The sequence below is a fragment of the Chiloscyllium punctatum genome, chromosome 37 (assembly GCF_047496795.1).
Source record: "Chiloscyllium punctatum isolate Juve2018m chromosome 37, sChiPun1.3, whole genome shotgun sequence".
NCBI classification, from domain to species: domain Eukaryota; kingdom Metazoa; phylum Chordata; class Chondrichthyes; order Orectolobiformes; family Hemiscylliidae; genus Chiloscyllium; species Chiloscyllium punctatum.
In genome coordinates, this window is record NC_092775.1 from 30,504,163 (window position 1) to 30,792,520 (window position 288,358).

At 40.3% G+C, this 288,358-nt stretch overlaps 1 protein-coding gene across 2 annotated transcripts; it reads left to right on the top strand.

Moving 5' to 3' along the window:
• The first annotated feature begins 5,499 nt into the window (after nt 1-5,499).
• Nucleotides 5,500-152,174, top strand: nfatc2a (nuclear factor of activated T cells 2a). 2 transcript variants are annotated; one of them, XM_072556530.1, is made up of 11 exons: nt 5,500-5,814; nt 9,223-10,252; nt 18,577-18,739; nt 38,795-38,997; nt 53,180-53,352; nt 57,283-57,423; nt 87,202-87,257; nt 91,375-91,504; nt 93,581-94,420; nt 116,087-116,130; nt 146,403-152,174. In XM_072556530.1, exons 1-11 carry the CDS (start codon nt 5,712-5,714, stop codon nt 146,415-146,417), a joined length of 2,898 nt encoding a protein of 965 aa, XP_072412631.1. In that variant the 5' UTR covers nt 5,500-5,711; the 3' UTR covers nt 146,418-152,174. The 2 variants fall into 2 exon arrangements, with proteins under 2 accessions (XP_072412631.1, XP_072412632.1); XM_072556531.1 differs by lacking the exon at nt 116,087-116,130.
• Nucleotides 152,175-288,358: the final 136,184 nt, after the last annotated feature.

A 288,358-nucleotide genomic window follows, 5' to 3' on the forward strand; every position in this document is an offset into this window, starting at 1 on the left:
CGCCCCGTGGCCCAACATTTCAACTCCCCCTCCCACTCTGCCAAGGACATGGAGGTCCTGGGCCTCCTTCACCGCTGCTCCCTCACCACCAGACGCCTGGAGGAAGAACGCCTCATCTACCGCCTCGGAACACTTCAACCCTAGGGCATCAATGTGGACTTCAACAGTTTCCACATTTCCCCTTCCCCCACCTCACCCTAGTTCTAAACTTCCAGCTCAGTAACTATCCCCATAACTTGTCCGGACTTGTCCTACCTGCCTATCTTCTTTTCCACCTATCCACTCCACCCTCTCCTCCTTGTCCTATCACCTTCATCCCCTCCCCCACTCACCCATTGTACTGAATGTGCATGATGCAAGTTTGTAGCATGTGTGTCAAATCAGCCTAAGAGAATGTTTCATCATCACAATCTATCAGTTGTGAAAACCTCTGATCTGCATACAACATGTCACGTGTTAGTACCTTCCCAATATGGAACTCTGGGCAGGCTGTGAAGTGGCCAGAAGTACTTCTTCTCCAGTTTTGAGGCTTTCTGGTTCCCACAGTGGAACCAGACTTTGCGGCTATCATGTTTTCCACTCTATACACCTCTTCTTTTACACCCAACAATCAATTAAGTTGCGGGGCTGAGTCAGATTTGTCCCCTTGTTCCTTCTGTCTCTGTGAGTTATCAGCTAGCCATTCCTTGAGTGGATTATGTAAACCAGAACTCACAATATAGAAAATTACAAAGCCAAGCAAACTTACCATGAGGCTGTGGCACCAGAGCTAGTACAGACAGAAGCATTAATTATTGACAGGATTTTATGTCATTTACAGCAGTGAATTGAAAGACTCATCGCTCTGATAAATAGCTGGTAGATAGTCAGGAAGTTATTAGATACACTTAGTGGACTATTTTGGTAAAAGGGTGAAAACAGGCGCAAAGTGGTTGATGTGTTGATAAAACATGCTTTTTTAAGCAAACTTTTGATCTTAATGGCTGATTAGCACAATTTGAACTTGCTTGGAGGAACTAAAGAAAACATTTACAGCTTCACCAGTCAAAGTGGTGGGCTGGAAGCAATTTTTGAGGAGCACCATACATCGTTCCTCACACCACCGATCACTGAAGATTTAGAATGCATTGGCTGACACAACTCGACATATTTCAGCATAATTCAGGGCTCAGAGAGTGGACCTGGAGATGCTAGTTAAGGAAGTCAAGGAGGGGGGTGTAAGTTCCATGCCCACAATATGGATGGCCTCTACTTTGCCCTCCTGCCCCTTTTGTTGTAGTAGTTGTTGTTCTTCAATTTTATCTCATGTCCTGCTCCAGTTACTTTCCCAGACAAGGAAGACTGGAGGGTAGCAAATGTTGTTCTCTTGTTCAAGACAGGGAGTAGAGACAACCCTGGAAATTATAGACCTGTGAGCCTTACTTCAGTTGTGGGTAAAGTGTTGGAAAGGATTATAAGAGATAGGATTTATAATCATCTGGAGAGGAATAAGTTGATTAGGGATAGTCAACACGGTTTTGTGAAGGGTCAGTTGTGCCTCACAAACCTTATTGAGTTCTTTGAGAAGGTGACCATACAGGTGGATGGGGGTAAAGCAGTTGATGTTGTGTATATGGATTTCAGTAAAGCATTTGATAAGGTTCCCCATGGTAGGCTATTGCACAAAATACATGGGTTTCAGGGTGATTTAGCAGTTTGGATCAGAAATTGGCCAGCTGAAAGAAGACAGAGGGTGGTGGTTGATGGGAAATATTCATCCTGGAGTTCAGTTACTAGTGGGGTACTGCAAGGATCTGTTTTGTGTCCACTGTTATTTGTCATTTATATAAATGACCTAGATGAGGACATAGAAGGATGGGTTAATAAATTTGCAGATGACACTAAAGTCGGTAGAGTTGTCGACAGTGCCGAAGGATGTTGTAGGTTACAGAGGGGCATAGATAAGCTGCAGAGCTGAGCTGAGAGGTGGCAAATGGAGTTTAATGTGGAAAAGTGTGAAGTGATTGACTTTGGGAGGAGTATCAGGAATGCTAAGTACTGGGCTAGTGGTAAGATTCTTGGTAGTGTAGATGAGCAGAGAGATCTCGGTGTCCATATATGTAGATCTTTGAAAGTTGCCACCCAGTTTGATAAGGGTTGTTAAGAAGGCATACAGTGTGTTAGCTTTTATTGGTAGAGGGATTGAGTTTTGGAACCATGAGATCATGCTGCAGCTACATGAAACTCTGGTATGGCCACATTTGGAGTAGTGTGTGCAGTTCTGGTCACTGCATTATAGGAAGGATGTGGAAGCTTTGGAAAGGGTTCAGAGGAGATTTACTAGGATGTTGCCTAGTATGGAGGGAAGGTCTTAAGAGGAAAGGCTGAGGCACTTGAGGCTGTTTCATTAGAGAGAAGAAGGTTTTAAGGTGACTTAATTGAGACATATAAGATAATCAGAGGGTCAGATAGGGTGGACAGTGAGAGCCTTTTTCCTGGATGGCAATGGCTAGCATGAGGGGGCATAGCTTTAAATTGAAGGGTGATAGATATAGGGCAGATGTCAGAGGTAGTTTCTTTACTCAGGGAGTAGGAAGGGCGTGGAACACACTGCCTGTAATAGTCTCACCAACTTTAAGGACATTTAAATGGTCATTGGTTAGGCATATGGATGAGAATGGAATAGTGTAGATTAGATGGGGTTCAGATTGGTTCCACACGTCTGTGCAACATCAAAGGCTGAAGGACTAGTACTGCACTATTTTCTATGTTCTTAGGAGGAACCAAGAGAAATGTCTGCGATGAAGCACTGTCTTTCTCCTGGAGACTCCTATAAGATAGGATAGCAAAAGACCATGCTACTTAGAGGCATAGATTCATATAGCACGGAAATAGATCCTTCAGTCCAACTCATCTGTGCTGACAAGACATCCCAATCTGATCTAGTCACATTTCCTAGCACTTGACCCATATCTATCTAAGGCGAAAGTGAAGACTGCAGATGCTGGAAACCAAAGTTTAGATCAGAGTGGTGCTGGAAAATCACAGCAGGTCAGGCAGCATCTGAGGAGCAGGAAAATTGATGTTTCGGGCAAAAGCCCTTTATCAGGAATCATATCCCTCTAAACCCTTTCTATTCATATAGCAATGCAGATGCCTTTTAAATACTGTAATTATACCCACTTCCACCACTTCCTCTGGCAGCTTATTCCATACATGCACCACCCTCTGAGTGAAAAGGTTATCCTCAGGTCCTTTTTAAATCTTTTCCATCTCACCTTAAACCTATGTCCTTTAGTTTTGCACTCCACCACCCTAGGAAAAATACCTTGACTATTTATCCTATCTATGCCCCTCATAATTTTGTAAACTTCTATATGGTCATCTGTCAGTCTCCGACATTCCAGGGAAAATAGCCCCAGCCTATTCAGCCTCTCACTATAGCTTAAATCCTCTTTAATTTACTTAATTGATTTCTCAGAATACATGTTGACAGAGTGCTAGTGAAGACTTCACAAACTGTCCCAGAATGTCACCCATGTGATTTAAACCAGCAGCAAGTGGACAGTAAGAGTTCAGCACTGCTTTACATGACTCAGAGTCTTCAGAAATAATTTGCTTATTCTTATTTTGGCTGTTTGCTCTAAGGGGAGGGCTTTGAATCAAGTTCTAACCATCAAAATGTGGTTTGTTGCTTCACAGCTGATGGCCTATCCTAGTTTGTCTTTCAACTCCATTAACGAAAACCCTATGACAAAATGGTGAATGTGTTGAACCTCTAAGGACTAACCAATTTAAGGCTTTCCAAGGTTTTTAGTTCGAGACTCACCAGAGTTGAGTTTGGGGCTCTTTTGGTGCAGTGGCGGTGTCCCTGCTCTAGACTTAAGAGATGCGGGTTGAAATTCTGCCTGCTCCAGAGACATGTAATAACATCTCTGAACAGATTGGTGAGAAAGATAGGTTAAATAAAAAAAATCCATTAACTGGATGTGCCTGGAGCCAAGTGTAGGCTAAATTGGCTTTGCAGCACTTCCTGAAGAAGGGCTGATGCCCGAAACATCGATTCTCCTGTTCCTTGGATGCTGCCTGACCTGCTGCGCTTTTCCAGCAACAAATTTTCAGCCCTTTGCAGCACTAAACCCTATTTTTGTCCATATTGGAGGCTCTTTGGTTCTTCAAGTAATTCAGGAAAAGTGTCCCCCTTTGGTCTTTAAGCTATGGTTCTATGAGTATGACTGAAAACTAAATATTAATTTAAATCCATTTTTTAAAAAACTGAATCCCAGCAGGTGAAATTTTATGAAGGGGAACACATTTTGTACCTATATCGCTGTCATATAAGATAATAGTTCCGAAAGGGTTAATATTATTAATATTACTTGGGCTCTCGCCATTCTACTGATATCACTAACAGTGCGTGGGTGGAGACAAAGAGTTCTACTTACGCTTTCAGAGGGTGTGGATATATCTATCAGATAAAAACAAAATACTGTAGATGCTGGAAATCTGAAGCAGAAACAAAAAGTGCTGAGAAGACTCAGTCTTGCTGTGATCTCATCTTTGTATTTGTATCCATCCTCCCACCGCAACCCCGACAAGTTCTTAATTAAAGATCAAATATAATTGTACTGACTACAATCAAGCAATAACCTTATTATTTAAGAATATGCTTCTTCGGCAGACACTCTACAGTGGTGTATTGTCTACCGTTAATTGCTAGATAGGCCCAAAATGAAGCAAAGGCAAAAGAGGACTCATAGCAGTGAACTACTTCCAACAACCTTTATCCAGTGTCACACATCAGTAGAGATTGTGCATACCACAAGCTACCATAAGTAGTCATCTGGAAAAATACCTAAATCTCAAAGTGTAGTTCATCACAATTATATCGTGTTTTACTTTCTTCTGATTGGAAATTATTTTCTTCACTGCAAAACAACACATTTGACAATCAAATGTTGGGGCATCAGATACAATATCACAGTGTTTTACACATCAACACAACAACTGTAATTGCATATCATAGCATTGAACAAATCATCAATACATATGTGCAGCAAACAGGAAAAAAGAACAGTCTTAACAGGAACTCACTAAGCTATATTTAGATGGTGTTAATGGCTTAAAGTGGTTGCTGAAAACACAGCATTTTATTACAGTTTCACCTGTATGATACTATTGATAATAACTTCATTTTTATACCTATTTATTATGTGTTCCTTTCCCACCATAAAAATATTTACACAATGCAACTTCCAAGTTTAAGTGCGGAAACTCATTCTCACATAACTAGTGTTACCACTGTTTATTTTTAAGTTGAGACTGTGCTGCTGTCTGTCATGAAGAAACGTATTCCACTGAGACAGACTGGGTGAGTTGGGTGCTTGAGTTCAAAGGACACGCCTGTTTTCTGTACGTTGTAGCTGTAACAGGAAGCAGCTATTGTCGAACTTGTCAATTTGAGAGTGCTATCATTGAGCAACCCGGGGAAAGACTTGTAGCTGAGATCAGCCAAGCACTTGCAGTAGTAGCTTTTATTGTTTTGGCTTTATAGCTAACCAGTTCTTTATTGGCTGTGGAGCCCGTATTTTGGCAACAACATCTGATGATTTGAAAAGGCGCCCAATTCATTTTCTTGAGTGGGAAAAAAAGAATACAGTGCCAGTTGAAATACTTTTGCTGTGTGAAACCTCTGTGTTGAAAATTCAGGTTGTAAAAGCCTCACAAGTGGTATGAGCTTCATTTACAATGAACCAGACCAGCAGGTCGATTCAGAAGAATTTGATTTTTCTGCACTTTTTGATAACAGCCATGATGAAGACTTTGCCACGAGAGGTTTGTAATTTTTAAAAATTATTTTAAATTTTTTATCGTAAGATTTAAATTTTTTGGTATTAAAAGTCATCATCTTTGAAAATTAAGTTTTGCAGTGCCTAATATGAGAAGACAGGGCAAGAAACATGAATTTGATCTGTTTGTTTGAGAAGGACTTTAGAATATCAATCATCTAAAAATTGGATATCTTTCTACTTTAGAGAGTAGACTTTTATTAGCTGTAATTAGGTTATTGTGTTTAATGACACAAAGAAATCCAACTCATTCAGAGTGTATGTGATTACATTTAAATCAAGTTTGGCTCTCAGATAAAATAGATTAATTCAGGCTAAATGCTGCTAGAATGTGCTGTTTTTACAATTCACTAAAGCAGTCATATGTAAATTTTTTGATGCAACATTTCTTTCAAAATGCGCTGTCTTGATTAGCACAGTTCCTCACTGGTGGGCACAGGCTGTATGGGAATGGTGGCTCAGTTTCATAGTGGTCAGTAGTATTGGTTTTTACTTCTGGGAACAGTTTAGTTAAAGTCTGAAGTTTGGGAATAAAGTTTGCATGATGTTAGTATCTCTTCAGTTTCTTTATTTCATTGGCTGTCTATTCTGAGCAGAACCCAATCTGAAAAATAAACTTGGTCAATTGAACAGTTTTAGTTACTTTTTTGGAATAGAATTGTTCAGATTTGAAGAATATTAGATTCACATTGTGGAGTCTTGTTTTGTTAACATCTGCCTAAGGATGTTATTTTATTTAGGAAGGTTATTTATTTCCCTCAGGAGATTATGTCGATGAAAGTAAATGTATGACCATTTCGTAGAGGATCTCATGTACTGTCTGTACATATACTTTATACCATTAACTTTGTACTAAACATGTTGCAGGTTGATAGTGAAGTTTGCTCTTCCAATACTGCTTCACCCTTGCAATGGTACATAGCTTTCCAACAAGCAAGTGTCAGAATGAAGCAGAGCCATGGAAAGTATTAATGAGATGTAACACATTCTTAGAAATATGGGAGAGTGAAGCTTAAAATAAAGATCAATACTTGCTGACTCGTGTAATGTAAATCGGAAATCCTACATCTGAACCCCTGTATTGAACTTTAAGGACTTGAAGAGCAGGATTGATTTCCATTCAAATGTGACTTTGAACTACATTTTCTGATAGAAACAAAATTACATGCTCAGATATTACATTGACTCTACTGCACGCAGATTTTCTTTTTACAACTTTGTTGAAATTATCACATCAGAACTACACTCGTCGACATGACAAAAATGCGTTGTTGCCAGCTTTAAAAACCAATGGAATGAATTATAAATATATGGAAGATCAAACATTTGTTTATTACGATGCCTGGTAGCATTTTAACAGAATGATGTGAATGTCTCAGCAATATAATTTGAAAAAATGTGTTTCTCTTGTCCTCTAATACCTCGTGTTCGCAACAGTGACTCATTAGGAGTTATAATCCCTGAGTGATAGTCATATAAACTCTAAGTGAACATTGTTCATGCCTGAGCTAATTGATTTGAGTAACAGCAGTATGTTAGAATTTAGGAGCATTGCAGCTCAATCTTATCTAACTCCAATTCTTGGGAGTCACCCCAAGGAAAGTGACGGGCTTGGACGGTGTCCCAAGCCGAGTGCTCAGATCCTGTGTGAACCAACTAACAGAGGTATTCACCGACATCTTCCACCTCTCCGTCCTACAAGCTGTAGTCCCCATCAGCTTTAAGAAGATCACCATATCCGTACATGCGATATTACCTGTATACCTCCATTTAAATCTTTTGTTCTGTACATTCTTGCTCACTATGATCTGCCTGTACTTCTTGTAAGCAAAGCTTTTCACTGTACTTCAGTACAAGTGACAATAAATAAATCAATCAATATGCATGCAAGGCCCATGTGAGGTGTACTATAATTTCCTTCCTATCTGCCTTCAGGAAGACAAAGGTTAACTCTTTCAATGTAGGCAGACGATTGAAACTAGATTTCTCTAGATTTTATTCATCTCAGTTTCACACTAGTTTACACCTGGCCATTCTTTTTTAAACCAGGGAATATACATAGAGATCAGATGCAGGTTTCCTCCCTCTCTAGCCCTGGTCTACTAGATTTTTAAAAAACTCATCTTTGTAGAGTATGTTACCTTAGTGGCTCAAAGGCTAAAATATGGAGGCTCAAATTTAGAATCAGCGATGAAGCATGAATAGTTTCACTGACATGGAAAGAAGTCAAGGACAAATATCGTATGATTCCTCTGGTGTAGATTTCACTTGCCCCCATGATCTCCATTGTGCAGATTTCACTTGCCCCCATGATCTTTTTGGTGTAGATTTCACATGCCCTGATGATCTTGTGGTGTAGATTTCACCTGCCCCCATGATCTTGTGGTGTAGATTTCACCTGCCCCGATGATCTCTTTGGTGTAGATTTCACCGGCTCCAATGATCTCTTTGGTGTAGATTTCACTTGCCCGATGGTCTCCATTGTGTAGCTTTCACCTGCCCCCATGATCTTGTGGTGTAGGTTTTACTTGCCCCCATGATCTCTGTCGTGTAGATTTCACTTGCCCCGATGGTCTCCATTGTATAGCTTTCACTTGCCCCCGATGATCTCCATAGTGTAGGTTTCACCTGCCCTCGTGACCTTGTGGTGTAGATTTCACCTGCCCCCATGATCTCTTTGGTGTAGGTTTCACTTGCCCTAATGGTCTCCATTGTGTAGCTTTCACCTGCTCCCATGATTTCCATAATGTAGGTTTCACATGCCCTCATGATCTCTGTAGTGTAGATTTCCCTTGTCCCCATGATCTCCACAGTGTAGATTTCACTTGCCCCCATGATCTCCATGGTGTAGATTTCACTTGCCAACATGATCTCCATGGTGTAGGTGTCACCTGCCCCCATGATCTCATCGGTAGTGATGACATTATACTGTTAAACACACAGTAACGCTTATATAACAAAGCATAACCCTGTCTAGTATTTGGAAATAAGGAAGGTGATGTTTTCATCAGTTGAGTGACTTCTGGAGCTTGTAGTCTGTGGAAGATCAAATAATCGCTGACAGAAATGTCTCATTTCCCCCTTTTAACTCTTCATGAATTGTCACAGTCAGTTCCATTTTTATTCTAATGTTGAAGACTAACAGTTTATATTAATATGAGGGTCAGTAACACACTTCGTTATGAACTTTTCTTTCAGCTTTACTTATATTTTCAGAGTCCTGAATAGGTGTGTTTTCAGATTAAGTTTTATTTACATCATCAAGTTGTTAATTCAGGCCTTACAATATAAGGGTGCTGTTTAACAGTTAACAAAATATGAGTACCACTACTCAGTAGCCATTTACAAATTTATGAGCTGCGTAATAATAACTTGGTGCTCCTTTTTGTTTCAGAGGCAGAAAATGTTCCTGCTTCTCACAAAGGCATTGTTCATCCTTCTGGAATTGGTTATCCAACCATTGATGTCTCCCACTATGGATCTCAGTCATGTAGCTCAATGGCATCTGCAGTATTAAGTGGAGAACATATGAGTGAATACAGTCAAGCAGAAAACAGAGATTTCAAATGCTACCTAGAAGCTGTAAAACCCCCTGTTTCGTCTGGAGTAGAAAGTCCAAGAATTGAGATCACACCATCCCCTGGACTGTTCCATGTAACTCCACATGCAGCCAGTTGTGGAGAGCAAACATATCATTCTCCCACTGTGATTCCCAGAGTTACTTTACCTGTGCCAGGCTCAGAAAGTATTGTATATAGAGACCCACTCAGTCCTGCCAGTAGTGGTTCATCCACAAGTTGGCATTCCTTTGTGTCTCATGAGTCAAGCTGTTCCCATTATGGCATGTCCCCTCAGACATCTCCATTAACATCCCCATGTGTCTCACCAAAGAATGGCTCAGAAGAATATCAAGGCCAGGGTGCTCACCATTCTCCACGAACATCACCTGTCAACTCACCATCAACTCACATTGAAAACTGGCAGGGTGCAAGGTCACCGTCCCCAACCCCCCGAACTTCTTCAAGGTCATCATCACCTTGTGGGAAGAGGAGGTACTCCTGCGACCGCTCTAGAACGCCTTCTCCTCAAGCTTCACCAAGAGTTATTGCAATTGAAGAATCCAATGTACACCAATTTTCAAATTCTGCTAGTCTGGCCGACGCCATGAGTACTCTCACCACCGATTCCAACCACGACTTAGGCGAAGTACTTCCAATAAAGGCTCGGATCATGGATCTTACTCCACCATCCTCCCTTAAAACTGATATGTGTAAAGATGAAAAACTTGCTAGCTTTGCCACACTGAATTTTGCCGAGCTTTCAGGGCAGTGTCAGGATGTGAAGAAAGACATCTACAGTATTGATCCATTTTTCCTGATGCCCCCTCATCCATTACATCGGACAAAACCCAAACCTCCCTGCAGGTAAGTTTTATTTTATATTCCGTCCTGACTTCAAAAATCAAAAAGAAGGAATAGGAACATAGAAACATAGAAAGTAGGGGCAGGAGTAGGCCATTCGGCCCTTCCAGTCTGCACCACCATTCAATATGACCATGGCTGATCATGCAATTCCAGTATCTCAGTCCTGCTTTCCCTCCATGCCCCTTGATCCCCTTAGCTGCAAGGACCATGTCCAGCTCCCTCTTGAATACGTGTTTTCACTTTGGTTCTACCGAATGTCCTTAAAACTGTGTATGATTTCTATTGATCTTCTATTTCAATTAAATCAGAAACCTCTCAAGTTCACACACCAGTTCAAATAGTGAGTGTGACAAAAATTATATTCTTAATTGATAGTAGCTCTTGAATGTCAATGATTTGAAGAAGAAAGCCCATAGTTTAAAAATGGAGGTGAGAGGCAAGTAATTATCAATCAACTATGGATAATTACCAATCGTTCGTGCGCAGTGATGAGTAATAGATACAATGATATGTACTAACTTACTTGGTGTAATCAACTGATCTTGTCCATTTCTTTACTGTGAGAGTGAACTGGTTCTGTCTGTCATTCTACAGTATCACGTTCTGAATTACTAGGTAGTGGCAACACATTGGTTAACATTAAAATAAAGCTTCTCTCAGTTAAACTTAACTTTGAAAATCCTAACCTTAGTAAAATAGAAGAGGTGTTATTCCACGGTTACTGGTGCATAATCATTATACTTTACCTTTTTGACTTCTTTTCTTAGCTCAATGCTGGAATTGTGGTAGTCATGCAAAAGGAAAGTTAATAAGAGTAAACATCTAATTTAACATAGAACATCACGAGAAAGTGGGAATTCTCAACTGAATATTATAGCAACTGCCTTGACTGGGTCTCTAGTTTTATAAAATGATCTTTGATCCCATTGTCACCACATTAAGGAATCATGGACAGAATTTGATCTTCAATAATTAATACTTCAACTAACCAATCATTACAAATATACCAGGGATTGCCTGTACTGTGCTTAAAGAAGAAACTCATAGTAAGGGTCATTTAAGATATCTCAAGATCAGATATGAATTCAGCACTCCACCACAACAAGTGCAATACTAACTGGCAAGGAAAATAGAAAATGTTGGAAATATTCAGCAGGTTTGGCAGCAGCTGTGAAGGGCAAAACAGATTTAGTTCTGAGTCTGGCAGGAGGTCCTTGACCTACAATATTATGGACTGGAATTTTCTCATGGAAGTAGAAATCAAGAGGTGGGAGCAATCCCATATGATATTCCCACCTCTGTCTTCAGTCTGCTGTGATGTGAGATTCACTGGGCCAGGTCTTTGTGACATTCGTGATGAGACTGCTGTCCAAATAGAGCGAGTGGGGATGGGGGAGGGTTGGGTGAGATTGTGGGTTGGGAGAAGGGTTGGTGGGGCCAGGGATGAAGGTGAGACACCAGGAAGGCAGACCACGTTCTGACCAGAATGGGCAGCCATTGCTGCAGCTATCTGCTCTGAGTGGATGTACTGCACCTTCAAAATGGCTGCGACAAATGGAGAGCTGGGACCTGGGATAGGCAGGAAAATGTTTGTTATTAGTATTTCATTGCTGGTCCTTGGTTGTTTTTTGTACAAATATGCACATTTTTTTCATGAAATAAAACTATTTAAGGGCTACTGTCTCTGATCCCAGCTGTTCCACTTCCTGGAGCTCCTAGCAGCTGTCTGTTGCTATCTTGAGAAGTCCGAAGCTGAGCTCTTAACGAGGTTCTTGATGCTCAACACCAAGAAATCAACATGCTCAACAAGGAATGAGCAAGCTCAGTATTTTGTCTGCCTCCCTGCTATCTCCACTGTCCTTAGGAAAGTCAGCAATAATGGTTGAGGTTGACAGATCAACATGCAGGTTGCCAGAGCCACTTCCTTTTGCTGTCTGACTATAATTCTGTTTAACTTGTTTCCAATTCTGCTGATAGTTTTTTGCTTTAGTTAGTTACAACTTTTGTTTGCTTTTGTTAGTTACAACAAACTCAACAACATTTATATAGTCCTGTTACTTAATTAAGGGTGCTTCACAGTAGCATTATAAGACTAAGTATGAAATAGAGCCCCTGAGGAAATGTTAGATCGGATACAAAAAACTTGGCCAGAAAGGTCTACTTAAGGAAACACCATAAAGAAAGTGAGGTAGAGAACTAGATATATAGGAAGGAAATTTCAGACCCAGGCACCAAGGGAACTGAAGGCAGAGCCATCAATTCTGGAGCAATAATCAGGAATGTACAAGATATGAGAATTAAAAGAGCATAGATAATGAAAATTTGAAGGATTGGAGGATATTACAGTGTTAGAAGGGCATGGTCATGAAGGGATTTAAAAACAAGAATGAGAATTTTAAAGTCAAGAGGTTGTTTGAGCAGAAGCCAATGTAGGTCAGTGAGCACGTGGTGATGTTAGATTGGGGTTTGCTGCAAAGTAAGACATGGGCAATCGTAATTTGTATGAAGTCAGAATGTAATTTTGGGATCTAATGTAACATCAAGATTGCAAATGCTGGCTGATTCTCAAACTGTTGCCAGAGATGTGGAGTCAGTGGATAGGGATGGAGTTTGGAGTGGAGATCAAAAACAATGCCTTCTCAATAATTAACTGGGAGAAATTTGTGCTTATCCAGTGCTGGATGTCAGATATGCTGAGTAATTATTTAGCAACAATGGAGGATTTGAGGGAAATAATCGTGATATAAAGTTGGGCGTCACACATGTGTTCGATGGTGTAGCCAAGGGACATTGTATAAGTGAAGAAATGAGGAAGGATAGATGTTAGGGGACACTAGAGGCAATAGTAGGAAGAGAAGGCATTGCAAGTGATTCTTTGGCTACAATCAGAAAGATAAGAATGGAACCATGTAAGTGCATTCCACCCAGGTGGATAAGAACCATTGGAAATAAAGGTGTGATCATAGATTGCAGACCTGTCGTGAAGGATGAAGAGGAAAGGTTTCTCTTTGTCACACATTGTAATTTATGATCTTGGTAAGAGCTGTTTTGGGCTGGATGAAAACATAATTGGAGAGATTTAAACATGGTATTATACAGAAAAATGGGAATGGATTTGGGAACCAACAAGACATTTAAAGATGTTGTAAAGGAAAGATAGATTGGAGATGGAGCAGTAGCTTGCAAACTTACGGGAGTAATTAAAGGTTGTTTTTATGACCAGCTAATGTAGGGACCAAGAGTGAAATTAGGTGAACAGCCTTTTAACTTGAATAAGATTGAAGAAATGGGGTTGAGTCACATCAACAAGGTGAGCTCAAGGCAGGCAAAATATTCAGCAAGAACTAAATGAAGATTTTTGTTTTACAAAGGTATTTAGATTGATAATAAACAATAGACAATAGGTACAGGAGTAGGCCATTCTGCCCTTTGAGATTGCACAATTTGGTGAATCTTACAAATGAGCTTTTATTTGTAGATTTGTATCTTTGTAAGAGTTTAAATATTCAAAAAGAATACAAGGCTTTGTTGGTTTTTCATTAAATACTGCCTTTAACATTTAAGCATTTCCTGAGAGGGAGGAATGGATAGTGTAAAGAGACATCAAAGGTATTTTGAAAATATTTGTATCGTGCAGCAGTGTTAGGCAGTATTTCTCTTGCTTCTGCGTATATATTATGCTTTGATACATACAGTTTTGAAGCATGTTAACCTTCACCTTCAGGGGCCAACCTGAACACAAGATTTAAACGTTTATTTCAGAAAATCTCTGAATTTTCCAGTTCAGCAAGTCTTCTGCAAATTGGCATTCATTGGTATTCAAATTAGATCCATTTTTATCCAAGACTCTTCCCTCCCACTTATATTAAGGAGATTAAAAACAGCCATTGTGGCACTTGCAATATTTACATTAGGATTCATTTATTTAAATTGTTGGAATGCAAAAAAGTTTTTGAGATTGTTAAGAGTGACATAGTTGTAAACTTCAGTGAAACATACACAAACCATGCTGATTAGACGTGCTGCATTTTGTTTGAAGACTGCCTTCCATATTTGTGAAGTGTTAAATGGGGTGCAAACATTACAATTTTGGAGCTGTAATGCTTGTCAGCTAGGGCTGAGTGATTGCACTCTTGTTTTTGAATCAGGAGGTCGTAGGTTCAAGTTCCACACCAGATAATTGAGCACTTAAATTTGGCTGAGGGAGTGCTGCATTAAATGTAGAAACCATCTTTTGGATGAGACATTAAATCAAAGTTCTGTCTGCTGTCTGAGGTGGACCCAGTGTTGGATATATCTCTGAACAGGATGACGAGAAAATGTCAAACGTTAAGAAATTCATTCTGATCAAGGTTTTTCATTCAAGGAGCACCTTGAATACTTTATCTTGTCATTTATGTATTGCTGTTTGTAGGAGTTTGCAGTGCATAAACTAGTTGCTATGTTTCCTACTTTTCCTGTACTGGTTGGGTGTCAGCTAGAGTATTCTGTTCAGTTTTGGATACCATGCTTTAACAGGGACATCAAAGCATTAAAAAGGGGGGAAAGGAGCTTTATTCAGACATTACCATGGGAAAAGGGACTTCAGCTATGTGGAGAAACTGGGAAAGGTGAACTTATCCTCCTTAGAGTAGCAAGCATTAAGGACACTTGAGACTTTGATGCAATAAATTACAGAGAAACAATTTCCAGTGGCAAAAGTATGTGTAATCAGAGGATGCAGGTTTAGGATGATTAGCAAAGAAGATGGCATGGGAAGAAGAATTTTCTGCAATCAGTTATTATGATCTAGATTGAGCTGCCTGAAAAAGTGACAGAAGCAGTTTCAATAGTAAGTTTCAAAAGAGAATTGGTGAAGTATTTTAATAGGAAGCAAATAAAATTAAACACACAATGCTGGAGAAATTCAGCAGGTCTGACAGCATCTGTGAACAAAGAAGCACAGTTAATGTTTCAGTGCTGGTATGACTTCTTCAGAACTTGGTGGAATACGGAAAAGAGCAGGGGAGAGGAACTTATTGTGTCGTTTGAGCACAGGCATCATGGGATGTTTCTGTTCTGTATCATCAAGATTCGATGATCACAACAATTATTCAGCCTCAAAAGTACTCCATTGGACATGAAGCATTTTGGGATGTCCTGACTCCATAAAAGGCAATCTACAAATACAAGTCATTCTTCCTTAGAAGCTACATAAAACTTAAAGTTGTGATCACATTCTTGTCATTGCAAACTTAAAATGATAAATACATCACTTGTGTTTGGATTTCAGAATTTTGAGTTCCACATAATAATAAGAATGAAGTTCATCAACAGGTGTGGAAATATTAACAGACATCCCATGTCTATCTCCTCACAAGGGTGTATCACCACTTTAAACCTTAAAGTTAACACCAAACTGATTATGTTCATCATTCACACACATACCAAACATTTTCCTGACTATTAATTCTGAGTTTGTATCACGGATCTTGACACAAAAATACATAAAATTCTTGCTGAGAATGAGTGTGCTTTATCTTTGGTATCAAGGGACAGACACTTACCCCAAAACTTTCTTCTAATTTAGGTCAATAGTATTTTTACTGCAGGTGATCTTTAATAAGTTCAGAATTCATTTCACACTGAGGTCAAATTAATCAATTGTATTAGGTTCAGCATTTATCCTCTGTTTATTAGACAGAATAAAAGTTAACATATTTCTAAAGCACAACCACATTTAATGTAAAAGTAATGAGAATAAAATCTGAGGGTGGAAAATAATTGAATGTTAGAGAGATCGTGTGATCTCTGGGTTTAACATCCTGATGCTTATAATTCATGAAATGGAAACATTATCTAATAAGATGATAATTTTACAAAACAAAAATGCTGAATATCTGAAACAAAAACAGAAATTGCTGGAGGGATCCCGCAATAAACTGCCAGTATTGGTGGAGAAAAAACATAATTAACATTTTCAGTTTTTCAGGACTCTGTTCTACACCATTCTGAAGACGGTCACTGGACTCAAAACATTAACTCTGCTTTCTCTTTACAGATGGTGCCAGATCTGCTGAGATTTTCCAGCAATTTCTGGTTTTGTTAAAGGTGATAATTTTGCCTGTTCAAAGCAGATCCTATCATTGGTTGAAGAAAATTTCACAAGATGTTTTTGCTATTGAGTCAAATGGTGAAGTAGATGGGGAAGTGAATTTGAAAAGAGAAATGACGGAATGTAAAACAGGAAGCATTCAACCCAAAAAGATTGTTTTAATGTAGCTTGTGATAACACAATCATCCATACAAGACATGGGATATTTTAATGTGAAATCACAGTTCCTCTAAATAGGTTAAACACAAAATACATATTTTTTTGTTTAGGGAGATGAGAACAGTATGATCTAATCCAGTGTTTAGATTAGATTAGATTCCCTAAAGTGTGGAACCAGGCCCTTCAGCCCAACACGTCCACACCGACCCTACTAAAACATTGAATAAAACATTGATAAACTGAATGATATATTTTTAGATACAACCTGACAATAGTACTTGATACTGTCTTTCAAATAATCTGTCAATTATGATTCTGTATAAATTCAAAATAGAAACCATGGTATTTTACTCATATACATTATTATGTTGGGTTTTGAGATTGTATTGCCTAAAAAAAAGTAGTTTTGGTTAGATATTTGACTGTTTAACTGTCAGTTCCATAATTCCAGTTTTTTTTAACTCCTTATGGATGTCGATGTAGTTAGATAATGGGAAGATGGGTGACTTGCTCTGATTTCCTGTTTTGTTCTGTTCTTCATATGTAAAGCAGCAGCAAATGATTTTTCTTATGTCATGTGTACCCTGATATCAGCCCTTTCCAACCTGCCATCTCGTAGAAACTTCCTGTGTGAGGCCCTATTTCAGATTGACATGTGTCATTCTGCAATATAGTATCTGGCAATCTCAAACACAACCAATACACCCATATGAATCTTATATAGTAATTCTGTTTAATGAAAAAAAACTTTTAATATTTAAACCTTGATTTGCAAATTGACTATACACACTGTTTATGAAAAAATAACAATGTTTTAAAAATGTGATCATGCCCATATAATGGCCTTATTCTGACTTTAGAAGTTCATCACCTGGATATTTCCCATGAGATAGTCTGTTCCTATAACAGTAACATGGTTCCTGTTAGAGTTTCAGAATATCTCTGTGTTCATTCTAATAATTTTTTGCTATTAATTTATATTGTGAGTTTCACATGTGAAATTGAACAGAGAAATGGTATTACACTTTACACACAGTGCTTAAAACATATTTCGATTCACAACTTTGATTTAGTAATCTCCATTTATTTCATAGCTTCTCTTGTATTTGGTGTATAGTGGATCATTTACCTGGGTATCAAGTATTAGTCAGTCATATTCTATACAATTCATTTGCTGTGTTTCCCCATACTATGGCAGCGACTACATTTCAAAGCACTTCATTGGCTATGAAATATTTGGAATGATGTGAGGTTGTTGTTTCTTTACATGGTATTTCACTATAGACCAAGCAATGTGAAGATTTAACACTCAGTGGAAATTTCTATAAAGTTAAAATTTAATTGATTTCAATTTATTAAAACAAAAATCTGGTTATGGCCTCCCAGTAATGTTGACACTGGATTTTCTTGCAATATTACAGGAAATTGATCCCACAATATCTCACCTCTACCAGGTATTTGTAAAAATTCTGCTTCATTCCCCCTCTACCTCCCATATGGCCCAACTATACCTGCTACATTCCCAGATGGCTTGGCCATATCATGCCACATTTTCCAAGCTATAAGCTATACCAAAGGACATGGACTGTTCTTGTAGATACAAGATCAAATAAAAATCATCATGTAAATTTTTATAGGTTTCCTACTAGCCTTTAGGTTCTATGTTTATATTGCTACATTTTCATTTCAGCAGTGCAAGAAAACATAGAATAACGGCGTAGCTGGTTGGGGAAATAAAATCCTGTTTGTTTCAAACTGTAAAAACCAGACAATACTCTTCTGTACTGTACCATACTTGCTCCCCGAGAACTGCAGTCCTGGGATCTATACATCTTCCTTGGGTTGTAGGGAGAAGAAAAGGCAAGACTCTTCTTTTAGATGGTGTTAGGAAAATTAGAATCATCGCAAAATGCTTTTAATCCTTTGCCAAAGGACAGGATAAAATCAATAAGCAGTACCAAAGAAGAAATTAGCAGAACTTTATATGTATTTTCTAAGTACTGGAACATATATTTGTTTGATAAATTGCAACAAACTATAAAAGAGTTCCCATTGTTTTGTTCTCCTACAGCATCCCTTCTCTTCCTCCTTTGGAGTGGCAGCTGCTGAGTTCATCAGACCCATATGAATTGAAGATTGAGATACAGCCCAAGCCTCACCATCGGGCACACTATGAAACAGAAGGCAGCCGGGGCGCAGTTAAAGCTCCTAATGGAGGGCATCCTGTAGTCCAGGTAACATGAACAATTATGAAAGATGATTTCACTTACAACTAGGACCATAGACTATCTTGTCTAAGCATAAGACTTGCAGAATCAAAATCTAAGAAAATACTATTCCTGTGCTTTTTAAAAAAATTGTCATTCCTCAATATTGATATATTTGCAGCACCAGAGAACATTTTAAGTACATTTTGATCAATGAATTGCCTATAACTGTCCGCAGCAAAGCCTTTCATAGTTTAGCACTTTATACTGGTCTAAGAATTTCTGTAATGCATGATCTAAGACATGTTTTGATTCCTGAAGCATAGACAGGTTTTCCATTAGTTCTATTTATCTGTTATTTATATCCTGAAACACTCTTGCACATAACTGAACCTTTTTCTCCCATCACTAAATCACCCATGGAATCATGTTTTAGCCATTAACCATCACCAGTAAATCACCTGTGTTTTCCAATTGATTAATTTACATGCAAAACCCATTGACAGCAATACCGACCTTCAAAGATGAGAGAGAGGGAAGGGATTCACTCAGATCAATTAGATCATTGTCATCAGCTGAAAAACATTAGTTAATTATTGATGGAGAGACAAGATTTTCACGACTGTAAAGACTTCATACAGTTTTCAGCAGGACTTTTAAATGGCTACAGATTATGCTGATCTGAAATATTAATTATAGAACACTATTCAAACAAACTCCATTCTTTTGTGCCAAGTAATATGAACAGCCTCACCAGCAGTCCTTATTGGGACCATTCTTGAAGATGCTGAGAAATCTGTTTGAGCCAGAATATTTTTTCGGCCATTATGTTGAGCATAAGACAACTCCCTGGAATTATGCTGATGCTGACTTCAAGGAATCAGTGCAGCAACACCATTGACCAATAATCAACTTTGGCAGAATTATAAAAATACACTTTGATCCCCCCAAGAAACCTTGCAGTCTGTTTCAAATATAAGCCCATATCAGTGTGTTTTTTTGTAAATTTTGGTGCACTGATGGCATTACAGAAAAAAGTTAAAAATGAAGCATTGGGATGATTAGAAAAAGTCTTGGTGCTTTTCAGTGAACTACAATTCTACCATGATTATTTTTCTAAAAATCCCTTATTGAGAGTTTTCTGGAAGTTCGGTTTAAACACTGATTTAATTGCTTCTGATATTTCTTGACACTTTTAAATTCTTGATCATCACAAACAGGTCTTAGATTTTGATATACACTGGCTAGAGTTGACAGAGGGAAGACAGTGCTATGTAGTGAGAACCCAATTATCACTCTGAATTGTGGTCTTTCAGTGTCACTCTTCTCAGTGTTTTATGCAGTATACAGCCTCTCAATACAGTACTTAACTGCAAACCTTACAATATGTTCTTGGATCGCAATGAGATAGTATCATTTTACTAGACATCAGGATGATCTCCTCTCAGAGTCAAATCGCATGGAAACAGACCCTTCAGTCCAAATCATCCATGCTGACCAGATATCCTAAACTGATCTAGTCTCATTTTCCAGTATTTGCCCCATATCCCTCTACTGCCTCTTTATTTATATACCCATCCAGATGCCTCGTAAATGTTGTAATTGTACCTGCCTCAACCACTTCCTCTGACAGCTCATTCCATACACACACCACCTTCTGCATGAAAAAGCTCACCCTCAGGTCCCCTTTAGATCATACCCCTCTCACGTTAAACCCCACCCGAGGAAAAAGATCTGAGCTATTTATTCTATCCATGCCCCTCATGATTTTATCATGCTTCTGAGATTTATCTGCAAATTAGATTGTACTACAGTGGGTGGCATGATGGCTCAGTGGTTAGCACTGCTGCCTCACAGTACCAGGGTCCTAGGTTTGATCCCAGCCTTGGGCAACTGTCTGTGTGGAGTTTGCACGTTCTCCCCGTGTCTGCGTGGGTTTCCTCTGGGTGCTCCGGTTTCCTCCCACAGTCCAAAGGTATGCAGGGCAGGTGAATTGGCCATGCTAAATTGCCCATAGTGTTAGGTGCATTAGTCAGAGGGAAATGGGTCTGGGTGAGTTATTCTTCAGAGGGTAGGTGTGGACTGCTTGGGCCCAAAGGGCTTGTTTCCACACTGGAGGGAATTTAATATAATCTAATTCAGGCTGGAGCTGCGATGAGGTGACCTGTTGGGGAAGGAGGTTTACTAGGTTTATTATACTGAGATCTGGCCTTCAATATGAATTGCACCTCCCACTGCACATGTCAGGCAGCTGCCGTGCAGCTAAAATCCCCTTAATCTCTTTCCATGAAACGCTCAGTTGTTAATTCAAATCAATTTGTTTTGCCAATGTATCGATTATTGTTCAAACACATCCTGAGACTTCTACTACTTTCACTCATCCCTAAATATAGAATGATCTAAAATGAAATTCTCTCAAGAACGCCACATTCTAAAGGTTTGTTAGTGTACATGCCACTAATGTTTGCATAGTATTTGGTTGCTCTTTTTTTTTGCATGTGGGCTGAACTCGAGTTAGGTTCACATCCTTTGACTGAGATCTGTGGTTTATTTCTTCTTGATGCTGCTTCCTCGATTTTTCAGATCTGGCCAGAAGTCACAGTATTTGCAAACATACGTCCTCTTGAATGGTCCAGTGTTTATTTTAAGGGACTGAGAAACAATTGTTCCACTCACCTTGCACGATTTAACACAACAATTAGTACTCAGAGAATCAATATTATTGAATTGCAAGATTTAGGAAGAGCAGGATTGATTTAGTATCCATCGCAGACTTAGATGATGAATGGGTGTCAACGTGTGTCGCATTTTCTGGTACGGTAATGCTAGTGTGGCTCAGACACTTGTATTTATGTCGCATAGTTGTGAAGGGGAGGGGTGACAAAACGACATGATGATAAGAGGAAGTTATTTGTGAAAGAGCGATGAACCAAAATTGGAAGTGTATTCAGGAGCAAAGTATATGTAAACATTCAAATGTGCCCACAAAGAATGATATGCAAAGTGATTTATAAATGGAGTACATTCATTTAACTTTAAATAACAAATAACTCCCTTTCAAATTTTGACCTTGTTAGTTGTTTAACAGCTAGTGGGGTAAAAAAGAGAACAGGTCTTACCATTATAAAATTCAGTCGATAATAGAGAACAACCCTAACTTTATATTAAATAGCTGTGCTATTTAAGATTTCTTTATAGAAAACAATTGTAACAGCTACCTATATTGATATGGGGCTTTTATCATAATAAAACATTCTAAGGCTTGTCACAGAGGCAGAATGAGCTAAACCCAGACACTGAGCCTAAGGAAGAAAGCTGCCAGAAGTGTGTAAGAGACATTTGTTTTCAGGATCTCCTTGAAAAACAGAAATGAGGTGATGTGGTGAGGTTTCAGGAGTGAATTTGAGAGCTGAAGGTCTGGGTAACCTGGGATATGTGCATAAGCCTATGACACATTGAAATCTATAATGTTCTGGCTCAAAGCCAAGACTGTTAGACGTTTGGCTCAGTTGCCACTCAAAACCAAATTTAGAAATAGAAAAGTAGGTTTATTTCTTCTTCTGTTTCATAATGATTGACACCTTTTGTGCAGCAGATGCAAAGATTGCCTAGGTTTTTGACATTGAGGAGGAAGGTATTACCTTACAGGACAATATAAATGGATTGGATGGATGAACAGATCAGTGGTAGTTGGAATTTAACTCTGATAAATATGAGGTGATACACTTGGGAAGAAGCAACAAGACTCAGTGAATGGCAGGACACGAGGAAGGTCAGAGGAACTGAGGGATTGTGCACTGCTTGTCCACAGATCCCTGAAGGTGGCAAAACAGGTTAATAGGATTGATTAGGCATTTGGGACATTTGTCTTCCTTAGTCGTGGGATAGATTAGAAGAGCAAGGAGGTCATGGTGGAGCTGCACAGAACTTTGGTTCAGCCATATCTGAAACACTGTGTACGATTGTACTGGAGGAGATGAAAAGGAGATTCACCAGAGTGTTGCCTGAGGTGAAGCATTTCAGCTACGGAGAGAAGCTGGTTAACCTCGGGTTGTTTTCTTTGCAGTAGTGAAGGGGGACCTGATCAAGGTATATAAAAATGCAACTGTTCCACTTAGTTAAAGAGTCAATAACAAGAGCGCATAGCTTTAAAGGGAAAAACAGGCAGTTTAGAGGGATTTTGAGGAACAATATTTTCACCTCGAGGGTGCTGGTGTCTGGAATGCACTTCTTGGAATTGTGGTTCAGGCAATACCTCGTAACCTTTAAAGAGACTTGGATGAATGCAAGTTTGCTTGCTGAGCTGGAAGGTTTGTTTTCAGATGTGTTGTTACCATACTAGGTGACATCATTAGTGAGCCTCCGGTGAATCACTGGTGGTATGGCTCACTTTTTATTTATGTGTTTGGGTTTCCTTGGGTTGGTGAGGTCATTTCCTGTGGTGATGTCATTTCCAGTTCCTTTTCTTAGGGGGTGGTAAATGGGATCCAAGTCAATGCATTTGTTGATAGAATTTCAATTGGAGTGCCATGCTTCTAGGAATTCTCATGCGTGTCTCTATTTGGCTTGTCCTAGGATGGATGTGTTGTCCCAGTCAACATGGTGTCATTCCTCATCTGCATTTAAAAATGCTAGTGGGAGTAGGTCATGTCTTTTTGTGGCTAACTGGTGTTCATGTATCCTGGTGGCTAGTTTTTTGCCTGTTTGTCCAATGTAGTGTTTGTTACAGTTATTGCAAGGTATTTTGTAAATGACATTAGTTTTGCTTGTTGTCTGTATAGGGTCTTTCAAATTCATTAGCTGCTGTTTTAGTGTGTTGGTGGGATTGTGGGCTACCCTGATGCCAAGGGGCCTGAGTGGTCTGGCAGCATCATGGTAGCTACAAACCCACCTACATACTAAAACAGCAGCTAATGAATTTGAAAGACCCTATACAGACAACAAACAAAACTAATGTCATTTACAAAATACCTTGCAAGAACGGTAACAAACACCAATTTGGACAAACAGGCAGAAAACTAGCCACAAGGATACATGAACATCAGCTAGCCACAAAAAGACATGACCCACTCTCACTAGTATCTTTACATACAGATGAGGAAGGACACCACTTTGATTGGGACAACACATCCATCCTAGGACAAGCCAAACCGAGACACTCGCAAGAATTCCTAGAAGCGTGGCACTCTCACCAGAACTCTATCAATAAACGCATTGACTTGGATCCCATTTACCATCCTTTGACAAAAAGAACAGGAAATGACATCACCACAGGAAATGGCATCACCAACCCAAGGAAACCTAAACATAAATTAAAAATTAGCCATACCACCAGTGCCTCACCAGATGCTCACTGATGATGTTACCTCGTATCGTGAGGGAATGTCTGAAAATGAACCTTCCAGCTCAGTGAGCAAACTTACATCCAGTATCTCAACCTGAGCTACAAATCTTCTCGAAACCTGCTAATACTTGGATGAGCACTTGAAGTATCATAATGTTCAAAGCTATGGACCTAATGCGGAAAAATAGAGTAGATATGCATTTTGTAGTACAGACACAATGGGCCAAAGGGCCTCTTCTGTACTGTATAATTCTATGAAAGAAGATTCTGACCAATAGTACATGCCAATTCCTTTAATGCACACACTAGAGAACAGTGAGAAAAAGTTACATTAGCATAGGCTTGTGATATAGGTCCGTTTTCAAAACTTTTATGGCTAGTTTGTTTTACTTATATTTCTGTTGTCCATTTTTCTGTTTATTTCCTCCCCTGAAACCAGTATTCTGCTGGAATATCCTTCAGTGTAAAGTTGGCAGGGTTAGAAATAGACATCTTGTGTATTGTCACTGACATCTTAACACATCAACAGCTGATGAGAGGCTACCAATACTCATATCTCAGCCCAGTAAACTGGCTCAAATTTGGCTATACTTAACCACAAAACTAATTCATCAATAACGCACCAAAAACAGTTTTGAATTTGAAATAAAAAGCAACTGAAACGCAGGCACAACTCATGTCTGGCAGCCATAAATACTTTGAGCTTCTTGTAATTTTGATTTTTAAACATTAGTAAAATTGTTGGATATTACATTGCAAGTATTGCATCTGTGTGTGTACATTTTGTCATTACGTTCATTGTCTCTTGATGGACCCACCACTATCAACTGCATTAGGATAATTGTAATGTATTTGTGACTTCTAGTTGAGGCATGGTTAACTGATGGTATGACTTCCCTTGTTATTGTTTTCTAAAATAATACTATATCCCATGATAGCAACTTCTTGCCTGACCTGGCAATTCACAGCTCTCGTGAATTTAAAAGAATCTTAGATCTTTGCCATGTTCTTTCTATTTTCCGCTTTTATCCTTTTCATTCCATCATTTCTGGAACATGACTGAGTGCTGCAGCCCACAGTTAGGAACTGTGATGGTGAAATGGGTGTTTCTTTGGATTTGAAATAATTTGTCGTGTCAGTCATGTCAATATTATTTTGTCGGAAATGAGATTTACCTCGAAAGTGGAAAATCTTTGTCATTAAGTCTTGATATTCAGAAATGCAAAGTTTTTTAACCCTGTTGATACTGAAATTCCTGCTAACTGTATTGCATACACATGCACACATGCCGAACGTCTCGAAGCATTATCAGTAAAATTTCAATGCGAATTTCACACTCTCCCCAATTTAGTACCCGCTTGTCTTGAAGATGGTGATTCATGCTAGCCTATGAGTTCATTTGGCAGTCCTCCAGTAGCTTGCCTGAAATGCCATTCCTCTTGTGCGAACCCAGACAGCAGATTTCAACAGGATATTTCTCCATAGAAGGAGGGGTCTGGCTGTGAAAGCCAAGTCCAACCATGCTGTCACTTAATCTTGATGCATGCTTATTTTCCTACTGGCATCACAGTTAATGAGGAACAGGAGCTTGGCATAGGTGAAAAGTAGTGCCCTGCTGAAATGAAACATGAAATATTTTACAGTCCATGGTAATGGAAATGGTATCACTGTACTCTTCTGAACAATCACATCTCTTCAACTATTTCACTGAAGAAAAGTTTTATTTTCATATTTGATCTTATGTGAGGCAATTTCCACTTTTACTTTGCTTGGACCTTCATATCCCTTTCAATGTGAAAGAAAAAGTGGATGTATAACTTGCACTTACACCTCAGTCAATAACTATCATTGAAACTTACTAGTTGTGAATAGGCAAGACTGATCCATGTAAGATGAATCCTTCATCAGGGTTATTTCTTGACTGTATGAAAGGGCAAAGCTACAATTAGGAAGTCATCCTCTGGATGATTCCTTGAATCATCAATAGTGACTCAAGCACTTGTTAGATTTTCAATGACAAATCCAAATAAGGAAGATTTTTTAAAAAGTTTGGTTTTGTTTTATTCATGATCAATGAGATTCCATTGTCGTAAAACCTCAATATTCCCAATGTCTCACATTAGTCTTTTATTAACAGAGTTTAATAAAAGAAAATGCATTCATATTTTAAACTTATTTCATGATATGTTGGAGTCAGACAAGAAAATAGAAAATATTATTCTTGGAGTTTATGAAGTAAGATCGGAAGTTGTTTTTGGCGCAATGCTAAAGGTGGGTCTAACATACCTTTTATTAAATTCAGATGTTTGCTCCATGGAATTCATTTGTTCAAAGGAGACATATTGACATATGACATGGGTAAATGATCCCATTAAAGCTGTGCACATATTTATGCCAATGCTGGATTTGTAATCCAAAAACCACCCACACTAGGTTTTCATGAGAAAAGGCCACCAAGAATGAAAAAGCATGACATCACTTGTTAACCCTTCCCCTGCCTCCACCCCATGCTGCATTATGGAGATAGTTGTAAAATATTCAGCATTTAACGCAAGAAAACCCAAAGAGATTCCAAAGAAGGCCCAGTTACTTTGACTAGACATTGAGTGGTAAACATTAATGAGATTCATTAATTTCCAACAATTTATGCTGTTCTGATTGAGATGGGAGGAATGCACTGACTTCTTCTACTTTCATTTCACCATAGTACACAATATCAATTTACATGTTTTACTTGGTTCCTGATGTAACCAATCATTTTGTTCTTTGTTAGGCTTAAAATAATAAAATGTATTAGCCAGGTTTTTTTTAAAATAAACTCACAATTATTGATTTATTTAAAAACAAAATGCATTCAATAAATATGCAAAACTGTTTAATGCACTTTGTTCATAATATGAAAGTATAACTGCTTACCCCTCTAAATATCCAAAACTTGGAGCACGGAAACAGACCCTTCAGTCTAACTCATCCATGCTGACCAGGTATCCTAAATTAATCTAGTCCCGTTTGCCAGCATTCAGCCCATATCCCTCTAACCCCTTCCTATTCATCTACTCATCCAGATACCTTTTAAATGTTGTGATTCTACCAGCCTCCACCACTTCCTCTGGCAGCTCATTTCATACACGCATCATCCTCTACATGAAAAAGTTGAGCCTTAAGTCCCTTGTAGATCTTTCTGCCTCACCTTAAACCTTTGCCCTCTGGTCAATAACTCTTAGTTCCTGAAGGCAAAAATTGATGAGGTACGAAATATTCAGACAGTTAATGGTCTAGTGTTCTGGCACATGTAGATGGATGTCACTGAACACAGGCAGATGTCTCTGGGACCTTTGTTGCTGCAGTCTGTTCAGGAAACAGTAATGTATCAAGGTTTTTTTCAAATACATTTCAGAAGGACAGTCAGCAGTCAGATTGGACCAGGGCTATGGGTACCATACTGCACCCACAGTAAGAGCTTTGTTTCAGGAATAGGACAGCTGAACTGGGAAGCTCTTTTCCCAGGCTGGACGCATCCAAGCAACCTCCAAAATAGAAGCTGCAATGTGATCCTTATAGACAGAAGAAGGGGCTCAATAGTAAACATGCAGTTATTCTCAAACACGTGACTAGCAAAAAATGCCTTGTTAAAAAAAATTCTAGTATTCTTTCATTAATTTCTGTTGAAAAAAGCAATTAGGTGTTCACAGTCCTTCAAACACAAGCACACAAATAAAACTGTTAAACAACTTCACAACATCTCCAGTCTATACAAAACAAAATGTCATTTTTAAATGGGTTGTCTCTCAAAGTAGGACAAAAAAAAATTAAAAATTAAGATAAGTTTACAAGTTTACTCTCATTTATTTCCTATAAATATAAAATTATCTCTGATATCTTTTTAGTATTTAGGTAATTCAAATAAAGCTACATTCTTATATACTGTAAACGTTGTAAGCATGTGCACAAGTATGCAATGACACCTTCATTACTTTTCCCCACAACGTGAACAACTTTCAAGTGATTAAAGTTCAATAGGAAACTCCAATGGAGCAGCCTGTCATTTTGGTTTTAGACTCTTTTTCGAAAAGGTTGAGGACTTATGACCAATATAAGTCAATGTTACCTGAAGGCATGGTGCAAGTATATCTCAAGGCATTCACACACCTAGGGCATCTTTTTTCACTGTAGAGTATCTCTTTTGGAATGAAGTTAGCTTTTTAGAAAAGTATCTCATGGCCTTCATTATGCCAGAGTCACCTTCGTGGAACAAAACTGAACCTATCCCCAAATCAACAGTATCAAATGCGACTTTGAGTAGTTTAATAAGATTAGGGGCAGTGAGCACTTGCTGTGATGAAATTAGTTTCCAGCTTCTCAAAAGCTGCTTTGCACTCCTCTGACTTTGTTGCTTTGCTTTGTTTTTGTAAAAAAAATGGAGCAGCTATAATACTGAGCTTTGGTATAAACTTACGATAGAAACCACAATCCCCAAAACTCAAAGTTTCTCGTTCAGTTTAGGGGTATGGGATTCCTAAAACATGTACTTCTGCTGTTTTGACAGCACTGCTCCTTGTCCTACAGTGTGTGTTAATTAGATTATTTGGGATTTGGAGATGTTGGTGTTGGACTGGGGTGTACAATGTTAAAAATCACACAACACCAGGTTATAGTCCAACAGGTTTATTTGGAAGCACTAGCTTTCGGAGTGTCGCTCCTTCATCAGGTGGTTGGATGAAGGATGAAGGAGCAGCGCTGATTTTTAACCTCGATTATCTGTGCTTTTGAAAAGTCACTCTTGGGAGATTTGAGCTGCCTGTAAATTTTGAAACACAGCTTCTGATTATTCCAGTGTGCTCCTTCCAAGTGTCCCTGTATGCTTGTATATTATCAAGGTAAGCCAAACAGTTAGTGAGGCTAGCACTGCTTCAGCTTCTTTGACTGCGTTCAATAAGTTACTTTTCCAACATGCTTTTGATTCTTGCTTTCACCTGAGCCTGTTTCTCTGGACCTAAGCAAAAAAGATGCTGTTTCATAGCAAAGAATTCTCCCCCATTCTCATTATGTCAGAACAAAAAAACTTTTTACTCAGTGAACAGAAAGAGTATGGAATGTACTTGCTTGAAATGTGGTGGAGCCAGGTTCAAAGGGGCACTGCATGATTATTTGAATAGAAATGGCATAGAGGTAAATGGGGAAAAGACAGGAGATTGGCAATGGGGGATTGAATCAGTGCAGCCATGATGGGCTGAATGGCCTCCTTATATACCATAACAATTCTGTGATTGTGTGATATTTGGGTAAAGTTGTACACTCTACAGACTCCTTTAAATTCTGAGAGTAGCCTTGTTATGTCTTCTCAATCTTCTGCATCACAGTATGAAAGCACGGTCTCTAACCTTCCTAAGAGTTAAGGAGTAACTGCCGGATAGCAGAAGGTCCAATTTTGGAATTGTCTAGTCCTTCTTCTGCCTCATTTGCATTATCTATTTGTCCTGACCTGCCCTCACTAGCTGAAATACTTGTGCTTGTTTATTCTCCTGGCAGTGATAATGCTTCAGAATATTGATACAACACAGCCTAATTGTTATCTGGAAATCTGGGATGTCAATCAAATAACTTACCTTCCTCATTCTTTAGACCACCCTATTTGGATTAGTAAACTGATAGACAGTGAAATTTGAACCTTGATCTGACTAGGTCTCTATCAGTAATCGATGTCGAGTGAAGAATGGGGTTAACTTTTCCACCATTATTTTGACAGTGGTTACCCTCAAGGTTATGTCTTTTTATTGTAACTATATACCACTGTCCCGCATTTGTTTCTAGTAATTGATCCCACATTGCCTACTAACATCCAGTGAATGGTTCCTCAAATACAGGTGCAGGAATTAATCGTGCCAATTTTCCCACCATCTGCCATGTGTGGCATCTTTTACAAATTTGCAATGTCTTATGAAGACCTTGCCAGTACACATTTTGACTTACACGTTCTTGGATCTTCTGGGTCCCTACATGTCCTGCCATAGGAATTAATATTTCTTAACAAGATTTTGAAAATACCACTATTGGGATAATTATTGTCCAGTCTTTGTCCATAGGTATGTGAGGAGATCTCCATTTGTTCGTTAAAATCCTATTTCATATTTAACATTTCATGTAATTTAATGTCTTGGAACTACTTCAACTTCAAGCTCAGCTTGAACTGAATCATTTACTTAACTCTGTAACAATTTACTGAAACTCTATCAGATAAAACACATTGAGTAGTTTCTTCAGATCATCCAAACTCCCCAAAGTTAAAAATCACACAATGCCAGCTTGTGGTCCAACAGGTTTATTTGGAAGCACTAGCTTTTGGAGCACTGCTCCTTCATCAGGTGATTGAATCACAAAACCATTGTGGCACAGACAGCCTCACAGGGAGTCTTCAATATCTGGACCGACATGACACCAATTGTTAAAGTGCACTTGAGAATGTAACTTTTAAATAAGGTTTTGTGATTTACATATGAAAGAACTGAAACCAACATGGTCATTCTAAAAGATGAGAGACTTAACAAACAATCTGGGTCTTTTTCAATATATAATTTCAGTTACATCACACTGTAAACTTTTGCTATAAATTCTGTGTCTTACAATCTTATTCTCCACAATCACCTGATGAAGGAGCAGTGCTCCAAAAGCTAGTGCATCCAAATAAATCTGTTGGACTATAACCTGGTGTTGTGTGATTTTTAATATTGTACACCCCAGTCCAACACCAACATTTCCAAATCAAAAATCCCCAAAGTAAGCTTCAATAACCAAATATCTCTCTGTACTGTCAGTTTGACCTTCAATGATGGACTTTGTTTAGTTATTGCTGGCGTCATTACATGTCCTCAAACCTTCTCCTATGTTTGCTCTGTCTCCTTGATGTCACTAGCCTTTCTCATGGAGAAGCTCTTATCTTAATTCCTGCCTGAGGAAGTAAGTCACTCCACCTACAGGTAAATTAATAAGAACCTCTATAGTTACCATTCCAGACATTAGGTCATACCACAGGATGGTGCAGATGTGTACTTGCTGCTGATATCATTCAAGAAAACCTTGACATTCATGAAATTTTCTGGTGGATATGACATCTTTCCCCAGTAAAAGAGTTTGTATGGCTTCCGTATCTATCATTGTGGCTAGAAGTTTACTTGTCTCATTTGGTCAATAAGGAGTTACTTTTTCTCCTAACAAGAATATCTGGTTTACCTTCCCTGCAGTAACAGAAGTTTTGTGCATGATCTCACAGTTGCAGTCAGAGCTACAACTCAGACTATGGTGTGCTGGGTCAGAACCCTTCTTTCTGAATTGACCTTGTACACCCCTGTACATCCCATGGATTTACTCTGCAGCTTCCAGTAACCTGCATCTAGATGTCCACCTTGAAATAACGCAGACATTGCAGCCTTTGGACATCCCTTCCATCCACAACACCATCTTTTCTGGCCTGGGGAGGACATCAAGGGGTATTTGCAGCTGCCCCTTCTCATCCCTATTGACTAGCCTTCCTTTCTCCTTGTGCCTTCTATTCATCTTGGGGTTGGAGGGATAACAGACAAATTGCTTGGATTTGTGATGAGCTCTTAATTGCTAGCCATGTTAGCTGTCTGTCTCACTGTTGCAACTTCCGTTTTTTGAGAGTTTTCATTTATGGAAAAAGTGAATTTTAAAATTCTTTCAAGAAAACTATTTCACTAAGAGTTTCAATGCAGTTGCAACCTTTAATGTCTGTTACCCACAATTAAAACTATTTTGCACTACCCTTTCAGTTCTATGAATGGAACCTTACAGGGCCCTGACCCATGTAGGCTTTGTTGAGAAATCTGGGAGAATCATGTGAGACATCTTTTATGTCTAAGAACATTGGCACTAGTAATGAGTTACAGCTTAGGGCCTATTTACCATCACAAACAAAATCTTAAACAAAAATAGAAATTTCTGGAAAATCTCAGCAGTCTAGCAGCTTCTGTGGAGAGAAATCAGAGTTAATCCTTCCAGGTCCAGTGATCCCTCCTCAGAACTGAATAATCATAAGAACCTGCCTCCCCCCTCCAACAGAAATTATGAGGTCAGTGTTCACCAATTTTGTTTCAGAAAAAACATATCTTTCTCGGCTGTAATTTACTTGTCCACCAATGTCTGCATACTAAAGAAATTGAAATATTCAGTTGTACATATTGTAAGAAGGATTTCATTCCTAACACTACAGTTGGACAAATTCCACTGTTAGGTTTCCAGAGACCATGAACAGAATATTCTACATCACTGTCTTTCTACAGATGTATGACAACCAATCATGCTGAAGAGACTGTTATGAAAAGGGAGTTTTATATCAACTCTTGGTTAAAACTGCTTGTCATTATTAGATAAATAATGACTTAGCAAAGAAAGCTTAGTACATGAGTAGTCACTGTACAACAGAAATTGTTTGAAGAATTACTGTACTAGTACCAGTCTCAAATGACAATCCAATAGGCTTTTGCAGATCAGATGCCAACTTCATAATATTCTTGTGGTTAGTATTCTTTGTTGTTTTGTCATTCTAGTATATCCATCTCTTCATCCCCCTCTTCTAGCTGTGCTAACTCCCAGAAACTTTCGTGATAGATAGATTTAAAAAATTGCAAGAGATTTATCTAACACAGTTATTTCTGTCCTGTAGTAATACCTCCAATGTAGATAATAACAGTAGATGATTAACTTTGTTAAATTTGAAGATTATTGAAGGATTGGAAAAAAGGAGTTAACAAAAGAACTATATGGTCTGATGCGACATTTTAAACAACAATATTGAATTTTTCTTTAATATGACATGATTATTAAACTTCTAAATTTAGAAAATTTATACTTTATTTTCTTATCATTGGAAATAACAGTATTCACATTATTCAGACTTTAAACTTGAAAAAACAAGGAACACTACATCTTTCATTTCACTTTGCACATTCCTGCAGAACTCCTTATGATCCAGTGTAATCAGTCAAGAGTCATGCAGCATGTGATATTTTAACCCAATTCTTAAAAACATCTTAAATTTGTTGTTTCCAATTTCTTGGGCTTCATTTAGCAGGAACAACATGCAAAGAAATGTGGGTTTTTTGCAAATTGTTTGAACCACGCCATTAGATTATTCGGGCAGCATTCACATTTTGCTACCAACATTCAGGATGCCACGGATATGAAATTAGGATTGATACTGTATAATGATTTAGTACTAAAGATGTTGATTAGGAACAAAAATGGCACATAGTGCTTTTGTGCTCACTTCTGTTACGAATCGTACCAGATATCATTATAGCAAAGAGCAAACAAGAGATATCCTTTACCCATGTCAGAAACAGGTTGATCTGATTTGTAGCAGAAGTGCACACACGTGGATTGAGTGTCAGTTTGAGCCTTAACCAGTAACTAATGTATCCAACCAATAGGTAATACCAATCCAATTTTACATCTGTAGCTTTTCTGAATATTGGTAGCAATATGTGAGTGTTGTCTGAATAATTTAACAGTGCGGTGTATGATTTGCAAAAAAGCCACATTTATTTTTATCTACTACTGTGTATGCTGTAAGATTTCCTGGCTGTCTTTATCAAGTTTGGCTGACGTGACTTCACTTACTCAGCAATGTGATTGAATCTAAAGTGCCTGCTTTAATGATCTAGCAAGCCACTGCAACTGTTATATTGAGAGCCCACCATTCCCAGCAATCTCAGGGCAACTTAGAATTGGCAGTGTCATATCAGCTTATCAGTAATAACCATCAGGCCCATCTCAGCTACATGAGATATAGGGGAATGGATGGGAGATAGAAGAATAATGAAATGGCAAAAGTAATAGGCAATTCCAGAATCAGACGTATGTTTCTATAGCATGAAATGTGATTCCAGGATTATTAATTACCTTCCTGGTGTGAGATTTAAGAGTGTCTTTGATGGCTTCAAGGTTTGGGAGATCAGTCAGAAGTCAAGGTCCACACTGATACTAATGATATAAGTAGGAAGATCGATAACATTCAGAAAGTGGAATTCAGGAATTCGAAAGGAAATTAAAAACAGCACCTCAAGTGTAGCAGTCTCAGAATTGCTGTCTGTGCCATTGCTAGTCAACATGAGAACAAAAGGATGAGTTGATTGAATATGTGGTTGGAGAATTGGTACAGGAGTGATGACATCAGATATTTGAAGCATTGGGACCATGTCTAGGGCTGGTGTGACCTGCACAAGTTGGAGGATAAAGAAACTGATAAGAAAAGGAAAAATAAAGTACAAATTGAGTAAAAACATAAAACTGGCCTGTAAAAGTTTCTACTGGTATATTAAATGGGGATGTTTCCTGAAGATGAATGTGGATTAAAAGTAGAGTCAGGAGAATTTATAATGGGGAATAGAAAATGGCAAAGAATCCAAGTAAGTATTTTGTGTCATGTTTTACTGAGGAAGGTTTAAGAAATTTAGATGAAAGTGACTCGTATTAGTAAGAAAATTGAACTGGAGAAATTAATGTTGCTGTAAGTTCTTATATCCCCAGAACCTGATAGTCTACATCCAAAAATGCAGAAGAAAATGACCATAGGGATAATTGATGCATTGGTAATCATATTTCAAGATTCCACAGATTCTGGAATGATTATTGCAGATTGGAAACTTGCAAATGAAACCCTGCTGTTTAAAAAGGAACAAAAGAGGACAAAAGGAACTACAGACCTGACAGTCTTACATTAGTAGCATGGAAAATATCAGAATCTATCATTAAGGATATGATAATTTAACATTTTGATAATCTGATTGGTCATGGTAAGCATGAGTTTGTGAATGGAAACTTGCATTTGATAGACTAGGAAATTTATAAGGTTGTTTCGAAAAAACTAATATAAAGTAGACAATGGATGTAGTATATTTGGATTTTCAGATTAATTTCAAAATTAAAACAAATGGTTTGGAGATAATGTACTGGCATGGATTAAGGACTGGCAAATAGAAGGAAACCAGAAAGAAGGAATACACTGATCATTCTCATGTTGGCAGACTGTAACTAATGGGGTACAATAGGATCAGGACTTGGGTACTATCTGTTCACTATGTATCAATGGGTTTGACATGAGGAATAAATGTAATATTTCCAAATTTGTAAGTGATACAAATCTAAGCAGGAACAATGATTGAGTTTTTTGAAAAAATGACGAAGAGGATTGATGAGGGCAGAGCAGTGGGCAGGACCTATATGGACTTCAGTGAAGCATTCAACAAGGATCCTCATAGTAGGCTGGTTGGCAAGGTTAGCTCACATGGAATAGAGGGAGAACTAGCCATTTGGACATAGAACTGACACAAAGGTAAAAAACAGAGGATGGTCGAGGAGAGTTGCTTTTCAGACTGGAGGATTGTGCCTCAAGGATCGGTGCTGGGTCTATTACTTTTCGTCATTCATATAAATGGCTGGATGTGAACATAGGAGGTATAGTTAGTAAGTTTGCAGCTGACACCAAAATTGGAGGTGTGGTGGACAGAGAAAAAGGTCACCTCAGAGTACAACTGGATCTTGATCAGCTCGGCCAATGGGCTGAGGAGTGGCAGATGGAGTTTAATTTAGGTAAATGTGAGGTGTTGCATTTTGGAAAGGGAAATCAGGGCAGGACTAATACACTTAATGGTAAGGTCCTGGGGAGTGTTGCTGAACAAAGAGACCTTGGAAGGCAGGTTCATAACTCCTTTAAAGTGGAAATCCAGGTAAACAGGACAGCAAAGAAGGCATTTGGTCAACGCATTGAGTATCAGAGTTGGGAGGTCATGTTGCTGCTGTACAGGACATTGGTGAGGACACTTCTGGAATATTGTGTGCAATTCTGGTCTCCCTGCTGTAGAAAAGATGTAGTGAAACTTGAAAGGGTTCAGAAAAGATTTGGACGGTTTGAGCTATAGGGAGAGGTTGAATAGGTTGGGGTTGGTATCCCTGGAGCATCGGAGACTGAAGGGTGACCTTATACAGGTTTATAGAATCATGAGGCATGGATAGGGTTAATAGGCAAAGTCTTTCCCCTGGGGTGGGGGAGTCCAGAACTAGAGGGCATAGGTTTAAGGTGAGAGGCAAAAGATATAAAAAGGGACCTAAGGCGCAACATTTTCACACAGAGGGTGGTGCGTGTATGGAATGAGCTACCAGAGGAAGTGGTGGAGGCTGGTACAATTAGATCTGGATGAGTATGCAGTTAGGAAGAGTTTAGAGGGAGCAAATTACAGCCATCTTTACTGAAAACAAGAAATGCTGGAGATCATGGCGGGTCAGCATCCATTGAGAGAGAGCAGTTAACGTTCCTGCCATTCTCACATTCTGATCACTTAATCTCAACTATCAACATCTTTTCTCCACCAGCACTCCACACCTCTCCACCCTCACACCCCAACCCCAACTATAGCATAACTGTTGTCCCTGCCACATTTCACTTCTACTCTGATGAAGAGTCATCTAGACTTGAAATGTTAGCTTGCTCTCTCTCCATGGATGCTGTCTGATGTGCTGTGATCTCCAGCAGTTCTTGTTCTCAGTGTTTAGAGGCAAATGGAACAAATGCTGGCAAATGAGATTAGATGTATTTAGGGTAACTGGTCAGCAGGATGAGTTGGACCAAAGAGCCTGTTTCCATGCTGTACAGCTCAATGACTCTATTGACTTTATGTGTTATGAGGAAGATGTAAAACATTTTCAGGAGGATTTAACAGCTTTAGTGATTGTGTAAGAACATGGCAGATTGAATATAATGTGGAAAAATGTGATGTTATCGACACTGGTAGGAAGAGAAGATGTGTACGATTTGAAAACTGTAGATGTGCAAAGGGACTTGGGTCTCCTTATTAACAAGCCACCAAAGGCTAACATGGAAGTGCAGTAAGCTATTAAAAAGGCAAAGGAAATTTTAGCCTTTATTGCAGAAGGACTGAAGTACAGGAGTCATGAAATTTTGCTTCAATTGTGCGGTAGCTTGAATAAAACACTTGTGAAATACTGTGTCCTTTTATGGTCTCCCTAGCTCTAGTATAGTTAATGCAGATATTAATTCATTTTTGATTATGAATGATGTAAAGGATTACGGAGATAGTGTAGATAAAAGACATTGAAGTATTTGTTCAGCCATGATCATATTGAACAGTGGAGTAGGCTGAATGGGCTGAATAGCTTCCAGCTCTTCTTTGTTTTTATATTCCTAGATATGAGAAAGGATTAAAAGAACAACTGTTGAATAAATAGCAGAGTCTGAGTATTTTAGATGTTATTACAATAGGTTAAAAAGGAACAGGTGAATCGGAAAAAGAGACTGCTTAGAGATTAATTAGAATTTGCTACAAATTGTTGTTTAAACAAAGTTGCTAAATTATTTTGGAAGACAATTTACTAGATGCTTCAAGGATATGGTATACAAGAGACAGAATGGATTGATTGTTGTGGCTCTTGAGAACCAATCCATTGATGCAAGTGTGATGGGCAGAATGGCCTGTACCTTTGTGATGTTCTTAGAGTCATAGCAAGAAAACAGATCCTTCAGTCCAACTCGTCCATGCCGACCAGATATCCTAAATTAAGCTAGTCCCATTTGCCAGTATTTGGCCAATATCCCTCTAAACCTTTCCTATTTATGTACCCATCCAGATGCTTTTTAAATGTTGTCATTGTACCAGCCTCCATCACTTCCTCTGACAGCTCATTCCATACACGCACCACCCTCTGTGTGAAAAAGTTGCCCCTTAGGTCCCTTTTAAATCGTCCCTCTTTCACCCGACGCCTATGCCCTCTAGTTCTGGACTCCCCCAGCCCAGGGAAAAGACCTTGTCTATTTATGCTATCCATGCCCCTCATGATTTTATAAACTTCTATAAGGTCATCCCTCAGCTTCCAACGGCCCAGGGAAAACATCCCCAGCCTGTTCAGCCTCTCCCTATAGCTCAAGTCCTCCAACCGTGGCACACAAAATGAGCAAGGTTGACCTAACGTCCATTTCAGCAGAATGCAGATACTCTGAAGGTGAGCCTTAAATTGGTTTTGTATTTTCTCAATATCTTCAGGTCTGCTAAATTAAAATTTGTAGCTCCAGATGATTTGACCATCTGGATTGCAGCTGAATTCCTGAAATTTGAATCTGAGCCTCATGTCCAAGAGCTACCTAAATAAATTGCAATGACATATAAAAACAAATCAGAATATTTGCCCACATTTGCTGTAACTTAAAGGATATTGCAAGTGTTTGTTTCATTGACTGATGGCACTATTATTCTGAATTTTGTCTGCTTTTGGATGTATCTGATAGCAATTTACATATGACACCAATGGAATTCAGAGTGACAATAATATTCAATGCCTTTAGTCAGAAGGCAGTGGCAGCTTTCAAACATTCTGTGAAGTTTAGCAGTGACTGTATTCATAAAAAATGTGTACTGAAGCATTTAAGAGCATTTTGTTAAATGCACCACATTGGCAATTTAAGGAGGCTATGAGATTCAAGAACACGGTGTGTACATTCTGTTTGTGCTGGTGTTTAAATAAAGATTATATAAGCTAATTGAAAAAAGCCCCTGTTGTTTTAAAAGCAGTAACAAACTCAGGAGTGTTTATTAACCTACAATTGAAAGCTGTGGTAGCCTATCTTTACCTTCATGTGAAGCATCCTAAAAGGATTTAATATAAGCCTTATCTTGAGAGTTCAACATATAAGATATCTTCTCTTTTTCCAGCTCCATGGCTACATGGAAAATAAGCCTTTAAGCCTGCACATATTTATTGGAACCGCAGATGAGCGGCTACTAAGACCACATGCCTTCTATCAAGTCCACCGCATCACTGGCAAGACAGTCTCAACCACCAGCTATGAGAAAATCTGTGGAAATACAAAGGTTTTAGAAATTCCACTTCTTCCAGAGAACAACATGAAAGCAGTGTAAGAATATTATTATTACACAAATATGTTTGTTTTCAAGTATATACTCACAAATAGAATCTTTTAACATGAATACAGCAGTGCTTGATGAAATATAAACTTCCACCTTGTTGACTATACGGATCCTTCTGATCAGTCTTGATACAGTTTTGTTTTGCAAAAGTTTAAATGAATTTGTACACACATTTGGGTGATTGTTTCAATTCGTACAGTTAACATAGCTGCTGAGTTGTTTGATCAGTTAATAACCATGTTTCATCCAAATACATAAAAATTATGCAATTTCATGCTTCAGTACTAATGGGAAATTGGAAAGAATAAATTTCACTCTGATGCAGTAAGGAGATTTATTTCTGAAATTAGAATCGAGAGAATTGTTATCGATAGTACAATATCTGACTTGGAAGTGCTCAATGCAAGTTCTCAAATGCTAAAAGAGGGAAAATATTCCATTCTTCATCACTTATTTTTTCCTGAAGAATGTGACTTCACCAAAAATATAAAGTGAAACAAATTTTTTGCTAATGACTTCTTTAGACTATTATCAAGTATCTCTTCTTCTGAATTTTCACTCTGCTGCATTTGTGCAACATATTTATGTGTAAATTGAAAGTGAAAGAGTAGCAGAAATATTAAAATGGAACTTCCTCGTTAGATTAGATTAGATTACTTACAGTGTGGAAACAGGCCCTTCGGCCCAACAAGTCCACACCGCCCCGCCGAAGCGCAACCCACCCATACCCCTACATTTACCCCTTACCTAACACTACGGGCAGTTTAGAGCATGGCCAATTCACTTGACTGCACATCTTTGGACTGTGGGAGGAAACCGGAGCACCCGGAGGAAACCGGAGCACCCGGAGGAAACCCACACAGACACGGGGAGAAGGTGCAAACTCCACACAGTCACCTGAGGCAGGAATTGAACCCGGGTCTCTGGCGCTGTGAGGCAGCAGTGCTAACCACTGTGCCACCATGTCGCCCACATGCCACTGTGCCGTGTTTAATTTTGGTGAGTTTGGTCCAGTTGGTCCAAAACAAACTGCTGAATTTTGTTTTAATTTATTCTCATCCCAAAAGTGAACACAGTAAGGTCAGCGAAATAACTCCTTAGAGATCTGTATCCCATCGCCACATCACACTCTATTTACACATGAACAGTCCTTGACTTAAATATTGCCTCATTCAGTGTTAGCTATCGGAGTGTCAGTATCTCTGTCACTCCTGTTTTTTAAAAAAAATCTGTCAGCCAGGACTCCCTGATTGGACCAGATTAACAGCCCTGATCAAAGATCTCATGTTTTTTGATGTCCAGCTGGCTGACCTTGTTACAATCATTAGAGTGACTAAAGTCAAGGTTTCAGAAACATGCCTCTACGCATTTGATGAAAGCTTTAAGGGAAATAATTAAAGTCATTTAAGCCATTGGTAAATGGGTAGTGCTGAAATGACTTACTTGGAAACTCTTCATAGAGTGGCATTAGTGAGATCAGGAGATTGGAGTCTTTTGGCCAATTTGGACTCCATATAAATTTTCATTTGAAATAAAAATAAAACAAGATTTATTTTGTCAAGGATTATTGCCAAAACATGAAATGAGGAACCAAGATCCATGACTTCACATTGCTGAGGTCTTGACTTATGCAGATCTTCCACCTCAAACTCAACTTTAAGACCATCCTAAAAACCCTATTCATTTCAACAAGCTTTTGGTCACTTTTGTTTTAGTACCTATGTGAAATGCTTTGCAACATTTTGTCCATGTTAAATGTGCAGTATAAAAATGCAATTGGTTTTGGTTTCTCCAATTGTTTTGCTGAGAAAGTACAGAGATGCTATTTGAATTTCTATCTTCCAAATTGTGTAGAGAATGGTTTGAGCTTTGCCTTTACCATGATTTGTCACAGGCACTTTTTTTTTTACCAGAGTTTGCTAGAATTAATTTATGCTTCAAAAAGAACTTATGCACCCACTCAAAGTACTTGCTAAATGAAAAATCCTCCAGAATACTCCTGTTAGAAGGGCAAATTGCTAATTAATACCACTGCCCTTAACTGCTCATCATAATTAAGGGGGGGGGGGGGGGGAGGGGGGGGGGGGGGGGGGGGTCATGTAGAATTTCCATCCAGATTGCTTCTCTTTTTTAATTTTGTCAACTGTACTATCAACAGCTAACATGCAAAATCTTTCCTGCTGCTTTTATCTGATTTTTAAATTATAAGTAAAATACAAGAGCAAAACAATATGTGTGGCTTAAAATGTTTTACTACTGCCTCCTTTGTGGAGCAGTTCGTAGTTTATAACAGCTTAAGAAAACAATTTATAAGAAATCACTTTAAGTTACAGTTTTAATAAAATTAGAGCATAATTTTTCCATCAAGCAGGTAATGCAAATCGTTTTTATCTTATACTATGTTGTGGTAGTTGTAGTCTATCATTTCCTGTCTGCCTACTTCCAGTTGTGAGTGCTCAATTGGGAGTAGCTTCAGCTCTTGGGGTCAAAGAATCTGCACTGAACTGTTCTCCACAGTACAGAAGATGCTTTGTGGAGTTGACTGAGGAATACTGATACATTCTTTCCTGCACTACTCAGTTATGTCCTTTGGCAGGTCCACTCCGGAATGACTAATGGAGATGCTCTAAAGCTTAATCAAAAATATGTAGAATTGAGGGAAATACTGGATAGTTGTTAAAAGCTGACCAGTTTACTTTTATGCACTATAATTTAGTTGATTAAACATCCATTCACTCACTAGAGTTTGGAAACTGTGGCTTTGACAAATGCATTTCCATTTCTTGACACAAGTTATTGTTGGGTTTCCAGGACAGAATGCACATTGTCTCTTGGTCTAATAAGAAACTCTATTCTGTTTGATGATTGCAGAGGGTGTTAAAACTGAGTGATGGAATTTTGTATATGTCAAGTGTTGGCTTGATCGAGAAAAGATTCTGGTTTGAATTTTTGTTCCCAGTTAGGAGCGCAGAGTCACAAACCTGATGTGTGAGAAAGTGACCCAAAAAATTAGTCTTCAGCACCATATCTAAACCCTCACCCCTCATATCCCTTCACACTTCACATGTTCTTATGCTTGACACTTACTATTCATGCCTCCACCCATGGTCTCATACCATCCAGACTAACCTATGCCCCTCCACTCAGAACCCAAGGTCTTACAATAACCCTGATACTGACCTCTGCCTCCAATACCACCATTTGTTCTTCCACCCACTATGCCAAATCAGCATTATCCACCATGGAAAACCCCAGACAAAGATCTGAGATAAAGAAAATCAATTTCTACGCATTAACTGCATACTTTTAGAAGAAAGAATCTGTGATTCATAAAAATCCATTCTCTACCTTTATGTCCCTTCAGTTACATATTCTCTTACAAGGACAAATAATTAATCTCTCGTAAAAGCAAGCTTTGGATTTCATAGTCCCACTTCAAAAAGTCTATAATCACTAGGGAGCCATCAACTAAACTGTGAAATGGTAGGCTTTCTAATAATAGAAGTTTATGATATCTGTCATGCAGCACTGGATATATCATGGGACCATATACAAAAGGGTACCTTGCCTTTCTAAAATGACACCCACCTCACCAAAGAACTCCACAAGGTTTAGATCTGCTCCTACCAGGTCTAATATATACACATTAAGTTGCACACATTTAGGTCACCAAAATTAGACATGATAGGAGTCAACCATTGATCTATAGGGCAGGCTGCCTCCACATAAAGCACATGCATGATGTGAAATCCATCCCCATTCCTGGCCCCCAAAAGTGGCATTCGTCTGGACTTCTGCCTTTTTACTTCCCTTAATCACCTTTGCAATGATGGAGAATCTCTTCATTTGTTACCAAATTCCGGCCTTGATCTCTCCAAAAGGACACTTTTTTTTTACTTCCAGAGGGCAATTTGTCTTCCCGAAAACTGTCCCAGGATCATATCCAAAGACATACCTTTATGGCTATCCATAAAAATCTACATTGATTGGACCTGTTGCTTCAAGTCTATTTTGCACATGGTGCATTTTACACACGTGGATCACCCAAAGGCAAGATACATGTCGAGGTAGCTGCTATGTAACCTCTGTGAAACGCATATGTGCAAAATGTAACTTCCCCCAACAAAAATTCTAGGTGTTGTGCTTGAAGGTGTGATTTCCAATTCTCAGTCTTCGTCACCATATTGCAGTGACAAGAGAGGCTGTCTGTCATCGGGAAAATCCATACCTCTTTACCTTTCTTGTTTTTAATACGATATTGCTGGTTTTGGATGCTGAAAGTTAACTTGTTAATGTTAAAAACCCAAATAGTTGGCACTTTGAATGGGTGGCAGCTGGCTTTTCAAGTCTATTCCACCCAGCCATTTGATCCTGTTCCTATCACAGCTTGTTGTTTACAGTAGACATGCTACTTAATCAGCCATAGTACTTGACCTTGAATAATTGTGTAAACTGGTCTGATAAGACCATTAATAGTGCACCACCCATATTTCAAAACTAGATTGAAACAAATTAGGGTCATATTTATGAGAAAGATATCCTTTAGTGTGACTGAAAGGGACAGTTGTTTTTAGGAAGTGAATTAGCAAGATTCTTTACAATCTGATTTTCTTTCCATTCTCCTATTGGTAAATCTCTGGTTTGTGAATAGAACTTGGTTGTATTTGACAGTAGTGCTGTACGAAGAATGTTTTCAATCAGGGTAACAGGCAACAGCTGAAAAAGACAATATTGTTTTTGCTGTCATTTTGTATTCTGTAACTATCAACAAAGGTCATGTTCTTCAAATTAAGAAAGCTGATTTAAGTCAAGCAGACAGAAAATAATGACTAGGTTTTGGTTTTGGACTGAAGAGACAGGGTAGGTACAATGGAGCATGATATTACACCTGATCATTTACTGGAAGAGTTGGTGATCATTTTTCCTTAATTAGTGAACTGGAATGCTTTCCTTACACACTTATATAGAAAGTCCTGAAGAATACTTGTCGCACAGTGGCAACGTCCCTACCTCTGGATTAGAAGGTCTGGGTTTAAGCTCCACCTGCTGTAGAGTTGTATAATAACCTCTCTGAATAGGTTGATTGGAACATATCTGTAGAAAGCCTTGGGTTTAAAGGGTTGTACACTGAATTTGGGGTGGTTGAACTGGCAAAGGGTACAACCTGATTCTGGATCAATGCTAGTCTGAAACCAGAAACTATTAATGTATTTGACAATGCCATTTTTATAATGACTAATAGTACCTCCAGTTAAGGTACCCAGGAAAGAACATTGTGCTTGTTAAAATGGAAATGCTCAGATTATGTGGTAATATTTGCAGATACCACTGATTTAACTTAACTCCAGATAGGAATAAAAACTAACAAGGAGATCTAAGAGAGCTGGACAGTTTGCAAATGTGGTTTAACACTGCACATGAGTTATTCTCTGTGGGGTGTTAACCAAACTAGGGGGATACTGCCTTCTGTGAGTGGTTTCAAAGCATATCTCTCCAGAGACAAGCTGCAATGTAGTAAACACATCCTGAGACTGCCCATCTGATTAAATCTTCAGCTTTAGTTCTTATCTTGAGTTAGCTGATGTGTGAAATTTTAAGTTCGTATAATAAGATAGGAAATTTGATAACAGTTTTCAGTAACATACTTACCAATAGGAAACAGTGACTATAAACTGGTTGTATCAAACTTTAGATTTGAACTCTTTATTTTACTTTCTTGCCATGTCTTCTGCAGGCGCTAGTTATTGCTGAGTTTGATTCTACAGGCCTGAGCAGTTCACTAATACCATGCCATAGTGATTAGCCTAGACAGAAATGTGGTTAATTTTAATCTAACTCAGTGGATAGGCTTGCTAATCAGTCCATACTTTAGGCAGAGCCATTCCAGTATTCTCCCATCCATAGTCTCAAAATCTTTCATGATTTTAAGGATATCTTTTGGATCCTCCTCAGCTATTTTTCAAGAGAAAAGTGGTCCAACTTGTCAAATCATTTCCTAATGTGCATACCCACCTATTACTGGTACTATCTTTGGAAATTTCCTCTGCACCTTCTCCAAGTGCACTATCTATGATACAGTATCTAGACCTTCAGGCACCCCTGTAAAGCATGGATTTTCTCTCCTAAGGTGGGTGCTGCTAGCCAGGAAATGTTGCAAGTGGGATCTTTGTTCCAGGATAGGGAGTTGGATTGGGCAAGAATGAGGCCTGCCACCCCCTGGTGATTATGGGGGCTGTCAAATGCAGTGGTGGACTGTTTAAAAGGTCTGTGTTGGTTTTCTGGGACTCCCCCTCTAGTTCATTTGTTACATTTTAGGCCTTTTGGCTTTCACACTTCTTTGCACTTGTGGACCCCAGTGCAGAGATAATTATAGCTGAGGGAAGCCAAGAACTTATTTGACATCGTGGAAATAACATAGACAGTCTGTTTTTTTTTCTAAATACATTTTTTTAAGAGCTGGGGTTTTAACTAACTTCACTTCATGAAAATTCTACAAATCTTCTCTACCTTCAGGAGCATTTAGGTCTACTCTTAAAAAAATGATTCCCATGTTGTGGGTTAATATCCTTGTTACAGTAAAAATGGAGCTTACCTGCTGAGTTCAGGTTTCCCTTTTGTGAGTCACACACCCCTAATTTCTTTCTACCAGCAAGAAAGGATCTGTCAGAAATGGGGGTGGGACTTGCAAATACCACCTGTGTTTTCAAAGTTCCACAGAATCTTCATGAGTCCCCAAGAATCCAAGCCGAAGTGAGATGTAGTCAAAATTTTATACAGCTTTAAAAGACCTTGAGTTGTAGCATAACTTTTGAAATTTTCAATTCAATTCCTCTAGAAATAAAGGCTTGGTTCGCTTTTTATTTATGATCTTGTTAACCTGTGATACAGCTTAGTGGTAAGTATATTTATACTGCAGTTTCCCTTTGTTTGTCTACCCTACCAAGTCCTGCACTTTCTGAACAATAAATTACTTTCATCTTCTTCCTATCACAATATATGACCTCACATGCAGCTGTGTTGAACTTCATTTGTCAATTCTGCAAGTTTATTAATGTTCTTCACTAATTAGTCCTCCTCATTATTGATTATCATCTAACTTTCCTGAAATTTTTATTATATACAAATATGGAAATTGAGTTTTGATTCTAAGTCCAAAGGGTTCATATAGCTCTGGTGGTTCCCAGCCCTGGTCCTTAGGAACCACATGTGATTGGATGGCATGCTGTTATTACACTCTCCTGTCGTATTATCTTCATCCATTGATTTCAAACATTGCTTCCTGAGTGGCAGCAAGCAATTTAGGAGGGTGAATTGCATTATATTAACTTCTAATTTAATTTGCAGTAAAGTCCATGAAGACACACATTTGCCTGACCTTCTTTCCTCTTCCATTGCTCAGAGGTGCAGAAGTTGAGATCCAGAAACCTCATAGACACAGAATTGACCCTGAAACTTTTCTCTCCCTATTTTAGTGCAGCTTCTTTAAAAATCAAATGAATCAATTATGATTTATTACAGTTGTGTTACCAGTGTGGTTTGATGATCACATTCAGCAAACTAGTTTAGAGGCTTTGCTGTGTGTGTGTGTGTCAATGTGAAGGGGCTAAATTGACATACAAACCTAGTTGCCTCAGACTGTTGCACTCTGAATCCTGGCGTGTTCTCCTCTTGCTTGTCTTCTGTAAGTCCTTAGTTAAAAATTGAAAATTTCAACTTTCTTCCTGCAGAAACAATATTCTGAAACCAATAATTATTAACAGCATGTCAAAAAATTATGTTTTTAAAAAAATACTTTTGTTGGAAAGCAAAAGTACTGAAGGTGAGGCTTCCACTTAAAACTTCTTTCTGTTATGTTTTATTTTGTTATGAACATGGTATTTCTGCTTTTTACTGTAATGTGGATCAGTATAATGAAGGAATATTATGCATTTAGAACAAAAAAGAACTTCTGGCTTGAAGCCACAGTAATATTATTAATAACGACAATGTCATCTTTTTATGGAAGGCACTTCTGCGTCGTGAAGAATCTCCTCATTAAATAAAGGAGGTCATGGCTTCACTATTTGTTTTACAGCCAGCTTTTGCTGCCCTCTACTAGAAATGTGAATGACAGTTGTTGAGAATTTCCTGTTTAAAATGCCTGGAGTTAATTTTCCCCCTGAATGGATGTGACAGGCGCACAGTAAAATCTGAGGTTGGATTCCTGCAACTGTTTTTTATAAAACTGATGAATTGAAGTATCTGAATTATTTTCCCTGATATTTGTTTTGGTTGGCAGTCAAGAGTCAAGTAGTGAATGAGGGAATGAAAGAATCCATATTTATATAGCACCTTTTATGACTTCAGAATGCCCACAAGCATATTATAGCTAACATTGTATTTTTGCACATTTGTAATATAAGGCAAGTAATGCCATGTAACTGAAAAGTTGTGAGAGGCTTTGAGAAGTTTGGATTGTTCAGGAGAAGGTGTTGAGGTTGGTTTTGTTATAAATCTCAACGCATTGCCTAATATTAATAGCCAAATCTGCATCAATATAGCATCCTAATGGGTTTTAGTTTTTCATCAAAAATAACACAGGCCGACTTGTTATAATCCAACCTAATGACGTCACCCCAGAGTTACTTGCCTTTTCACTCTAGCAAGCTTTCAGTGCATGGAAACACTGGTCAATTGCTCAATTTCTTGCATTTACCTCTAATTGCAAGATACCAATATTACTTTTGTGTATTACAGGCTTTACCTTTGTTCCAATGATTTTATCAGTTCATTGCAGATATTTAAAAGCAGGAGAGCAGATGCAAAGTATGAAAGGTTGCTTGAAGTAAATCTTGTCATATTCCGACATCTCATCAGATCATTATTACATCTTTCTGGAAAAATTCCTCCATATCATTTTGATTTTGTGAAAGAAGTTTTTCAAGTGTAAAGTAGTGATGCCAAAACCTGAATCTCATTGTAAGGCCAACTATGTCAAAAACTAAATGAAGTTGATAGCATGCCTCTGATCTTTTTTTACATTAGTATGTTACTTTCGGTTTACTTTGAATGAAAAAAAATCAATCCTGACAAAGAAAGGTTTCTTTAGCAAGAAAGTTATTTTTGGCAGCACAGAGGTCCATATGAAAGAGAAAGTATTGGTGTGGTCTTCAGTAGTTATGTGTATTATGAGTAATGTTTAACGGTTGGATTTAAAGGAGTTGGATTTGTGAAGTGGCATAATTATTAGCCCACATAAACTGATGTCTATTTTAGCTTTTAACTCAAAAGGACAACGTAAGTTTATTCAGACTATCCTGGACTGCAGTTGCTATAATTACTATGCCCTCCTCATCTACAGCCGCTACATCTGCTTTGCTTGTTATTAGTTACTACCTTCGCAGACATAAATGACATAACCCTGTGAAAGAATATCTGTTACAGCAGGCAGATGTTCCCATATGACTAAGTTTGCATTTGTAATGGTTACTATTATTAGAGGCATTAAACATTGTACCACACCCCTCCCTCAGCAGTCTGGCAAGCAGTTAGAAAACAAAGGCACATTTATAGATCATTACTTCCGAAACACAGAATAAAGCCGAGAGAGGGGGAAGAATTCCTGACCTTACAAACCAAACTTGGGGAAAATTCCCCAGATGGCTACGTTTTTGCTTTTTCTCAGCCTTTTTAAAAACAAAGAGTAGCACGAGAAAAATGACTTCAATTCCATCCCCTTGCCTTCACACAGACCTCATGGCTCATCTATGCAATGCTTGCCACCTCCTGAACCCCACCCATTTCATATGGCCCCTCAAAGTCAAGTTGCGTCCTTATACCTACCAATGACCTCTCAAACACTTTAGTCAATCTATGTCACCCTACCTTTCCCAATGCACCATCCTTTTTCCCTTTTTTCACCATGTCTATCACCCAGTACCCATAATGAGGTGGTCTCTTGATGTATTCTCAGATTTGATCTAAAATACACAAGTCATGTTCTGGAGATTGGATCTGATTGTAGACAGCTGCACTTTAGTATGTGCATTGCCTTCAGATGTACAAATTACAACCCACTCTTGCTTCTCAACACCGCCACTCCTGAATTGTCAGGTGTCAGGTTTAGGGGCAGGACTAAAGCTTTAGGCATCTTTTTGGCTGAATGGAACACGCATTTCATCATGATGAAAATTCAGGCCAAAGCTCTGATGCAAGTACAACTTTTATTAAAGCCTTCCTTTTCTGCATTGACACTTCTAGACTTCAGGAAATTCACCCAAGTGACCAGACTTGAAACCAGACTTGAAACCAGGATGAACCTGGCTCATCAACCAGTGATTATATCCCATTTGAGTGGAATTATGCCTTTATCTGATATTTGCACGTGTGCAGTGCAGCAAGGGGCATTGGATGGTGATCAGGAACCCTTCTGTAGAATGGGGTACTGAAGCTAATTGTAGCACTATGTGTTGCCCATGTTAAGATAGCAAGTTTAGCACAGATGGTGAATCAAAACTGGGAACTTCTGATTTAATGGTTCGATGCTATATGGGAAAGGTGGGTAGTCAGTAAAGGCATGACTCAGCTGTGAATCATGCAGGTTCAGTGAGGGAGAAATTATTTGTTGCACATTATCTGACCTTAATCGCGAGGTCCTGTGAATCAAGTTAAACAGAGGACAGATCAAGAATGAAAGAAGAAAGTTGAAGATAACGACTGACAGGTTGAGTGTGAGAGGGGGCAGTAACAGTGTGGCAGGGTCCAACTGATGGAATTGGAAGGGATACTCTAAGGTGAATGACTCTAAGGTTAAGTGTTGGTGGGTCAAGATAATGGTGATGGAGTGGGGGTCAAAGGTTAAAGTGGGAAAGTCAAAGGTGATCGAGGGAGGGTAAAAGGTGGTGACAGATCTGAAGGTGCCTTCATTGCATATCTAGGCCTCACAAATAGCCAGACTGATTCTGCATGATTGCAAGGAGAAGAAGTCTGTCTGGGCGACATTTAAATTGGACATTGGTCCCACAAGGTAATTGTGGGTCTGGTGACTTCCTGCCAATCTCCCCTCTGCAAATCTAATTAGTTGGCCTCCGTATGATTCCAGATGGTCAGCTGCACCATCCCAAAGAAAAGTCCTATGCACATGTATTTCTGCCATTAAAAACTTAATCAAGTGAACAAGATTCCAGGCTGAATACACTACTTCCCCTCCAAAATAGCACCTGCAAGACGCATACACATTTCTGATGCTGGCTTCACTGGGGAGCCATTCTGACTGAGCTAGCAGCTGGAGCTTTTATAGTAGGATGTAGATTGTAAATTTGACTTATACATCATATTGATACCATTGCTGCTATTGTGGTAGCATGGGTAGGCATAGTAACTCAATGGTTAGTACTGCTGCCTTACAGCGCTTGTGAGGTCTGGGTTCAATTCTAGCCTCAGGTGACTGGCTGTGTGGAATTTGCACATCCTAATAATGTCTGCATGGGATCCCTCCAGGTGTTCTGGTTTCCTTCCACAGTCCAAAGATATGCAGGTTTGGTGGATTGTCAATGCTGCATTGCCCATAATATTCAGGGGTGTGTAGGCTAGGTGGATTAACCATGGCAAATGCAGGGTTACAAGGATGGAGTGAGTCTGTGTAGGATGCTTTTCAAAGAGTCGATATGGACTTGTTGGGCTCAATGTTTCCACACTGTAGGGATTCTATAAAACAATCACACTGCCTGTATGAAAAATTGTGGCCCTTGTGTTTACAGAGTGATGTTTCAGACCCTGGTTCACTTACCTATGGCAGGATTCTTTCCCAGAAGACTCTGTGGCTTTTGATCATATCTGCTTTTAATTTCCATGGATGACATTGTTTTTTTTTCAATTGTTCAGTACAGCTTTACTGATGCACTGTTCAGATGGTAGTTGTAAAATATTTTGTCATACTTGCAGTGGTTTCAGCAAAATGATCTTTGATGGCTAAACGTGCTTTCTTAAAGGCAGAGAGAGAGAGTGAAAAGCATTGTGAGACACTATTGTTTGCCATTTGTGAGCCATGGGACTAAATCATTAATTGCAGAGCTATCAGTGTGTATAAGTATAATTAAAAAGGAATGCTTTCCCACCAAAATGAATCACAAAAAATTAAGGTTTGCTGTGAATTTAATTAATCTGATTATTTTGACATTAATTTATTTTAACATCCTCTTGACATTTTGGCAAACTTTTAATTGAGTCAATCATTCCCGGAAGTGAATTTTTTTTCATTATATTGATCAGTCAATGATCAGAGGAGATAGAATGATCATTTCCTCTAATTAGAAATAATTCCATGAAATGGCGCTGAAAACCTTTTGAATGACCAGCCACAGCAATTAGCAGAATGGTTAGGTAGTAATAGTTCCACTTTGCTGGTTAAGATTTTTTCTGGATAGAAAGAGTTGAGACATGTCCTGTCAAAACAATTTTAAGTTTGTACTCCATTTAGCTAAGGATTTTAAATATTAATTTAGTCAATTCTTATTTTCAAGTTTAAAAAAAAGTGGCTCACTTGGGACCAGTTTGAATTCAAAGTAGAATCTCTGGCTTTCTAAGTAGATGCAAAGAATTTTGAAGTACTGTGAAACTTCCAGTGCCACAAGAATTCTGAAACTCATCAATTGTGGATTGCTTTCAAGTGCAGTTTGTTGTTTCGTTTCATGAGGAGAAGAGAAACCTACAGAAGAACCAGATCTTGTTGCAAGAAGCAGTTTTGCTGCCTGAACAGGTCTGGCCTGGTGCCAATTCAGTGTGTGGTTGGTACAACTGTCTAGTGATGCTATTATGCACTAAATAACTTTTGAAATTCAGAACAGTTGTTAATCTTTTTTGCTGAATCCTTTGCCATAATGTTTTCAACTGTTTAAATATGAATCATCTAGTTTATGTTGATTCAGCCTGCTTTTCATTCTTGTGATGTGGGTTTCAATATCAAGAATGGTATTTATTGCCCAACACTAGTCAAGGACTCAATGGCTCTTCTGAGGGCAAATGAGACCATACTGGATAAAGATGACAGATTTTCTTGACAGAATATTGATGAACTAGTTGGGTTTTTATAACAGTCCAACAGGTTTATGGGGCAGTATTTAATTGATCTGATTAAGGTATTGCCCACTGGGAGAGAACCCACATCAGTTCCACGGGGGAAACCAAACTACATTAAATACATCTTAAAGTAAAAACTGAAAGAACTGCGGATGCTGTAAATCAGAAACAAAAATAGAAATTGTTGGAAAGGCCCAGCAGGCCTCGCAGCATCTGTGGAGAAAAAAATCAGAGTTAACATTTCGGGTAGAGTGACCTTTCCTCAGACCCTTCCTTTCAGGCACTCAACTGGCTGCTGTTGGGTCTTGCCTGGACTCTGGCAACCAAAGTCCCACCCACTGAGAGCAGATGGCCAGTTAGAGGTTAGCAGATCCCCACCCTCGTCAGCGCCAATGAGAGCAGTCGTAGCTGCTACCCACCAGATATCCCCATGATTGTTGAGTGACCCTAGGCCAAAGGTGAGTGAGGGTGGGATTGGGATTGCGGTTGTGAGAGATGGGGGCAGAGGATCAAAGCTAAGGGCAAGGTGTCCTTTAAGTAGCCTGCCCCCACTGAGCTCCAATTGAGGGATTTTCCTATGAGGCATTTGACAACCGAATAGTGTTTGCCAGAGTGTATTTGAGAAGTGCTGGGAACTTGTGCCCTTCCCATTTAACAAAGGGCTGTAACTTACATTTCAATTTCTCTTCTGAACACAGATCAATTCATCTGTATAGTCTCTTTCATTGGAAAGAGTTAACATGAAAATTGTCTTTTGAGTGTCGACCAATTTGCAAAACCAGTTAGATTACATCAGAACTTCGTCAATCTTATACACTTATTTGACTCAAGTTAGATGTTTCTGCTGAAAAGAAAGGTGTGACTTAATTGATACTGCAGGCCATTGAAACATCATATTCCTGTTGTTAGTTATGAATGAGCAACATCAAAATGGTTTATTTTTGGAGAGGTGAAATGCAGACCAGTAGCTAGTCAACTGATTACCAATGAATCAATCTGTTCACAAACTCTGATGTGCTGTGAATTGCTACCTTGCAGAAAAGTAAAGTTATTACGACAAATAAAATAATTATATTTTTATGTTATGTAGCTCAATGTGCTTTATTTTAATAGGATTGACTGTGCTGGGATACTGAAGCTACGAAATGCTGACATTGAGCTGAGGAAAGGGGAGACGGACATTGGCAGGAAGAACACCAGAGTGAGGCTTGTATTTCGAGTACACATTCCTCAAGCCAGTGGCAGGACAGTGTCACTACAGGTTGCTTCAAATCCTATTGAATGCTGTAAGTTTTCTTTTACAGTTAAATCCATTCATTACACAGAGGCTTATGAGATTATGATGTGACGATAATAGCCTATGTTTTACTGACTTCTAACAAACCCAACAGTTCTTATAATTTATCATTTACATGAACCAGTATGTTCTTTAGAATACACACACGCACGCAAACACTTGTTCTCAAGGTCTAACTCAGCCACGATACTGAGTACAATAGAATAAAATGAGAACTGATATTTGTCAAAAGTTTATGTAATGACGCCCATTTGTCGAAAGGCCAATGTGCCTCCAAGCATTCTATATTGTAAAATATAGGTGTAGGCACACACTGTCAACCACAACTTAAATGGTTCCATTAAAATAGAAAAGTACTTTAAATCTAAAGTGCCAGACACCACCAATGTTGAAAAAAATCAGTTTATACAGTAGCAAATGGGTCACATCAAATATCAAATCTGAAAGATGCGTCTTGATTTGTTATGAAAAAGAAATGGCTTTTTTACAATAAATGCAATTATGGCAGCTAGCTGAGGTCCTGAAATTGTGAAACACTAATCTTATTACACATAAAGGCTACAGCAGAAAAACAGGCCATTCAGTCCATCTGATCTCTGCCAGATTTTATATTCGACATTAGGCTTCTCCCAGCATCTAACCCTGACGGTACACCAACCTGTTGTCTCTCATATGTTTATCTAGGGTACTCTTGAAATAGTCTGTGTTAATTGCCTCAACTATTATATTGAAAAGCACGTCTCATTTTCAAAACCTCAGTTGCTAAATTGACATTCCTTCAAGTACAACACATATTTCCTTCAAGTGCATAACTCTGTGTAATAACAACCATTAGGATTCATAGTTCTACTTCAAAAAGTTTCTAACCACCTGTAGCTGTCAGGCAAAGTGCAAAGTAACAGGCATCCTACTTTGATAATGAATAGTTGTGAAATCAGTCATGGTGCACTAACCTTGGTAATGGTAGCCCTCATGCTTTTGTTAGTAACCAGAGTTAAATAGCAAGCAGTGACTTTTTAAAATATATCAGACAATTTTTGCAAAGATTTATATTGCAGAACTTTTCAATGCTTGACAGATTGTGTTCACTTTGACAGTTGCTCTTGACATTCCTAACAGATTCTGTTGGCTCTGTTGACAGGTCCTCTTGACAGTTGCTTTCTTAAGTTTTGTGATAGTTGATTTTGACAGATCCCTGACAGTTTGAATGTCTGTCAGACTTACTATACATATGCCCTTTTCACACACATTCGTGACTTCTCTTAATTCCAAAGGCTCTTTACCTCTCCAAAAGAGTGTCTGAGGACCATATCCAGAGTGATGCCTTATCTTTCCAGAATGGTATCTTGAATTTCGATGTAAGGTTTAGACCTACTCTGATGAGGTTCAATCTGCGCATCTGGTGTTTCAGATGCCAAGTTTACCAAATTGTAAAGGAGTGGTTTAACTGTTGATTTTTATGGCATCTGTCCCAGTTAAATGCACACCCATGATACACAAACCATTCCCATTCCACCTCTGAAAATGTCATGTTTAGTGGGATGGGACTTCTTATTTTCACACACATCTGGCCTCTTGTCAAAGTCAGAGAGGATCTCCATCATGGCATACATCCAGGCCTGTGTTAGCTTTTATTCATTTCTCTTTTTTTTTAACCAGAAACATTCTTCAAGGATATATGTTACATTGCCATTTAATAGACATTGAATTCTCCCAGAATCCTTTGAGGAGTCAATATCCTAGTAGTATTATCACTAGATTATTACTCCAGAGACATGGTAATGTTCTGGGGACCCAGGTTTGCATCCTGCCATGGCGGCATTTAAATTCAATTTTGAAAAATCTGGAATTAATGGACTAATGAAACTGCTGTCGATTGTCGAGAAAATCCCTTCTGGTTCAGTAATGTCCTTTAGGGAAGGAAGCTGCCATCCTTGCCTTGTCTGGCCTACATGTGTCTCCAGAACCACAGTAATGTGGTTAACTCCTAACTGCCCTCTGGGCAATTAGACTCAGACAACAAATGATGGCCTTGTCAGCAATGCCCTCATCCCTTGAGTGGATTTTTAAAAAAGCCAGTGATGTCTACATTACGTGAATGAATAAAACAAAAACCAATCTAATGTAACTCTTATCTCCTGCACTCTCTTTACCTTTCTCTTCCGTGGAATTTCTAACCCAGGACTGCCTTTGATGCTGATGTTTTACAGGAGGTCCATCCTGTAGTGCAAGCCGCATGAATCTCCCAGTTTCATTTCAACTCCAGACAACCTTGTGCAAAAACAAATACCTCTGTGGTGATTTAACACAGAAGACAATTCCTTTACCCAGCTGCCTAATACAATATTGAAAAGCCTGCAAGATGGTATAGAACAGGCCCTGCCTAATTTCAGTTGTAACATGAGCAGTGAATGTTCAATTTAATTTTCCTAACACTGTCTTTGATAGAAAAGGTCTTGTGCTAAAATCACCTGAGAGAGAGCTGTCAACTGTCTTCTGTTTGAATTTTTTGTTTGTACTTTTCATCCAAAGTAAATCCTTCACTCAGTTGATTTGGATATTTTTGTTTGTTAAGCAAACATGTTTGCTATGATGTATTATGTTAAGTGAGTAGAGTGGAATTCAGAAAGTACATTAGCACTGGCAAGTGAGGAGCTGTATTAGAATGAAAGTAGCACAAGGTGATCAGAATTTGTTAATGGAATCCTTCATCAAGTGAAATTGCACACAAGCTCCTGGAAATTTATTGATTAAAAGAGAAAAAAGACTGAAGGGCCACATGGATTACCAAAACAATTGAATATTTGTACAACTCCACTTTGATTGTTGAGATGAACCTGTTCCTTGTCCCTCAGCTTGAATGAAGTGTAAAGACAATTTAATCACAACCTATGCTGGTTTTATATTGTGCATCTAAGCACAGAGAAACAAGTGTTGAATCATATGTTTTGCTTTACTAAGTTAGAATTTAAATATTTGTGAATTGTAGATTACTTATCTAATTGTGACCAGTAAGAGTTATAGAGTCATAGTGTCGTACAGCATGGAAACAGACCCTTCAGTCCAACTCGTCCATGCCGACCAGATATCCTAAATTAATCTAGTCCCACTTGCCAGCATTTGGCCCATAACTCTCTAAACCCTTCCAATTTGTGTACCAATCCAGATATCTTTTAAATGTTGTAACTGTACCAGCTTCCACCACTTCCTCTGGCAGCTCATTCCATGCATGCATCAGCCTCAGCATGAAAACTATTTGAAAACGGTGTATTTAAAGTTTTTAACAGATTGATGAAATATTATTCTAGGAATTGCATCTTTTGTCTTTGAAATATTTCAACTAAAGATGACAATATGACCTGAAGTGTCATCTGAAGTATCATGCTTGCAAGCAAGAAACAAATGTACAGGATTTGCAAACTTTGTTTATGTAAGATGGCCAACCATCCAATCTGCATTTCTTGTATTAAAAGTGAGCATGTTACAATATTACCTCATGAGCTGTGAAGCATTTGTGTTTTTGTAAGGATATAAAAAGTACTATATAAATGTACTTCTTTGCTTCTGACATAGAAGTAGCAAACAAGTTGTATTAACACAATTTTTTGGAAACCCTTTTCAACCTTTGAGGGCACTAGTGCTATTCATACTACACTTGTATGGTGAGCCTGGTCATCAGGCTGAAAAACGTACATCATTATGAAACTGGGTAAGCCGAATATATTTGCACATTCAGGTATAACATTGACACATAAAGGGATATTATCAACTCAGACAGGCACAATGATTGAAGGTCTTTAATATTTAAATGAAAGCTATGTACAAAGAACAAAAATAGCTGCTGTAAGACTCAGTTTTTTGTTCTCGAATGATTATTAGTGTCTTTCTGTAATGAGTTCACTTTGTTTCATTGCTCCAGCTCAGAGATCTGCACATGAATTGCCAATGGTGGAAAAACAGAGCACGGACAATTGTTTCGTTACAGGTGGACAACGGATGATTCTCACTGGTCAAAACTTCACGACCGAATCAAAGGTCCTTTTTACAGAGAAGACTCATGGTAAGACATGTCGTCCTTTTGGGAATCCATTACAAACTGGAAGTGAATTGTATTGTTGATGAAATCTGAAAACAATCTGAAAATAGAAGTAAGAAGGTTATGCTTGACTTATATGGGTTATTGGTGAGACTATGTGCACAGTTCTGGTCTCCTTATCTAAGGAAGGATGGAAATGCATTAGAGGTGGTTCAGAGAAAGTTTACTAGATTGATATGTGGAAAGAACGGGTTGTTTTATGAGGAAAGACTAGACAGACTGAGTTTGTTTTTACATGAGTTTAGAAGACTGAAGGCTGATTTGATTGATATTTTATAAGATCCTGCATGGACTTGACAAGATGGACTTAGAGAGGATGTCTCATCTTGTGGGTGAATCCTGAACCAGGGGGCATTTTTTAGGAGGGCTGTGAAATTGTGCAACTTTGGAAATCTGTTTGGTTGAATTCTATGTTCAGCTGGAAAATCAAAGGTTTTCAGTGGCACATGTGACTATGGAATTCAGAACACAAGCAGATCAACCAAGATCTTATTGAATGATGGAGCAGGCTTGAAGTGCTAAATGGAGAAAGTGAGAACTGCAGATGCTGGAGATCAGAGTCGTGTGTGGTGCTGGGAAAGCACAGCAGGTCAGGCAGCATCCGAGGAGCAGGAGAATCGATATTTTGGGCATAAGCCCTTCATCAGAATGTTTCCTGATAAAGGGCTTATGCCCAAAACGTTGATTCTCCTCCTCCTCGGATGCTACCTGACCTGCTGTGCCTTTCCAGTACCACACTCTCGACTTGGAGTGCTAAATGGCCTAGTCCTGCTCCTGATTTGCATATTCATATGTATTTGGAGTTGCTCTCATTTAGAATGGAGTATAAGGGGGAAGCTTTACATCATACTCAATAGACAATAGACAATAGACAATAGACAATAGGTGCAGGAGTAGGCCATTCAGCCCTTCGAGCCTGCACCGCCATTCAATATGATCATGGCTGATCATTCCTAATCAGTATCCTCTTCCTGCCTTATCTCCATAACCCTTGATTCCACTATCTTTGAGAGCTCTATCCAACTCTTTCTTAAATGAATCCAGAGACTGGGCCTCCACTGCCCTCTGGGGCAGAGCATTCCACACAGCCACCACTCTCTGGGTGAAGATGTTTCTCCTCATCTCTGTCCTAAATGGTCTACCCCGTATTTTTAAGCTGTGTCCTCTGGTTCGGCACTCACCCATCAGCGGAAAAATGTTTCCTGCTGCCAGAGTGTCCAATCCTTTAATAATCTTATATGTCTCAATCAGATCCCCTCTGTCTTCCAAACTCAAGGGTATACAGCCCATACTCAATGTGGCAAAAATAATTATAAATGTGTTTCCAATTATTGTTGCACAGTGTGCACTGCTTGAATGATTCATATGGGAAGTGGAAAGATTCACACATAACTAGTGTCCTTCTGAGGTAGCACTGAAACTAAGTGGTTGTGAGTAATTGGAACTTCACTTTGCATAAGTTTGTGCTCTACCAAATGAGAAGTTACTCAGTGTGATGTTGGTTGGTGAAGGCACTAAGTGTCCAATTCCCCACCAATAACATTGAAGCCTACAGAAAGTATAGGTTGTAGAATTCCATGTTGCGTAAAGCCTTGATTTTCATCCCCGGGTTGTGAACATAGAGACGGGAAACTGCCAGCTCTGCAAACACGACCTGGGAGAAACTGACCTGGAGGGTTGGGTTTTCATTCCAGGCTGATGGCATTCCTTGGAGGCAGGCTGGGTAACCCCAGAACAGGAGTAGATGTGGGTTGGGCATGCTCTGTACTGCAGATTAAAGAAAAAAACATCCCTTCAGCTCTTACTCACTTATATCCTCCACTCCCACACACATCCTACACTCCATGTATGGCAGCCCATGCTACCTCATATCCTCTGTGCCACTCCTATCCATCCACGTAGTCTCTCATGTCCCCTATGCAAACCTATGCTCCTTTACACACCACTCTGGCCCTTTAAAGCCCCATGTTAACCATTGCCCCTGTAGCTAATCCCATGTCCTGTATCACTCAAAGACTAATGTATACCATTCTATGCCACCAACCCACCGCTCTTTGACCTTTCACATGCTATGCCAACTCACCTTGTATCCATCATAGGCAGAGTTCAGCATCCATGCATAGAGGAAAAATAATTAAGTACTATTAAATTAAAATCCAAGCATGTACTGTACTTACCACTATTAGGAATAACGCTCTCATTCACAAAAAAAAAGAGTTACTGCATTTCAATTTCTTCATTCAATAAAGCCTTGTGAAGTAAATGGACGGCACAGTGACACAGTGGTTAGCACTGCTGCCTCACAGCGCCAGACACCTGGGTTCAATTCCCGCCTCAGGCAACTGTCTGTGTGGAGTTTGCACATTCTCCCCGTGTCTGCGTGGGTTTCCTCTGGGTGCTCCGGTTTCCTCCTACAGTCCAAAAATGTGCAGGTTAGATGAATTGGCCATGCTAAATTGCCCGTAGTGTTAGGTGAAGGGGTAAATGTAGGGGAATGGGTCTGGTGGGTTGCTCTTTGGAGGGTCGGTGTGGACATGTTGGGCCGAAGGGCCTGTTTCCATGCTGTAAGTGATCTAATCTAATTATGAACATTTCATTCTAGCGCAAGAGGCATCAAAATTAACAGTTTCACATCAAAAAGTCTAAAATTACTTTCAGATGTCAATCAAACAGAATAAAAGGAACCCCACTCTAATAATAAATCCTTGAGAAATCAGTTGTGCAGCAGGAATTCAGTAATTGAATTCCTCAGATTGTGGTAAATCTCTTGACTATTTGACAGTTTAATCATTTTCAATGAGCTATGCACATTCTTGTTGTCTTTTAACTATCCAAAAGGACACGTTGACCTAAGGGCACCTTATACATTCCCTTAAGATTCCCTGAGACATATCAAAAAAGGGAGCTCAGTTCTCCAACAGGGCACACTGTTCCGATCTGATCTGTTTTGCGCATTCTTGGTTCCATGCAGCCAAGATTCCCAAATCTGATTTAATTGAAGACAACTTATCATTTAATGCATAGCTGTTCCCACCAGTCAGTCATGCACGAAGCACCGCTATTCAACTCTCGCCCTACAAAACATCACATTTGAGGACAGGATTTATGATTGTTCCAGAATTCTTTCAATTTTTAATGCAATGGAGAAAGTTTGTGTCATGGTCAAACGTTGGTTATTACCTCTCAGAAGAAATGGGAATTGAAAATGTTGTTACAGGATAGATTTAAGGAATATATACTCATAACATAAATTTTGCCTGTCCATAGCATCCACTGCATCTACACAACTGTTTTACTGATGCTCAGGCACTGACAAGCACAATATTGTCTGCACTTTGCATTCTGCTACATGTGTTCATTCAAAGAATCTGTATATCATGAGGCTATGTTTGTAAAATCTGCCCTTTGCCCAGTTCAGTTGCAAACTTGTACGTTAAATATTGATATTCTTCTTTATCAGCATAGAATTACAAAATATTTAAGGCACTGTACACGCCAATTGGCCAAACTGGATTATACACCACAAGATTCTCTTCCTTATTTCATCTAACCGACCCAACGTAACAGTCTCTTCCTTTCTCCCCGAGAGTTTATCACAGATTGTGCAATGGTGTTCTTAACTTTGGGATGAGTGGTAATAAAGTAGAAGCTGGAAACAGTAAGAATGAACAGCCTGAAATCTATCTCACTGAGAATCATCATTCCCTTCTCTAAATATTGAACTCCTTGTACTGCTGAAAAGATAATCATTTACCTTCTGAGGCAGATTATGCAAGTATTGTTATCAATGTATTTTTAGATTTTTTTTTTCCATTGTAATTTGATTATGCAGATATACCTATTATTTAGATTTAGCTCAGAGAATGAACCTTGCATCATTGACTGTCAACATACAAGTGGAATGGCAGATTGAAAACCTACTCCTGACTGGAATAATAGAGAAAATATTTTCTGACCAGGTCTAGTTTTTTAATATTGTATGATGTTCTTTTTCTTCATCATTTCAGTTCATTATTTTTAGAAAGTTGCCTATAGTGTTCTGAAACAGCATTCAGTTTGTTTAGTATTTTCCTTGAGCTAAATTATAATGTAGTTTGCTGCTGTTGCACAAACAATGCTGAAGTTCCTGATGTTGCTGCTTTTGATGTGGTCTTGACAGGAAGACAGGAAGTTAAAAATGAATGCTTAGTTAACTGATCATCAAGTGCGAGGCAATGTTTCTTAATTGCTATTGAACCTGCACAATGTTCCAACTGGTTCTTCAGACTAATAGCAGAGCAAATTCTTAAGATGAAATGGTGCCTTTTTAAAAGTCTGATTTATTTGCACACTACACACAGCAGGGTAATATAATTTATTATCATGTGAAGATGTGTGGCCAGGTTTTCAAAAAAGATCACAGGGTCAGGTACTGGTGTTGGATGTTACGTCAGAACACCAATACTTCCTGGTGAGGCTGAATTTCACCTTTATTTGGCTTAGTGTCAGTTTTGAGAAAGTCCTGATGAAGGGCTTATGCCTGAAACATCGATTCTCCTCTTCCTCGGATGCTGCCTGACGTGCTGTGCTTTCCTAGCACTACACTCTCAACCAAGTGTCAGTTTTATTGGGTTTCACAGATAGTTTCTCCATGAGGTCTAGTGGGTTTTCTTGCCACACCATATCAAACTCACCTCATGAACTACCCTACTCTGCTCCTCTTGCCCAATCTAGCCTCATTCTACCACTTGCTGTACCCGGAACAACTTGCCATTGCCAGGTTATCATGGAATGGACCAGCATTACCTGGTGCTGGTGCCACTTTAAAAGGCCGTTGTATACCCGGGCAAGCTCTGCTACATTGAAACTGCCCTGCACGGCTCCCGATATTAGCCCTCAAAATGGTAGAGTAGGAACAGTTAGTGTCCCACTCTGCAGAGAGGGACTTGGAGATCTTGGTGCATGAGGTGGTATAGAGGCAGAATGTGTGCCATCCTAGAATTAGCAGTAGAGAACATAATACCACCTCCCATCAAGATTCATGCTCTACCACTCGTAATGCTGCCTCCAACATCTCTCACTCACCATCACCCACCACGGCCCCCGACACCACTAACCCCCTCCATGCCCTCTGTGCTGCCTACTAACTTGCATGGGGCATCTCCCCACCTGTACCAAAAATAACAAGCTGTGCCACCCACTTATATCTCCCTTAATACCTGTCCTTCTTTAATTGCAAGAGAGGAAAACAACCCAAAATAGGGCAGAAAGATAGGTGATGGACTACCAACCTTCAGCTTCACTGTTTTACGGAGAGAACCCTGACTCTGACTGCCCCGAGTGGCTGACTAACTATCTCCAATCCTCGGGACTGGTATCAGACGCTGCCCTTGAATTACTGTGCCAGGTCTTCCTCACTGAAGGCTATCTTCTTTGACTTTATTGAGGACTGCTGATAGTCATGACAAACCTCCTAGCCTTGTGTGTGTACTCAATGCCAAGGCAATATAGCAATACTATGAGCCTAGAATCTCTAGCTGAAGGCAACACAATGTCTCAGTGGTTCACACCACTGTCTCACAGCGCCAGGGACCTGGGTTTGATTCCACCCTCAGGTGACTCTGTGTGGAGTTTGTACATTCTCCCTGTGTTTGTGTGGGTCTCTTCTGGATGCTTTGGTTTCCTCCCACAGTCCAAAGATATGCAGGCTATGTGGATTGGCCATGCTAAATCCATGGGCATGCAGGCTAGATGGATAAGGCAGGAATAGGGCAGGGGGTGGGTCTGGGTGGAATGCTGTTTGGAGGGGCAGTGTGGACTCAATGGGTTGATTGGCCTGCTTCCACACTATAGAGATTCTATGTGAGCATCCATGTAGGCTCAAAGTGAGAGAATGTTAAGATAACAGAACAGCAGCATGGGGATGCAGCTTATTCCAGTCTAAGAGCTGGCAGCGTGTGTCTGAGTGCAAAATCTCCTTACAGCTGCATTACCCTGTTGTTGCCATTGCGATCCAGGCATTGCAGTACAGGATCTTACTGTAAGTGGTTCGGGGATGTGCTATGAAGGCTCTTAGAGGCTATAATATGGCAGGTGCCAATGTCTGTCAACTTGGGTGTGTGTAGCTGGAGCTTGGTCCAAAGTGTTTGTGCCTGGTGTTCAATATGGATGGCCTTTGAAACAAATGTTGAGGTTTCTCATTGTCTAGTTCACTTGCAGGAGGTGGTAGGATAAAAAGCTGCATATTAAAAAAGTCAGATGTGCTGTTTATAAGACCATTGACAAGTAATAACCTTTAATTGACAAGTCACTAATGCCCAGCAAGAACCTCACCTTGACACATGGAACTTAGTTAAAAGACACAGGGAGCTGCTCCCAATGTGGAGAGGCCTCATTCAACTTCTTGTACGATTCTGCCATATTTCAAACCCCATATTATTCAGACCCCTATAAAGATTGCTCCCACTATCTTTTAAGTCTACTCAATATGGCCAACTAATGCTGGCAAGAGAGCTGCTCCTGCCCTCCTTACTCAGGATTACTTTCTACCCCATTGTACCTAAAGAAGCTTCTTGCTCTAATTGGCAGACTAGTGACAGCTTCTAATATGGTTGACACCTCCTTTTGGCACTCTTGCCAGATGGGCATGGTGCCTCTGACTGAGTAGCAAGCCCACTCCAAGTAAGCCACGTATATTTAAAAAGAGTTGAAAGGGTCAGGACCCCCTAACCTCACATTGGAAACCTGTCCAACTAGTTTACATTTCAAAAACTAGAAGTCATTTGTAGCTTTACATACTCCAACAGGACCTCAGTTGGAAATAAAAATGAAAACGTTCAATTGCTTCTGATGAGATTAGAGATTATTCTGAATATATCGCATTTGTTGAAAATCTTTCAAAATGTTCAGTGCAACACAAAACCCCAAATGACCCCTTACTCCAGGCAAAAGAGCACTTCATTGGCTCATCTAGACATAGTAACATTTAGTTACAGTAGGAAACCAAAGCTGTGCAGCTTCCTACATTCCAGTAAATGTTATGCTCTGTGAGGTTCACCTTTCCAACATAGTTAGACTCTCAGGAACCAAAATTAAACATTGAAGCATAAAATTTCTCTATTTACAATGGATCTCATCTAATTCAGTAACACAGTATAGTTGCCATTTTAGCCTTATGTTCTGAGACTATCACTTAGGTCCTATTCTCTGTCTCTGTCCACTTTGTCATTTTTTCAGTCCAGGTTGTTAACTTAAAAACTTCCTATTAATTGTCAGGTATTACCTGTTAGTCTCAAGATCCCTTTCACCTTAAATGGAATTTCTGCATCCCATTTACCATATTCAACAGAAAGTGATACATTTGTAACCTCCTGTTTTACCCTGTAAGACGACACTGGATAGGTAGTTTGGTCTGTAAAATCACTTGTTCCATTCAGATATCATTGCCAATATTTAATAACCTGCAGAGAGTTCAACCAATGAGGCATGTTTACCTTATACTAACACTGAAAGCTTTAACTAGGCAATAATAGAAACTGTTGAAATGTTGGGAGTGGTTGTACCTGGAACATAGAAACATTCCTGCTGGTCCAGTCAGGTCTCAACTTATTACCAGGCTAATTGATCTCAAATTAGAACAGCATTGTCTTTTTTGTACAAATAAAAAACACTCACATTCCGAAATCATTTAAGTCTACTTACTTTTCACCCTCTTTCTAGTTGATAAATTTACTATGTCGATTATTAATCCAAACTGAAGTTTGTAGATTGTAGGTCAGTTGGCATTACTACGGATTGGACAAATTGTATCAAATGCTGTTACAGTCTTTGGCTGGTTCTTCTCTTAATTTACTTACATGCTCTTGAAACTAAATTAATTTCAATTAATCAATCACCTGATTATCTAATTTATCAAATCTCCATGTATATGCTTGACTCAGTATTTTTCACACTGCTTCTCCATCATTGACTTTTGCAGGCTAGGTTTTGCTTTTGGTTGAGGAGTATTTCCAGTGTAAATTATTGAGCTAGGAACATTTTGCTTAACCTACCTTTCAGTACAACTTTCTGAACACTATAGAGTTAAATGAGTCACCAAAAACAAACAGTTCAATGAAACATGGAATTCTGAGGAATGTTGGATGGTTCCCCTACTAACCAAAACAATCTGGAGCTTTATAGCCTTTAAACTTTTTAATTAATATGGACAACCACTTCTGGCAGGTTTTCACTGGCCATTGTCTTCATATGCTGCTGTGATAGCAGTGGGGTACTGTTTATAGTTTACCTTTGAAGAACGTTCTCCCTTTTGGATTTTTATAGAGTTTTTTTGACATAAATAACACAAAATGATGTTAAAGTCTGATCGTCTTTATAAATGGAAAGGTGCAGACCAGCCAAAACCGGTGCACAATTCTGGAATTCCTTATTGGGTAACACGGTGGCTCAATGGCTAGCATTGCTGCCTCACAGCAACAGGAACCCAGGTTTGATTTCACCCTCGGGCAATTGTCTGTGTGGAGTTGGTACATTCTCTCTGTGGTAAAAACAATGACTGCAGATGCTGAAAACCAAATACTGGATTAGTGGTGCTGGAAGAGCACAGCAGTTCAGGCAGCATCCAACGAGCAGCAAAATCGACGTTTCGGGCAAAAGCCCTTGTGCGGGCTTCCTTCGGGTGCTCTGGTCTTCTCCCACGGTCCAAAGATGTGCAGGTTGGGTGGATTGGCCATGCTAAATTGCACATTGTGTCTGAGGATGTGCAGGTTAGGTGAAATGGGAAATGCAGGATTACAGAAATAGGTTGAGATGTAGACTTGATCGATTGAATGGCCTGGTTCCACACTGTCGGGATTCCACAATTTGGCAATGAGCAGTGAAATCTTGATGTGATCAAGCTTATGATAGATGGATTCCAACTGATGATCTTTATGTAAGCCCTTTTAATTTCAGCTTAAGAAATCACAAATTCTTTTTGTTGTCATTTTCTTTCCAGTTAGATCTAATAATTTTTTATTTTTAAGTTGCCATCAGTTTTACATGCACTAAATTAACTACTGCAATTTCACGAAGGTGCTGTGACTTTCAGTTTTCTCCTGAATTCTATGATTTCAAAAGTTGTGTATATTACACAGACTTGACTATCAATTCATTGTTCGTTGTTATGAATAACTGGAGTCACTCCCCTAATAGACTCATATCTTTCATTGATACATTTGTAAGAGTCATAGAATCAAACAGCACAGAAACAGATCATTTGGTTCAACATGTCCATGCTGACTAGGTGTCCTAAACTGAACTAGTCCCATTTATCTGCATTTGGCCCATATCCCTCCGAACCTTTCCAATTCATGTACCCGTCCAAATGTATTTTAAATGTTTTAATTGTACCCGCTTCTATCACTTCCTCTGACATCTCATTCCATGTATGTACCACTTTCTGCATTTTTATTTTTATTTCTATTTTTAAATCTTTCCCCTTTCACCATAAACCTATGTTCTCTAATATTGAACTCCTCCACTCTGGGAAAAAAAGATTTTGGCTTTTCACCTCATTGGTGCCCCTCATGATTTTAAACACCTCTGTAAGGTCAACTCAGCCTTCGGCACTCCAGGGAAAAAAGTCCCAACCTATCCAGCTTGTCCTTATAACTCAATCCCTCCAGTCCCTTAGTAACCTTATTAATGTCTTGTACAGCTCTAATGTCCCAAATCCTGCACTCAGTACTCTGATGAAGGCAAATATGCTAAATGCCTTCTTCACCATCCTGTCTACCTATGATGCCACTTTGAAGGAACTCTATACCTGAACCCTAGGGTCTCTCTGTTCGACAAAACTCCCAAGGGGCCTTACCATTAACAGTGTAAGTCCTTCCCTGGTTTTACTTACCAAAATGCAACATCGTGCATTTATCCAAATTAAACTCCATCTGCTACTCCCCGACCCACTGGCTTAGCTGATCAAGATCTTGCTGTACTTTTACATAACCTTCTTTACTGTCCACTGTACCAGCATTTCATGGAAATGGGAGATTTACAAAGGGTTACATATACAGTTCCAAAACAATACTTAACATAAACTGGCCAACAAGCAGATCAACCATCCAACATAAATTGAGCTCAAATACTGCTAGTTTTCCAGATTTATTTGTTGTTTGCTCAGATCTTTACTAACAATGAAATACTTTTGACATTTAGTCACTGTCGTAACGTAGGAAACAAGGCAGCCAATTTGCACACAGAAATGTCCCGACAAATAAGAAAGTGACAATGACTCATGACTAGCTGGTTGGAGTCATACCTTGTACATGGGAAGATAATTGTGGCTTTTGGAGGCCAGTAATCTCAGCTCCAGGACATCCCTGCAGGTGTACTCAGGGAACAGCCTGGTCAGCTGGTGAGTCTAGTTGACCAGAAACTCAACTAGACTCACCAAATAAATGCAGTGGCTACAAGAGCAGGTCAGAGGCTAGGAATACTGTGACGAGTAACTGACTTTGTTACCTCTAAACCTGTCCACAAGCTACAAGACACAAGTCAGGAGTTTGACGGATACTCCCCACTTTCCTGGATTAGTGCAACTCTATCAACACTCAAAAAGCTTAACACCATCTAGGACAAAACAGCCCTCTTGATTGACATCACACCCACATGCATCCACTCCCTCCATCATCAATGCTCAGTCGTATACAGTGGTACTATCTAAGAGATGCAGAAATTCATCAAAGATCTTTAGAGATGTGGCTGTGGTAGCGAGTCTGTTTCTGGACGTGGCTGAAGAGGTTTGGGGTAGAGGAGATGACCTGAGAGAGACTCACTGAGATCCTTGTAGAGAGAGGAGGAGAACTTCTTTAATGTAAGGCATTCTTGGAAGAGGATTCGCAGTGAGGTTAAAATCAACTAGGCAGAAGTGAGTACTGCAGATGCTGGAGATTAGAGTCAAGTTTAGAGTGGTGCTGGAAAAGCACAGCAGATCAAGTAGCATCTGAGGAGCAGGAAAATTAACGTTTCGGGCAAAAGCGCTTCATCACCATTCCTGATGAAGGCCGTTTGCCCAAAACATTGATCTTCCTGCTCCTCAGATGCTGCCTGACCTGCTGTGCTTTTCCAGCACCACTCTAAACCTTACTCTAATCTCCAGCATCTGCAGTACCCACTTCTGCCTAAAGTTATTTGAGACTGAGTGAAAGAGTGCTCAAGGCAGAAAGAATACAAGACAGAAAAGTGAAAGCAGAATTCTAAAATGGAAATCTCTAGAAACAATTTGCTAGCTGCGAAAATAAGATTATGCAATTTCATCATTTCCTTTTTGGATCACCAAGTAGAGATATGAGACACAACAATAAATCATGTTAGTATCAGGGTCCTTCAGGCATGAATTTCCAACTCTAAATGGCTGCAGTGAGATTAATTGATATTAATGATATAAGTGCAGCAATTTCATGATGGAGGCACACAATGCTAGAGATCCTATTGATTACAGGAGTTAGGAGGTCGTGTTGCTCCTGTACAGGACTTTGGTCAAGCCACTTTTGGAATACTGCATTCAATTCTGGTCTCCTTGGTATAGGAAGGATTTTATGAAACCTGAAAGAGTTTAGAAAAGATTTACAAGGATGTTTCCAGGTTTGGACGGTTTAAGCCATACAGAGAGGCTGGGACCAAGCTAAGGAGGCTGGGTCTATTTTCCCTGAAGCTTCGGAACTGAAGGGTGACCTTATAGAGGTTTAGAAAATCATGAGGGGCATGGATAGGGTAAATAGTCAAGGGCTTTTCCCCAGGATAGGAGAATTCAAAACTAGCGGGCATAGGTTGAAGATGAGAGGGACCTGATGGGCAATGTTTTCATGTATGGGGTAGTGCATGTATGAAATGAACTGCCAAAGGAAGTAGTGGAAGCTGGTACAAATACAATGTATACAACATATGGATGGGTATATGAGTGGGAAGGGTTTTAAGGAATATGGGCCAAATGCTGGCAAATGGAATTAGATTAATTTAAGATATCTGATCAGCATGGATGAGTTGGACCGAAAGGTCTGTTTCCATGTTGTACAGCACTTTGATTCTATGACTCAATGTTAAGGTTATTAGAGAAGTGGATCAAATTGTCCAGCAATTTGTGACAAATCAGAACTCATAACATATCACTCTAACTCATTGACTGCAAGCTTAATTTTAATTTCCAGAAATTTCTGCGTCATTAACTGTGGGCTCTTCTTTCAATTAGTCTCTCGTGAACAGGAATCTATCTACTAAAAGCATCCTGTATGGTGGAGGGAGAGGGTATATGATTGTTTGTGTGGGTTTGTTCATGTCTGTTTTTGTATGGATGTGTTTGTTCTACAACAAAGTGCCTCCATTTTGAATTACTCTTGCAGTCCTTAGCCTGCAAGATGGTTATAGTAGCAGAAAGTGATGTGTATCATGATGTAACCATAACATCAGCAGTCATCTTCAAAAGTCTGAGAAGACAGACAGAAGAGTCTATAACAGTGGCAAGTGCATGTACTGAGAAGTGTAGCATGTACCATAGCGTAAGTAAAGGAGTTTTGAAGAAACATATTGGAATTTGACGCAAATCATTCATAGGTCATCCTTGCCAATCCAGTACAGGTCCCAAGTTACCTGAAGGGAGAGCTAAACAGTATTCAAAGTGGAACCAGACCACAAGCCATCTTTTCCTCCCAGTGATGCTGACAAAATTCTATTGTTGCAGCCCTCTGGTCCAGCAGCATTGTGGACCCATCCACTGTGCTTTACAAGATGGCAATCACAGAAATAGTCAATTAATTGGCATGCCTCCTGGAAACTTTCACCATCCTGAGGGATGTAGGCCCAACTGTAGCCAGCTAGGGACCTCCATTTGGTCCTGATATTAAAGTTCCAAAGTCAATGGGAAAATCCAGTCTATTAACTTGAGAAAAGATTTGTGCTATTAAAACCATCTGAAGTTTTCAATTTGCAGTACAGCATAGGTTATCTTGAGTAAACTATTAATTTCAGCTCCACAAAACATGGATCACAAGTTTAAAATTAAATCTGAGGTGAAGCTCTATATGATCTTTCAGGCTTTTAACTGCATATGATACTCATAATAATGAATAAGGAGTAAAGCATCATTAAGATGAGGTGCACTGATTCCTTCAGAGATATAGTTTGCCAGTTTTGAATTGACCACCCTGATTGTTTGCTTTTTATTTAAAAAATGTTTTTAAAAGGTGTGACTTCATTTTAGAACTTGAACTATTGCTATTTGGGGATTTTGTTGGTGGGAAAGTGCTGACCCAGTTGATGACATTTCTTTTGAAAGTGCTTTTATTTTCTTCAGTGTGGAGAAATGTGTGTTCAAGATGTTTGCTGCATGCAAGTCTGGTTATAATCCTATCTATCCATCTCTCACATATAATATTAATTATCCTTCACCCAACTACACTTTCAAACAGTTAACTAATGTGGCAATATAGCTTGATCTGGCAGTGATTAGTAAATTGCACTCAGGTTAGAAAACCTAAGTGTGGGTCAGTATCTTGGAAGAAGTAACCACAATATCAAAAAGTTAAGGTCCATAGAGAAAAGGACAAAATCTGTTCAAACATTGGAACATGTAACTAGATTATTTCAGACTTTTGAACAATGAGGAATAAGTTAGCTGGGAATAGGTCCAAAGAAATTGTTGGATTATTTTCTTACAAAAGCTAATGGAACTACAAGTTTTATCAAACTATTTATGGGATATAAAAAAGATAATAATACGCTTGGATAAAATCACAAACCCTCCAAGAGTATTAAATGCATATTGGGTTCTACAAATAAGGTAGCCATCAAAGTTTAAGGGAGTACAAAAATATTCTTAGGATGCTGTCTGGTAAAAGGATGTGTAAATGTAAATAAAGACTTGAAAAATTAGATTATTAGAATTCAAAATACAAAATTCATTGTAACATCATAGAATGCAGTTGGTAGTGATAGAGGGAGGAATTTTGATGAAACAGCTGATGCTACAGTGAGGAATTCTTGTAAGAATGAAACTTCTCTTGTCTCAGTGATGAATGTTTGAACTCTTTTCTTGATACTAAGGTTTTTAGTTTCAGACTGTGCTTTGTATCATTGGGACTAGTTTAGTTTGGGATTATATTCAACATGGACTGGTTGGACCGAAAGGTCTGTTTCTGTGCTGTATGACTTTATGACATCCACATATACGTTGCCTGCATTACATGGAAATCAAAATCCATGCCTCAAACTGTCACATCCAAAGTTAATTCAGTATCCACTATGCTGGCCTCTCTTTCTCAATCTTTCCTGAATCAAGAAATTACTCCTGATCATTACTAACTTGTACTCGTTCATCACTTCCATCATCAGTAATCTTCATATTCCTTTTCCGGGATGCATTCAATTTAAATCCTTCATCATCACTACACCCAATTTGCTGCAATCGCCTTCAATTTTAAGTTACTCCCTTCCTCAATCCTCAAATGCTGCCCCTTTGTAAATCATCCCACATTTTGTTCAATCATTCAGCCTTTAGCCACTGTTATTAGGAATATTGTTCTTTGGAATTCTAACCACTAATCTATCTGCATCTCAATTCCCTTTCATATTTTTGAATCTTCTTTTAAACCCACCAGTTTGGTCAAACCATTGGATACCTCTACTAATCTCTCTCTTCCTGGCTCAATTCCCATTTATTTTCTGTCAATCTGTAGTGTTTTGAGACATTTTTTAATCTTAAAGCCATAGTATAAATAAAAGTTGTTATTTTTGAACCAAATCCAGAAAAATGCTGAGAATTGATCAAGGGTTGAAAGATTGCTCAACAAAATGCTCTGTGACCATCAACAAAGATGAAAATGTGCCTCAGTGCCAAGTTTGGTGGGAATACCTTGAGGAGACAATTCATCTCTTTCTTTGCATGTGATTATCCCCTCCCTGCAAAAGGAAGATGGTGGGAAAGGCAGCTAATTGGGTGGTTTGGAGAGATTTTTGTCCCTTTCCTGCTGCTTCAGCAATTAACTTATGTGCAAGAAGCTTCTTCTCAACCAGCCACTGATTCGGTCAACGAACAGCTACTTAAGGGCCTCAAACCACACCAACCCCATTACTTGTTTTTCTAACTGGCTTCCTTCCCAGCAGGAAGCCAACCAAGTAACATATCTACCAAGCTGGTGGGACATGCATTTGTCCCATTGGGCATCAGTTAAGACAGAGATAGGAGGTAAGGGGATGGCTGTTGAAAGCCTTCTCTTGCCTTGAATTTGTTTACCCTCCTCAATTTTATTATCTCCACCCAAAAGACAGACTTATCTGCTCTCTATATGGCTCTTTACAGAGATAAGACCTTTAGATCTGGATGCTGCCCTCTTTCTCCTTGGCTCTTTGTTTTCATATTTGTTTTTTTTTAATTCAGGTTTTTATACCTCAGATAACACCAGAGAATGGTAACTTTGTACACTTTTCATTCTCCTCCTGTACTTGAGTGCATTCTAATTTTTATTCTTCATTGGCTACATCATACATGGCCTAGTCTTAGTGACTAGCTAGTAGCCTCATGTCAGCCAGGGTTTCAGTAGTAAGTCTTCTAATTAGATGAAGAGCTCACTGGACAGCACTTAAGTACCCAATTGGTGCCTGATCCAGTCAACTTTCTCCATGATGGGGGCAAGGAGTGAAACACCCACAAGGTTGCCTATCCAATACTTACTACATAGGGCACTAATTTCTGATTTGGAGGTGCTGGTGTTAGGCTGGGGTGTACAAAGTTAAAAATCACACAACACCAGGTTATAGTTCAACAGGTTTATTTGGAAGAACTACTCCTTCAACCACCTGATGAAGGAGTAACACTCTGAAATTTGGTGCTTCCAAATAAGCCTGTTGGACTATAACCTGGTGTCATGTGATTTTTAACTTTGTACACTAATTCCTGGACTATCAAACCCATTTCCCTACATTGACCCATGACTCATGCACCTAACCTATACATCCTGAACACTATGGGCAATTTAGCACAGCCAATTCACCTAACCTGCTCATCTTTGGATTGTGGGAAGAAACCCACACAAATATGGGGAGAATGGGTAAACTCTATACAGCCAGTCACCTGAGGCTGGAATCAAACCAGAATTCCTGGTGCTGTGAGGCAGTAGTGCTAACCACTGCGCTACCCCTGTCTTAACTATAAAACAGCCCACGGTCACTTCCAGCTAATTTTCTCATTAGTTCAAAGCTGAGTGGATTTACTGCACCATTTGCATTGTGGGCTTCATTAACAACTGCAGCTCTTTGACTGAGCTTGGACTTAGTGCTGTTTTCTGCTTTCTTAACTCACCAAAGGAGGACAACAGAATGCTATGCCAGCTTCAATGCTTCAAATGAATAGGCCTATTAATTGAGAATCACGTGGTATAACCTAAAGATCCTCAGCTGAAACTCGCTGGCATTACCACATCAAATGGGCTGAAAACAATTTCAGAATAAGCAACATTGCTCTGAAAAATATTCTAGCACAAACAGATTGTTTGATAGCAAGAAATGAGGGGTATAAGTTGTGTTGTTAGCTCTCTGTCAAAGTGAAACAAACTGACATCCATGTTTCATTATCAGTAGCACTGCTGAGTTATTTTTAAACAAAATCTGCAGTATCATCGGTTCTGCAACTTGACCTGGATTGGGAGCTGATTGATCCAGAGTGGAGATGTTGATTACAATCAGAGGAGTATTAAGCCCACTATATTGCAGCTGAAGAAGACAGAAGCACTACTTTTATTTTCATTATCCATTGGAAGGCCAATTGTCTGTGTCTGCTAGTCTTTCTGGAAGTTTCTGCCAACACCACTCAAAAGTCTTGGAAATAAGAGAAAGGGTTTCAGTCAGTGAAAGTAATTTTAGGGCAACCCAAAACAATCATTAAAAGGATTCATACAGAACTGCAAATCCTGAACATGCCAGCAGACATACATTTCCTCACTGACCACTAGCACAAGGCAGTGCTGAGCTCTGTGTATGTGTATTGATAACTGATCCTTTAGCCTGTACTCTATCTGCTTTCTCTGTGTCCTGATGCATCAGTTTTCCTCTTTCATAATGACAAAGGTGGAGTGGTCAAAATGGAGGAAGAGAGAGATATTAATGGAAAAGAGAAAGACATAGACTGGAATGGAAAAGTGATAAAATGAGAGAAATACAAGAACAGACGTGGTACAGAGGGAATGAGAAACAGAGGGAGTAGAGATACAGAAGTAGAGTGAAAGGGGTGAGAATAGTTTGAGAAAAGTACAAGCGGCAGTGAGAGTTTGTGATAAATCATAATTCTGTGATTTAACTATACAGTATACAGCTCAGCCCCTAGTAGTTACAATATATCGAGTCCCTGCTTTAAAAGGTTGGGCGTTCCTGAATAAAATTGAAATCTGCTAAAGTGATAATATAAATTTGGAACCCACTTGGCCACTTTGATGAAAAACTTTTATCACAAGAATGTTAGCTAACTCTAAACTATTATGCAATGGATTTCCAAATTCCTCTACTTAATTGTGACAATAGAACCAGGCTATATGATTACCTAATTTCCTTAGGGCTAGGTAGCTGAAAGGCAATTGATCAGGAGTCATTTAAATGTACTATAGCATATTGATGCAGTCCATAAAAGCCTATTTATAAACATTTCATTTAATTGTTTAAATAATTACTTCATTTCACTATATCTTTTCTCCAGCTTTAAATTTTATGGCTTCATTCAGCATGTTATTAACCAGGAGATACATATAAAAATTGCAAGAAGTGTAAGTTTGTTTGATTAAATCGATGTTTAGAGAATGTCAGTGATTTGATACTATGAGAGTTGAAAAGTGCTAACCTAGATAGCCAAAAAGAAATGCATTCAAATGCAAAGCTGTATTTGTGACCTTTACCACTGCTAGATGGAGCACTACAGACTTATACATCAAATCACACCAACAAGAACTCAATTGTCTCCTCTGTTCAGATCAATCCAGGTGTTAAAATCAGTGACTCCCCAAAAATCAATCTTCAACTTTGACTCTTAACAATATTCTACCTATAGCCAGTGTATTTATAAAACAGTTTTACTATTCAGTTCCCACTGTGGGACTTTACAACTGCAACAGACCAACCATTAAGGAAATGTTAAAGTAGTATCCTGCCAGAAGATGGAAAACGACAAGACATATCAATTTCCCATTCCACAACTTAAAATGGCACAGGAGAATCATTAGAGTTAAACAGGGATCTATCCACGTTACACACACACATTTAATTGGTATGGGGCATCGTTATAACAGAACAGCACAACATAAGTCTGTATACCTAGAAAGCACTGCATCTAAACCAAGAGCAGAGATTCATCTCAGTCTGGCTTAGAGCACAGGATACTATCATAAATTCACAAGAACAGCCTGATTGAGACATACATGGAAGGCATTTGCACATGTGCACATAACTCAAAGCACCATCTTGAATGTATTAGGAACAGACACTCTGGGTTTTAAAATCAATAGCCTAAACTTTGTCTGTGGTTAGAAAACAAAACTGCAGATGCTGGAATCTAAAGTAGACAGGCAGGAGGCTGCAAGAACACAGCAAGCCAGGCAGCATCTGGAGGTGGAGAAGTCAAAGTTTTGGGTGTAACCCTTCTTCAGGACTAGGGACAGGTGTCGGGGAAGCTGCAGCTAAAGGGTGTGGTGGAGGCAGGGTGGTGAAGTGGGAATAGGTGAAGATAGGTCGAGGGTTTGACCTGGTTGGTCAATGGGAGGAATGAATCCAGTTGGTGGCAGGGAGCAGTGGAATGGATGGGGAGGAGCTGGGAAGGGAGTCAGGGGATGGGGAGGGAGGTTATTTGAAATTGGAGAACACAATGTTGAGTCCTCCAGGCTGTAGGCTGCCCAGGAAGAAGGAGGTATTGTTCCTCCAATTTGCTGAATGGTTCGTTGTGGCAATGGAGCAGGCCAAGGGTGGTCATGTCGGAAAAGAAGTGGGAAGGGGAATTGAAATGGGCGGTAACTAGGAGGCTGACCGGACCTGTGGGCCTAGCTGCGATTTTAGGTCAACTGTTCTCTAAGTTTATGTTTGATCTCCCCAATGTAGAGAAGACCACATCAGGGGCACCTGATGCAGTGAATTAGGTTGGAAGAGAGATCGGTGAACAACTGTCTCACCTGGATGAACTGTTTGGGGCCCTGGATGGACATAAAGGGGGAGGTGTACTAGCAGGTTTTGCATCTTTTCCAGTTGCAGGGGAAGGTACCTGGGAGTTCAGTGGGGTTGGTGGGGAGAGTGGCACAAACCAAGAACCGTTGAAGGGAACGGTCCTCGTGGATTGCAAAGAGGGATGGGGAAGAGAGTATGTTCTTGGTGGTGAGGTCTAGTTGGAGTTGGCAGAAGTGTTTAAGGATGATGTGTTGAATGCGGAGACTGGTCGGGTGGTAGGTGAGGATAAGGGGATCTATGTCTTTATTGCATTGGGGGGGGGTTTTAGAGCGGTGGAACAGAATAGAGGTGATGCGGCCAAAGGCTGTCTGGATGACAGAGGGAGGAAAAGCATGTTGTTCGAAATCAGTGGATATCACAAGTCTCCACAGCTGAGCAGATGTGTGGAGGCAGAGGAATTGGGAGATTGGGATGGAGTTCTTGTAGGAATTTCACATGAATGTTGTTCTTAGCCATCACTGAGCACACCGGCATCAACACTGCAACACACATAGTTGCAATGAGTGCATTCAACTGATGTCCAATAAAAATATAGCAAGTTAAAGTGAATTATAGTTAAAACGTGGCCAGAAATCGTGATTCAGTGCACTAACATTTCAGTCTATATCTCCCTGGTGTGTCAATTTTGAGTTCATTGGACCAGTAGATTATTCATTTGAATGGAATCTCGTACTGAAAAGCATTTCTGAAAAGACAGATATCTTTGTAGAATGGCAGGGTGTGGAAATAAACCTAAAAGGGTGCCTCCTTTTGCAGTCCAGGGAATTGAAAACCATCACACATGATGTTGTGACTCAAACTGAAGGGAATTCCTGGATTAGTGCTGGTTTTAATTTGGTAAAGCCTTTGTTGTGGTTGGATGGTAGCCAATCTCTTCTAAATATTGCAGGAGGCATGGTTTGACTTTCAACAATGGATATGCTGATGACTACTGTTTTAACTGTTAGGGCTGTTAGCTCCCACTCAGATTAATAGAACCATTCATTCATTCATTCATTAAATGAAGTCCATTCCTGGATTTGCAGCAAAATTGGATAAAGGGGTATAATTAATTCAGCTAAATGATGGTTCCTGCTCACTATAAGATCTTAGCCAATCAATGTTTTGGCAAAGGTTTGATTTGATTCGAAATCAATGCTAGTGACATTATTTACATTATATTCTTATGAAACATAAATTAAATTTTTCTGATGATCCAGTTACTTGTAATAAATTCCTCATTCATCTTTTAATTATTACTTTGCATTCTTCAGTTTCAGGGATAATTATTGCTTGTAATTTACATCAAAAGATCTCAGGTTTGTTATGTACTGCTTGGTTAGATTGTGCACAACAGTTTGTTTGTTCTACAGGTAGATAGGATAGTGAAGAAGACATTTGGTATTTATTGGTCAGTGCATTGAGTACAGGAGTTGGGAGATCATGATATGACTGTACAGGACGTTGGTTCGGCCACTTTTGGAATTCTGCGTGCAAATTTGTTCTCCTTCCTATAAGAAGGACATTGTGAAATCTGAATGGGTTCAGAAAATATTTACAAGGATGTTGTCATGTTTGGAGGGTTTGAGCTATTGGGAGGGGCCGAATACACTGAGACTATTTTCCCTGGAGTGTCGGAGGCTGAGGTGTGCCTTATGGAGGTTTATAAAATCATGAGGGGCATGGATAGGCTAAATAGATGAGTTTTCTTTCCCTGGGATGGAGGAGTCCAAAACTAGAGGGCATAGATTTAGGGTGCGAGGAGAATGATTTAAAAGGGACCTAAGGGGCAACTTCTTTCCAGAGGGTGGTGCATGTATGGAATGAGCTGCCAGATGGGGTGGTGGAGGCTGTGCAATTACAACATTTAAAAGGCATCTGGCTAGGTATATGAGTAGGAAGGGGTTAGAGGGATATGAGCCAAATGCTGGCAAATGGGACTAGATTTATTTAGGATATCTGGTTGGCATCAATAAGTTGGACCAAAGGGTCTGTTTCTTTGCTGGGTATCTCTATGACTCAGTGCCTCTACAGAGGTATTCTATAAGCCAAACTCAGAACACCCTTACTGCTCCAGTATAAGTTTTGACTGATACCTGTTGTATTTCTGTGATAAACTGACAATTTTCTTGTGTTTGGAGATAATTTAAATGGATTAGTTTATTACAGCTGGATTTTTTCAAGAGGTTATGAAAATGGTTTTATTTCATCAAATTGAGGTCATTGGTGTAAAAGATAGTGGTTGCATTGTATTCCTCAGTTATTCCTTTTTATTAAAAACTTTCTGTTTATAGATATATAAATCAAACTGTTTGAACATAACCTCTAAAGCAAGTGAGACTTGAACCCAAGCCTTCTGGCCCAGAGAGATGAACACCTTATTGGGTGTTTATTATAGGCCCCCCAATAGCAGCAGAGATGTGGAGAAACAGATTGGGAAACAGATTTTGGAAAGGTGCAGAAGCCACAGGGTCGTAGTCATGGGCGACTTCAACTTCCCAAATATTGATTGGAAGCTCTTTAGATCAAGTAGATTGGATGGGGCGGTGTTTGTGCAGTGTGTCCAGGAAGCTTTTCTAACGCAGTATGTAGATTGTCCAACCAGAGGGGAGGCCATATTGGATTTGGTACTCGGTAACGAACCGGGACAAGTGGTGGGCTTGTTGGTGGGTGAACATTTTGGTGATGGCGACCACAATTCTGTGACTTTCACCTTGGTTATGGAGAGAGATAGGTGCGCACAACAAGGTAGATTTTACAATTGGGGGAAGGGAAATTACGATGCTGTAAGACAGGATTTGAGGAGCATACGTTGGGAGCATAGGCTGTTAGGGAAGGATGTGGTGGAAATGTGGGACTTTTTCAAGGAGCAGATACGACGTGTCCTTGATATGTATGTACCGATCAGGCAGGGAAGAAATGGTCGTGTGAGGGAGCCTTGGTTGACGAGGGAGGTTGAATGTCTAGTAAAGAGGAAGAAGGAGGCTTACATAAGGTTGAGGAAACAAGGTTCAGACAGAGCAGTGGAGGGATACAGGATAGCCAGAAGGGACCTGAAGAAAGGGATTAGGAGAGCTAAGAGAGGGCATGAAAAATCCCTGGCGGATAGGATCAAGGATAACCCCAAGGCATTCTATGCATATGTGAGAAACCTGAGAATGACGAGAACGAGGGTAGGTCCGATCAAGGACAGTGGTGGGAGACTGTGTATTGAGTCGGAAGAGATAGGAGAGGTCTTGAACAAGTACTTCTCTTCAGTATTTACGAACGAGAGGGACCGTATTGTTGAAGAGGAGAGTGTGAAACGGACTGATAAGCTAGAAGAGATACCTGTTAGGAAGGAAGATGTGTTGGACATTTTGAACAACTTGAGGATAGACAAGTCCCCCGGGCCTGACGGGATATATCCTAGGATTATGTGGGAAGCAAGAGAGGAAATTGCAGTACCGTTGGCAATGATCTTCTCGTCTTCACTGGCAACTGGGGTGGTACCAGGGGACTGGAGAGTAGCGAATGTTGTGCCCCTGTTCAAAAAAGGGAATAGGGATAACCCCGGGAATTACAGGCCAGTTAGTCTTACTTCTGTGGCAGGCAAAGTAATGGAAAGGGTACTGAGGGATAGGATTTACGAGTATCTGGAAAGACACTGCTTGATTAGGGACAGCCAGCACGGATTTGTGAAGGGTAGGTCTTGCCTTACAAGTCTTATTGAATTCTTCGAGGAGGTGACCAAGCATGTGGATGAGGGTAGAGCAGTGGATGTAGTGTACATGGATTTTAGTAAGGCATTTGATAAGGTTCCCCATGGTAGGGTTATGCGGAAAGTCAGGAGGCATGGGATAGAGGGAAATTTGGCCAATTGGATAGAAAACTGGCTAACCGGTAGAAGTCAGAGAGTGGTGGTAGATGGTAAATATTCAGCATGGAGTCCAGTTACAAGTGGAGTTCCGCAGGGATCAGTTCTGGGTCCTCTGCTGTTTGTAATTTTTATTAATGACTTAGAGGAGGGAGTCGAAGGGTGGGTCAGTAAATTTGCAGATGATACAAAGATAGGTGGAGTTGTGGACAGTGAGGAGGGCTGTTGTCGGCTGCAGAGGGACTTAGATAGGATGCAGAGCTGGGCTGAGGAGTGGCAGATGGAGTTCAACCCTGCCAAGTGTGAGGTTGTCCATTTTGGAAGAACAAATAAGAATGCGGAATACAGGGTTAATGGTAGGGTTCTTGGTCAGGTGGAGGAACAGAGGGATCTTGGGGTCTATGTACATAGATCTTTGAAGGTTGCCACTCAGGTGGATAGAGTTTGTAAGAAGGCCTATGGAGTATTATCGTTCATTAGCAGAGGGATTGAATTCAAGAGTCGTGAGGTGATGTTGCAGCTGTACAGGACTTTGGTTAGGCCACATTTGGAGTACTGTGTGCAGTTCTGGTCGCCTCACTTTAGGAAAGATGTGGAAGCTTTGGAGAGGGTGCAGAGAAGATTTACCAGGATGTTGCCTGGAATGGAGAGTAGGTCGTACGAGGATAGGTTGAGAGTTCTCGGCCTTTTCTCGTTGGAACGGCGAAGGATGAGGGGTGACTTGATCGAGGTTTATAAGATGATCAGAGGAATAGATAGAGTAGACAGTCAGAAACTTTTTCCCCGGGTACAACAGAGTGTTACAAGGGGACATAAATTTAAGGTGAAGGGTGGAAGGTATAGGGGAGATGTCAGGGGTGGGTTCTTTACCCAGAGAGTGGTGGGGGCATGGAATGCGCTGCCCGAGGGAGTGGTAGAGTCAGATTCATTGGCGACCTTTAAGCGGCATTTGGATAGGTACATGGATGGGTGCTTAATCTAGGATAGAAGTTCGGCACAACATCGTGGGCCGAAGGGCCTGTTCTGTGCTGTATTGTTCTATGTTCTATGTTCTAACACTATCATTGTGCCACAAGACTGCTTTAACATCCAGTTTATATGCATTTCATTCTTTTCATGAAACTTTCATTCACTCTTGTACACATCATTCAGATATTCATCTCTACACCCTACCTATTGAGGCAGTTGTACTGAGGTAATTTTTAATATCCAAATAAACCTGTTGGACTATAACCTAGTGTTGTGTGATTTTTCACTTTGTACACCCATTCTAACACCTGCAGCTCCAAATAAAGTTTTACTTAATGAAGCATTTTTCTGGTGTGAATCAAGATTAGCTTTCCACTGCTATGGAGTAAGATTCATTTAATATTAAGCAAATGGTTCACATGGACAGAAGTTACTTAAGTACTGTATTTTCCAATAGGTATGTCTCCCTGTGCATAATGCTGCTGGAAGGTCACTTTGTGTTTAATTTAGCTTAATTTCTTAGAGCTCACTTACTTTGTGTTCACTTGGAAGCTAAAAGTTCCTGTGGGATACCTTTTTGGCTAATGGGCAGGAAGGAAGGATTAGTAGTTGTGAAGGATGAAGTGTGAGAATAGTTGAGTGTAAATGTTGCACGCAATAGTGAGGTTCGCAGTCCTTGTGCATTGGTGAGATTTGTGCGTAGAGTTGTGTACGATTAAAGTTAGAGAGAAGACAGTGGATCTGCTTTTGTGGAGCATAGAAGATCATTGACCTTTTTCCTGCACTGCTGTGCATTCCATCTGATGCTAAAGACAATACTGAATCAAGCCACTGTCTGTGTCCAGGTTATTTCGCCTTGGCCTCCTCTCATGGTCTTTTGAGTAAAGGATAGCCCTCTTCTTGACCACCCCATCCATTAGGAGCTTTAGAAACCAGGATGCCAGCTTCCCTTTCTGACACACTCCAACTTCCTCTGAGAACAGTGTGGAAGATGGTTCCTAGCTTCCAGCACCTAAAGTGCTGTGCATTTGGGATTTGGATAAGATGCCAATAGTTTATACACTAGAAGATTGTGGCAGAGGTGGGAATTTTGGCACTCCTGTGACATGATTGCACAAGAAGGTTGCCAGTAAGGCTAGTTGCATAACTAATAAGGCATAGAGAGGAAGATATTGAGAAAAGTCATTGTAAGCCAAGATAGGACAACCACCTGAAACTCCATAAAAATAATTTAACCTCAAAATGGGAAACTCCAGTGCATTTATGGAACAGTCTAAATGTCAGTGCTGTCAGATATATGATTCAGGTCTTCACAAAATTACCATTTGGCATGAGTTCAAAAGTGACTGAAAGAAATGGATATTTATCTGTAAGTGAGTAGCGATGTATAATCTAGTGATAGAAATCTTTTGCAGAATAGAAGAGTTTTTCATAGAATAAACAAGTAAAACATATCTCTTGTGGTTGAAGAATCGGCAATTGGGGGGCTATTAGGGGAGTGAGGAGAAAAGGTGGGGCAGTTTACTTACGTAGAGGGTTGTTGTCACATTTAACCACAGGCAATGGTTGAGGCAGAGTACATCGTCTTTTTAAGTGAAAGTTAGAAACATGTTTCAACCTGAGAAACAGACAAGGCAAGGGAAAGACTTCTCCACTTGATGCTGCTTGGCTTGCTGTGTTCTTCCAGCCTCCTTGCTTGTCTATTAAGGGAATTGTTCTAGCAAAGAGCTAACAAAGAGAGACAGTGGACTGAATAGCTTCCTTCAGAGATACAACTTCATATTATTCTATGAACTGTCTTGTAGTAACATCTTCTGGACCTCTCATTTTGTCACTTCAGTTGGTTCCAACAGCAGCAGCCTTGGAGGATAATGAGAAAGATAACAGTGATGGGGGGATATCACAAAAAAAAATGACAGGATAGACGGAAAAACCAACTAGTATATGGAACAAAATGCATTGCAAGTACTGGCCAGCAATTCGACTGCGGTCAGCTCATAAAAAGTTTATTTGAGTAGACCGGATCCCAATGGTGCTGCTGCAAATATTTTCATGTAGGTGAGATATATGCTGTGAATGCAGCCTTGCTTGAAATCATAGGATTTGACTTGAGGATCTGGTTTTAATCATAGGATAATGTTAATGAGGCTTGCACTTGCATGTAGTGCAGCCTCACTCTGTGCCACAAAATTGTGTGTCACAAAACGTGGTGCTCAGCGAATTGGACCTGAAACCTCCCACATGGTTCCAGGCTGCAGGAGGAGCCTCACAAGATCAGTCTTCTGCTTTAAAATTTCCCAAGTATGAGTATAAAAATAGACAGTTTGTTTGAAAATTATGTTGTGAGACCATGCTTCTCAGAACAGCTACACTTTCTGTTTGGTATTGATTTAAATGGAATCCTTCTAACCAGAAAGAAAATCAAATGTTACGTGTTTCCAAATATATCAAATATAGCTATAATTACAGTGTCCTAAAATATATGGCATGTGGTGAATAATTAGAAATTAGTCATTGTATGGGACTTTTCATGAAAAGAATTAGAATCAGCTTCAGTACAATGTAATATCATAGATTAATGTCATCATTCAAAACTTCTTGGGTTTTTTATTTCAACCAATAATTAGAATATTCTTTGCAATGAAGTAGTGGTTTATGTCGATTTGAAAGTGCAAAATTCTGATAAATGTGAGTCAGGGAGATTTCCCTAAATTACAACAACTGCTCCATGTAGAAAAAATAATGTGTAGGGACATCAGCATCCAACATAAATAGAACTCTAAATTAAAACCATTAGTGGGCAAAAGCTGAACAAGGTCAAATGAAATTCATCTTTCCAAATTTGTTTCTCCTTTTAAATGCAGCAGTAAAAGAAATTTCACTCAAGCACTTGGAGCTAATTCTCTGAAACTAATATTTGAAAAGCTCAGTTTCAAGGTTATTGTATTAAGTTATCTATTCAATTCTGTGAAGTGCTTCAGTTGACATAACGGTTGACTTTTGGACCGTCAACTTTAATCATTTCAGCAACAGTTTTCAGTGGGAATATGAATAAAAATTGTGATTTTGCTTCATTAAATAATTGCCTGGAAATTTTATTGGTGTCATGTCTGTTTCACAGGTGTAAGGTGTCAGAACTACGCTGTCTATCATATTGAATAGGACTTCTTCATAGGGTGCAGCAGATGGTGTTAAACTTGTAATTAAAGCTTCTAAGTTTTGGGACACTTAAATAAAATGTGTCTGCCTCAGCCAAATGTGAAATGTGATGCAAGCATTGCAAAAGAGTGAAGGAAGGTTATTGAAGTCATTATTGTGAGAATGAAGGGTGTAAGCAGAGAATATTGTTACCTTGACTATTGTGGTAAAAATATTGAGTTTCTTTTGGCACTGCACAGACCGTCTAGGAGCTGAATTCCTATATTGACCACGTTTCATTGGTGAAGGAAATATCTGGAAGGGTTCTAGCCTTCAGGGTCAGCAGGTTCTCTTTCCCTCTGTCTGTTGTGTGAACTTTGGTTTCCAATCAGTGATCTGCCTGGATCTCTTCCAAAGTGTTTTTTTTTTCAATTTCCTCAGCTTCCCTACGCCTTCTCTTGAAGAGGTGCTCGTTGCCTTCGAGTGGCAAGGAAGATCCTTGATTCCTCTCCCCGTACACCCATCACCCCCTCTAACAAACTTTCAGCCAGTGGCCAGAATGGGCAGTACTGACTCGACGTCTAAATTATTGTAATGACTAAAAATTTCACATAGACCTTGGCGTAATGGGAAAAGACGCATCTATTATTTTCCAAACCTCTCTTCATTCTAATTCCAATGGAGTTAATTACAGCGGTTAAATATGTTGAGACATTATGCAAATTAAGCCTATTTTTCTCTGGAATTTTAGAAGGTTAAGGTTGATCTGATTGAAATCTCCAAGATATTTATAGGAGAGAAAAAGGTTAGATAAATAAAAACTATTTCTACTGGTTGGGGATTCTAGACCAATGGGGTATATTCTAAGAATTAGGGCCAGACTTCTATCCACTTCTATTCACAAAGAGTAGTAGATGCTTGGAACACTCTTCCACAAATGGCAGTATATACTGGATTCATTGTTTATTTTAAATATGAGTTAGTTAAATCTTTGTTAAGCAAAGGTACTAAGGGATATGGGCCAATGACAGAAATATGGAGTTAGGCTGCAGATCAGCTATGACCACATTGAATTGTGGAACAGGCTTGAGGAGCTGAATGGCCTACTCCTTTTTCCTATGGAGGAAATTACAATGGGACAGAAATTAAAGTGACCAGTCCACAAGCCTTGCAGTACTAAATCTGATTGGCTGGCAGTGTCAACAATCACATCAATAAGAGTCTATAGTGGCCCTTTAGTTATTCATTTCTATATGGCAAATGAGTGCTGATTTTGGCACCCATCCACCTTCTGTATTTTGGAGGTGAGCTCGGGTAAGCGTGAGAAAGTGGTAGGCTAGGCTTCAGATCTATGTTATGTGCACCCTGCCCAAAACACAGCAAGCATGGGCATGTAATATTCATGTGTTGCTGGAAAAGCGCAGCAGGTCAGGCAGCATCCAAGGATTTCCAGCATCTACAGTCCTCACTTTCTCCATGTAATATTCATGCCATTAATTTCAGATATAAATTGTGACATAGTGCCATTAATTTTACATTCATTTAGCTTGTGATTTTTGTATGTTATTTCTTTGTATTGGAAGCTTTTACCTACAGCTCCCTGTTCTGTCAGACACAATCTGTAAGTGTTACTAATCTGACTTGTAACCCACTTTTACAGAATCATGAAATGTTCCAAATCCTTGGGATTACCATTTTTTTGGCAATCTTGAAGGCTTCTTCCTTTGATTTAACAGAATCTATAATTTCATTTATTAGCCACAATTGAAATGTTTTCTTTGCTGTTTTGTGTGCCTAAAAGAACTTGTCGGAAAATATTTTGTTATAAAATATGTATATTATCCGAGTAGTTTTAATGTAGTTCCCCAATACACCAAAACCCATTTTGCCCCTCATAGCTTATATGTTTTCTTTGTTAAAATTTAATACCTTAGTTTCTGATTGAATTGCATCACATTCAAAATTAATGTAAGACGTTATCATATTCTGGCTTTGTTTTTCTAAAAGCTTCTTTATAACATGATTATGAATTATCTCTTTCGCATTGCAAAAATAACAAAAATACATTCCTCAATGTAATGCTTATTCCAGTAAGTTCCACAAAGTATAATAGGTGGACAGACCTGAAATTGGCAACTGCTCTGCCATTTTTAAATGAATAACTAGCAATTAATTAAGGTTGATACCAAGCTAACTGACTTGAATACTCTATTACCCTTGTTATACTATGGATTGCATAGACATATGTGTGGGAGTGGGCAAACCATTTTTATTCACAATTGTTTAAAAGGTGAAACGAAAGGAGGAGAATGTTCTTTGTGGAGGTGTCCTTTGTGCATTGTGGGGCATTACTTCTAACAAGATGTTACACCCCTCTTCCTTTATTTTTTCTCACCTTCTTTTCCACATGTATTAGGCTGAAATATCATCTGGTTATGCAGTTGTTGATGTTTTTCGCAAGCATGGTCTCTTAAAATGCACCCAGTGACATGGATTCATGTTTTAAAATAGCAATGTTCAGTTTCAAAAATAATTAAATTATAATGCTTTTATATCATTCAATCTCAATTGTGCTCAAACATTTCTTTTAGATGGACAGCAGATATGGGAGGTCGAGGCAACAGTGGATAAAGATAAAAGCCAACCTGTAAGTATGAAGCTGCAAGGGCATTCTCCCTCAAATGACGAGAATCTGTTGAGGAAAGGATTTCCGTTAATGTTTAATGACAGGAAGATATTGGCTCATTTAAATAAATATTATTAACCCTTGTAAGTATTACAAACTTGTCAGAAACTGATTAAAATTGCTGATAAGGTTTAGGTTTTATATAAAAATCTTTTTATTCAACTGCTGTTAACCAATACAGCATTGCTAGGATTACAGATAATTCAGAACTAACCAAAAATCTTCACATTTAAGAAGTAACTTGTTATTGGGAAGATTAAAACAAATGAACTTTTCTAGTTAAATAGCCATTGTAATGATGTTGAATATTAGTTAGTCTGTAGCTTGTGTGTAATTTCCATTATTTTGTTTAAAACAATAATGTGTGGTGCCATCATCACCGGCTGTTTACATCACTGCTTCCATTTTTAAATGTGGCACCCGGTTCTATTGCTACAGAACTGTCCATAACACCAGCTACCACCTTTATGCTGTCAGACAACTTGTTTGAAATATAAGGCCGAATGTAGTTGGCAGGAATTTTGGTGTGGAGGTCAGGGGTATTTAATTGGATGATTTCTGATGACGCTGATGGTGAGGATGGTTTTTACTTTCAACAGCAAATTGAGGTCCTTATGTGGGTCATTAATGCCTTCTCCCCTCCCTCCTCCCTGACATTCTCCCCATGAGTCCTCTATCCCGTAGCATCACTCACATGTGGCCTGGGATCCAGTAACAATACTAAGTCTCTGGTAGACGTCAGATCAGAAGCAGCTGCTACCTTCCCTACGACTATGCTGTTCAGTATAGCTGCTGGCCTCCGATTAGTTGGCAGCTTTTGGTGGGAGGGGCTTTCACTGCTGGTTTGATTGCGGAGAATGACCGCTGTCCACTGACATATCTGAATGTCGCTTAGAGTGGCAAGTCTTCCCTAAAAGAGGTAGCAAAGGGCTCCTCCTGTTCTTCAACAAGTTCCCTTCAACTTCATTAAATCACTGCCACTAATTGTAGATGAGTTAAGATTTCCTCAAGATGAACATTTGAAAGATGAAAGCTCGACATTCCATTTCCATGCCACTAACTGCATGCCGATTTTATTGGCGTCCATTCAGACTCAACCAGCATATATAGCCACCTGCTTGTCCTGGAAGGTAGCTTCAAACTTTACAAACTACCTAGATTCAGGCTCCTGTTCACCCACCTCATCCCAGCCTCAACACCAATGTTGCTCAAACATGTCTTTCATGCTTCTTGGTCTCTATTTTGAGAAATTATAAATTGTTCAAAGTTCAGTGTGCATGTTTTGTCCTCCAGTAAGTCTTGCATATCATTTGCTCCTGTTCTCACTCAACCTATATTAGTTCTCTATCTATCAGCACATTAGGATTAGAATTCTCAGTCCTGCTTAATGCAACAGAAGTTTGGAAGATCAAGGGCTTGATTTTCCTGGAACGGGAGACACTGTATGAAAAGAGGCTTGGATTCCTCGTCCCTGTGGCCCCAGTGCTGATTAAGGGTGCTGACTGGTACAGATCACAAGCCAGCATTCCTGAGTTGTACGGTTCCATTGCAGGGATTGATACTTCCTAGTCCCCTGTAATTTTCACGAAAACACATTAAACAACTCTTCTTTCACAGTCCCTTGGAACTGTTATGAGTCATAATCTGGATGAAATTTATAAAAGGTTCATTTAGAAGGCCTTATCCATGCCCTTTACGTCAAATAAGCCCCTCCACTCACCCCCGGCTCATCATTCCCCACATGACAAGCTATGTCTCTCCCATACCCATTGCCCCATCCCCCAACTCATGTACTCTGGATAGTAATAGTGAACCTTATGCTAACAAATGTATGCATGAGAAAAACATTTAACAAAAATGTCATTCATTCGTGACTTTCTCTTTATCCTAAAGATGATTAAAAGCCAGTGAAAGTGTTAATCATCCATTTTACTTAAAATACCAATAGCAGGAAGTGCAAACATTTAAAACCTTCTTAATTTGAATAAACTTTGTGAAATTGACAGAATATATTACAAGAAATGAGTTGTTAATTGGGTATTTATTTTCCCTGGGGCATAGCCATTTCAATAGGCTAATGGATTTCTGGGCTCCCAGCTGCGAATATAAAACAAAGGTTATGAGGGGACAGGATGGGTCTGTGGGGTGGATGAGGTGGCATGTGTTGACTTGGATGGGGCATTGGAATGAATGGGAGGTAAAGAGGGACGAGGGTTTGAGGGCTATTCTCCGTTTTGATATCATTTTTCAATCAGGACAAAGTTCCAGGTACAGGCCCTTTGAGCAGCTCACTTTAACTCCTGGCAGCCCCTTTGCCTTCCTCCAAACTCTTACAGTGTGGTAGGCCCAACCTGAATTATCAAGTCCCCAACAACCCAGAAATAAAATCCCACATCTGCTGGGACTTTCTCCTGAGATGGGTGAGCCATGACTCCTGCTGTCTGCCTCCATCATTAAATGTTGGTAATATTTGTGTCAGCTGAAGACTGGACAAAAAATAGAAAACCCAATTCGAAGAAGTTGAAGTTTTTTTGACAATGGAATTTGCATGAATACTTTAACACTAATATTTTAGACTTTTATAAACTTGCATTGATGAGCAACTAAATGCTAAGGATAATTGATTAGATCACAATTCTTTTGTTTTTAAGCAATAATGAAATGATATTACTGTGCATAACTCTAATTAGGAGTAATATAAAGTTCTGTGAAGTTACAGAAAGATGTTGGTAATGATAGAATGATAGGGGCAACACGGTGGCTCAGTGGTTAGCACTGCTGTCTCACCAGGTTCAATTCCAGCCTTGGGTGACTGTCTGTGTGGGTTTCCTCTGGGTGTACTGGGTTTCTAGTCTAAAGATGTGCAAGTTAGGCGAATTGACCATGCTAAATTGCCCATAGTGTTCAGGGATGTGTAGGTTAGTTGCATTAGTCAGGGGTAAATGTAAGGGAGTAGGTCTGGATGGGATACTCTTCGGAGCATCAGTGTGGACTTGTTGGGCCTAATGGCCTATTTCCACACTGTAATGATTCTATGATTGTATCTATTTTCACCGTAGAGTACAATTACGTTTGTTGTATCTTATTAAAGGAGCTTTTGTTTCCAGCTGCATAGCAGAAAATATGAACATATTTTGACCTAATCATATATTGTTCACATAATTAACTTGCTTAAATGCTTCATGATTACAGGTTTTTTCTGTTATAGATGTTTGTAAAGAAAAGAGTTACTTTTCTCCTTCTTTTTGGACCCTTGCACAATGCAGCATGTGCTCTATTTACTCCTCCTTAAGAGGGCAGGTTTGTAACCCTCTTCAAAGATCTTTATCAATGGCTCTCCATAACTGAAGTCAATTATTCTGACTTCTCATTCCCTCAGTGAAAAAAATATACTGCTTCCACTCAGAGAATGAGTGCAGACTATGGTTTGAAATTCCCAATACAATTAATCCTGAGGACATAATGGCATTAACCATTCCACGGTTCAGTTTCAAAATCTTTTTGGTGTCCTTTTGAAAATAATTATAATATCACACCAGCCCTGTTTGACTTTACTGTCCTTGGTGCTGTTTTGCCTACCACATACAAAGGACAGTGTGTTGAAACTATTATATCCTGCTCTCTAAGAACTGCAATGAATTATAGATCAGACAAGATCAAGAGCAAGGAAATTTCTGTGAGAATCTTGACTTTGTACAATTGACTGTTGGCTACCAAACAGACCAAGGTAGGACAGTTGTGCAGCAACAGCGAAGATATGATGTCTGCAAATGTTGGATACAGAGCTCCTTAATGTTTGCAAACAAATTAAACAGCAAAAGTTAATAATGAACACAGCATGTATATTTTCAGATGAATTACTGTCCAGGTTTATAAACTGAGCACTACAACCACAATTTTTAAAATTTAGGGAAGGAATATCTCTAGTTGCTGCTTATCCTGATTAAAATAGTTGCTGCTTATCCTGATTAAAATAAGTCATTTGCTTTATTTTACAGAGTTTTATAGTAAGGCAAAAATAATGAACCAGGTGCCATACAATTGCTATATTTTCACCTTCTGCTTTTTTGCTATTTAGAACATTCTCTTTGTTGAAATTCCACGCTATCGGAACCAACATATCCGCACACCAGCTAAAGTGAACTTCTGTGTTGTTAATGGAAAAAGGAAAAGGAGCCAACCACAGAGATTTACGTATCTCCCTGCAGGTAAATGACTTGGAGAGACATCAATGCACCTCTCGTCCTAAGCATTTAATACAGCTGAACCCGGAAAGGTGTTTGGGTTCAGCCAAGTTCAAGTTGGCATTTGGATGAAACATGTTGCCCATCTGACTTACACTGGGGCATAGGGGGAGAGGAAAATCTGCCCTAAGGAATTGAATTAAAAACCCAGCTGCAGTCTGAATCATGTCTCCAGGCTAACTCAATACAAATGTTGGCAAGCATTTTTTTTTAGCCTTCCCTAAAGCTTAAGGCAAAAGCCAAGCCACATTCAAACAAATACACATTGTGCACATTTTGTTACTTATGTGCAAGACTGGTGGTTAGTTTTGCATATAGCTGAAAGTTAAAATCCAGGAAGTCTCAGCAACTCGGGCATTTAATCAACTGGGCTTGTTCAGCAATTTTAGGTCATTTGAGTCAAATTGATTTGGATTGGTTGCAATCTTTAGAGATGTTGATTCAGTTAAGTTTAGTTCACATTGTTAGGGAGGTTTACTGCATACATCCAGTCTGATTTAGAAACTGATAATTTTATGGTTTTGAATTGAGAAGCATGAAAACATTTGTTTTAATGTTTGCTGATCATCTATTTTCCAATAAGATACTTTGTTGTTACAAGTTGTGACAAGTTGTAATATTGATATGTGCAACTGCTTTTTGGAGATATGAGGATCAGCCTATGAAGTCACAGCAAGAGTTTCGTTCCTGAAGCAATTTTCTGCTAATCTGACTTACCATCAGATAAATACTGAGTTATCAGAGCCAGCGAAATTGCACTAGAAACTTAAAGTAGCTAAGCTTCACTTAAGAGAGTGATCTGAAGTTCAGAAGCTGAAACATTTAAACAAAAAGAACAGAGAAGGTCCTTAATCACTTTTAAAATGCTGTCTCAATTTGCAAAATCTCTCCTGACTGGTGTCTCATTGCGTGGTATGCATTGGTCAATTTGAGACTAAACATGTAATACCATTGCATATTCTAATCATAGAATGCATTTGAAGATATGCTTGCTTTAAAAAAAAGAATAATTTTGCATGAAATAATGTGATACTGGATGCTTTGACAGCACCTTCCAACACATGATCACTTCTATCGAGAAAAAAATCAAGAGCAGTAAATACATAGGAACACCATTACATTCAAATTCACTTCCAAGCCACTGACTTAGAATTATATCAGCATTTCTTGTGTCACCAGAACAAAATCCTGGAATTCTTATCCAAACAGCATATGGGTCTACTTACAGCACATGGACTGCTGTGGTTCAAGAAAGCAGTTCACCACCATCTTCTCATGGACAACTAGGGATAGGCAATAAATGCTAGCTCATCTAGTGACACCCACATACCACAAGTAATTTTTTAAAAAAGCGATATAATCAAATCAAAATTCATTGTGAAACATTTAAGCCTAGAAATGTGATAGCACCATACCTTTTTGTTTTAATGCTAAATAGATGCATCCATCTTAATCAGCAGATTATACAGGTTTATAATGAAACAGAGCCTCATGTTGATCCAGGCAAGAGAAAAGCTGACACCTCTGTCCTTGAAAAGGACATTAGGCCCTTTGCATTTACAAATAAGAGGCCAGACACCCATTTAAGGTCCTCTGTGCATAAATGTCTCACCCTGAACAAATGTAGTCCTCGGCCAGTTACACACTGAAAATCAAGGTCTACATGCAAACTAACTTAAATTTTAGAGGAACAGCCGCAAATTGTCAACATAATGTTTAGATAAGAGGAGTACTTAAATGTGGAGCTGCGAGATGAGTGAGTATTTTTCTGGCTTCACATTCAAACCAAGTGTCACTGATGGTCTTTGTGTAACTTGTGCCCTTTGCTCCTATTCACCCACCCTCCCCACACACACTTTCCTGCCTGATTGCCTTTGCTTAAGTTTACTTCAACAAAACTAACATCAATTAATTTATAAGCCCTGAACTTTTTAAACTCTATATATTTAATAGATTATGCAATTTGGATTGTGCCTACATTTTGCTTTCAAAAATCTAATGAGAGCTGAGGGTAAAATGTTTTTATGTAATTTATTTCAGTGCCTATAATTAAAACAGAGCCAACAGATGAGTGTGAAGACACCATATTCTGCAGCACTGTACATCATAGAACCATGTCTCAGTTTTATTCTACACAACAAGTCATGACCCCTGTAATGGTCACTAATCCCACTTCCTGCCTTGCAGGAAGCTTGGCTTCCTGTCGTACTGGATTTTCTTCACATGATTCAAAGTATCAGCAGCAGAATCCAACAGGAGTTGTCTATCAAAGATCCAAAGGTGGCAGTCCTAATCATCTTGGCTATCAACCAACTGCTGTGATGGTGCCATCCATTCCCATAATTCAAGATGCTCACAAATCAGTATTGGTGCATGCTGGGTCACCTGTCCAGTCTTCTATGACACACCACTCTCCAACCAATCAGTCTTCCACCATAATTCATCATTCCCATAACAATCATGAGTCTTCTTCCATGATCCACAATTCTCCAACAAATCATCAAGCGTCTCTGATCCAACATTCCCCAACCCATCAGCAGCTATCTTCTATGATTCACCATTCACCAACCAGCCAACAGTTGAGATACAGCACCCAGCAGGACTACCAACGCCAGGTGTATTCAGAGAGTGATGCCCATGTGCCCATTGTGCGGTCCACTACACCACAACATCACGTGCAAAAAAATAGCCCAAATCAATATGCAGCCGTGATTCAGCAACAGCAGCAAACATCCAATGCAATCCAGAAGGTCTCAAAAAATGGTGCTTCACCATCTCAGCTCCCACTGATACTGGATCAACAGGAGAAGGAAACTACAGTTACTGGAGTCACAGTGAAGCAAGAACCGCAGAACCTTGACCAGGCATATCTGGATGATGGTAAGATTAAATTCCTTCATTAAATCTATTGGTGCAACTGAAACATAAGAATATTTTCAAAGTATAAGTCAGATTTTTAAAAAAAACCTAGCATTTTGGTCCCTTGACTCATCCTTTTAAAATAAAATCTCGTTTGGATGTCTCTTGTGTACTCATAAAGTTAAAAGGTAACAGTATGCCAGGGCTAGGAAAATGACTCCCCCTCTGTTTTTTTTCATCATTTATAGCAACAATTTCTTCCAACTGTGAAATGAAAGGATTAAATGCACTGTAGATACCTCTGTACGCATCTCTAAATTTATAACTGGAGTCTTCGCTTCAGAAAAGTGCACTCTCCACACTATTCAGTCATATTTAATTTCCCATACCATACAGTTACATAAGTATCCCTAAATTTATTTTTTTTGTGCACTTTTATTCAACCAGAAAGGAAACAGACTGAATAAATTCATTCCTTTTTTAAATTAATACTTAACAGAAAAATACTTTATCTGTCTCAGTTAGGTTCCAAGCAATGACCATTTTAATTAAAGTATATAGGGCTAAATGCTCACCTTTTGTATTACTCGTGCACCATTCATCATAGTGAAAAAGTGTGGCGCTGGAAAATGATTTCCAGAATCTGCAGTCCTCACCTTCTCCCAACTTGCAACATATAAAATCAGTCAGTTCCATCACAGGGCTGTCAATTAAATGAGTCACGTCATATTTATCTTTATTTTGCCCACAACCAGTTTGGAAAATTGTAGAAGAGTAACACAAAGCTGAAAGGTAAGTAAACAGTTGGTTCATTAATCATTCAATCACTAGTTTTTCTAACTGGAAAAGCATTATCAGAAGAATCATTTTGAGCTTCATTTTAGTGTAGCTGTAAGCATATGCGTATGATTCAGTAATAGGTGATTTGATGTGGGCCTAGTCCTTTCACTCAGAATCCATTGGTAATTTTGTCTTAGGGGTAAATATTAGGTGGTACTTCTGCTGAAAGTACTTGTGCACAGGGTGGAATCTGGGGCCTGGGTCCTGAACCAATGTGTTACCTAGCACTTTGAGCATTAGATTTCTAGCTGATGTTTGTGCTTAGTTTTTTTTTAGGATAGCTTCTAAAACACATAAACACATGCAGTTTTATTAGGTACATGAAGCTCATATAGAAAGATCTAAAAACATGCCGTATGTAAGCTGGAAGGTTCGCTTATAACATAGTTCAAAGGTAGCATGAAAAACATCTGGTTCATGTCCAAACTTCTGCTGGAAAGACTTAGAAGTTCTAAAAGATTCCATGTGGTACATTTGTGATCTCTCCAGAATAAGTAGCTGAGATTTCTTTTATATTTAACAGGTCAGTTACATTAGTTCATATTTGCAAAATGAATCAATCACAATTGGTTAACTTTTTTACATGTTAACAGGAATTGGCGGGTTTTGAAGCCTGCAGTGATTGAACAGTTCATAGGCACCTTCTATTCAATTTTAATCTGTTTAAAACTTGAATAAAGTTGAACTCATTTTTTAAAAATTTCTAATTTCAAAATACTATGTGAATCTCCATGAAAGTTTGACCTGTAATTATGAACAGATGGGACAATATGTTTAGCTTTAATAAGATATCTTTATTCTGCATAAACATACCTGCCAGGAATAACAGAGATGGGTTTGCATCTTAGATTCTGGAAGCAATTCAGCAGCCATATTTCCTAAATGCCATGACTTGTTGAGTAATGCGATCATTCATCCAAGAAATCAATCAAAGATCCAGATTCATAGCTCATTGTGAAAACCATGCTAAATTGATATTGCTGCTGATTGGAATCACTTCAGCTCCTTGTAGCTGAACTCCTCCACTCAAGTGAACTTCAGTGTATTCACTTGCAAAGTCAGCTCCTATTAGAAGACTTGTGTTTGTAGACTTAGTGAATAAGTCTAGCTGATTTGATATAACAGGATCTAGACAGTTTACTTGCCATCTACTTTTATGTTGCTTACTCACAAGTTAGCTTGGTCATGTGGCCACAATGCCTGATAATAGGGGGTTACAAAAGCAAATCTTTAATGGGGTGATAGAATCTGGAGTATGCTCATAGCAGCCAAAGACTGAAGTTCGTTAGGAGTTTTAACGTTAGTTTCACTGCACCTGGTGCAATGAAATCTTAAGAATTGTGACTTTCTTTGAAAGCAAGCACATATCAAAGGCAGACAGGAAATGCAAGAACAGAAGATCCTGAGCCAGCAATTTGTCCAAAACTCAGATGGTGTCTGTAATCTTCTGTTCTACTGCAACAAAGTCTTTCAGGTGCGCATCAACCTGAGCAGTCACCTGGGGTACCTGCTAGAACATTGCCAAACACCCCAGAGAATGAATATCTTTGCCTCAAAAGACAAACACAAATACCTGAATAGTTCAGTAATTTTTCCTGGTTTCTCTTGTGCTTAATTGGACCTATTAATACCGGTCATTAGATTTGTCAGAGTAGAGAACTCTCTGTAAATTTAGAGAACCCTTATTTTTGCATTCAATTTTTCTATCAGCCACATATCCCTTCAACTAGGGAAGAATTTGAATCTTTGGAGTCTCCACGAGCCCCAAGACTCCTTTGAAATCAAGCTTTAATTATTTAGGTGTGAACTTTAATGTCAGCAAGTGATTTGAATAATGGAGGCATTACTATGTTTCCACTTAATGCCTGCATGGGCGCACTTTTAGCAGAAATCAGTTGACAGTTATCAGGAGAGACAAACCTGATTGATTTTCTTTTGCTCCCTTGTCACTTTTGCCAGCAGGTAAAAACAATGACTGCAGATGCTGGAAACCAGATTCTGGATTAGAGTGGTGTTGGAAAAGCACAGCAGTTCAGGCAGCATCCGAGGAGCAGTAAAATCGACTTTCTCCCCAGCCCCCACCCTCCTCTCATTTATCTCTCCAACCTTCAGGCACTTTGCCTGTATTCCTGATGAAGGGCTTTTACTGCTCCTCGGATTTTACTGTTCCTCAGATGCTGCCTGAATTGCTGTGCTTTTCTAGCACCACTAATCCAGAACTTTTTAGAGCAGCTTGTGTCGAGACTAAATAATTATGCAATTGAGATTGGACCCTCTGTGTCCTGTATACTTAATCTAATCCAGGGATAATCAAAACACTATTAAATGCAATCCTAATGCTGCTGTACATGTGCACTTGCTTCTACAGAGGAGGAGAAATCATTTCTTAGAGGACCTCACTGACACTTCAAAATAAATATACAAGATTTAAACATCAATCTAAATTATAGGCTCTCTCAGCTTTGGAGTGTTTAAGCTTAGAGAGGACAAAAGCATAGATGATAGTTTAACCCTCAGTAGGTGTGGGTGACTGTACAGACTCGAAGTCATTCCTGGTGATGGATACAAATGGCTGTGAAATTCAGTTCAGGATTGACTCACATTCTGAGCTTGCATACTCTATGATTCCATCACAAAAGATTAGCCATGGATTTAGGAGTTATTAGAGTCAATGGAGATAGTGCTAAATTTGTGAAAGGGATCAAAGACAAAGGTTTCAGTTTTCCCAATATTTAGTTGGAGGAAATTAAAGTTCAGTGAAGACCAGATGTTAGATAAGAAATCTGACAACGCAGATCGAAGCAGCAAAGGGGACAGCATATACATGGAATCTGAACTCATGGTAAAAAATGATGTTACTGATGGACAGTATGTTGATACAGAGGAGAAGGTGGGTGTTGTCAGATCTTTACTGAATCTTGTTTGCATTCGTACATGTCTGGAAGAGAAGCCATTGCTAGGGATGCTTTGGGTACAATCAGAGAGGTAAAAGTAGAGAACAATTCCATTGAGCTGATCAGCGGAGGAGAGATGTTGAAGGAGGTGTGGACAATTCTGTCAAAGGTAAATGTGAAATCAGGATAAACCATCGCATTTAGCAGATATAGTTTGTGTATAAAATATGGCAGTTGCTGAAACTGATAACTTATAAATAGCTTCAAAGAACATATTTTGTCATAAGCAGCTGAATTAAGTTTGTTAATTTTACTAGCCATGAAACAATCTAAAACAAACGCCATTGGACCCAATGGACAACAGGAACAAGTGAAAATAGTCAAGTATATAATTATGACATTAACCTAATACCCATAACAAATACCTATCACCTAAATTTAAAAACCATAATAATGCAGAATAATATCCAGTTTGTTTATAATTGCTCATGTTCAATATAACATTATTATTGTGAAATAAAAAGGATTCAAACAGCGTGGTGATCATATGTATGCAATTGATCAAAATATAAACCTTATGTGAACAGTAAGCCTGTTATTTATGTGTTGGATTATAATGCCACAGTCAAATCTCATTATAGCACATTCTGTTGCTACAAAGCTTCTATTATAATGAACCACTCCCAAGTACTTGTTGAAGCTCCATTTACATTGAGTAGAAAATATCAAGTCTCAAAAAAGCAATCCTTTGAGAGGGATAAGTTGTCACTTCCCATGAGTTTGCAATTTGTAACTTTGACTGGTTAAGTGAGAGTTATTTTTATAATTGTCGATAATACTTTGGCAGCAGTAGTGATCAAAAATAATGGTGGGCAAATTATTATTCAGGAGTATCATTGCTACAATTCTGTGACTTAATGCAAATCCTACCAATGTTAATGACATCTTTAAATCTGCAGTATATGTGATGTTATGACTTCAGTGAGTTTGAAAGAGATAATATATAGTTTAATATAGTTTAACTATGTTCTTAATAAGACTTTATTTGAAGATATTTATATTGAGTACTGGTTTTGTGAGCACACGCTATTGTTGCTGACCTTTGCTCTGCATGTGTAATTCCTCCTTGTGATGGATAGGAATTTTGAGTGAAAGGAGAATGCATCATTAGCGTAGAAAGCCATTACAATTAACTTTACAATAAACAAGCTAAGAAAGTTAGTCATTCTTAGCTCCCTTCATCTTGTGAACATTTTTCCACTGCTCTTTGTAACTTTACTTTTTTAACTGAGAAGCCTTTGTGACAGGTCAAAGTCTGAAACACAGCACATTAAGGGAAATGCAAACTTTAATGAAAGTTGAGGGATGGAGAGAAAAATCACTAGTAGACTGATTGCACAAGTCAAATTCTACATTGATGTTAACGGGTTTTTGGAAAGCAGTTTTGTCCAGTGCTGTTCTGAATCCTGGTGACAGTGAATTCCAGTAAGATGGTGGTGGAGTAGGGCTTTAGAGCATGAGGGGACTCGTCCACTCCTACTGCGTTTGTTTTAGTTTCTTTTCATTTTCTTCCTCTCTCCTCTTGTTTCTTTTTCTCTTCTATTTTGTTTTACTTACCTCTTGGTGAAGAGCTTGATCAAGGCGATGGCATTGGCAGCGACAAGTGGGCCCAGCAGCATGGACTTATGGCGTCAGCGTCAGAGGTGAGTTTGGGTTCCCAGCAGCATCTGTGTCTAGCTCAGATTCGTAGACAGGGCAGCAATGGTGAGTTTGGGCCCTGTGTGAGACCCGGTATGGCATCATCAGCTACATCGGTGAGGTGGGCAGAGGAGTCAGGTTTGGGCTGATACAGAACCCGGCAGCATTGGTGAAGTCTGGCCAAATGTGGCGCCGAAGAGTGGTGACTCATTCCAGCGGCAGTCGCATGGTGAAGGGGACTCAGGCCTGGCCACCAGGCCCATGGCTGATGATGGAACACTTAACAAGAACGACTGTGAAGTTGGACACTTGTTTTGTTTCTTCATTTTTCTGTCTCTACCTTCTATGTTTTGATTTATTATTCTGTGTTTTAAGATGGCGTTGGAGAGTGATGGCACCGTACAGCACTTTTCACTGTATTTTTTAACAAGATACATGTGACAATCAATAAATCAAATCAAATCAGTGTTTTTTCAGAACTGGAATTTGGAAGATCTGGAAATTACATAATGTTATCAGTCTGGCAGCTGCAACAGAAATCTCTCCAAATCCGTGCAGCTGCCTTCCTAACAGCACTGTGAGTATCCCTACACCCCAAGGATTTCAGCAGTCCAAGATGGCAACTCACCACCATCTTCTACAGGACAGTTAAGTACTGGCAGTAAATTTTAGCTTAGCCAGAGCCATACCCAAATCTCATAAACTATAATTTTAAAAAAGACCACTCTATATTGGCTTTCATCAGTTTTCCCAAAGCATTCAACCATATGAGCTGAGAAAATTGGTTGCCCACTTAGGCAGCTCAATGCAATCTCCTGTTTCCGTGGCAACATGGTTGGTAAGCTCAATATGGCAGGGCAAAATCTGAACCATTTGAGACCTGCAGTGGGTCAAACAGGCTTGTCTTCTGGCGTTTTGCTGTTGTCATGTGCCTTCAGCTTATTTAAAAAAGGTGTATAATTGCATACAAGAACTAAAGAAAAGTTGATCAGCTTTGCTTCCCTGTGATCCAAGGGTCAACAGCTCCTCACGAAAGGGTTGCTCTTGCTGCACTGACATTACATATTCAAGAACACCTAATGGATGCAAATGGACAGACTCCCTCACATATTTTGACCATCAGCATCAGAAAGACAAATATCATGATCCAGGATGTTGCCAAGCTGCCATCCACCAACATTGATAATGTGCAGCTCTAATCCACCAAGCTGAATAAGAAAGTGTAGAAGAACAGCAGTCTGACAATGGATATCATACTATGAGCTTACAAAGCCAGACTTCTCAGGGCATTCCTCCACTTCAAGGAGACCTGCTCACAGGATGTCAAGATTGAAGACATTGTCACTGACAACTGGGAGAATGTTGCTGACAGCAATGACCTCTTGGAGGCTTATTGTGTGGAAGGACTTTCGAAGAGGTGCCTAACTGAGAAGAGGGCCCAGAGAAAAGAGACACTAGCATGCATCTTCCTAATTCATTGCAGCAAATGTGCCAGAGTCTGTCATGCCAGAATAGGGTCCTGACACACCAGGTGAACTTCACACAGGTGGTCAGCATAATGCAAACCATCATCTTACAAAATGAAGATTAACACTATTTTTTGCATTAAAACTTGGAAATTAATCACTGTGATATTCAGAAAAAGATTTAGCAAAGAAGATGTTAATTTAGATGGCTGTGTTTTTAGACCAGAATAGATGCGGTAGATAACTTTGAACCTTGATTTTCGGGCTTTACCTAACAGGATAGCATAATACTTTTTTCTAATACTGTACTTCGTAATATTTCTAATGATAAACTTCCATTCACTTTAATTTTTTTCTCTTGGTCTTGTGACATTTTAGTTCACAAGATTAAAAGTGGTTTTGGAGAATTTATTTGTAGAGCACAGGAATTAATTTTCCGGGAGCATTACAGAACCGAAAACCTTTATTCATCTTTTTCGACACTGAGATGTGCATTTAGATTCCCATAATTTTCAGATGTACCAACCAGGAACTTGGAAGTGGGTTTGCATGGGACAGCCTACTTTCAGAGAGCTCAGATATGATGGGCCAAATGGCCTCCATCAGCAGCATCATTTTTCTGTGTATCTACAATGATAATTTAGAGAAGCCACTGCTGCCATGTGAATGAGTGAATAAATGGAATTGTAAAGAAAATGATGAATTAAATTTAAGAATAATTCTGGATACAGTGCTTTGGAACTTCAAAGCTCTTTGACAAGTAAACAGCTTTTATCTAGTTAGAAGATGCCATTTTATCTCCTGAATTAGCTATTGATCCTATTTTTGGCATATAAAGAGAATTAGATGTATTGAGTTAGTGCTGTGAAGAAAATGACCTTTCTATTTTATTTAGAGTAATCCCTTCCCTACTTCAGAGACATGCACAATGAATTAGCAGTGCTGTGGTGGAATCTTTAATTTTGTTACAGATGCTTTTTGTTTAAACTTTATGTAGATGGGAGATTGTTCAAAAATACTTAATTCAAAGTTGTATTGTACCATATTTCTTTTCAAGTTTAGTATAAAGCCAAACACATAAATTAATTCTGTAGTTTTTTGACTTAGCAGTATCAGGAATCTGCTGGTTAGTTTTTATTTTTACAATTTCTATATTTTATTGCTCCTTCTGGTCTCAAATGTACTGTTGATTTTTATAGCATTTTGAAAGAGAATTAAGGAGCTCATTGTAAAGTATATTGAATTTTCCCAGTGTGTACTCAGAATAACTGCAGATGTTAGAAAAGTACTTGGAATAGTTTGCATTGGGGAGGAGGAGAGGGAATTGGGATAATCTTTAGATCCTGCAGTCTTGCATCCTCTTTTTGTAACCACACAAAGAAGGTATGCTATCCCTGCAAAATAGAATAGTGCTTTCTCTTGAGGAGAAAATCAAGCCTCAAAAAATTTCAACAGCTTACTTCAGACTGTAAATTCTGTGTCATTTCTGAAATTTAATTTGCAAGATAAGAGGCTTGTAAGATTTTTTTTGGCTAGGTGCAAGTTGCATTGAATTTTTTGGAGGGTTTGTTATTACCATATCTTACCAAACCCTCATTAATTAACTACCATGCATCTATGGTGTCTCACATCCAATTTCATATCGCACACAATTCCTGGAACAGTTCGTCACTAAGCAGATATCCCAGAATTTAATGCCATTACCTGTGACTGTGCAATCTTTAAATGCCTGTTATGTACTTGGACAAGTACTGTCAGTCCAAATCCACCCTGTACAGTTGTTGACGTTTGTCGACATGGCAGACTGGGGATATTAGTGCTTCGCTTTGAGATTAGGGTCCTTGAAGTCCTGCTGGAGGGATTGATGCTGACACAAGGCTTTCTCCTCTACCAGGAGCAAAAGTGGAGACCATGCCAGCCTGCTCTGAGGTTGTCATTCAGGTTAAACCAGTCTCAACCATTTGTAGGAATGCCCAGCATTGTAGGGTAAAGGTCACTGCCCTTCTCCAGTCCACTAGGCTAAGTTCCACCATTTTATCTGACAGTTCACACTCACTCTGCTACTCTACACACCACGCACCAAGGTTCAAGCTCTCCAATTCTTGCTATAATCTGCAATATCGTCCCCAATTGCTGTAACTCACCCTGTCACCACTAAGCCTGTATGCCCTCTGAGCTGCCTACTCTCTCACTTGGGACAACTCCACACCTGCACCAACAATAATATCTGTGCCATCCACCTTCATCTCCTGCCATACTACCCTTTCCCTCATTCCAGGACGAAAACAGCCTACAACAGGGCAGAAAGAGTCAATATGGATGGTGTGCTGTCTGACCGACACCTCTTCACCAATTATAAGGAAAGGATCCTGATCCTGACCACCCCCACAGGGCCTGGAATGTTATCAGAGCTGCCCTTGACTCACTGTGATGGAGTTGCAGTCCCGTCCAGTCTATGAGTATGTAGCATCCTTGCTGCAGCATTGCAATGATAGTTGTCAGTGCAACCTGAGATGCAGCATGGAAATGCAGAAACATCCTATAAAATGGATCAGACATCCTCCAAGGATCAGTGAGAATCCTTGGAGGATGGCAGATATTGGATGCATGTGCCTAATCCCCATGGAGCATGCCCTGAGATATTGCTGACTCTGTCGCCAACGCGATAGTCATTCATAGCAAGTGGTGAGCTGAATCTGCCAAATGCTTACTGTAGTTTCCTAACATCAGGCTTGTTTGGAGAGTTTGATAAAATGGGAAGCTGAATATTAATGAGGTGAGTTGAGCTGTTAACAAGGCATTTAACAAGCAATAATCACCATCAATTGGCAACTCACCACTGCCTAACGAGAATCTCATTACGTCACTTGTAAAAACATAAAAGACGGTCTAAGTTTGTTCCCGGCCTTAAGAAGGGCCTTGCCACACATGTCAGCCAATTTTGCCACACATCTCGCTGTAGCTCACCCTTATAATATTCCACCTTACACACTTATATGTGCATTTTAATGAAGAAAATTCAGTGGATTCCAAATCAGGAACCTCATAACTTCAGCATATGAAATGTTTTTTTGAAAACTGTCCGCTTAACATTGCTAATCTGATAACTTTTATAATTTGGCTGGGAATTTTTTTGAAAAGAAATTGGAATCTTTTTGCATATTCTGCGCATAACTATTAATCACAGATTGATACTAAAAATGCCATTTTCACCTCTCCTTGGATTAACGATCAAAGTGATATTGTATCTGGCACTGTACAAAGAGGTTTATACAGCTCATTATGATTCCACTAAAGCGTTCGTGGTAAAGCTGACTATGTAGATCCTGCAGTTTTATGATCTCATAGAACTTGATGGTAGTGCATGTGTACAGAAGAAGCTAAATCTCACTGTTTTATTTTAATAGCATGCTCATTAAAATCTGCAGCATCCCATTTTGTGGGTTTATGTTGGCTATCTTTCAAAATAGGTATCTAATCTGTGAATAAATATTTAAATATATTCAGTATTTCATTTAAAATAAGATTGTGTTTTGGCTCCTCCATGATTCGACTGTAGATGCACCATAGATGCACTAAGCTATGAAGACCTTAAAAAATTAATCATTTGATTTTTGATCACTACTGAATTAACTAATACTGGCCAGATTAGCAAGATGTGGAGGGGGCACAGTGATTAGTGGATGTGTCTATGGACCAAACAGGAGAAACATCATTCAGGAATCATTTTTGCAATCAGTATTTGGTGACGTCTAATACGTGGGTGTCAAGTCAGACTCAGATAGGATTCTGTCTGGTTACCCTCAACCTCCATGCATATGGTTGATAAACATTGGACTGAAGGGTCATTGGATTAGGGTGGCTGTGGTTATTTGGCTTGAAACTGCCATGTGCCTTTCCTGGGCAGTTGGATTTTATCTGCCAGGTTTTATTAAGATGCTGTATTGTGCCAGAGATACATTCATAAATGACACACCAGATTCTATGTGTGAACAGATTTATTTTAATGCTTTTAAAATAATTGCTCTCTTATACTGCTTGCTTTCAGTTCCTCTGTAATGTCACCCACAGGCTTGATGCACAGCACAATAAGCAATCAAGGAACTACACAGCACCAAACAGTTAACTAATGTAAACATTGCTAAAAAAAAGCATAAAGTTATAGCTTTTTGTCTTACACTCTTCAAGAGGGTGATGCAAGCAACCAAACTTTGAAAGGGATCACCAATTTATGCTGCATGGTTAGTAGGCATGGAGATCTAGCTGGATCAGTTAGTGGTCAATCCTATCTAGCTGATTAACCTCACAGCAGCAAGTAAATTATGATTAGTCAGATTGTTGTCCTGGTGAATGCAGCAGAGATTAGCAGTCTCTATAACCCTCTCTGTGAAAATGTGTCATGGACACACAAATACCGTACGCCGACTAGAAGAGTCTAATGCATGAATGTATGTAGCTTCTTGCACACACAGATGAAATGCACCTTGAGCCTGACTGATAATCTTAAACCGGTTTCTGGTGTAATTCTTAGTGTAGTCTGGATTATTTAATTAATGTTGTCCAATAGCAAAATCACATCTGGTGCTGGGCACTATGATCTGAGATTTGCAAGAACTGGCTGGATGAGCAGTTTGCATGATGCCTGCTATAGACAACCAAAGGAATATGTTTTTGATATGGTCCACCAGTCTTTTAGATTGTTGCCTACTTACCTCACATCAGATGCGTTCTCTGGTTAATATACATGTTAGGATTCCAACAGTTCCATATGCTGTAAAACCAATCTTATTGGCAACCTATGAGTAAGCCACTAGCCGTCCATTCACCATGTCGCCTTGATGACAAGACAAGGAATACCAAAACCATTCATAAATCTGAGCAACAGTTGAAACTACCTGTCTCACACTGCTATTCTTCAGTAAACATGTGTGGGATTCTCCCATAATAAGATACTATAATCAAAGCAGTTCTGTATATTGCACAAGTGAGTAACATTGGATATGAATTTCAGTGCAAATATGATGCTAGGTTCATATGTCTCAATGACTAATAGACCATGTCCCTTTGATTGTTCGCAGCTAGCAGTGTACTGATTGCACTGATGTTTGAAAACACCAACCATCTGGTGTTTGAAAACTCAAAATGTAATGTTCCACACAAACCTGATTCTGCTTTTGAATATAATTTACCAAATAATCCAGACAGTGCCAAACATTACACCAGAAATGAATTTAACATTGTGAGTCAACCTTGAAAGGTGTTTAATTTGTAGGAAGGGAAATATAAGAAAAAGAATCATACCCTCAAAACCACTGTCTTCAAAATATCCTCACTTGCCAGCTATCAAACATTTCACTCCACTTTGTGTTATCCTCCAACAGTTAAGAGTTAATATGGCACAAATACTTGATCTACCTTGTTCCAATGATTGAGATGATAATGAGCTTGTGATTGTAATTTGGCCATTTGTTGCAAACTCAATTTCCAATTTCAAATAATTGTTTCCTTACTTGCATTCACTTGTTGAAGTACATCTTTGCTTTACCTAGCCAATTTGCATTATCTTTTGCTTTCACTCTGATATTCCCATTGGATACTGGTGATGAGTTAGAATAGTCACCTGCCAATGAAGATTGCAGTTGCAATCAATCATAAATTTGGCCAGACTATTTCCATCAGAGAATGTGGGATGGATTGATATTTGTGAAGTAGCACACGAATGGATTGTGAATACAATCTCTCTTCCTTGCTCTCAGTCTACCAGTTATTACTTATTAAATGCCACCATTCAATTGAATGATGATGTCAGATGGTGGTGAATTTCATTCCTTACCTTGAACTCCATGCACTGACTAGAAATAAATGATAGCCCATTGGCTATAGTGATAGCCTTCAGAAAGCTCCATTGTCTAAAGCGTCAGTGGTCAAACTGGCCATTGTGGAATTGGTTGTAGCAATGACTGACACTAATTCAATGAACGAGAAGCATTTTGTGTATTTGCCAGCATTTGCTTACACTTCTCCCACGTTATCTTCATGGAGTTGTGTCATGGTTTTGTTAATTTTTGTAGCTATGTGGGACCTGGTTGAACAGATTTCTCATTGACTGTATAAGCAACATTGTTTGTAGCTTTGTAGCAATCTGTAGCTGGATATTCGACTGCTCATGGGATCATTGTTACATCTTAGAAATGCTATTATATCCTTCACGAGCAAGTTAAAAATATTACCTTGCTGTAGTGCAGTTGGGACTACAACATGTGTTCTTCTTGTGATACAGTTGTCATCAAACAATGTGTACTGAGGCTGTAGTGTGTTATACTTACAAGATTCACTGCAGCAAATTACCATGACTTCTTTAACAAGATTTCCTCCCAAGCACTTGATCTCTCACACCTAGAAGGCAAAAGGCAGTAGCCATATGGGAACAACACTGCCAGCAAGTTCATCTTGAAGTATCACGTCATCCTGGTTTAGAAATAAATTCACTGCTTCTTCATCATTGATTAGTCAACATGCAGGAACTCTCTCCCCAATCATACTATTAATGTGTCAAGAGCATAAGAACTGCAACAGAGTAATTCAACAAAGAAACTCACCATTACCCTCTCAAAAGCAGGAAACAGTGCTGGCCTTGCCAATGATGCCCAAATCCCATCAAGAAGTTAAAAAATAAGTTGAAGCCATTTTGTGGAGTTCCACTTACAGAAATGTAAATAGCAAAACATCTTTACGAACTAAAATTAACTAAGAAGAATTATTTTATTATTCCTTTTACTTTCATTTGAATCACAAGGAAAAAGCAACCAACACAATAACCATTCATATAAGGATGCAGCAATGTTGCCAACCATTTTTAAAGATTTTTAGAAGTTTGTGTCCTTGTAATTCAATTATTTCTGGTACAGAAAACTCAAAATATAGCAGCCTGTTGTATTTATAATTTATTAAATACACCCGTGAGTAGCAAACCCAATCAGAAATGCCCTGGTGAAAGATTATTCCGATGTATTAGTTAAAAAAAGGAGTGCCATGGAATTGTTTTGTTCAGAAAAATTCTCCCATTAATATTTTTCTTGTTCATGGTTTCTGCAGCATTTAATTGAATAGCTGTGATAGGTGCAATGAAAACAAAAGAATATAGAAATGCAGATGAAGTTCAATTGCATTTAACCCAGATGACTGGTGGTGATGTCATTTTTATAGACTACCTTCTTATTTTAACTCTCTTTAAAAAAGTTTCATTAAAACTTATGTTATAAAGTTCTACTTCTGTTTCTTACACCATGTTGATAATTGGCAAATTGATCTTGCTGCAGAAAGGACTTTTAAATGAGTGTAATTGCATTAGAGGCACTTATTCAATTTCTGTGTAATCTCCTGTAGAAGATGCCCTTCATTGAGCCTTTATTTCATCAAACTTTGTGAACTTGATTTATGTAACATCGTCTACTCAAAGAGCTTATTCAGTTCTACTTCCATTTTGCAAGTTGCTGGCATCAGTGAACAGCATTTTCATAACATCCCTACAAAATGGAAGCAAGCAATTTGGCCCATTGAGCTCATACTAGCCGTTCAAAGACATCCCCCTCCCTCCCCGAAACCCTGCATTTCCCATGGCTAATGCACCTAGCCTACATACCTCTGGACGCTATGGGCAAATTTAGCATGGCCCAATCCACCTAACCTGCATATAGAGTCATAGAGTCATAGACATGTACAGCATGGAACCCTTCGGTCCAACCCACCCATGCTGACCAGATATCCCAACCCAATCTAGTCCCACCTGCCAGCATCCGGCCCATATCCCTCCAAACCCTTTCTATTCATATACCCATCCAAATGCCTCTTAAATGTTGCAATTGTACCAGCCTCCGCCACTTCCTCTGGCAGCTCGTTCCATACCCGTACCACCCACTGTGTGAAAAGTTGCCCCTTAGGTCTCTTTTGTATCTTTCCCCTCTCACCCTAAATCTATGCCATCTAGTTCTGGACTCCCCAACCCCAGGGAAAAGACTTTGCCTATTTACCCGTCATAATGAGAAAAACTGCACAGATACAGGAGGACACAGGAATTGAACTTACCTCCTTGCTGATGTGAAGCAGTAGTGCTAACCACTGAGCCACTATGTCACCTTTTCCAAAATTTGGTGTTATGCCTTGATCTTGGTACTTTCAACATATTTGTGTAAGTAAAATCCCCAAGGCTAGAAACCCTTTCAATTATCTGTTAAGACATTACTTGGAGACAATCATTTTCCAATTTCCCACAGAATTTTAAATATATTATAAGGGTTTCTTATTGTTGCATTTTTTTTTCTATCTGTTCTTTTCAATTAAGATATTGTAAACATTGTTTACTTGGGCAAGTATTCTGAAGTACTTACATTATACCATACAGTTTACTGCCTTGGTTGCAACATTACACTAACAAGGTCAGATGATATGTTACACATCACTCCCAACTACTTTACATTTCACTCTCTGTCAGGTTTGGCTGTGTGATTTTCAACATTGGGATCTGAATGGTGGGTGCATTGGGTACTATTGTAAGACCAAAATGGCATCTGCTTTGAATTAGGGTATCATATCAGTAAGGTGCTGATTTGATGCCAACGTTGCAATTTTGAACCTTAAACCTACCCCTCTCTTAATCTTGCACAGTTGAACCTTCATGCAGCAGAAAGGATTTAAAAAGATTTATCAACTTTCTTCAGGTTTGTTGATGGCTAATTTTCCTCTGGTCATTGTAACAGGTGTACAAGCGATTGTTGTTTTCTATGGTCGTATAAAGTTGCAAAGGTATACAGAAAAGGTGTGGGAGGTACTCAAGTGCTTTGGCTATCTCTTTTTGCACAAACCAATTACTTACAGATATTGGTGTACTAATAGCCATTGCCCTTGGATTAAAACAAAAATAACTGACGGAAGGAATAGCAACCACACAGTGTGGGACAAGCTGCTTAAAGAAGCGGCATGGTTGGTCAGTGGTTAGCATTGCTGCCTGACAGCGCCAGGGACCTGGGTTCAATTCCCACCTTGGGTGACTGTCTGTGTGGAGTTTGCACATTCTCTCTGTGTCTATGTGGGTTTCCTCCCACAATCCAAAGATGTGTAGGTTAAGTGACTTGGCCATGCTAAATTACCTATAGTGGTAGTTGTGTTAGTCAGGGGTAAATATAGGGTGAGGGAATGGGTCTGGGTGGATTAGTCTCTGGAGGGTTGGTATGGGCTGAAGGGCCTGTTCCCATATGGTAGGGATTCTAATCTGATGAGGAGAAGGATTCTTAGTAGGAGACTATATCTGTTCAGGGTGTAAAAGGGGCATTAGTCCTACCTGATCCTTAGTGAGGAACAACATGTGAGACATCTGAACTTCAGCAAGGATGTTTTTGCAGATATCTGTCACTTATTGCAGCTGTAACTACCACCTCACAGGTGGGGACAGACCACACCACCACCTGTAAATTTCCCTCCACGTCGCAAACAACCCTGACTTGGAACTTTATTGATTTTCCATTACTGTCACTGAGGCAAAATCCTGGAACTCCCTTCTTAATTGTAATGTGCACATCCCTATACCCCAACAAGTATAGCAACTGCAACAACTGTCACCTTTTCAAGGGCAGTTAGGATTCACAAACAAGTGCTGGCCTAGCCAGAAACACTCATATCCCACAAATGAATGTTAAAGACAAGTTGCTATTGGCTGTGAAGGTGACTAGTAAGAGCATTTATGCATCTGGTTTCTTACCTGGAAGAAGCAGACAAAGCATGTCTGGTTAAGATGCTGAAAGTACACACATTGCTTTCTAAGTTCAGCATGTCACCTCTGGACTGTACTGAAATCAAAAAGACTTTCACTTCTTCAATGTACAGCTCTTGTGTGATCACAGTTATAGAATCATGCAGGTCAATGTCAGTATCCCAACAGCTGTCATAATGCCTGTATTTCTGCAGCAGTGCTGTGTCACTTACAGGTAGAACCATCATGGCAAACCTGACTGTGATCACTGAGTGACAGGAATTACCAGCTGTGATATGGTTCGTGGCATTGTTGTGCAACCCACACAAATGCATAATATGCAGATAGTGAAAGTCAGACTATCACACAATGTGTAAAAGAGTAGAACACTCATTACTGTTCCTCATGTCCTATGTCAATCTTTAAATTCTTTTTGGAATACCTCCCATTAATAACATGGTTTAAAAAAAACCTTTTAAACCATTTATTCAACTTTTTAAAAAATTCTCATCATTTACCTTTGAAGTATCATCTAAGGTCTGTTGGAGATCTAAACAGTCATGATCATTGCATTTTTGTTGACACTTAGATTGGAAGCCTGATTTTGTCAATATTTTGGACTTAATTTACCTCAAACTTTGATTTTCGCTGATTGTGTTCCCATTTGTTTTCCAAATGTCTTTGAATTGTACATCTCTTAAGAATCTTCATCATATTCCCTGAAGCCAAAGCTAGACTTTATGGGTCAACCTTTTTATTAAACAATGTTATGTCAGCTGCTTTATGTCTCTAAGCTGCTAAAAAATATTTCTGGCCAGCACTTTCATTATTTCCTTCTAAATTTTCTTTTTATTATTGAGTTGTTATAATTAGATCCATAGACAATCATTTTCTTCACTTATAATTTCATAATGATAGTGTCTGTTCTCAATTTTGCTTTGATTATGATATCTAACTTCCATGAATACTTTAGAATGAATTTTATCTGTCAATTTTGGTCCCTTTCTTTCTGTTCTATTCTCATGAAGGAATTGACTAGGATATATTAAGGATGTTGTTTGTACTTTGTCACATTTTCAATACTAACGTGTTTTCACTGATGCAGTGTTTCCTAGTGAAGTTTCAGTTATCAGAATAATCCTAATAATCCACAGAAGGGGTGGCCATAAATTAATGATCAGAAATTATATCCTGGCTGACTTCCTATCTGTAAGTAAGTAATCCTGAGTCTGGTTATAGCAATGGTAAGACAAGCGAACAGGTTTGCCATAAATTAGCAGATACTGCATTTCAGAATTCTTCAGTGTATGTTGTGCTCTGAGATGTGTCTTTGCTGCAATACGTACCTAAAGTTTAAAATAAATTAGCATAGATTAGGGATCAAACCTATGACATACCTGGAATATATAGCTCAGACACTGAATGGACAAACTCACCGGCTCAATGGGGAGTGACTAGGTTTGTGTCTTCTTACCAATTACCTTCACAAAAACTGAACATTGGTAGCATCTTTACATTGCTGTCATTCTGTAGTCCTTTTTGCTTGGTTTCATTTAGAGCTATTGAGTAGTTTGAATGTTGTATTGCTGAAAAGGTAAAAGTAGACATTAAACCAATGATTAAATTGCCAATTACCATAATTTGGATTTGCCTGGAGGTGCTAAAACAAACATCTAAGGATTTTGCACTCAGTTACTAATTAGAAGCAATTTTCATAGAGAAATATATATATGGAGGCTTCACATACCCTTTTATAGAGTGGCTGAAATAAATTGGCAGGTTTCAGGGAGCCTCAGCAATTGAGACAGAGAGTGAGCAAGTCTTCAGATGTAGCACTGGAGATTCTGAGAAGAAGAGATGTCCTGTACTCATGGGGACAATGGAATCCACCTCCCCCTCTACTGGCCTCCTCTCCAAATATATGTGGAGTGGTTATGTCTGACCCCCCTGTCTTCCTCCATTCTTCCTGCAGATGAAGGAAACCTTTGCAAGGTATCCAGGATGAATCAATTCATTTCTTTCCGTAATGCCCATATTGTGTTCATGAAGAGTTTATCCTTCTTAGATGAAATCTTCAGGGAAATTTCAGATTTCTCATTTTGGTGAAGACCTGACAAGCTGTCCAGGAACATTTTCTGATATTTTTCAAATTTCATCCTAAAACCTGCAACTGAATTGTATGTCTTGAGATTGACCTTGAAATCATCAGTTACAACTTGTTAATTCTGAATCAACTGTTTGGAGGAAGTCATAGAGTCATAGAGATATACAGTATGGAAACAGACCCTTCAGTCCATGTGTTCCATGCCGACCAGATATCCCAGTCCAATCTAGTCCCACCTGCCAGCACCTGGCCCATATCCCTTCAAACCCTTCCTATTCATATACCCATCCAAATGCCTCTTAAATGTTGCAATGGTACCACCCTCCACCACTTCCTCTGGCAGCTCATTCCATACACGTACCACTCTCTGCGCGAAGAAGTTGCCCCTTAGGTCTCTTTTATATCTTTCCTCTCTCACCCTAAACTTATGCCCTCTAGTTCTGGATTCCCCGACCCCAGGGAAAAGACTTTGCCTATTTACCCTATCCATGCCCATCATAATTTTGTAAACCTGTATAATGTCACCCCTCAGCCTCCGACGCTCCAGGGAAAACGGCCTCAGCCTGTTCAGCCTCTCCCTGAAGCTAAGATCCTCCAACCCTGGCAACATCCTTGTAAATCTTTTCTGAACCCTTTCAAGTTTCACAACATCTTTCCAATAGGAAGGAGACCAGAATTGCACGCAATATTCCAACAGTGGCCTAACCAATGTCTTGTACAGCTACAATATGACCTCCCAAGTCCTGTACTCAGTACTCTGACCAATAAAAGAATGTATACCAAATGCCTTCTTCACTATCCTATCTATCAGCAACTTCACTTTCAAAGATCTATGAACCTGCACTCCAAGGTCTGTTTGTTCAGCAACACTCCCTAGGACCTTACCATTAAGTGTATAAGTCCTGCTAAGATTTGCTTTCCCAAAGTGCAGCACCTCGCATTTATCTGAATTAAACTCCATCTGCCACTTCTCAGCCCATTGTCCCAGTCAAGATTAGAGTGGTGCTGGCAAAGCACAGCAGGTCAGGCAGCATCTGAGGAGCAGGAAAATCGACATTTTGGGAAAAAGCCCTTCATGCCATACCTACCTCTGCCTGTTTGGAGTCAGTGTTCATTCAAAGACTGGCCACCAAATTGTCATGTTACCTTATTAATGAGCATGAGCAAGCAATAGGGAAATTGCAGTATGGGAAATCTCAAAGAACTCTATTGAAATGCAGGAACAGGTAGTCATGTTTTCCTAACCTACATCAGATGGCCTGTCAATCAAGGCTGACCAGTAGATGGTGGTTTTTGAACATTAATTGATCATTTTAGCCAATTTTTATGTCTAACAAAGAGGGGTCTTTAAAATTTCTCAGATTATTACACTTAAAGAGACCTTATCTGCCTTTCCAATGTATTTCCACCTACACCACCAAATCAAGATTCTCCTACTGCAGATTACTATTGTTGGAACAGCCAAAATGAGCTCTGTTTGAATTCAAATGGCCCTGCTATGTTTACAACACTCGCTACTGTGTGAGTCAGGCTCCAGTTCTTTCCCCCAGGGCAAAAAATGGATTAATTGGGAATGGGATGTTGATCTCTGCACTGTCCACTCTTTTTAAAGGTATATGGAGCCTCCCTACTTCTATGAAAATATGGTCCTGAGTTAGAAGGTACTGTAACCTGTGTGGATAAGAGCAGGAATCTGCAAAGGCAAATAAATTAAGTGAACAGGCAAAACTGTGACAATTGGAGCTCAGGAATATAAAGTAGGAAATAATTACTTTTTGATGGGAACAATATGAATTGAAATAATTTTTTCAATGATATTGCCTTGGAGCTGTGGAGAAGCAAAAGGATTTGGGTATTCAAATATGCAAATCACGAAAAAACACATATTGATGTAAAAGAAGAAGTGGGACATTGGTCTTTATCTCAAGACGGTTAGAATACATGGTGTCAATTGTAAAGAACCTCGGCAAAACTAAGCTGGAATTAGTTTCAGGCACTGCACCCCCAGAATTATACCAGAAGTACACTGATGAGATAATCAAAATGAAAACAAAATTTAATCAGTTCCATGCAGTGAAGTTATTTCTTCTGGTGAGCAAATCCAAAATACTTACACACATTGTTAAGATAGAGAAAGGTTACATAGGAGAGAAATCAAAAGATGCTTTTCCAGACATAGTGTAGTGGAATTCCAGCACACTCTATCTTAAAAGGTAATAAATTCTGGTTCAAATTATATTTTCATAGGGATTAATGATTTTTAAGTGATATGAGGCAAAAACATATGAATGGAGATCACATATAGAATATCCAAGGTTTTAATGAAGTATAGAACAGGTTTGAGGGGATGAATGATCTTTGCTGCTCCTGTTATCAAGATGCAATGCCGTTAAAATTGAAACAACAGAACATTTATCCCATAGTCATGGTAATTGCTGTTAGATTTTGCTGTCCTTGTAATTTTTTTCTTGTTTAATTTTTATGCATTGCTTTCATCTACTTCAATTTAGAAATAGTTTATCCTGTTGACTTAACAATTTATATATCTAAATGTTAAGGTAGAATATGCATAATAATGAATTTAGTTCAGCCAAGTGTATTTAATTCATTCTTTTAAATCAGTCCTGTGCAGTCCATGCTCAGAAATCAATCAGTGCCAATTTACAGTTCTAGTTGTAAATGGTAGTGTGTTTAATACAGTTTGAGTATGTACGTTATAATCATGGATAGATTTGAAAGAAAAAGCTCCTTTTTAATTGTCCTTGATGGGCCAGATGGAAAATTATTGTCCTTTAGATATTCCAGCCTTGTCATAATAGATAAATTGCTATCAGGGTAGTTAGTAAAGAAAGTTATTGTAGTATTATAGAAATCAACCACATTTTTAATTGAGGGCCTACCAAACTAAGTTGCACCAGTGAAACTGAGTTTTTTTTACAGAAACTACATGGGACTTCTTCCAAAGGCTGGAACACTTTAATAAGGTATGTAGAGAAGATTTAATTCCTGACAGCTTTGAATTATGGCCGACAAAGGCAAAGCAAGTGGGATATACTTTTTATAATGTATTGTAGAAAAATGAGCATTGAATGGAGACCAGATTATATTCAGGGTAAGTTATGTGTGAGAAAATTTTAAAAGAATGCAAAAGTAGCTTATGCAAGCTAAAAGAAAAGAAACTGGAGCTTTAACGTGGGGAGTCCCTGTCTATAGCACCCAGACAGAAATAAGCTGGAGTTCTGACAAAACAACACAAACTTAATTTTTGAGTCTGCAAAATACAGTGCACTCTTTTATAACTGGAGATATCAAATTTGTTATGATAGCAAAGTAAGCTCTATGGCAACCGTTGTAATACTCTGGTGCTGACTGCTCGGGAAGGATGGGGAAAGCCGTTTTGTTTGTTATTTCTGGCAGAGCTTGCTGGCTTGACTTGCTCTTATTCTGTAGGGGGACCTTTGAGAGCATTCTTTTCCACATGAGAAACTTTGCCAATCTGGCAGGATCCACTACCACCCCACCCCACCCCCTCCTATCTTCAGCTGTTTGCCTCCAAAATGTCTGATCTCTGAAACACAGAGCGTTTACAGTGGCAAAAGTTGTTGGAAAAATTAAACACGCATGGCCACTTTGCAGAAGATTGTTGTATTGCTTAATAAGGCTTCCCCTCTATAAACAGCTCTTGTAAACTGCTGTGCACAGCTATCTACTGTACTTCTTATTCACTTACTGGCCTGCCAAACTTTAAACCTTTTGATCATTTTCTTCAACTCTGGAACAACTAAAGAAAAACTAATGAGGGTTTGATTTGCAGGTAGCCCTCAGATTTTGACATTCAGCAATTTTTGAGTTTTATTCTTTAATGAAAGCCATACTGGGATTTCTGTTTTGTCAGTGCTAATACTTGTGATGTATGTCCAGTTGAGGGAAGGGCTTTGTTGAGAATAGTGGGAAAACATTAAATAGCAACTCTATTTAGTTCACAGTCTATTGTTAGTATTGCATTCCATGACTGATAAGTTAATGTTATTGTACAGAGTTGCCATGTGATAGAATGTTTTCCTTGATACCACCCACATTCCACCGGCCTCACATCCTTGCTCCTCATTTCACTATGAGTCACTAAAAACTACTCAGGAATTTCTGTGTCCAAAAGGTCACAAGCTTATCTAATCTTGTTTGTTTGTACAGTGACATTCTGAATGAAGTAAAAATGTCCCTTGGTTCTGGAAGTGTGTTTTCGGAATTCTTACTCAGATGTCAATGTTTGACAATGACAGAAATGTTTTTATATGACGATAACTCTCATTGGCCTGGCGAGCTGCAAAAACAAATTAAACTACTGATTGTATTTCAGGTGCTGTAAGAGGAGGAACATGACCCTTTTCTGTACGACAAATATTTTCCAATTTGCAATTTTTTAAATGTAAAAAAGATTGCCATTTCCTTGATGGGTTATGGAAAATGGAAAATTTGCATCAGTGCAGCAGGGATGTGCTGGGAACAGGGCACAAGTAATTCTTAAAAAGCCAGCAAGTGTCCACCTTTTTGGTAAAACTGCATCTTTTAACTAAATGTACTATATTAACCAGGTTGACATTTTTTTGAAGTTATTAGATACAGCAAGGCAAAATCTGTGAGGGTCATGTGTTTGTCAGTCAGGATGTGATGTTGCAGTATATCTCCAAGGCTGCACCTGGGCAGACAGCACTGGAGAACATAGTGAGGTCACCTAGAGAAGGCAGTCTCACTCATGGCTTTCACAAGGCATGGAGGATGACTCCATCATGATAACAAGCTGCGTTTGCAAAAGGTTTGATGAACACAATGAGACCTCTTCTGGATTTTGTCCATTTCCTGGCATGGGACTCTTTTGCAAGGTGGGCATATCAAGTTGTGTGACACCACAGTTTTTAATCAAAGTGAATAGATGGAAAATGGTGGGGAATACACATGCAAGTTCCTTGCATGCAGCCCTTAAATACATTTATTTATGCTCAGAAAGTTGCATAGGGAAATTTCTCTGTGTAATGTCAACCAGAGTTTATTTAAGTGTTCAGAGAGTGTGTGTCCTGTTGCGTCTGTGCTCAGTATATTTAACTGGTGGATGTGAATGTTCTGCACATATGTGTAAGCACTTATACCGAACTCTGCTGGATCTGACAGCCCTACCACAGGCAGACAATCGGAAGCTGGTAGCTCCACAATGGTTGAACTTTTAACAATGAGATTCCTGGTGTCTTTCAGTTTATCTAGTATAAAAGGTACATTAATGTTAAGTTATTTAGTTTTGAAATGTGTGATTTTCTTTTCTGTTGGAAGCCATTCAGAATATCAGAATACTGAAGCAGTTTAAAGTGAAGAACAGAGAAAGGTTTCCTCTGAACTGTTAAACAATTGTGGAAAAAGAAGCAACAGCAATGTGAGGACAAATGTTTTTGTGTGCTGAGAAGTTAGGATCTGGAATGCATTGCCTGAGACTGTGATAGAGGAAGGTCCAGTTATGGCTTTTAAAAGAAAATTGGACATTTACTAGAAAAATTTAAAAAAGCATGACTTTAGGAGAGGCAGGGGGTGGGATTAGGTGAACTTTTCTGCAGAGAGCTGGAAAATACACAACAGGCTGAAAGGTTACAGCACAGAAAGGGGGGGGGGGGGGGGGCATTCCATGATTCTACTTGGAAATTGGTAAATCTGCCTTTAAACGCATCACAGAGGAAATCTTCCTCACTGTTCCATCAAGTTACTAATGTTTACTGAGATCTTTTCATTCAGGACCACAGGAATCATCAGTTTTGTTACAGCATTATAAAGGCCTGATGAAGCAATCAGTAAATGAAACTGCAGGAGACAGAGAAACTAATTTGAGCCTTCCTTCAGAAGTAGCACTTTCACCTTTTTGTTGTGGGTCAAATCCCACGCCAGGAACTTGAATTCAGAACCAGTACTGACACCTAAGTGCTGTATGAAGGGAAAGATAGAAGCTGTTTTCAGATGAAATGTTTAACCCAGTCTGCTCTGATTTCACTGATCAGAAATGACTGAAAATATTGGGAAAAATATCTTTTGCATTTTAAACTGGGGTTATGTGGCAATCAGCAAAATCCATTCAAAGGAAAGGATTCTGTTCAGTAGGGCTGGTGATAGCAAGACAGATATTCAGTCAATGTTATGAATGCACTGTCAGCGTTTCGCCCCATGCTGGAAAGTTTTCAAACCACAGCAACTGACGCACAGTAACGAATGTCGCAGAGTACCTGAAAGCATGCAAACACCACCCACGAGTTTGACATTGCTGTATGGTTTCACAGTCAAATGGTAACACAAAAAAACCCCTCAGTTTTGATGCTTTTAGGGTGGGGAATGCCAAAGCTACATTATGTAGGCCCTGATATTTGTAAGAAGGAAACTGGGATGGAAGTTGGATGTGTTACAGTGACCAGGTATGCTAGAAATGCAGTGCCATAATATCCTGACAAATTTACTGACATGACCTCTTTTGACTTTTTCTCTTTCTATTTCCCTGCTGTCAATCATCCAGATTCTGAGGCTTCCTGGCTAGAGCAGGAAGCATGTGCTGAAGGTCACAGCCAATCAGCAGGAAGAAGGGAGGCAAAGGCATCATGGGATGGTAGAGGAAGACATAATCACAGAGGGGCAAGTTCTAGTAGGAGATGTGTTTGTCAGTCAGTCAGTCAGCAGGCCCTCTGTGAGGAGTGGTGCAAGGGATTGCAGTGAGATTGCTTGATTATGCAGAGGGAGTGTTGATCTCAGCAAGTTAGTTAGGTTGGGGTGTGAGGCAAGGGGTAGTAATCATTCTTACTTCTCTGAGCTTCACTCAGCTGCTATGTTTTGGCAAACTCAGCTGGCAGCCTTTTAAACCTGCTGCAAATTGGAGACATACAATGTTTGATAACTGTTTTCACATACTATCCGATTGCAGGCCACCATCCTTAATCCCTTTGCCACCACCTGTTCCCAAATCTCTTACAGGTTGCTGCATTCAAACCTGAATTCTTGCAGTTAAATGGGTTTCAAATTTTTGGAATTTAATTCTCTTCCACCCATTCAGGGTAGAGTGAAAGTCTGACAACATTATCATCATTTGGGATATTATTTGATTAGCTCATGGGGGAAAAAAAAATGCTACAATGCCAAGGATGGAATCTAATGTTACTGCAAACAAAATTGCAATGCGAACGTTCATTCACTGTAACATTGACATAAAATGGATTTTCAACACATGAGATTCGATTGTGTGAGTATGAAGTTGTACGGGTTGTGCAGTTTTTACAATATTATGTGGATTTGTGATCAAAATGGCTGCAATTCCTATGAAAAACTTACAGGAAAGGTGCTGGAGATACAACCTCCACATTTAACAGATTTGTTTGCATTGTAAATATACAATAGATCACAGCAAATGTGATTATATTTCAGAATAGAAACTTAGCCCCCCAAGGTAGTGATGCAAACAGAGGCTGATAATAAGAGCTTCATATCCATCCATAGAGAAATATAAATATGCTCTCCTAACATTTAAAATAATTAATACATATCTAATAAAATAGACCAGTATTTTAATAGAATTTTTGATACAGAGGAGATGTGTTCATCATCTGTTACGGAACATATTATGTTCTTTATTCCCATGCTAAGAAAATTCAAACTTAACAATCTTTAAATGCAAATAAGTATACACTCAGCTTCTCTTTATCCCCTTATGCAATGTAATATCATATTTATTCTGGCTGTCCCAGTATTTTGAAAGAAATTAGTGGCACAGAAACTTCACTTCAATTAAGCTCTTTACATATATGAAAATGTCAATGTTGCATAATCTAAAAATGCAACCAATTTTATGTCTAAATATGTTTACCCTCTCTCTTTTATTATACCTATCTAATTTGCTAGAATCATACATACCATGGGGGCATCACGGTTTGTGAATATGGCTGAAGAGTCATCAGTCTTTTTTTTGGTACAGCAAATTCGAACACCAGGACATATCAGATTCTGTATGGTACATTACTGTTAACAGTGAAGTTAACAGAATTAATAGTATTGTGAATTTTATAGTGTTACTAATGACAGAAAATGAAATGAAGTAAATAACAATTTAGAGAATGTAGTTGTTATATTATTATCTTCCTCTATATGTTATTATTATTTGCTGTGTATCAATCTTAATTGTTACATTCAAAATAGTAGTAGATGGGATGAACTTTGTCACAGTGCAGCTCATGTTAAGTGTACATTTGTGTTAGAAATAGTGCATATTCCTAAATTGTTAGCAATCTGCAGTAATTATAAAATGTCAATTATTATGAATGAAGGTGATGGGATGAGAAAACATAGAGTAAATTTAATAGCTTTAGGACATAGAAACGTAGCGGTTTATAGCACCAAAGAGGTCCACTTGTTGCATGTCTCTATGTTAACCTTTTGGCAAATCAATCCAAAACTAATCCCATTGCTCAGCTCTCTTTTCATTGTCGTTTATCTTCCACTGCTTAAATATCCAACTTTCTTTGAAAGGTTGCAATGGTCTCTGTCTGAATCACCCATTATGGCTAAGAATTAAATGCACGAACAATATATTTCGTGAATACATTTCTCCTCATCTTACTCCTCTCTTTGATTATTCCTCATCAATGACACTCAAATCAGAAGACATTGAAAATATCCTCTTTACCTTCTTCGTTGCAATGGAAGTAGTTCCTGTATTTTAAGTCTTTTGTGATAACTAGTTTCTTATCCATGGCATCATCTTGGCCAATGTTGTTTAAACACCTTTACGATCTTTCTACAGCTGGTACTCCAGCTGCAAACTTAGCTCATAGTTTATACAAATGTATTTCTTCTTTTTCCTTGTGTCCTATGCTTCTTTTTATAAAACCCAAATGCTGTAGGATCTTTTGTGGCTTTATTGACTTGCACCTGTAAATTATAGAGTCATTGAGTTGTATAGCATGGAACCTTCTACCCCACTTGTCCATGTTGACCAGATATCCTTAATTAATTTAATCCCATTTACCAGCATTTTGCCCATATCCCTCTAAACCCTTCCTGTTCATGAACCCATCCAGACGCCTTTTAAAATGCTGTAATTGTACCAGCCTCCATCACTTCCTCTGGCAACTCATTCCATTCATGCACCACCTTCTGCATGCAAATGTTACCCCTTTGGTCCCCTATCACCTTAAACCTATGCCATCTATTTTGGACTCCCTATCCTGAAGTATTTGAACCTTTAAAGTCGAAAAGTGTGACACTGGAAAAGCACAGCAGGTCAGGCAGCATCCGACGTTTCAGGCATAAGTACTTCATCCAGCATCTGCAGTCCTCACTTACTTCCAGTATTTGAACCTTTCACTCTCTCTGAATATTTATATCCCTAAATGTTTTTTTCTTAAATATATACTCTTTTTTACCTCTCCAAAAGATGTTACTGCAATATTTGTAAGTATATTTTGGATTAAGGTGCACAGACAAATAGATTCCTTGGGTGCTGACAGTCTGTGTTTAAACCTTTGATTTATGTGCATTAGCTTCGTATATAAAAAGAGTTTTAAAAGAGTATCAAATTATATACACATGTCTACTATGCAGTATTGATTTTAGGGGATTTTTAATGTGTAATACCTATTATTATTCATATTGAAATTTTTCATTCAGCAGGGTACTTTTTTGTCAACCTCAAACTGTATCAGTTTCATACCTTGCTCAGGAAACCATTGCAATGCCTTAAACATTGCAAAATGCCTGTTTTCCCACTCACTGGGGGCTGAATTGAGTTGAGGTCAATCTTCTAGACAGAACTTAATCATCTTTCTGCTCTAAAAAGAAAATCACATCCTGATAATGATTTTAAAATGTTGCTTTTGTTCCTGTGTTTATGACTATTATTCAAAGCTGATGTATTTCCAAATTGAGTTCAAACATAAAAAGATGTTTTTAATGCATGGGCAATTCTTTATGGACTCAGATTTATTTTAAACTTAATTTCAAACCAAGTTAGTTGTATGAAAGTAAAGAATAATGTGTTAAAGTAAAATTAGTTTAGTATTGTGTAGCAGTATGAGTGAAGTATTGATAAAATGATGCATCAATTGTCATAGTGAGGTGAGTGTGTTAAATAATACTATAATGAATGGCGTTTAGGTGAGCGGTATAAGGTAATAGTGTAATAAAAAGAGAGTAATAGAGAAAATATAATAAAGCAACTCTTGTCAAATGAATGGAATAAAGCTGTACTTGCATTAAGGATGGAGTGCCCGCTTCATTTTGTTGTTGTAGTTCAGTTCAGTTTTGGTTGCAAAAGACATAACAAGCCTAATCTCACCTATACCACAAATGCTGTGCCACATTAACAAAGGCAAGAAGATATGCGAATGAAACTATTAGAACATTCAAAGTGCAAACCCTAGTAGATTACACTACCAGCCGAAAACTAATAAATGAAAAGTACCTACTCACTAATTAAACTCCATACATGGCTGTTTGTTCAGACAGCTATTTCCTTTGTCTGACATTCAATTTTAACATGGTAGAAATTGTGATAGGCAGAAATCACCTCAATAATATTTAAGAATAGGAAAAAAAAAGTTTTCCAAACAAATTTATCTTCCATGCTCAGACATCAGACTATACTACAAATTGAAGGAGGCCGTCTAATAAGAATAGAAAATTTTGCACTTTCTGACGTCCATTGGATTTAGAAGAGCACTTTCACAAACTTCCTGTATTTCTAAGAAGTGAAAGCGCTTTGTAAAACAAAGTCTTTTTTTTGGTCAGTTGAGAACTTTGTATGTGCAATGAAATAACTGCAGGATATTTTGAAGTTAAACTTTTCAGCTGCTTATGCTGGAATATCGAGAGAACACAAATACAAGGATTAACATTCCCGCCAAGGCCATCAATTACTTGAGACATATAATGAGGTGGACAACTTACTGCTAACTCTAACACATCTATCCAAACTAAGTTTTGTTTAACTATGAATCCTGTGTTGAAAAACTCCCTTGGACCTCAACATGCTGACTTTAAACATCCCTTTGTAAGTCGCTACATAGCCATGACCTTCCTCCCACTGACCTTGCCAATATATTTGCAACTTCCTCTAATTCTACATGCCTACACATTCCTTTAATTATTAACTCTGACTTCCTGCCTTTCTGCTCCACTTCCAGTGGCAGAGTGCTTAGGCAGCTTTGCTTCTGCAAAATGGAACTTTCTTCCAATTTAGTCCATAAATCCTGTACTTTTTATCTTGCCTTTGAACCATTGTTATTTTGGATTTGATAAAAATGCAAGTCAGCCTTTAATTCCTTCATGGTACTTGTGTATCACTGCCAAACCCAATGTTTATTGCTCATTTCCAAATGCCGTTGAAGTGGTAGTGAACCTTCGTGAAATGCTGTTGTCCTTGTGGTGTAGGTTCGCTCACCGTGTTGCTACTTAGTGATTTGCAGAATTTCAACTCAGCAAATAATATGAAACAGTGATCTAGTTTGAAGTCAGAGTAGTGTGCTCCATGGAAGAGAACTTGCAGTTAGGATTGTTCTCGTGTGCCTGTTCTCCTTATTCTTCTAGTTGATAAGGATCATGGGTGTGGAAGATGTTGCCAAAAAATTGCTGCTCTGTGTCTTATTGATGGTACACAGCATAACCACTGTGAACCCGTGGTGGTGGAACGGATGTTTATGGTGGTAGATGGGGTGCCAATCTGATGGCATTTTCCTAGATTGTGTCAAACTTCATGAATGCTGTTGGAGCTGCATTCAGCCATGCAAATGGAGAGTATTCCATGACGCTCCCAAATTCTGCCCTCTTGGTGGTGGACAGGCTTTGGGGAGTAAGAAGCTAAGTCATGCATTGCAGAATTGTCAGCTTCTGATCTGCTCTTGAAGCCACAGCATTTATGTGGCTCGTCCAATCTATATATCATTGCTGTTGTTAATTCCAGATACATTGGCAGCTTTTATTTGAAATGAAACAGGATTAATCCTAATAAATAATCAAATGCTGCTTTGATACTTGGATATTGTGGAAAAGAATGATTTCAAGTTGAATGTGAGCTGATTTGAAAGGTGCAGTTTTGCTCATTGGCCAAGTCAGTGCCTCTGACCAACTGAGTGTTTATTTTGTTTGAATAATATTTTGCTAACAGAAGGCATTCTTTCAGAAGATTTCTGCACAAATACCAATTTGTTCTGTTCAGCACAAGGTAAGAAGTGATTATGTTGTGAATTCAATGGCTGCCAAGGTTGCCAGTTCTTTTTTATATTGCTTCTAATGATTTGAAATTATTTTGTTTGTGCATGCTTTAATTTTGTCAGTTGGGGTCAGGTTAATGTCAACACATTTTTCTAAGCTTCAGAAGCTAAGAAACCGTTTCCATAAATAAACCAGTTTATGAATTGCCAAGCAACCGAATATCACAGTTAAGTAAATTTGCATCAGTTTTATGAATTGAAAGAAAGATGCTTGATGATTTCAATCGAGAAGCCTCTTGCTAGCTATCCAGTCTTTCTAACAAAGAACTGGTCCATTCTGAGGGCAGGGCTTCACTAACATACTGCTAGCCAGCTGTATGACTCAAGTGATGGTCAAGTGGGAATGTGGGGTGGGAACTGATTGCAGAAAAGCAGAAACTAGCAGCAGCAGTCAACATTATTCTTGTGAATTTGAAGCATCACATATACCAATCCCAGCCCCAAGAAAACTAGTACCAGATTTGCATATTATTGCAAAGAGGTACAAGTTATGGAAGTTTTTTTTTATCTTGCAGTCATTAGGACAAATGCAAGAATTCCAAATTTCAATCAATTGCAGCAATCTTATACCACAGGAGAAAGGGATGCTGATTAGTTCTCAAGTCGCTTTTCATTGCTGTGGAGAAATAAGCTCTCAAATAATATAAAAAATAGTGCACAGCTTGAACATATCACTTTTGTTTGCAGAGAACGGGTCCCTATATATGGGAATAACCCACGACTGGTTGAATGAATCAGATAGCATATTCCTTTATTTATTCATGATAGGTAGGTAGAGTACAGACCATATTTAAATGGACCATGCTTGCAGAAGTCAAACAAAATATCTACTGTCAAATGAACTGCTGTGATTGGGAAGCACTGCTGAACAATCCTCAATGTGCTAATGGCTGTATGAATAATTAATTCAAGGTGGGCGGCACAGTGGTTAGCACTGCTGCCTCACAGCGCCTGAGACCCAGGTTCAATTCCCACCTCAGGTGACTGTGTGGAGTTTGCACATTCTCCCCATGTCTGTGTGGGTTTCCTCCGGGTGCTCCGGTTTTCTCCCACAGTCCAAAAATGTGCAGGTTAGGTGAATTGGCCATGCTAAATTGCTCATAGTGTTAGGTGTAGGGGAATGGGTATGGGTGGATTGTTCTTCGGAGGGTCGGTGTGGACTTGTTGGGCTGAAGGGCCTGTTTCCACACTGTAAATAATCTAATCTAATCATAAGCAGTTGATCCCGTAACTGACACTTTCTGGAAGTGACATATATTTATACGTAGGGATCATGAAAGCAAAAGGAGTATGCTCAAACCTTGCAGTTTTTCTTAATTACCTAGGAAATTGCAGAGTCTATAGTTCCCCATGGCTTTCTCCATGGTAATGCATCAGCCGATCAGAGTCACCTTTCCAATCATTGGTACTCCTTGTCTCCTCCTGTAGCGTAACATTATTGTGATTGTTGTAACATTATTGTTTGAAATTTCGCATTCTTTCATTTGTGACTGCAAGACTAAAAGTTTCAACAACGTGCCAATCTTTTTGTGGCCTTTTCTTCTGGGAACTTAAATATTACTAAGCACAAACTCTACTAAGTAGACCCTCAAAACTTCACCAAATACCCATGTACATTGGTAGGTGCCCCAGTTTGCCTGATTCTGGGGTGTCACTGGCTGCACAGCTAAAGGCCCAAATTAAGATGGTGGCGAAACAGAAATGTGGTGGTCACTTGACCATTTTGTCAAACCTGCTACTGCCCCAAGTGTACTAATAACGAAGGCAAGCAGAAGCTCATAAAAAAAATTCTTCAGAAAGGAAGAAAAGAAACTGTAGATAATTTTAGTAAATAATGTCAGCTGTCAAGCTCCAGTGGTTATTTTCCTTTTCACCTCCTTGTGGTTTACAAATTGCTCCCATTGTAAGTGGTATGGGAGCAGCTTTTACCCATCATCCCATTCCTCTTTCAATTTTATTTGTTTCTTATGTAGCTGTGAGACCTCAAGCTAAACTGATCTTGACTTCAGTACTTGAAGCATTCTTTTGCCCCACATTAATTTTGGACATGTGGTTTCGCTCAAAGTTTTGCTTATGGTGCAGGTGGGAATGTGCCAGCAAACCCACAGCAAATCAGCATCAGACTTAACTGCTACCTAATTAAGTATGTAAGCTTTCAGGAATAATGTGTCAGCAATTAATCCACAACAGTAACTAATCAGGTAATGTTCAACTTCAGTATTATTTGACTGTGGCTTAGCAGAAATATTGCTGTTTGCACAATAAGCAAAACAGTTTGAACAGAACCAAATGGCCAAAACAGAGTTGCGAATATTGCCGGTGCCTCGGGAGTACCTCCAGGATTGACAATAGGGATGATAAACTGGGAATGGTAATAGATATTCCCATTCTGCAGGGGCAGGGTTAGGAGTGAGCTGCTGGGGGCAAGCAGAGAAACCCAAAGAATTGAAATGGCAACTAGTTGGCTACTCATTTAATTTTTTTTTCTCTTTTAAACATAGTTCATGATTTAATTAAGATATTTGGGATGACAAAGGAATGGATAGTGTGAAAACTGTAACTATATTCCTCAGTGGGAGAATAATTTTAAAATTAGATTAGGTTGTTCGGTAGTTAACTTGGGAAGCAATCTTGTCACATGCTGGAAATCCAGGTTTTCAGTCCCCCAATGGGCCAATTGAAAGTTCCACAACACAACAGTATTTTTTCATTAAGTGGGGAGGGTATGACAGGTCAAAGATGAAGTTGAGTTCCTGTTTCTGCAATGATCAATGTAAATAGCAATTCAACTATTTTTCCCGAACTAACCTATTCAGAGATGTTATTACACACCTCGTAGGCAGGCAGAACTTAAACCTTGGTCTCCAAGTTCAGAAGTAGACGACAACCACTGCATCACAAGAGGGCCTTTAAATAATAATTCAGGCTCAAGGGACTGAATAACCATTCCAAACTTTATTACAAGTTAATAATTTAATTTTTATCATTGATACTTTTCCTTGTCGTTGTTTCTAGATTCACATCTGTTAGATCCCTTTAACAAGGACAATGCTGCAAGTATTTGGGCCAGAGCCTTCTCTGCTGTGAAGAGTTATATAATCCAGAGAGACAATTCTGGTAACTGCTAAGAAAGAAAACATACTTTCAGCTGGTCTAGCTCCAGTGGGCAGTGAAAAATCTGGTCTATTTTTTGACAGTTTGCCCCCACGTTCCCGTGGTAATCATGTACTAGTACAAAGTAGTCGAGAGAGTGGTGCTGGAAAAGCACAGCAGGTCAGGCAGCATCCGAGGAGCAGGGCTAAGTATGCTGCTTTCCTTCAGCTGTGTTCCCCCGGATATTTAACAATGATCTGAAATATTAGACTGGGCTTTGGTTTAGCATATCATGTAAAAGGCAGCAAACTTCACAATGTAAAGTCACCTCAGTTCTGCACTGAAGTATAAATCTGGATCATGTGATCAGTCTCTGGAGAGGTACTCAAACTAACAATCATCTAAATCATTTAGAGAGGGCGATACTCTACTCATCCGGCTAGCCTTGATGTGACCCAAATTTCAAGGATTGTTGGAGGTCATTTGATTGCTCTCCTATTAGGGATGGTGCCTGAGGCTTGTCTATGATCTGTCATGCTGCGTCTTTACTACATTTGGATTAGTTGAGAATTGAATGTGGCCTCCAGGACCTTCATACCTCCTGTAGAGTAAATGCATACAATTAATATTTGGTATTATTTGTACTCGAGATGTATCTCAAAGGACCTCTATGTTCCCAAATGACAGATCATCAGAAGCCTGTCTCTGTTAACTGTTGTTGGAAGGGAACCAAATAGGGATGTAAGGATGGCAGAAGAGTCCTTAGTCCAGATGCCTTCATCTTTGAAAAATGCTAAATATGTATTTATGCGAGGGGCAGGATTTCACCAACAGTGCAGCACCCTCCTGGAGGTGTCAGCTTTGATTTTTGTGCTTAAGTCTTGGAGAGGGACTTCAACACACAAACTTCTAACTGAATCTTTGCTGATATTTTGTATATTTCAAAATAAAAGGCACAAGCTGTTTATGACCACAAACCCAATCTGCTGCAGTGAAATATCTCCTGACTGGTGTCTATCTAGCATGCTTTTATTTATGCAGCCTTTTGGGAAACACCATTCTGGGTACAAACAACATAGATCACTAGTTGAAAGACATTGCTGCTGGGAACACAACTTCCACTTGAATTAAGATCCAAAACATCTAGCACAGATAATGGCTGTTTGTATCTTTACCGGTTCTTTGAAGACTATTCAGTTCAACCTCCTTCCCTTCTGAACCCTAGCCTTAAAAATTTGTTTCTAACATGTATGAACAATATAATACATAAATTTAATTGCTAATTGTGTTGTTGCCTTGATTGGGGTACTCATTTTATCGGATTATTGCAATACTTATTTCTTAAGTACAGTCCTTGTTAATAATTGCCTTCAATTAGTTTTTGGTCTATTTGCTTCAGTGGTATCTGATCTTTCATACCTTTAATAATTTATGTACCAACTTCGAGTGTCAAATAATCTTAAAAGGGAAAAGAAATGGTAAATTTATCTTCTTTTGTTGAAGAGCAATGTTGTGATGTAAACTGCCTTACAGCACATCTTTGTGTTATTAGGCAGCAGCAGGTCGTCAAGACAAGAAGTATGGCTCACTCCTGGTGCTATGCACACCTCAAATAAAAATTTCTTTAGGAAGAAAAAGTCTCATTAAACATGCTTTTTTTTTGCTCAAAACAAGATTTTCTGTTCTATTTTAAGATACAAAGCCTTCTTTGCAAATGAATTTCTGCAATGGCCTTGCCAGCCATCCCATAAGCTGTGGCTCAAAGAATGTGAGTACCAAGGCCTGTGCTCAGGTTCTGAGTCTGGTAGCATGTAATAGACAGGAGTATCTTTCCATTGATACATTTTATGTGCCATGTTTTGGTTAGTGGTTGACAATATTGTTAAGCAACAATGCTCTGACTGGGATTCTAGTTGTGAATATGGACAACAGTTTATGTAATGCTGCATTTTGGTCCTTTGAGATGTTGACTTTGAAATTTTCTGGTGATAGTTCATAGTGCTGCTCTTTTGACAGGTTATGTTTTCTCCCAGTCCACACACCCCTCCGCCTCTATTACATACACATCCCCAAATCACTTTCTGGTCTCCTTATGGCATACATGAGCTTCTTCCATTAGTCAATACTATCGACTCTCCCCAGTCAGGCCAGTACAATGGTGATTCCTTTATCGCACTTGGAAATACAAGGCTTACATATAGACAACCAGTAGTGGTGCAGATGCCATTGACAGCTCAATATTGTTGTGAAATCAAACAGATACTCCATTCTTTCTTTCTTTGATAACAAAATGTATGGAATTTCCGCACAATGGCTTTTTTTAATATACAGTTGTAGGTGTTTATCCAATTAAATCACTACATCTCCAACACAGGCTAAATCAAAAGTTCGGCTGAATAGTCAAGACTCTTAGTAGTCGTGTGAGATCTATGCCCTAACACAGCAAGATCTTTTGTGAAACATTGCTATATACGGAAGCTGGTTAAACGAGGCTAAGGTGGATTTTACATGCCACTATTTAAAGCTCAATTCATCCAGATAATATGCTGCCTGTAGCAAGACATTGTCTGGGCAGACAGATCTGAGGAGGCCAATTTTAAAGGTCTTTATGAACAAGATGAGCATGAAAGAGTACCCTATGTGCATCAGGGAACCCCTCTCTAAGATGCCATCTGTCCAGAGGAATATGGATGCTCACTATATACCCCCACTCCAGGACTTCCCCTTACTGCAAAATTCCAGAATGTATCCTGCTAGATCAGCTACAATCCCCTTTGAGCCTGTCCCACTACAGTACAATGTTCTGCTGCACTTATGAGTGATGGAGCTGGCAGGTCCTGAGGACAGGACTTGCTTCCAAGTGCATAGTTCTGCAAAATGTTCGGCAATATAGTCCACTCACAGCACATTATGGTTGTGGGGTGGGCTTCTTTCACTGACTGTTAGGGCTGCCCCATGATAATACAGCAAAAATAGCTGGCTTACCAAAGGTGAGGAGGTGAGCAGCCCACACCACACCTCATGCTTGCCTCTAATTTTCTATTCAACATCTAGAGTCCAAAACACTCAGACTCCAGTTCTATGCAATTTGATAACAATATAACATCACCGTATGCATGTGCTTAGTAGTTATCCTTAAAGTTGCAATTGCTTCACTACACTGAAACAGAAAAATACAGTCACAATGGATCGAATTGTCCTCTCTCTGGAGTGATATGAGTACTGGTGAGAATGATAAGAAAATACATCAGGAATTTTAAAACAATCTGAATCTCAACATCGGGTAAAGTTTTTTTTCTGATTTGCCCCATAAGCTTTAAATGGTGACTTGCAATCTCACATAAAGTAGCAGCTACCTTACATCCATGTCAACTTGTCTTGTTTATATGCCATTTCTAATTCTCCTTCCTTGAAAAATGAGATGGTGTAAATAATCAACATGTAAGTCAGGGCTCTTACGAGGCAGCCTGCCATCATTCAGCAGTATGTTCAGTATGCCGTCCCTGTATATTTCATGGACACCATCGTCTGCGATCTCTCATGCATACAAGTCAGCAGCTGCAACCCACCAACCTCACCACATCATCATCTTGCTCTCAGAATATTCACGCACCACTTCCGCTCTTCAATGCTTTATTTTGGAGCTCAGGGACACCTACAACTTGCATGCTTTGCCAAGTTGTTTTACACCCAGGGACACAGACACATCTCATGCATCTGTGCATGATGCATCTTATGGCTCTTAACTTGCTTTCTCTCTCATTTTGCACTTAGTTGGAGGTTGCCAGCTTGGCAGCCTGTGACTGAGCACTCCTACACACTAAAGAAAAAAAATACAAGTCTCTGTGTTCTAAGTTGTTTTTCAGTGCAAAAGGAGAGGTAGGCAGCTTGAGATGGTGCAAAACACTGGACAGTCAAGTGGGTGGATGTGTCACTGTGCATTACTGGGCTGTGTCTATGCTACACTCCAGTATGTGTCAGCAGTTTATGTGGCAAACAAATTGCATGTGTTTCAAGTAAATGGCCATGCCTGAAAGTCGATGGGAAGCAATGGAATGAAGGAAGACTGTAGACAGTCAGGAGCTACGACCACAGCTAGTCAAGGGGCATATTCAATTTCAGTTCAGATGTTTGGCAAGTGTCAGTCTGACCCTTGGTTTTCGCAGAGTCTGCGAATCTGTGTCATTTCAGACCAGGCATTCAGCCATGGTGAGTCCTGCAGGTCAAGAGCAAACAGCATGGGGATTACAAATAGGTCAGTCAAGATGCTGTTGAGACATCAGTCCACCAGAAACAAAGGTGTTAATGAAGGATTCTGCATGATGGAAATGGTTGGAAGAGTAATTAGTTGTGATGCAGAAACAGGACAAGTGATGAGGCATTTCCAGTGAGTGAGTAAGAAGTGCAGAGGGCAGGAAAGGTGAGTAGTTTGGGAGTATGATGTCAGTGAGACCAGTTGAGTGGACATGATGTAAGCAGTCGTGAGAGTTATAGTCCTTGGTGAGAGGAATGTGTAGGGTTAAAGTGAATGGTGACCCTGTGAGAATGAGGTCACAGACAGAAAATGGTGGTATTTACACTCCTGGAGCACTGATAGACCCAGTCAGAATACAGCACTAATCAGGGCAACTATCTGTATCCAAGGAGAAAGGATGTCCCTCCTCTCCACCAGCATCTCCAGTTCCTGTCCATGAAGCAAGATGTAAGATTCCTTTCTAGCCATGTTGTCAGTAATAAGAGTCAAGTGCCACAAAGTGACCGGCAGTTCCTGTCTTGTAGAAACTGAAGTAGTGTGCAGCTGGGTTTTAAATATAGTGCCAGCAGTATGAACAGTGCATAGTCCTCACAGTGCATCTCCAGTCATGCCTGGCTCTGTCTCCGCACTAAGAAACAATTTAGAATACAGAGACTGGTAGCCGGTGACTGAGTCCTGAAGAACCTATGCACTATGAAGGAAAGGCACCCAACAGCTGGATGGTTTAGTGAATGATGGGAAGAGTGGAGGATTACATGAGAAAAGTTGCTTTGAGCTGAGGTTAGAAATGCAAAGCTAAGGTGGCCAAGCCAACATGAATTTTAATTGACAAAAAACATGTGAAACATCCACCCAATGTTATTTCAAGCACCATTGGTAGCAAAGTCTAAAAGATTGAAATGGGAATAATCACGGAATGAACAACTGCAATTGATCAGATTCAAACAAATTGATGAGGAAGGAGGAAGGCCTTTTGATAGTGTCTCCTCTACATTCACTACCTGGGCATACAAAACTGTACCTTGGCCAGGAAATGTCACTTCACTGGACAAAATTTTGCACTGCTGTACTCCAAACAGCAACTCTTTTAAGACTCAATTTAAAAAAAAGTAAACAAAAACATTGCAACAGGGGCAGTACTGGTTGTTAGTCATGTTGCTAAGCAATCTAATACCATAATTTGGCCGCGTCTACTGTGGAGACTAAAAGCCTGCATAAATGGCAAGAAGTTGTCATACGACCCTCATTACTGTCCATCTGAAAGTTATTTCAGGAAAAAAAGACCGACTTTCTCTCCAATCAGGCAGTTTGCCACTGTACTGTCATAAAATTCAAATATTCCGATGTGACATATTAACACTTTGTGGTTTTAATTTTTCTTGCTGGCTGATATTGCTGTTTTTGAAACATGCTGGAGAGCTTGTTGTAACTTGTTTTATTTGTAGTTAAGAAGTAAGTCAAGTTGTGGGTGGTAGTTTAAATTTAGCAAATGAAAAAGTACAAGTGCGCATGTGTGTGCACATATACACTATTTTATTTTTATATATATATATATATATATATATATACACACACACACACAGAATGAAGAAATTACATCTGGCACAGCTCACAAAGACATCTGCAAGTATTTTATCGACTTAATTACTCATCCAGCCATTCATGATTGTTCTAAATTCAGCCTTATTTGAATGGTGCTTTTTTACTTTGAGTTCAATATGTTATAGGTTTGCTTATGTAGTTAGATGGCTTAATCATAAAAAGCAAACAATCATTAATGAAAATAGTTTTACGAAACATTTTAAGGAAGTAGTTTTGAATTTTGATAATTGTTAAATATATTTTGATATCAAGAACATACTTTTGTACCATTATCTATTTAATCGTAGAATTGAAGAGATATCTTCATGCTTGGGTTAATTGTGCAAGCCCAGTTTGGACAACTGGACAAAATGGCTAATCCATTATCTTTACGTTTTTGTTAAAACTAGAGAAGGCTTTTATAACTGTTAGCAGCATTTCCACTATCATACCCTATTCCAAACCTTCCCATTTGTTTTAACAAAATGGGAAGGGTGATTTTCAGCTTCTGACTGCACCATTCAAAATGCAAATCAGATGCACATTGCATGCTTAAGGCCTGCCCAGCGCAGTTTTTCGGACTTTGAAATCATCAGCAAATGCTTTTGCCCATAATGGGTTGAGCTTTACTTCAATATTTAAAAAATACTATTTGTGTACAACTCTGGACATTTTCAGTCTATTAGTGCAATGCTTTAAATGGCCAACACACAGACTTAAAGGGATTACTTGTTAGACAGCTCCGTTGGCTAGTTGAATGGAGGATGGTGTAGAGTACTGTTATTAATGGGGGTTCAATCCCCATTCCAGTGATGGTAGTTCATTGTCCCACACTTGTGGAATGTTTATCCTCAAGCTTTACACAATCAATTTTTTTTCTCTCAAATGGAGAGAGATGCCTGTTGTCCTTATAATAAGGGCTGCTGTGGCACCATGGTAGTACCCCTGCATCTGAGCAAGGAGGTCTGGCTTCAAGTCCCACCTGTAGTGTAATAATAATCCTGAAAAGACTGATTAGAAAATATCTAAAATAGATTGCTGAAGGTTGCTAAGAATTCTTTGTAAAATATTTTGGCAGTAAAGAGGAATGTAACTCCACCTGCATTTCTCCAGAATTATTTAATCTGCTGCTAAACAGATTTTGTGGGCGACACGGTGGCACAGTGGTTAGCACTGCTGCCTCACAGCGCCAGAGACCCGGGTTCAGTTCCCGCCTCAGGCGACTGACTGTGTGGAGTTTGCACGTTCTCCCCGTGTCTGCGTGGGTTTCCTCCGGGTGTTCCGGTTTCCTCCCACAGTCCAAAGATGTGCAGGTTGGGTGAATTGGCCATACTAAATTGCCCGTAGTGTTAGGTAAGGGGTAAATGTAGGGGTATGGGTGAGTTCCGCTTCGGCGGGTCGGTGTGGACTTGTTGGGCCGAAGGGCCTGTTTCCATACTGTAATGTAATGTAATCTAATCTAAGTAATCTAATCTAAACCATCCATGCTCCCCGCTTAATTTCATCTTGTATCCCACATGCTTCCAATCAGTGAGCTGCCTCTATGTGCATGGGTCAGTGCTCACAGTTCACCAGCTCTGTAGAAATGAGGCTCAAGTATTGAAAACCGTTCCTTTCATCTTTAACTTCCTTTTTCGTTTCGCACTTTGACACATGATGACCACCACATTAACCAAGGAGTTAAACCATTGAGTTTGTTTTCAAACAACCTTCACTGCCACAGTACTCAAAAACAAAACCAAGAAATTCTATTCATTTAGTGCCCTATTAGGTTAGTTCATATTCTTCTTTGTTTGGGCCTTTGTTTCTCACACTCTTGCCTTAACCAAAAAGTAAAACTGGATACTTGGTTGTGTCCCAACCACCCCCTCCCCCCACATCACAGAGCTGCAAAGGCATGAATTGAGCAGATTTTTGCTGTCTGAAATTATAGGGAATGTTGGAAGTTTGGTCTCTTTTAAACAAAAAAGGAGTTCCCAATAACTTGATTCCTATGAATTTCCACATGGAAACAGACCCTTCAGACCAACTCGTTCACACCGACCAGGCATCCCATTCTGATCTAGTCCCATTTGCCAACATTTGGCCCACATCCCTCTAAACCATTCTGATTCATATACTCATCCACAGGCCTTTTAAATGTTGTAACTGTCTCCATGTCCATCATTTCCTCTAGCAGCTTGTTCCATACACCACCCTATATGTGACAAAGCTACTCCTCGGGTCCTTTTTAAATCTTTCCCCTCTCACCTTAAACCTATGTCTCTAATTTTTGATTCCTTGACTACAAGGCAACATCCTTGTAAATCTTTTCTGCACCCTCTCAAGTTTAACAAAATCCTTCGTATAGAAGGGCAACCAGAATTGTCCACTGTATTCTAAAAGTGGCCTCACCAATGTCCTGTACAGCCACAACATGATATCCCAACTTCTAACTCCATGTTCTGACCAGTGAAGTCAAGCGTGACAAATCACTTCTTCACCACCCTGCTGACCTGTGGCTCCACTTTCAAGGAATCATGCACTTGCCCTCCTTGCACCACATTAGCCAACCTCCAATCTTCTGGCACCTCACTCAAAGTTATCTTATCAAGGGGCCCAACAATCTATTCTCTAGCTTCTCACAAAGTTCTAGGATACACCTAATCAAGACCCAGGGATTTATCTAACTTTGTGTTTTAATATATCCACCCACCTCCTCTTCAGTAATACAAACAATTTTGAAGACATCAATATTTATTTTCCCAGGTTCCCTGGCTTCCAAATTTTTCTCCTTAATACTGACACATATATTTGTTTAATATCTCACCCATCTCGTCTGGTTCCGCACACCAACAGCCATGCTGATCTTTATGGGACCCTATTCTCTTCCTGGGTACTCTTCTGCCATTAATGGATATATAGAATCTCTTTGGATTCTCCTTAACTCTACTCACGAAGGCTATCTCATGTCCCCTTTTTGCTGTCCTGATTTCCCTCTTATGTATATTTCTAAGTCTTTATACTCTTCTAGGGATTTACTCAATCCCAACTGTCTATACCTGTCTTATGCCTCTTTTTGTTTTGACCAGCAGCTGAATTTCTCTTGTAGTCCAGCGTTGCCTATACCTACCAGCCTTACCATACACACTACCGGGAACATACGGTCTCTGAACTCTTGGTATATTATTTTTAATGGCCTCCCATTTCCCAGCTGTCCTTTTGCCCGCGAACAGCCGCCCCCAAACACCTTTTGAAAGTTCCTGTCAAAGACTGTCAAAATTGGCCCCACTCCAATTTAGAACTTCAACTTTTTGATCAGTGTTATCCATTTCCACAACTATTTTAAAACTAATAAAATTATGATCAGTTGCCTCAAAGTGCTCCCTATTGACACCTCAGTGAGTTGCCCTGCCTTATTTACCCAATAGTAGGTCAAGTATTGTTTCTTTCCTAGTAGGTACAACCACATATTGAATAAGAAAGTTTTCTTGAACACACTTAACAAATTCCTCCGCATCCAAGCTGTTAACACTGTGGCAGTTCCAGTCTATGTTTGCAAAGGCAAGATCCCGCCTCAGGCGACTGACTGTGGAGTTTGCACGTTCTCCCCGTGTCTGCGTGGGTTTCCTCCGGGTGCTCCGGTTTCCTCCCACAGTCCAAAGATGTGCAGGTCAGGTGAATTGGCCATGCTAAATTGCCCGTAGTGTTAGGTAAGGGGTAGATGTAGATGTAGGGGTATGGGTGGGTTACGCTTCGGCGGGTCGGTGTGGACTTGTTGGGCCGAAGGGCCTGTTTCCACACTGTAAGTAATCTAATCTAATCTAATCCCCTAATATTACAACCCTATTTTTCTGACAGATACCTGAGATCTCCATACATATTTGTTTCTCAACTTCTCACTAACTACTGGGAAGCCAATAATACAATCCCAATGAGGTGATCAGGCCCTCTTATTTTTAAGTTCCACCCATATAACTTCAATGGACTATCTCTCAGAACATCCTTCCTAAGTAGACTCAAATTCCTCAACAGTAATGCAAATAAGCAAGTCTTTTGTCTTTTTATGATTAACAAATATTTTGCTAAGTCATTTCTGCAGGATTGTAATGATTATAATATTAATACTTATGCATATGACTAACATCGGGCTCAAGTTATTTTCTACAAGTAACAACTTGAGCCCGATGTTAGTCATGTGATAGGTTTGAGTGCACGTTCTTGAATGTATTTTAAAAACTTAGTTCAGCTTAAAGATTTTCAGGAAGAGAATACTGCAACTAATCAATCTTATATCAGTATATCCTACTGTTCAATCCTTCGTACATAGTTGTGGCTGCCACACACTAGGTAAGATATGAAGGTCCTTGTGAAGGTGCAGAGAAGATTTCGTAGAATAGTTCCAATGGTGGGAGTAAGTAGGAGAAGCTGGTATTGTTCTCATTACAAGAAAGGAATGTGTATGATAGTGATATACAAGTTTATGACAGATTTGGATAAGGAAAATCTGACCCCACTGGGGACAAGGACTGGGAGGCATAGATTTCAGATTTTGGGCAAGGTATGCAGGAACATGTGGGGATGAACATTTCTCTACGGTGTGTGGAATAATAACCTGGAATTTGTTGTCCATGAGGTTGGTGAAAATGAAGATAATCAATGGTTTCAAGAGGAAATTGCATAGACACTTACAGAAATAAATCCACAGGACCACAGGGATATGGCAGGAGAGTTAAGCTGACTACTTCATGTGACAGAGAGCTAGAACAAAGTCACTTGGAATTAACAGTCTCCTTATATCCTATAAAGGACTCATTGAAGGTAAGCTGCCATCAAAAGCAATGTGTAACAGACTCCATCTTGCAGCCAACTATTTATCAGTAAGCTATAGTGTGGTTCTAACAATCTGTAGTTATGGGAGTGGAAAGTTCTTAAAATTAAATCATAAACATTTTAGCAATTAGCCATCACATTGAAGGCAAAGTCCTTATCTAATGTCTCATTTTGAACTGTGCTTGCTTGCATCACAATTTGACATTAATTGATACTGAAGCTGTTTGTCGAGGCAGTCTCTCCACGTCAGATAAACAGACAGAGAAGTGATAAAACCTTTTCCACAATCAATAGCACAGGAAGTCTCACACTGACATTTTAACTTAGAATCATAGAATTTTACAAATGAGAAGAAAGCTATTCAACTCATCTTGTCTGTACTGGCTCACACAAAAGCTACCAAGCTAATCCCATTCTACTGCTCTTCCTCTGTAGCCTTCTAAATTCATCACTTTCAAATACATATCCAGCTTTCTTTTGAAACCTCCTATGATATCCACCTCCACTATTCTCTGAGGCAGCGCATTCCAAATCCTAACAAACCTCTGAGTAAAGAAGTTTCTCCTTTCTTCACTCCTCGCACTCTCACTGACAATTTTCAAATTGTGACACCTTGTTACTGACATACCAACTAGTGGAAACAGAATATCCTTCTTTGACCTGTCAAAATTGTTCATGATTTTGAACATCTCAATAAGGTGACCCCTTAATCCTCCAAGGAAAATAATCCCAAATTTTTAAATCTTTCCTGGTATTGTTCTTGTAAATCTCCTTTGAACTCACTTGAGATTTAACATCCTTCCTTAAATAAGGTGCCCAGAATTGAACAAAATATTCCAAATGTGATTTGACCAATAAGTCCACTCCTGACTGCTTTCTTTTTTTCTACCTTTCTTCTTTTTATGTTTGCACTTTTCTTCTTTTGCTTAGTTTTCTTTAAGGCTAAGAGAGTGGCGGATAAAGGTGGAGGTCTCCAGCGCCAGCAGCAGCAACACCAAGATGTGCCGTAAATAACTCTACCCCTGGCCAAGCTCTCCTATTGAGCAAGCAAAGCATGCTCAGGCTGAGCCCATCCACTCCAGGCTGGATGCATTCTTTTTCTCTCTCTCCTTGCTCTTCATCTTTTTTTTTGCTTTTTCTGTTCTTCATCTTCTCATGAGGAGACCGAAGTGATGTCAGCGGGGTCTCCTGGCTTCGTAGGCCCGATGTGTGGCCTCTTGGAATGGCTGCAGTGATTGCAAAGCAAGACATCCTGGCTGCAGTAGGTCTGAAGAATGGACTCTTGGCGGCAGCGGGTGTTTGACTGCGGCAGTACCTGTGCCCGAAGCGGGGTCTCCTGGCTGCGATAGGTCTAGAGTAGGGACCTTGCAGAAGTCCTGAAGCCATGTTTGGGACCCAGCCACTGAAGTCGAACTTTACTTAAGTAATTTCCTTTATTCTTCTTGCATCTTCATATGGCACCAGATTATGGCAACAGAACACACTTTATGATATCTCCTTAGATATATGTGACAATAAATAGATCATTGATTTGTAAAGGTATAGCATCACTTCCTTGCTTTTATACTATGTTTCGATTTATAAGGATCATATAAACCTCTTAACAACTGGTTCACTTTGCCTGGCCAACTTCAGGTAACTTCAGATAACTTCAGATCATCTTATTATCATGGTTAACAAATGCAAATTGGGAAAATAATCATTCACTGAGAACTCAAATGTTTCTGTAGATTCTATTACTGTTGAGGATACAATTCAACCAATCGCCAATTATCACATCAGCTTAAGAATCCAAAACACAGGTATTCTAAAGACTATTTAACTACATAACCTTTATTTTCTCTATCTGGACCAGACACTTTTCTTTGAAGCTTATTACCTGTGTTTATATATGTGTCCGATATTATTATTTTCATTATCTCTTTCTCAACTTTAGTAAGTAAGGCAATTCCTGTTCCTTTTCACTCAAGAAAGCTTTAGTAATGAGCTCCTTCATTCCCTAGTGAATTGTTTTTTAATGGAAGTGTGGTGCCTGCAGGCAAAAAAATAAGTTTGTACAATGCTTATTGTGAAGGTGTATGTGTGTGTGTGTGTCCGGTAGGGGTGGTGGAGGATGTGGTGGCAGAGGTTAAAAAGAGGGCAGCAAATTCTTCCTCCTCTCCTGGTTGTACCATCGTGTACAAGGCAGAATATTGTTAATACAAATGGTGAAACTCAGTAAAAAAGACAGAAAAGCCTGGGAAACAAATAAATGGCCACCTTGCATTTAGGCTGTGTGGAGTCTACAGCAAGGAAACAAGTAATCTGGTCCAATGAAGAAGATTGGGAGGAGTTTCCAAAGGAGCATATTATAGTATCTGGGCTAACTGAACTGTATCTTTTTATTCACATGTAGAACATTTATTGCTCATCCCTAGTTGCCCTTGGGAAGGTGGTGGTGAACTGCTTTCTTAAACAACTGCATTCCTTATGTTGTAGGTAGACCCACACTGCCATTAGGGGGAGAATTCTAGGATGTTGGCTCAATGCTAGTGAAGGAAAGGTGATATATTTCTAAATCAGGACGATGAGTGGCTTGGAGGGGAACTTGCAGGAGGTGGTGTCCCCATGTATCTGCTGCCCTAGTCCTTCTAGATGGAAGTGGTCATGGACTTGGAAGGTGTTGTGCAAGGATATTTGATGAATTTCTGCATTGTATCTTGTAAGTAGTACACATTGCTGCTCCCAAGTGTCAGTGGTGGAGGGAGTGAACGTTTGAGGATGCAGTGCTAATCAAGTGGCTGCTTTATCCTGGGTGGTGTCAGGCTTCTTGAGCATTGTTCGAGTTGCACTCATCCAGATTAGACAGTAAATATTTTGTAATACTATGTGACTGGGGTATAAAATAATGCAGAACATGTCTTGAGGCAGTACTAGCCTCAAATGCCAACTATCTGTTCTCTCCACAAATGTAATTTACTGAACTGATGTGTGTTGTATGTTTTTCTGTTTTTCCTCTAAATGCTGCAGTATTCTAAGAAATACTTCTTTACACACTAAAAACTAATTATTATACTCCAACAATCTAGAATAAAATTTTCAATCAGCCAAGTTATGTACTTATCCAAAATATATATGACATTTAATATATGCTTAACTTATTGTATTACTGTTCTGCATCTTTTATACTTAGGGAGCAATAATGTTAAATGTGTAGGTATGGACATTGCCAAAGCAAGATTTTCACTAGTACAGTTCTTCCATCCTGAGAACAGTTGTTGAAGTAAAATATTTAGCATTTCAAAATCTTGAATTCAGAACTCAAAAGTAAGTGCTTCAATCAGGCAAATTAGCAGGCTGATCAACAGGGTGACTTGTAGTCATATTCACAGGCATGGCAGATGTTGCTATAAACCTGTTTGTGCTCATACAAAATTAGCTCCATTGATAAAAGTTAAACGACATTGAAAATTGTCTTTAAAGGGAACATCAGTTAATTGCAATACCCTCGCACCTAATGAATGCCCTAAAGAAATGAGTTCAGATTTTATCACCAGCTTTTCTCTCTTGCCATTTTGCAGTTAAGTGAAATGCAGAACTTTGGCTGACAGAGAGTTGATCGTAATTAGAGTAACTTAATATTGTGCTACACAAATACTATCAGAACTGTTGATTTTGCTAATGATAGTGGCATGACCTTTAAAATTTGAGTCATTGCTTGTTTCCAGATTTGCATATTGGCTTTTATTACTGTAGGGATAATGCACATTGGATTTTCTGGACCTGCAAATTTTACTAGTCAAAACGTAGAGTTGGAGCAACCTATGCAGAGAAAAGATACCTTCTATTAAGACACTTGCAATACCTCTGCCAGATCATTCATAAGTATGAGCAACAAAAAGATTGTACTAGTAATTCATGTTATGATTTTTCTTTTGGCAGGAAGAACCTGAATTTTGCAATATGGCAGCTAAGATAGGGGTCTATACATGTGGGGAATCTGGGGAGGGAGGGAATCATCTGATATTTTACCAGATTAATGAAGTGCTGTTGAGGTAATTAATGATGCTTCATATAATTAAAGTATGTATTAAAAGGCTGTTTAAAAAATAATAAAAAGATCTAAAATAAGAAAATGTACCTTTCATCATTAAAACAAGTAAAATACTGTTGATGCTGCAAACCTGAAATTTAAGAAAACGTTGTTAGATATATTTGGCTGGTTAGGTAACATCTGCAATGAAACATATTTCAGGCTGAGGTGACCTTTCATCACTCAGTGTTCAGACGAAAGATCATCTCAATCTGAAATATTAATGCTATATCTTGGCACCGATTCTGTCTGAAAATGTGTTGCTGGAAAAGCGCAGCAGGTCAGGCAGCATCCAAGGAGCAGGAGAATTGACGTTTCGGGCATGAGCCCTTCTTCAGGAATGAGGAAAGTGTGCCAAGCAGGCTAAGATAAAAGGTAGGGAGGTTCGAGTGTTGGGACTGAGACAAGGTGGGGGGAGGGGAAATGAGGAAACTGGAGAAATCTGAGTTCATCCCTTGTGGTTGGAGGGTTCCTAGGCGGAAGACGAGGTGCTCTTCCTCCAGCCGTCGTGTGCTATGGTCTGGCGATGGATGACTCCAAGGACCTGCATGTCCTTGATGGAGTGGGAGGGGGAGTTGAAGTGTTGAGCCACCGAATGGTTGGGTTGGTTGGTCCAGGTGTCCCAGAGGTGTTCTCTGAAACGTTCCGCAAGTAGGCGGCCTGTCTCCCCAATATAGTCTGTCTGACCTGCTGAGTGTTTATGGCATTTTGTTGTCTTTACTCCCTTTAAGCATACTAATTTAAGCTAGAAACTGCATTTGCTGCAGGCTAAACTTGTCCCACTAGTCCGACTTTGGAGTAACAATGTTTGAACCAAGATATTATTGGTTTTTTGAAAAGTTAAATTTGATCAATAATCAAATGACAATAATATTTGTAATCTATAACCATGTACCCATGTTAAAAATGTCAAAGAGCTTCCAACAACAATTTATTGTTGAATAATAGTGATTGTTCTCATAAAGCAATATTTTAATGCTTTCTTCTTTTGGTACTAATTACAGCATCATCCTGTCATAGTGAATTCAAACTCTAAGTAACTGTGGGAAGTAATTTCTTTAATACACTAAACTTTACACCTGCTGTCATTCAGTTAACAGTCTTTTTTTCGTGAGCACATTATGATACATTGTTCTTCCATCTGCCCACAACGTCTTTTTAATCTCTTCAGCATGTAAAATGCAATCAAACTTTTGAAGGTTTACAAAAACAGTGACAGTTATGCACATGACAATATTTTCTAAACTCTACAGTTGACATGATAATCACATTGTGGTTGTGTCTGTGTTTACCTATTGCAGATGAGGAAATGGGGTATTTGAGGACTACCACCCACGTCTTTCACCTTCAAGTTATTAATAGAACGAGGGGGCAACTAAACTTTCCATTTCCAGACAGTTATCATTTCCTTTTTTAGCGTAAGAGACAGGAAATTATAGAAAATCATGCTGAAAGCTATAGTTGACACAATGGAAAAAAAGAAGCTTTCACCATTTTCCTGTGATCACGCAGTGCTATCATGCAGTGAATGTCCATCCTATGTTTCTTTGCTTTTCAAATGCAGTTTTGACTATGAATTTAAAGTTCTCTGTAAGTGCACAAACCAAATTGTTTATTGGGCAGAGTCTGAGCGACATGGGTTATGGTGAGATGTGTAGCAGAATTGGGTGACAAATGCAATAGGAGGAGAAAGTGAGGACTGCAGATGCTGGAGATCAGAGCTGAAAATGTGTTGCTGGAAAAGCGCAGCAGGTCAGGCAGCATCCAAGGAACAGGAGAATCGACGTTTCGGGCATCAGCCCTTCTTCAGGTGACAAATGCAATAACCAATGATCTCAGAAATAGCTTTTATTCTGTAGGTGGTGTGGTGAGATTTTCACCAGGCAGTGACAATTTGCTATTTGTTGGGATTATTGTTTGTTAAATGACTTATTAACAGCCCAGTTCAGATAACTAATAATAAATAATAAATGAATGTATTTTACCAAACCAAACTCAAGGTTGGAAACATTGACATGAGAACTAGAGCAGGCACTAGAGTGGATTCAGGTCACTGCTTGATCTGAGTGACCTCCATGTTGTCTACGACCAAATCGTAGACCAGCGCACAATCCACAGGCACCAATTGCATGCATCTTTCTTCTATGGACATTGGCATGTAGCATCTGGTAACCCCTCATTAACATCCTGCCAGCTCTCCAATACACTGGCAGTGTCTTCTGGCAGCACAGACTTATATTGAAAGGCGCAGAACAACTAGCGTTAGAAGATTACCACCGTTGCATCCAGGCACAGGCACTCAGCTTCCAGGCTGGACCAGGCTATATCTCAGGGCTTGCACTCTTAGCGCTCACTCATTTAGAACCGATCTATATTCTTGAACCATCCATGCCTTGCATTGGTTTGCCATGTCAGTTAGCACAGTCACACAACTGGACAGCTTGACTTGCTGTACAGCTATATACTAGGCCAAACTCTCACCTGCCCATGTGTCAGCAGCTTACATGTGCAACAAGCAGGCAGCTGTGCCTCAAAGTCTTAGGAAAGTAGTTCACATTGAGGCATCTGCCAAACAGGAGGTGCTGGCACAATAAGTCAAGGGCAGCCTCCCATACCAGTCCAGGGAATTGGCCACTGTCAGATGTCCAGTCAGGGTCTTACCAGGCAGAGGGTCTGTGCCCTTGCAGGAGTGGATCATGGTCAGTCCTTTCACTCCATCATTGCCTGTCTGCTGGTGCAGGTGATGGTGGGGAGAGAGGGAGCAATGAAACCATTGTCGATTGTCAGGAAAACCTTATCTGGTTCACTAATGTTCTTTAGGGAAGCAAACTGCCATCCTTACCTGGTCTGGCCTACATGTAACTTCAGACCCATAGCAAGGCTGGTCTGCAATGAGATGTGTCTGGGCTGGGTCGGTAATGAGATGCGTCAGGGTTGGGTGCATCAGTGATTTTATCCCAGCTGCTGTTTCGAGATTTATCTCCTTGTGATTTGTCATGAGATTTAAAGTGTTGTTCCTTTCTTATATTGTTTGATTTGCTTTTTAGCTGACCATTGATAAATGTACTTATTAATGCTTATTAACAAATGAATTTGATATTTAATTTCAATTCTATCACAGATACAAGCATTTTAATGTGGTTTGTTTTCTCTCTTTCATTACAGTTAATGAAATTATAAGGAAAGATCTTTCTGGACTCACAGCAACAAGCCAGTCATAGACCCAACAAATTGACAATGAATGTTTCCTAATACTCTTGGAAATTCTCTCCACCTCCAGTGATGCCCTGTGTTTACTAATGGGTCAGTTGAAGGGTTCATACTCAGCTGCACAGAACAATATCCTGGCAAGGAGTTGACTACTCTGACTAATCATCATGGGAACTTCAGCTTAGCAAATTTTTCTCATTATTTCCATTCATTCAGAGTCCTTATTTGGTCCAAAAGCTGTACTTTTAGTTTACTCTTGTTAACTTTTAGTTGATTGGATCACACCCATTTCCACTCAAATTTTTAAAATGGACTGAACGACTGCCCATCGTTGGATGTTTTAGCTTTCTAAAGAAAAATATTTCTTCCTTGCAACTCCTTTATTTTCAAGAAAAGGGTCTCAGAAATGTTTTATTTTACAACTATTTTCATAGATAGATCCAAGCACAATTTGGGATAAAAATGAAATGGTATGAATAAGGTGGATAACTATAAGAATGTGGACATATGCTATGTGGATATAACTAGGAGAAAGTGAGGACTGCAGTAGCTGGAGATCAGAGTCGAAAAGTGTGGCGCTGGAAAAGCACAGCAGGTCAGGCAGCATCCGAGGAACAGGAGAATCAACGTTCTGGCATAAGCTTATGACATGCTGTGCTTTTCCAGTACTCCACTCTCGACAATGCCATGTTGATATCTAACCACAGCACCGACAATGTTCAAGTCTGGCGGGAGACGCACAATTGTTTTGCCATTCTCACATTCCGATTGCCTTTCTCCACTAGCACCCAACACTCACTATTCCACCACCACCCTCCTGAACTATACCGTAAATGCTGTCTCTATTCATCTCACTTCAGGTCTGATGAAGAGTCATGCACACTCAAAATTTTAGCTTGCTCTCCATGGAAGCTACCTGACCACTGTGATCTCCAGCATTTGTTGTTTTCAGTATGGATTTCAGAATCTGCAATAGTTTGTTCCTATACTTATTTATATATTGATTCCATATTATATTGGTGAGAACTCTACCATACTGCTTTAACCAAAAATTAGGAATGGGATTAAGCCATTGACACCTTGGAGACAGTGTGGTCTGCAAATACTGGAGATCAGAGTCGAGAATGTGTTGCTGGAAAAGCACAGCAGGTCAGGCAGTATCCGAGGAGCAGGAAAATTGACGTTCCGGGCCGGAGCCCTTTATCAGGAATCTTGACACCTTGGGCCTGTTCTGCCATTCAATAAGATCATGGTTATCTGTGATGTAATTCCATTCACCTGCCTTTATTCCTGTTCCTTCAATATGTTTAACAACGATCAATTAATCTCAGATTTAAAATTAACAACTGAGAGCACTGACTGGAAGAATTTTCCAAACTTCCGAATTAGCCTTCCTGTGTAGAACTGATTCTGAATTTAACTTCTGAAATGTTTGATTCAAGTCCTTCAACCCTGCTTACCCAGTATAAGACTTCTCAACCAGTGTAAATTGTATCCATCTTATCTACCCTATCCCTCTTGTCTATCCTACCTTGAAAAACTTAATACATTATCCTTCTGAATTCCAGGGAATAGAGGCCTACTTTGTATAATCGTTCCTCATTATTTAAACCTTTGGAGTGCTGGTATATTCTAGTAAATTTGGAAACTTTGTTTCGTGTGCAGTATACAGAAAATTAAAGGAGCTATAACAAGTTGTTGCCTTTGGTTGAGCAGCAATTGGTGAATAATCTTCCATTAAAAACAGTGTATTATTCTGTAACTTGGAGAGCGGCAATGATTCATATAGCACAATTAGCATCGATGAACTGTGTTGGAAGTTCATGACTTTTTTTTCTGCCTTATTGCAGTATAATGGTGATCTTACTATGGCATGAAGTCACAATTACCAATCTCACAAGGTTACTGTGAGACATCTGTTGAATCTACCACAAATTAATAGTTATGCTGATCCATTAAATATTTGTTGATTTATTTTACCAATATCATTAGTCATTGCAGGTTTAACTTGTTAATGCATAACTCTTTTATGAAATAAATCATTTTTGGATACTAAATAGATTTCCCATGATTGAAAATGGTAATTCAACCACACATATGTAAATAAAAAAACATATTGCTTTTTCAAGAAATATTTCATGTTAGCTGTTTGTTATAACAATTGAATCTACTTATTTTTTTAAATCTGAGAGTGAAGTTATAATTTAGATTTTCAAATGAGTCAGGATCATATCGACGATGTGTTTAACATATCTGATGTATATGTTATGTGTTTATTTTTTAAAGTTATTGAGTTCAGAGTACAAACTTCTCTACTGCCCAGGCAACAATTTCCAATTTCATGGTCTGTATTTTGGAGGCTTTAATCATCCTTGTTGAAAGCTGTGATACAATCCTTGTACATATCCTATGCATCACAGCTTAAATATTAATTTATCATTTATTATTTTAAAATGTAATGTAATTCTTTTCATGATACCAATGACATGATTCTTGGCTTTTTCCAAGTGTCACCAACTCTAGTTGAATTCTTTTGAATTAATCAGTTTGATGACCCAACTAATTGAACTACACAGACTTTGAAATACTCTAGTCCTTTAAATGCTGTTGATTTTCTCAGAAAACTTACTGTCACCTGCAACCCTAACCTTAACCCTAATCCCATTACTGATCCTTTGTAAATAATTTTACAACTGATCCTTATCACTGTTATCATTGGTACTAACTGCAGGATGATAAATTCAGTGACAATCTTAATTTCTTCCTCAATTAGAAAAGCTGGCAAATTTTTTGCCTAATATTTAGGATCTTGGGTTAATTTTTAATCACAACTCTGAAATGTTTCCACTAATTTAAATATTTTTGGTGGCACGTTGGTCTCTGTGAATTTTTGATATCACACAGCATTGATGCCATAGTGATGCCACTGACTATAAAAAACAAAACTGACCTTCCAAATCTGATGAAACAGTTCACTTGTATTAAAACCCTCCCCTGAACTTAACTGACTGAAATTATCCTTGTGTTTCTTGAATGATGAGAGATTACTTATTTTCAATATAATTCCAGTGATTGGTAAAGATAAAAGCAAAGTAGAATTGAGCTTAAATGTTATACCGACTAATTTGTTACTTCTAACTGCCATGTTGTTGGATGACATTTTCAATCTAATGGCACTACAAAATCATCCTTGTGATATTGTGAAATGACAATAGCACCTGAGCACCATAATCGCTAATGTTTCACACTCTTCCAGAGAAAGAATTGTTCATTTTCATTTTGCTAAACGATAAAAGATCTTTTTTAAAGCACTTTGGTTTATCTGTTGGTTCAATTGTAATGAAAAGCCCCCAACACCTAGGACTGGTTTGTAAATTGGTGCCTCATTAGAGATTAATCAGCTTTCTTTCTTAAATAGTCTGTTTTGCTTTATAGATAAATACATTAATCTTTAGCCTCAACACTTAAGTGATATTATATGACTTCAAAATGTTTTATTGATGTGTTGAATGTAGAATTGTGAAAGTCCAAATGTGGCATTCATATGAATGACTTTATTTTAGTTTTATATTATGTTTATATTAACTTCCTTCAATTCAAAGTGCCTCTTACAGTATTTGCATTCCATAATAACTGATTATAAAGAGCGTCAATGCTTCATTAGATGGCATTTCATATGTTTTGTGCTCAGCTATGAATATTACCAATTAATGTAAATAGCTTGTAAAGTAGGGAACAGAATATGAAGAAGTCTTTAACCATGTTGGAATATTAATGATAGGAGTGGCATTTTCTAAACTTACATTTTATGCACAATACTTTTTTTTTCTTTCTCCTCCAAAAAAGTCACACTTAGTTTAGATGCAATCAGAAAATGATTTGTTCATACCACAAATATAACTAAAGGAATCTTTTTTAACATTATTTCCTCTTGTCTATGAATTATCAATGATGGAGAGAACAAATCTCCCAGCTTTTGCATTTGAACATTGTCATCCACAATTGGTTTCCAATCTCTGATTCGACGTTATAATAAAAAAAATAAGAAGCAATAAATCCTTTCCCAAATCCAATAAAATAATCCTTGTGTCCTAGGTGATATATTGAAATTTTTATTACTTAGAAATACAACAAGATATAATTTTGATTAGTTCAACACCCATTCTGATTAGTCATTGTTCAGAGAATACCATTTCATAATCAATTCTCCTTTTCTATTGTATGAAGCACATTCATAATAATATTAAATAAATGTCATAAAGCAAAAAAGCAGATGAAACCAGACAACCCATTTATTTGAAATTACAATACAGGTACTTAAAGCTAAATCCTAAGAAAAAGTTATGTACATTCATTTGGTGTAATGACTGGTTGATGTTTAAATAAATTTACTTGCTTGATTTAATTTCATGATTCCTTGAGTAAGGCCCTGGACAAATTGTGTAACAGTATTGCTTTTATTTGAATATTTTATACTGTTGAATTTATTTTTGTTCAATATGCAAATTGCAGCTCAAGTCTTGTTTATGGACTTATTTTGTTATAAAAGTATAAATGCATGTAACAAAAGTTGATCATTAGGGTTAAAATGGAAATGTTTGGAAGAGTCAGCATAATGTAATTTGTGTATAAATGATTGTTTATTGCATTAGAGCATGGTCAGCTTCAACTATATTCATATTACTATTGTTTGCAGAGACAGTTCAGTTCTGTCAAAGGCATTCTAAGAGATGCACAAGATCCCTCTCCCACAGCTTCCCCCTACCACCATTCTACCCATTCCTAAATATCAGTAGTTTTGCAACTTTGCAATATCTGCATATTGATGAGCAAAGATATTTTATATTAGTTTATTTTGGATTATAGCCACGTTTGTTCACAAGGAAACATCATCTTTCCTCAGCTGTCTGAATGTTTTACTGCAATGCCTTCCTGTCATTGTACCGAAAAGCTTCACAGAAGAACCGCTTGCCAAGATAAGAGCATGTTTTCCACAGACTTCTGTAAAATGAAATATTGAATTTCTCAATCGAGAAATCTTCTCTTTTGCTAAGCAGCTACTAAGCAAAGCATGTATTGAGCCAACAAGCTTCTTAGCAATGGTCAACTGCAGAAAGCTGACTCATGAGGGATCATGGTCTATGTGTGATAGCAGAAAGAATGTGATAAAGTGATGATTTGCACTGTTAAATGTAATGAGGTTATAAGTGCCATTGATTAAGAGCAATATATTCCTTCTGAATGTAGAACTTCTCTAATGACAGCACTATTTTTTTTGTAATGTAAAGATTTCTGCTGCTTACCTTTGTTATCAAAAAAGTTCTCAGTACCTATCCTTGTTTCTTAAAAGCATGTTACTTTTACCTTTGTTTTAAAAATATAGAAATTTTGCATTATTTTATTCTTGCCACATCGTGTACCATTGTTGGTACTATTTGCCTTGTTTGCCAGCCTCTTCAACCCCTTCGGTATCAGATCTTAACAGAATTTGTACTAACACATTATAGTTAAATATGCTTTCAAATGCTATTGATATATATGTAAGTATTTAACATTTATTCAATGTAAAGAAATATATTTACCATGTTTTCAAAAACCAAGAACTGTCACAGAAGGGGTTAAAAATATGATTAATATTGACATTTATCCTTTAAGCAATGTAATGAATCATAAACGTTTTTACTCAGATGCTAATCATAATAAAATTTTGCATTGTTCTTGCTTAAATCTGTGCAATTTAACAATAAAAAAGAAAAAAAAGCTTGAGTTTTTGTCTAAATTGTTATTTTTGTTTTTGATAAGGATGACTTACTGACATGAGAAATTATTAATATAATGGAGTAGCTTTTTAGAACAAAGAACAAAGAAAATTTACAGCCCAGGAACAGGCCCTTCAGACCTCCAAGCCTGAGCTGATCCAAATCCACTGTCTAAACCTATCGCCCAATTCCTAAGCATCTATATCCCTCTGCTCCCCACCTGCTCATGCATCTGTCCAGACGCACCTTAAATGAATCTACCATGCCTGCCTCAACTACCTCTGCTCGCAATACTTTCCAGGCACCTACCACCCTCTGTGTAAAGTACTTGCCACGTATATCCCCCTTAAACTTTTCACCTCTTATCTTGGATGCGTGATCTCTCGTAATTGAATCCCTCACCCTAGGAAAAAGCTTATCTCTATCCTCCCTGTCTATACCCTTGATGATTTTGTAGACTTCAACCAGGTCCCCCCTCAGTCTCCTTATCTCGAATGAAAACAGTCCTAACCTACTCAAATCTCTTCATAGCTGGCACCTTCCATATCAGGTAATATCCTCGTAAACCTTCTCTGCACCCTCTCCAAAGTATCCACATCGTTTTGGTAATGGGCGACCAGAACTGTACACAGTATTCTAAATGCGGCCAAACTAGTCTTTTACAATTTTAACATGACTTGCCAGCTCTTATACTCAATACCCTGTCCAATGAAGGCAAGCATACAATATGCCTTCTTGACCATTCTATCCACCTGTGCAGCCACCTTCAAGGTACAATTGACCTGAACTCCCAGATCTCTCTGCTCATCAACTTTTCCCAAGATTTTCTGCTTACAGTATAGTTAGCTCCAGAATTAGACTTCCCAAAATGCATCACCTCACATTTGCCTGGATTGAACTCCATCTGTCACTTCTCCACCCAATCCTCCAGTCTGTCTATATTCTCTAATATTCTTTGACAGTCCCCTATGCTTTCTGCTGCTCCACCAATCTTCGTGTCATCTGCAAACTTACTGATCAGACCACCAATGCCCTCTTCCAGATCATTAATGTATATTACAAACACCAGCGGCCCCAGCACTAATCCCTGTGGAACCTTTCTCCATTTTGAGAAACTCCCTTCAACTACTACTGTCTGTCTCATGTTGCTCAACCAGTTCTTTATCAACCTAGCTAGAACACCCTGCACACCATGTGACTTCTCTTTCTCCATTAGTTTACCATGGGGAACCTTATCAAATACCTTACTAAAGTTAATGTATATGACGTTATAGCCCTTCCTTCATCTATCAACTTGGTCATTTCCTCAAAGAACTCTATTAAGTTGGTAAGGCACAATCTACCCTGCACAAAGTTATGTTGCCTAACCCTGATAAGCCCATTCTTTTCTAAATTTAAGTAGATTTTATCCCACAGTCCCACCTCCAGCAAATTTCCCACCACTGATGTCAGGCTCACTGGTCTGTAGTTTCCTGGAATGAACCCTACTATCCTTCTTGTATGGGGGACAACATGAGCAACCCTCCAATCCTCCAGCACCTCACCTGTGTTTAAGGATGCTACAAAGATATCTGTCAGGGCCCCAGCTATTTCGTCTCTTGCCTCCCTCAGCAAACTGGGATAGATCCCATCCAGTTCTGGGGATTTGTCTACCTTAATATCCTTTAGCCTTCCCAACACATCTTCCCTCCTTATGGCAATGTGATCCAGAGCATACAAACTTCTATCTCTAATATTACCATTCATCACCTCCTGTTTCTCAGTGAACACTGATGCAAAGTAATCATTGAGAATGTCACCCATTTTCTCAGGTTCGACACACAACCTTCCTTCCTTATTCTTTAGTGGACCAACCCTTTCTCTGGTTACCCTCTTGCTTCTTATATAAGAATAAAAGGCCTTGGGATTCGCTTTAATTCTGCTCGCTAAGTTATTTCATGACCCCTTTTAGCCCGCTTGATACCTTGTTTAAGATTGGTCCTATTCTCCCAATATTCCTCCAAGGTCCAATCTGTTCTTAGCTGCCTGGACCTTATGTAAGCTTCCCTTTTCCTCTTGGCTAGTGTACGCTTCCCTTTTCCTCTTGGCTGGAGGAAAGGTTTATCACAGTTCCAGCTCAATTGATTTGTTGCTATTAAATTTAAAGCATTAGTTTATTATTAACCAAACCACGTTTGCAAGTTGTACCATACATTAATTAAATTTAACAATCTGAAGCTTAGTAAACATACCATTTGTTTTAATTCTAAGTGACCCTATTTACAGTTCCAAAAAGTCGATGGCATTGTGTGACTGGAAACATAGAATTGCAGACAAATGTAATAAATTAAGTGGGGAAAAATATGACACATTAATTTCAGTGAAGGTAAATGTAAGGCCATCTACTTTGGACATAAAAAGGCTAAAACATTTTCTCAAAAGTGGGAATAATAAGGGATTTGGATATCTATAGGTTGTTAAGATATTAGGAGAAGGTTCAGAAAACAGTCAAGAAGTCCAATGGAATGATTCAGAAACCTAGAATACAATGAAGTAGTTGTCCTGCACTAGCTATTCAAAGGCCTTTTATTGAACTATATCCAATATATTCATACATACAATACATATGCTTCAGAAAGTGATCCCTACATGACTATCTTACACTAAGGACTTCTATATGCTAAATATCATGTGGCCTGCTAGTGATGACATTAGCTATCCTATTGATAGCTGCTTCTGTTATATGACACCTCCCCTAAATATTCACTTTGTTCCTGATTGTTCAGTTTTCTTCTTCCAATATTAATTTGTGTCCCGATTTGTCTATGTTTCTATATATTAACATGTGTCCCACTCCCCTGCCCACCAAATCTATAAATTGCCGATGATGTCTGCAGCCCTCCTGGTGGACAGATAGGGTTTGGGCCAAGTGTGTATTTGCTTCTCAAGTGACCATTGTCCATTTCTTTATCTCTGGGAACTGTACCATAATGGAATGCCATCCCTGCTCATGGTGGGATTAACTCTTTGTTGTGATATCATGGATATCATTTGGCTGGATCTCCCAATCTGGCTTGTGTTTAAAGTGGCCATGATATCAGTTATGTGATGAGGGGTGGTTGAGAGCCATTTCCAAGCACTCTAAGTGTGTCACATTCAGCAGACATGATCATTGAAGTACTCCGCAGTGGATCCATTGGTGTCTTCGGGACTGACTCTATTACATCCCCCAGTACAATAGTTTCCTCCTTTGTGTCTTTTGTTGAGCTGGGAAATTTATCTGCTCTCTGTGAACATGATTTGTTTTGACCTTCTGGGGAGAGGATAGTCCTGACTTGACAAAGTCAGTCTCCTGGGTAACCCTGTCCATGTTCTCCCTTGAACACATTGTAGAGAGCCTCGTTGATGGCTTCCCTTTGGTTTCAGCAAGGCTTCTGAAGAAATTTCCTCATGCCTTTTGTCAGGGTCATCTCTGGTGCCCGATGAGTTTATAGATTAGATTCCCTACAGTGTGGAAACAGGCCCATCAGCCCAACCAGGCCACACCAACCCTCCGAAGAGTAACCCACCCAGACCCATCATCCTCTGACTAATGCACCAAACACATGGCCAATTCACCTGACCTGCACATCTTTGGACTGTGGGAGGAGACCGGAGAACCCAGAGGAAACCCACGCAGTCAGGGGGAGAATGTGCAAACTCTACACAGACAGTCGCCTGAGGTTGGAATTGAACCTGGAACCCTGGTGCTGTGAGGCAGCAGTGCTAGCCACTGTGCCACCCAAAGAAATGGCGCTGCAGTGAGCCTGACATAATTTGAACATGCAACCTTCTGATCTGGAGTCAGACGTGCTACCGTTGCGCCACAACACACAAACTCTGTTTCTTTCCCCCACAGATAATTCCAGACCTGCTGAGTTTCTCCAGTACTTTGTTCTTGTTTCAGATGTTCAGCATCCAGTGTTTGTTTTATTTTATGCCGTTACTTGTGTTGCATGATGTATTATTCAAGTAATTTGTTGTCAAATTGTCCAACCAAACCCTTAAAATGCCCATGTCAAGTGCATCCCCACATCAAGCTCCCAGCCCACTGCACAACCATATGCCCCTCCAAATACCCACCAACTTGTCTCTGCACCATATAAACAAGTTTAATCATCTCATACCAGCCAACCAGCCAATCTCCCACCTCCCAACATTCAGAAACATTTTATTCAATCAAGAGATTAGATTAGATTAGATTCCCTACAGTGTGGAAACAGGCCCTTCGGCCCAACCAGTCCACACCGACCCTCCGAAGAGTAACCTACCCAGACCCAATTCCCTTTGACTGATGCACCTAACATTACAGGCAATTTAGCATGGCCAATTCACCTGACCTGCACATTTTTGGATGAAACCGAAGCACCCGGAGTAAACCCATGCAGACTCAGGGAGAATATGCAAACTCCAGATATAGATCTGAATTTCAGTGCCTCTCACAATGATGATTTTAGCTCAGACTGATCTTTGTTTACTGATGGTTTTTGTTCACATGTATCTGTTCAATGTCTGTAGCATGAATGAGAGAAACTGCTAAACATCATTAAATGTACATGAGCACATGGGCTAGTGACGAAGCTGAACTGTACTGTCAGAGTCATCAATTTGGTTGTAACCTTTAATTTAGCATTGCTACAATAATAGTGTAGAGCCAGTTTATTACAGAATTACAGTTGTTAGATTATTAGAGGGTGCTGACTTCTAAATTATATTGAGCAAAGAAATGTTCATTTTACATTTGCTTTGAAATTAAACCATTGTGACAGCAAAATAGTTAAGAATACAAGGACCGGAGTAAATAGCAATTGGCCAAAATACTTTCCCAAATTCAAATTCCTGACTCAGAGGCATCCGCTCCTCGTGGGATCTTGTTGCTCCAGTGCCTGTCCATATCCCACAGGTCAAGAGCCACATGTAGTTTTAGTATCACCCTAAGCTATACTCTTGAAACACCCAGCACCCACCACAGACTGACAGAGATAGCATACAGTGACACACACATGAGCCTCAATACCAGTTCAGTAATATTCAATGGCCAGTGAGCTACTCAATACTGGAATAGTTTTCCATTTGTGCAGTGCGTTTCAAGTTTTCTGCTGTTGCATCCACAAGGCTGGATTTTGTCATTGAAAGGTGTCTGAAAAACACAATAATATGACAAAACAAACATAAGAAATAGGAACTTGAGTAGGCCATTCAGTGCTTCAAATCCACTTTGCTATTCAATTAAATCATGTCTAATCCTTGATCTGATCATCATTTTTCTGACCTAGCCTGTGTCCCTTGATATTTTTAATATGTTGAAATCTATCACTCTCAGTCTTGGTCCTCAGTGGCTGATCCTCGACAGCCCTATGGGGCAGGGAATTCCAAAGATTCATCATCCTCTGCATGAGCAAATTGTTTCATCTCAACCTAAAATAATTTTCCCCTTATCCTGAAACAATGTTCCTTGGTTCCAGACATACCACACTTACACCCCACCTCTAAACCCCAACCCCACCATATTGTATGTCATCTACCAAATTTTTACCCACTCGTTTAACCTCATCAAATCTCCTCAATATGACTTTGCATTCTCCTCACTTCTCACACTTCTAACTAGTTTTGTGTCATCTGCGAAAATTGGACATTTAATCCCCACACTCAAATCTTTGATACAGACCATCAGAGTAGAAACAAAATCTCATCTAGGACTTAAGTGGCATCAGCCTTACTTTTAGATTGTGCTCCCTGGTTCCCCATGACAGGAAACATTTCACCTGCATCTACTCTTTCAATTCCTTTTAAGTATTTCATAAGTTTTAGTGAAATCACCTCTCCTTCAATAATATACCAGAGAATACAGGCCCAGTTTGCCCTAACCTCTCTTCATAAGGCTGACTTGCAGTCCAGAGAACAAGGCTGATTAACCTCCTTTGCACTCCCTCTCTGGCAAGAATATCCCTCCTGATAGAAGGAAACCAAAGCAGCGAACAGTACTCCAGATGTGATCACAGACAAGTATTTGGTGTTAAAGCAAAGCAGGGTTTATTAATGCATTCAAGACCATGGGGAATGGTTCAGCATTTATTCACGCACACTGTTGTCCAAGAAAGAAGGAAAAGAGAAAGGAAAGGAATGGAATTACAAATTCCAAATTATGTAAAGATCAACGATATTAGAATTAGTTCACGTGAATTAAAGAATGAGTAAGTCACTATCCAATGAAGATATTTTTCAGTTGTGTCTGCATAGTAGCTCTATGCAGTTGAATTGCAGATGAAGATATATAAGTTATAATCTGGCATTGGTTCATGTCACAGGTGAAATACAAGAGTCTTTCCAGAAATCAGAGTTTTGAGAGTGGTAAGATCAACAGCAGGTGTTAGCTCAGCCTGGAGCTGGTTACTTTTATAGTGTTGCAAACACACTGGGGAAATAAATCAAATACGGGATACTTAAAAGTGATTCAAGTGAACCTACCTTTTCAGTCATTGATTGGTGCTTCTGGCTTGGCCACTCAGTTAACAAATTATGTTTTGATGTCCTGTTCAAAATTATTGCATTTTGCAGCAGGTAAGCATGGAACAAATAGCTCCAAAAAAGTGTAAAAGAGTCTCAGTGGCATCTTTTGTTCCCAACCAGCTGACATAGATATCTGGTCTGTGGTCCCTCTGGGTTGCTTGGCTAGAATGTCTATACAAGCAAGGAATGTGAGTTTCTAGGAAGTGATGAATCTGTTTTTTGTCCTAGTAATTACTGAACAGTTCCAGAAGCAGCCAAAATGTCCATTCTGGGTTCAATAGTGGCATTTTTAAAATCGAGCAAGACTCCATTTTTAAATAAACAATTTATCACAATAATGCCATTTTTTAAAAAAATGATAAACTCCCTCTCTTTCTGCCTTCTATCATTACAGTTAGTGAGTAGGGAATTAGTGTTGGAGCTATTAACCTGATAGAGTATCCACGGACAGTCCCGGCAGAAAAAGACAGATCAATGTTTTCTTTCCCTTCCTTTTCTTCCTCCTTCTCCTCTTCATGCTCCCATTGCTCAACCTCTTTTTGTAAATCTGGTGGGACAGACCGACTTCTCATGGTGACCCCTCATCCAGCAACGGAAAGGTCACACTGGGAATGATCATTAGCCCCTGTGGGGCTCTTTTGTGCATGGCGAACCTGAACGGGGGGAATCCCACCACCTCTTTCTCTGTGAGCGTGCAACCATATGGCACGGGCAACAATGCTATGAGTAAAACGTTTGGGGGTCGGGGTGGGGCGGGTGGGGGGTTAATTGGCCACTTAAGAGTCTCAATTGTTCAAAGAGTTCACCTGAAACCTCTTCTGGTACTGTTAAAATCCTATTGGAAGGGCTTTTCTTGTGCGGTGAAATTGTGCCTACCCTTGAGGCAGGAGATCTGAGTTCAAGTACCAGCTGCTCATGGGGTATGTGATAATATCTCTGAACATGTTGATATATATATTCTAGTGGAGCTGGATAGGTGAAACCTCTTTCCGTGTCATTTCATTTTGCACTCCTTTCCCCAGCTAGTAGATCACTCACTGCTGGTGGAGCAGAGAATGGTACATAAAATTCTGTCTATTGTTCCTTGCAGATATTCAGGTTACATGCACATATGATGTCTTTGATCCCCCCACCCTGTTTCCTTTTTCAGCAATGTATCCTTCGCTGTTGCTTTTGTTTTTATTTTCAATCACACTGTGTTCGAATGAGAATGATTACTACCGAACATAAATCTAGGAACAACTACTTATTCAGAAACCTTTAAGCCAGCAATAACAATTTGAACACCTGCCGCACCACACCCTGCATACTTTAGCCCTGTACAATAAGACAAAACACCAAATGCTCATACTATTGAAGTCACAGCCAAAAGAAATCAACCCGCAACAAACCTATGGTGGGAATTCCTCCTTGGAGCAGAATGCTTATTCAGCTGTGTGAGGTTAAGCAAGGGCCTTAGCTCAAGGCTAGAGATCCAAAATAACTTCATTGGCGACGGCTCAGCATTGTATGCTAATTAATGTCAGAATCTTCTGCTCTGCGCATTTCCAGCAGCCTTCCAAATGCCTTGGTAAACACTCCTAACAGTCTCACCAGTAAGGCATTCAGCATAACACATCTTGAAACTCTACATATATATGCCAATATTATTTTGGTGCCTCAACATGACACGCACCCAAACAGCAGACACCTTGAATATTTGCTTAAAAGAAAAATCACAACAGCCATAATCTATTTCTTTCCTTGCATTTATTAAAACTTTGTGGCCTCAGGCACTCTATATACTTTGAGTCTTAGAGTCATAGAGATGCACAGCATGGAAACAGACCCTTTGGACCAACTCCTCCATGCCGACCAGGTATCAGCAATGAATCTAGTCCCATTTGCCAGGATGTGGCCCGTATCCCTCCAACCCTTCTTATTCACGTATCCATCCAGAGATCTTTTAAATGTTGTAATTGTACCATCCTCAATAACTACCTCTGGCAGCTCATTCCATACACTCATCACTCTCTGCATGAAAAAGTTGCCCCTTTTAAATCTTTCTCCTCTTACCTTAAACCTATTCCCGTTAGTTTTGGACTCCCCTACCCGAGGGAAAAAACCTTGTCTATTTACCCTGTCAATGCCCCTCATAATTTTATAAACCCCTATAAGGTCACCCCTCAGCCTCAGACACTCAAGGAAAACAGCCCCAGCCTATTCAGCCTCTCCCTATAGCTCAAACCCACCACCCCTGGCAACTTCCTTGTAAATATTTTCCTCACCCTTTCAAATTTCACAACATCTTTCCCATAGCAGGGAAACCAGAATTAATGCAGTATTCCAAAAGTGGCCTAACCAATGTCCTCAACACAGCCTCCCTACTCCTCTACTCAATGTACTGACCAATAAAAACAAATGTACCAAATACCTTCTTCTCTACCCTGCCTACCTGCGACTCCAGGGAACTATGGACCTGCACTCCAAGGCCTCATTGTTCAGCTACATTCCCTAGGACCTTAACATTAAGTGTATAAGTCCTGCCCTGATTTGCCTTTCCAAAACACAGCACATCACATTTTCCTAAATTAAACTCCTTCTGCTATTCCTTGGCCCATCTGATCAAGATCCCATTATACTCTGAGATAATCTTCTTCACTGTCCACTACTCCCCCAATTTTGGAGTCATCTGCAACTTAAAACTATACCTCCTATGTTCACATCCAAATCATTTATATAAATGACAAAAAGCAGTGGACCCAGCACCGATCCTTGAGACACACCACTGATCACTAGCCTCCAGTCTGAAAAGCAACCCTCCAGCACCCTCTGTCTCCTACTTTTGAACCAACTTTGTATCCAAATGGTTAGCTGTCCCTGTATTCCATGAGATCTAACCTTGCTAACCAGTCTACCATGTGAAATCTCGTCAAACGCTTTGCTGAAGTCTATATAGATCATATCTTCCAATCTCATAACATTGTTCAAAAATATTGTTTTATTATATGTCATCATGTAGAATAATGCTTATGTTATCATAGTCCTAAAAAGTTGAAAATTTATCTAGGGTTCTAATTCGGTATTTTGTAAAGCAAAAAGTTTTGCCTTTGTATTACAGCTTTCACAACCATTGGCATTAAGCACTGGCCTCAGTAATGGGACATGAAAAGCTGTATGGTTGGGATGGGCTCCAGCTGAACTGATTTGGATCTAATGTCTGAGTGAAAAGGCTCAGCAGGGTAGTCACAAGAACTTTAAACTGGTGAATTGCGGGGAGGATTTAAGGGAATTAAATACAGCTTCAAAATCAAGTAACAAGACAGAGAATAAAGGAACAGTCAGGAATCCTCATTCATGTACAGCAAGTAATAACAAAGTATAAGAAGTATATAGATTAAACCAAAAAAGAGAAATACTTAACAGGTGAATAAAGCATTAGTGCTGAGAGACCATTTACAGTGTATGGTGTGAATAAGAGTTCTATATATGATGCATGAAGCATAATGAATAAATTGCAAGAGCTGCTGACACAAATTCAAACACGAGATAATGTTTTGTGGCCATTACTGAGATGTAGCTGCAGGATGGTCGGGATTGGGAACTAAAAGTGCCAGGTTGTAAACTTTACAGGAATAGATAGGGAAAGTGGCAGAGGAGGTGGAGTAGCCTTTGATAAGAAACAAGATTGTTTCAGTGGTGAGGGAGGATATTATGAGGGGAAAGCATTCAGTGGAGATCATATGGGGTGGAACTGAGGAACAGTAATGGATCTCAACTTGTAATAGGTGTTGTATACAGGCTGCCGATAGCAATTCTGAAGTGATGAATTGTATAAATGCAAAAATTAGGCAAGTGTGTAGCAAAGCCAGAGCAGTATTAAAAAGGGATTTTAGCTTTAACATAGATTGGGAGAGGCAGAGAGGCATCTCTCAGAAAGGTAGTAAACTTTTGAAATTTGTTCAGGATATTTTCCTGCAGTAATATGTCCTGGCTATAACAAGGAGACAAGCAATATTGAATTCTGTAATGAGTAATGAGCCAGATTTAATTAATAACTTAATTGAACATGCATCAAATAGTGATCATAACATGATCAAGTTCAATGTAGCATTTGAAAGTGATAAACATGAATCAGCTATAGATTTCTAGATTTAGGTAAAGCCGACTTTAACCAAGATGAGACAGCAAATGTCCACAGTAAACTGGGAAAATCTGTTAATGGGTAAAGCAACAGAAGAACAGTGGAGTATGTTTAAAGAAAACTTTAACACAATACAAAACTACTTTATACCCCTGAGAGAGAAAAACTCCACTTCACAGTAAAAAAACAGCCATGGGCGACTAAAGAGATAAGGGACAGCATAAAACTAAAAGACAGAACTTAAAAATCCAATCAATAAACAGCACAGATCCTGCTGAATAGAAGAGATGCAAAGACCAGCAAAGGGTCATAGAGCAGCTATTAAGAACTAATAAAAGGGATTATGAAAGGGATTACTTGATTGACATCAAAATCAATAACAAGAAATGTTGTAGTGACATAAAGGGAGAGTGGGTGGTCAGGTGCAATGATGGTCCACTAAAGACTGAAAGTGCAGAAATGTCGATGACTATGGGGAAGTGGCAAACATATTGTATAATTACTTTGCCTCAGTATTTACAGTAGAAAATGAGGCTAGCGTATTGGAAGTCCCAAGAAATTTATTAGCTGATCGGGAACAGGGACTGAATAAAATTAAAGTAAATAAACCATTAGTATGAGGAAATTAATGGAACTGAAGAGTGACAAATCCCCAGGATCTGATAATTTCCATCTGACAGCATTAAAGGCAGTCGGGGAGCACATTATGGACACCCAAACTATTATGTTTCAGAGTTTTCTTGATACAGGATGTGTCCCACTGAATTGTTTTCTTTAAAGAAGTGAAAGAGGAAATCCAGGGAATTACAGACCAGTTAACCTAACATTTGCAGTGGAGAAATTATTGGCATTTATAAACAAGCATGCAGTAACTGAACACCTTGAAATTTTTCAGTTAATCTGGGAGAGTCCATACAGGTTTATGACAGGCAGGTCAGGCCCGACAAGTCTAAATGATTTTTTTGAAGAGGAGACTGAGGTAATGGATGGGAATGTCAATGAATGTTGTTTATATGGACTCCCAGAAGGCATTTGATAAAGTCCCATATAGATGACTTTTAAATAAAATAGAAGCCCATGGAATTGAGAGAAAATTATTGACATGGTTGGGAAATTGGTTGCGAGGCAGGTGACAGACTGTAGGGATAATGGGTAGGTACTCACATTGGCAGGGTGTGACCAGTGGTATCCCACAAGGATCTGTGTTAGGGCCTCAATTATTCACATTGTTTATTAACTACTTAGATAATAGCATAGAAAGTCATATATCCAAATGTGTTTGCATTATATATAATGTAGATGATCGCATAAAATTACAAAGGGATATTGACTGACAAAGTGCACAGACAAACTGTGGCAGATGGAGTTCAATGTAAACCTTTTGAATGGAAAAAGGATATATTAGGGTTCCTTCTGCATGGTGTGAATTTAAATACAGTGGATGTCCAAAGAGACTTGGGAGTTCAGGTACATTGTTCTTTCAGAAAATTATCAAGAAAACTAATGGAATTCTGCACTTTTTATCTATAAGACTGGAGTACAAAGATGCAGAAGTTATGCTGCAGTTGTACAAAACATGGTTTGACCTTATTTGGCATACTGTAATCAGATGTGGGCACCACACCTTAGGAAGAATATATTGGCCTTGGAGGGAGTACAACATAGATTTACAAGAATGATACCTGGACTTCAGGAGTTATGAAGACAGATTCCACAGATTAGTCCTGTTTTTGCTAGAATTTAAAAGATTAAGGGGTGATCTGAGCAAAATCTTTTTGTTTTACTTATTCGTCACTGGCTGACCAGCATTAATTGCCCATCTGTAATTACCCTTGAGAAGATGGTGGTGAGCTTGCTTCTTGAACCGCTGCAGTCCACCTGCCATGTGTTGACCCACAATGCCATCAGTGAGGGAATTCCAGAATTTTGATCCAGTGAGACTGAAAAGGAATGCCAATATATTTCCAAGTCAGGATGTGAGTGGCTTGGAAGGGAACTTGAGGAGGTGGAGCTCTTGTCCTTCAGTAGGCTGTTACTCTCATCTCAGGTCTGAAATTCAGCTCTTTTGTCCATGTTTGCACCAAGGCTGTGTGGTGTCAGGAGCCCTGGCGGAACCCAAACTGAGTGTCAGGGACCAGCTTACTGCTAAACAGGTGTTGCTTAAAAGCAAAGTTGTTAACACCTTCCATCACTTTACTGATGATCAAGCGTATATTGATGGGGTGGTAATTAGTTGAGTTGGATTTGTCTTGCTTTTTGTGTAAAGATTGTGTCTGGGCAATTTTCCACATTATTGGGTAGATGTCAGTATTGTAACTATACTGGAAGAGCTTGGCTAATGTAGTGGCATAGGTCTTCAGTACTATTGTCAGCATGTTATCAAGGCCCATTGCCTTTGCTGCATCCAGTGCCTCCAACTGTTCCTTGATATCAAGTGGAGTGAATCTAATTGGCTGAAGACTGCTATTTATGATGCTGGGGACCACTGGAGCAGGTTGAGATGGATCATCCACTTGGCACTTTGCAGCCTTCAGATCTCAACAATGACGTGATTTGCTCACTGAGCTGATAGGTTCGTTTCAGACGTTTCATCAACATAATAGGTAACATTATCAGTGAGCCTTCATGAAGTGCTGGTGTTATGTCCTGCTTTCTATTTATGTGTTGAGGTTTCTTTGGGTTGGTGATGTTGTTTTTCTCAGAGGCTGATAGAGGGTGTCCAAATCGATGTGCTTATTGATAGAGTTCTGGTTGGAAAGAGAAGCTTCTCGGAATTCTCATGTGTGTTTCTGTTTGGCTTGTCCTAGGATGGATGTATTGTCCCAGTAAAATGTTCATGTATCGTGGTGGCTAGTTTTCTGCGTATTTGTCCATTGTGGTGTTTATTACAAAATGCAAGGTATTTTGTAAAAGACATTCATTTTGGTTGTTGTCTATATAGGGTCTTTTAAGTTCATTAGCTGGTTTAGTGTGTTGGTGGATTTGTGGGCAACCATGATGCCAAGAGATCTGAGTAGTCTAACAGTCATTTCAGAGATGTCATTCATGTGGGGGAAAGTGGCGAGGGTTTCTAGGCATGTTTTAGATTACTTACAGTGTGGAAACAGGCCCTTCAGCCCAACAAGTCCACACCAACCTGCTGAAGCGCAATCCACCCATTCCCATAGATTTACCCCTTCACCTAACACTACGGGCAAATTAGCATGGCCAATTCACCTAACCTGCACATTTTTGGACTGTGGGAGGAAACCAGAGCATCTGGAGGAAACCCACGCAGACACGGGGAGAATGTGCAAACTCTACACAGTCAATTGCCTGAGGCAGCAGTTGAACCTGGGTCTCTGGCGCTGTGAGGCAGCAGTGCTAACCACTGTGCCACCCTGCCACCCACAAAGCATTGTGGAGACTCTTTGTCTGCTTGTTTGGGTTTTGCTGATGAGAAATAGGTGGACTGTGTTTATTGGGCAGCCATTCTTCTTGAATACATTGTATAGGTGATTTTCCTCTGCTCTTCATAGTTCCTCGGTGCCGAATACACTATTAGAAGAACCAAAGACACAAACAGCAGGCACAGCTAATTTCATCAACAACGACAACATTGTCAAGCTAGTGGACCTATGCCTCACCAACTACTTCACTTTCAGTAACAAGACCGACAAGCAAATCAACGGAACACCCATGGCATCCCTGATATCAGGGTTCCTAGCAGAAGTAGTGATGGAGAAAAAACAGCTCTCCAAACCATCCAACCCAAAATTTGGGTCCGCTCTATGGATGACACCTTTATCCTCAATAAACAAAACAAATTAGAGCAAAACTTTCAAGACTGTCAATAATAACCTTACTGGCATAAAGTTCACAAAAGAGGAGGAAAACAATAACAAACTGCCATTCATAGATGTTGCAGGACAGCAAGCAGTCATTGGAGAGCTTCAACCAGTGTCTGCAGGAAAACAGCACATATGGACCAAATACTTAACTACAGAAGCAATCAACCCAGCACCCACAAATAAAGCTGCATTAGGACATTATTTCAACGAGCAACCACACACTGCAGCACCGAGGAACTATGAAGTGCAGAAGAAAATCATTTATACAGTGTATTCAAGAAGAACGGGTACCCAATGAACACAGTCCTCTGATTTCTCAGCAACAAACCCAGAAAAGCAGACAAAACATGCCCAGAATCCCTAGCCATTTTACCCTACATCAAAGACATCTCTGAAATGACTGCCAGACTACTCAGACCTCTTTGCATCAACCCATCAACACACTTAAACAGTAGCAAATGAACTTAAAAGTCCCTGTACAGACAACAAGCAAAATGAATGTCATTTTCAAAATGCTCTGCAAGACTGTAATACATTGGACAACCCAATGGAAAACTAGCCACCAGGATACATGAACATCAACTAGCCCCAAAAGGCATGACCAATTATTACTAGTATCCTTACACACAGATGAGGAAGGACACCTCTTTGACCGGGACAACACAACGATTGTAGGACAAGCCAAACAGAGACACGCACAAGAATTCCTAGAAGCATTTCAACCAGAACTCGATCAACAAACACATTAATTTGGACCCCATCTACCGTCCTCTAAGAAAAAGAACTGGAAATGACATCACAACGCAAGGAAACCTAAATACTAAAATATAAAGTGGGACATAACACCTGTGCTTCACCGGAGGCTCACTGAGATGTTACCTAGTATGGTGACAAAGTGTCTGAAATCAAACTTTCCAGCTGAGTGAGCAAACTCACATCCACAACCTCAACTTGAATTACAATTCTTTTCAAAACTCACTAACCTCAACATTGAGTTTAACAAATTCCGAACATGAATGCCTTTTTCCAAGTCTTTTACCCACCCCTACAATACTAGATTCTGTATGAAATAGGTCACTTTCAGCACAGCCAACCTATTTTCAACTATTCCCAGGCCCTATTATCTCCTCTCTAGTTTTTCCTCTTCACTGGCCTACTATCAACAGTCTTCGAGGAGAAAGTGAGGACTGCAGATGCTGGAGATCAGAGCTGAAAATGTGTTGCTGGAAAAGCACAGCAGGTCAGGCAGCATCCAAGGAACAGGAAAATCGACGTTTTGGGCATGAGCCCTTCTTCAGGAATGAGGAAAGTGTGCCAAGCAGGCTAAGATAAAAGGTAGGGAGGAGGGACTTGGGGGAGGGGCGTTTGAAATGTGATAGGTGGAAGGAGGTCAAGATGAGGGTGATAGACCAGAGTGGGGGTGGGGGCGGAGAGGTCAGGAAGAAGATTGCAGGTTTGGAAGGCGGTGCTGAGTTTGAGGGATTTGACTGAGACAAGGTGGGGGGAGGGGAAATGAGAAAACTGGAGAAATCTGAGTTCATCCCGTGTGGGTGGAGGGTTCCTAGGCGGAAGATGAGGCGCTCTTCCTCCAGCCATCGTGTTGCTATGGTCTGGCGATGGAGGAGTCCAAGGACCTGCATGTCCTTGGTGGAGTGGGGGGGAGGGGGGATTGAAGTGTTGAGCCACGGGGTTGTTGGGTTGGTTGGTCCAGGTGTCCCAGAGGTGTTGTCTGAAACGTTCCGCAAGTAGGCGGCCTGTCTCCCCAATATAGAGGAGGCCACATCGGGTGCAGCAGATGTAATAAATGAAGTGTGTGGAGGTGCAGGTGAATTTGTGGTGGATATGGAAGGATCCCTTGGGGCCTTGGAGGGAAGTAAGGGGGGAGGTGTGGGCGCAAGTTTTGCACTTCTTGCGGTTGCAGGGGAAGGTGCCGGGTTGCTGGGGGGTGTGGACCTGATGAGGGAGTCACGGAGGGAGTGGTCTTTTCGGAATGCTGATAGGGGAGGGGAGGGTAATATATCCTTGGTGGTGGGGTCCGTTTGGAGGTGGCGGAAATGACGACGGATGATACGATGTATATGGAGGTTGGTGGGGTGGTAGGTGAGGACCAGTGGGGTTCTGCCCTGGTGGCAATTGGAGGGGCGGGGCTCAAGGGCGGAGGAGCGGGAAGTGCAAGAGATGCGGTGGAGGGCATCGTCGACTACGTCTGGGGGAAATTGCGGTCCTTGAAGAAGGAAGCCATCTGGGTTGTACGGTATTGGAACTGGTCCTCCTGGGAGCAGATGTGGCAGAGATGAAGGAATTGGGAATATGGAATGGCGTTTTTACAGGGGCAGGGTGGGAGGAGGTGTAGTCTAGGTAGCTGTGGGAGTCAGTCGGTTTATAGTAAATGTCCGTGTTGATTCGGTCGCCCAAGATAAAAATGGAAAGGTCTAGGAAGGGGAGGGAGGAGTCTGAGACGGTCCAGGTGAATTTGAGGTCGGGGTGGAAGGTGTTGGTAAAGTGGATGAACTGTTCAATCTCCTCATGGGAGCACGAGGCAGCGCCGATACAGTCATCGATGTAGCAGAGGAAAAGGTAGGGGGTTGTGCCTGTGTAGCTGCGGAAGATGGACTGTTCCACATATCCTACGAAGAGGCAGGCATAGCTGGGGCCCATGCGGGTGCCCATGGCTACTCCTTTGCACATATCCTACGAAGAGGCAATTTCCAATCCTCCCACTTGCTCCAAAATTTCCAATCCTCCCACTTCCTCCAAAACCCCTGCCCCACTGAACTCATCTCTGCATACCTCAACACGGTCCTGTCCCCCTTAGTCCAAGAACTCCCCATCTACCTTCGGGACACCACCCACGCCCTCCACCTCCTCCATGACTTTCACTTCCCCAGTCCCCAACGCCTTATCTTCACCATGGACATCCAGGCCCTGTACACCTCCATCCCCCATCACAAAGGACTCAAAGCCCTCCGCTTCTTCCTTTCCTGCCGTACCAACCAGTACCCTTCCACTGACACCCTCCTTCGACTGACTAAACTGGTCCTCACCCTGAACAACTTCTCTTTCCAATCCTCCCACTTCCTCCAAACCAAAGGAGTAGCCATGGGCACCACTTTTCCACCAACACATTTTCAGCTACTATCAACAATCCCCTTGTTTGCCTATTCCTTTTTCTCTCTCACACTGCACTCCACCTATCTACTCACTCCCTTCTTCCCCATCTGAAGTCATCAGCATAAATCCTGCCTGTTCCTCACTGTTATCAATTCTGAAGAAGGATCACTGGACTCAAAACGTTAACTCTGGCTTTTCTCCATAGTTTCTGCTAGACCTGCTGAGTTTCTCCAGCAATTTCTGTTTGTATTTATTAAAAACAACTGTAGTCATTCTGCATGTGAACCAGCAATGTTGAATAAAAATCATGGTCACATACAATCTTGACCATGTCATTGGTCATTATAGATTGACCATAGTCACCTGTCTGATACTGAAGTAATCACAGGTAAACTTGAAAATATCATGTGCCGGCCATAATTCACAAAGACCATCCAAGATCTTTACATTGCAAAGGCCACAGAACTGAGTTCTTCTTATCCTGAGCTGGACGTATTGCCAAAATGCTCTTCTATGCAATATTGTCTTTCTTGGGTGACGTGAGGAGATGGGTGAACAAGGTTTCAGCAATTCTACCATACCCACGATCTCCTGCAGTGCTTGTGCAGCATGGCTGGTGAACATATTATCAGAATAAGATCAACTATGTCAAAGTTCCACATGCAGGCATCTCATGTCATTACTTGTTGGAGCTCTCCATGTCCCACTGTATCCAGAACTGCGCTAAATTATTATTTATATGTGGTGCAACTGCTGACTGCTCACATTACTCTTTCTTTTCTGACATTCCTCACACAGGAACAGCCTGCAATTCATCCAGCCATGTAAGATTACCATTGCTGTTGCACATCAAAGACAAGTCGAATTTGAGGAGAAATAAATGTACCAGCAAGCCCAGATCCAGTGGCCACCTCCTGCTGTTGCTGAACAGTTTCCACATGGAGAGGTCGCAACAGAAGGGTACTGCATCATTGAGAACTTCCTAGTTACTGCATCATTTCACAATCCAAGACACAAGGAAATGTGCAACCGTGCAACCATGCAACCCTACAACCGCGGCTGATGACTCCATTCTGCAACCCCCTTACTGATGCAGAGTATAGATTCAATTTACCAGGTCTGTTGTGGAGCAGACGATGGATCTCCTGAAGGTTCAGCTGCTTGGAACAATTTGGTGAGGCGTGTGGGAGGAACATCGCTTTCCACTCCAGGCAATGAGTGCTTCATTGAATCCTTGAGTGCTGTGCCTTGCACAACTGGAGCAGGCAAAGAGAGGATGTGATGAAGAAACAAGGAAGAAGATAAGGACATTGAGTGGGAGGAACATCATCTTCACCATGACAGAATAGTGCTGTGATGGGCACAGGCTAGGCAGGACTTAATCATAGATCTGAGGTTGGCCAAGTCATCATTCATCGATTGTAAATTTGCTGTTGGTAAAAAAAGAACCCTGTTCAGTCCCAGAAGCAAATGCAGCATTTTGCTTCTTGATTCTTACTTTTCCTGTTGCTTAAAAAAAGTTAACATTGCCAACTGTTGAAAGGCTTTAAAGCATGTGATATTCCCACATTCAACAATGACAAGATGTTATGCATTGCTGGGCATGAGAGAAGGTGTAACATTTCCTGAGACAGAGTTTGAGCATAGAATGGTGCTAAGGATGGGTAGCTTCCGTAGCTTCATTCTTGTAGCTACATTTACAATGACAATCAACCTGACAGCTGAGGATGTAAAGTGGCATTATACTTGTGAATGTGAATTTCTATTTGCAATGAAGTGCCACCTGTACCGCCTGTGTGCTCTCCGAAGCTTTTCTTATTAGTTTCCCTCCAACTGTGAAAGGCTATACCTGACTGGTGCAGAGCTGGCATTTAAATATGGCACTGGCAACATGGATCCCAGGGGTCCCAGCAGCTGTGGTGAGTGCACAATAGCGGGTAAGTGGCAACATGGATACATGGTGCATATGTAATAAAGTGAATGACAGAGAATTATATGAGAATACCCACTGCAGCTCATGGAAAGAAACCTCCTGTGAAACCCCTTAGATATTGACACCCAGCTGACGTTTGGTCAAATTCAGGCTGTTATATGAATGTAACTTGCTGCTGACAGTCTACTAGTATTCTGAAACGTCAACATTATCCTGAACCATGCCTTTTCATTTCTGATGAGGCCAGTGACATGGTTTTACAATTTTCTGGATAGTCTGAGCCATTATATGTTGCTGAAATCTCTACAGGATAAGCCATCAATCTGGTACAGTACTGTGTTATTGAGACATGACGTCTGTTTTTGATTTGTTAGTGAGTCATTTGTTCTCCTGAAAATGGAGATTAGTTGTTTTTCTTCCTGTTTATATTGTTATAAGGCTTGCACATGCGTGGTGCCAGACAGAAGCATGCAGTATCCAAGCACATTTTTGAACTAACAGTTTAACACAGTTTCCAAATGCGAGAAACACAGGGCAGACATTTACGTAGAGATGGTAACCCCACTCAGGAAGTTCATTGAGGTCATGGCTTCCAGATCACTCCCAAGAGAGGTTACCTTGCCTTAAAGAGCTGCTGACCTAACAGCACTGTGAGGAAGATGCAAGTGCAGTCATTCTCCAGGACAGCATTGCTGGAAGACTATCTCGAAGGTACGTATCTTCGCATGGGCCATTCAGTGCCCAAGCAAGAGGGACCCCATCCCCCCCTCCACCCCACATGCATACGTGCACGCGCGCGCGCACACACACACACACACACACACACACACACGCACACACGCATGCACACACACAAAAAACAGCTGCAATAACATTCACATCAAGCCAGCAGCTAGGCTGCAGGAGTTTACCAGCTGCTGTCCAAAGAGGCCATTTATTGAATATTAATTGACCACTTGAAGGGCGTCAGTTGCTTGAAGGACTGGTGGCCCATCCATTATCTTTCCCACCAGCCCAATAGACTATGCATCCCAACCCCACCTCTTGCATATTTTGTCCAGACCACCTCCTCCAATGCCTTTCCCTGGCTAACCCCTTGGGAGAAAATGTTAGGGTCCTTTAGTAACCCTTGCAGCACATCCTCTCCAATAATGCTGTCACCTTCACCCCCGGCCACACCCACCTGCTTCCCACCCCCATGCCTTCATCAATCAATAGTCTAGGTTCCATACTTCCATTCCTATTGCACAGTTGCTCTGTTTGTGACTAACTGGCAGAGATTGTTTGTATCCACCATAAAAGCATCCCCATTTTGTGATACTGAATGTATGTCAGATGGGGTAGACAGCATAAATTTGTTATCATAAAGCACACAATGGCACTGTGCAATTCAGATAGTAACATTATTCACAGTTAACTGTATACAGCCCTTGAGAAAAGTTGCTATATCATTTATGAATGTGTAATGCTAAGTGCCATTAATTTGCAAATTTTGACTGATTGCCTATTGTTAAGCTTTGTGTCTTTGGTTGGTCCGTGTGTCCCAGAGGTGTTCTCTGAAACGTTCTGCAAGTAGGCGGCCTAACCAACCCAACCACCCTGTGGCCCAACACTTCAACTCCCCCTCCCACTCCACCAAGGACATGCAGGTCCTTGGACTCCTCCATCGCTAGACCATGGCAACATGACGGTTGGAGGAAGAGCGCCTCATCTTCCGCCTGGGAACCCTCCAACCACAAGGGATGAACTCAGATTTCTCCAGTTTTCTCATTTCCCCTCCCCCCCATCTTGTCTCAGTCAAACCCCTCAAACTCAGCACTGCCTTCCTAACCTGCAGTCTTCTTCCTGACCTCTCCGTCCCCACCCCACTCCGGCCTATCACCCTCACCTTGACCTCCCTCCACCTATTGCATTCCCAACGCCCCTCCCCCAAGTCCCTCCTCCCTACCTTTTATCTTAGCCTGCTGGACACACTTTCCTCATTCCTGAAGAAGGGTTGATGCCCGAAACGTCGATTCTCCTGTTCCTTGGATGCTGCCTGACCTGCTGCGCTTTTCCGGCAACACATTTTCGGCTCTGATCTCCAGCATCTGCAGTCCTCACTTTCTCCTCGAAGGTCTTATTTCCAAAGGCAAAGGTTTGTGCTGCATTGGGTTTCATAAAGGAACACTAACATTTAAGGCTCTTAGATGGCCAACAGACAACCCACATGTTCAGTTTCTCTTATTGTGCAATTCCCTGGAGAAAACAGATGCACAAATCACCGACCTTTGTCCGATACTTAGGTCAGGTACAATTTCTGATCTGACTTGTATGTCTTTGGCACAAAGACCATTTTAGAGCAAACATCTAAGTGCAAGTGCTTGTAATGTTCCAGCTGCTTTATCATGAACCCTTGGTGAGATCACATTTTTCCAGACACTTTAGCTTTGCTGACTCAGATTGTAGAGGGCTCAGCACACCACTGTGAAGCAGCACTCTCTCTCTGGGTGGTGCTGCACGCCACCAGATTAAGGAGGCCTATGCTATATTCCAACATAGCCTTCTTTGGAGTGTGGGCCGTGCTGTACTGTTGCTCTGGAGATTTCATTGAGTAATTTATCCTTCTCTCACAAAGTGTCCGTATTCCCGTGAAATGAAGCAGCTGCAGGAGGCCTGTCTCCAACTTGCAACCCTTCTTCTCCAAGACACACTCCCAACATTCTCGGCCAGCTCTGTAAGCATGTCTTAACAGATTTCCAGATATTGGAAGCTCTAATGACTTGGCTTCCAATCCTTAACCAAATGGAATAAGGAACTTCTTATTCCGTCTGGGCGGCATAGTGGCTCAGTGGTTAGCACTGCTGCCTCACAGTTTCAGGGACCTGGATTCGATTCCAGCCTCGGGTACCATCTGTTTGTACATTCTCCCTATGTCTTCGTGGGTTCCTGCAAGGTGCTCCAGTTTCCTTTCACTGTCCAAAGATGTGCAGATCAGCTGGATTAGCCATGCGAAATTGTCCAGTAGTGTCAAGGGATGTGCAGTTTAGATGGATTAGCAATGGTAAATGGAGAGTTACATGGATAATTTTGGGACTAGGTCTGGGTGGGATGTGCTTTAGATGGTCAATGCAGACTTGATGGACTGAATAGCTTCTTTCAATACTGTAGGGCTTCTATGATTGAGTCTTGTTAACCTCAGAAATCACAAGGTAGCAAATAGTGGGTACAAATGATTATTTCATGAGTGTGTTTCGAAATTGCATGCTCTGACAAATGTTGGTTTCCAAATTATTTGTGACTTGAAGGAGAAAGAAAAGTATTATTTAACCAGAACAGTTATGATGACATTTGGGCTCATTTATGATGACATTTGGTCTCCATAGTGGGCTTCACATTAAAGCATTATCCTCTGCCGCATTTGAAGAAAGCCATTACCTACTCCACCTATTTTGCGCTCTAATGAGTGACTTGCAGGGTCCAGCAGTGATCTAAAGTTTACCTCCAATGCTTTAGGTTCCTTATTGTGTTGCAATCTCCATGCCCCAGCCCCTGGATTGATTGTGATTGACTGGACTCCACTGTCACCACAATAAAATAACTCCCCATTCATTTTCTAGCATTCTAACATTGACTGACATTGTTATTTGCAGTATGATTGCATATAAGGTGATACCTTTGACATTGAGACAGCTCTGTGTCTTATAGCACAATTGTTACTTGCTCTCTTCACTGTATCCTACAGCTACAAGCTGACTGACATTCCTCCTGTACTCAGTTTCTTTCTCTGAGGCAGAATCTGCCTGCTTTCCCCTCTATGCTACAGCTCTGCCTCTGTACCAGAAGCTGCGTGTCTTTCTGTCTGTGCATAAGCATCATCTCAGAAGCAGAACCTGCTGCCCAAGCCTGATGGAAAAGAGACTTGTGAGGGAACACATTGTGTCTGAGCCTGTCAGATTACAAGAACCTGATGTTCTGAGGCTGATACATGGTCATTATCCAATTGTGAGGATGTAGGGTTCAGGGAAACATTGTGCTAAAGATCATGGAGGCACCTGCTGCATTCGTCTCAAGTGAACAGAAGGAAGATGGTTAATACGTCTATGATTGAACCAGAGGACCTAGCTTAACAAGGATCTGTTCAGTTAGGATTTTGAAGCACCAAGTTTCCTGTATCAAATGAGATGTTAATATATGAAGGTAGGGTGGTGGGAATTATGTTGCTAAGGAGAGAGGGTTCAAGCATACCAGTTTTTCTTTGTGGTGAGAATCCAATTATTCAACTCTTGTCAGATTCAATCGACACTCTCACCATTATTCTTGCCACCTCAGAGAGGGATAATTGCATCTATATACACCAAGATTTACTGACTGGATCTAATGAGTTGATTCTACTTAATTCTGTTCAAGTTTGACAAGATAAAAGATAAATTTTCAAAGCATGAGATCTTGGCAGCTGAAGACATTATCACCAGTTATAGGACAAAGATGTAGAGGTGGGATATGAGTCAGGATTTATGACCAATAATGCACCAATCAAAAATGGGAAGAATAGATCTAATAACTTCTAACAGAAACTACTAAATCATGCATATAACCATATGATCAATAGCCGGCAGCAAGTAAAAGCTACCAATTAAAAATGAAGAGAAAATTACTGAAAGCACTATTTATATTTATTGAAAATCTATTTCACTACAACATTGTTTTCTTCACTCAACAGAAGATTATTTAATGTAAATAATATTTGGAACATAATAAGCTCATAATTATAAATATTACAAGCATGACTCAAACTTACCTCTGAAATGGTGAATACAATGCAACACAGACACAGGCCAGGTGGTCAATTCCACTCGAATCTCCCGCCACTTTCCTCATCCAAATCAATCAATGCAATAATTATTTCCTCTTCTTCTATGCTTCCCCATTAATGCATTTATATTCTTCACTACATCAATTCTCTGTGGTGGCAAATTTCACATTTTGGACAAGGAAGTCGCTTCTGAAATCCTATGAATTTTTGTCTTGGTACTACCTTATGTTGATGGCTTCGAGCTTTCTTTTTTTCCCCAAAAGAGAATTTTTCTAAAAACTTAAATATTTAAAGATCTCTGTAAGGTCACTCCTTACACTATTTTCTCAACAGGAAAAAGACCAAAAACTATCAATTATTTCTTGACATGTATACTCATACATTCCAGGTATCAGATAGTTTAAGAACTGAATCCTTGCCAGAACAGTGAAAGACCCGATTCTCGAACACTGGACTGCCAGATACATTTTTTAGACTGAAGTTGCTTTAACTGTAGGCCTGTGATAAGCTCATGTAAAGCCTGAGCCTTGAGTTCAAGACATTCGTCAAAGGAGCCACTCACCTGAAAGGGTCTCAACAAGATCATAAACTGAAACCTCTTGCCTCACCAATGACTATGATTTCCAGAATGTGTTTTATGATTAACGGAACATAAATTCTTCATTTGGATTGACAGGCCTCTTTACTTTTGTACATTAATGGAACATTACAGCAGCGAATTGTTCAGTTTTCTGTGTCGTGCCATTCTAGTGCCTTTACTTTTTGTTTTATTATCCTTCTCCAAATCTGGTATCAATAAAGATGCTTCAACAACAGTATCCTCTCCTAAGACTACTTCCCCAGCAGTGAGGCATCGATCACTCAAAATCACCTCTGCTTCTGCCTGACACCAGACTACCAAAGTATTTACTCTGTTCAGAATTCAGTCATGTCAGGAAATTCCCAGGAAAGCCGCACAAAACACATTAGGGATACCCTCAAAAAATTTGTGAAGAGGTCAAACATATCTCACTAACTCATGGAGAAACGTGGTTTGTGATCAACCAAAATGGGGAAAGTTCATTGGAGGAGATCATAAGGACATTGAGAGACTTTGTCAGGCATTTCCAGAGACAATGCTATAAACCTCCTAACAGTTCAACTTCCCAATCCTGCCTCACATGTGGAAAGGTTGGCAGATTGTGAATTGGACTTATTAGCCTTCTCAAAACATTCCAACTGGTATGGAATCAAGTCATTGTCAATCCTGAGGAGCCAACTAAGCTGAAGAAAGTTATCCTCTACCACCACAGCCATAAATGCTGTTATTTTTCAATTTTCTGCTACTTTCTAAATGGTGAGAAAATTAATAAAGCCAAAGCACAAAGGGATCTGGGAGTGCTAGTCGAGGATTCTCTAAAGGTAAACATGCAGGTTGAGTCTGTGATTAAGAAAGCGAATGCAATGTTGTCTCTTATCTCAAGAGGGTTGGAATATAAAAGCAGAGATGTACTACTAAGACTTTATAAAGCTCTGGTTAGGCCCCATTTGGAGTACTGTGTCCAGTTTTGGTCCCCACACCTCAGGAAGGACATACTGGCACTGGAAAGTGTCCAGCGGAGATTCTCACGGATGATCCCTGGAATGACAGGTCTAGCATACGAGGAACGGCTGAGGATACTGGGATTGTATTTGTTGGAGTTTAGAAGATTAAGGGGAGACTTAATAGAGATGTACAAAATAATACATGGCTTGGAAAAGGTGGATGCTAGGAAATTGTTTCTGTTAGGCGAGGAGACTAGGACCCGTGGACACAGCCTTAGAATTAGAGGGGGTCATTTCAGAACAGAAATGCGGAGACATTTCTTCAGCCAGAGAGTGGTGGGCCTGTGGAATTCATTGCCACGGAGTGCAGTGGAAGCCAGGACACTAAATGTCTTCAAGGCCGAGATTGATAGGTTCTTGTTGTCTAGAGGAATTAAGGGCTACGGGGAGAACGCTGGTAAGTGGAGCTGAAATGCGCATCAGCCATGATTGAATGGCGGAGTGGACTCGATGGGCCGAATGGCCTTACTTCCACTCCTATGTCTTATGGTCTTATGGAGATGGATTTCCTGTCCTTAGGGAGGTGATGGAAATGAGGTAACACCATTGAATTATTAAGCCAAAATGATAGACTGATATTCTGGGAACATGGGAAATAGTAAAACTGGGATTGAGCACAAATGGAATAAAAATCTAGTCAAATAGCAACTATTTTGTCAATTGTTGTATAAATCCATCTAGTTCACTGCACGTAATATACTTTGGGGAAGGAAATCTGCTATCCTTCCATGTTCTGGCCAGACATGTGATTCCAGACTGACAGCAACCTCATTGGTTCTTAACATTTCACTTGACAATTAGGGACTGGCAATAAATGCTGGCCTAGCCAATGATGCCCATATCTCAATAGCCAATTTAAAAAATTCAAAGCCAGTACAACTGGGAAAGGAGGTGCATCAGATGAAATTTTGGACTGATTTAGATCAGCAACAGTCATGTGGAACCCATCGCAGATTGCTCTGAAGGACAGATCTACAACTTGTGCCAAAAAGAGGGAATTGAGATGCCACAGAAAAACTGGAAGACGAAGAGACAGGGCAGGACTGATTCACACTTTATTGATGCTGACTTGGATCTATTGCAGGAGGGAAGGAGATCCTCATCCCAAATGATGGCAGGTGAAGGTCACTGTTCATGCAGCAAGGGAATATCCATTCATTAGCATCTTGCTCCATCTCCATTTCATCCTACTCTTTCACCTCCTGTTCTAATTCATGTATAAACAAATTGTGCCCTTCCAACCATCAATGTCCTCAAGGTCCTCGTCTCATTGGAGGCTGTGCTTTGAAGAGTGCAGCACTCTGCCATAATGATCAAGGCCTGCACAGAACAGTATTGGAGAGCACCAGTTGACCAATATTGGCATTAGAATATTATCTTGAGAAGCCTGACGGCCAGCTCAGTTGTCTTTCAACATGGGTACAAATGTCATACTGCTTTTACACCTTTGTTTGGGTATCCTGTTGGAGGTTCAATATATCAGCAAAGGGTATCCCTTTCCACCAAGAATCCACATTGCTTTAGCATTTCACACCACTGCTCATCATGTTGTGTGATCTCTCTATGCTATTGATCACTATATGTAGATTTGTTGCCATATCCTCTTTCCTCATAGGGATCTGGAGAGGCTCCTTGGTCTAATGTGGTAGAGGAAAGCCTGTTGATAGTCAAATGATAAGAAGCTAGTGTCTTAAATAAGATATAGCTTAAAACATTTTAGCAGCATTGTACAAGTTACATTAGTCTGATAGACACTGTTTCATTGACTGAGAAAGATGCAGACCATTAAGTATTACTCCTTCAAAATTCTAAACTGTTCTCTGCCCAGACCAATATGAAATTATCATAAAAGTGGTTCTTAAGGCACTCATCAGCATCAATCATTTCAGACCTTACGCCATTATCAAATATCTCATGACAAGCTTTTTTTGGCCTGTTATGAATATTTAAACATTTGTTTATAAATTTATTTATACATTTTCATTATATGTATATTTTCTGATGTCACAGCATCTGGTAGTCTGGAGATTTCACTGTTCTCCTAGAAAGTTTCCTCTTTGGAAGATTCAAAGGTTTTCTAGATTGAAAACTATTGGATCACGGAATTGTTCCAGTACAGCACAGAAGGACGTGATTCAGTCCAGTGTGCTTGCTTTCTAAGCATTTTGATGTTGAACAAAACTTCTGCCTTCTTCCCATAATCATGCACATTACACCTATTTAAATAGTTATATAACACACTCTTGAAAACAGTCATTTCTGATTTAACACAATAGTTCAGTTCTTGTGCGGCCTCGTATTATAAGAAAACGCGCAGTATCAATGCCATTTAAATTAATGGTGCTGGAATCATATTATAGCCAATACAGGTAGGGAAAGTTCACGTTCCACAAACAGCAGTCCAAATTCTAAAATCGGGTTAAAGCCAATTTGCATTGAAAAAATACTGTACTTCAATTGAATCTGCCTCTCTACACTCCCAGGCAGTGCATTCCAAACCTGTCCACTCAGTGTGTGAAAAGGTATTTTCTTGCCTCACATTTGTTTCTTTTGCAAAACACTTTGAAACTTTACCTTCTAGTTCATGATCCTCTTACAAATGAAGCAGTTTTCTCCCCATCTACTCTCTTCAGACACCCCATAGTTTTAAACTTTTTAACCAAGTCTTGCCTCAGCTTTCTCTTCACCAAGACAAACAGTCCCATCTTCACCAATTTATCCTCATGATTGAAGTTTCTCATCCTTGATCTATTCTCATAGATTCTTCTGAACTCTCTCCAATACATTCACATTCTTCCCATCGTGTAATGCCCAGTACACTGTACACAGTTGAGGCTTATTTCTTTAGTTTCAGCATAACCACCCTGTTTTGTACTCTGTGCCTAAATGAATGAAGCCAAAAACATTGTATGTTTTATTAACAGTTCTCCCTATCTGTCCTGTCACCTTAATGATATATGCATATAACTTAGGTCTCTCTCCTTCTGCCTGGTATAGACAAAAAGATAACTGAATTCAAAATGAATCCAAGTCCAGACTTTATTTTATTGAACTACTCTTGATGAAACTCACACCAAAGTGATTACAAAATCCCCATACTTATAGAACAGTACGTACAATAATAAATATATTCATCATTCCATTAAATCTCAGATGTTCCTTCAGGTTAGATTATTTGGTGATAAGATCACACACTGCTTCTCTGTGTACATCACACTTTCTCACATTGAACCTGACTGCCTACTCCATCAACTTGTCAGTTTCTTTTTGAAACACTGTCCTCTTTACAGTCTGCAATTCTTCCAAGTTTTATGCCTTCTGTCAACCTTGAAATTTTTCCCTGTATCAGGATCTAGACAATGTATGTATAGCAGGAAAAACAAGGGACCCAGTACCGAGCTCTGTGGAATTCCCCTGCAAATCTTCCTCCACGTGGAAAACCTATTAAATTTTGCATTCTGTTTCCCATCACTCAATCAATTCTGTAAGCATGTTGCTACAGACTATAAAATCAAGATCTTAGAATCCCGACGGTGTGGGGATTCTAAGGTCTAAGATCTTGTTTTTTAAACTATATAGCAACGTGATTACAGAATTGGTTGAGTGATGGGAAACAGAATGCAAAAGTTTAGATTCCCTACAGTGTGGAAACAGGCCCTTTGGCCCAACCAGTCCACACCGACCAGTAACCCACCCCCCTCTGACTAATGCACCGAACACTATGGGCAATTTAGCATGGCCAATTCACCCGAACCTGCACAGCCTTGGACTGAGGGAGGGAACCAAAGCAAACCCACGCAGACAATAGATAATAGACAATAGACAATAGACAATAGATGCAGGAGTAGGCCATTCAGCCCTTCAAGCCTGCACCACCATTCAATATGATCATGGCTGATCATTCCCAATCAGTATCCTGTTCCAGCCTTATCTCCATAACCCTTGACTCCAATATCTTTAAGAGCTCTATCCAATTCTTTCTTAAATGAATCCAGAGACTGGGCCTCCACTGCCCTCTGGGGCAGAGCATTCCACACAGCCACCACTCTCTGGGTGAAGTAGTTTCTCCTCATCTCTGTCCTAAATGGTCTACCCCGTATTTTTAAGTTTTGTCCTCTGGTTCGGCACTCCCCCATCAGTGGAAATATGTTCCCTCCTGCCAGAGTGTCCAATCCTTTCATAATCCTATACGTTTCAATCAGATCCCCTCTCAGTCTCCTAAACTCAAGGGTATACAAGCCCAGTCGCTTCAGTCTTTCCGTGTAAGGCAATCCTGCCATTCCAGGAATTGACCTCGTGAACCTACGCTGCACTCCCTCAATAGCCAGAATGTCTTTCCTCAAATTTGGAGACCAGAACTGTACACAGTACTCCAGGTGTGGTCTCACCAGGGCCCTGTACAGTTGCAGAAGCACCTCTTTGCTTCTATACTCAATTCCTCTTGTTATGAAGGCCAGCATGCTATTAGCCTTCTTCACGACCTGCTGTACCTGCATGCTTGCCTTCATTGACTGGTGGACAAGAACACCCAGATCTCTCTGAACAGCCCCTTTACCTAATTTGATACCATTGAGGGAGTAATCTGCCTTCCTGTTCTTGCCACCAAAGTGGATAACCAGACATTTATCCACATTAAATTGCATCTGCCATGCATCTGCCCACTCACCTAACTTGTCCAGGTCACCCTGTAATCTCCTACCATCCTCATCACATTTCACCCTACCACCCAGCTTTGTATCATCAGCAAATTTGCTAATGTTATTGCTGATACCATCTTCTATATCATTTACATATATTGTAAAAAGCTGCGGTCCCAGCACGGATCCCTGCGGTACCCCACTGGTCATTGCCTGCCATTCCGAAATGGAGCCGTTAATCACTACCCTTTGTTTCCTATTAGCCAACCAATTCTCTATCCAATCTAGTACTTTGCCCCCAATACCGTGCGCCCTAATTTTACTCACTAACCTCTTGTGTGGGACTTTATCAAAAGCTTTCTGAAAGTCCAGGTACACTACATCCACTGGATCTCCCTCGTCCATCTTCCGAGTTACATCCTCAGAAAATTCAAGAAGATTAGTCAAGCATGATTTCCCCTTCATAAATCCATGCTGACTCTATCCTATCCTGTTACTATTATCCAGATGTGCCGTAATTTCATCCTTTATAATAGACTCCAGCATCTTTCCCACCACTGAGGTCAGACTAACTGGTCTATAATTTCCTGCTTTCTCCCCCCACCCTTCTTAAAAAGTGGCACAACATTAGCCGCCCTCCAATCCTCAGGAACCGACCCAGATTCTATTGAACTCTGGAAAATAATCACCAGCGCATCCACGATTTCCTGAGCCACCTCCTTCAGTACCCTGGGATGCAGGCCATCAGGTCCCGGAGACTTATCAACCTTCAGACCGAACAGTCTCTCCAACACCAAATCCTGGCAAATATAAATTCCCTTAAGTTCAGGTCCTTCAGCCACTGTTACCTCAGGGAGATTGCTTGTGTCTTCCCCAGTGAACACAGATCTGAAGTACCCATTTAATTCCTCTGCCATTTCTTTGTTCCCAGTAATATATTCCCCTGTTTCTGTCTTCAAGGGCCCAATTTTTGTCCTAACCATTTTTTTGTCTTGGACATACCTAAAAAAGCTTTTACTATCCTCCTTTATATTCTTGGCCAGTTTACCTTCGTACCTCATTTTTTCTCTGCGTATTTCCTTCTTACTAATCCTCTGTTGTTCTTTAAAAGCTTCCCAGTCCTCAGTTTTCCCACTTATCTTCGCTAAGTTATACTTTTTCTCTTTTAACTTTATATGTTTCTTTACTTCCCTTGTCAGCCACGGCCGCCCATGTCTCCTCCTGGGATCTTTCTTCCTTTTAGGAATGAACTGATCCTGCAACTTCTGCATTATACACAGAAATATCCGCCATTGTTCCTCCACGGTCTTCCCTGTTAAGGTATTGCACCATTGAACTTTGGCCAGTTGCTCCCTCATAGCTCCATATTTCCCTTTATTCAACTGAAATATTGTCACTTCCGATTGTACCCACTCCCTCTCAAATTGCAGATTGAAGCTTACTGTATTATGGTCACTACTTCCCAATGGCTCCTTCACTTCGAGGTCACTGACCAATTCTGGTTCGTTACCCAATACCAGATCCAGAATCGCCTTATCCCTGGTCGGCTCCAGCACCAGCTGTTCTAAAAATCCATCTCTGAGGCACTCCACAAAGTCTCTTTCTTGAGGCCCGATACCATCCTGATTCTCCCAGTCTACCTGCATGTTAAAATCCCCCATAACAACTGTAGTAACATCTTTGCGACAAGCCAATTTCAGCTCCTGATTCAACTTACATCCGACATCCAGACTACTGTTTGGGGGCCTGTAGATGACTCCCATGAGGGTCTTTTTACCCTTAGTGTTTCGAAGCTCTATCCACACTGACTCTACATCCCCTGACTCTAGGTCCCCCCGCGCAAGGGACTGAATATCCTCCCTTACCAACAAGGCCACCCCACCCCCTCTGCCCGTCAGTCTGTCCTTACGATAGCACGTGTAGCCTTGATTATTCATTTCCCAGGCCCTGTCCCCATGAAGCCACGTCTCAGTTATCCCCACAATATCGTATCTGCCAATTTCCAAAAGAGCCTCAAGCTCATCCACCTTGTGTCTCATGCTTCGTGCATTCATATATAGAATTTTTAATTTGTTACTGCTCTCACCCTTCCCCTCAACCCTTATTTCACTCAACTTTACAGCATGATGCCTTTTCCAGTTTTCTGCCTCCTTGATACAGTTGTCTTTCTTGACTTCTCTTGTTCTAACTACCCCTTCAATTTCCTTTTTAAACATCCAGCTTGTCCCCTCCCCCCCACTACTTAGTTTAAATGTAGCAGTGTTGCAGCAGAAAACCTGCCTGCCAGAATGCTGATCCCTGATCTATTAAGGTGCAAGCCGTCTCTCTTGCAGACTTTATGGTTACCATAAAATATACCCCAGTGATCCAAGAACTTGAAACCTTGCTTCCTGCACCAGTTCCCCAACCACACGTTCAAGTCCATTATCTCCCGGTTTCTGGCCACACTAGTCCGAGGAACTGGAAGCAAACTGGAGGTAACACAGGGAGAATGTGCAAACTCCACACAGACAGTCGCCCAAAGCTGGAATCAAACCTGGGACCCTGGTGCTGTGAGACAGCAGTGCTAACCACCGAGCCACCGTGCCACCCCCTGAGCCACCGTGGTATTTTCTTTCACATTCTGTTTCCCATCACTCAACGAATCTTACTAAATCTAAGCTAGACATTAGTTAGACCCCAGCTGGAATACTGTGGACAGTTTTGGTCCTCTTGACTAAAACAAGATATACTAACAACAGGCTCACTAGCTTGATCCCAGGTAAGGAGGGGAGATGTCTTATGTGGAGAGGTTGAGCAGGGTGTGGCTGTACCAATTACAAGTGAACCTTACTGAAAATCAAAAGATTAATAATTTTATTATTACTTTCGCCAGTTTTATTTCCTCAATGACTTGACCGATTGAATCCCATTGCATGCAGCTCCAACAAATGATTCCAGTTCCAATCTTTGTTTCAGTAAATGTCTCCTGCTATTTAAAACTTTATGAAGCGCATCTCATTCCCCAAAACAGTTTTTATTGTATGATTCCCATTGTGTGTAACATTAAATAAAAATCACTGTTGAATACATTTTTTTTTTTGAGGATTTCCACTGCAATTTACATAGATGTCTCCTCCATTTACAATGGTTTAAGTAATGGATTGCCTGTTTTTTCTACAGCCTCACTAGTCTCATAACTTTCTGCTTCCATTAGATCTTGTCACCGAATCTTTTTATTGCATTAGCTCCATCTTTGTAATGTTCACAGGTTGGCAACCTCATTTTAAAATTTTAGACAGCCCTTCATTTTCTAATTATGTTCACTCAGCACACCAGTGACGTTTGGCATAAGGTGTATATCGTTCTTTTACTCTTTGCTTTCATTACCTGTAAATCTGCATTGTTTTTAATATAAAAGTTTCTCTTGATGACCAGGGATTTTACCTTTACACGCAATGCCTCTGATGTTTATTTACTTTTCAGCTGAGCACTAGGTTGGGATCACTTCTGCAGACCATCCGATGTCAGTGTTAGAAATGCACCTCCCTTTAAGAGCCAATCAGAACAGCTCTAGTGGTGATTGACACCAGGTGATGCTCTTTGGACATGGGGTGGGGGAAGGGCCTAATTTGGCAGAGTGAAAGTGCCCATCCCTCGAAGCCAGGAGGTCAAGTTTCAAATCCCAACTGCTCCGGAGGGATGTATTAACATCTCTGAACAAGTTGATTAGAAATATCAATATTCAATCTGAAAAGGTTCTTGTGGCATTGTGGTAGTGCCCCTACCTCTGGTGCAGAGGACCTGGGCTCACATTCCACCAGCTTCAGAAGTGTGTCATAACATGTCAAAACAAGTTGGTTGAAAATATCAATAGTAAGCTTGAAAGAGTTTGTTTGGTGCAGTGGTACTGTCTGTATCTAAACCAGGAGACCTGCTTTCAAGTCCCATCTGCTACAGACCTGTGTAATAACACCTCTGAATAGATTGATTAAAAAAATGACATGTCTGAACAGACTGATTTTTTTATTTTAAATGAAAAGTGCTTTCCCAATCCAATTTAATCTCCCCTTGCTCTTCTTCTCTCTTCTACTTTTAATACTGTTGCACTGCAGATTCAACATTTGCATATTTTCCTGCTTTATATTATAGCAGATTAACCTTGAACTCTTTAAATGGGAAGATAAAGAAACCAGAACATTGTCCCTGTTTCTGACAGAAGCAAATCTCTAAGTGGCTTTTTAAAGTGAAATGGCCTAATACCTTTTCAGGATCATTGATTATGATTGCCCACCAGTGTTTTCAGAATGGAGCCACACAAATAGTAGAAGAGCATGGTGGAGGTGTGAACTCGGGTCTGTTCTCTATGTCACAAAGCAGAGGCTGCCCCTCTCCGCCAAGAACTAAAACCTAAACACCCCAAACAGGAGCACCTTTCCCTGTAATCTGTAAAAAGAATGTGAAATGTGGTATAATCTGCTTTCAGCAACTTCTATTGGTTAAAGAAAAGAAATCCCTGACACTCACTTTACAATTCACAAGTAACAATTTATTTATCCAAATGAACTAACTATTATCAGATAGAACAATTCCCCTCTAACTACTAACTATTCCCAAGCAATGCAAAATTATAATGTTATACTGTTCCAACATATGCAAGTCCCACTGATATTACAAGACAATAGAAATTAGTTTCTCAAAACTGCAACCAGGTTGCATCTTCAAGAACTTTCTATGTCCTCTCCGCTGCTGCTTCTATCAGGGCCAACTTTTCTCTGTAGATTCATCTGTCAGAACTTTAGGTGATGTGCTGTGACACCATAATAAGTAGATGGTGTTTTCTGTAAGAGCTTAGAACTTTTATCACTTAGCAGATGACAGTTCACGCTCTCCTGATTTTCCAAATGACCTCATCTTTTATACTTTTAATGTTCTATCAATATTTTTATGACTAGATTGTTCCTAGGTTGTCAAAACCATCTGATTTAAATTTAATAGGTTTTTGGCAGCAAAGGGCCTGATTTGAATTCATTGGCTCAATTTAAACCTGTTGTCTGTTTTGATAAAACTGCTGCTTGGCTTTTCAACACAAAATGTTTCAATTTGGGCTCTCCCTGTTCCTGAAAATTTTAAAGTAGCTGACAGATATCCATCTTAACTCTAAGCACCAAAAACACCCATCATCTTTTAAAGGGATCACACAATGCTTTGCCCATTTCACAATTTTACACACACCAACTTCACAACATCCAACTAAAGTATAGCTTTGTCTTTATCCCTGCCAAGAAGGAGAAAAGTGAGAGATAAAACATTTTTGGAACTGGATGCAAAGACTAGGACATCAACAAAAGATTCTGATATGATTTATAGACAGTTTACAAAAAGGAAGATTTATTGGAAGTTTATGGATCGTGGTCAATATTTGATACATTTACGAAAATGTAGGATTGAGGTGAAAGTTAGCAATGAATGAATCCCTGAAATCCATGGGGCATACTTAATAGGTGTTTCCAAAGTGAATCTAAATATCATTATATCAGAACAGTGCAAGAATCAGGAGTCATGTATTTGAAGCAATTCATGAATTAGATGAAGGGAGAAAATAACAAGGATGAGTCATAGAGTCATAGAGATGTACAGCATGGAAACAGACCCTTCGGTCCAACCCGTCCATGCCGACCAGATATCCCAACCCAATCTAGTCCCACCTGCCAGCACCCAGCCCATATCTCTCCAAACCCTTCCTATTCATATACATATCCAAATGCCTCTTAAAAGTTGCAATTGTACCAGCCTCCACCACATCCTCTGGCAACTTATTCCAGACACGTACCACTCTCTGCGTGAAAACGTTGCCCCTTAGGTCTCTTTTATATCTTTCCCCTCTCACCCTAAACCTATGCCCTCTAGTTCTGGACTCCCCCACTCCAAGGAAGAGACTTTGCCTATTTACCCGATCCAAGCCCCTCATAATTTTGTAAACCTCTATAAGGTCACCCCTCAGCCTCCGACGCTCCAGGGAAAACAGCACCAGCCTGTTTAGCCTCTCCCTGTAGCTCAGATCCTCTAACCCTGGCAACATTCTTGTAAATCTTTTCTGAACCCTTTCAAGTTTCACAACATCTTTCCGATAGGAAGGAGACCAGAATTGCACGCAAGATTCCAAGAGTGACCTAACCAATGTCCTGTACAGCCGCAACATGACCTCCCAACTCCTCTACTCAATACTCTGACCAAGAAAGAAAAGCATACCAAACGCCTTCTTCACTATCCTATCTACCTGCGACTTCACTTTCAAGGAACTATGAACCTGCACTCCAAGGTCTCTTTGTTCAGCAACACTCCTTTGGACCTTACCATTAAGTGTATAAGTCCTGCTAAGATTTGCTTTCCCAAAATGCAGCACCTCGCATTTATCTGAATTAAACTCCATCTGCCACTTCTCAGCCCATTGGCCCACCTGGTCAAGATCCTGTTGTAATCTGAGGTAACCCGCTTCGCTGTCCACTACACCTCCAATGTTGGTGTCATCTGCAAACTTACTAACTGTACCTCTTGTGCTCGCATCCAAATCATTTATGTAAATGATAAAAAGTAGAGGACCCAGCACCGATCCTTGTGGCACTCCACTGGTCACAGGCCTCCAGTCTGAAAAACAACCCTCCATCACCACCCTCTGTCTTCTACCTTTGAGCTAGTTCTGTATCCAAATGGCTAGTTCTCCCAGTCTTCCATGAGATCTAACCTTGCTAACCAGTCTGCCATGGGGAACCTTATCGAACGCCTTACTGAAGTCCATATAGATCACATCTACTGCTCTGCCCTCATCAATCTTCTTTGTTACTTCTTCAAAAAACTCAATCAAGTTTATGAGACATGATTTCCCACGCACAAAGCCATGTTGACTATCCCGAATCAGTCCTTACCTGTCCAAATACATGTACATCCTGTCCCTCAGGATTCCTTCCAACAACTTGCCCACCACCGAGGTCAGGCTCACCAGTCCATAGTTCCCTGGCATGTCTTTACCGCCCTTCTTAAACAGTAGCACCACGTTTGCCAACTTCCAGTCTTCAGCATCTCACCTGTGACTATCGATGATACAAATATCTCAGCAAGAGGCCCAGCAATCATTTCTCTAGCTTCCCACAGAGTTCTTGGGTACATCTGATCAGGTCCTGGGGATATATCCACCTTTAACCTTTCAAGACATCCAGCACTTCTTCCTCTGTAATATGGACATTTTGCAAGATGTCACCATCTATTTCCCTAAAGTCTATATCTTCCATATCCTTTTCCACAGTAAATACTGATGCAAAATACTCATTTTGCATCTCCCCCATTTTCTGTGGCTCCGCCTTGCTGATCTTTGAGGGGCCCTATTCTCTCCCTAGTTACCCTTTGTCCTTAATATATTTGTAAAAACTCTTTGGATTCTCACTAATTCTATTTGCCAAAATTATCTCATGTCCCCATTTTGCCCTCCTGATTTCCCTCTTAAGTATACTCCTACTTCCTTTATACTCTTCTTAGGATTCACTTGATCTATCCTGTCTATACCTGACGTATGCTTCCTTCTTTTTCTTAACCAAACCCTCAATTTCTTTAGTCATCCAGCATTCCCTATACCTTTCAGCCTTCCCTTTCACCCTGACAGGAATATACTTTCTCTGGGCTCTTGTTATCTCATTTCTGAAGGCTTCCCATTTTCCAGCTGTCCCTTTCCCTGCAAACATCTGCCCCCAATCAGCTTTCGGAAGATCTTGCCTAATACTGTCAAAATTGGCCTTTCTCCAATTTAGAACTTTAACTTTTACATCTGGTCTATCCTTTTCCATCACTATTTTAAAACGAATAGAATTATGGTCGCTGGCCCCAAAGTGCTCCCCCACTGACACCTCAGTCACCTGCTCTGCCTTATTTCCCAACAGTAGGTCACGTTTTGCACCTTCTCTAGTAGGTACATCCACATACCTAATCAGAAAATTGTCTTGTATACATTTAAGAAATTCCTCTCCATCTAAATCTTCAACACTATGACAGTCCCAGTCGATGTTTGGAAAGTTAAAATCCCCTTCCATAACTACCCTATTATTCTTACAGATTGCTGAGATCTCCTTACAAGTTTGTTTCTCAATTTCCCTCTGACTATTGGGGAGTCTGTAATATAATCCCAATAAGGTGATCATCCCTTTCTTATTTCTCAGTTCCACTCAAATAACTTCCCTGGATGTATTTCCGGGAATATCCTCCCTCAGCACAGCTGTAATGGTCTCCCTTATCAAAAATGCCACTCCCCCTCCTCTCTTGCCTCTCTTTCTATCCTTCCTGTAACATTTGTATCCGGGAACATTAAGCTGACAGTCCTGCCCATCCCTGAGCCATGTTTCCATAATTGCTATGATATCCCAGTCCCATGTTGTTAACCATGCCCTGAGTTCATCTGCCTTCCCTGTTAGGCCCCTTGCATTGAAATAAATGCAGTTTGATTTATTAGTCCTACCTTGTCCCTGCCTGCCTTGACTGTTTGACTCACTTCTGTTCTCAGCTGTACCAGTCTCAGATTGATCTCTTTCCTCACTATCTCCCTGGGTCCCACCCCACCCCCACTCCATCTTACTAGTTTAAATCCTCCCAAGCAGCTCTAGCAAATTTCTCTGCCAGTATATTAGTCCCCTTCCAATTTAGGTGCAATCTGTCCTTCTTGTACAGGTCACTTCTACCCCAAAAGAGATTCCAATGATCCAAAATGTGAATCCTTCTCCTATACACCAGCTCCTCAGCCATACACTCATCTGCTCTATCCTCCTATTCCTGTCCTCACTAGCTCATAGCACTGGGAGTAATCCAGATATTACTACCCTTGAGAACCACCTTTTTAAATTTCTGCCTAACACTCTATTATCTCCCTTCAGAATCTCAACCTTTTCCCTTCCAATGTTGTTGGTTCCAATGTGGACACTCACCTCCTGCTGGGCCCTCTCCCTTGTGAGAACATTCTGCACACTCTCTGAGACATCCTTGATGCTGTCACCAGGGAAACAACACACCATTCTGCTTTTTCTCTGTTGGCCACAGAAACTTACAATTACTGCTGAGTGACTCTTTGATGTAGAAAGTAAAAATGTTTTTCGAAATGGAGTATGATATTCATAACTTGCAATTCCCAGGATTTGGGCATTTATTTCATTCAGTTGAGGAAATTAGAAGTAGGAGCAATTACATTTCCAAGAAGTGCTATAGACCTCTACTGGTTAGACCCTTTTATTTTCATATAAAAGGATTATATGAAAATGACAAAAAATAGAGCTACAGTAAAAGGAGATCAGAGTTGTGGATAAAGAATACAAATCACTTGTAGAATAAAATTGCGATGTGGTAAACTTGTAATGTGGTATAAGTTTAAATATCAAAAGATACCACTGTGTCAGGTTGTAAGGGTTCTTTTAGCCTGTGAATTTGATGAAGAATTAACCATGAAGATATGTGACCATGATCGGAATGTCTATCCATTATATTTCTTACATTTGACACCAGATTTAGCATATCCACGGTGATTAAACAATAAGAAAAGACAGATACAAAAACAGAAATGGTTGAAAAAAAGAAAGACAGACTATAGTGAACAATGTCATGTTTGGTACAGGCTTTAGGTCACCAACAAAATTCTTAATGGGTAATAGAACTAAAGTTACAAATGCTGGTTCACTCTAAAAGCATAACATAAGAGGAAGTGATGTAACGTGACCCGGCGGCTCAGGAGCTCAAGAACCACCTGGAGCTGAAAGAAGGTTCAAGCTCCAAGAAGCGGGGGGCCCAGTTGGAGGCCAAGTTGGTGAGTCAGCGGCTGGCTCCAGTCCGGGTTCGGGCTGGGTGGGCACAGGAGCGGCAGCAGCAGCGATGGGAGGCAAGGGCTGGTTCAAAGCACAAGCTGGAGGAGAGGCTGTACTCGGTGCTGTGCTGTACCGTGTGCCTGGAGCAGCCCAACTTTTCAGCCTATCAGGTACCGGTCTGTGTTGGGCAAGGCTGAAGGGGAACCCGAGGCCAAGGCTGCTCACCATTAGCCTGGACCCGCAGTCACTCCAATTCCTTAAACATACATGCTTAACATCTGCCTTGGGGAGCTGAAATTTAAGGGTATAGTCACACAACAGTTAGGATGGATGATGTAGGATGTAGTTTGGGGTCGCTCCTTAGGAACTGATATATTTTGGTTTCATAAATTTGATCGTCACACACCCTCTATACTCCATTTGACTATTGTTTTAAAAAAAACACAACCTATTTTCACCTGTGTCCTTTTAAATGGCGACTTCTTGAACAAAATTTGAGTCAGTCAAGTCCAGTTGTGCTAGGCTGTGCCATTCACCTGAGCCCGAGTCTCCGGAGAAGCTGAATAGTAATAAAATCACACTATGTATTATTAAGGACATCATGGACAATATGCGGGTCAAAATCATCACCAACTTTGAATCTATAATTTCAGAGATGGATAAAAAGGAGGTAACACCGCACTGAAGCCGTTGGACGAAAACGTTTCTTCACAATGCGAGACTACCTGGAACTTTTGGCTAGTGAGCATGACAAACCGATAGCTAGCCTCCAAGCTATCTGTGTGTTATCTGTGATGGTTGAATCTCTGACTAAGAAATGTGAAGACTTGGAGGCCCACTCCAAGAGGAATAAAATTCACGTTGTGGGTTTACCCTTGGAGGGTCCTCACCCCACAGAATTTATGGCCCAACATTTACAGGACCTGCTCAGTCTTGAGGATAAACCTGTTGGTTAGAGCCTATCGCATGCTGTGTGCTAAACCTAAAGATGGCAAGTTATCTCACCCGATGGTCTTCAGATGAGAAATCACATTTGACGCCATGCTGGAGATGGTTCTCCCCTTGTATATAATGGAAAGAAAGTATTCATTTTTTTGGATTTCACCCCGACAGTGGCTAAGCAGTGTGTGGCTTTTGATAAGATAAAGCAGGAGCTACACTCATATCTTAATGTTAAATTTGGCCTTCGTTATCTGGCAATACTAAATACTATCTTGCCAAGGGCCTAACTCATAGGTTTGAGAACCCGGGTGAGGCTATGGACTTTGTGAATAAAAACCTTAAAAAGATGATGGTTCCAGTGCTGAATTGATGGTTGGGCCTAACTAGGCAGATTAGTGATTAACTTTATGCTACCACGGACAAAGACTATATTTCCCCACTGTGGAGATGAAGATGGATGGTATGCTGTGTTTACGGACTTGGATATGGTATTCTTCTTATTTATGACTTTATTCACCAAGAAGTACATGTTTTCTTATTCAAGACTATATTTTGTTGAAATGTTGCACTATTGGTACCAAAGAATATAGAGTTTATTTGTTTAACTATATGTATTACATAGTTTTATTTTACTTATATTTTTATTAATTTCTGCTTCACAGTTTTCGTACAGTTAACTTTTACATTCCCCGAGGTCACCGTGTAGTTTTCTTGAGCTACAATAGACAAGACGATTTTTTTCTACAATGGGGGAAGGGGGCATGCATCTATTTAGAGGGTGCTTTTGCTGGGGGGATAAGCGGGTAGGTATTCCATTTGGAGAGACACTGCTATCTGAGGGGGTGGAGTTTATTTTGTGCTGATAGGATGGGGAAGATGGTGGCACATACCTCAGTTTTACAAGATGTACATTTGTTGGTCTATTATTGCACATTTGGGTTTTTACATGTGATTATTGCATATGTCACAGTTTAACACTTCATGCTCTTGGTAGGTGGGGGCATTAAATTTGCCAGTCTGAATTGCAAAGACCTGAACAATCCAATTAAATGCGATAAGATTTTATATTATTTATGAAGAGATTGGGGAGACACTGAATGAATACTTTTCGTCAGTATTCACTCAGGAACAGGACATTGTTGCCGATGTGAATATTGAGTCACAATTAATTAGAATGGATGGCTTTGAGGTATGTAGGGAAGAGGTGTTGGAAATTCAGGAAAGTGTGAAAATAGATAAGTCCCCTCGGCCTGATGGCATTTACCCTTGGATTCTCTGGGAAGCAAGGGAGGAGATTGCAGAGCCATTGGCCTTGATTTTTATGTCCTCATTGTCTACAGGAATAGTGCCAGAAGACTGGAGGATAGCAAATGTGGTTCCCTTATTCAAGAAGGGGAGTAGGGATAATCCTAGTAGCTATAGGCCGGTAAGTCTCACTTCTGTTGTGGGCAAAGTCTTAGAGAGAATTGTAAGGGATAGGATTTATGAACATCTGGTTAGGAATAATGTGATCAAGGATAGTCAACATGGTTTTGTGAATGGCAGGTTGTGCCTCACAAACCTTATTGAATTCTTTGAGAAGGTGACTAAGGAGGTAGACAAGGGTAAAGCGGTAGATGTGGTGTATATGGATTTTAGTAAGGCGTTTGATAAGGTTCCCCATGGTAGGCTACTGCAAAAAATACGGAGGTATGGCATTGAGGGTGAGTTGGAGGTTTGGATTAGGAATTGGCTGGCTGGAAGAAGACAGAGGGTAGAAGTTGATGGTAAAGCTTCATCTTGGAGTGCAGTTACTAGCGGTGTTCCGCAAGGATCTGTTTTGGGACCATTGCTGTTTGTCATTTTTATAAATGACCTGGAGGAGGGGCGAGAAGGTTGGGTGAGCAAGTTTGTGGATGATACGAAAGTTGGTGGAGTTGTTGACAGTGAGGAAGGATGTGTCAGGTTACAGTGGGATATAGGTAAGCTGCAGAGCTGGGCAGAAAGGTGGCAAATGGAGTTCAATGTAGCTAAGTGTGAAGTGATTCGCTTTGGTAAGAGTAACAAAGAAGATGGGGTACTGGGCTAATGGTCGGATACTTGGTAGTGTGGATGAGCAGAGGGATCTTGGTGTCCATGTACACAGATCTCTGAAAGTTGCCACCCAGGTAAATCGTGCTGTGAAGAAGGCATATGGCGTGCTGGCTTTTATTGGTAGAGGAATTGAGTTCCGGAGCCCTGAGGTCATGTTGCAGTTGTATAAGACTCTGGTGTGGCCGCATCTGGAGTATTGTGTGCAGTTTTGGTCGCCATACTCTCGGAAGGATGTGGAGGCACTGGAACGGGTGCAGAGGAGGTTTACCAGGATGTTGCCTGGTATGGGAGGAAGATCGTATGAGGAAAGGCTGAGGCACTTGGGGCTGTTTTCATTGGAGAAAAGAAGGTTTAGGGGTGACTTGATAGAGGTGTACAAGATGATTAGGGGTTTAGATAGGGTTGACCATGAGAACCTTTTTCCACGTACGGAGTCAGCTATTACGAGGGGGCATAGCTTTAAATTAAGAGGTGGTAGGTATAGGACAGATGTTAAGGGTAGATTCTTTACTCAACGAGTCGTGAGTTCATGGAATGCCCTGCCAGTAGCAGTGGTGGACTCTCCCTCTTTATGGGCATTTAAACGGGCATTGGATAGGCATATGGAGGATAGTGGGCTAGTGTAGGTTAGGTGGGCTTGGATCGGCGCAACATCGAGGGCCAAAGGGCCTGTACTGCGCTGTATTTTTCTATGTTCTATGTTTAACACCCATATAATTTAATTACAAGAAACCCACTTGAAAAATATAGACAGTCCTATGTTGAAACGAGGTTGGATTGGGCAAGTGTATTCTACCTCCTTTTCTAGCAGATCTAGAGTAATTCCTATTCTTTGACATAAATCTATTCCTTTAATTCATGCTAAAACTATCTCTGACTCTATTGGCTGATTTATTCTTATTATAGAACATAGAACGTTACAGTGCAGCACAGGCCCTTCGGCCCTCGATGTTGCACCGACCTGTGAAAATAATCTGATGCTCATCTAACCTACACCATTCCATTATTATTCATCTGTACATCCAATGCCCATTTAAAAGCCCTTAACATTGGCGAATCTACTACTGTTGCAGGCAGGCTATTTCACGCCCCTACTCCTGTCTGAGTGAAGAAACTACCCCTCATATCTTTCCTAAATCTATCACCCCTCAATCTAAAGTTATGGTTCCTCATGTTAGCCTTCACCATCCAAGGAAAAAGGCTCTCACTGTCCACCCTATCTAACCCTCTGATTATCTTATATGTCTCGATGAAGTCACCTCTCAACCTTCTCTCCAACGAAAACAGTGTCAGTTCCCTCAGCCTTTCCTCATAAGACTTCCCTTCCATACTAGGCAACATCCCAGTAAATCTCCTTTGAACCCCTTTCCAAATCTTCTACATCCTTCCTATAATACAGTGACCAGAGCTGCATGCAATACTCCAGGTGCAGCCTTACCAGTGTCTTGTACAGCTGCAGCATGACCTTGTGGCTCAGAAACTTAATCCCCCACCAATAAACGCCAACACACCATATACCTTCTTAACAACCCTATCAACCTGGACACCGAGATCATCCACACTAACAAGAATTTTATAATTAGACCAGTACTCTGCGTTCCTGTTACTTCTTCCAAAGTGAACTACCTTACACTTTTCGGCATTAAGTTCCATTTGCCACTTCTCAGCCCAGCTATGCATCTTATCTATGTCTCTCTGTAACCCACAACATTCTTCAGCGTTAGCCACAGCTCTGCCTACCTTAGCGTCATCTGCAAATTTACTAATCCATCCTTCTACGTCCACATCCAGATATTTATAAAAATGACAAACAGCAGTGGCCCCAAAACAGATCCTTTTGGCAGAACACTGGTAACTGAGCTCCAATCAAGCACCACCCTCTGACTTCTTTCAGCTAGCAAATTTCTGATCCAAGTTGCTACACCACCTTCAATCCCAAAACTCTGTATTTTGTGCAATAGCCTACCGTGTGGAACCTTATCAAATGCCTTACTGAAATCCATATACACCTCATCAACCATTTTACCTTAATCCACCTGTTTTGTCATCTTCTCGAAGAACTCAATAAGGTTAGTGAGGCACGACTTACTCTTCACAAAACCATGTTGACTATCCCAAATCAAATTATTCCTTTCCAGATAATTATAAATTCTATCACTTATAACCTTTTCCAACATGTTACCACAACCAAAGTAAGGCTCACTGGCCTATAATTACCAGAGTTGTCCCAATTCTCCTTCTTAAACAAGGAACAACATTTGTTATCCTCCAGTCTTCTGGCACTACCCGTCAACAATAATGGCATAAATATCGAAGCCAAAGGCTCTGCAATGTTCTCCCTGGCTTCCCAGAGAATCAGAGGATAAATGCCATCTGGCCCAGGGGTCTTACTATTTTCAGATCTTCCAAAATTGCTAAGACCTCCTCTTTGTCAACCTCAATCCCATCTAATCTTATAGCCTAGATCTCCGTATTTTCACTAACATTGCCCTTTTCCAATGTGCATACTGACGAAAAGTATTCATTAAGCGCTTCCCCTATGTCCTCATATTCCACACACAACTTCCCACTACTATCTTTGATTGGCCCAAAACTTACTATAGTCATTCTTTTATTCCTGATATATCTATAGAAGGCCTGAGGGTTTTCCTTGATCCTATCTGCCAACAACTTCTCATGTTTTGTCCTGGCTCTTCTTAGCCCTCTCTTTAGATCCTTTCTGGCGAACTTATAACACTCAAGCCTCATCCTCACATAAGCCTTCTTCTTTCTCTTGACAAGAGATTCAATCTCTTTAGTAAACTATGGCTCCTTCTCTCGATAACTACTTCTCTGTCTGATATCAAGGACCTGCTGTATCTGTTCCTTGAATGAGCTCCACATTTCAAGTGTGTCCATCCCCTGCAGTTTCCTTCCCATCCTATGCATCCTAAATCTTGTCTAATCGCATCATAGTTGCCTTTTCCCCAGTTATATCTCTTTCCCTGAGGTATATACCTATCCCTACTCATTGCTATTGTAAACATAACCAAATTGTGGTCACTTTTACCAAAGTGCTCACCTACCTCCAAATCTAACATTTGTCCTGGTTCATTCCCCAGTACCAAATCCAACATAGCATCGCCCCTTGTTGGCCTGTCTACATACTGTGTCAGAAAACCTTCCTGCACACATTGAACAAAAACTGACCCTTCTAAACTACTTGGTATAGTATTCCCAGTCAATATTGTTAATATAGTTAAGAGCAATTACTAGACAGATTTTTGATGTTGATGTAATGTTGGCTAATGTTTATGCTCCCAACTGGGACGATGAGGCTTTTTTCAGACCAATTCTTTCAATGTTACCGGATTTATCTTCACACCAGTTAATCTTGGGAGGAGATTTTAACTCTTGGTTGAATCCTCACTTAGACCGTTCCTCCTCTGTTCCAAGTGCCCAGTTCAAATCTGCTAAAATAATTAAGACTTTTATGGAGGAGTTTAATATTGTTGATCCTTGGCAGTTCTTTAATTTCTCCAAAAAAAAACTTTTTTTCCCTCATGTCCACACACTTTTACATAAATATTGATTTTCTCTTTGTGGATGATGGACTGCTGAAATCCATTTCTGTTGCAAAGATGATTCAATTGTTTTATCAGGCTATGCATCTGTCTCTGTGGAATGTTCACTTTCAGAAGTTTCTTAATACACGCCCACCTTGGCGTCTCAATACATCTTACTCTTAGAGGAAGATTTTGTTAATTTTGTCTCTCAGTGGATAGATTTTTGTAAAAAATTAACAAAACCTCAGACATTACAGCGTCCTTGCAGTGGGAAAACCTGAAGGCATTCATCAGCGGTGAAATAATTTCTTATGCAGCACATAAGAATAAATTTAGGAAAGGGTTAGCACAATGTTTGTGTCAATTAGACTCCAATTTATGCAATCTCTAAGTCTCCGAAGCATATAAAGAACACATATCTCTACAGGCCGAGTATGATGTTGTAATGTCACAATAAACCACCGAGCTTTTACTTCACTCTACGTCTAAATTTTATGAACAAGGAGATAGAACTAGTAAACTGTTGGCGCATCAGATGTGCCAAAATTCTTCATCTCAATTAATCCCACAAATTAAGGCTAATTCAGGTGTCTCATCAGATCCATTAGAAATCAACAAGACTTTTAAGGAATTTTACATTTCATTTTATTCATCTTCAGCTGCAGTGGAATTTAAGACCTTTTTTGATAAGATTAATGTTCCTATTTTGATCAAAATGTGGCAAAGGAATTGGAACAATCAATCACAGCAATAGAACTTGAGGCTGTGGCTAGATCACTACAAAGTGGTAAAAGCCCTGGACTTACTGGTTTTCCACCCGAGGTTATAAAACATTTGGGAAAAAGCTGGCTCCACTTTTGGTATAAATGTTTGTTGAAGCATTTAATTCTGGCTCACTACCTCAAACTTTAACTCAGGCGTCAATTTCTTTGCTTTTAAAAAAAGGCAATGATCCCTTATTGTGTGGATCATATTGTCCTATAAATCTGCTAAATGTTGACTTTAAATTATTGTCAAAGCTATTGGCATGACGTTTGGAAACCATCCATCCATCCATCATACCCTTGGATCAAACTGGATTTATTCGCAACAGGCACTCTTTTTTTTTTAAATCTTAGGCAGGTATTTAACGTTGTTTGCAATTCTTCCCCATCCACTCTCCCTGAGGCTTTGATATCTTTAGATGCTGAAAAAGCCTTTGATATAGTGGAAAGAATTAACATCTTTTTACTTTAGAGAAATTTTGCTTTGGGGAAAAAAGTATTTTCTGGATTAACCTACTCTTTGCATCACTCCAGGCCTCTGTTAGGACCATTAATATGAATTCTGACTATTTCTACCTTTACAGTTCTACTAGACAAGGTTGTCCTTTGACTCTACCGCTGTTTGCCATTGTAATTGAATCTTTGTCTATTGCTCTACGGACTCATCCGTAATGCCAGATTTCTAGAAATGGTGTGGGGTTGAAGGTTGCTCTCTCTGCAAACGACCTTTTGCTATTTGTCTCAAAGTTATCTCAATCCATTCCCACTGCACTTCTAATTTTAGAATCTTTCAGTAAGATTTCTGGGTACAAATTGAACCTTAGCAAAAGTGAGATATTTGCTATCAATAAGCCTGTCAGGGAATACTCACTAAATAATTTCCCATTTAAAATTGCCAACTCTGGTTTTGTTTATCTTGGTGTACATTTGGCAGACAAATGAGGTAACCTGTACAGAAAAACATTTGAACCATTACTGGTACAAATTAAACGAGTCTTCGACCGATGGTCTCCCCTTAATTTGCCTGTTGAGGCACCCATCTAGTAACATTGAAAGCTTTATTGTATTCACCACTCTTTCCTTCAGCCTCTATTTACACGTATTATGTAATTGTTTTATCTTGTCTTAAAATTTAGTTTCAATTTAGACACCACTTTGGCTTTCAGTCATTTTCTACTAAGGTGCAATTGGTGGCAAATCATATTTTTCCCCTATCTTTAGTGGATAGTGCCTTTTCTGGTTGGGCTAAGTTAGGAATAAGAACTGTGAAAGATTTATATGTTGATGACATTTTTGCATTTTTTCAACTATTAATTGATAAGTTTTCACTTCCTAAAAGCCACTTCTTTAGATACCTCCAAGTTCACAGTTTTGTCCATAGTTTATTTTAGGTTTTCCCCACTCTTCCTAATGATTCTGATTTTGGCATATTTCTAGAACCGCTTTCTGCATTAAAGGGAGCTATTTCAGCTATTTATTCAAACATCCATAAAGTATGCTCAGATTCTTTTGATTCTATTAAAGCTATCTGGGAGGCAGATCTAGAAGAGGTGATTCCAGGTGATGTGTGGGATGAGATTTTAAAAAGGGTGCACAGATCTTCTATCTGTGCAAAACATTGTTTTATTCAATGCAAGATTCTACACTGCTCCCACTACACCAAAGCTCGACTTGCAAAAATATTTGAGGGGACGTCTCCGTCCTGTGATCGGTGTCAACAAACCCCAGCAAATTATATGCACAGGTTCTGGCTTTGCCCTTCTTTAAGTAGATATTGGACTGATATTTTCGGCATCTTACCTAAGGTATCTGGTGAAAACCTTACTCCTTATGCTATTACCACTTTGTTTGGAGTATCATCCTCTTTACCTAATCTTTCTTCCTCCAAAAAAAGACATGATAGCATTCGCTACCCTATTGACCAGAGGATTGATATTGTTAAAATGGAAATCCCTAATTCCACCTACTTATACACACCGGGTTAGAGAGGTGTTATACTTTCTTAAGTTAGAAAAGATTAGATTATCCTTATCTGGTTCCTCTAACAAATTTACAAATATTTGGAATCGTTTTCTTTCATATGCTCTGGGTGTTGTCTTTTTCATTGTTCCAGACTGAGGTATCTTCTGTTGTGGCGATATTTCTTCCATTTTTGTTTCTTTTTCTTTTGTTAATGCAGTTATCTTACTGCTGGTTTAATTTATTATGTTGTGTGCTTTGTGTATGCTTATATTTATTATGGTTGCTTGTCATTTTTTTCTTTATATTTTTGGGGGAGTTTTGTGCTGTCGGGGCAGTGGTCAGGGTTTTGTTTACTATTGTTTATTGCTTATGATTGCACCTTGTTTTGCTGTCATTTTTTAGAGAAAAATCAATAAAAAAAGGAAAAAACAAGTTACAAATGCTGAACTTCAGGACATATGTGAGAAGTTGGGTATTGCAGTAATGCATACAGCTACAAAATCTGGTTAGCACTGTCTTGTGTGAAATAATCTGGTTAGCACTGTCTTGTGTGAAATAATCTGTGCAGTAATTGATGAATGGTTGCACAAACATTGTAAGATCGTTCAAACTGTAAATGGCAGTTAAAAAAAACCTTACCAACGATTGATTTAGTTTTATGGCCCCCATCAATTGGCATGGACCCTTTTAACTGAGCAGATGGCTGCCAAACTGTTTTCAGCAGCTTGCCCCTGCTCTTCCACACCTCGGAGAGATGTAAGTCCAATTCAAGGGACAGCATCCACAATCTCTCTTCTACTTCTGCAGAACTAAGGGCATTGTCTTACCAACTATCCAGTTCCTTTATGTCCTTCTGACCCACTTATTGATTGGGGGCTGCCCTTGGCAGATCTGACTGGCTTCCTATATTTTACAACTATCTTCAGCTGATTCATTCTAAAGTTGCAGGTAAATTTGGGAAATTGTAAGTCTCCCTATATCAAGCTCCAAAGATGCTTTCTAATGGATTCACTTGTCTCAACTGATTGTAAAGTGACAATTCTGTTCCACCCTTCCCCACTGTGGTGATGATTGCCTGCCCTAGGATTGGTGCCAGCTGGCTTGAAATTGATATGCCACATGGCTCAGGTCTTTTCGAGCCCGTCCAATCCTGTCACTATTCACATATTTTGCAGAGGGACCTAAAATTTACACACACAAACACTAGTCTTTATTCCTCTGGAAACCTGCCTCAATGAGACCTATTCAAGCACTCTATTTATGGTCCTGCCTAATTGACGGAGGTCAAACATTGAAGTTGAATCCCTCTGTTAAACATATCTGAGTACAGCATTGTGGATGGTGCATTTATCCTCAAAGTCATCAGTAAATGTTTGCAAAGGAGCCAATTATAATTCTTCATGGTTTTGATTCTGTCCATCAAACCTACAAGTATAACTTATGTCACAAACATTACTAGACATTGGCACAACATATGGAAACTTGATGTTTGAGTACATATTGACAATTCATATACTTCGCATGAGCAACATATGTATTCACATGTGGCATTGGCAAGTCCACTTCAGTGTTAGCCTTCCAAGAGCATTAATCGCTGCCACCTGCTGGATGCATAAAGGGAGAAAATTAAGCTTTATATAAAGGCTAACTTTCTGAGAAAATAACAGCTGCAAAATCTCAATTATATGCATTAGATGCCATTTTTTAAAAGAAACATTCATTGAATATTGATGCCACTGGCCAAACCAGCATTTGTTACTTATTTATAATTGCCCTCAGTGCTTTGCAAGGCATTTACAGAGGCAAGTTAAAAATCTACCATATTACGTGCATAAAAACAAATTGTGTAAATGTGACAAGTTTCCTTCCCAGAAGGGCATCACCAAACCAAACGAGTCTTTACAACTTTCTGGTGGTTTCATGGTCACCATGCTTACTTGTGATTCCAGATTTATTTAATTATTTGAACTTGAATTTCACCACTGCCATGCTGAGCTTTGCACTGAGATCTTTACCTCATTAGGCTAGGCCTTTGGATTATTAGCTCAGTAACATAAACACTGTACCACTATTCCAAATACCATTGAAATTTTGTGGCGCAGCATTGAAATTATGCTGCAGATATGCACAGACCTTGGTGTATCATTTTCATTGAAATTGAAACCCATAGCAATTTTTGTATGGCCCCAGTGTATACTTTTCTCCTGTTAAATTAATCCTGGCCTGGCATATGCCTTCATGTAAGGTTGCCATTGATTCAGTTATATTTGAAGTCTAGTTTTTTGGCTGTGATAGTTCTTCTACTTTGGCACTGAAAATATTGCATACCTTTTTCATATCTTAATGCCATTTCTAAAGCTCCATCTTCTTTAAGTCTTAACTGGTGCAATTGCATGACAAAATGTATGGAACAAAATAAGGTAGAGGGAAATTCTTTTTTGCTGGTTCACCTTATGAAGATGGCCAGCTTATGAGAGTGCACGTTTACAGGTTTAGAAACAGCGTAAGCAATGGACAGAATTTTCAGCTCCCTGGACTGGTCTGAGTAATAGCAAGAAAGGTGAGAAAATACCGTAAGAATGTAAAAATCAGGTTATTGACCAGCTGAGTAAGTTACAGAGAGACTGGGTGCCTCCAATTAAGAGAGGGCCCATCTTAGAGTGAATGTGTGACACTTCACTGGGAAGCACAGAGGGCAGATAGGGTCAGTAAGGAGGGAATTCCAAGATTTTGACTCCTGGCTCTCTGGCTATGTGAATCTCTGAGAAAGACCCCCAAGGATTGTTTTCATTACGAATAATATGAAGAGCAGATAATGGTGCAAGTAAGATCACTGCGAGTCATGACAGACCATCAGAACTCTTTAACTGAACATGGGAAATTGTTGCTGGGTATTCATGTTACTGTCCCTGTTCAAGGTCTTGTGTTTGTAGATCATGTCACTCCTACCTGGGCAGGAAATGGAAACAGCATTTGGCCTTTCAGCTCTTCAAGCTTATTGTACCGTACTATTAGATCATGGCTGATATGTATCGTAATGCCACACGTCTTAATTCCCTGACTCTTCATATTCGTATCTAAGAGAAATCTCAGTTTTGAAATTTTTAATTGATTTACTGTCAGCAGCGAATTTTTGGGAAAAGTTTCAGATTTTCATTACTCTTTCTGTAAGGAAATACTTTCTGAGATCATCCCTGAATGACTTCACTTCTGTGGTCATACCAAGGTTTACTTCTCCATTTCCTCTTCACTGTAAAGGCAGCAACTGAGCTTTGTCATCTCTGTCATGCACCTAAATTAAAGTTACAAAGTCTTTCTTTATAGTGAAAAGAAGCAAAAAGTCCCCTGCATTTCATTTCCCTCAAGAAGTAAGGGACAATCTTATCCCTTGGGGTCAGACCTTAAATGGGCAAAGAATGAGCACAGATACAAAAGGTGGTTAATATTTGGTTTAGTATGACCCCACCAAACTTCTTCCTTATTTGACTGTGTGTGTTGTATGGACCAGACCAAGCCTCCTCAAAGTGTATTAAGAAAATAGCCTAGACCTCAACTTTTTCTTATTTTAAAGGCATTGCCTTCCAGATGTAATTTCATTGCTCAAACTACTTGACTTTAAGCAAAACACACTTTATGTTTACACAACAGTTAAAATACAGACAAAATAAAAAGAAAATAATTGGCTTAACTGTAACTCTATCAAAATGCTTAACAAAATAATATATATTTTAACTACTTCTAATTAATTCTTTCAATATACACACATGGCAAAGGCAAATTCAGTAAAATTGGTGGTCTCACCTGCAATTCTATCAGCAGGAAGAGAACCCCAGCTTTTAGCTCTAACAGATAGAGGACTAGGAGCTTCCACATCCAGCTTCAAAGCCCCAGCAACTACTGAAAGCCAAAACTAAAACTCCTGATTCTGTGGGAGCTTGACCCCCATCCATTCAGGCTGCTTCTATTGTTCCAATTTTTTTTTGAAAATCCAAGGCCTCGCAAGCTGTTTACTTTACTGGCTTTGAGAGACCACTCCTACCTCTGTCTCAATCTTTATTCATTAAAAAAGAACCAGGACAAAATATACCTCTTAAAGCCATAGTCTCATCACAGTGTTCATCACTGCTGGAAACATGGTTGAAAAAGCATGACAGCTGATCAGGAAATTTCCCACCTGTGGTTGGACAGTTCGATATTTCTTCAGTGATCTGCGAGACTGAGCAACAAAATAGGTGAGAAGGATGAAATATTTTTAGAAAATTTGTTTGTTAATTCTTAACATAAATTGAGTACACTTTCTCTCCCTATCTCTCATAAGTTGGTTAGTTTTGATCTGGAGCCACTATTATCTGTGTTCTCATATGCAAGCTATGCAAGTTGGTCATTATCACACTGTTGTGGATTTTGCTGTGCACATCTGATGCATCTTTTGCATTCTATCAGTGAGCTGATTTCAAAAGCCCGTAATGATGACAACATTCCCCCTTTTACATGCTTCAAGGTCATGAAAAGTGCAATATATTAAAGTAAGTTATTTCTCAAGTCCCTGCACACAAAGAGCTTGTATATGGGGAGGTGGGAGAGACGAGAAACACTCTGGCTGGATTGACCTGGAATTTTCATGTTCTCCTTCCCATATGGCTCATTCACCCTGCCTGAGAATAGTCGTGGCTTTGATAATGCATGCACTGACCAGCAACATATATTATTCTGCTAATCACTATTTATAAGTAGAAAAATAAATAGGAAGTGCATGGTTTATTGTTATTCATAGTGTGATGGAGGTCTACAACACATCAAAAGGCCCTCCCACCCTTCATGTCTGCGCTGGTCAAAAGCAAGTACCTAGCTATTCTATTCCTATTTTTAGCACTTGGGTCTTGTCATCTCATACATATCTATCCAGTACTTGGTGTCTCAATCTCTAATAAAGGATACTGTAATATGCACTGTTACATTAGTGGTATAATAAGCATAGATAGCTAAGTAAAGTCAATCAGTATCTAATCAAACTTGTACATTGGTCTTACTGACCTTCTCAGAACACAACAATGAGATTCAAAGCAAATCATTCTCAATCCCAAGGGACAGCCTCAAGGATCATTAAATGGCCAAACTAGTTTGATTCACTGTTGAATTGCAGTGTTCTTTATTTTTGTGTCATCTTGGGCAGGATTAAAAAGACAACAAGCCTATTGGATAAGCAAAAATAAGAGACACCATTGCATTCATCAAGTTCTTGACAGGATAGGTCCCACCATTCACTCCATGTCTGCCACAGCAGACACCTCCCACCAAGACTCATGGTCAACAACTTTCAGTACTAAATGCATTCAACAGTTCTCACTCAACTAATCCTCCCAAACTACTGACCCTTAAAGCCTTCCATTCTTCCTCACATTCACTGGGGGCACCTCATTATCACTTCTGCTCTCATTTTACCATTCACTGCTCTTCAATCCACTTCTATCATACTCAACATCTCCGTTCATCTCATCACAGGAAAACTGCCCCACAATCAGGGCAAGAGGGCCAAGCTTAGCTGGGCTGGAGTGACTGCTCACACCATTTGAAGAGAAAGTACTCCAGTTGATCAGAAAACAGCACAACTTCTCATAGGGATGGTGGGAACTGAGTGATCTACCAATTCCAGTAAGTTTCATTGTTTCGTGCTGTGCTACTCTCCCATTGCCACAAGTACTGATTTATTCTTAATCTGCATATCCCTTTATCCCACCTGCACAGCTAATTGTCTCTCTTCTCTGTGGTAAACAAAATAGCAACACACTGCCAACTTCTGTCTTAAAGAGGTCAGCAATGCAGACCCTCAGTCCCATGTGCATTTCCAAGGAGAAGCTACTTAACCCCCAGAGATCACTCTGGCAAAGTTTTATCCTGTAGCCTCTGCCAGCTCAAAGACTTTCATCTCGGTGTACATGATCAAGATTAGACTACATCTAGCTGAGGATAATACGTGTCAGGTCTCTGGAACTCAGATGACTGGTGAGGTCAGGCATCTGCTCAACCACAGGCAGAAGCTTTTATTGATCAGTGCATTGAGTATGGGAGTTGGCTGCAGCTGTACAGGACATTGGTTAGGCCACTTTTGGAATATTGTGTGCAATTCTGGTCTCCTTGCTATAGGAACGATGTTGTGAAGCTTGAAACGATTCAGAAAAGATTCACAAGGATTTTGCCAGAGTTGGAGGGTTTGAGCTAAAAGGAAAGGCTGAATAAGTTGGGGTTATTTTCCCTGGAGCGTTGTAGGCTGAGGAACGTCCTAATAGAGGTTTATAAAATCATGACGAGCATGAATAGGATAAATAGACCAGGTCTTTTCCCTGGGATGGGGGAGTCCAAAACTAGAAGGAATGGGTTTAAGGCGAGAGGGGAAAGATTTAAAAGGGACCTGAGGGGCAACATTTTCATTCAGAGGGTGGTACATGTACGGAATGAATTGCCTGAAGAAATGGTGGAGACTGGTTTAATTACCACATTTAAAAGGCATCTGGATTGGTAAATGAATAGGAAGGGTTATGTGCCAAATGCAACCAGATTTTGCTAGGATATCTGTTCAGGCTTGGACGAGATGGGCTGAAGGGTCTGTTAGACAAAAGTGGGGACTGTAGATGCTGGAGATTAGAATTGCGAGTGTGGTGCTGGAAAAGCATAGCCAGTCAGGCAGCATCCAAGAATCAGGAAAATCAATGTTTTGGGCAAAGGCCCTTCATCAGGAATGAGGCTGGGAGCCTCAGGGGTGGACAGATATATGGGAGGGGGGGTGAGGCTAGGGGAAGGTAGCTGAGAGTTCAATAGGTGGATGGAAGTGAGGGTAAAGGTGATAGATCAGAGGGGAGGTTGGAGCAGATAGGTGGGAAGGAAGATTGACAGGCAGGACAAGTCATGAGGGCGGTGCTGAGCTGGAAGGTTGGAACTGGGATAAGGTAGGGGAGGGGAAATGAGGAAACTGGTGAAATCCACATTGATGCCATGGGGTTGGAGAGTCCCAAGGCAGAAGGTGAGGCGTTCTTCTAGGCGTTGGGCGTTTGGGATTGGTGATGGAGGAAGCCTAGAACCTGCATGTCCTTGGCCGAGTGGGAGGGGCAGTTGAAGTGTTGAAGAGTCTGTTTCCATGCTATACATCTCTATGACTCTCTGACTCTAATTGGTTGTGGCGTAGATATAAGTTGAATTGGTCTAATAATGAGATACCAACATATGGAATAAGGTATTACCAATTGATAACAAGATTCAAAAGTCTTTGTTTAACCTTAAAGTGAATGCTCTAAAATCTTTTCCCCAAAACAAGGGTAGGACTTATACAATTAATGGTAAGGATTTTGGGTAGTGTTGTAGAACAGAGAGACCTAAGCACTCAGGTGCATAATTCTTTGAAGTTGGTGTCAGGTGTCAACAGGGTTAAAGTGGCATTTCGCACACTTGCCTTCATTAAGCAGTCCTTTGAGTATAGAAATTGGAAGTCATGTTGAATTTGTATCGGACATTGGAGTGGCCTCTTCTGGAGTACTGTGTTCAATTCTGGTCGCCCAGTTACAGGAAGGATATTATTAACTTGAAGAGAGTTCATAAGAATTTACCATGTTGCTGGGTGTGGAAGGTTTGAGTTATAAGTAAAGGCTGAAGCAATGGAGGTTAAGAGGTGACCTTACAGAAGTTTATAAAATCATGAGGGGCAGAGATAGGGTTAATGGTAGTTTTCTTTTATCTAGGGCAGGGGATATCAAAACTAGGGAGCACATTTTTAAGTTGAAAGGAGACAAATTGGAAAAGGAAATGAGGGGCAAATTTTTTTAGATTAGATTAGATTCCCTACAGTATGGAGGGATGCTTTGTATGTGGAACGAACTTTTAGAATATATTTGGATACTCATGAATAGGAAATATTGGGAGTGATTTGGACTAGGAACAGGCAGGTGGGACTAGTTTAGTTTGGGATTATGTTCGGCATGGACTGGTTGGAATGAAAGATCTGTTTCTGTGTTGTATGACTCTATGACTTCAAGGTCACAAGTACCTCTCCAACTTTCTTGCCATTGCTCACGCCGGCCCAAAGAGTGGGATTCAAACATGTCTACAAGTCTTTCCAGTACTGCAAGCGATTGAAGAGTGGTATCTTCATGAAAATGGTGTTGAATGTTCATTACCTATGGAGGGGGTGGAGCACAGTGTTAATTGCAGTTAATATCATCATATTGCATGAATTTATAAACAACAAGAGACTCTCAAGTACTTTTGTTGAAGACAGCAGCTAATCAATGAACCAATTGCCAACAAGCGAACTTATCTCTTCATTTTGCTGTGAAAATGATTTAGCATTCATGAACTTTCTGTTACATTCTAATGGAATGTATGTTTTGTACCACAATTTCTGTAACAATGCTATGGTATGGGATGTCTGGATTACTCCTTGGTGCTTCTATCCAAAAAATATTTTACTGGTCGTCAAATGCTGCAGCTATTATTGAGAAATAACATTTACCAAACTTATGATGAAGTGTGTATTGAGGGTAAATCAACCTGACAAAATGCAGTCTGCTGAATCATTTCCTTTTTGTTAAAGTAGGTGTTTGAAAATTGAATCTTGATGGAGCAGTTTACTCATTCACCAATCCATCTGGCAGTATAAAATAAAATGATTACTGGACTTATGGACTCTAAGGTAATGCGCAAAAATCACGGAACATGTTAAAACTAGGTTGTATATATTTGCCTTCACAGATTTAAGTTCTTGCTACCATATAAACAGACAAATAAAATGCAGTTTCTTTACTATTGTAAGAATTGTGCAAGTCTATATTACATCAGTTTTAGAAACCATTAGGGAAGACTGCTAGTTTGAGAGGTTAAAGAGCTGACACAGTTTGGCATGCTATTTATATTGTGCAAAGAAACTGGCTTCATTCTACGATGAAGGTCTGAGTCACAGCTCACCCAACAGGCCAAAGTCTGGGGGAGTTCTTTAACTGAAGTTTTTCACAGAAGAAAAATGTAACTTTAACCACAGGAACTTTCATCTCCACCAAAAGCGGGGGCCGTGATTTTCTTCAGGCATCTTGGGACAAGTGTGGAATTATGACAGTGCTGTTATATTGTTGCTGAGCAACTATTTGTTTACAGAAGTAACTGTGTGGTAAAACGGAACTCAGAAGGAAGTGTGACCTAAAGGAGGTCATTTGTGCAACGTTACAGTTATGAAGAGGATGACCAAGAGATGTACATAGGGCGGCACAGTGGCACAGTGGTTAGCACTTCTGCCTCACAGCGCCAGAGACCCGGGTTCAATTCCTGACTCAGGCGACTGACTGTGTGGAGTTTGCACGTTCTCTGTGTGGGTTTCCTCCCACAGTCCAAAGATGTGCAGGTTAGGTGAATTGGCCATGCTAAATTGCCCGTAGTGTTAGGTAAAGGGGAATGGGTGGGTGGCAGGTCAGTGTGGACTTGTTGGGCCGAAGGGCTGTTTCCACACTAAGTAATCTAATAAGTTTGATTGTGGATATCATTGAACCGATTGCTCAGTGTCCAATGATTCAAAGCATATCCAGAATTTTGATTTCCAGAGATTAAGGGAAAGATTCAAGCTCTTGTTCCAGCTCTTGAGTACTTCTGGAAAATTGTTATAAAATACAATTATCATCCAAAGGCTATAATTCCAATCAAAGGCTTCTATGTGTAACTAATATAAGGAAATTTCTTGTAATGCAAAATAGCTGCATGGGATTAATTACCAGGAGTACAAATATTTTATTGACATCCTAGAAAGATGAGAGGCTTACTTCTGCCATGTAAATGCTGGTCACTATTCAACCCTTATTTATATTGTAATGAAAATTTCCTTTAACATGTTCGCATTTGACTTTCATATACATGTATCTTTATTTATGTCAACACTACATGGAATAATCTCATCAAAATTACACGGCACACCCTATAATAAGAATCTATGTTTTAGCAATATTGGGTATTGTCAGATATAAAAACAGAAATTGCTGGAAAAGCTCTGCAGGAAAAGCTCAGGCAGCATCTGCAAAGAGATAGCAGAGTAAACTATTCTGGTCTGGTGACCTATCCTCAGCTATATGTTAGTATTCCCTTTATTTTTGCTTTAAGATATACCCTTGAATAATTTACAATTAAAGGTACAGAGGATGAGGAAACATCAAGTGTTTTAGCACCATCCTGTAATGCCTTGGAGTGGATTCTTACCAGATGTTTACAAACTAAAGTACTTCTTCACAGGAGCTTTATTCAGCTCTTTTTGTTTATCCTCTGCTCGTATCCATAAGGTGTGATTCACTGTCTACTTGTTCTGTTCATAAATACTGTTCATTCTCCTTTGCTCCTATTTCCTCCTCTAAGTGTTGGTTAATGCTTTTAGAGATAAAACTTAGCTTAGAATAGAATAGCAATTCATTGTAACTTGCATTTATGAAAATACAGCAAAAAGTGTTTTAGTTGCCACAATTCGGCATCATTTTTATTATATAAAGAAATAATTGAGACAAAGTTGTTCCCACCTAGCTCCTGGGTTTATGAATGGCTATGGGATGTTGCCACTAAAACCACCTCAGAGGGCACCAAAGCAAGGATTTCCAGACCAGATCAACCACACTGCCACTGCTAACGCCGACACCAAAGTCAGTGCATTGTTGCCATAGCAAGGATGGATAGACTGAACCCAGCAAGTTGTTGATGCTGAAGCCATTGCTCAAGCCATTACTTAAGGCGCCAACCGAAGCCATCACATTGCTGCCACAGGCACGAGGAATGATCTGGAATCACCATGGCACCAGTGCTCTAGCCACCGCTGAAACCACTGCCAGCAGGAATGAACCAGACCCACCGATGATAAAGCCTTCGATAAAGCCGTGGCCATTATGGCTATGAGGAACGGATATCCAGATCCACCACTGGAGCAGCCCTATCCAATCACTTTCCTTCACCGCAACAGCAGAAAAAAAAGGTGAACTTTGATACAAAAGAGAAATGAAAAAAAGAAACAAAAAAATTAAACCAATGTGGCTAGCCAGGTGAGCAAGAGTAGGAGTGTATGGGCACAGAACCCAAAGACTTCCTACTCTGCCCTGCTGCTATCTTGAAACTTAACGAGTTTGACCAAAGCTACTTAATTACAGTTCAATCAATGGGGCAAGATACAATTGCACAAGATATCCATGTCATCAATTCTACAAATCAGGAAATCAAGAATGATAATGTGAGCAATGCAAGGCAGTCAAAACTATTTCTTGCAATGATGCTGAGGGTTTTTGAACAGTTTATTGGAAATAGGCCTCACCAGAAGATGCTGGAATTTCAAGTTCAAGTGGAGTTTGTGATCTTTTTTGCTGTTTTAAGAATATTGCACGGGATGCTGGCCTCACCAACTAAATCAGCTGTAGCCCAGATTAAGGCTGTAGATTCAGATCAAATGAATCACTATTGTGAGTTTCCACGGCTTGCTCCCAAATACAGGCCTTCAAGGAGCTCTTAAAATAAAGGGTTGTTTTTGTGCTAGGGCACATCGAATGTCTTTTTTTTTCAATTTGACAAGAACTCTGAAGCTAGTAAATAGTTCTGTTACTTTTACAGTCGGCTATGTTAAATAATTAAAGGTGCTGAATTAATTTAGTCTGGTGAAAACTGTTTATTCCTTAATGATAAATCCAGTTTCAGTTGCACTGATAAGGCTGAACCAGTTTACTATTCTTTCCATATGTCAAGGCTTTTGAAAATTTGCATTCTAAACTGCTGCCTAAATGGACTAGATTATGTCAATATGCAAATGAATTTAAAGCATATACAAAGGAACAAAAGCACTTTTCAAAACGAACATAATTTTGATCCCAATTTGTGTAGGGTTTGTAGGTTACACCTGAAGTAGAAAATCTTAGCCAGCTAACTGTAAATTTGAACTTAATTTACAAAAAAATGAATTGTTTACAATATACATAGTATTTACAAAGAATAATACAGCACAGGAACAGACTATTCAACCCATCAATTCCTAATCCTCATTTAGACCCACTACTTGTTGCCCAAACACATTTGCTATCCCTCTGTTTGCCTCCTGTTCATGGGTCCATCAAGATACACCTTAAACATTGCTAACATACCTGTTTCCACCACCTCCACTGGCAATGCATTTCAGGCACCCAGCACCTTCTGTGTGAAAACTTTTCCCCACACTTCTCCCCTAAACCTTCCCCATCTCACCTTGATCTTATGTCCGCCTGTAGTAGACCTTGCCACCCTACAAAAAAGCCTCTGACTATCCAGCCTATCCACGCCTCTCATAATTTTGTAGACCTCTACCAGGTTGGCCCTTGGCCTCTGTTTTTCCAGTGAAAACAATTGGAGTCGATCCAACCTCTCCTCATAACTAAAACCCTCCTGACCAGGCAACATCCTGGTTAACCTTCTCTGCACTCTTTCCAAAGCATCTATATCCTTCTGGTAGTGTGGCGATTGCATGGAATGTTTTGACAAAAGTATTTTGGGAGAAATTATTTCCAATGATAGAGAAGCCCAGTATGCCAGCAGACACAGATTTATAGTAATTGACAAAGGAACTGGAGGGGAAAAGAATTTTTATTTTACTCAGTAGGTTATTTTCCTGAAATGCAGTCAGAAAATGGTGGAAGCTGATTCAATAGTAATTGTAAAAGTAAATAGAATGAATCCTTGAATAGGAAAAAGCTGCTGGGAAATGACAGAACTGTGGAGTTAACTGTCCCTTTGTCAGCTCTTTGAATATTATCCAAGGAGTGGATGGCGTCCCACCTCTGTTCTGTATAGATCTAGGTTTCACTGACAATAATGAAATGTGATATTGCTCAGGTGGGTCATTTGACTAAGGGGTCTTTGATTTTCTTCAAATTTCCAATTTAAGCCTGTAGCAGACAGTAACGCAGGTTTCCATGGTAACAAAAATTTTTTGACCAGAATCCAACATGCACTATCCCAAGCAAGCCCGAAGCCAAAGTCAGCCTTGGCTGCTCTGGTCGCGTAGACACCTTGCTTAAATCCTTTCCGATGTGCTGGAACAGTTCTATCACATCCGAGCTTTCCATTTCAAATCAGCCCACAGCAGCACAGATCTTTTCCCTCTTTTAGTGAATGTCCAGCAAATTCCAATAAAATTTTGTTTTAATTTGCTTTACTACATACATCTGCTAGTTTGGAATGCTCGTGCTCTGATTGTCAGTTAATTCTGTGGAACAGCTGGCTTTCTATGCAAGCAGCCTTTCTCCTTTCTTATTCACTCCATTTTCTATATTCTAAGATTTAGAACACAAGTATATTATTTTTTCAAACAATATTTGATCCAATTGAACTTTGTATGTCTTCTAGATTTTCTTCCAGCCTCTTATTGTCAGAGAAATGCTGTTCAAACTTATTGAAGTGGGAGTAACAAATGTTCATCTTCTGTAACTACCCTGGCCTTCCAGAATGTCAGATCTTCAGACCAGCCAGGTGCTGGCAGGTGGGACTAGATTGGGTTGGGATATCTGGTCGGCATGGACAGGTTGGACCAAAGGGTCTGTTTCTGTGCTGTACATCTCTATGACTCTGTAACTTAGAATCATGAATTATAGTCATTCTTTGTGCACAGGTTCTACTTGTTATTAATCTTCAACTCTAATTTTAAATGGTTTTCCACATTTTACAGCTTACAAAACTGCAGCTTCTTGCTCAAAATGTATCTATAGTAACCTTTTATTGTGGGCCATCTCTATTAATGTTGAATGCTCTTAGATCTTGAAATGAACGAATATTTGGAAATGTTAGTTCAAATATATCAAAATTTCTACTTCATTACTCAAAGGCGGACAGGAGCTCAGTGGTTCACACTGCTGCCTCACAGCGCTGGGCCCGGGTTCAATCCCAACCTTTGTCTGTGTGGATTTTGCACATTCTCCCAATGTTTGTGTGGGTTTCCTCCAGGTGCTTCAGTTTCCTTCCAAAGCCGTGCAGTTTAAGTGGATTGGCCATATTCCATTACTCATTGTGTGCAGGCTAGGTGGGTCAGTCATGGGAAATGCATTGTTATAGTGAGCTGAGTGAGTTATAAAGGTCATTTTAAATTTATTGTTGTTATTATGATGACTAAGTAAGGCTGGATCTGGACACCCAAATGATTCTGACAGTTGCAAGATCAAGTTCCCTTATCCTTTATCAGCGGACATCAACTTGTGGGATTGGTAGCAAATTCTCCTACTTCTTCATAACAACCCCGCCTGAAGGTGGTGATCTTGCTCATAGTTCAATAGGTGTCAATGTTTTTTAAACCAAGTAAGAATTTAGTCATTGAGAGTCCAGGGAGGCAGGGACAGTTGGGTGTTTCACAGCGGGGGTGAATTATTTACTTGCCATCCAGCAGTCTGATGCATTTGTAAAAGTGAATTGATGCTCCTTTTATTGCTCTCACCATCTTGTACAAGGTTAGCTTGTACTATCCACAATACTTACCTGGCACAATGAAATTGTCAATTTGCTGTTTAAGACAAATTTCCCTAAGTTCCCAGTTCCAGCTGCATTAAAGTATTTTCTTTTCACAACTATAAATAATCTTTGAGGAACTGGGGGCTAAAGGGATCAGAGGATATGGGGAGGAAATGGGAACAGGGTACTGAGTTAGATGATCAGCCATAATCACATCGAATGGCAGTACAGGCTTGAGGGGTTAAATGGCCTACTTCTGTTTTTTATTTATTTTTCTATGTTTCTATATTACTATGTTTAGGCGAAATATGTCCTATCCAGTGAAAGAAATAGAAACTGGAAAGTTACTATTTCTAGCAGCAGGTTATTTTTTTTTGCATTTCAGAAATCAAATGTGTGCTTTCTGCATATTTTTTGCTATGATAATTGCTAGGAGACGTTTTATTGATGAGTCACACTGTTGCTAAGAGCATTCTGGGCTCACAACCAATTGAACCAAATCATATTCCTGCCAGACATCTTGAGGGTATTACATCACACATAGAAACAACACAGCTTGTCTGTCTCCAGACACAGCTTAAAGTTGTAAAAAAAAATTAGATTAGCAGATATCAAAGATTTGTTTTATTCACTTCGGGGGCTGTGTATCTGGCTACTGTCCAGCATAGACTTCTTTCACAACATGACTTCAGCTTTCAGATTTCTTACATCTGTTGTTGCCATGGTACAAAAATAGTAAATTAGGTTCATCAGGAATTAGTTTTGTTGGAGGTTTTAACCATGGCATGTCGTAGTCTATAGTTTCTAATTAAATTACGGTATACTGCTGTCTTAAAACTATAATAATTCCTGTTCTGAATTTCTCTAGACTCCTGAACTAATTAAGACAAGTAACTAGATCCTGCTACACACAAAAGTGATCAACTACACTTCTTTCGATGCATTGTTAACTTCCATTCATAACAATTGAGCTTTCAACATCTGTGTTAACAATGAGTAGATTTAATTTCTATTATTGCAGACATTCTAAAATTCCAAGCAACAACAAAATAAATACTCTTGTTGGTAATATCATCTTGGTAGGATCCTATTAAAAATGATTATTGATATTCACCTTGCATCTTCTAATTTCAAAACCTGAGACCCTCATGGATTAAAGTGGTGTAGTGATTGTAATGAGGTCAGCCAGCTGGACATCATTGAATGAGTTCTGTGATTGGCCCAGATTAACAGCTAATCAGGGAGCCCTGGCTGACATAAAGGATGAATGTCAGCGATAGTGAGCCCCTGAATGCTTGACTCAGTGCAAGGCTGTGTTTTTGTCAAAGCTCTGCATTTGTAAATGATGCGTGATGAGATACCGTCCTCTGAAGTGCTTTTTCAAGTGACTTTTTACAAGAGGACAAATACTGATCTAAAATGTCAGCTATGATCATCTGACCAGTTTTGAGTCAAGCTCAAAAGAGCCAAGCTGCAAGTAAACAAGGATCAGTCTGAGCTGGATTTAACCTTGTTATAAAAAGTATTGAGTAGGGCTCATGTGGCACGGTGGTAGTGTACTACCTTTGGGTCTGAAGATCTGAGTTCAAGACCAACCAGAGATAGAACATAAAACATAAACATTACAGCACTGTACCGGCCCTTCAGCCCTCAATGTTTCACCGACCTGTGAAACCAATCTGAAGCCCATCTAACCTACACAATTCCATTATCATTCAATTGCTTATCTAATGACCAGTTAAATGCCCTTAAAGTTGGAGAATCTACTACTGTTGCTGGCAGGGTGTTCCACGCCTTTATTATTCTTGAGTAAAGAACCTACCTCTGACATCTGTCCTATAGCAATCACCCCGCAATTAAAGCTATGACCCCCTGTGCTAGCCATCACCATCCGAGGAAAAAGGCTCTCACTGTCCATGCTATCTAATCCTCTGATCATTTTGTATGTCTCTATTAAGTCACCTCTCAACCTTCTTCTCTCCAATAAAACAGCCTCAAGTCCCTCAGCCTTTCCTCATGAGACCTTCCCTCCATACCAGGCAACATCCTAGTAAATCTCCTCTGCATCTTTTTCAATGCTGCCATCTCCTTCTTATAATGTGGCTACTAGAACTGTACGCAATACTCCAAATGCAGTCACATTAGAGTTTTGTACAGCTCAACATGACCTCATGGCTCTGACACTCAATCCCTCTACCAATAAAAGCCTACACGCTATATGCCTTCTTAACAACCCTATCGTCCTGGGTGGTAACTTTCCGGGATCTGTGTACATGGACACCGAGACCTCTCTGCTCATCCATACTACCAAGAATCTTACCATTAGCCCAGTACTCTGTATTCCTATTAATCCTTCCAAAGTGAATCACTCACACTTTTTCTCATTAAACTCCATTTGCCACCTCTCAGCCCAGCTCTGCAGCTCATCTATGTCCCTCTGTAATCTGCAACATCCTTCAGCACTGTCCACAACTCCACCGACCTTAGTGTCACCCACTAATTTACTAACCCATTCTTCTACACCCTCTTCTAGATCATTTATAAAAATTACAAACAGCAGTGGCCCCAAAACAGATCCTTGTGGTACGCCACTAGTAACCAAACTCCAGGAGTAACATTTCCCATCAACCACCACCCTCTGCCTCTTTCAGCTAGCCAATGTCTGATCCAAACCATTAAATTACCCTCAATCCTATGCCTCTGTATTTTCTGTAATGGCCTACCATGGAGAACCTTATCAAACACTTTACTAAAATCCATATACATCGCATAAATCGCTTTATCCTTATCCACCTGTTTGGTTACCTTCTCAAAGAATAAGTTTTGTGAGGCACGACTTACCCTTCACAAAATCATGTTAACTATCCCTAATCAAATTATTCCTTTCTGGATGATTATAAATCCTATCTCTTATAACCCTTTCCAACATTTTACCCACAATGGAAGTAAAGCTCACTGCTCTATAATTCCTAGGGTTGACTCTACTCCCCTTCTTGAACAAGGGGTCAACATTTGCTATCCTCCAGTCTTCTGGCATTATTCCTGTAGGCAATGACAACATAAAGATCAAAGCCAAAGGCTCTGCAATCTCCTCCCTAGCTTCCCAGAGAATCCTAGGATAAATCCCATCCAGCCCAGGGGACTTATCTATTTTCACACTTTCCAGAATTGCTAACACCTCCTCCTTTATGAACCTCAATTTTTCATAGCATGGTTGAACAGGTTGCTTAAAAATATCTAAAAGGTACTGAAACTCAGATCTGTATCTCCTAGTCGATACTCACAACTCTGAGGGCTGCACATTGGAATTTTCCTATTTGCAATTAAACCAGGGCCAAGAGATGCAAGATGAGCAGAGGATGGTGGACATCAGACTTTTCACTCTCTGTGTGGAGAAACCTATGGAGCTGATCAGGGAAGAGCATGACCCATCATCTTGAAACAGAGACATCTCAATGGACAACTAATCCTGGAGAGATGAGCAGCCTCTTTAGACACCCCAAAAATGAAAGAACTTATAATAATCAAATATTACTCATCTCTCATGAACAATTGACTTCCTGCCTGGATACGTCATCGATCTCCAAATGGTGATGTTGAAGATTGCAATCAAAGTACTGCACTTTAATATGGACGGCACCGTCCAAACACAATGTGCATGGGAGGTACTTGTGTCTGGCCTGCAAACTTTCACACTTTGTAAGCAAGAGCAGGGAATCAGTTATGATTCCACACATTGCTAAAGAGAAACTTCTTGGTGCCAGCTTTTTAAGGCAGCATACTGCCATGCTGATGTACAATAGACAACTCAGACATCCACACTGGCTCACAGTGAATGCCTTGGTCTGCTTAGAAAAGCTGTGCATAGTACTACCTCTTACAGGCTCAACATTGTTCTACTGGATGCTCGAATATTTCCAAGAAACTGAGGAGTCCACATGCTCACTGAAACATTGAAGGATTACCAATAAAGAAAGGGTCAAAAGTTTCTTAGTGTTCCACTTAACCTACTGCCTATCAGAGAGACTTTGTTACACAGCACTTGGATATGATATCTTAGCCTTAGCTCTTTATGAAATTTGTGCCCTGTCTCTCTGACTGGTGCTTTTCCCCTCACAGTCAGTGGAACATGTTATGTGCAGAAATTGGGGTCACTTGGAGACATCAAGTGTAAAATCACATGGATCACGAAAGATTTATTCATCAAAATGTTAAGGATTACATAAGTAACAAGGTCCACTTATTCCTTACACTAAACAGTGGTTGTTTTCCACATTACCAACAGGAGGTTACATAATCAAATTAAACCATTCTTCGTGGAAGTGGGTTTCAATTTGGCTATTTCTGGCCTCTAAGCTTCTATAATGCATTGCTTTGTCATTTTGTTTTGGACAGCCCTCAATGTCCTCATCCTCTTCCTCACCTTCATCCTCAGAAGATTGCTGGTCTTCCTCCATTTTGCCTGCATCCCTTTTGTCGGCTCTAGTTGTGAAGGGCACAGCATACCACAATGTGCAACACATTGTTCTCAGGCGTTAATGCAGGGCTGCACTGGAGTGGTCTGTGCATTGAAACCTATTCTTAAGGAGATCTATAGTCTGTTCAACTATAGCCCTGGTTATATTGTCATTCGGCATCAATCTGAGGGTTTTGTAAAGGGGTCACTGAGCCATGTTTGGAGGGGTAGCTGCTGCCTCCCTGCAGCCATCCAGCATGGTCCAAGGACCTTAGAAGAAGGCAGGAACCTGTGAGTTCTCCAGTTTTCAACAACCACTGGAGCTGCCAAGATTTCCAACTCAAGCCTCCAAATTCAACCTTTGATGGTCAAACACAATACAACATTGATCATGCAAAAGCCTTTTCTGTTGATGAGCTCTGTAGGTTGATGATAGGGTGCTCTTGAAGTAAGATGAGTCAATAGGCTCTGCATCTGGTGGAAACAATCAAAGGTGGAGCATTGCAATGTCTGAGCTGCTTGATTCTCCTTGTTCTGAGCAATGATACGGACAGCGATGACCTGGTGAGAATGATATCAGGAACATGTTCGAAGCTATCACTGAAATAAGCCATTGGCATATACGTTCAGGGTGATCTTGATTGACAGTGGGATGGAAATAACACAGAGTCCTTCTGAGTACTGCCCCTGCAGATGACACAGTTCAGAAATGATGGAGTGGCACATCACTACACTGTCCTGCAGATTTGTGAAGAAACCAAAAGCATCTTCTGCACTCTTTGCAGAAGGTCACAATGATTCCAGTGATAAGATTCTCTCTTCGACATCCGTGAGCAGAAAATCTATGAGGAATGACAGGAAGATAATGCAATGTTATTAAAGGAACCCCAATCCCAAATATCCATCATAATGAAGCCTCATTATGCCCTCATTCAGTGCCGTTCACTCTCAATTAACTGTGGCCAAGACCCCAGGCTGGAACTGGATAAGCCTCTTGACTGACTGTCGTGATAGACCCTCACTGGCACACAGTGGTATTTAGCCTGGTGGAAAATTGGAAGTCGTTGACTACCTTCCTACACTACTGGGTATTTCTCCAGACTGTGGACACTGCTCTAACTTGGATGGCCACCTTAGATTAGGCAGGACAGGCTCCAGTGTCATGGCCCCCATCTGTCAGTCCTTCAGGAAGAGGACAGCCCTCCTCTGCATCATTCCATCCACCAGCACCACCAGGTCCCTATCTATAAACTGAAGCACCACTCTTCCTTGTCGGCCTTGTCTGGGCAAATAAATGAAACCATCCTGAGCAACTCTGGAATGAGAACACTTGACCAGGTATACACATACCTTTTGATATATGACACTGAACCCAGGAATGTCAGGTTGTTCAGTGTTAGCGGGTATTTCTGCCTACCAAACTGGGGGAATACAACAAGCAGATTACTAGAGGAGTGTGGTGTATAGCTTATGAGGTGAGATAGGAAGCCAGCATGAGAAAGTTTGCTTGGCCTCCTGGAGAGAAACCTTCCATAAAGCTTTCCAAAATTGACCATTAGCTGTTCTCTGGTAAAATTCCCACTTTGATTTTCATGTCAGGAACTGCTATATCTAGTTTCTCACACAAACAGCGAGAATTGGAAGTGGAATACAAGTCAGTTTGGGTTGGAAATGGGGTTTTAATGCGTGGGAGTTAGCCACCACTCAAGGGTGGAATTCTAAAATCACCATTTACAGCTTGAGGGGAAAATCAAGAAATTGTTTTTGATTTTCCCACTTTCCTCACCATTCCCAGGAGGGAAAATTCCACTGATTGGGATGAAAGTTGCCTGCAGATCCTCAGCTGCCAGAGAAAGTGGCTGAGGCTGGTACAATTACAACATTCAAAAGGCATCTGGATGGGTTTATGAATAGGAAGTGTTTAGAGGGATATGGGCCAAGTGCTGGCAAATTGGACTAGATTAATTTATGATATTTGGTCAGCATGGATGAGTTGGACCGAAGGGTCTGTTTCTATGTTGTATATCTCGATGACTCTGATTCTATGTCAGAACAAGAATCTAGAAGGGAACTGTATCAGAGGTAAATGCTTTTGAGCAGCAGACAGAGAGATAATGAAAAATGAATGGATAACAAAACAACAGAAGTTGGAAGCCTCTTTCATCCTGTTTATCTTTATTTTAAAGTCAGTGTCCAGTAAAAAACTTGTGACAGCAGCCATTCACTGAGAACTCAAGATCTACAAACTAGTGACAAGTGGTGTCCCGCAGCTGTTCACTTTATATATTAAAGGGTGAAGGGATTGGGGGCATTCTGGCGAAGTTTGCCGATGATACAAAGTTAGGCAGACAGGCAGGTAGTTCTGAGGAGGTGGAGAGGCCGCAGAAAGATTTAGACAGTATAGGAGAGTGATGAAAGAAATGTCTGATGAAATTCAATGTGAGCAAATATGAGGTCTTGCACTTTGGAAAAAAGAATATAGGCATGAACTATTTTCAAACGGGGAGAAAATTCATAAAGCCAAAGGACAAAAGGATCTGGGAGTACTAGTCCAGGATTATCTAAAAGTTGACTTGCAGGTTGAGTCCGTGGTTAAGAAAACAAATGTAATGTTGTCATTTATCTCAAGGAATGTAATAGCAATGATGTGCTACTGAGACTTTATAAAGCTCTGGTTAGGCACCATTTAGAATACTGTGTCCAGTTTTGGTCCCCACACCTCAGGGAGGACAGAATGGCACTGGACCATGTCCAGCAGAGATTCTCACAGATGATTCCTGGAATGGTAGGCCTAACATATGATGAATGGCTGAGGATCCTGGTATTGTATTCATTAGAGTTTAGAAGGTTGGAGGGAGATCTAATAGAAACTTACAAGATAATGCATGGTTTAGAGAGGGTGTACACAGGAAATTTGTTTCCATTAGGCTAGGACCTGTGGGCACAGCCTTAGAATTGGGGAGGGGGGGAGGGGGGGGATCAATTTAGAACGGAAATGAGGAGACATTTCTTCAGCCAGAGAGTGGTTGGCCTGTGGAATTCATTGCCACGGAGTGCAGTGGAGGCCAGGACGCTAAATGTCTTCAAGGCAGAGATTGATAAATTCTTAATCTCGCAAGGAATTTAGGGATACAGGGAGAGTGCTGGTAAGTGGCGTTGAAATACCCATCAAACATAATTGAATGGCAGAGCAGACTCAATGGACCGAATGGCCTTACTTCCATTCCTATGTCTTATGGTCTAAATTTCTCCATTGCTGCAAGACTACCAGTCAACAATTACACAACTATCTTCAGATTTTAAACTAAGAACTTAAAACTGCACAGGCCTTTACCTTTCTGTATTAAACACCAACCCCTACATCTTTATAAACTTATTATCTGTGTTTTTTTATTTATTCATGTTATATTTTAATTATGTTTTTTGGGTGAGCAGATAATGAAATTCTTTCTTTTACTCATGGAAATCTTGCAATTTGGCTCCTTCACTTTGATTTAGATAATTACGTTTTAATTCAAGTGTGGTTACTATACGTTTTCTAAAAAAAATTTGTTGTGACTGAATAAAAGAGCATTATAAAAAAGGATCCAATTCCCTCTCCTCATCTGCTCATTAAAAAAGATAATTGAGAGGCTTTATGACAATTAAACAATAGCACTTCCAAATATGATCCAGATTTCTGAAATCACCTGCTAGTGCATTACCAAAATGTGACAGCATTTAGAAAATTATAAGTGGAGCAGAAATGAAAAAAAAACAATTGGTATTAGTGTGTAAACTCATTGGATTATCACATTCCTCTGAAATGGTAACCAGTTTGGTTTTCCAACTGAATTTGCCAAACCAATTTTATTTCACAAGACTCCATAAATTTTCACAACGCAGCTAGTTTTTTTTTCTCCCTCTCTCTCTCTCTCTCTCTCTCTGTGTCTCTCCATCTCTCTCAGTGTTTCTGCATCTCTCGCCCACTTCTCCACTTCATTCTCTGAAGGCATGGGTTCTTTGTTGGGTATATAATTCCAATGGCAGCTGGTCCCGTATGGAGCTTTGGCTAACTGTCACAGTCTAATAACGGGGGGAAAATTCACATACTGTACTCTCTGAGGTGCTTTATCACCATGAGGTGATCATTTGTGAAATTAAGTACTTTCTTGCACCACTTCCACTTTTCTCTAAAGTGAGAAGAGTGAAAAGCCTAAACCATAATATGTGGGTAAAAGATTCAACTCCGAGATAGAATAAGTGGTGGGGTGGGTGCAGTCAGCTGAGCGCAATTCTAATCTCACTTAATCGTCAAACATTTTCATTGAGGATCACTGGACAGTGGGGAAGAACAGAGTTAATTTATCCCTTCTTCACCCAGGGAGTGTTGTTACCACATGCCTTAACTCTGATGGTCACCTCAGCAGAGACTGGAGCTTTACACTGGAGTATTTTTTGTTCAAATGGATCAGCTACTCACTTGATTAACTTGCTGATCCATTGAATCACACATGATGTTTTTAGTAAGATTTCTTTGTGAATATATTAAAAGTGCACTCAGTTTTGATTTATTCTGACAGAAAGTAGCCATCAGTACAGCAGCATTAACTGGCAGTAAGAGGTATTCTCTTTTTCTGTGATTACGACAGCGTGTATTAGCTAAATACTTTGCTACTGCTTTGTTCTGCCCAGAGGTGCAACCATATACAGATGACATTCTGAAACTGAAGTGCTGCACTATAGAATGCTGAGATCTTAAATTACTTCCTGCATTATTCTCAATATTTGTTGTTTTTTTTATTTGAGCATTCCGGGTAGATTCACAGAAGTGGAAGAACATTGTATTGATGTGAAATATGATAAATTTGCCTGTAAGAATATAAAGGGTATATTGGTGTGGACTTTCCAGTTTTCTCACACTGGATCAGAAGTGGTAAAGAAAGAAGGAGGTTATGAAGTCAGGACAGACTGCATATAACCCCATGCTGGAAAAAAAAGACCTTGTTGCAGTGTTTATCACTAATGTTTAACAGTCAGCACTCTGATAAGGTAAGGAGCCAAGTATGTAAATATGTTTGCTGCATACTTATGCCATCATCCCACGACACTTCAGTCCTCCCAATCATGTATGTGTCAAATGATGCACTTGCCTACAAAAATCCAATGGTTGTTATGCTTGGATACTGTGAATTGTGGATGTCTATATGAAGTTAGGTATTGTGATATTTCATGTTAATTTTACTGGCGCCAACTTTGCAGACTGAAAGATTCAGTTTTAACTGACTGTGAAGTATCTGTGATCTTCTTGCTTACATCAACTTTTTATCATGTGCAACTCAGATGGATGAAACAACCCAAGAGTTCATCAACCATGAATTTCTTGCCTTAATTCTGGAAATATTCCTGGCTTCCATGGAGGATATGAATGAGTGATGCTCAGGAGGCTTTTGATCTTTACGTTTAAAATTTTGGTTATTGTGGAATCAAAGGTACTGGATGAATTTTACAAACCTCTCTAGAGAGAAACTCAGTGTCTAGAAGGAAAATCAAAACTGGCGAATACTGGGGTCTGGTTTGTCTTTTTACTTCAAAATGGAGGTCCAGTATGACCAATAGAGAATTTCCATATATTCTTGGCTCTTGGCTGATTTTGTTTCCTCTGAAACAGCTGACAGAACTGAGAAGAAGCCCACCCCAGAGCCATAAATGGCTGGTGAAATTCAACATGAGCAAATGTGAGGTCTTGCACTTTGGAAAAAAGAATACAAGCATGGACTATTTTCTAAATGGTGAGAAAATTCACAAAGCCAAAGTCCAAAGGGATCTGGGAGTGCTAGTCCAGGATTCTCTAAAGGTTAACTTGCAGGTTGACTCCGTGGTTAAGAAAATGTAATGTCATTTATCACAAGAGGATTGGAATGTAAAAGCAGTGATGTGCTACTGAGACTTTATGAAGCTCTAGTTAGGCCCCATTTAGAATAATTCTGGGCCCCACACCTTTGGAAGGACATTCTGCCACTGGTGCATGTCCAGTGGAAATTCACATGGATGATCCCTGGAATGGTAGGCCTAACATATGATGAATGCCTGAGGATCCTGAGATTGTATTCATTAGAGTTTAGAAAGTTGAAGGGAGATTGAATTGAAATTTACAAGATATTGCATGGCTGAGAAAGGGTGAATGCTGGGAATTTATTTCCACTAGGCTAGGACCCGTGAGCACAGCCTTAGAATTAGAGGGGGTCAATTTAGAACTTAAATGAGGAGGCATTTCTTCAGCCAAAGAGGGTAGGCCTGTGGAATTCATTGCCACGGAGCACAGTGGAGGCCAGGACGTTCAATGTCTTCAAGGCAGACATTGATAAATTCTTGATCTCGCAAGAAATTAAGGGCTATGGGGGAGTGCGGGTAAGTGTAGTTAAAATGCCCATCGGCCATGATTGAATGGTGGAATGGACTCAATGGGCCGAATGGCCTTACTTCCACTCCTATGTCTTATGGTCATGTAACACACCACGGAGGGCTAAACTGGAGGAGACTGGGACTTCCAACCCTCAATGGTCTAACTCACTAAGCCACTGATTGGCTGCTAGTTGCAGCATTCCTGGCAGTGGCAAGAGCTGTATGTGGCCCCTGCTGGAATGCAACCCTGAAGGAGAGTGGTAGATGGTGAAAGCAAATTCACTTTGCAGCATGTGTTTGCAGACACCTGATGCAATGTGATGAGTGGCAGTATGGATTCCTCGTGCAACAGTACCCTTTGTGCTCTTTTTGAACTTGCAAAAAAAAAGGTGCCTGCTCTCAGCCACCAGCCCTGCCAATTGCATTATGTTGTAGGTAACATATTATCAATATCAATTTACTTATTAGCTAGCTCAATAGACAATTAATTAATTAATTATTTAAGTGTGGCAGATGCGTTGCTGAGCTCTGCTCCTATTCACCTACTTTATAATGAGGCCGAGCTCTGTGGTGAGTGGGAAACTGATGGACAGGGTCCTTTGCCATCCACTGAAAAATGTCATGCATGGCCACATCAAGTCCAGCTTCATACCTCTTCACCAAAGATGGTGACTTCAGCACACTTTCTAATGGACAACAATCAGAAAGGAATGCAACTTGGTTATTTCCTGTCCAAGAATCAGAAATCAGCATCAAGGACTTCCAATTTCTTCAATACAGGAACCACTGAGGGGGCTCCTTACAGTTCTTCACTTTAAAAAATCTTGTGGTGTTCTGTATGATCCAATATCTCTCTGAAGTAAGAGAACCACACATACTGAAGCACAGGCAATGGACAAAATGGTCATGATTGGTTGATGAGCAATTGACAGCAACATCTGAATCATCTGACCAGGATCGTGAAGCATTTCAGCTCAGCTTTAGGCACAAACTGAGTCTGTTACACCCTCATTAATGCAATTTGGAGAACTGTCATTCCACATAAAGACTGCTATTCATTAATGCAAATATTCACAGATATTACCTCATATTGTACTGCAGAAAAGGATTAATCATTACACCATTACAGCAATACCTCTTCCTTTGCTGTCTCTCACTGAGAGTTCCTGCCTTGTGCTCCTTTTTGCTGCCCCCTAATGTCTGTGTGAGGGAACTAGATGACTGCTATTTAACAAGTGAAATCTCAATGTGCTGCTAAGAGCCTTCTCACTGAGATCTGAGCTTGTGGCCAAGGTCCTGAGCCACCAGGTACTGTTCTGCAGCTGTTATCGAACTCCTGGAATACTCTGGACAGATACAAAAATGCTTGCATGCATCCTAATGAGACACCTGCATCATCTGGGGATCTCTGCTCCTGCCCTGCAGTTCCTGGCATCACATTCAATTAACCCACAGCATTTATAATTGTCATACACTTGTCAGGCAAGTCCTGGCCTAGGTAATTCTCTAATAAATCAAAAGCCAGGAGATTTCAAATTTTACCTGATCAGATAAGATTGTGAGCTTAGAAGGTAGCAGGGTCTATTTGACTTTGATGAGAAATTACTTTATTACTGTATACCCATGAAAAATGCAAACATCCAGCTGATTACATATAGATTCCTATTGAGGGCTGATTAGCTTTTTGATGACCAAGACTGTCTTTGTTTAGAATAGGTATAACTAATGCTTTCTCGTCATGAATTCTCTACCTTTGCAATCAACAAATCCCTTCACAATAGCATTCTCCAGGAGCTTAGTTGATCTATATACTTATTCATAAACATTTACAAAGTTACATTTCAAAACAGTTGAAATTAGACATTGCCAAGTTCATGTTAAAGTTTCTTTTTACCCATTGAGCATGTGGCACTGTGAACTACTGTAATACAATTACAATTCCATATCATACTTCAAACTATCTTGCGATAAAGATACCAGCCAAGATGTTTTACAGTTTTTAGCTCTTATGTGTACCATGGCAGTGTCCTTGTTGCACTGAATCTTTGTGGTGACTGCCCCAAATTGTAGTGTTTCCCACAGCGTATAGTCCTACAATTTGGAATGTCAGGCTAGAACACTACGGGTTTAATTGATTATTTTTCATGTGACATTGCAACATTTAAAAGGCATCTCGATGGGTAAATGAATAGGAAGGGTTTAGAGGGATATGGGACAAGTGCTGGCAAATGGGACTGGATTTGGTTGGGGTATCTGGTCGGCATGGACAAGTTGGACCGAAGGGTCTGTTTCTATGCTGTCCATCTCTAAGACTTCATGACTCTATGACATGGAGAGAAGATTAAGAGTCTATTTTAGGCCTGATCTTCCCTACGATTCCTCAACTTCTGAGCTTGAAGATCATAATCTTCGTTCTGAGCTAATGCAAGTATTTAGAGGAAAAACAATTACTCTGTGAGAAAGATGCTGACAATGATGGGAATGCTAATGCTTTGCAAGAAGAATCAAGTGGATATTCGATTTGTTAAATTAGTAGCAATAGCACTCTCTGTACACTCATAACATGTGAGATTCCAGTGAGATTGATGATATTTTTGTTTCTATTCAAAGGTAAAGTGCCAACTTTATGGGAACAGTAAGGTTTTCACTGCTGCATGCTTATACACATGCTATATTATATCTTTTGGTGCCAAGTTTGGTTTTGTTGGGAGCATTATTTTGTGGCTTACCTTCCTTATTCTCAGCAGTTCATTAAGTGCCTCACAGCCCTAAACTGTCAGCAGACTTTAGATTGGCAAAGTAATGGCTGTGGTTTTGGTCCTGTATTTCAGAAACGAATCATTATTTCAGCCCTTCATGTGGACTACTTGTGGGTTGATACATACACAGATCTGCAGACATTTCATTACAAATGATGGAAGCACTTGACATCTTAAAATGGATTGGCAAGAATCATGAGCATTACATTCCTAAACTCCCACAAGTTTTAAATGCACATCATCTGACAGAAAACTTCTAACTTTTTTATTCTTTATGATGTTATAAATTTAAATTGTACTTAAATTATGTCTCATACATAATTCTTGTTAGAAATTATAAAAACTACTAAGATGTACACATGTTAAATAATTTTGGGCTCATTCCACCTAGACATGGTTGTCGTGGCTGATTTGGCGTCAACTGTGACTACCACAATGTGGTAAGAAAAGTAGTTCTGCATTGACAAGTTGTAATATAATACTGACCATAAGACAAGCCACCAAATCAAAATATACTTGCACTACTTAATTTAGAGACTTCAACTAGCAACAAATGAAACCTTTAGTGCCCTTCAGTAAATGGCTGGTGATTTGTTTTTAATTCCTCAGTGTTCTGCAGGAGTAGTTGAAGTTCTCTCCTGCCAAATTGATCTCAGAAAATTTTTTCCTGTGCAGACTTTCACAGCCAAGCCGGGTTTTCTGTTCATGTGACATTCACAAACACACGCAGTTCCAGAGGTATTGCTGAGGTTTTTCTTGTTTCTGCCACAGGGTCACTGAGACCAGTAATGACACCCCTATATTTTCAGTTGAGGAGTCTGCCCTTTCCAATTGAAGCAAAAGTTTGCATAGTGGGATTAAACAGAACTCCCCTAGTGTCCTGAGCAACCTTCCCAGATTAACTGATCACCTGATCGAAGTATACAAGATAATGAATGGAATAGATAAAGTCAATAGCCAGAGGCTTTTCCCCAGGGCAGGATTGACTGGTACAAGGAGTCATAGTTTGAAGATATTAGGAGGAAGGTATAAAGGAGACATCAGAGGTAGGTTCTTTATGCAGAGAGTTGTGAATGCAAGGAATGCATTGCCAGCTGTGGTGGTGGAAACAGAGTCATTGGGGACAGTTAAGCAATTGCTGGACATGCACATGGATAGCAGTGAGTTGAGGGGTGCATAGGTTAAATTATTATATTTTACATTAGGATTAAACCTCGGCACAACATTGTGGGCCAAAGGGCCTGTTTTGTGCTTTACTTTTCTATGTTCTAACTATTATCACTAAAACAGTTAGTCATTAATCACATTACTCTTTCTGGGACTATGCTCTGTGCAAATTAATTACTATATTTGCTGATATTGCTACACAGTGACTACATTCTAAAAGCATACTAATATGAAGTGCCTTGAGACATGCTAGAGTTGTGAAAGGTGCTATGAGCTTGTTCTTAATCTTTCTTTACTATTTGTGTAGTCTGGCCTACACATGACTCCAGTTGTGATTGACAGGTGATTAATGGTGGTAATGAATGCATTGCCTGAGAGAGTAGTTGAAAAAGTTTTGATTAAAACATGCAAAAGGTAGCTGAACTGTTGCCTGGAAAGGAAGATCGTGCACAGTTACGAAGAAAAGGTGAGGCATGCACCAAGTGAAATGTTCATTCTGGGATTCAGTGCACACAAAATGGACCAAATGATCTTCTGTAGTTGCAATACTGCTGCCCCAGCAATTGCTACTGCTATTATCAGCAAACTCAGTGCCCCTGATGTTCTGACTGGCAACCTGCCTCATCCATAAAACTCAGTCATTAAATTGTTATTATTTTTTGTGTTCTGGTTATTGTAGAATGTGAACAGTGCAATTTGCACTGCATCAAGATCTGACAAAAACATTGCATAATTACATGCAAATAAGCCTGGAATTACAAACATGGCATGATACACTCTTTAACAGGTAATATGTGTTTTCTGTGGTAGGTTTTGGAGAAAACTATAAGCTATGCTGTTAGGATGGTCACTTTTTAAAAATATAGAATCCCTACAGTTTGGAAACAGGCCTTTTGGCCGAACAAGTTCACACCAACCCTCCGAAGAGAAACCCACCCAGACCCAGTCGTCTCTATTTACCCCTGACTAATGCATCTAATCTACACATCCCTTAATACAATGGGCAATTTAGCATGGCCAATTCACCCAACCTGCACATCTTTGGATTCTGGTAAACTTTAAACTTAAGTTTAGATGTATTACATTTTAAAGCATGCTTCTGGGAATGCAGCATAAAAAATTAAATATTTGAACAGACACATCATTTATACATTAACCAGGACTAATTTGGAGTCTGACTCACTCCATGATATGGGGGGATCCTTGAGAACTGAGTCTGGCTTTGATCTAGGGGAGGCCTTTAATTTGATTCCTGTACTCACCACGATCTCATGCTCTTACTGCACCAACTTCAGTTAATGTACAGAACACAGCAGAAACAGGTCGTGCATAAAACATAAAGGTGCCCGTGCCTTAACATATCATCTGGCTCCACTTTGTACATTTGGACAAGGCATTTAGCCAAGCAATTACTTGTATTTCAAATACAATGCATCACATTCTACATTCTTATTAAACAACTGAAATTTTGTTTAACCTTGAAACAACAGCTGTTAGATATTTCTCAGATTTGAAATAATGCTGACTGAACAGCCTCACTTTTAGTTAGTTTAAACAGAAAGCAAACAACAAAAAAAAAGATAGAATTGTGAGAAACAAAGCTCACTCACTTCAATAATTTCAGTCCGAGACAAGATCTGAATCAGTAGTGTCATTTATTTTACACTTGCAAGTGGGTGTGATGTCCAGTGTCTATAAGGCAGAAGACATACACACCAAATTCAATTCATGCACAATATTTATATAATTTGGTTTATTTTGTTTTACATTGCTCCTCCCTTGTTTACATCCTCCACTTCCCTAAGACTGGCCCCATTACTCCTGTTTATCTCTTGCCTTATCCGGCCTTGTCTGTGACAAAATGCTTATTTCTGGCCTCACAAGGCCGTTTGACCTCATCCCGCTGTAGGTCATTGTTGGGCATATTCTTTCTTCATTATTATCTACCTCCTCCATCTGTGCCTTTCCCGAGGCTGTTCTGATCCCTATGACCCTTTTAATTGGAGTTTGTTCCTCTGTCTCTGTAAAAGTGGGAAACAGATGTTTATACCTACTGTTAGTACAGGCGTATCTAGCTTAACTTCATCCCCTCACAACATCTTATCTACTTGCCTGTAATGTCTACCATTGTTTTGCAGTCACATTTCATTCTGACATACAATTTTAGCTAATACAAAAACAATTATATATTTCCTCCACATCGTTTCCATTCTTGTTGACTCAGCTCTTGGCTAAAACAATTACACACTGGTGTGAGTTCATTTTACTTTGTAAAATGGAATTGCAGAAGTAACATTAATTTACCTATATCCCACAGAATGAAATCTGAAAAAACTAAGTGGAACAAGCAGGCTTGTGGAGAGACAGAGAGAATGACAATAATAAGTGATTGTTTGGGCACCTCTGCGGATTAGTTGGATCAATGCTTGGGCCCCAGCTATTCACAATACGTTTATATGTCAATGATTTAGATGAGGGGATCAAATGTAATATTTCCAAGCTTATTGATGTCAGAAAACTAGGTTGGATTGTGAGTGGTGAGAAGAATGTCAAGACATTTCAAGATGATTTAGATAAGTTGAATAAGTTGGCAAATATGTGGCAGATGCACCATCAGTAGAAGAAGCAAAATAGCAGAGCTTTATTCAAATGGTGACAGGTTGGAAAATGCTAACATGGTAAAGGACCTGGGTGTCATTATACTCCAATCACTGAAACATGTTGGTCTTCATCATATTTTATTGCGAGAGATTTAAGCACAGGAGCAAGAAAATCTTACTGCAGTTATACAGGACCTTGGTGAGACTAAACCTGGAGTATTGTATGATGTTTTGGCCTCTTTATCTAAGACAAGATTTACTGTCATAGAATGAGTGCAGCAAAGGTTCAACAGATTTAGTACTCAGATGGCAGCTTTGTCATAGAAGGGGAGATTGGGTTGACTGTGCCTGTATTCACTGGAGTTTAGAAGGAGAGAAGAACTGATTGAGTCATAGAGTCATAGAGATGTACAGCACAGAAAAAGACTCTTCATCCAACTCGTCCATGCTGACCAGATATGCTAACCTAATCTAGTCCCCATGCCTTTTAAATGTTGTAATTGCACCTGCCTCCATCACTTCCTCTGGCAGCTCATTTCATACACGCTCTACCCTCTGTGTGAAATAGTTACCCCTTATGTCCCTTAGGGTAGCAAACCTATGGAATTCTCTACCACAGAGGACTGTAGAGATCATCACTGAAGAGATTGAAAAGAATGATTTGGTTGTGAGCATAAGAGGTATAGTTAGTAAGTTTGCAGGCGACACCAAAATTGAAGGTGTAGTGCACAGTGAAGAAGGTTACCTCAGATTACAACAGGATCTTGATCAGATGGGCCAATGGGCTGAGATGTGGCAGATTAATTTAGATAAGTGTGATGTGCTGCATTTTGGGAAAGCGAATCTTAGCAGGACTTATACACTTAATGGTCAGGTCCTAGTGAGTGTTTCTGAACAAAGAGACCCTGGAGTGCAGGTTCATAGCTCCTTGAAAGTGGAGTGGCAGGTAGATAGGATAGTGAAGAGGGTGTTTGGTATGCTTTCCTTTATTGGTCAGAGTATTGAGTTCAGGAGTTGGGAGGTCATGTTCCGGTTATACAAGACATTGGTTAGGCCATTGTTGGAATATTGCATACAATTCTGGTCTCCTTCCTATCAGAAAGATGTTGTGAAACTTGAAAGGGTTCAGAAAAGACTTATAAGGACGTTGCTGGGGTTGGAGGATTTGAGCTATAGGGACAGATTGAATAGGCTAGGGCTATTTTCACTGGAGCATCGGAGGCTGAGTGGTGACCTTGTAGAGGTTTATAAAATCATGAGGGGCAAGGATAGGAGAAATAGACAAAGTCTTTTCTCTGGGGTGTGGGAGTCCAGAACTAGAGGGCATAGGTTTAAGGTGAGAGAGGAAAGATATAAAAAAGACCTAAGAGGCAACTTTTTCACATAGAGGGTGGTACATGTATGAAATGAGTTGCCAAAGGAAGTGGTGGAGGCTGGTACAATTGCAACATTTAAAAGGCATCTGGATGGGTATATGAATAGGAAGGGTTTGGAGGGATATGGGCCTGGTGCTGGCAGGTGGGTCTAAATTGGGTTGGGATATCTGGTTGGCATGGACGAGTTGGACCGAAGGGTCTGTTTCCATGTTGTACATCTGTATGACTCTCTAACTCTAAATAGATTTCTAGAGGTTAAGTATGTTGAGGGATATGGGGAGAGCATGGGAGTTTGGCATCATAGAAGATACAGCACTTGCCCTTAATCTCCTCCCTCCCCAAAGCCCCAAACATGTTTTCCAAGTGAAGCATTGATTTGTTTGCTCTTTAAATCTTGTATGATGGATTCACTTTTCACAATGTGGTTTCCTCTACAGCTGTGAGACCAAATGGAGACAGGGTGCCCACTTTGCAGTAAGTCTCGGTTCTGTGCATATGAAGAACCTTGACCATCCAGTCACTTGTCATTTCAATACACCATTTTAATCTCATGTAAACATTATCTGTCCTAGACCTGTTGCAGTTCTCCAGTGAAGCTCAAGACAAGAGCAACAGCACCTAATTTCCCAATTATACACTTTACAGGACTCAATGCTGAGTTCAACAACTTCAGAGCATGGACACTGTCTTCCGTTTCGATTACACTCTCTTTCCCCCCAACCTACCATCCATTTTATTCTCTGCTTAGGTTTACTTTCAACAGAGATTACCTATTTTTTGCTGTTAACATCTTCCATTAACATACATTCTTCAACTCGACATCTCTTCTATTACCATTAAAACTCACTTTGCCTTATGATCTGAGCACTCCTCCCATCTGTTCACATTTGGTCCTCCTGCTGCCCTGTTAGCAATTTAAAAACCATAATTTTCTAACCCTGTCAGTTCTGAGGAACAGTCAGATTCTTTTAAGACTAACTTTGTGATATGCAAAGGAAACACAGGAAGTGAAGCAATGGCATTTGATATTGCACGGTCTTGTAACCTTATGGCAAGATGAAGCCACAGTAAGATGATTTGTAAAGAGATTAAACTTTTCCTCCCCTTTGCAGAGAGTGGAAAAAAAAATTAGCAGTACAATGAGATCAAACGTATTGTAAAAAAGTGCCAGGACAAAATCACTCTTGGCAATTCCAGAATGTTGACAGAGGATGGGCACTAATTACAGAGACATAGAGTCACACAGCATGGAAACAGTCCCTTCGGTCCAACCAGTCCACGCCAACTAAACTAGTCTCACCTGTCTGCACTTGGCTCATATCCCTCCAAACATTTCCTATTCATGAACTAATCAAAATGACTTAAATGTTGCAACTTTATCTGCATCTACCATTTTCTCTGGCAGTTCATTCCACACAAAACCACTGTGTAAAAAAAGTTGTCCCTCATGTCTTTTTTAACATTTTCTCCTCTAATTTAAAAAAAATACCCTTTAGTTTTGAACTCCTCCACCTAAGGAAAAAGTCTTCTGTCATACCTTATGTATGTCCCTCATGATTTTACAAACCTCAATAAGGTCACTGCTCAACCTCCTACACTTGAGTGAAGAAAATCCCGGCCACCATATATCTCAACTGCCCCGCCATTGCCAGCAACATACTGGTAAATCTTTTCTGAACTCTCTCCAGTTTAATAACGTCCTTCCTATAACAGGGCAACAAGAACTGCACGCAATACTCTAGAAGAAGCCTCACCAATGACCTGCACAACCTCCTCAACATGATGTCCAAAGTCCTATATTCAAAAAGCAAGTGTACTGAATGCCTTCTTAATCACCCTTTCTGCCTGTGACGCAAATTTCAAAGAATTATCAACCCCAAGGTCTTGCTGTCCTACAATATTACCCAAGGCACTACCATTATTTGTATAAGTCCTTTCTTTGTTTGTTTTGCTAGTATGCAAAACCTCACACAATTATTCAAATCAAACTCCAACTGCCACTCCTCAACCTATTGATCCAGATCTCTTTGTAATCTTAAATAACCTTTTTCACTGTCCAGCATAACACCAAATTTGATGTCTTCTGCAAAATTACTAACCAGTTCCAGCCCAAATTACTTGGACCCCTCCAGAACCTCACTAGTAATTGGAGAGGCCTATTTTACGGTAGCTTTACAATCATGCTGCCTGGATAAAAGAGTCAACATTAGAATTGCCAGAAAGAATTGACGCAGTCCTGATGAAGGGCTTATGCCCAAAACATTGACTCTTTGTTCCATGGATGCTGCCTGATCATTTTCCAGCTCTACAATTTTTGACTCTGACTCTCCAGCATCTGCAGTCCTCACTTTCTCCACAGATGTAATGCTGTCCAGTAAGCTAATGTAAGATTCCCAGCAGATCAAAGCATAAAATACTTTTTAACTGACTCAATAATTCCTATACTATTGAAATAAATTAGCAGAGTATAATAGTATAGCCGATGACTTTTGCCTTAGGTATTGTGGTTGAGAAGCTTCTTCGCTTTGTCATAAAATTATCTCCTTGCCAATTGGTATTAAAGTATTGCATCCAGCACTTACTCTTCGGGTTAACCTCAATTCAGGTCACAATAATTTTACATTTTTATCTCTGCAATATATTATACTGTTTTTTGTTAACCACAGCAAGAAGCAACCTCATTCCAGGTGCAGCTGTGACACATAAATTTACACCAACAAAAAAAAAGGGAACCACATGTTTTGTGGTTTACTTTTTGAAGTTATATATTTTTAACTCTTATTTCAGGGTACTTCTCCCACGAACCTTAACTCCTTGTATACCAGGAACATTGGTCATGAGTTTGAACAGATCAGCTACCACGCTGTTGCCACAAGGTACAGTCATGGAGCATAAGCACTGCCTTGGACATTCCTGGTCAGCATTTTCCAAATTTGCCCAGATAACTATTTAAATTGTACCATACCCAGGGTACAAGCACATGAACTTGTTGCCTGCCAAGCATCTCAACCAGGCCCACAGGGGCTGACTTGACCTCCCAGTCACTGCCCATTTTAATTCTCCTTCCAACCCCCTTTCTGACATGACCGTCCTTGGCCTCCTCCATTGCCAAAATGAATGACAGTGCAAATTGGAGGAACAACACATCTTCCGCCTGGGCAACCTACAGCCCGGAGGACTCAACATTGAGTTCTCCAATTTCAAATAACTCTTTTCCCATCACCCGACTCCCTTCCTGGCCCATCCCCCTCCCTTCCATTCCTCTCAGAGACTCTTCCTTCTCGACACCAGCCGAATTTATTCCTCCCATCAACCAACCAAGTCATAACCTCTACCTGTCTTCACCTACCCCCACCTCACCAACCTGCCCACCCCCATACCGTTTATCTGCAGCTTCCCCAATACCAGTCCTGAAGAAGGTTACACCCGAAGTGTCGATTTAGTCATCTCCTGATGCTGCCTGGCTTGCTGTGTTCTTCCAGCCTCCTGCTTGTCTGCCTTTTATTTCAGCAACTGATTTCATTACACAATCTCCCAGTTTGTCTTTTCTGTGTAGACAATAATAGAATAACAGTACCCAGATTTGTTCAAATATACTTAACATTAAAACTAAGAAAAAAAATTGTTTTAACACCTACATATTACAATGGCGGTCAAGCCTAGCTATCTCTATCTGCAGTAAAAGGAAGATATGTATTTATATAGTGTTTTTCCTCACATTGTGTCCCAGAGTACTTTATAGCCAATGATGAACTTCACTGTTGTAAAGTAGGAGCAATATATAGATCATAATGGCTATGCTAAGCAATGATATGGAACAACAATATTTTTATAACAACAATTGTGTTCCTTTACTTGCGAACCTGGAGGTCTATTTGATTAAATTGTCTCTCATCAAAAGTGAGAAATTGATCTGGAAAAGCATTGCCTGGTATTAACCTTCAGTGTAACAATCAAGATTGCACAGCTGATTGAAAATTGAATACGTTTTTAAGCAAACTATTTCAACTGGAAGACTTTGGTGTTGTTTGTAGGTCTGTCGGAGGCAACCACTTTAATACTGCAAGAATAGAATCAGGTTAGGCTGCGATGTCATTTCCATGACTCAAGCTCCGTATTAAGACCAATTCCGACAAGCAGGAAGCTGGAAGAACACAGCAAGCCAGGCAGCATCAGGAGGTGGAGAAGTCAACTTTTCAGGTCTAACACTTGAAACGGTGATTTCTCCACCTTCTTATGCTGCCTGGCTTGTTGTGTTCTTCCAGCCTACTGCTTTTCTACTTTGGATTCTAGTATCTGCAGTTTTATGGTCTCTTATTTAGACCAATTCTGCATGATGACAATTACTGAAGGCAACACTGCACTGAAATTTAGCTTTTTATTCTGTCAGGGGTACAGAATGACCGTGTGTAGCCAAAATAGACCTAAAGTTTCTTTCTGACAAATTAGCTATTTTCGCATGAAAATAGGAAGAATTGAAATATTCTCAACAGCCAGCACTGTGACTTTACTAGCTTCCTGCATGCATGCTGAGGATGGGATGGACTTGGGAGAAGGGCTTCAGAGATTAGAGAATGCGACTGGAACAGGAGAAACACGAATATTACAAATTACTGCACCATCTTCTATTTTGGCAGCTTGTCAGATCAATATCATCAGTTCTTTCTGTTGTAATGAAATGGATTAGAAAACATTCAGGCGCGGGTCAAAAACGCTGTTAATTTGATTTTGCCATTTGTGTGCTGTATTAACATATTAATAGAATGTAGTTACTAAGGAAGCGCATTCAGGTTTATCCACACATACTGCATCTGTGCATTTTCAGCTATGCTCCTTTTACTGTTGCAGTACATATGACACAGCCTTCTTTCTACCTACCCTACCTATTTCACTTCATATCTTAAACTCCAAAAATATTACCCTTTAAACTTCTAAACTCCAAGGAGTCCAAGCATCATGTGTGTAAAATGTCTTCATATGCTAATCCTTGGCAACCAGGTGTCAATGGTGATTCAACACAACACTCCCTCCAAGACCAATGCATCACTCCTAAAATGAGAACAACTCACAGCATTCCAAGTGGGGTTTGACTAGTGCTGTATATACCAGTGCTGTAGCGGAAATATGATTAACCCTTGTATTTTAATTCTCTATATCTGAAAGTCAGCATTCCATTAGCCATTTTGATAGTTTTCTGTTCCTGTCCATAAGAGGTTTGCATGTACCTGGATGACTTTCCCAAGTCTCTTTTAATGTCCCTTCTTTCTAGCTTTTCACCATTTTGTAAATTTCCTATCTTACTCTTTTTAAGATCCAAACCTTAAAGTTCTCTTCATTAGGCATATTTGCCCAGTCATCTAACTTACCAATATTCCTTTGTATACTCTCTAGATTTGGAATCCCCTACCCTGGGAAAAGACCATCACTATTCACCCTATCCATGCTCCTTTTATAAGTCACCCCTCAGCCTCCAACACTCCAAGGGAAATAGCCCCAGCCTATTCAGCCTTTCCCTATAGCTCAAACTCCTCAACCATGGCAGCATCCTTGTAAATCTTTTCTGAACCCTTTCAAGTTTCATAACATTCTTCCTAGAGCAGGGAGACCGGAATTGAATGCAGTATTCCAAACGAGGCCTAACCAACAGACACAACATGACCTCCCAAGACCTATGCTCAATGCACTGACCAGTAAAGACACACATACCAAACACCTTCTTCACTATCCTGTCTACCTGTGACTCCACTTTGAAGGACCTATAAACCTGCACTCCAAGGTCTCCTTGCTTGGCAACAGTTCCAGAGACCTTACTATTAAGTGTATAAGTCTAAATGTTTAATCTAAAAAAAGTAGCGTTAGGTAAGGGGTAGATGTAGGGGTATGGGTGGGTTGCGCTTCGGTGGGGCGGTGTGGACTTGTTGGGCCGAAGGGCCTGTTTCCACACTGTAAGTAATCTAATCTAATCTAAAAAAAAGTCCTGCCCTGATTTCCTTTCCAAAATCTAGCACCTGACATTTATCTAAATAAAACTCCATCTGTCACACAACAGCCCATTGATCCTTTTAATCAAGGTCCCGTTGTACTCTGTGGTAATCTTTGCTTTCCACTGCACCACCAACTCTTGTGTCAACTGAAAACTTACTAACTATTCCTTCTATATTCACATCCATATTGTTTTTTAAATGATGAAGACTTCTTGCAGATGTAGTTGTTAGGGATGTTTGAAATTTCTGATTTCCCACAATCCACAAGAGAAACATATTACCCCACTGGCTGCCAGTTTCACCCTCTGGCAACTATTAAATTAAAAATAAATTTCTACTAAATTAATTTAGAACTAACTAGATGGTCCCCGAGTGTTAGATTCTCATGAAAAAAGATTAGTTACACTATTCTGTAAATCCCAGTAAAGTACTACTCTACCACTAACTTAATTCCAATTACTCTAAAACCTGATGGGTATGAAAAGGATAATGGAAATTGAAGGTAAGAAAAAAAATTCACCTGGCAACTACTTACCAGTCAGGAGCCCTTCTTCCTAAAATGTCACTTTTGAATTTCCCGCCTCAGGCGACTAACTGTGTGGAGTTTGCACTTTCTCCCAGTGTCTGCGTGGGTTTCCTCCGGGTGCTCCGGTTTCCTCCCACAGTCCAAAGATGTGCAGGTCAGGTGAATTGGCCATGCTAAATTGCCCGTAGTGTTAGGTGTTAGGTAAGGTGTAAATGTAGGGGTATGGGTGGGTTGCGCTTCGGCGGGGCGGTGTGGACTTGTTGGGCCGAAGGGCCTGTTTCCACACTGTAAGTAATCTAATCTAAAACAAAGTGCAACTCCCACGATACTCCCCGTGTAATGGATCAACAGAAGGCTTCTACTCAAAACAAGGCCTGAAACACTCAGTGTTCAAGTTTTTTTACCTGCTTTGCTGTCTCCCCTCTCCAGCCTCTCTGGTTTCAGTTCCTGGCTGTTGATCCAGTTAAGGCTGCTAGTTGAAACTAGTAGTCATGGTGATTACGCTGACTTCTCCCAGAATCCTCCTCAGTAGCTTCACACCAATGCCTTCCATTCTTTTTAGAACAGTCTTACAGAACAACTTTCACTAGGTGAGACTTCAAGATTCTTGATTCCAGCCTGGATCGGCACGTAGTTCAAACAGTCTTCCCTGGAAAAGGAAACAAGGTCTTTTGTTAGCTCTCTGATACACAGAGGAAACTCTTGATGCCTCACTCGTCCACCTTGCACAGGAATCGTACCCCCCGGGACACCCTGGTCCACTCTTCCTTCACTCCCAACTCTCTTCCACAGCCCCTGCAACTGCAGAAGGTGTAACACCTCCTCCCTCCTCAGTATCCTTGTGCCCAAACATACCTTCCAGGTGAATGCAGCACTTTACCTGCACTTCTCACAATCTAGTCCACTGCATTCACTATGTGGTCTCCTCTACACTGGGGAAATGAAGCATAGACTGGGGAGCACCTTTGCAGAACACCTATGTTCTGCCCGCAAAATAGACCCTGAGCTTCCAGTTGCCTGCTTCCAGTTCCACTTCACACACTACCCTGTTCCTTGACCAATACCTCTCTCTCAGGCCTTCTACAATTCTCCAGCGACGCTCAGTGCAAGTTGGAAGAACAGCAGCTCATTTTCCACGTGGGGACCCTGCAGCCTTCTGGACTCAATATCAAGGACTTAAAGCCCTCCGCTTCTTCCTTTCCTGCCGTACCAACCAGAACCCTTCCACCGACACCCTCCTTCGACTGACTGAACTGGTCCTCACCCTGAACAACTTCTCTTTCCAATCCTCCCACTTCCTCCAAACCAAAGGAGTAGCTATGGGCACCCGCATGGGCCCCAGCTATGCCTGCCTCTTCGTAGGATATGTGGAACAGTCCATCTTCCGCAGCTACACTGGCCCCACCCCCCAACTTTTCCTCCGCTACATCGATGACTGTATCGGCGCTGCCTCGTGCTCCCACGAGGTGGTTGAATAGTTCATCCACTTTACCAACCCTTTCCACCCCGACCTCAAATTCACCTGCACCATCTCAGACTCCTCCCTCCCCTTCCTAGACCTTTCCATTTCCATCTCGGATGACCAAATCGACACATTTATTATAAACCAACCGACTCCCACAGCTACCTAGACTACACCTCCTCCCACCCTGCCCCCAGTAAAAAGGCCATCCCATATCCCCAATTCATTCGTCTCCGCCGCATCTGCTCCCAGGAGGACCAGTTCCAAAACCGTACCACCCAGATGGCTTCCTTCTTCAAGGACCGCAATTTCCCCCCAGACGTAGTCGACGATGCCCTCCACCGCATCTCCTCCACTTCCCGCTCCTCCACCCTTGAGCCCCGCCGCTCCAACCGCCACCAGGACAGAACCCCACTGGTCCTCACCTACCACCCCACCAACCTCCATGTCCAACGTGTCATCCGCCGTCATTTCTGCCACCTCCAAACGGACCCCACTACCAGGGACATATTTCCCTCCCCTCCCCTATCAGCGTTCCGAAAAGACCACTCCCTCCGTGACTCCCTCGTCAGGTCCACACCCCCCAGCAACCCAACCTCCACTCCCGGCACCTTCCCCTGCAACCGCAAGAAATGCAAAACTTGTGCCCACACCTCCCCCCTTACCTCCCTCCAAGGCCCCAAGGGACACTTCCATATCCACCACAAATTCACCTGCACCTCCACACACATCATCTATTGCATCCGCTGCATCCGATGTGGCCTCCTCTATATTGGGGAGGCAGGCCGCCTACTTACGGAACATTTCAGAGAACACCTCTGGGACACCCGGACCAACCAACCCAACCACCCTGTAGCCCAACACTTCAACTCCCCCTCCCACTCCACCAAGGACATGCAGGTCCTTGGACTCCTCCATCACAAGACCATGGCAACACGACGGTTGGAGGAAGTGCCTCATCTTCCGCCAGGGAACCCTCCAACCACACGGGATGAACTCAGATTTCTCCAGTTTCCTCATTTCCCCTCCCCCCACCTTGTCTCAGTCAAATCCCTCGAACTCAGCACCGCCTTCCTAACCTGCAATCTTCTTCCTGACCTCTCCGTCCCTACCCCACTCCAGCCTATCACCCTCACCTTGACCTCCCTCCACCTATTGCATTCCCAATGCCCCTCCCCCAATTCCCTCCTCCCTACCTTTTATCTTAGCCTGCTCGACACTTTCCTCATTCCTGAAGAAGGGCTGATGCCTGAAACGTCGATTCTCCTGTTCCTTGGATGCTGCCTGACCTGCTGCGCTTTTCCAGCAACACATTTTCGGCTCTGATCTCCAGCATCTGCAGTCCTCACTTTCTCCTCAATATCAAGTTCAATAACTTTAGGGTTTGGATTCTCCCATGTCCTTGCCCTTTCCCCCACGCAACAGGTCTTGTTATCACAGTCTGTTATTACACACAACCCATTGTTAGCCACTAACAATCCCCATTAAAAGCGAAACACTCTCCTAGCCAGATTGTTACCCACTCCTTTGTCTACCCAACTACTCTACTCTCCCAACTGAAAAGAATAAATGCTGGAGATCACAGTAGGTCAGGCGGCATCCATGGAGAGAGAACAAGCTAACATTTCAAGTCCAGGTGACTCTTCATCAGAACCGGCATGAAGTCTGAAGGGGCCAGCATTTATTCAATAGTTGTGTACAGTGGAGTGTGGAGTATTAGGGGAGAAAGGATGTCGATAGTTTAGATTAAGTGATAGGAATGTGAAAATGGCAGAACAATAGCTCATTCCTGATGAAGGGTTTTTGCCCAAAAAGTCAATTTTCCCGCTCCTTGGATGCTGCCTGACGTGCTGTGCTTTTTAGAATCACTAATCTTGACTCTAATCTCCAGCATTTGCAGTGCCCACCTCCGCCTAGAACAATAGCGTGTTTAACTGCCAGACTTGAAAGAACAGACAGTCTCACTGGAATGGAGGAGTAACCTGGAGGAATTTGTTCCTACATTGTATTCTTCTCTCTCTTTGGGTTCTATCTCCCCCTATAATTTACTTCTTACCCCTTTTCCCCCATCCTATTTTCTGCATATAAACCTGCATATAAGCAGTGGTTAGCACTGCTGCCTCACAGCGCCAGAGACCCGGGTTCAATTCCCGCCTCAGGCGACTGACTGTGTGAAGTTTGCACATTCTCCCTATGTTTGCGTGGGTTTCCTCCGGGTGCTCCAGTTTCCTCCCACAGTCCAAAGATGTGCAGGTCAGGTGAATTGGCCATGTAAATTGTCCATAGTGTTAGGTAAGGGGTAAATGTAGGGGTATGGGTGGGCTGCGCTTCGGCGGGCCGGTGTGGACTTGTTGGGCTGAAGGGCCTGTTTCCACACTGTAATGTAATGTAATCTAATCTAAACCAACATTTTCCTAGTTACCATCAGTTCTGAGGAAGTGTCACCAGATCCAAAATGTTAACTCTGATTCCTCTCCACAGATGCTGCCAAGCCTGCTGAAATTTTCCAGCATTTTCTGTTTTCATTCCCCATTTAACTTCAGAAGAAATACCTCAGACAGCGGCCTTCCAAATTGTTGAGTAGTTTCATTCAAAGGGATGGGGTTGGCTGATGGGAGATAGCAAATTCACTCTTTGTTCTGATGTCACTGATACACATCTATGAAATATTGACTGGCAGGAACAGACCATGTAGATATCAGGCTGACCCCACAACAGATTATCACAGCCATCATGCCTGATCCTGAAAAATGTCATTTGAGAAAAATGTCATTTGTACCTAGTTGCTACCCAAGTCTGGACTTTGGATAATCTCCTATTGGCCTTTTAGAAAAAAATGATCCACATGATTCAATAAAAATTAACCACTGATGGACTCGGGAGACTGCCAGAATCAGATCATTTAATCTAATTTCTTCTGAAACGTAGCATATTTGCTAAGCTTTCAATGTTATATTAACCCACAGTTACATAGAGATGTACCTAAAATACTTTACAGTTTCAGAAAGTAGTTAGTAGGAAGCTATTTTAACTGAACATTTTAGAGGCAGTAATTTCTTGATGTGATTATGAAATACCTGTCCTTGTAGATTCAATAAATGCCTTAATATATTTTGAAATTAAAATGTAAAAAAAAAACAGATGCTGACGATCTAAAACAAAAACAAAGTTGTTGAGACTCTCAGCAGGTCCGGCAGCATCTGTGGAGAAAGAAAGAATTAATGATTTGAGTCCATTCTGAGGAACAGTCACTGGACTCAAAACAGTAACTCTACTTTCTGTTCACAGATGCAGCCAGACCTGCTTAGTTTCTTCAGCAATATCTGTTTTTGTTTTAAAACTAAAATCGCATTTTCAGGCATGGAAATTACCCAAAAATTCTTTCTTCTGTTCTCAACTTTTTCAGCAATATAAGCAACATGTTTGAATTAAATTCCACCAAAATGGCTTGCCATTATGAAATTAGGCAGCGGCTTTTTCCTTCACATTCTTTATTTTCCCGTTAAATGTTTGATCATGCCCAGATTTACACTAAAAGCTAGTTAAGCATGTCAATAATTTGTCTCTTATTCATTTTTTTGATTTTAAGGCTATACCAAATATGAATTATATACATTGGAAATGCTTAAACAAAAATAGTTATTTTTTCAGAAGAACGTGCCACTTTCACTGTATTAGCGAATTACACATTGGTCATGAATCTTTCTTCTAACCATCTTTTCAGCTCATGTTTGCTTACTTATGCAAACTGGATATGGTGAGTGCCAGATGGCAATAATTAGTCATTGTCTTTGATACCTTAAAACCCTTCTCCACATCCCACACACTCTCATCATTCCTGAATGCTAACCTTACCGTACTCTCATTCTCAGACATATATGACACAGTCTCATGGTTTACCATAACATTGGCAGTGGGGTAATGAGTTTTCAGCTTCTTACTGAAAACCACATGTATTCACCCATACTCATTATTTGAAACAAAGGGGATTTGTGCAATGAATGAGTAAAGGATAAAGTGAATGTTTGTTTTAACACTATGTATTTAGTTTTAAATATTATAATCAAATTCACTTACATACAATCCTTATTGAAGTAAATTCCTGATAATTGAGCTACGAAACACTAGAGAGTATTCAGCTATTTTTGCCTCTTTCAAAGAACTTCTTAATACTGCTAATAATTCTTTTTATTCCTGAATTGGCTATTCCTGCCAAATATTTTAAACATTAGTCAAGTGCTTACAGATTTCCCTGCCAGGAGAAATTGAATCTTACTGTCTACTTTATCAAAAAGCACCCAATTTGAACATCTCCCCTAAATATCCCATTAACCTTGGGTGTGATTCATCAAGTTGTAGAGATTCTGTCACACATTAAAATTAGTTGGGGGGGGGGGGCGGGGTTGGTGGTGCTGGGAAGCCGGGATGGGGGGGACCCAGAGTCTAAATCCTCTGTTACTGACAGGCCTTATTTTGGTTAGTAGGGTAAAGGAAATAGGGCGTGACTCACATGTGAGGGGAACCTGAATACAACAGGACTATGTGAGCTCAATGCGGAGTTCAAACAGATCCCATTATTCAGAGCAACCATAGTGTGGAAGTAATGAGTTTTTACGAGTTGTCATAAATGCTCTTGTAGGATAACTGATCTTTGGATATGTCAAGCTATTTAAATGCTTAACCCTTTGAAAACTAAAAATAGCCTGCTGCTTTAATGAGAGTTGAAAAAATTTGAATCTGTAGAGTTGCTTTTTTTTAAATTCATGCAAGGCATGAGAACCTCAGTTGCTAGGCCAACGTTTACTGCTCACTGCTAATTGCCATAAAAGCTGTAAACAGTGAATCATATTGTTGTAGGTCAGGGGTCACATGTAGGCCAGACCAGGTAAGGTCTAACAAAACACTGGTGAACCAGATAGGTTTATATGACAGCTGTAAATGTGTTGCTGGAAAAGCACAGCAGGTCAGGCAGCATCCAAGGAACAGGAGAATCGACGTTTCGGGCATCAGCCCTTCCTCAGGTTTTTATGACAATTGACAATGAATACTTGGTCACAATTAGGCCAGCCTTCTTTATTCCAGATTTATATTCAATTCAGTTTTCGCGATCTGCTGTGGTACTATGTTCCCAGAACATTAGCCTGTGGGATTAGAGTACTCATCAAATGATATAATCACCAATCTACCACCTTCTCCAAACTCTGTTTTTTTTAAAAGAAGGCTGTCTTTCTCTGTCTCTAAGAGTTGACAAAAAGATCTGTTCTAGTTGCTAAAATGGCTGTTTGTTGACATCATCCTGAAGGACGACCATTAGGTCATTATCAACACTTGGCTGCTTTGATTCATTTTCTCTGCAAGAGATTCCAGTTCAGTTTGACTGACAGCACAAACAGGCTGTTAAGGGATTAGCTCCATTTGATGTGGGATCATTGATACATGTCAGTAGGTTATATAAGACATTATATACTCGTGCACACATTTTGAATGGCTTTCATGAACGGAAGTTTTTTTTCTACTTGAGTAGGAATGCATATTTAGACCTTCATTAGATCCTGGCGGATATGCAGATTATAAGTGAAAATACTCCACAAAAGCTGGTTTCCCATCACCAAGTCACGTTTATTTACATGTGCATAGTACATGACACTAACCCAGCTCACTCAGAGCTGGCTCCGAGTGTGAACCGAGCTCCTGACTCTCCTGTTTATATATGTCAGCCAGAACTCTCTGGTTGGACAAGGTTAACAGCTCCATTCAGAAAACTCACATTCTATGATATTCATTCCAATCATTACAGGAGTGTAAAGGGTAATCAGTGAGCTTTCAGAAACCATGAAACAAAAGGTATAATTTGGCATTAAATTGGCGTGGGACTATAAATGGTGCATATTGATTTGTACTGGTATGTGAGTGGGTGAAGTTGTGTGAAGGGCTGAGAACTGAGGTAGGCCTGTTAATTAGCCGAGTTTGGCATTCAGCACCTTGGAGAGCTTTGGCCATCTTTGATCGATGTCTGAGTGTGATAGGGTCAACTCCTCCCTGCACCGATTCCCAGCATGTGAATCCTGCCATTTCTGCTGAAACAGGTGTGGCAAGCTGGGAAAATTCCTGACTCCTATCATCCGACTCATGCATTAGTAACCACAATGTTAATCTCTTCATATGGCTGAAGTTCCTCACCACCCTCCCACCCCCACAATTCTAGTGGATCAGCTTCCTATTCTTTCTAAGTCTTTGAAATCCCTCTAATTGTTTAACACGAGTTCCTTGCACTAGAGTCATGGAGTCATAGAGATGTACAGCATGGAAACAGACCCTTTGGTCCAACTAGTCTATGCCGACCAGATATCCCAACCCAATCTAGTCCCACCTGCCAGCACCTGGCCCATATCCCTCCAAACCCTTCCTATTCATATACCCATCCAAATGCCTAAGTGTTGCAATTGTAGCAGCCTCCACCACTTCCTCTGGCAGCTCATTCCATACAAGTACCACCCTCTGTGAAAATGTTGCCCCTTAGGTATGTCATATCTTTCCCCTCTCACCCTAAACCTATGCCCTCTAGTTCTGGACTCCCTGACCCCAAGGAAAAGACTTTGCCTATTTATCCTATCCATGCCCCTCATAATTTTGTAAACCTCTATGAGGTCACCCCTCAGCCTCCAACGCTCCAGAGAAAACAGCCCTAGCCTGTTCAGCCTCTCCTTATAGCTCAAATCCTCCAACCCTGGCAACATCCTTGTAAATCTTTTCAGAACCCTTTCAGGTTTCACAACATCCTTCCAATAGGAAGGAGACCAGAATTGCATGCAATATTCCAACAGTGGCCTAACCAATGTCCTGTACAGCTGTAACATGACCTCCCAATTCCTGTACTCAATACTCTGACCAATAAAGGAAAGCATACCAAATGCCTTCTTCACCATCCTATCTACCTGCGACTCCACTTTCAAGGAGCTATGAACCTGTACTCCAAGGTCTCTTTGTTCAGCAACACTCCCTAGGACCTTACCATTAAGTGTATAAGTCCTGCTAAGATTTACTTTCCCAAAATGCAGACCTCGCATTTATTGGAATGAAACTCCATCTCCCGCTTCTCAGCCCATTGGCCCATCTGGTCAAGATCCTGTTGTAATCTGAGGTAACCCTCTTCGCTGTCCACTGCACCTCCAATTTTGGTGTCATCTGCAAACTTACTAACTGTACCTCCTATGCTCACATCCAAATCATTTATGTAAATGACAAAAAGTAGAGGATCCAGCAACAATCCTTGTGGCACTCCACTGGTCACAGGCCTCCAGTCTGAAAAACAACCCTCCACCACCACCCTCTGCCTTCTACCTTTTGAGCCAGTTCTGTATCCAAATGGCTAGTTCTCCCTGTATTCCATGAGATCTAACCTTGCTAACCAATCTCCTATGGGAACCTTGTTGAACGCCTTACTGAAGTCCATAGAGGTCACATCTACCACTCTGCCCTCATCAATTCTCTTTGAGATTTCCTCAAAAAACTCAATCAAGTTTATGAGACACGATTTCCCAGGCACAAAGCCATGTTGACTATCCCGAATCATGGCCTTCCAAATACATTTACATCCTGTCCCTCAGGATTCCCTCCAACAACTTGCCCACCACCGACGTCAGGCTCACTGGTCTATACTTCCCTGGCTTGTCCTTACCACCCTTCTTAAACAGTGGCACCATATTAGCCAACCTCCAGTCTTCTGGCACCTCACCTGTGACTGTCGATGATACAAATATCTCAGTAAGAGGCCCAGAAATCACTTCTCTAGCTTCCCACAGAGTTCTAGGGCACACCTGATCAGGTCCTGGGGATTTATCCACCTTTACCCATTTCAAGATGTTCAGCACTTCTTCCTCTGTAATCTGGACATTTTTCAAGGTATCACCATCTATTTCCCTACAGTCTATATATTCCATATCCTTTTCCACAGTAAATGCTGATGTAAAATGTTCATTTAGTATCGCCCCTATTTTCTGTGGCTCCACACAAAGGCCGCCTTGCTGATCTTTGAGGTGCCCTATTCTCTCCCTAGTTACCCTTTTGTCCTTAATGTATTTGTAAAAACTCTTTGGATTCTCCTTAATTCTCTATGCCAAGGCTATCTCTTGTCCCCTTTTTGCCCTCCTGATTTCCCTCTTAAGTATACTCCAAATGCCTTTATACTCTAAGGATTCACTCGATCTATCATGTCTATACCTTACATATGCTTCCTTCTTTTTCTTAACCAAACCCTCAATTTCTTTAGTCATCCAGCATTCCCTATACCTACCAGCCTTCCCTTTCACCTTGACAGGAATATACTTTCTCTGGATCCTTGTTATCTCATTTCTGAAGGCTTCCCATTTTCCAGCTGTCCCTTTACCTGCGAACATCTGCCTCCAATCAGCTTTTGAAAGTTCTTGCCTAACACCATCAAAATTAGCCTTTCTCCAATTTAGAACTTCAACTTTTAGATCTGGTCTATCGTTTTCCATCACTATTTTAAAACAAATAGAATTATAGTCGCTGGCCCCAAAGTGCTCCCCCACTGACACCTCAGTCACCTGCCCTGCCTTATTTCCCAAGAGTTTTGCACCTTCTCTACTAGGTACATCCACATACTGAATCAGAAAGTTGTCTTGTATGCACTTAAGAAATTCCTCTCCATCTAAACCCTTAACACTATGGCAGTCCCAGTCGATGTTTGGAAAGTTAAAATCCCTTTCATAACTACCCTATTATTCTTACAGATAGCTGAGATCTCCTTACAAGTTTGTTTCTCAATTTCCCTCTGACTATTAAGGGGTCTATAATACAATCCCAATAAGGTGATCAGCCCCTTCTTATTTCTCAGTTCCACCCAAATAACTTCCCTGGATGTATTTCCAGGAATATCCTCCCTCAGCACAGCTGTAATGCTATCCCTTATCAAAAATGCCACTCCCCCTCCTCTCTTGCCTCCCTTTCTATCCTTCCTGTAGCATTTGTATCCTGGAACATTAAGCTGCCAGTCCTGCCCATCCCTGAGTCATGTTTCCATAATTGCTATGATATCCCAGTCCCATGTTGTTAACCACGCCCTGAGTTCATCTGCCTTCCCTGTTAGGCCCCTTGCATTGAAATAAATGAAGTTTAAATTTCTTAGTCCTACCTTGTCCCTGCCTGCCCTGACTGTTTGACTTGCTTCTGTTCTCAGCTGTACCCGTCTCTGATCAATCTCTTTCCTCACTATTTCCCTGGGTCCCACCACCCCCCCTTACTAGTTTAAATCCTCCCAGGCAGTTCTAGCAAGTTTCCCTGCCAGTATATTAGTCTCCTTCCAACTTAGGTACAATCTGTCCTTCTTGTACAGGTCACTTCTACCCCAAAAGAGATTCCAATGAACCAAAAATGTGAATCCTTCTTCCATACACCAGCTCTTCAGCCATGCATTCATCTGCTCTATCCTCCTATTCCTGCCCTCATAGATCATAGCACTGGGAGTAATCCAGATATTACTACTCTCAAGGACCTCCTTTTTAAATTTCTGCCTAACTCTGCAATCTCCCTTCCAAATCTCAACCTTTTCCCTTCCTATGTCGTTGGTTCCAATGTGGACAATGACCTCTTGGTGGCCCCACTCCCTTGCGAGAACATTCTGCACCCTCTGAAACATCCTTGATCCTGGCACCAGGGAAGCAACACACCATTCTGATTTTTCGCTGCTGGCCACAGAAACATCTGTCTGTACCTCGGACCAGAGAATCCCCTAACACAATTGATCTCTTGGAAGCACATGTACCGCTCGTTGCATTAGAGCCAGTCTCAATACCAGAAATGTGGCTATTCGTGCTACGTTCCCCTGAGAATCCATCACCCCCTACATTTTCCAAAACAGCATACCTGTTTGAAATGGGTATTTCCACAAAAGACTCCTGCACTAGCTGACTACCTCTCTTACCTTTCCTGGAGTTAACCCATCTATGTGACTGTATCTGAGACATTCCCCCCTTCTTATAACTGCCATCCATCACATACTGTCGCAAATTCCTCATCGCCTCCAACTGTCTCTCCAGCCGATCCATTCGATCTGATAAGATTCGCAGCCAACAACATTTATGGCAGATATAATCCGCAGTAACCCTTAAACTCTCTTTAAACTCCCAAGAAGTACATATTATTCTATTATAGGCCATTTTTGCTCCTTCACAATCTACAGACCCAGAAATTAACACCGTCTTAATCCTCTACAAACACTGCCCCAGGTTAAATGAATAGTTATGGCTTATGTTTCTTGATTAAACTTAAAATATATCTCCAAAAACATACAATCAAGAAAGAACCCACTCTACTCACTACTGCAGATTCTCTATAGGCCACACTTAAAACGACGATTAACTTATCTGATTCTATGCTGTGAACTTCACCCAACAGTTCCTTCAAGATCAGTTGTGAATTTCACTGCTTGTTAATTTTCCCAGATGCCCTCCAATGTCCAGCGATACATGAATTCAAACAGCAAAGGCAGTAACTGTGCAGGTTCTCTCTCTCTCTCCTACAATGACCTCACCATGTGCTTCCTTTGTCTGTTCTTTTCCCTTTTAAAACTGTTGTTGTTTTGACTTTCTTTTCCCCAAAGTTTCAAATAAATGCAACAGCATATAAAACAGTAATTGCTGTTCCTGGAATTCGAGGAACTCACTTCCAGCACCTAAAATACCTCAAACAAAAAAGGAGCAGCTGTTACAGCCAGAAATCTTTCCCGTACTCCATCTTGGATTACCCAGAATCCCTCCCACTAATAATCAGTGTGATTTTTTTAAAACAAAACTAGGAATACAATGCATTTTTTAACAGTTTTCTCAACTTTCTTTGTACCCTTCAAACATTTGTACATATGAACTTTCCATCAAAACTACATCACTTAGTTTCTAGACCTTTCCTGATGCAATTTGGAATGAACAACACTTCACCTTTCTCTTTCAAGAGGGAATTCAATACATGGTCGTAGGGGGAATATACAGAACTAGGATTGGTTTGCCAAGAGGGAATAGAGAATAGATGTAAATGGTTCATTTTTGGGTTGGTAAGGGATAATGAGTGAAATAACCCCACAAAGGCTGGTATCACATCACAAGTACCCTTTACTTAAATGTGGAAATTCCTTGATACCGATCCAGTTCCCTCAGAGCCAGCTCTCAGAATGAGCAGAATCTCTGACACTCCTGTTCTTATCTATCAACCAGGGCTCCCTGATCAGGGCTGTTAACCTGGTTCAATCAGGGAACTCATACTCAATGAGGTCCACCTGGCTGACCTTGTTACAATCACTGCAGAGTACTATAGTGCAGGAATCAGTGTTGGGGCCTCAACTATTAACAATTTATATAAATTACTTGGATGCAGAACTGAAAGTATGATTGTTAAATTTGCTGACTGTCAAAATATAGGTAGAAGAGTTAAATGTGAAGAAAACATAAAGAATTTGTAAAGCGATTTGGATAGGTTATGTAAGTAGGCAAAAGTTTAGCAGATCTAATATAATGCAGGAATATATGCACTTGTCCGCTTTGGCACAGAGAATAGAAAGACAACATAAGAATTAAATGGAGAGAGATTATAGGCCTCTGAGGTACACAGGGTTCTGGTTGACCTGGGCATGAATCACAAAGTTTACATGAGGGTAATGTATGCAACTAGGGAGGCAAATAGGATCTTGTCTTTTATGGAAAAGTAAATGGGATATGCTACAGTTGCACATATTATTGCTGAGACCAAATCTGCAGTCATGTACAGTTTAGTCCCCTTATTTTAGAAAGAATATAAGTTTCACAGAAGCAGTTCAGAGAAGGCTTACTTAACTGATACCTGGAGTGAAGCATTGTCTTATGATGAAAGAAATGACTAGTTGGGCCTTTATCATTTTGAGCTTAAAACAACGAGAGATGAACTTATTGAACCATAAAGATCCTGAGCGGACTTTGGAAGATGGACATTGAGAGGTTGTTTCCTCCTGTGGGAGTGTATACGTGTTTTTATGTATCTGATTTACTTGCTTACTCACTGGGACTCGTTTTACACTAAATGAGTTTTTTTTTATTATTATTGAAACGCAAGATATACATATGCAATACTATGAAACCTGCCCTTCCTCTAATTTCCCAAGATACCTTACAGTTCTTAAACTACTGTATTCCCACACTAGTTTAAAATCTGGTTTGGAAGCACAAGATGGTAACGAGGTTTATACTACCCTGGTTACAGCTGGGTAAACTGAAGTTGAGACTGCACCTTTTGCTTCCAGAGTTCCTGCTTCTTGTGCTGTATTGTTCGCCACTCTGATACGAGTGGTCACTTTAAATACAGTTCTCTGTATCATCCCCAAGTATAATAACTCAAAATGTCGGCTTGCTTTCTCTCAGTGAATGCTGCCTGACATGCTATCAGAGAATCAGAGAATACCTACAGTGTGTAAACTGGCCCTTTGGCCCATCAAGTCTACACCAACCTCCAAAGAGTAGCACACTCAGACCTATTCCCCTACCCTATATTTACCCCTGACTATGATCGCCAGCATTTGTTGCTTTCACTACAATAGCTTACTATTGTTTGCTATGTAGTCATAGTAACTGACATGAAAATTAATCCTATGTAGTTATAGCAGATTGATACAGCAATGTAATTAACATATCCATGTGAATGAATTTCAGTCCTGAAAAAAGGTGTTACAAAAAGCAGTACAGGTAGTTCTGGGATAATGAGCGTTTCAGCAGCATGATTTGGCCATAGAATTAAGGAATGGCATTTTAGAGAACATTTGCCTCCATTGGCAATAGCGATTCCAGCGGGGATCATTTTGTGCGCTTCATTCTGCACACACGCTGAGATCCGTGCTGTGGTGCACATGCGCTGATATCCGCACCAAAGTCTTTGCGCTGTCCTGCACATGTGCTGATGTCAGCTGTCGACAGAGAGCAGCTTTTTTACATTTTTAAAACTTACTTTTGTTTCGTTAATAAATACGATTTCAACCTTCATCTAGGCTGTGCTTTGCTTTACACTTTGCTTTGCACGTCTGAGTGTGTTTTTGAGCAATTGTGAGTTATATTTTTTGCTGGTCTGCCCCTAACCCAACTTGTCCCACAGGCCCCATTATTTCCATTAAGTGATTTTCTATTAAGTGAGGTTTCTCTGAAACACAACTATTACATTATAGGAGAACTATCTGTATTGGATATTGTAATTTCCCAACTGATTCTGTCAACCCTACAAGCCCGGTTATCTCAAAAATTGCTCAATCAAAGCTCCGATCTATAGTTCCATCTGAAGCCTCACAGCACTGTTTCATCAACATCTATTCAATATAGTCAATCAAGGTAAATGGCTTGTATATCTGTCTGGCCCAATCCAATTTGGCAATTAATTCTGCAAACTTGCCGGCTTACTTTCTCAGTTCCCTTCCCAGTGTGCTGTTCAGTGACCAATGTTGCTTTTAGTGTCCCAAAGAGCTCTTATTTTGTTTAAAAGGGACATTCCACTATCTACAGGAGACACTAGAACTAGGGGAACACTTTTAAGATAAGGGGCTTTTCATTTAAAACCGAGATGAGAACATTGTTTTTCTCAAAGGGTTGTGAGTCTTTGTAATTCAATTCAATGGTGGAGGCAGATGCGTTAAATATTTTCAAAGCGGAAGTCAATAGATCCTTGACTAACAAGGGAGTAGAGAGTTAGCAGCGATTATGCCACAAACATATCAGCCATGATCCTGCTGAATAGCAGAGCAGACTCGTGGGGCTTTAATGGTTTTACTCCAACCCCTAATTCTCATGTTTTTACGACTATGATGAAAGAGTAGGAAGGTGATTGATTAGACAGTTCTACCAATGAACTGACACAGGCAAATTGGAAAGAATGGTCGCTTTCTTTGTTGCATCATTCCATGATCTGACAGTAAGGAATCTTTTAAATTCTGTTTTAATTTCTTTCTTATTCACAATATTAATAAAATACCTCCCACAATTATACCTTGTAACCACAATGTCTTCTCTGATTATTTATCCTCCACATATTCAAGTTTGCAGTTTTTCCTTCAATGAAGTCTCCCATAGGCAACTATCATTTCTATTTTAGCAAAACAGCAACCTCTAGTGGTGGCACTGCATAACAGACTTTTATATTTTGTTGGGTCTACATTATTCTTTGTAGGATATCATTTTTAATGTGCCACAGCTGAAAAATAAATTCTGGCTACTTGAGTTAATTTCTTGATCATTTTCTTTCCTTTCTTGACACAAAGGCTTTGTTTTAAATCTTATCCCGACTTGCCCCCACCTCCTTCTCAGCCTGGAGAGAATTCGTAGCCGGGATAAAATACTTAGATTGATTAACCCAATCCAATCGATTTAAAGCTTGGCCAACATAAATCAAACTATCAATAACATTTCCACAAAAGTTGGACAAGGGTTATCACTGGTTAGCACTGCTGCCTCACAGCGCCAGAGACCCGGGTTCAATTCCCGCCTCAAGCGACTGACTTGTGGAGTTTGCACGTTCTCCCCGTGTCTGCGTGGGTTTCCTCCGGGTGCTCCAGTTTCCTCCCACAGTCACAAAGATGTGCAGGTCAGGTGAATTGGCCATGCTAAATTGCCCGTAGTGTTAGGTAAGGGGTAGATATAGGGGTATGGGTGGGTTGCGCTTCGGCGGGGCGGTGTGGACTTGTTGGGCCGAAGGGCCTGTTTCCACACTGTAAGTAATCTAAAACATTCAAAAGACCAGAAACACTGGAATTGATCTCTTCAGAGCACTGACTACTAATGGAAGATTTAATAAAGGTAGAGATGTAGAAATCTGAAAATCCCAATCATCACAGCAGAGCCAATTAAAATATTCAATTTCGGTGTTGTCTGGTCAAATGGACAGCTATTCTTACTTTCTCCTTATAATATACCCTCTTTTTTCTTGACGCATTACCAATTCTCAAAGGCAATTACAATTAGCAACAAAAGCTAGCCTTACCAGCAACACACACGTTCCCTGAAAGAATTGTATTTTAGAAAAACAGTTCTGGGGAAATGTTCCACAGATGTCTCACCCAAGTGGCCAATCTCCATATGTTAATCTAAACATGACTTGCCAAGTTGTTTAACCCTGGGAAATACCACGGTTGAAACTGAATTTGGCTGCAGACTCTCATAGGAGTTACCAGATAGTGATCAGAAGTTGGAACTTAATCCAAATATTCTATTCTCTCGCTCTACAGACCAAACATTGAAACTGGGGTGTTATTGGTTTTATCTTGCTCAGAATCCCGCCACAGTTAGCCATTGAAACAATTGTAGAGTTGTTTAATTCTTTGTAATCACATTATTCTCACTACATCATGTATGCAATGAGCTGCTAGAGGAAATGGTGGAGGCTGGTGCAATTACAACATTTAAAAGGCATTTGGATGGATATGTGAATAGGAAGGGTTTAGAAGGATATAGGCCAAGTGTTGGCAAACGGAACTGGGTTAGATTAGGATTTCTGGTTGGCATGGACCAAAGGGTCTGTTTCACTGCTGTACATCTGTACGACTCTATGACTTTATTTGTCATTGCTCCAGAATATTATGAACATTGGTTAGTATGTTTGGTTAAAACATTATAGTCCTGACAAATTGCCTCTCTGGATTTAAATGCTGCAGGATTCATTTAGCTATTCATCCTCCTGGTCTGGACAAATTTACTATCACAAGTTAGAACTTAAACAAGAGCAACGTGCATTTATGTAGTGATTTAAACAGAGAAAATGTTTCATGGCACTTCAGTTGGAGTAAACTGACAGGATGTAGTGAATCTATCAGGAAGGTTCTTCAAGTGCTGGAACAAGGGATCGGTTAAAGTGTGTCTGCTTTAACGCAAGGAGTGTCAGAAATAAGAGTGATGAACTTAGAGCATGGATCAGTACTTTGGACGATGATGTTGTGGCCATAACTGAGATGTGGGTTTCACAGGGGCAGGAATGGTTGCTAGACGTTCCAGGGTTTAGAACATTTAAAAAAGAACAGGGAGGGTGGAAAAAGAGGAGGGGGTGTAGCATTGCTAATCCGAGAGTGCATCACAGCTACAGAAACGAAGGTGGTTGAGAAAGGTTTGTCTACTGAGTCAGTATGGATGGAAGTTAGGAAGGGAGCAGCCACCTCATTGGGGGTTTTCTACAGACCCTCTAATAGCAGTAGAGAGATTGAAGAACTCATAGGCGGACAGATTTTGGAAACATGCAGATGTAGCAGGGTTGTTGTTAAGGGTGACTTCAATTTTCCCAATATTGACTGGAACCTCCTTAGTGCAGATGGTTTGGATCGAGCCATTTTTGTCAGGTGTGTTCATGAGTGTTTCCTTACTCAGTATGTAGACAGGACATCAAGGGGAGAGGCCATTTTGGATTTGGTGCTTGGCAACGAGCCAGGACAGGTGTCAGATCTTGCGGTGGGAGAACACTTTGGTGACAGTGACCACAACTGCCTCACATTTACCATAGCCTTGGAGAGGGAAAGGGACAGATACCAAGGGAAGATATTTAATTGGGGAAAAGGAAATTATCACACTATCAGACAGGAGTTGGAAAGTACAGATTGGGAGCAATTGTTCCACAGAAAGGGCTCAACAGACATGTGGAGACAGTTTAAGGAGCATTTGTTGCGAGTGATGCACAAATTTGTTTCTCTAAGACAGGCAAGAAGGGGTAAGATGACGAGAATAGAGGAGCTTCTCGTCAAAAGGAAGAAGGCAGCTTACGTAAAGTGGAGGAAGCAAGGGTCTAGCACAACATTAAAGGATTACAAGTTTACTAGAAAGGAGCTCAGAAATGGACAGAGGAGAGCCAGGAGGGGCAAGAAAAAGGCTTGACAGGAAGGATTAGGGAGAACCCAAGGGCATTTTACTCATACGTGAGGAATAAGAGAATGATCAGGGAGAAGGTAGGGCTGGTCAGGGATAGCGTAGGGAGCTCGTGCGTGGAGTCTGAGCAGATAGGGGTAGCCCTAACTGAGTTTTTTGCTTCAGTTTTCACTAAGGAACAGGACCTTGTTGTGAATGAGGACTATGAGGAGCTGGGAAACAGGCTTGAACAGAACAAAATTGATGAAGTTGATCTGCTGAAAACTTTGGCAAACATTAAGATTGATTAAGGGCAAGACCAGATTTATTCCAGGTTGCTCCAGGAAGTGAGAAAGGAGGTTGCTAAGCCACTGGCAAAGATCTTTGCTTCCTCACTCTCCATGGGAGTCGTACCAGAATATTAGAGGGAGGCGAATGTTGTTCCTCTTTTCAAGAAGAAAATAGAGAAAGCCCTGGCAATTACAGAGCAGTCAGTATTACGTCTGTGGTCAGCAAGGTTTTGGAAAGACTTCTGAAGGATAAGATTTATGACTATTTGGTAAAGCATAACGTGATTAAAGGCAGTCAGCATGGCTTTGTGAGGGGCAGGTCATGCCTCACAAATCTTATTGAGTTCTTTGAGGAAGTGATGAGACAGGTCGACAAAGATCGAGCAGTGGGTGTGATATATATGGACTTCAGCAAGACATTTAATAAGGTTCCCCATGGTAGGCTCATTCATAAAATCAGGAGGTATGGGATACAGGGAGATTTGGCTGTCTGGATTCAAATTGGTTGGCTGACAGAAGGCAGAGAGGGGTTGTAGATGGAAAGTATTCTGCCTGGAGGTCAGTGTTGAGTGGTGTTCCGCAGGGCTCTGTTCTTGACCCTCTGCTCTTTGTAGTTTTTATAAATGACTTGGATGAGGAGGTTGAAGGGTGGGTTAGTAAGTTTGCCAATGACACAAAGGTTGGAGGTGCTGTTGATAGTATGAGTGCTATTGCAGACTGCAGCATGACATACATAGGATGCAGAGCTGGGCTGAGAAATGGCAGATGGAGTTCAACCTGGATAAATGTGAAGTGATGCATTTTGGAAGGTCGAACTTGAATGCTGAATATAGGATTAAAGACAGAATTCTTGGCAGTGTGGAGGAACAAAGGGATCTTGATTTTCAAGTGCATAGATCCCTCAAAGTTGCCACCCAAGTGGATAGGGTTGTTAAAAAAGCACACGGTGTTTTGGCTTCCATTAACGGGGGGATCGAGTTTAATAGCCACAAGGTTCTGATGCAGCTCTACAAGTCCCTGGTGAGACCACACTTGGAATATTGTGTCCAGTTCTGGTCACCTGATTATAGCAATGATAAGGAGGCTTTGGAGAGGGTGCAAAGAAGGTTTACCAGGAGGCTGTCCGGACTAGAGAACTTGTCTTATGAAGAGGGGTTGACTAACGTTGGACTTTTCTCTCTTGAGAGAAGAAGGAAGAGAGGTGACCTGATTGAGGTATACAAGGTAATGAGAGTCATGAATAGAGTCAATAGCCAGAGACTTTTCCCCATGGCAGAATTGACTGGCACGAGGGGGTCATAGTTTTAAGATATTAGGAGGAAGGTATAGAGTAGACATCAGAGGTAGGTTCTTTACACAGAGAGTTGTGAGCGCATGGAATGCGTTGCCAGCGTTGGTAGTGGAAGCAGAGTCATTAGGGACACTTAAGCGACTGCTGGACATGCATATGGACAGCAGTGAATTAAGGGGTGCATAGGGTCGGTTATTTTATTTTAGATTAGGAATAATCCTTGGCACAATATCGTGGGCTGAAGGGCCTGTTCCATGCTGTACTTTTTTATCTTCTATGTTCTATGTTCTAAAAGAATAAAAAGCTTAGAAAGGGGCTAAAAGATGCCCAATAAGGGTATTTTTATGTAATGTGGCAGATAAAAGTGTCATTTGTCTCCAAAATCTTGACACAAAGACTTTGTTCTAAACTTTATCCCTATATTCCTCTACCTCCCTCACAGCCTGTAGAGAATTCGTAGGTGGGATAAAATATTTAGATTGATTATATCCCAATCCAACCCATTTAAAACTCAGCAAAACATAAATCAAATTATTAACAAAACTTCCACAAAAGGTAGACAATGGTCCAATTAATATTCAAAAGCTGTGAAACACCAGAAACGCTGGGATTGAGTTCTTCAAAGCAACAGCAAAAAATAGAAGAGTTAATGCAGATATTCAAAACGATGATAAGATTTTGGTAGAGTGAATAAGAAAATAATTGTTTTCAGTGGGTAGAAAACAAAGATTTAAAATAATTGGCAAAAGTATAGGAGCGAGATGTGTGGTTTTGTGCACGGCCAGTGTTTGTGTTCTAAAATGTACTGCCTGAAAGGATGGTGGAACAGCCTCAATAATAACTTTCAAATGGGAGTTTTATAAATACTCGAAAGGAAAACATTTGCAGGCAGTGTGGAAAGGACAGGGGAATCAATCTAGTTGGATAGCATTTTCAAAAAGTTGCCACAGGCATGATAGGCCAGATTACTTCCATCTGCATTCTACCATTCCAGGTGACAAGATTTAAATAGATTGGGATTTATACTTCTTTCACCAAAGTCTTGATGACAAAGAATCTGTCCTAGTTGGGAATTTAAAAAGTTAAATTTTGTCAGGGTCACCACACTCAATGAGCAAAGCAGAATCAATTGAAAGCGACATTTCAAACACTTGCTGGAATTCAGTCTGTCACAAGCCGACAGCTCGGAAATTCCTTGTAGTTACTGCAGTTGGGCTTAACAATTCTTTTGAAAATGGTTATGATTACATCATCCCTGAGATCTTCTGGTGTGCTCTCATCCTTCCAAATTAGTGAGACGAGGTCATTTAGCTACCTAACATTTGGTGAGTAGCTATGTGATAATTACGATGCCTGGCTTTGGACCCCCCCAACTTCCCCTAACTGATGTGATACTTAGTCACACTGGCAATATGGTTTGAAATGTTTTTTACATTAAACTGTTGCTAGCCAGTGGAATGAACAGACAAAGGCCATTTAACCCACGAGGGCTGTTTTAAATCTTTGACAAAGTTTGCCAATGACTCCCATTACTCTGTTCCCCCACCTCCCAACCCCCCACCCCCTCCCCCCACCACCACCAAAATAACTGTGTAAATTGAACAAAATGATTTTTTTTCTAAATAAGCGAACATTTGTAACAACTTTTGGATTGAATATTTTCTTCATTGTTGTGGACTAACCCTCACTAATGACTGAACTGTGCTGAGAATTATGGACTTCTCTTCAATCATGTCTAATTTTAATACTTTGTTTTTGCCTCAAGCTATTTTGTTAGTTGCACATTTAGTTGTAAGTATATTTATTTCTCTTAAATTTGTTGCAGGCTAGCTGTTAGAATTGTCATTAATTCTGCTCGCCATGATTTTTATTACTTGTAAACTCATTATTCCTTGATAGCTCACTAGCTCTTTCAGTCCTTTAATGATCCTAATTTTTTTCACTACTTCTTATTAATTTAGTTGTGACAAAGCAGTGAGAGAAAAATGTGTAGTTTATGTTGTGAGGTTGCTGTGTTGAACAATTTTGCATTTTAAAAGCCTCAAAAATCACAACTTTATTGAATACAGACCATTTATTTACAATGCAACATGGGATCCGATACATTTCTCATCAAAATAGCCCTTCCACACATGCATGGAACAAATATTAGTGACAAAAAGAAAGTTAAGCTTCCTCCAGGCTGCAAAAAAGAAAAGGAAAAGCGTATTTGAAAGTACTTAGAAATGTAATGACTGTGCCCACATCAACAAGCAAGATTCACTGGTAACTTGCTCATATTTGACTGTCCTATGTATCTGTTGTGTGGAACATCAAGCATCAAAATACTTTTCATAGAAGAACTGCAAGTGTTACTGATATTCTCACAAATATTGCTCCTTTCCAACAACAGACTGTGTGATAATTTATCCGATTTGGTATTTCTGGGCCCTAATTCTGCACACATTTGGTTGCTGCATTTGTCCAAATAAGAACAAATGACGGGCACATTAACTGCAAATTATTTTGGGACATCTGGAGCCTTTGGCAAAGTTCTGACAACTTCGTTGCATTGTACTTCCTTTGTTTAACTTCAAGAAGTGTCATTTTAAACCTTTAAAGTTTCTTCTTCTTTAGGCAAAAGTCCTTGGCTCAAGGCTTGGCTCCTTAACGATGCTGGTATCAGTATTGAGGAAGTCTGCAATCTGAAAACTAGTGGCCAGCCATTTCTGTCACAACCCCTCCAGCACAACTATTCTGTGTGCCAGAAGCAGGCAGCGTGGACAAGTCATGACTTCACTCAGCTGATCATGTTGGTTTGTTGCTGACCTTTGATGTCCTGTTAACAATCTTTTTTGGATATTCCCAGCTGAATGCGTGCCAGCTGTAGATGAGATTTCCTGCTAGCACGAATTAAAGAACTCAGCCTGAGAGTCAGAACGGGTGTGCTGCTTTTGCCTTTCATTCACAGCTGCACTTTGTGGAAGTGCCTGAGGGGCTCTCAGCCTGTTGGAGCCAGAAGAAGCGATGCTAGGCTTTTCTAAGCAGTCGAATATAGTTGGAAAGCTTGTCAGCAGAGTGTGTGCTGTTAATCATGGACACTAAATTGCAGTCCCTCTTGAGCTGTGAAATGAAAGGGAGATAGAGTACAGGAAGCAGCGAGGAGAAGCTTGGCACAGAGTATGGACACGAAACAGGGAGAGGTATCTGGAATCCCATTGCTCTGCACAAGCTGTCCCCCCTGTGCTTACTCATCTTCTGGTTGTCCTAAAATCATCAGAGTAGCTCACCCTCCCATCCTTTGGCTACAGACCATTGCAGCATCCTTGATGATAAAATTTTGAAATAAAAGACATTGCCCCCCCAAAAAATTCAATATTAATTTTGCAAGCACCATTTCCAATAATGTACATCAAAGAAAACTACTCACACTGGTGCATTCCCTTAGCATCTGACTTGCCAGATACTTTGTCTAGCCTGGTGTTTCCATGACGTCCCACAAGCTGATGCATGGCTAGTCAGAGGCTGCTGATATTCACTGAGTGAGATTGCAGATGATCTTACATGATGATCTCAGTCACAGGCCCAGCTTCAGAATGCGGCCAAAGTGACAGCAGTCTAGGTGAGCTGACTGACAGGCAACTGTAAGGTCTCTGGTTGAGGGATAATGGTGGGGGTTAGATAATGTAAAGGTTCTGAAAAGGTTAACGTTGAAGATTGTGTTAGGCTGCACCCAATCCAATGATGTCGCACAGTTGAATAGAGAATCAGGCAGAGGCCCCAGGGGAAATAGTTGTGTCATTTCTGCTCCTAATAGTTAATATAATTGTGCCTAGCTAGTCAGTGTCAGCTATACCTATTGATGTCATGCAAGAAAACACATTCTTGTTTATTTTGTTCCCAACATGACTCAATAATGGTTTGTCTTGTACCACTGCTCACTGGATAAGTCCTAAGCCTCAGCATAAACAGAAAGATTTTAAGGGTTTTTACAATGCAGACAGGTCCATGACTTCTTATGTTGATTTCGGTGACGAGCTGCTCCCATTCCCTTCTCAGTATATGTACACCTGAGGGCCTCCTGATTCCCTGCAAAACACAAACTCCCTCCTTCTTTCCACTATCTACTACTAAGCACCATGACACTGTCAGCCCTCTCTATCAATGTGCTGTTTTATTCCTTCTCTTGAACATCTCATGATACATCTCCAGCAGCTGCATAGCCTGACTGCACCCTTCCCCATCCCAACAGTCTAACACAGCCTTTAGGCAAACTGCCTGCTTGACACAAATGTATCTGGAACTCTTGCTGAGACTTTCATGAAGTTAACAAGCATTTAGCTCTGGACTGTACATCTACCCCAATCGCTTAAATAAACAGACGTGTAAAGTTTGAAAGTTGCCTGTCCCACTTCAACAGACCCCAAGTCATAATCCCCATGTCTATGCTTTTGTGCTCTCTTCAATTTATAACTAACTCCTTATTTCCCTATGCTCCAATGGACTGACAAACACTTTTATGTTTCACATATTAGTTTCATTTTGGCTTTAATCTGAGGTCAGTGCAGAAGAGAGAGAAAGAGAGACAGAGAGAGAGAGAGAGAAAGAAAGAGAGAGAGAAAGAGAGAGAAAGAAACTCACACTGCTAACTGACACAGCAGTGAACTTGCACAGTTACTGCCTTTGTTGTTTGAATTTATATATCACTGGACATCAGAGTGCATCTGGGAAAATTTACAAGCAGTGAAATTCACAGCTAATCTAGGAGGAACCTGTTTCTAGGAGAGGTCACAGCACAGAAAGAGACAAGGGAATACTTTTCAGTGTGGCCTACAGAATGTCTGCAGTAATGAGTAGAGTGGGTTCTTTCTTGATTATATGTTTTATTGAGATATGTCTCTTGATTAAACTTAAAAATATAAACCACAAGTATTAAGTTAGCCTGGAGCAGTGTTTTGTAGAGGAATAAGACAGTATTATTTTCTGGGTCTGTAGAGTGGAAGAAGCAAACATGGTGTTTAGTAGAGTGATATGCTTTTCTTGTTGGATGTGGGATTTTAGGGAGAGTTTATGTGACTGAGGATTATATCTGCAATAAATGCCGTTGGTTGTGAATCCTAACTGATCAAATTAATCAGTTGGAGAGACAGTTAGAAGTAATGAGGAATTTACAAGAGCAAGGGTGTGTCTTGGATGGCAGTCATAGGAAGGGAAAAAAAGTCGCAGATATAGTCACAAGATGGGTTAACTCCAGGAAAGGTAAGAGAGGTAGGCAGGTAGTGTAGGAGTCTTCTGTGGCTATCCTCATTTCGAACAAGTATGCTGTTCGGAAAATATAGGGGTGATGGATTCTCAGGGGAACGTAACACGAACTGCCAAGTTTCTGGTATTGAGTATAGCTCTAATGCAATGAGGGGTACGTCGGGTTCCAAGAGATCAATTGTGTTAGGTGATTCTCTAATCCGAGGTACAGATAAATGTTTCTGTAGCCAGTAGTGAAAAATCAGAATGGTGTGTTGCTTCCCTGGTGCCAGGATCCAGGATGTCTCAGAGAGGGTGCAGAATGTTCCTCAAGAGGGAGAGGGACCAGTAGGAGGTCATTTTAGACATTGGAACCAATGACATAGGAAGGGAAAAGGTGAGATTCTGAAGGGAAAATATAGAGAGTTAGGCAGGAATTTAAAAAGGAGATCCTCGCGAGTAGTAATATCTGGATTACTCCTGGTGCTACGAGCTAGTGAGGGCATGAATAGGAGGATAGAGCAGCTGAATGCATGGCTGAGGAGCTGGTGTATGGGAGAAGGATTTATATTTTTGGATCATTGGAAGCTCTTCTGGGGTAAACGTGGCCTGTACAAGAAGGACGGATTGCACCTGAATTGGAAAAGGACTAAAATATTGGCAGGGAGATAGTAAGGTGGGGGGGTGGGACCCAGGGAGATAGTGAGGAAGAGATCAATCTGAGACTGGTACAGTTGACAAAGAAGTGAGTCAAACAGTCAGGGCAGGCAGGGACAAAGCAGAGAACAAGGTATGGCTGATCAATTAAACTGCATTGATTTCAATGCAAGAGGCCTAACAGGGAAGACAGGTGAGCATGAACATGGGATTGGGATATCATAGCAATTACAGGAACGTAGCTCACAGATGGACAGGACTGGCAGCTTAATGTTCCAGGATACAAATGCTACAGAAAAGACAGAAAGAGAGGCAAGAGAGGAGGGGGAGTGGCGTTTTTGATAAGGGATAGCATTACAGCTGTACTGAGGGAGGATATTCCTGGAAATACATCCAGGCAAATTATTTGGGTGAAACTGAGAAATAAGAAAGGGATGATCACCTTATCGGGGTTGTATTATAGACTCCCAAATAATCAGCGGGAAATTGAGAAACAGATTTGTAGGGAAATCCTGGTTATCTGTAAGAATAATAGGGTGGTTATGGTAGGAGATTTTAACTTTCCAAACATAGACTGGGACTGCCATAGTGTTAAGGGTTTAGATGGAGAAGAATTTGTTAAGTGTGTACAAAAAAGGTTTCTGTTTCAATATGTGGATGTACCTACTAGAGAAGGCGCAAAACTTGACTTACTCTTAGGAAGTAAGGCAGGGCAGGTGACTGAGGTCAGGATTAGAGTGGTGCTGGAAAAGCACAACAGGTCAGGCAGCATCCAAGGAGAAGGAAAATCGATGTTTTGGGCATAAGCCCTTCATCAGGAGTAAGGCCTCATTCCTGATGAAGGGCTTTTTCCCGAAACATCGATTTTCCTGCTCCTCAGATGCCACCTGACCTGCTGTAGTTTTCCAGCGCCACGCTAATCTTGACTCTGACCTCCAGCATCTGCAGTCCTCACTTTCACCTAGGTGACTGAGGTGTCAGTGGGGGAGCACTTTGGGGCCAGTGACCATAATTCTTTTAGTTTAAAAACAGTGATGGAAAAGGATAGACCAGATGTAAAAGTTAAAGTTCTAAATTGGAGGAAGGCAAAGTTTGAGAGTATTAGGCAAGATCTTCCGAAAGCTGATTGGGGGCAGATGTTCGCAGGGAAAGGGACAGCTGGAAAATGGGAAGCCTTCAGAAATGAGATAACAAGAGCCCAGAGAAAGTATATTCCTGTCAGGGTGAAAGGGAAGGCTGGTAGGTATAGGGAATGCTGGATGACGAAAGAAATTGAGGGTTTGGTTAAGAAAAGGAAGGAAGCATATGTCTGGTATAGACAAGGTAGATTGAGTGAATCCTTAGAAAAGTATAAAGGCAGTGGAGCATACTTAAGAGGGAAATCAGGGGGGCAAAAAGGGGACATGAGATGGCTTTGGCAAATAGAGTTAAAGAGAATCCAAAGGGTTTTTACAAATACATTAAAGACAAAAGGGTAACTAGGGAGAGAAATAGGGCACCTCAAAGATCAGCAAGGCAGCCTTTATGTGGAACTGCGGTAGATGTGGGAGATACTAAGTGAGTATTTTGCATCAGTGTTTACTGTGGAAAACGACATGGAAGGTATAGAATGTGGGGAAAAAGATGGTGACATCTTGAAAAATGTCCACATTACAGCGGAGGAAGTGCTGGATGTCTTGAAACACATAAAAGTGGATAAATCCCCAGGACCTGATCAGGTGTGCCCTAGAACTCTGTGGGAAGCTAGGGAAGTGATTGCTGGGCCTCTTGCTGAGATATTTGCATCATCAATAGTCACAGGTGAGGTGCCGGAAGACTGGAGATTGGCTAACGTGGTGTCACTGTTTAAGAAGGTGGTCGGGTCAAGCCAGGGAACTATAGACCGGTGAGTCTGACGTCGATGGTTGTTGTTGGAGGGAATCCTGAGGGACAGGATGTACATATATTTGGAAAGGCAAGGACTGATTAGTGATAGTCAACATGGCTTTGTGCATGGGAAAGCATGTCTCACTAACTTAATAGATTTTGGTTGAATGAGTAACATAAAGCATTGATGAGGGCAGAGCGGTAGACGTGATCTATATGGACTTCACTAAGGCATTCGACAAGGTTCCCCATGGGAGACTGGTTAGCAAGGTTAGATCTCATGGAATACAGGGAGAACTAATCATTTGGATACAAAACTGGCTCAGAGGTAAAGGCAGAGTGTGGTGGAGGTGTGTTCTTTTTCAGACTGGAGGCCTGTGGCCAGCAGTGCCACAAGGATCGGTGCTGGACCACTACTTTTTGATATTTATATAAATGATTTGGATGTGAGCATAAGAGGTATAGTTAGTAAGTTTGCAGATGACACCCAAGTTGGAGGTGTAGTGGATAGAGAAGAAGGTTTCCTCAGATTACCTCAGGAATCTTGATCAGATGAGTCAATGGGCTGAAAAGTGACAGATTGAGGTTAATTTACATAAATGTGAGGTGCTGCATTTTGGGAAAGCAAATCTTTGCTGATCCAAAATGCTCTTAATAGTCGGGTCCTAGGGAGTGTTATAGAAGAAAAAGACCTTGGAGTGCAAGTTCATAGCTCCCTGAAAGTGGAGTCACAGGTCGATAGGATAGTGAAGAAGGTCTTTGGTATGCCTTCTGAGTATTGAGTACTGGAGTTGAGGAATCATGTTGCAGCTATCGGAAGGATGTTGTGAAACATGAAAGGGTTCAGAAAAGCTTTGCAAAGGTGTTGCCAGGGTTGGAGGGTTTGAGCTATAGGGAGAGGTTGAATAGGCTGGAGCTGTTTTCCTTGGAGTGTCGGAGGCTGAGGGGTGACCTTATACAGGTTTATAAAATCATAAGGGGCGTGGATAGAATAAATAGATGAAGTCTCTTCCGTAGGGTGTGGGAGTCCAGAACGAGAGGGCACAGGTTTAGGGTGAGAGGGGAAAGATATAAAAGAGACCTGAGAGGAATATTTTTATGCAGAGGGTGGTATGTGTATGGAATGAGCTGCCAGAGGAAGTGGTGGAGGCTAGTATGATTGCAACATTTAAAAGGATGGGTGTATGAATAGGAAGGGTTTGGAGGGATATGGGCTGGGTGCTGGCAGGTGGGACTAGATTGGGTTGGGATATCTGTTCGGCATGGGCGAGTTGAACCAAAGGTCTGTTTCCGTGCTGTATACCTCAATGACTCTAAATTGGTATTCTGGATGCAAAGCTTGTAAAATGTTTTTTAGACACTGGGTGGCAGTGTAGTGCAACTGGGCCTAATGTCTGCAGGTGAAGTTCTGAACTACAACAGGAGAGAAGATCAAAGGATCATCAAAGTTCTGGAGCATTCAGTACCAAATAACTGAACATCTAATGTGCATAGCCCACTAGCATTTAATGTACAATCTGTAGATGAATGTTTTGGTTGATCCTTTCATTAATTGGGTACATTATGAAGTACATTTTAAGGAGTCTGTCTTTTGTGCTCAGCATAAACTGCAAAGCTGCAGACAAATTACTTTTAGCTTCCTATTAATATTAGTCAGGGAGCAACAAAGTAATTTGTAATATTGAAAGTCACATTCCATGTTGGAATAATATTTTGTGTTTGTAAGCATCTCTCGCACTGTTTTCTGTTCTGTTTGAATATTCGCTACATCAATCCTATCAATCATAGTTTAAGGCCGTTTTCGATTGGTTCCCTGTATTACACCCCTCTCCACGTCCCACTACCATCAAACTCTATTTCCACTATGTCTGACTCTTGAAAGTATTTGTACGTGTTTGTGACTCGATGAACTTCAATTCAGAGTTTACGATCTGGAGGGTGAGCTGCAGACATAACAACATCCCACATTGGGGTAAGTTACATAGCTGCTGTTAACCAGGAGGCAATCGCACCCTTTAGGATAGGGTCTTCTGATTTGATCAGTGGTCATGGGCAAGTGACTGTGCCTGTAAGTGAGGAAGGTAAAGGGACCCATTTGACAGAAGCACGGGAGATTAAGCTTTTTAAGGTTGTTGCATGAGGCTGTGCCTGAGACTCCTGACCTGGCTAGCTCTTTCATAGAAACAGGCCAGTTTTTAAAGAAGTTCAGTATACTCTGTATGAGGGAACCTTTATATGTCCCTCATGTCAATGTATGCCCCCAAGCAACAGCCCTCATATCTGCACATGCCTCCATGCTAAATTATGCAATTCCTCCAATGTCCCCTTACCATGGACTGTCGACTCTCCATGTCAAGATATGCCATTCATGCACTGAACACTGTATAACAATAATGCTTATTATAGAGGTGGCTGGATGTGTTAAACAAAAAAATGGTTTCAGTAAAGTAGTTTATTCTTAATTTTTAAAAAATATATTGAAAGTAACACCTTTAGTGATTTTTGAGAAGATTTGTAGCTCAATTTGATAAGTATGTAAGTTCGCTCGCTGAGCTTGAAGGTTTGTTTTCAGATGTTTCGTCACAATACTAGGTAACATCATCAGTGAGAGTCTCCAGTGAAGCACTGGTGGTATATCCAGCCTCTCTATTTATAGGTCTTGGTTTCTTAAGGTGGGTGATGTCATTCCTAGTTCTTTTTTTCAAGGGAAGATAGATAAGATCTAAGTCAATGTGTTTATTAATGGAGTTCTAGGTAGAATGTCTTTGTTTCACTGTCCTAGGAGGTGTGTGTTGTTCCAGTCAAAGTGCTGTCCTTCTTTGTCTGTATGTATAGAAACTAGTGAGAGTGGGTTGTGTCTTTTAGTGGCCAGTTGGTGTTCATGTAACACTTTTCTGCTAAAGGGAAATAGAAGTATTAATCATCCAGAGCCTTTTAAAATTTTATTTCCTGAAGCTGCAAGACACATGAAACCATTCAATTCTGTACACACAAACATTATGAAATTGCCAGAGATCAGACAGCGAGAGATTGCAATCAAGCTAGAATGTAGATGTTTGAACAATCTTGTATGTGCTCTCAGTTTAAGAATACATATTGAGGCTTTGCCATCCATAACTTGCAACAGGAACCATTTAGTAAACTGTGCCTATTGATCTGTTGGCTGGTGATCAAGGAGCATCTAGTTCCAAAAAATCACATTCTTGTTTTCACTCGCTATATCTAACCTCTTCTCTACCCCTATAATCCTCTGAGGTATTTGTGCTGCTTTAATTCTGGCCTTTTAAGCACCCTCGATTTTAATCACTCCACCAATGGTAGCTGTGTTGTGGGCTGGCTAGGCCCTAAGCTGTAGAATTCCTGAAACCTTTCTGTCTCTTTCCTTCTTTCAACCACTCATGAAAGCTATTCTTAATGACCTAGCTACACCTAATCTGTCCTAATATCACTGCCAAAATTTGCCTGATCCTGTGAAGTACCTTGAGACATTTTAATCTTTTAAAGATGCGAGTGTGAATACTTGTTTCACTTTCTGCAGTGATTATTATTTTATCATTAAATCTTTTTGCATGTGTAATAGACATTCAAAGCATAATTTGTGAAATCAGCTCTGCTAAGATGAAAAGTCACACGATGTTCTGGCATTTAATAATGGACATTTATTACCTGTTTTGGTCTGTGATTATCATTTTGCCATCAACAATTTTTCTAAACTAGTTCTCCATATTCAATTGTCTATTTTGTTGCTTGCACAATATTCAATTACAGCTGAAAGCATTGGCACATTTTGCGTGCAAGTACTGTATTTGTCTTATATGATGGTCAATGTTGAACCTATTAGTACAGCCTGTGGAGCAGCAGATTAAAATGGATGACATCTTCCAGATTTACAACTCGAATTGTATGTTTGCCTAATCCAGACATTGCGTTCTGAGTTACTCCATAATAACAGTGAGCTGTTAGTCTTACTGTTATCTCTATGCCATATCTCAGTTATTATTACTGGGCAGAAATGCCTGCTCAAGTAATCTTTGACTAGACACATTAATTTATTAACAATGAATAAGCCATAAATCCAGTTGATGAATTCCACCCAAAATATTTCTGAATAATGTAATTTTCAAATGGTGACTTTAACATTAATGTAGTACTTTGAGAGCATTTCATATTTGAACTCTGAGTCTCTTATATAACTTGCTTTTTGCTTGAGGTTTTTATGATAGAAAAGTAATTACAGGATGGTCATTCAGGCAGCTCTTGATGCAGAGAAAATCACAAAGAGAGAAGAGATAATTCAAGCTTTGTACAAATTAACAATGACACAGAGTCAAAGCTTGTTCGAGTTCAATGTGGAAGTGTAAAGGGTTCATGGGTTACACACAACTTCTGTCACAGAGCAACTGAAGGGAAACAGGCAAAGGTTGAGAAGCCAATCACAGTTTCCCAGGGGAAATGCCCAGTGATATATAAAGGTCAGCAGGGTAGAGGGGTGTCAACATTTAATAAACTGTCTATATGCCAAACCTTTTTCTGTGGATTAAGGCCTAATGCTCCACAAAGAAGGAACTTTAGTCAATCAGAGGAGAAAAAACACCAATAATACTTGGAAAAGAATTTATGGATATACTGAAGCTCCATTTTGAAATATACAAACTGACTTGGGGCAGTATATTTAACTGGCACATTTTCCTGTTTATATTCTTCTAAAGGGTCAGGTGGTTCCTGACTTGAAAACAAAGCTGAGTTTTGCTTCCCGCTCATGGTGAATATTTGGATGGCAAGTTGGTTTGAGGGAAGGTAAGAGGTCCATTGTCGAACAGCTTGCTCAATATGCGTAGAAAGCAGAATGAGAGGACGCCAAGAGCTGAAAAGGAACATGAGATGTGAATGTCTCCTCCATGTTCCCAGTGATGTTATATGCCATCAGTTTCATTGTAGTTGACCCATCATGCAAACCACCATCAAATCCTCAGAGCTGAGGAGATGCAAGTCTCCTTGTCCCAAACCCAACAGTCTGTCAATTAATGTTCTCTTCCATTCTGCTGTGTGAGATTTCTGATAAGAGAGGGAGAGCAGAATGTCAGGGATGAATTGCACTGTGTTTGGGGTGTGCTTTCCACAGCTAACTAATTGGAGAGATATGGAGGTAATAAGAGGTGGGTGTGAGGCTGGCAGCACTCTAACTGTGTAAGGGTGAAGCAGAATTTTGGGACCTTAGATATGGAATCCTGAGTGCCAGAGATAGTTTTTGGGGTAAGCGATAGGCATGCAGTTCATTGAGAGTTATAAATGGCTGGTGCAGGGGTGGTTAGAAAATGCATGTCAAGATTCATTCACTGGTTTTAACCAGCTGCATGAGGTCATTAAATTTCTTGTGTCGATTATGTCATTTGACCTCCTTGATCATATGCTTTCATTCAATTTCAAGGATGAACCTAGATCTCCTCACTCTGATGGAACCATGGCATCTCTAATAGTCTGTGCCATATTGTTCACTGTGGATCCCTCTTTCTACTTCAGTATTCATTATGCATTAAGTTACATTTCCACTATTTGTATCCAGTTTCTTTTTAAGGTGCAGCTGACATTTTAAGTAGGCTAGCTTCTTTCTTCAGCTGCACACCCCTGCCTGACCCTAAATGGATATGCAGAGAGTTCACAGGCAATGTTTAGAGAAACAAACAGCAGCTAGGGGGCTGCTTCGGTTGACACTCTATAATCATTCAGCTGACATGTGTACAGTAAGTTCCATGTTTCCAACTTCAATCTGAACAGGTACAGCTAAGTGTTGAAGCACAACTCCTGCATCTAAAAATCAGGGCTAACTACTTTCAAGCCATTAATCTGTATACGATCAGCATTGAAACTAACTGATCATCCAGTAAGCAATTGTTCCAAACATCAAAGGGAACCATTCAGCCTCTCGAGGCTGCTCTGCCATTTAATAAAATCAGGGCTGATCTGTGGCCTAACTCAATATACCTGCCTTGGGCAGGTATATTGAGCAACTGTCTGAGTGAAGTTTGCACTTGACACTCTTGATACCCTTGCTTGATAAAAAAATTATCTCTTCCAGATTTAAATATAACAATTGAACTGGCATCGCCCACTGTTTGAAGAAGAGAGTTTCAAACCTCCACTATTCAGTGTGTTGAAGTGCTTTCTAACAACTGACCTGATGGACTGGCGTAGGCCATACTTTCTGATTCTCAAACCTTCAACCAGTGGAACTAGTCTAACTACCCTGTCTTTTCCTGTTACTCTCCTGAATATCTTCTGCATTTTTAGATGCAGGGGCTGTGCTTCAACACTTTGCTGTTGTTTGTTTTTCTAAATTCTAGAGAGTAAAGGCCTAATTGGTCTAATTACTCCTCATAACATGCAGGTTAAATCAAAATGAACACTTCAGCAAGTTGGTTTAAGAATCATTGAATTCCTACAGTATTAAAGCAAGCCATTCGGCCCATTGAGTCCACACCAACCTCTGAAGATCATCCCAGCCAGACATAACCCCATACTCTATCCCCGTAATCCTGCATTTCCCATCCTATACATAACCATCCTATATTTCCCTGGACACTGTGGACAATCCACCTAACTTGCACATCTTTGGATTGTAGAAGGAAACTGGAGCACCCAGAGGAAACCCGTAAGACACAGGATGAATGTGCAAACTCCGCTCAGACAGTTGCTCAAAAGTGAAATCAAACCCGGGTCCCTGGTGCTATGAGGCAGCAGTGCTAAACACTGAGTTACTGTGCCGCCAGTATCTGTATCAGTAAATGTAAATCAGCAAAGACTTAAAAGTTGGTTTTATGTAATAATCAAATTATTAGTCTTTTGAAGAAAAAAGGATATATGATTGTTCAATGCTGTTAAACGCTGCAAGTTTTCAGTTGAATGATCTAGATCCTGAAAGACTGAGCAATCAAAGCAGCTTTGTTCTAAGAGGAATGTAGATAGCACATGATTTAAGGGTATTGATGTGTATGCAGGTACTAAGCAAGCTATCACTTCAACAGACTGCAGGTATTAACAACAAATTGACTACTGTATATAGCATCGTGCTTCACAAAATAAATGCCTCTCAAAATAATTTATTAATCTGTTATACAACTTTTTTTATTGACTAATTCACACACCTTATGAATTGTCTGAGAGGTGCTCAATTTGAATCTCTTCCATTTGACATTCATCAGAAACTGAGTCAATCAGTATAGATAATATGAAAAAGAAGTTTGGATATCCCTGTTTTTTTTATTTATGTATTTATTCTATAACTCAAGTATTATTTTTCTACTTGAACACAATGGTCCCTTCCTTGGTTTGCTCCTGGGGCAAGATTACACAAAAGGGAGGCTTCCTCGGTCCACAAACCCACCAGGGTGGAAATGCCTGAGAAGATCAGATTTTTGTTCTAGTTGGTGGGGTTCCCTGTAAAGTGTCAAGAGTGCGCTGCTGGAAAAGCACAGCAGGTCAAGCAGCATCTGAGTAGCAGGAGAATTGATGTTTCGGGCAAGAGCCCTTCATTCCTGTAAGGTGGCCTGACCATCCTATGAATTAGAATGGAGGCTGCTGACTGTGGATGTGACTTTTACCTCACTGCACCAACAATATGCTGCAGTTGAATAAAACCTGAAGAAAAATAGGACCATGCTCAAACCACCTGCCCCTCCATGGACACTCCCCCGATCCAATACCTTCCCACTCCATGTCACCTTGTAACCTCCATTCCAATGTTCCTCTGCCCCGCCACCTACATACTTCTATGCCTCCTCATGCTCATAAGCCATTAACCCATCCCCTGGCTCTTTGTGGCCTCTATGCCAACTTAGTTCCCACCCATGCATTTGACCCATCCTTTGCCCTCCCCACTCTATACCAACTCACCTAATTTCCACCAAAAGCAAATCACAGGAGTCGCAAATGATGCTGAATCTCTGACCAAATCAACCTGGTCAGAGATTTTACATCACACCTCTGGATCAAGTGGAATTGAATACAAGTCTCCTGGTTAGAGGTAATGTCACGACCAAAATGTAACAAGAGGTCTTACTTCTAACTTTATAATGGACAAAGGTCATTGAAGTCGCTATGACTGATGACCTCACTGTTTAAAAATCACTTGCTGATAAAGAAAAGCATCCAATATATTAAAATTCCTTCAACTAATAGTGGGCGGCACGGTGGCACAGTGGCACAGTGGGTTAGCACTGCTGCCTCACAACGCCAGAGACCCGGATTCAATTCCCGCCTCAGGCGACTGACTGTGTGGAGTTTGCACGTTCTCCCCGTGTCTGCGTGGGTTTCCTCCGGGTGCTCCGGTTTCCTCCCACAGTCCAAAAATGTGCAGGTCAGGTGAATTGGCCATGCTAAATTGCCCGTAGTGTTAGGTAAGGGGTAGATATAGGGGTATGGGTGGGTTGCGCTTCGGCGGGGCGGTGTGGACTTGTTGGGCCGAAGGGCCTGTTTGCACGCTGTAAGTAATCTAATGTCATAGAGCACATAGAGATGTGCAGCATGGAAAAAGACCCTTCGGTCCAACCCATCCATGCCGACCAGATATCCCAACCCAATCTAGTCCCACCCGACCCATATCCCTCCAAACCCTTCCTATTCATATACCCTTCCAAATGCCTCTTAAATTGTAGTTAAGTTGCAATTGTACCAGCCTCCACCACTTCCTCTGGCTCATTCCATACATGTACCATCCTCTGCGTGAAAAAGTTGCCCCACAGGTTTCTTTTATATCTTTCCCCTCTCACCCTATACCTCTGCCCTTTAGTTCTGGACTCTCTGACCCCAGGGAAAAGACTTTGTCTATTTATCCTATCCATGCCCCTCATAATTTTGTAAACCTCTATAAGGTCACCCCTCAGCCTCCAATGCTCCAGAGAAAACAGCCCTAGCCTGTTCAGCCTCTCCTTATAGCTCAAATCCTCCAACCCTGGCAACATCCTTGTAAATCTTTTCTGAACCCTTTCAAGTTTCACAGCAACTTTCCAATAGGAAGGAGACCAGAATTGCATGCAATATTCCAACATTGGCCTAACCAATGTCCTGTACAGTCGCAACATGACCTCCCAATTCCTGTACTCAGTACTCTGACCAATAAAGGAAAGCATACCAAACTCCTGCTTCACTATCCTATCTACCTTCGACTCCACTTTTAAGGAGCTATGAACCTGTACTCCGAGGTCTCTTTGTTCAGCAACACTCCTTAGGACCTTACCATTAAGTATATAAGTCCTGCTAAGATTTGCTTTCCCAAAATGCAGCACCTCGCAGTTATCTGAATTAAACTCCATCTGCCACTTCTCAGCCCATTGGCCCATCTGGTCAAGATCCTGTTGTAATCTGAGGTAACCCTCTTCACTGTCCACTACACCTCCAATTTTGGTGTCATCTGCAAACTTACTAACTGTACCTCTTATGCTCGCATCCAAATTGTTTATGTAAATGACAAAAAGAAGAGGGCCCAGCACCGATCCTTGTGGCACTCCACTGGTCACAGGCTTCCAGTCTGAAAAACAACCCTCCACCACCACCCTCTGTCTTCTACCGTTGAACCAGTTCTGTATCCAAATGGCCAGTTCTCCCTGTATTCCACGATGTCTAACCTTGCTAATCAGTCTCCCATGGGGAACCTTGTCGAACGCCTTACTGAAGTCCATATAGACCACATCTACTGCTCTGCCCTCATCAATTTTCTTTGTTACTTCTTCAAAAAACTCAATCAAGTTTGCGAGACATGATTTCCCACGCACAAAGCCATGTTGACTCACCTGAATCAGTCCTTGCCTTTCCAAATACATGTACATCCTGTCCTTCAGGATTCCCTCCAACAACTTGCCCACCACTGAGGTCAGGCTCACTGGTCTATAGTTCCCTCGCTTGTCTTTACTGCCCTTCTTAAACAGTGGCACCACGTTTGCCAACCTCCAGTCTTCCGGCACCTCACCCGTGACTATCGATGATATAAATATCTCAGCAAGAGGCCAGCAATCACTTCTCTAGCTTCCCACAGAGTTCCCGAGTACACCTGATCAGGTCCTGGGGATTTATCCACCTTTAACCATTTCAAGACATCCAACACTTGCTCCTCTGTAACTTGGACATTTTGCAAGATGTCACCATCTATTTCCCTACAGTCTATATCTTCCATATCCTGTTCCACAGTAAATACTGATGCAAAATATTCATTTAGTATCTCCCCCATTTTCTGTGGCTCCACACAAAGGCTGCCCTGATTATCCTTTTGTCCTTAATATATTTGTAAAAACCCTTTGGATTCTTCTTAATTCTATTTGCCAACGCTGTCTCATGTCCCCGTTTTGCCCTCCTGATTTCCCTCTTAAGTATACTCCTACTTTCTTTATACTCTTCTAAGGATTCACTCGATCTATCCTGTCTGTATCTGACATATGCTTCCTTCTTTTTCTTAATCAAACCCTCAATTTCTTTAGTCATCCAGCATTCCCTATACCTACCAGCCTTCCCTTTCACCCTGACAGGAATATACTTTCTTTGGATTCTTCTTATCTCATTTCTGAAGGCTTCCCATTTTCCAGCTGTCCCTTTACCTGCGAACATCTGCCTCCAATCAGCTTTCGAGAGTTCTTGCCTAATACCGTCAAAATGGCCTTTCTCCAATTTAGAACTTCAACTTTTAGATCTGGTCTATCCTTTTCCATCACTATTTTAAAACGAATAGAACTATGGTCGCTGGTCCCAAAGTGCTCCCCCACTGACACCTCAGTCACCTGCCCTGCCTTATTTCCCAAGAGTAGGTCATGTTTCGCACCTTCTCTAGTAGGTACATCCACATACTGAATCAGAAAGTTGTCTTGTACGCACTTAAGAAATTCCTCTCCATCTAACCCTTTAACACTATGGCAGTCCCAGTCAATGTTTGGAAAGATAAAATCTCCTACCATAACTACCCTATTATTCTTACAGATAGCTGAGATCTCCTTACAAGTTTGTTTCTCAATTTCCCTCTGACTATTGGGGGGTCTATAATGCAAGAGCTGAAAATGTGCTGCTGGAAAAGCGCAGCAGGTCAGGCAACATCCAAGGAGCAGGAGCATTGACGTTTTGGGCATGAGCCCTTCTTCAGGAATAATATAATCCCAATAAGGTGATCATCCCTTTCTTATTTCTCAGTTCCACCCAAATAATTTCCCTGGATTTATTTTCAGGAATATCCTCCCTCAGCCCAGCTGTAATGCTATCCCTTATCAAAAATGCCACTCCTCCTCCTCTCTTGCCTCCCTTTCTATCCTTCCTGTAGCATTTGTATCCTGGAACATTAAGCTGCCAGTCCTGCCCATCCCTGAGCCATGTTTCCGTAATTTCTATGATATCCCAGTCCCATGTTGCTAACCATGCCCTGAGTTCATCTGCCTTCCCTGTTAGGCCCCTTGCATTGAAATAAATGCAGTTTAATTTCTTAGTCCTACCTTGTCCCTGCCTGCCCTGACTGTTTGACTTGCTTCTGTTCTCAGCTGTACCCGTCTCAGATCGATCTCTTTCCTCACTATCTCCCTGGGTCCCACCCACTCCCCCCACCTTACTAGTTTAAATCCTCCCAAGCAGTTCTCGCAAATTTCCCTGCCAGTATATTAGTCCCCTTCCAATTTAGGTGCAATCCATCTTTCTTGTACAGGTCACTTCTACCCCAAAAGAGATTCCAATGAACCAAAAATGTGAATCCTTCTCCCATACAAAATCTGGAAAAAAATTGTATTCTAGCATCTTGACAGTCATTTGACAGCTTTAACTTACCAATGGGTGTCTGTTGACATTGTAGTTTATAATTCCTACTTTTCCTGGTCTATTAGTTTACTCCAGATATCAATGTCCCAAAGCAATCCTAATGGTAGGATTTACATAACTTTTCTTTATTGAAGCAAGGTATACTACAAGAATACTTCAAAGACAAGAATACTACAAAAGCTTACCCATACAATGCTCATGATCATAAGTGACCCAGTTTATGTGGACTTGTCCAGGATCAGACCAAAACAGGTGATCAGCCGGCTCTATTTGACTTCTTGACATTGATCAGATGACACCTGTCTCCAAGCTAACTAACTTTGGAATTGTGAAATATAGATGGGAAATATAGGGCAATAAAAACATTATAGGTTTGCTTTTTCCTTTTCCAGGCAAGCAGCCTCTGTCTAAATCTTGACACTGTGTGGTCCTCAGCGATTGATCTGTTTGATGACTGGCAACTATCTCAAATATGTCATGCTTTCCACAGTCAGTTTGATCAATTTAATCATTGAGACATTTGCTTCTCAGTTTTAATGAACCTTGACTTCTATCTAACACCACCCTGTGGCCCAACATTTCAACTCCCCCTCCCACTCTGCCAAGGACATGGAGGTCCTGGGCCTCCTTCACCGCTGCTCCTTACCACCAGACGCCTGGAGGAAGAACGCCTCATCTTCTGCCTCAGAACACTTCAACCCCAGGGCATCAATGTGGACTTCAACAGTTTCCTCATTTCCCCTTCCCCCACCTCACCCCAGTCCCAAACTTCCAGCTTAGCACTGTCCCCATGACTTGTCTTACCTGCCCATCTTCTTTTCCACCTATCCACTCCAACCTCCTCCCCCGACCTATCACCTTCATCCCCTTCCCCACTCACCGATTGTACTCTATGCTACTTTCTCCCCACCCCCACCCTCCTCTAGCTTATCTCTCCACCCTTCAGGCGCTCTGCCTGTATTCCTGATGAAGGGCTTTTGCCCGAAACGTCAATTTTACTGCTCCTCGGATGCTGCCTGAGATGCTGTGCTTTTCCAGCACCACTCTAATCTAAACTCTGGTTTCCAGCATTTGCAGTCATTGTTTATACCTTCTATCTAACCTGTTCAGATTGTTTTTTGAAGCTATCTTTTCACAGCTTTTATGTCATTCAGTCAATCATAATATTGACACAGCACAATCCTGTTATCAACAGCACTTTGTTTTAATCACAATGGTCAATCACATATCTAAAGCACTATGTGTAGTTGAAATAAAGATGAGCAAACATGTCATAAGTGCTAAGTTATTACACAAAGTAAATTCGTATATATCCCTCCAAAACTTACAGAAAGCACAAGATGACCTTCTAATGATTAGATCACCATCTGACCATTAACCTTCCACTAAGTAGGATTTGTATGTGTTTTTTTTCTTTGTAATTTTGGTTAACCCAGAAAATGTAGGATTGTTACCAACAGCATATTGTCTATATTTCACAACCCCAAAGGCACCTGGCCCTGTCCAAGATCATCTGACCGCAATCCTCATGAGATATCCTGGAATCTTTCCCACAGGGATAGCTTGACTATCCGAAGCGGCACCCCAGCTATCAAAAATAAATTCACAGGAACAAACCTGCTTTGACTTAGTCTGCTTTACAGACACCATTTTCCAGATGGCTGATGTACCAAGAGTCAATTTAAATAAAAATAGCTGGTTGTTTAAATGGATCACTCCCAAAAACAAAGCTGCAAAAATTGGAAATGATGTGTGTAAGGTAGCTCAATCGATTATAAAGGATTTTCACCAGGAAAGACAGGCTCTCTGAGACAGATTCTTATCCTTACATTGACTTGCTGCTTTGCATAAAACTTTGCTTTTCAGTTAACTCTAAACATTACATTCTGGCAGTGTTACCAAATTTCAAAATACGTTGTAATACAGTGTGAGCTTCCATGTGGTCTCCAGTATGTTGTATTGTTATCAGTAAATCATGTGATTATAGCAATGTGAGGTCTACACTCATGTGAGTGAACTTGGTTGGCTTTACTAAACAAAACAACTCACAAGACATGGTAATTAGAAGGTATCATACTTCTGCAGCCCGACCAACTTAGTCTCCAGGTCAGCAGGAAGTGACATTATTGTAACATAACTCCTGTTGCTCTACTCAATAACAATCATGAGAAAGGTAAGATTCCTTTCCTCTTCAGTGACTTGGTGCCTCAGTTACTCAGTGAGTACAGGTCTCAGTTCGTGGACTTTTCTTTCTTCCAATTAAACCTGTTGGACAATAACCTGTTGTTGCGTGCTTTTTAACTTCTTCTGGAGAGGTTTTGTCACCAGAGGTGAGTCAGCAAAATTTCTGTCTGTTCCTCAGCTCCACTGTGATGCCAGCCCACTGTTTCTGGTCACAATTAATTACATAAGAAGGGTGAGCTCCTAGGATAATTCTGTTTCACAGAATGAATCTATCGTGGCATCTTTGGGAAAAATAAAAATGGGGTGAAAAGTGGACCAAATGAGAAAAGATGGAAAAGGATAAATTGGAGGAAAATCAAAAGGGAGGGACAAAGAAAACGTATTAGGGTGAAAGTGAGGACTGCAGATGCTGGAGATCAGAGTCGAGAATGTGGTGCTGGAAAAGCGCAGCAGGTCAGCATCTGAAGAGCAGGAGAGTCGACATTTCAGGCAAAAGCCTTTCATCAGGAGTGAGGCTGTGAGCTGAGGGGGTCGTGAGATAATTGGAGGGGGTTGGGACTGGGAGTGAGGGTAGCTGACAGTGCAATAGGTAGATGGATGTGGGGGTAATGGTGATAGGTCAGAGAGGAGGGTGGAGTGGATAGGTGGAAACGAAGACAGACAGGTAGGACAGGTCGTGAGATGATGCCGAATGGAAGGTTGGATCTGAGATTAGGTGGGGGGAGGGGAAATGAGGAAACTGGTGAAATCCACATTGATGCCCTGGGGTTGGAAGGTCCCAAGGTGGAAGATGAGACATTCTTCCTCCAGGCATCGGGTGGTTAGGGAGTGGCAATAGAGGAGACCCAGGACCTGCAGGTCCTTGGCAGAGTGGGAGGGGGAGTTGAAGTGTTCAGCCACGGGGCGGTGGGGTTTTTTTGGTGTGGATGTCATGGAGATGTTCTCTGAAGTGCTCTGCAAGTCAGTGTCCTGGTTCCCCAATGTAGAGGAGACCGCATCAGGAGCATTGGATACAGTAAATGACATTGGTGGATGTGCAGGTGAAACTTTGATGGATGTGGACAGCACCTTTGGGGCCTTGGACGGATGTGAGGAGGAAGGTGTAGGCATAGGTTTTGCACTTCCTGCGATGCCAGGGAAATTGCCAGGAGGAGAGGGTGGATTGGTGGCGAGGCGTGGACCTGACAAAGGAGTCACGGAGGAAATGGTCTTTAGGGAAAGTGAATAGAGGTTTGGAGGGAAAGATATCTCTGGTGGTGGGGTCTGTTTGTAGATGGCGGAAATGGCGGAGGATGATGCAATGTGTACGGAGGTTGGTGAGGACCAGGGACGTTCTATCCTTGTTGCAGTTGGAGGATTGGGGTTCGAGGGCAGAGGTTCGGGAAATGGTTGAGATGCGCTGATCAACCAAATGGGAGGGGAAATTGCAGTCTTTAAAGAAAGAGGCCATGTGGTATGTACTGTGATGGAACTGGTCCTCCTGGGAGTAGATGCAGTGGAGAGGGAGGATTTGGGATAAAGGGATAGCATTTTTGCAGGAGACAGGGAGGGAGGAGGTGTAGTCCAGGTAGCTGTAGGAGTTGGTGGGTTTGTAGAAGATTTCACTGTTGAGTTAGTCACTGTTGATGGAGATGGAGAGGTCCAGGAAGGGAAGGAGGTGTTTCAGATGGTCCAGGTGAATTTTAGATCAGAGTGGAATGTGTTGGTGAAGTTGATGAACTGTTCAGCCTCCTCATGGGACACGAGGTAGCGCTGATGCAGTCATCAATGCAGTGGAGGAAAAGGTGGAGAGTGGTGTCAGTGTAACTATGGAAGATGGACTGTTCCACGTAACCAATGAAGAGACAGGCGTAGCTGGGCCCCAAACAGTGACCATGGCTACCCCTTTTGTCTGGAGGAAGTGGAAGGATTCAAAGGAGAAAATAATGATGGTGAGGACCAGTTCAACCAAACAAATGAGAGTGTTAGTGTAAGGGTACTGGTGGGGACGTCGAGAGAGGAAGAAACGAAGAGCATGGAGGCCCTGATCATGGCGAATGGAGGTGTATAGGGATGTCCATGGTGAAGATGAGGCGTTGGGGCCAAGGAAATGAAAGTCTTGGAGTAGCTGGAGGGCATGGATTGTGTCCTGAACATATGTGGTGATTTCTTGGACTGGGGTTAGGACAGTATCGAGGTATGTGGAAATGAGTTCAGTGGGGGAGGAGCAGCCAAGATAATGGGTCAGCCGGGGCAGTCAGGATTGTGGATCTTGGGTAGGAAGTAGAACTGGGTGATGCGGGGTTCCCAAAGTATGAGGTTGGAAGCTGTGGGTGGGTGATCCCCTGAGGTGATGAGATTGTGTACCGTCTGGGAGATGATGATTTGGTGATGGGAGGTGAGGTCATGGTCGAGAGGGGGGGGGGTAAGAGGAGATGTCTTCAAGTTGGTGCCTGGCTTCAGCCATGTAGAGGTCAATGCCTCCTTGTCCTCTGGTTTGATGGTGAGGTTGGGGTTGGAGTGGAGGGAGTACAAGGGTGAGAAATTGGAGTGTTTGAGGGGGGTGGACAGGTTGAGGTGGTCAATGTTGCTGCAGCAGTTGGAAATAAAGAGGTTGAGGGCGGGTGATAGACCGGCATGCAGTGTCCAGGTAGATGGGATGTGTTGGAGACAGGCGAAAGTGTCCTCAGAAGGTGGGCAGTAGTCTTGATGGAAAAAATAAGCTTGGAGGCAGAGGCGGAAGAAGAAGTGTTCGATGTCACAACGCATGCTGGGTTTGTTGATCCGGGAGCAGAGGGGAATAAAGATAAGGCCTTTGCTGATCGTTCATCCTCAATAAGGGAGACATCTGGGTGGATGGTGAAAACTCAGCAGGGCTGGGAGCTAGGACCTGGAATGGGGCTGGAGCTGTGGTGGGGATGGAGACTATAACTGGAGTGGGCATGGTGGTAGAGAGACCAGGGGGTGACATCATTAACAGAAGTAATGCTAACCTGGAGCGTTGGGGGACGGAGGTGGTGACTCAATCCAAGGCCCAAAGGAACCATCCACATCCATCAAATTTTCACCTGCTCTTCCACATATGTCATTTACTCTATTTGTTGCCCCCAATGCGTTCTTCTCTACATTGAGGAGACAGGACACCTACTTGCAGAGCGCTTCAGAGAACATCTCCGGGACACCCACACCAACCCAACCCCACCGACCCATGGCTGAACACTTCAACACTCCGCCAAGGACATGCAGGTCCTGGGCCTCCTCCACCACCACTCGCTAACCACCCGAAGTCTGGAGGAAGAACGCCTCATCTTCTGGCTTGGGACCCTCCAACCCCATGGCATCAATGTGGATTTCACCACTTTCCTAATTTTTCACCTCCCCACCTAATCCCAGATCCAACCTTCCAATTCGGCACCACCCTGGATGACCTGTCCTACCTGTCCATCTTCCTTCCCACCTATCCACTCCACCGTCCTCTTCAACCTATCACCATTACCCCCACCTCCATCTACCTATTGCAGTCTCAGCTACCTATTCCCCAGTCCCACCCCCTCCCATTTATGTCACCATCCCCTCGGCTCACAGCCTAATTCTTGATGAAGGGCTTTTGCCCGAAACATATCTGCAGTACTCACTTTCGACCTATGAGTAACCTAATTTTAAATTCCTGAAGATGACATTTTAAAAAGATACAAAACTATTTTCTAGTTAGCCTAGTACAGTTTGGTCAGTTTCACTTGATTCCTGATGAAGGGCTTATGCCTGAAACATTGATTCTGCTGCTGCTCGGATGCTGCCTGGCCTGCTTTGCTTTTCCAGCACCACACTCAGAAAGAAAAATGAAGGTTAGTATGCCTCGTGTCACTGGTTGTGCCTTCTTTCACAGATATAGTGGGTGCCAGTAGAATGAAGAACTAAAGAATTGGCATAAAGAGTATCTTTCCTCTCCATTCTGTGGAATAAATTGAACATAATGCTATTGTAGTCCATGGATGCTGGAGAGATAATGTGATAGATCTGTCTAAAACTAGTAAAAGTTTGATACATCAAGCACAGAATATTTTTCTATTTTTCAATGACACCAAGATGCAGAGACACTAAAATGTCTACAAATGGATATCAAATGGAGTAGTTGAGGTGAGCAATATAGGTACATTTCAGGGGGTGCTACTTGAATACCCAAAGGAGAAAGAAAGAGAAGGCTTTGCTTACACTAGATAGAGGGGTAGAACTGGTTTTGTGAGGAGCATAAGCCAGTTGAGCTGACTGTCTCTAAACTGTAAACTCTATGTAACCCTAAGTAATTTCATGCATTGGAAGCAATTCTGTTGTGTCAGTTCTGATGTTTCATGGACAATAATGAGTACACTTATCAATTTGGCTTTGGGATTTCCTCAAGGTTATCCACTTTTTAATTTTATCCACCGTGCAGTAATATTTATTATCATTTAGTTGATAAAACTCAATTAATGTTTTACCCTAGAATGGTGCATTTCTGGTCAGAATGTAATGCCCAAGATGGGATTGAGGTCCACCGGTTACAAAACTGATGATAATTCCGTGGAACGTTTATGGAATGCCTGATGCAGTTTTGAGAGAATTAAATCCTCAAGCAGGGAGAAATCCTGCCTCCAAAAGCTACCAGCCAATCAGAGGTCAGCAGCTCTCCAATAATATCTACATCACTATATAAAAAAATCTACATCACTGGGAGTGAAAGCCATTGCTGGTATTGGACTCAGGCCTTCAGTAGGGATCACTGAGGGATCCTTGCAGAATGGTAAGTGGGACAATATGCGGCAGGGATGACATGCAGCAAGGGCAACGAGGTAAAAACAATGACTGCAGATGCTGGAAACCAGATTCTGGATTAGTGGTGCTGGAAGAGCACAGCAGTTCAGGCAGCATCCAAGGAGCTTCGAAATCGATGTTTCGGGCAAAAGCCCTTCATCAGGAATAAGCAGTTGTCTTTCCACAGGCTCCATCTTCTCAATAGCCAGTCTCAGCTTGGAGTATTTGAGTGGGACAAACTTGGCAGGTTGTTGTGTGGTCTGTTAAATAGCAAGCTCCCCATCTGCCACAGGTAGAATACCATCAGTAGCTGGTTGAAGCCTCGAATTGGTGACTTAAGGGCCTCAATTTGTCTCTTGGCAAGAAGGTAGTCATCTACCCTTTCTTCCCAGAGCTTGATTGGTTGGAGTCAAGAAGGCAGCAAGATCCCAACCCCACA

Bases quoted from the DNA above. Each gene is read 5' to 3' on its own strand.
- nfatc2a (XM_072556530.1), top strand. From the start codon at position 5,712: ATGAGCTTCATTTACAATGAACCAGACCAGCAGGTCGATTCAGAAGAA. The intron at 10,253-18,576 runs GTAAGTTTTATT...GTTCTCCTACAG, and splicing joins AAACCCAAACCTCCCTGCAG to CATCCCTTCTCTTCCTCCTT. The intron at 87,258-91,374 runs GTAAGTATGAAG...TTTGCTATTTAG, and splicing joins ATAAAGATAAAAGCCAACCT to AACATTCTCTTTGTTGAAAT.